General features: G+C 40.1%; 3 protein-coding genes across 6 annotated transcripts in view; 1 reads left to right on the top strand and 2 right to left on the bottom strand.

Annotated features, from left to right (window-relative positions):
• Window positions 1-24023, top strand: part of LOC101878983 (transcription initiation factor TFIID subunit 4-like) — a 149559-nt gene extending 125536 nt beyond the window's left edge. Inside the window, exon 15 of the mRNA XM_034072803.1 lies at window positions 22355-24023. Coding sequence (XP_033928694.1) covers window positions 22355-22522 — 168 coding nt within the window. The 3' untranslated portion in view covers window positions 22523-24023. The remainder of the gene's footprint in view (window positions 1-22354) is intronic.
• On the bottom strand, window positions 23973-67531 carry KCTD15 (potassium channel tetramerization domain containing 15). 4 transcript variants are annotated; one of them, XM_034072805.1, is made up of 5 exons: window positions 67382-67531; window positions 61502-61677; window positions 41345-41489; window positions 33008-33313; window positions 23973-27456 (listed from the first exon to the last, which is right to left on the bottom strand). In XM_034072805.1, exons 2-5 carry the CDS (start codon window positions 61663-61665, stop codon window positions 27301-27303), a joined length of 771 nt encoding a protein of 256 aa, XP_033928696.1. In that variant the 5' UTR covers window positions 61666-61677; window positions 67382-67531; the 3' UTR covers window positions 23973-27300. The 4 variants fall into 4 exon arrangements, with proteins under 4 accessions (XP_033928696.1, XP_030907678.1, XP_030907679.1 ...); XM_031051818.2 differs by lacking the exon at window positions 67382-67531 and adding an exon at window positions 66929-67074; XM_031051819.2 differs by lacking the exon at window positions 67382-67531 and adding an exon at window positions 66946-67067.
• Window positions 67532-100572: 33041 nt separating this feature from the next.
• CHST8 (carbohydrate sulfotransferase 8) lies at window positions 100573-280199 on the bottom strand. The gene is made up of 4 exons (XM_005152185.4): window positions 280100-280199; window positions 236421-236644; window positions 104240-104277; window positions 100573-101977 (listed from the first exon to the last, which is right to left on the bottom strand). The coding sequence occupies exons 2-4, from the start codon at window positions 236527-236529 to the stop codon at window positions 100829-100831; spliced, it is 1296 nt and encodes a 431-aa protein (XP_005152242.1). The 5' UTR covers window positions 236530-236644; window positions 280100-280199; the 3' UTR covers window positions 100573-100828.
• Between the last annotated feature and the right edge of the window lie 8159 nt (window positions 280200-288358).

Genomic DNA, 288358 nt, shown 5'->3' with positions numbered 1-288358 from the left:
CATGTGTAAGGTTAGGGTTTTTTATTCATGTTTATAGTCCTTGACACAGTTTTGTATCCACTTGCCATGAATTGCAGCTTCCTGGGTGGCCCTGGGAATTGGACCAGCCCACTCCTGTGGCTGCACTGAGATTCCCTGGTTGTAGAGACATCAGAACAGGTTATCATCCTTTCTTTTTTATTTTTTTTTGACTGCTAATTGTGCCTGTTGTTGCTGTGTCTTTGTAGAGTATATGTTGTAACAGAGCTCATTTTTGGATGGGGCTTAAAGGTTGATACAGTTACTGATTGACCAGCATCCATCTATCCTGCCTGTGACAAACAAAGAAGTGTAGGTATAATACAGTATTCAGGGATCACAGGAAGAATGTACTGGTGACCCAGAATCCCAGTAGCTGTAGAGACTTTTTTCCCCTTTTTCATAGAAATTGTGATCCAGCCATTTAAAAGTCACTTCAAGAGCAGTGTTACTCAGAAGCATATTGAATCTTGGAAAATACAGGTATAATTTTGCCTTTTTAAAATTATTTTTTTGTTCTGAAAGAGCTGAAGTTTGAAAAAAGGCCTATAATATAACCTCTACTCAAATGCTTGTGTGTGTATTTTCCTGTATACACACATTTAGACATATATGTGTGTGTGTGTATATATTTTCTAAGTATACATCTGGTTTACAATCAGCCATTTGATATAGCATAATAAACTGTTTCAAATATGTCTGAGACTAATCTCAATGAAATTAGAGCAGTTGTGTTCTGTGTTTGATGATTCTAAGTTGACAGGGTAATTGGATCGTTCCAAGTTTCAGCATACTACTTGTTAATATATTCTCAGTAATGGTGGTTTTGTTGAACTGCCAGCAGCACACCTTTATGACCAGCCAAAATTTGATTTCCATTTCTTACCTAATGGACTGACACATAATATACTATTTATTAAAACCATGATTCTAATTGATGTTTTGTCTAAGTAAACAGTAGTACATTGGTACTAATGGTACTCTTTTCACAATATTGTTTCCTTTATTGAGTCCCTGCTGCCATCAACCATACACTTTTAATTTCATGCTGTTTGTCTCATCTGTCCTGAACACCACTTTCACTTACTTGTGTTTGAATGTATAAATTGCAGAACTAGATTTGCTTTTGAAATCCACTTAAAATTCTGTATTTCAACAAAATGAGACAAAGTAGGTTCATTTTAAGTATTCCAGTTATGAATGTTTCCATTATTTCACATAATATAAAAAACTGACCATCTCCAGCTATCAATTTTGTTTTGTGAAATAAATAGCAAAAATAAATACAGCTATTCTTTTTTTTTTCTTTTTTAATTCTTTGAACATAAATTAATAATAGTTTAATCAGTTTTCTGGGTGTTTGCATGTTTTTTCCTAGTCAGTTGCACATCATGATATCCTTATACATTATATTATGATGCTGTGGTACAAAAATAAAATTAATAACTGTAAAAAGTGACAACATTGTTCTGTAAGGATGTGCAATATTGTTTATTAAAGTGATCCTGTTTAAAGAACATTTTACTGAACTTCATTTTTCTTGAACTGCATACTAATTTTAAAGGTCAGTGTGGTTAGTTACCATAGTAGTGACCTAAAAATAACCTTTCTAGTGTACCTGTATATTTCTGATCTGTAGTGTTAGCATTCAGAAATGTTCTTTCCCTTAGAGTTTCAGCAGCTAAATAAGTTGCAACCCCTTCAGCTATACTCATAAAAATTTGCTTCCAGACAACATGGTCTGTTTATTGTGTAATAATCGAAATGGCACTAAATTGCAATGATTGCTGAACACTTAGGAATTGCATTAACCACTTAACTGCTATACTTCCATTTTCTTCCTCACTGTGAAGTATTATATTGATTTTCCTCTTAGTTAGAGCTGCTTAACTAAACCTTTGAGATGAACAGAATATTTTAGTAGCCTCATACACCACCATATTTTGAGTCAATCAGTAGTGACCTTGGCTAAGAATTTTCTAGAAGTTTTTAAAAAAGCTATCAAGCAAAATAGCTCACAGTGCATTGCCTTGGATCTTTACAGAAAACAGAGGGAAGCACAAAACATCTCTGAGTGAGTTTAAAAAAATATAGGGAGGATTAAGTCTTTCTCTTTCCTTCTATATTAGATAGATTATTTCCTATTACTTCTGATACACTTCTGCTAAGACAAAACAGTTAATAGTTTTGAGGCCTTATCCAAGGACTTAATAATAGTCTGTAATGTGGTGCTGGGAATGTAATTAAAAATCTAAATACACTGATAGGTGAAGCATTTTAGTAGTGCCATTGTTTTTATGGGTATGTTGATGATTTTTTGTCTAGCTATTTGTTGTTAACTGGGGTAAACCAGACAAACATTTGAACAATATCAGACTTCAAAGCTCCATGATGATTGCCAGCTAAAATAGTTTTGATTCCAGATATTTTAGTTTAAAATTGATTTCTGTTTTCTCTCAAGGATTTATAAATTCTGGTCCTGTTTGCTTCTAAGAAAACTTGTCAGGAAAAGCAAGAGGGGTTTTGGTTGGTAGCTTTGTGTGTGTTTTTCTCTTTTTTAAGCAAAACCCTTCTGAAATCTTGCTGCAGAAAAGGGGGAAAAAGGCTGATACAGGTAAGGAAGAGTTAAATAGAAATTGAGCGGGGATGCTGGGGGGCAGCAGTGCTGCAGAACATAGCAGTGTTCGTGCGAAGGCAAGTCATTTCCCGAAACACTGCAGACACATGGCCTGAGGCAGTCTAAAACCTTTGGAGACCAAAATGGCTCGCAGGAGTTAGAAGTAATAAGGTGTTTTTCCCTTCTTTCTCCTTCACTGAAATTCTGTAAGGTTGCTATGCATTACCAAGGAACAATGCCACTATTTTTGTGTTTTATATGGGTATTAAGATCCATTACAATTTGACATTTTTAAGATTGGTTATCCTGTAGTTTGGTGTTAAATTGAAATTGTTTGTTTTGAATTTAATTCTTTCATTTTTCAAAGGAAAAAAAGGCAGCACTGCTCTGCTGATAGCTTGCTGAAGTATGCCAGGATCTGATGTTTGAATTGAATGTTTGCTATCCCAAAATATAGGCAAAATTATTTGTAAACCAGTTCTCGAATCTGGGGGGTTATATTTTGTAATAATTTTTTTAAGCCTGAAAGATGCTTTCTGGCTAGCTTTTCACAGTCAGATTGTAGAAGATATTGCACATGTAATATCTTTAAGGCACAATGTTTCTGGGATTATTTTGAACACTATGTTACGCATCCAAAATGTATTGTGCTTAATGCAACCTGCTTATGATTATTATAACCCTGTATGTTTGCAGCAGCTAAATAAACTCCACATCACATAAATTACTGCAGCAATGTTATTAGGCCAGCAGCAATGTTAAGGACATCTGTTAACTCTTTTTCAAATGCCCTGTCCTTACTCGTTTATTCTAAACATTTCTGTTGTTAATTACTACTTAAATACGTGAAGCAGTTATTCAGACATAGCTGTGAAGAGCAGCTGAAGAGGATGAGGCAAGTTTTGGTTCCATCTTTAGCCTTGCTCTGAATGCCACAGTCAGAAGGGACCCATAGTGTATTGTTTTAGGGTAAACACAGGTAAACCAGGACAGAGCAATGGATAATAGACACATATAATCATTACAGTAATAGTCATTGCTTTAGCCAGAAAGACCTCCTCTCTATGTCAGCAACTTGCTCCACTTAGGCCCTAAAAATCTGACTTCTTATTATTGTAGCTGGTGAAAAGAATTTGCAATGAAACTTTCTCTATCAAAATACGTTTTTGTCAAAGAGAAAATGTTTAGCAAAAATACATCTGTTTCAAAAACATATTTGTCGAGGAGGTTTCTCAGCTCCATGATGACATTTCTAGTGAGAAAGTGAGTCTGTTGCCAAGTGGTGCCAGCCTGGGTGTGGGATTTGAAAGATGAATAGTGCCTTAGCCACTGTGTTAACGAGTCTCTCTGCCACTCATGTTTGTTACAGCACAGAAAAAAACATGGTTGAGAATTGAAATGTTTTCTGGCTTAGTCTTTATTGTGTGGTAAAATGTTACACCAACAAAATGCCCAATTCACAGTTCTTTTAAATATTATTTCTTTCCATGTGGAATTCATGGGAGACCATAAGGTATTTTACTGGCACCAAGTCACCCAGGTCTCCTCTTCATTTGTAATTCAGTGAATTGCAAATACTTGGTCATGAAAACAAACAGGATGCTGTTTTTCAAAGGTTAGATGGAACCTAAGACCAACTCTGGTAAATTAAACAGGCAATAATAAAAGGTCCTGCAGAAATTCTTTTCAGACAGTGTAAAAGGTTTCTGTTTCTGCTGGGAAGTTTGCCAGGATATTGTGAACGTATGTGGCTTTTCATCAGCCTTGTAGGAAAAATAGATGCAAAGTAAGGAATACTCAATAAGTGTGTTTCGTTTCTGTCTTCTGAGCAGTGTCTTATTTTCAAATTACAGTCTTGTCTCTCGATGCAATTGAAGCAAACCTGTAGTATATACTTACAGTATTGCCAATTCAGGTATTTTCTCTTGCTCACTACTACTGCAATTCACTTAATCACAAAGTGTATGTGGCTTATTGCAGTGTGTGAAGCTGTGGAGGATCACAGCTCAGGTAGAAACCTCTCGTTAAATGATTTACCTGCAGACAGACTGATCAACCAAAGACAAACTGCCTGCAAGTATACAGGTTCCTGGCTGCAAAGCAGCATCATCTCCTTTGCCTTCCGTCTCCTTGGTGAGACCAAGACACCCAAGTGGAGCACTTGACCTCCGGTTGTAAAGCCCAGCGGCTGCCACCACCCCTGACCAATGTTTCTCCCATAGTGAGATTCCCACAAGAGCTCCCCAGAGTCGGTCAGATAAGATCATGGGTTGGCCAACTTTATTTATGGACCAATGAATTATGCAGCTGGGGTAATTAGATGTTTTTGTTTTGTGAATCAGAATTAGCTCCTGGGGTGCCAACCTAGGAAAGTCTGTGAAACTGCATAATAAAAGTCATTTTTATGCAGAGGTGGAAATACTTGAATGCAAAAGAAAATTGGGAGGAGGGCGGTGGGGGAGCTGAGCTTAAGTCCTGATGTATTTGTAGTGGAAAGGTGAAGTGTAAACTCTAATTGTTACACATTAAAGCTTTTATTTCTCTTGCATTGTATAGGGAAGGAGGAGGCTGTTTTAGCATAAACTCCAAAAGAAAAGAAGTACTTCTTCCTTCCCCCAAGTATGGCTATAAAATACAGATGCTTTTGTGTAGCTGGAAAATATGTATGGAATTATATATGTATATTCAGGGACTCTATAGTCACTGTATGCCATTTGTATAATTGACCCGGATTACAGCTAAATTCAATATAGTTTCTATGATACCCTTCAGATGCATATTTTGAAAGACATTTGAGGTAGCAGACTAGTATGTAGTTTTGACTTCTCTAACCTATATGCCTTATGTTTATGCCTCAAGATAACATTGAATAACATATTTAAACTACTCATGTGTGAAAAAGCAAAATTATATCTCATGAACTGATTTCACACATTCAAAAAATTGAATTCCTGTTTTGTCCAGATACTAAACAGAAATCAAAAGGGAAAATGCTTATAGAAATGATACGGTGTTTCAAAATGGAGAAGATACAAGTACTTTTAATGAGAAGGGATTAATTTTAAAAGTTGAATCATTTTACAAAGGTATTCTTTACAAATGTAGCTTTCATTGTGTAAGCATTACAGTCTGGTTCATTTGATAATGAGTCAGAGAAGTTTACTGGGCTGTTATGATTTAATATTTGGAGTTGAATCTAGGTATTGTAAAACAGTAATTTGTGATAGCCATATTTGATTCTTTCTTCAATTTCGTGATCCATAAGAACTAGTACTGTCAACTGCTAATCCTTTATTTACATATAATAAAAACCTAGAGGTGTATATATTCTTGTGGCTATCAGTAGTATTTATTGAATATATATTTATTTTCCGTATGTCTGTGTGTACATAGTAGTTTTGTATGGGTATGTATAAATTACGCTAAAGCCATGGCCTTTCATGGATTTTAATTACTGTGTAGCTATTCTGGGAGTTTTTGTAAACAAGACAGACATTATCTTTAAAAGCAGTCCGCCAGATGAGCTGTTCCGGCAATCCATAGAGTTTAAAGCTTAGACTTTCGAACTCCAACATCTACATGAAATAGAAATTGATGACATAGCACGCAAGTCTTAAAAAAACAAAACACAAAACCAACCCCACTACCAGTAATTACAGAATTCCTAAAGGTCCTCTCTCAATTTACATAATCTGTCTGGGTTTCTGAGCTTTAGAGAGACTTTAATGTATATTGCCATAAAATTGGCATTTTATTTTTCAGTATGATGCTACTGTTTATGAGTATGCAGATTAGCAAGATGGTAAGGTATTATGGTAATGGTGCTTCATAGTGTGAGTTGGTTAGAGACTGAGTCAAGCACAGCTAAAAACTGGGACGCTTGCTCTTGGAAAGGACAGTCAACTGTAGTTCCATTGAAGGTGATGCACTGCATAATGAAAACCAAGTGCTTTATAAATGAATATGTAAAGAATATAGCAGGATCTTGAACAATGTTTTTCAGAATAAGGAATGTTCTGGTTATTCATTTGTCTTATTAACTGGAAAAACAAACAAACAAACAGAAGAACTACTGTGGTCCTGTAGGGATTCTCTGTTTAAGACCCTGACCAAATGAAGTCACCTGGGGAGCAGTGAAGGCTTCTGAAGAGCAGCATATAATCCAGCTGTGCATTTTGCTGCAATTTAATTTTATAAGATTAAGTAGAAGCCAGAATCTTAAGAACTGCGGTACTTAGCAGGAAAAGCTGAATGGGATTATCAAGGTTAGAGTTCAGATAGAACAGATGGTGAAATAGTTATAACCAACTGTACCATATGTTACTGCTGCACACATTCAGGTAGCACATTATATGTACTGTGTGGAAAGTTCAGTGATCCTAATGCAGGTTTGCAGAAAGACCAAAAAAGCTCTTGAAAATTGATTTCATAACTTCAGACCAGGTTAATGAGAAAGCCATAAGTGGTTAAACTGCACAACAGAATTCCCTATTCCAGAAAGGGGTGCAAAAAATCAGGCATAGTGTGCAACTGTTACCTTTTCTAATTCCCAAAAAGCTATGAAGCTTGCGTTTCAAGACATGTGTTTCAGGCTCCTTTTACTTGAATTTCTGGGGAAAGTTATTTAAAGGAAAAACAAATTCACAACACTTGAATTCAGACCATTTAAAGCAGGTTAGGATTTACGATTTTTGTAACTTTTAATCAGGGGCCAGATTTTAAAGGTGCCAATGAAATGATAACATTTCTTATCAGAAACAACTAGAGCTTCACAGAATCAGATCACTTCAGCAAATGTGACCCCTGAATCTATAATCTGCTGTTATTACTCAGATGCTTTTTAAGAAATCTGATACGATGCCATAGGAAAGTGAAAGACAAGAAAGAGAAAAAAGGGTTAATCAAGTCAGAAGTACTGGGAGAAGAAGTGGAATGGTAACAAAGAAGAAAAATGAAGGCAGAGAGTTGTGATTTGGAGTGGTGCTAAAGAGCCTCTGGGCTTGAGATTCATCTCGCATTTTATAATGCTCATGTTGTGTTGTATCATAATGCGCTTGCTCCTACTAGAGCTAGCTGTTCCTCCTTTCTTATTGCCAATGGTAAAAATAGGCCAGTAGCACCATTCCATATTATTGAGTGAATTCTGAATTTCATGGTTTTTTTTTCACCTGTCTCTCTAATTAATTTAGTAATCCTCTGCAGCGTGTGTGCATGTGTACATTGGCGTGTGTTTGCTCAGTTGCCCTCTTCCGTCATCTGTTAAAGTTCTCACGTTGCTGATGATTGGTAGTGCCAGCTCCCTTCCAGAGATGGTGAATATATTATTCTCCACTGCCTTTTGTTTAACTTTGCTGAAAAAAATCCCATCATGAGCCGCGGGTTTTGAGTAGTACTTTGGGAAAGGTTTTTCTTCCGTAGTTGCAACCTTCTTTTTTAATATAATTTTTTTTTTTATTTTGGGAGTAATTAGATATGAGAGACTTGTCAGTTTATACATTGATCATTGTCAACTGTCAGGATCTGTTAGTAATAGCCATTCAGTATGTATCAGATGATTTATGGTATTAGGTGGTTTTGTGTCTGTCTTAGATTTATTTCCTATTGTTATCGTATCTGTTTCAGTTACAGTTGTTTATAATGGAGCCTTTGATTTTGGCTATCAAGGTTTTAATTTATTTTAAATAATAACTATGTATATTGGTGGTGTTTCTAATAGAGGAAAGATGGAGGTAGTTGAGATATTTATTTGTTGATTCTTCTTTTCTTGCAGTAGTCTGAGTGGTATCCAGATTTATGAAGATAGTAAAGATTACAAGTTAGAGATAACTAACAGGAGAGCTTTAACATCTGAAAGAAGCATTTTGTGTGTCACTGTGTCTTCTCTATGTAGCTCTACCTGTAGACTGAAGAGATATTTTTTTATATTGATGTGGATTGCTCAATCATTTTCTCACAGCAAAACACAGTTGGTTAAAGGATGTTCTTTGAAAGCTTTTGTGATGCATTTAATCCCACTTCATGAAAAGAGGTGGATCTACGATAATTGTGAGAGCATGAAAGGGTTAACTTTACAAAAAAAAACAAGTGAGTTTAGTTTTTTCAAATGGCTTAGTTTGAAATTCGAGATGTATTCTCTGTTGGCTGTGTCTTTAAAAGGTTGGTTGTTTGCTTTGTTGGTGAAATGGGTTGGAGGAAGATAGGGATTTGGGAATTCATGGAGAGGGGATTACAGGTTTTCTAAAATGTTATAGCAAAGTTTAAATTGTCAGTATAGAGTCTATAAGTTAAACTGATCTGCTTTTTATTCAAGGCTTGGCTGTCTTTATTTTGTCTGATAATGGAGACAAAAAAACCTGAATAGACATTAAGAGGTTAGAGTTCAGTATGAAGCAGAGGTTTTTGTTTTGTTTGGTTGTGGAGTTTGGGGAATATTTTGTGTGTTTTGGGGTTTTTTGTGTTGTTTTTTGTTTGTTTATTTTGATTTTTAAAGATGTTTTAAAAATGTATGCTGAAGCAATTTGAAGTTTGGTGGCAGATTAGATTGCAGTCTGCAGGACAGAGAAAATGAAGAGTGGTGGAGATGTGGAGGTCACTGAAGCATATGTGCTTTGAGTCCTGGTGACCCTGGTGCAGAAGAGAGAGAGGGGAAGGGGACATGAAAAAGGACTTCAAAAAGAGTACAGCATGATAAGCAGCATGGGATGACCATGACATGCAGGGGACTGTCTGCCTAATGTAGAAGGGGAAACAAAAGAACCTATTGAACAGGGACTCCTATAAGTTTACTCATGTCTGCAGGAAAGAAAACCCACCTTGTTTCTTTTTTGGAACCATTTGTCCAAATACACAAACCCACTAACTTAAAAAGAGTCAAGAAGAGTGAGACTTAACTGGGAAACAGAAATGTTAAGGAATCACAAAATGAGTGGCTAAATGATTCAGTGTCTTCTCCCTGCTGAACTCTGGATCATCTCTCCCTAATGCCTGAAATGCAGCATGCCTTAATTATATTCTGTGATATTTGCAGTAATAGAAAGTGTTAGCCTCTTTCACATTATATTTACAAATGTTAACATCTTATTTCCTGTACACTGAACTGTGTTCTGACAATGTGCTCATTCTGCAAGCTGAAGGTATTAGCATTTAGGGCTTAATTTTATTGCCACTCAATCCAGAGATATCAGCACTGTCAGCTTTGGTTTGCTTTATTTAATGGGCAGGGTGTACGAGTTAAGGCCATATACTACCCTCAATCCACAGAGAAGCCTCTGGTAATTATAGAGAAAGGTTTATATCGCTGTTCGTAGATGGCAACTAATCTACAAGCAGATTTTACATGGGAATAACACGTGTCAAGAGCTGGTAGATCTGTGGCTATTTTGCCTGTTTGGCAAGTGGTGCATTAAGTCACTTGATTGGCACTTAAACAATTGCTGGGAGTGCGCAAGATGGCCAACAGTTGCAAACACAGTAAGTCTGGGTGTTATACATCATAATTAAGCTTAAGAACTGAAAGTCAGTTGAGATGAATGAGGGCAATTCATGCTCTCAAGAGCTGAAAAAGTGATTTTGTGGTTGCATTAAGATTTAGATACTTTTCTCTCTGTCTCCTACTCTTCCCCCCTCCCATGGGAGGACTGGCAATATATGAAACAGCTGTATGGTATCTGTGTCTCACCTTAAAAAGGTGAGACATAGCTAGCACATGAAGTGTCATGATGTACTTATTGTGCTGATTTCTTCTTCATCAAAACTAGCTATGAATGAATCTAGTCCCCCACAATTGTTCTGCTCAGCATGTCTTCAGTAAGAGGTAGACCAAGAAACAAGCTTTACTGGACAGCAATTGTATCTATTTTAATTAGATATTTAAACAATTAAATTTTACTGTCACATGTGTCTAGAGATTGATGGTTGTCAGGAATATTTTAATTACTATAAGTTTCTGATTAAATAAAAGTTGCCAACAAAAAAAGGAGGAAGAGAACAATTAAAAGCAAGGGGCTTCCTCCTAAATCTGTTTTCCCCACCCAGAACAGCTTTGCTGTCCTGCAGGGGGCTGATGAGGAAGTGCACTCGTGCCAGGAACAACCGGCTGGTGCATTGCTAAAGATCACTGCTGGTGCTGCCAGAAGAAAGCAGCAGGTCGTAGTAGTAGGGGACTCTGCCTTGAAAGGAGCAGAGGCACTCATCTGTCAGCCTGACCCAGTCTCAAGGGAGGTGTGTTCCTACCAGGGGCATGGATCAGGGATGTTGCAGAGGCTGCCTGCTCTAGTAAGCCCCACTGACTGTTACCGACTTCTAGTGATCCATGTGGGTGCTACGGATATAGATAGCAGTAGCCTGGAGAACATAAAGAAGAACTACAGAGCTCTGGGAGAGGTGGTCAGGGGCTCTGGAGCTCAGATAGTCTTTTCGTCAATTCTCCAGGAAAAAGGGGAGGACCTTCCAAAGGCAAGGAGGATTGGACAGGTTAATAAACGGTTAGAAGGGTGGTGCCATAGTCAAGGGTTTGGGTGTCTAGAACATGGGGCTCAGTTTAGGAGGCCAGACCTACTGGGGGCTGGTGGAGCTGCTCTGACAAAGAAGGGGAAGAGTGGTTTTGGTAGGAGGCTTGCCAGACTTGTCAAGGATGCTTTACACTAGTTGTTGGGGGAGGGGAGCATCATTCCATCCCAACACACCCAGTCAGTTGCCAGCACCTATAATAAACGCTCAGGGCAATGTAGATATTCCAGCCGCTCCAGCCAATGAGCCGGCTTCATTTGGAGCTCGGCTCAGATGCTTCTATACAAACACCCATAGCATGGGGAACAAACAAGAGGAATTAGAAATGCGTGCACATCTACAGGGCTATGATATAACAGGCATCACAGAAACATGGTAGGATGGCTCCTTTGACTGGAATGCTGGAATGGAAGGTTACAGGTTTTTTAGAAAGGACAGGCCTGGCAGATGGGGAGGGGGAGTTGCCCTTTATGTTAGGCATAGGCTGGAGAGTATGGAACTCTGTCTGGGGACAGGTGATCAGTTAACAGAGAGTTTGTGGGTCAGGGTTAAATGGAGAACAGAGATGGGAGACATTACTGTGGGGATCTGTTACAGACCACCTGATCGAGAGGACGCTGTGGATGAAGCACTCTACAGGCAAATAGGAACAGCCTCATGCTCGCAGGCCCTTGTTCTCATGGGGGACTTCAACCACCAGGATATCTGTTGGAGGGACGGTACGGCTCGGCACAAGCAATCCAGGAGGTTTCTTGACTGTGTGGAAGACAACTTCCTTCTGCAAGCAATAAAGGAGCCGACGAGGAGAGGTGCCCTGCTTGACCTCGTGCTCACCAACAGGGAAGGGCTCATTGGAAATGTGACACTCCAGGGAAGTCTTGGATGCAGTGATCACAAGATGGTCAAATTTGAGATCCTCAGGACAGTGAGAAGAGCGTGCAGCAAGCTCACTGCCCTGGACTTCAAGAGAGCAGACTTTGGGCTCTTCAGGAACCTGCTTAGCAAGGTTCTATGGGATATAGCCTTAGAGGACAGGGGGGGCCAAGACTCTTGATTGATATTCAAGGATCACCTGCTACAAGCTCAGGAGTGTTGCATCCCGACTAGAAGGAAGTGCAGCAGGAGGGCCAGGAGACCTCCTTGGATGGAAAAGGAGCTGCTGAGGAAACTTTGAAGGAAAAAAAAAGGCTTATAAAAGGTGGAAGCAAGAACAGGTGGCCTGGGATGAATACAGGGATGTTGTTCGGGAAGCTAGGGACCAGGTTAGGAAAGCTAAGGCCCAGTTAGAATTAAACTTGGCTAGGGATGTTAAAAGATAGGAAGGGATTCTGTAGGTCCATTGCAAATAAAAGACAGACTAGGGACAATGTGGGCCCTCTCTGGAAGCTATCAGGAGAACTGGCTGCCCTGGATTTGAAGAAGGCTGAGGTTCTGAATGGCTTCTTTGCCTCGGTCTTCACTGGCAAAGGCTCTGACCGCAGCACCCACATCGTGGAAGGCAGACGCAGGGACTGTGAGAATGAGGACCCTGGGCCCACTGTACGAGAGGATCTGGTTCAAGACCATCTTCGAAAACTGAATGTACATACATCCATGGGATCTGATGAAATCCATCCACGGGTCCTGAAGGAGCTGGTGAATGAAGTTGCAAAGCCACTGGCCATCATATTTGAAAAATCATGGCAGTCAGGTGTAGTTCCTGACAACTGGAAAAAGGGAAATATAACCCCCATTTTCAAGAAGGGGAAAATGGATGACCCAGGGAATTACAGACCAGTCAGTCTCACCTCTGTGCCTGGCAAAAGCTGGGAGCAGATTCTTCTGGAAGGCATGCTAGGGCACATGAAAAACAACAAGGTGCTTGGTGACAGCCAGCATGGCTTCACTAAGGGGAAATCCTGCCTGACCAATTTGGTGGCCTTCTATGATGGGGCTGCGGAACTGATGGACAGGGGTGGAGCAGTTGACGTCATCTACCTGGACTTGTGCAAAGCATTTGACACTGTCCCACACAACATCCTTGTCTCTGAATTGGAGAGACATCAGTTTGATAGGTGGACCACTGGGTGGATAAAGAACTGGCTGGATGTTGTGGTCAATGGTTCAGTGTCCAGCTGGAGACCAGTAACAAATGGTGTCCCTCAGGGATTGATGTTGGGACTGGTCTTGTTTAACATCTTTGATGGTGACATGAACAGTGGGATTGAGTGCGCCCTCAGCAAGTCTACTGATGACACCAAGCTGTGTGGTTCTGTTGATACTCTGGAGGGAAGGAATGCCATTCAGAGGGACCTTGACACACTTGTGAGGTGGGCTGATGCCAACCTTATGAAGTTTAACCATGCCAAGTGCAAGGTCCTACACCTGGGTGGGAGCAATCCCAGGCACAGCTACAGGTTGGGCAAAAAGGAAATTCATGGTAGTCCTGCGGAGAAGGACTTGGGGGTGTTGGTCAATGAGAAAATGAACATGAGCCAGCTTCAGTGTGCGCTTGCAGCCCAGAAAGCCAACTGTATCCTGTGCTGCATCAAGAGGAGCGTGACCAGCAGGTCAAAGGAGGTGGTCCTGCCCCTCTACTCTGGTCTCGTGAGACCTCACTTGGAGTATTGTGTGCAGTTCTGGTGTCCTCAACATAAAAAGGACATGGAACTGTTGGAACAAGTCCAGAGGAGGGTCACGAGGATGATCAGGGGACTGGAGCACCTCCTGTATGAAGACAGGCTGAGAAAGTTGGAGCTGTTCAGCCTGGAGAAGAGAAGGCTGCGTGGAGACCTCATAGCAGCCTTCCAGTATCTGAAGGGGGCCTACAGGGTGCTGGGGAGGGACTCTTCATTAGGGACTGTAATGACAGGACAAGGGGTAATGGGTTAAATCTTCAACAGGGGAAGTTTAGATTGGATATAAGGAAGAAATTCTTTACTGTGAGGGTGGTGAGGTACTGGAATGGGTTGCCCAGGGAAGTAGTGAATGCTCCATCCCTGGCAGTGTTCAAGGCCAGGTTGGACAGAGCCTTGGATGACATAGTTTAGTGTGAGGTGTCCCTGCTCATGGCAGGGGTTTTGGAACTTGATGATCTTGAGGTCTTTTCCAACCCTAACAATTTTATGATTCTGTGATTCAATTTTCATACAGGTTAGGAGAGAAAGGGCCTCCTACTATGTGACACTGAGATAGTGTTGCACTAGTATCAAGGATTACCACATGAGAAAATTCAGATGGGAATCAAATATGATTCAAGGAAAATGTGAATCCTGAAAGTTCAGCTACAGGGCTTCTACCAAAGTTGGTTTGATGTCTCTTGACTCCTGGTAAGAGAGAATACAAATATAGATGTGTACAGCATGTCTAGGCTGGAGTAAGATGGGCAAGTACTTAAAAAAAGTCACCAAAATCATCAACCCATTCAAAAAAAAACCCTATTCTAGTACTGAAAAATGAGAAGGGAAAAGCACCACAATGCTTGGAAAAAAAACATAAAAAATTTTGGCAGGATTAGTGTTTCAAAGGGAGCAGCACTTGATTAAACATTTGGAAAGCATGGGAGGAGAAACATTCCAAGCAAAATGAAAATACATGTGTATGATGGAAACAGGATAAATAGAATATTCCACATATAATTACCACAGCAAGAATGCAGCCCAAACTTAGAGTTCTTAATCAGGTAAAATTGTCATTGCTTTTAATTCCAAGTAAGGCAGTGAGTTGTGATAGGTATGAGATGTTTGTGGATAAAGATGTTGGCAAGATCTATAGCTGCAGTGAAGAGCAGGTCCATGAGCAAAGTAAGTAAAAAGAGACAGAGACTGCCACAGATCAAATCATGAATGTGTTGCAGGAAGTCAGAGGATACAAGCCATCAGTTTTTATCACATACTAAGTGAGGAGCAAGGGATACAGAAAGATCTTTGAGATATTGAAAGACCTCAGAGAATGCAGAGCTGTATCCCTGTATGATTAAGAAGTTCAAATTAGTTGCAGTCTGGTTTCTTCCTGAGAATGACCTGTTGAGGACTAGGTGGTTGAACATGTATCTTCCTTGAGCAGGTAAATGTCATAGCCCATAGGTGCTTTACAGCTCATCTGCATTATTTATTTCCATTGGCCCAGACTTCTTTCAAATTGTTTCTTACTGCAGTGCCGCCCAGCCTGCTTTTTGGCCTTGCTCTCATGCAGTTTGTGGGGGAAGGAATGAATATTCCCTCCTAGAGGAAGGAATAGGTGGTCAGGTTGGGAAGAGATGCCCAGTTCTCTCAACTGGAAGATTTTGGTGTGATGCTGTTTTACAAAGCAGGTTTTCAATTGTAATAGTACTTGCATAAGTGACTTAGCTTAACATAATAAAGGCAAAGAGCAGGTACATATAAAGCATTCTTCTTGTAATGGCAGACCGTTTCTTTAGGTTGAAATAGCATCATGTAATTATAAACTAAAGAGATCGCATCGAAAGAAAAAAGTTTCACTGTATCCATGTCTTAGTACGGTTTACCTGCCTCTTATTTCTTAATATAAAAATTACTGCATGCTGTCTTTGAAATGTTACAATTGTGTTGGTATTTGAAGTGCTTGTAAATACTTGTGCAAATCAGTTTTTCTGATGTTTGTCTGCAGGGCGAGGTGTGTGTTTATGTGCCCAGGGGAAATGAGATGCATGTGCATCCAAGAGGGTGTAGCAAGTGAACGCGTGCCAAGACAGAGTCTGTAGGAACAGTTGCACTAAAATAGTACAGGATAAAAATGTTTGCAAATTAAAATAACTAGCTTCCAAAGAAATAATGGTAGCTAATCCTCCCTGTTAGTGTTGCTGATCTGAAGGCCTGAACGCCAGCTTTGGTAATGAATCGTTCTAAAGACACTTGTCACCCTGCTGCCTGTATGAAGATGCACCATCTCCTTGTAGATGTGATTTATGGTGCTGACAAATGGTTGTTACTTACTTTTCTGTATTTAAGGATGTTTTGGCTCTCATTTGAATCAGTAAAATCATTACTATTAGCCTCAATATGTGCTGAATTAAACCCTGAAATATGTGGGACAGCTAATCATACATAATATACTTGGTTTTCATGTACAAAGTGCCTCTGAGCCAATGATCTACTAAAACTTTATGCAAGTAAATACCATCACTGCAGAGTATCTCCATAGTATTTCTTACGATCCAACACCTCTTATTGGTAAGAGCAGACTAATATATACCGATAGTCCCACTTCTCTTTAATGCATGGAAGTTGGAGAGACAAAATTCCTGGTGTTTTTTCACTCCCTAGGTAGCTTGGCTTTGAGTTGTTACTGTTCAATTCCTACTTTCAGATTTGGGCTTGAAATGCAAGGCTGCCACAAGGATGAGCCATGTAGCCAGGGAAGAAAACCAGCAGATCTTTTATCATTATTGCCTTGTCTCTCTGGGTCACAGAGAAGCAATAGCCGCAGATCAAGACTATGTTCAAAGGAGAGTTGTCAGGACTGAATTGTTTTCTGGTGAAGGAAGGATGGATAAAATATTAAATGCAATCTTCTATTTGCCCTTATCTTTGTGTTTCCTGACAAGAATATCATGCTGTATTTCCATGGTTCTGTAATTCAGAGCTGAAGGTATACAGATGTGTGAAAAAAAACCTGACCTAATTGTTCAAATTATCATTATTATAAAAATAAGTGCAAATTTTGCATTACATGTGCTTTCTTATGTGAAAGCATTTCTATCTCAAGAAAGGAATGGCATACTTTTGGGAGTTACTTGGTTTAATTTTCATACACCTGATGCTGTAATTATTGTAATTTAGTACACAAGGACTTTTTTACTTTCTGAGCAGTTTGTCCATGAAGATTTAGAAGAGGTAAGTCTGTCTCAATCCTCTTTCACAGTTAAACCTTTTGGGAAATGCTGATCAAATCTGGTGGTGGGGACCAGCAGAAGTGAGAGAGAGGTAGAAAGGATCTTGGGATGCTAAGTGCCTCCAACTTCCACATGAACTGATGACCTGGATACAGGAAGGAGAAACATACCAGTCTTGCCAGCAAGAGCTGCAAGCTTTGGGATACATTTGGCTTGGCGGCCATGTGTCTGCTGAGTGGCTGATGAGCACGTTCATCCACATTATGGGACATGTGATAGGGGGAGGGCAGCACTGTGCACCAAGAGTATTTCTGAAGCAGGCAAGAGGTGATGAAAGCTCTGTAGAGGGGATGGTTTATTGTGGTAAGCAGTACCAGAGCAATGCAACACATGTCAGAAATGAGGCTTCATTAGCTTTTCTGCACAGGACTGTTTGTTTTAATTCCTACTCTGTCACTGTGAGAGTGCGTTTCTTTGGCAGACTGTTGGTCAGTATTTTATTTTTAACCATTTTTATTCTGCTTTTCTAACAGCGTGAGTTTTCCCATAGAGGACAATCACGATAATAGCAAACAAGCTGAGATGGGTGACCCAAACCTTATGTCACATCTCAGATCAGTTCAGAATCACTTCAAAATGTGCATCCTGAGCCAGTAATTACTTTGATGCTTCTTCTTAAGCCATAATTTCCAGCAGTGTTATTTAAAATACTGTGAGCTCTGTGTGTCTGAAGTGCATTAAAACCCATTAAAGTAAATGGATTCCAACTGTTTCAGTGTGTCCTGGATTGCAGGTTAAAAGAGACCATGTCACCATGGCGGTCTGTCGAATTCCTGAACTTGATTTTCCTTGAACTTATTTTGTCTTCATTCCTGTCTGGGAGCAGGAGCTCTGTGTGTGGATCTTGGGAAAGCCCCGTTGTAGCCCCTCGAGGAGCACGTGGAGCACAAAATAATTTGTTTGCTCTCTGTGTCTTCTTTGCTGCCCTGTGGGATTCGCAGCTGCCAAGTTCAAGGCTGTCACCAGTCTCTTTGGTGTGTTACAAGACAGTAGGATTGAAGTGGCAAGGGAGAAGAGGCAGTGGGGAAAACGGAAGGATGAGATGGAAGGGGATGACAAATCGCTGTACCTTGTGTATGCAAGCAATCTCAAAATGAAGAGGAGAAGGAGTTTACATATAGATTAAATGACTTCTTTCTGGTCTGGAACATCTTGAATTCCCCTTAATTTTCAACAGTACCGAAGCTGGTACTGTTGTGTATTTGAGTGGGTGTGATTTAGGAGTAGCTTGGGTGTGGCAGGCCAGGAAATAAAGGATGTAAACATTTTTTATTCAAGCTTTTGTCTTTGTAACTTATATTAGTTGCCATAGATACAGACAACAAAGGACTCGGGGTTAATGAAAAGTCTGTCATGCTGACAAAAGATGTCATTTTTCTGGAGAAAAATCTGCATTTTGCTTCAGTTCCACTATTCTTGACAATTAATTTTAACTCTGCTAGCATTCATGTATATGATTAAAAACTTATGGCATTTAGTAGTCTGCATTTCTTATATAGCATCTGCAGAATAATGCTGAGTACCAAACTAATTAGTCTTTAAGTTAGAAATCATATTGACAGATCTAAATCACTGTTCTGTCAGCTTAGAGGTGCTTCTGTACTTCCTAAAGTCTTACAATTTTTTATCCACCTTGCAGAACAATTACAGAACATTATCAGGTAATTGACTGGCTCACCAGTGTGGTTATGAAAGTGTACAGCTCCATGTCATGATGTTGTATGAAGTATTTGCGCTTCCTATGTAAAAGTTCAGTATCTTGAGTGATAAATGCAATTAATAAATAAAATTATAAATTTAATAAATTTATAAAATTAATAAAAAATAATTTGGTGGCCTTTTATGACGGGGCTACAAAAGTGATGGACAGGGGTGGAGCAGTTGACATCATGTACCTGGACTTGTGCAAAGCATTCGACACTGTCCCACATGACATCCTTGTCTCTAAATTGGAGTGTCATCAATTTGATAGGTGGACCACTCGGTGGATAAAGAACTGGCTGAATGGTCACACTCAAAGAGTTGTCAACGGTTCAATGTCCAGCTGGAGATCAGTAACGAGTGGTGTCCCTCAGGGATCGGTGTTGGGACCGGTCTTGTTTATCTTTGTCGCTGACATGGACAGTGGGATTGAGTGCACCCTCAGCAAGTTTGCTGATGACACCAAGCTGTGTGGTTCTGTTGATACACTGGAGGGAAGGAATGCCATCCAGAGGGACCTTGACACACTTGTGAGGTGGGTTGATGCCAACCTCATGAAGTTTAACCATGCCAAGTGCAAGGTCCTACACCTGGGTCAGAGCAATCCCAGGCACAGCTACAGGTTGGGCAAAAAGGAAATTCATGGTAGTCCTGTGGAGAAGGACTTGGGGGTGTTGGTCAATGAGAAAATGAACATGAGCCAGCAGTGTGCACTCACAGCCCAGAAAGCCAACCTTATTCTGGGCTGCATCAAGAGGAGCGTGACTAGCAGGTCAAACGTAGTGATCCTACCCCTCTACTCTGCTCTTGTGAGACCTCACTTGGAGTATTGTGTGTGCAGTTCTGGTGTCCTCAACATAAAAAGGACATGGAGCTGTTGGAACAAGTCCAGAGGAGGCCACGAGGATGATCAGGGGACTGGAGCACCCCCCATATGAAGACAGGCTGAGAAAGTTGGAGCTGTTCAGCCTGGAGAAGAGAAGGCTGTATGGAGACCTCATAGCAGCCTTCCAGTATCTGAAGGGGGCCTACAGGGATGCTGGGGAGGGACTATTCATTAGGGACTGTAATGATAGGACAAGGGGTAACAGGTTGAAACTTAAACAGCAGAGGTCTAGACTGGATATAAGGAAGAAATTCTTTACTGTGAGGGTGGTGAGGCACTGGAATGGGTTGCCCAGGGAAGTAGTGAATGCTCCATCCCTGGCAGTGTTCAAGGCCAGGCTGGATGAAGCCTTGGGTGATATGGTTTAGTGTGAGGTGTTCCTGCCCATGGCAGGGGGGTTGGAACTAGATGATCTTGAGGTCCTTTCCAATCCTAACTATTCTATGATTCTATGATTAATATAGAATCCCAGACTGGTTTGGGTCAGAAGGGACCTAGAATATCATCCAGTTCCAACCCCCCTGCCATGGGCAGGGACACCTTTCGCTAGACCAGATTGCTCCAAGCCCTTGTGTCCAGTCTGGCCTTGAACACTGCCAGGGATGGGGCAGCCACAGCTTCTCTGAGCACCCTGTGCCAGGCCATCACCACCCTCATGTCTTAATTCCAGCTATTTTGTCCAAATAGGAAATGAGTTTATGTAAAGAAAAAAATAAAAAAATAAGTAGCTTTTCTGTGACTGTTTGGTAGCACGTGCAGGGTGATTCCAGTCCTATATGCTATGGACAGTGCTTTTTAGTCAGTTCAAGGTGGCCACATTTCTTACTAGCATGATTGTCACTGTTCGGGAACTGTAGTGAGGGTGAATTAGAAGTACTACTGTGGACACGGGGGAAAAACGCACCATGTGGGGAGCAGAGAAAAAAGAAAAGTATTTTTGCATCAGCTTGCCTTAAAGATCTATTTGGTGCTTACTTGGAGAGTTGGAAACAGTGGCAACAGCCCTGGCAAAGTGGATGCATGGTCAGAGCATGAGTGAAAGGCAACTTAAGGTAGTAGATCATTCCAGACATGTGGAAGATGAAGAGTAGGAGCTTAAATGATGCTATTTCTTTTACAAATGCAGAGTGTTTTGGCATAGAATTCAGAGCACCATGAAATAAATGGATTGTTTGCTGGGGATATGTTTGGCATCAGCATGGATAAGAAACCTTTGCAGCTGCAGCACATGCTTTTCCTATGAGCAGTGAGGTTAGGTAATAAATCAATCTGTTAACAAAAGCTATTCCACATGGGAGAACAGAATCCTTCAGATCAAATGCTCACGGTACTCAAAGGTTGTGGGCTTCTCCCTCTCTTGCTTGCAAGCTTAGCCACATTCATTTAACTTCTGTGGTTTTGGTTACAAGAGAAAAGGATTTGCTCCACTACCGTGGTTTAATAATCATGTACAAGAGAAATTATCTTGAGTGGCACAGCTCTGCAAGGAGTCTGACTGCTGATATGCTGGGAGAAAAGCAACAGAGAAAATAGTGCCATGTCTTACTTGCAATGTGCCATGTATGTTTCCCCTACAATCTTTCAGTAGTAGAATTATGATTAACTGTATTTTTAATGGCTAGAATCAAGATCCTAGAATAAGTATTTCCTGGCGAAAGAAAGGTAGGTTATTAAGAGCAGCAGTATGTAAATTTGGGATTTCAAAAGTATTGAAAACTTCTCCAGATATCTTAAAGGTTTGAAAAATAATTTAAATAATTTTAGAGATTAATACCTATTTGTTTTGCCAGAAATCAGTTGGAATTAATAAAAACAGTCGTCTCCTAAGGATGAAAAAAGGGTTGCGTGTGTGTATGTTGTATTTCAGTTTTAAACTCAACAGGACTTCAGAGTCCTGTAATTTCGTCCTTTCAATTTCTAAACAGTCAGAGCACAGTGGTTGCATGCCCAGTTTGTGTGTTTTCTCTCTATATAAGGAAAGCCAGGATAAGGTATGCAGTAATTCAGTACCCCTGAACCAATTTAAACAACAGAAATAAGAATTACTTAATACAGGCTTAGTACCGATATCTGCCTTTATCATCACACAATATCCTTGTGATTTTTCTGTTTGATTTTTCATCTCTCAGCTGAGCATTGGTTGTGCACTGGAGCAAGGTTGCTCACCATCTACCCACACTGAGCCTTTCTCAGATGGATTCAGAGGAGAGAACCGGGGTCCCCATGGGACTCACAGCTGCAGAGGTTATTGCAGTAGCAGCATCCTGATACACCACTCACCTTTTTCCAGTCCTAGACCCAGGATGTGGAGTAGAATGGTGCACACATTCGCTGTACTGAAGATGGCTTTATCTGCTGCAAATAGTTTTGTCCTATATAGGTTCCTGAAATTAAACTGGTCAAATAAGTCTATGGTTAACATGAGTGTAGTGGGAGAATTAGTCAGACATACTTATCCTGAGTTGTAAATGAACCAAGGTCTAGCCTCACGTGGGTTTTCAATGGAGTTTCTTTACTCAGGATAACTTGGTGAAGACTCAGTAGAAAAAAAGGAAATAAAATCTCATGTAATATTTTTGGAATTAAACTCATAATAGTCAATTTAAGATGTTTCAGATGATATGACAGTCAGTTGTAAACTGAATGCTGTAAAAAGTGGTTGTAAACCTGAGAGTATGAGGAAACACTTCACTGTTGCAGGACTTTTGACTTTGTTATGTTCTGTTTGCAGGGTCTCAGTATGTCTAGTGGAGGTCAGGCTGGTTTGGGCACTCCTTCATCCCGGCAGTATGCACGACAGAAAATAACTCGCATAAACCTCAGGGACTTCATCTTCTACATGGAACAGGAAAGAGAAATGAGGCATTCTCTCCTGCTCTATCGAGCTCTGCTTAAGTAAAGCCAAGAATTGTACTGAATTCTCCATACGGAAGCTCAACTTGCATTAAAAAGCTGTCATTTTAATGTGCCTTCTATTTTTTTCAGAAGTCAATGTTCCAGTAATTTTATTTTGTAAAATTGTCAGACACATGCAATAAATTTCCTTTATGTAAAAAAAAAAAGAGAAACAAAACAACAACAAAAAAAACAAACCCACACACACAAAAAATGTGCAAAAGGTTTTAAAATGTTAAATCTAGAGATACAACCACCATCAAAGTCTTGCTCCATTTGGCCACTTTAGGTACAGCTGCAGTGGATGGTGTTGACTGGTAAGGCTGTTGCAATGGCTCACCACAACCATCTGCATAAGGAAGACTGGGACAGGTTTACAGGACTGGAACCTAACTGTGATGTTAACCTGTATGTTCATGGAAGGCACTGGGTTTGTTTCCTCTTTAGTTTCACTAGCAGTTTCCTCTAACCATGGTTACAGCGTATCTGTTGTTATTTTAGATTAGTTATAATTGCAGTCTTTTGCACAGCTAAGAGAATAGCCACTGCACACTCTCACACATTTTATATAGTTGGGATTTCTGCTTTTACTGCACAGCTCATTTCCTCTGAGCCATTTGCTGAACCAAATCCTAAGTGTATGAGATCTGTGTGCTTGGGTTTCAGCTGAGTTACGTGGACTAGCATCCGGTTGTTTTCTAAAATCTTCTCAACCTTTTGCACATTTGTAGCAACTGGTTAGTAATGTGAATCAAAGTTGGGTTTTATTTTCTAAAACAAAGTTAAAAAAAATTCTTATTTATTGCAGAGTATGGTTTAATGGTGGTTTTCGAAGAGAGTATTGTTCAGTGAAGATTTTAGAGTATTGTACACATGGATTTTAAAGTTGCTGTAAGGGAAGTTTTGGGGGCTGATTCCACTCTTGGAAGATCAAGTGAGCCCTGGTGCCACAGTGCCTGGCCATGTCGTGGCCTTGGAAGACTGGACTCCAGTCCAGAGAGGCACATGAACAAGTGCATGACTGAAGCATAATGAGTAGTGTTAAGTACTTAAAGGTGGGATGAATGTTTTTTAAATGCTTTGCTGAAGTGGGATATAAGAGGCCTACACCAAAGCCAAGTGACATTAGTGTATTTTAAATGGGTATTGGCTAGAAGTATTGGGCAGGCAGGTGGGCACAAGTTCTACTTCAAGCATAACAGTATTAGGAGTAACCATCGAAGGGGAGACATTTGCATATTTATCTTGTCAATGTTATGCTTGCCACTTTTTTGAGGCAATTTTTTTTTTTCGGATGGGGAAAAAATAACGAAAGCACAAATAGAACTATTTGTCCGATAGTTTTAAAACAAAAGTTTTAATTATTTTTTAAGGTTTATGAAAAGCAGAAGAAAATTTATACTGCTGCTATTTAGCCAAAAGATAATTCATAACATATTTAAGGCCAGAAAGTGTAAAATTATGTTTTAAATTTATTGATAATTTGTACATGTTGTTTATAAAGGCCTTGTGTTTATTAGAATTACGTTATTTTGATGATTTATGTACATATTCGTAAATATCCCCAACTTGTGTGAAAACATACTCCCTTATTTGTACTTATTTTATAAAGAAATAAAACAATTTACTAAAGTAACACATCGAGTAACATACAGTATTAATTTATCAAACAGGAATTCACATTGTCTTGTCGTTCTTGAGCACTGTTCAGGAACATTTTGCATTAAAGTATTAACAGAATACCCTCAAAGAAATATTAAACCCAAATACTTCAGTGTTTTGTTGTGCTGATCCTTATCCTTTGCCAAACGTCTAATAAAATTGTCATCAAACCTTGATGCTGTTAATACAGTGAATGAACACACTCAGCAGTTGTCAGTTTGAGAAGCACAACAGAACATTTTCTCTCTCGCGTTCCTTCCGAGACACAGGAGCACAGCGGTGGGAAGTGTATGGGAAGTGCTAGTGAAGACCCAGGTTCTTCCAGCCACAGGTTCAGGTCTCAGCAATGGAGAATTGGGACTGTTTTGTGCAGCTGAGTTGGGCGAGAAGCCTGGCTACGTTTGCTTCTTGGCCTCCATGGTTTTTTAGCCTTCGCTGGGCTTGCTGGGGTGTTCTAAAACCCGTTTTAGCAATGCTGAGCAATGTTCTTAAGTTATGTTGCTACGGTCTAAGGCCAGAAGTAAAAATTCGTATCAGTTTTTGCTGCTATTGCTGCCTAAAAATATAGGGAAATAAGTAAAAAAAGATATAAAAGAAACTGTAATAAACTTTAAATAAGTGACCTGAAGTTACTAACTAAAAGAACATGTCCTAGCTTAACTTTTTTTTAAAGGCGTATTTCTTCTATCCAAGTGATTGTTTCCACATGTCTTCTTTGCCTTAGTGCTATTTTGCAGTCAATGCTGTGATGTCATGGCTCAAACTTTCCATCTCAAGTTCACATTTAACTTGGCTGGCGCAGCCTGGAACCCTTTCCAATGCCACCTTAGCAAGCTGCCCAAATCACTAGAGCTGCTTTATTGAGCTCTAAAGAAACACAGGGTAAAAAACATCAATCTGAAGAAAAAACAACCAACCACAAACCTCCCTGTCCAGGAGGGCAAGACATTAAGTGTATGCAGGATTAAAACAAGAAGCTAAACAGCTTATTTAAGGATACTCTGAACTCAAAGTGAATTCAATGTATGAAAGTAATAAATAAAACACTTTTTCTTCCTCTTTGTAAGACCTGGCTACATTGAGCTGAATGGAGCAAAGGCCAGAGGTGATGCAATCGAAAACTCTCACGTCTTTTAAACATGGGAGATGCAGTGAGTGTTCCACCCTACTTGCTTATTTTTGATCACTTACTTTACAGAAATGTTTATGGCATGAACTACTGTATGAGAAATGTGCATACACAAATACATGACAATTATACGTTAAGTTCTTTACAATATTAAATGTATAATATACAATTCTACAGATATCTTACATACAACGGTGAATGTTGTGCCATATATTCAGATATGGCAATGCCTAGCAACTTTAGAATGTCATACAAGTATAAAACCACAAAATAAAATAACTTTACAACTCTTTTGAAGTAGACAGATGTGCTCAAACTGTTTGGCTAAGCTAGCAGGCTAACACTGACTGACTGCGAGATTGCTGAGTTGGGCAATCAAGGTGAGGAAACCTGCAGAGGTCTGATTTTCCATGGACAGGTATCCAGCCCTCTTCCAAAAATTAGACCCCTGCCTAGATTGTCCCTTGGGCAGTCAGTACAGCTCATTATATTAGTGTTAAAAAATGATTCTTTTTTCATTTTGCCTGATTGTGATCAATTGGCATTAAGGAATTTTTGACCACTTCATACTCTGTCCCTTGTTCTATCTGGCTGTATTTATGCATCTAAGAAGAGTTTCATTAAAATTCAGCATCTACAACAGTATTCTATAAATTAATGTGGGAGAAACTAAACTGTGATTAACACATGACTTAGTTACTGAGGACCCAATCATGCCAAACAGCAATCAACAGGATTTAGCAGAATGCTATTTATAACCTTGCACCTGCAGACCTGATGCTGTCTCCTGAGTTAGGAAGTCCTGTGAGTCAGAGTTGATACAATTTATGGAAGGAGCGGTCACCTCCTGCAGACAGCCTGCTTTGATAGACAAAATTACAGGTAGGGGGCAGCTACCAAACTGTGTTTTAATAATAGTTTAAAGTAAGAGGGAAACGAATCTAAACAAGCATGTCTGGCTCTCATCGGGCAGTAGAGAGGGGTTTAACATAGTTTTGCAAAATTACAAATAATAGTAATTTTGCAAAACCAGTAGGCTAGTCTAAGATTCTTAACACTTCCTCCTAAATGTAGGCTTACAACATGGTCAGTAATGATTAACAAGGGATGGCAGAGCTTGCTTGGCAGAACCATGCTGCTTTGATGATGCCAAACTTAGCAGTTTCTGAGTCAAAACAAGTCTGGCTTTAAGAGAACTACAGCTCCATGATGGGTATGCGATCCTAGTGGGATGGCAGCTGGCATTTTGTTTTGTGCTTCCAGATCCCTACTTTTGCAAAAATTGCCAAAATTGGCCTTGTCAATTTTTTTGTCACTTTTTTTTGTTTCGTGTGGGTATTTTTAGTACAGAGCACCAGTTGACTATAAATTGGTCCTTTTCAGATTCTGGAATCTATCCACAAGGAGATGTTTCTGTTGAAAATGTAGTATAAAAATAAGCCATTTGCTAGTACGAGCGAGTACAATCACAGAAGTGTCACGTCATGTATGGAGGTGTAAACCACATCTGATATGAAGGAGGTGTGGCAGTCAGGGAAGATACTCAGTGCAGTTTTTAGGGAATCATCTTCCTCTTGGAGGCTCCTGCTTCCATGGCGTCACAGCATTGGGGTACAGCTGGAAAGGCTGTTGGAACTGCTTCCCCTGCTGATCTATTCAAATTGTTTTAACTGATCTTTCACAAGTCCAACCTAGGGCCAGTGGCTGATGAAGCTTTGCCTTTTCCACCACCACTACCCCTGTTCAGCCCAAAGTACATCCCCAGCAGGCCTAGTATGCTGAGCACATTGAGGAATTCCATCGTGAAAAACGGACAAGTGTTTTTTCAAATGCATTTCATGGCTGGCTATGTGACAGGTAGTTTCAGAATACCACTAATTGGCAACTTAAAGTCAAAATCTGTTTGCTAATACTGTTTTCCAAATTCTTAGTGTTTCACATAAGGAACTATTAAACACTTATACGGTTACAAAGGAGTAGGGGGGTAGGGTCTAGTCCAGGGGCTCTTGTTTTATTCTGATGGTTGGGGTGGGTTGTGGTCGTCTATCCTCACGACACAGCACGTATTCACTGAACTGAGAGGAATCCACCCCACCACCGCAGGAAGCTGCCACACTGAATCCCTTCTGAAACAATCTTTCGAGCACCTGCAACGCGGGGAAAAAAAATTCAGATTAATATTTAGCAAATTTTAGTGATTAAAGCAGTCAAGAAGACTGGATCTAAATGATGGATTTAGTCTTTCGAGTCCTCATTGAATGAATATTATTCAGCTATAATTCTTTAAGTTATTGTTAAATGACTACACTGTGATTAAAGTCTCGCTCTCAGCAAACCTCTGCAGAAAACAAAAATTAATCACACAAATAAGAGCTCTGCAGAGCAGCTTAGTACATTATATAGTAAAATACTGTACTGTGGTGATACTGCTGTTATCTCTTACTGCTTACAGAAAGCGACATCAGGTTTAGGTTGTAATAAAAAGCACCCATTACTCATTAGTAGTATGAACAGGCTTACAGAAAGGGCTGAAAAAGTCTCAGCTCTTCCTTGGCAGGTGACAATGTCTTTAGGAGGCTGAGCACACATGTCTTTAGGAGGCATCTCCACACATTCCACCACATCTCCATGGACATCACAGTCGTGGTTTTCACTCACTGGAAGGGAGTGCGGCTGTATGTGCATGCAAAGCATGGCTGGAATGGGATGTGGACCCAAGACAAGGACAAACAGGAAATATTCCAGCCCAAGAAAGAAGTTAATTTGTATTGCCCAAATACGTATTTTCTCTTTCTCCTTCTGAAGAAAAGCTGGTGCAATTTAGATGCATGAATTTAAGGAACCCAGAGGCAACTTTAATTTCTGAGGCTGTGTCACACAGCACATTACCCTAGGATATACTGATCTCGGCAGTATGTTGGGCCATGTTTCCACATGCATGAACAGGTTGATACACAGTTTCCCAGCAGAGCAGGATGCAGGCAGAGTTTTCTCAGAGCAGATGCCAGGTCCACCTTCAGCAGATCCACAATGCCAGATCTACTGGAGGAGCTGCTGTGCAGCCTCCCACCAAGCGGTGGCTCTCCCAGGTCCAGGGCAGCAGCCTGGAAAAATAGTTCTTCTACTGGTAAATGCTATCAAGAGAAGCAGCTTGTACCGGTGTGTAAGTGCCCAAGGCACCGTGCCCATTGTCACAGCACATGAGCCCACTGTGATGGGAACTGAATCTGATGATTGATTAAACCTGATGAACTTGGCAACACCAACATCCCCATGTGCAAGCTGTCTGCTGGCCACAGTGACACACTAGAGACAGAAAAGGGACTAAGCCACTTAAAAAGCTTGACTTAAAAAACATCAGTTGTGGAATCCCAGACTGGTTTGGGTTGGAAGGGACCTTAAAGCTCATCCAGTTCCAAACCCCTGCCATGGGCAGGGACACCTTCCACTAGACCAGGTTGCTCCAAGCCCTGTCCAAGCTGGCCTTGAACACTGCCAGGGATAGGGCAGCCATGGCTTCTCCTGATCACTCAACCTGAGTGTGTTTAAGTGTCTAAGCAACAGACACACCTTCAGTCAGAGGCAACTCATACGCTTTTACAGGTTTATGTTACAGGAAGAACTTTATTTCTTTTTTGGTTTTATTAGCCCTGTAAGGACTGCAGCAGTTACACCTATTGCAGTAGTACTGAAAAGTCTTACATTTCACATCCCAAGCTGACTGTTGAAAGATCTGCACACGCTGCCCTGACACACAGACCCATGCGAGGCCATGGTGCATTTCTCAGTGTACCCTTTCCTTGGCCTGTATGCTGAGTCTACTTTCTCCAGAAACGTCAATTTGCAGCCTTTAAGGGCAAAGGGCAACTGTATCTGAGGTGGTACCATGGTGCAATGCAAGCCACTGCAGCAGCATTTGCTGGTTTTAATCCGTGGGAACTGAAAGATCAAAAGAGCACACCAGTGTATGGTAGGAAAGTGAACCTGGGAAGCTTAAAAGAAGGGGTGGGAGGGTGAGTTATCACAATACATTTAAGATGCTTACAACTCTCGTATTGGGGCTGTATGCTGCCTGCAGGACAGAAATGGGGTGCATACACTAACACTTTTTCCAGCTGAAAGAGGAAAGCAGGAGTTTGAGAGGTAAGAAGTATGACATCATCAGACTGCTGTTCCATGAGCTGGAGAGCATTTTGACTGTATTACATTCCTAGAGCTGGCAAGATGAATATGGGAGGCAACCCAGCTACAGGAAAGGAGGCTGCTTCCATTTACCTGGATAGCAAACCAGAGGATTGATGGGTAAGATTTCAGAGAGATATGTGACTTCAAAATCCTTGATAAAACTTTTTCAAATCAATTTCCTTGTAAGATAAACCAAGCGCAAGGGTGCCCTTGGCTTGCCTCTGTCCAAAGATATGGAAGGCTGCTTATTAACACAGGACTCCTCTCAACCAGCTCTCTGCAAACACACAGTCCAGGTAGACATTACACCTTAGAGCACCGCACGCAGAACAAAGCGATTCGGCTTTACTACCTAAGCACTCAAAGGGCTAGACTGCAGGCTATCTAACCTTAAAAACCTCAGTACCATCCAGTTTCTCAGCAAGAAACAAACCAGGCCAAATCCTGTAAACAATGCAGAGAATGTTTAAATATTGTAGCTTTCTAAGTGTTACTTGGATGACCTTGAACTCAGCTCTGTGTAGAAAGGCTCCTAGAGGCTGCTTCCACCTATGCTGAGCACTGTTTTGTACGTGCTGGTGCGTGCACAAGGCTCAACAGAATGTTAAACACGAACAGATTTAAATGCCATTTACTGCACTTGGTTCTATGCACATTACTTTTTCCAAAGGTAAGATACAAACAGAGGGAAACTGGTGTCTCTGAGTCAAATTGGAACTTCTGTTCTGTAAACCTCCGAAGAGAGTATGTCAAAAAGTGAGCATTAGCTGCAATTCTCATATGTATGGGGGGGACACACAATATTAGAGGATTTGTGAGTGGTGAGGCCCTGGCACCGGTTGCCCAGAGAAGCTGCGGATGCCTCATCCCTGGCTGTGTTCAAGGTCAGGTTGAACGGGGCTTGGAGCAACCTGCTCTAGTGAAAGGTGTTCATGCCCGTGGCAGGGGTTTGAGCTGCATGAGCTTTAAGGTCCCTTCCAACCCAAACCAGTCTGGAATTCCATGATTTAATATACTCTGTTTTCCTGTATTCTGAGCACATCTGATTTTGTTGCACTGTTTTCTAAATAGAAACATAACATTTTCACTTAACGCATCTCATTTAAATTTTGAAGAATGCTAACAAATACATTCTTAATTATGAAGACCCAATGTTCAACATAAAAAAGCACCACAGCATTTTCTCTAAGGTAAGCTCACGTATCTCATCAGAACCTTTGGCAAGGACTTGAATAAACAGTGTCACTCTAAAGAAAACTGTATACCTGTTAGTAATTACAAATGGGCATTAAATTAAGAGCTACTGTATTTTTTTGGCTACCACTAACTACTCACTTTGAAGTGTTTGAAGTGCACAGCTCTGGAAACAAAACATTTAATGGAAATACCTTCCAAAGATAGGAAGAATTGAAAAATATTGCAATTTTGCCACCAATAAGCCAGCAAGGCAGAGGGAGGCAAAAGTGCTGTACTGGAGCAAGCAGCAGGCAGACTGACTGCATGACCCTTTGGGCTTCTTTGGAAATGATTCTGCTGTTCCAGCCACTTCCCCTTCTAACCCATCTCCCTTAAGTCTGGGCATTTGCTTCCCTGTACTTCCAACTTCTGACTTTTGCAAAAAAAAAATGGGAAAGGAGGGGCAGCACCTCTGTGCTGACCAGAGTCCCACAGAGCCAATGATAATTAGCTGTTGATTTCATCAGCCTTTGGTCTCAGAAATGCATCATTTTGCAGTAAATGTCTGAAAACACTTTCTATTAATTATATAGTAAAATCATGTAATTTAGTAAAATGATGTAATTTAGTATTATTACTTATACTGCAGACTGACAGAATTTTTTTCACAACACGGACTTGTGAAGAGATGCTTTGATTCACTCTGAATTCTGACTGAATTCAAAACACATTCAAATATTAACACTAATTAGCATTCAACTTCTACTGCACAACACTTTGGCTAATCCAGAGGCAAGTGCTCAGCCTGGTGGGCATCCAGCTCTTTGCCCGACTGCTAGCAGTGCTGAGCCCACTGGTGGCCCTTTATTGCTTGGGTATTCTAATTTCTGTCTTGCAAATAACTGTCACAAGGATAGGGTGGCTGAAATACAAACACACTTCCCCACCCACTTACCTTAGCTAAAGTGCAGCTGCTCTCTTATCCACCCAACACGGTGATGAATACATCACCATTCCCACTGCCAGCAAACGGATCTGCCTCCAACCCACCTCCAGCCTTCCATTTCTAGCAACAGCCCACTCTAAACCTTGCCAAATGTGAAACTGCAAAGGACTGCACAAAATCAACCACAGGCATCAGCCTGATCAAAGATCAACCAAATAAAACACTTGGAAGACTTGAACCAAAAAATCATCCAAACCAGCTGGGTTTAGAATGGTTTCAGACAAAAGGATTATGAGTGCATGGAGCACCAGGGGGTGTTGCCCCAGGGGGGAGGTGTCAGTGTCAAACGCACACTGTTTAAAATGGCTGCATCCACCTTTACTGGTCTTCACAGTCTGGCCAGCCAGTCCCATGAGCCAGCGCTTCTGTGGATATTTGACCACAGGGAAGTTCACCAAGGCCACTGAAGCCTTTCCCACAGCCCATTTAACATGTGCAGCCACAGCCCATTAGCAAGGGACAATAACTTTGGAAATATTCCTCAAAGGTTGATTTCATTTTCCACAGTGTTTGCAGCATATTTTAAAAGCATAAATGTGAAAACTGAGAGCTGTTTTGCCCCTATAAGGCACAAGTTAACAGCATCACCAACATCATTCCTTTCTGCAGCTAAAGGAGAACTACAACACCAAGGCCTTGGTCACAGTGATGGTGATCCATTGTGAAATGGCATTTCTTGTCCATAAGGCTGCTGCCTAAACACAAGCCACAGATTTATTTCTGTTACCATCTACCTATCTGTCCAGTTATCTTCTTTTGTTTCATATGTTTAATTTTAAGCCTAATGTCAAAACTCAGTATAAAATGAAATACATTTTGTTTAAAATACTCTAGGCAATTTTTATAGAACATCCTTTTGAAAAAAAAAAAAGTGCAGAGATCAATTTTTTTAAGTCCATCCCCCAGGCACCATCATTTAATTATGAGTGAGACATAAATTATGCATTTACACATTGTTGCATTTTCTATAAAATGGTGTGGAGATTTTTTTTTGTAGTTTTTGGAACTCTCTCTTTCTTCCTGGGGGCACTTTGGAGGAAAAAAAAACCCTGCTGCAGGCTGTACATTGATGAAAAAATTAGCATTTATCAGTATAACACCATTATGAGACCAGCATGGCACTAACATACACAAAATCTAAATCTATTTTTCTGCTTAGACTTAGGAAAACCTGAAAGGCTGTGATCTCACCAGGCAGAAAATGTCTCCTTGCAGTATAAGCACTGAAAGTAATCGTGCGGAAGCAAATAATCTGCATATAACTGAACAAGAAATACTAAAAACCCACCCCAGCAAACAAATGAACAAGCACAAAAAGGCCATTACATTACCTGCACTGAGTTCAACCGGCAGTACCCGTTCAAAGGAAACCTAATAACGTGGGTAGGGTCCTGGTTCCAGCCGGCATTCACAGAGTTGCACATGACATCCCCAGTCTCTGGGAAGATCTCTTCTATTAAAGCTTTCTCCCCACTCAATGCAATTCTCTCTCCCAGATCTGGAGTCACTCTTACAACCAAGCAGTCGCAAGGCTGGAAATGTTTCCTTTGTTCTTTCTCTTGTTTCCATCGCTCAAGTTCCTTAATCATTGGCTGCAGCTGGTAATACTTTGCTTCTTCATATAAAAGATTAAAGTCCTGTGGAAGAAAATAAAAGAGAGATGGAGAGAGAGAAACTAGAAATGCTGATAGAGTTCTCTTTTAGCAATGAGTATTGCTACTGTTTGACCTACTTAGGCTTATGTATTGTCAGCAAGAGTGCAAAAGCAACAGGTACCCACATACTTTGCCTTTGTCTTACACCTCCCCAGAAAACCACACTGTCTTAGTGGTGAATCTGTCAGAGCTGACCGTGAAGTTCCCACTGCACGGAATTATTTGTTCATTTATCACCCCACAAGCTCAATGCCAGAAGGCTTTACTTTTGAATTAAGAAATCAAAATAACTGGTTGCATTAAAGAAAGCCTGCTGATGTAAGAGATGTCCTGAGCCCAGATCTTCACTCTTGGCCTCAGACAGTAACTTCTAATTTTGCAACAGAAGATCTTGGACTTCACTGTCACCTCTCACATACATGTTAGGAGATGGAGATGTAAATTCAGCTTCACTTTTCACCTGTCCTTGCTGAGTCTGAAATTCAGCTGTGGTAGCTGCTCCCTACATTTCATGATTATTCCTATATTTAAAGTCTACTTTGGATCCTGGAAAATTATACAGTGGTAGTGACCACCCCACTCCAACAACTTAAAAGAAACAGTTCTTCCCAGCCATTTGTCCATCACCTCACTTGGGCTTTGGGCAATTCAAATTCCCAATTTGATCTAACTCCCAGTTCACTGACTGTTTTCTGTACATCCTCATTAACAACTTTGCATCAGATCTCCAACAGATCTTTCCACCTCAACTGTTGAGTATGATGAGACAATGGGTGTCAGCGGCCCATCAGACCAGAGAAGCCAGAGAAAGAAGAAATGGGTAAGCACTGGGTGGACAGTTTGCTTACAGTGGCCCCTCCACCTTCTCGAGCCTCCTGAAGTGGAGCAGCAGCAAGAGCACCAGCTCCTTTCTGCAAAGATGTGCCGTTTGCTTTCCTGGCTCTTATGCCTGTCTACAGATGGAAATGCTGCATGGCAGGTATGCTCTGACTTTTGTGGAGCATGCTGCAGGTCAACACACCTGGATGTACAGACTGCAATGAAATAAAATGAAAACTCACAACAGTGAAGTGACTGGAATAATTTGGACTGGGAAGAATCACATGACAAGAAGTAATCAAGAAACAGGCACCAAAATTACATGAAAAATAACAGCAGTGCTGCTGCTCCAGCACTTGTGGAAGCAGGGAAATCAAAGGCCAATGAACACGCAACGCAAAATATGCAACTCTTCATAGTGGCTTGGAATAAACCTGTAAAATCTGTTGCTGCAGGATATTACTGAACCAAAGCAGTTAGCTCTGTTCAAATTTGGCACACAGACCCACCGCTGGTAGTGGAGAGGTGCTCCTTCTCCCCAGGGCTGCCTGCAGCCTGGAGATGTATGAATATTCACTGACACTGGTAAGGTTATCGTGTTTCAAAAGGGACATCCAATTCTTTACATCTCTTTGATGTCTGTTAAGGCTGGGACAATAAGCACATCGCTAAGGGAGAAAAAAGGACCAGAGAAGGCACAGAGAGGGAAAAAGGGGAAGAAACAAGTGGGAAAAAATGAGGGCAACAAACAAACAGGAAGTAGCTGGAAGATGAAAAACAACAGGAAGGTTAAAGAAGAAACCCTATACAAAGCATGCTGCTAACAACCGGCGCTGGTTACAGGCCAGACAAAAAGGCATGGAGACTGTCTGCATCACCTGATCTCAGGTAAGACAGCATCAGCCCCAAAGCTTCATTCCCTGATAGATGATATTTTCTCCCCTCCCCAAAACCATTACCGCTTTTCTGTACCCACCAGGGAAGGTCCCTGATTACTGAGCATGGGCTCAGTTTAAACCTACAGAGATTAGTGGCCTAACCCCCTGCCCTAAACTTTCTGAAGTTTTCATGTTGGACACACAGCCCACCAAATTGTGTTCATCACAGAGGTGTGTGCAGGGGCCTATCAAACATTCACTGGGCATCTGCTGGTCCCATGTATCTCTTTTATCAAAGGAAAACATTCAATGCCAAGGAAAAATTTAACTCTGGAGAGTGAATAGGAGTATCCAGTGCTTACTAAAGGCAATGGACTGGGAAGTAGGTCTTGAAAAACTAGTTTTAGCCTGTTTGTGTTCATGGTCACTAAAAAATTACGTATTACTTGTAAGATCAACCAAGTGAATATGTGCTAAGTAAACTCAACAGTAAAACCTAGAGGAGATGGTACAGCACTATAAAAAGCAGTCCTTTATTTCTGGAAGAAGAGAGAGGTACAATGCTCCTGAGGCTGGATGCGAAGCCCATCACAGTCACCAGAGTCTTTTTCACTGACTTCACTGGGCTCTGGACTAGGCTGACAGTATCCTGAATCACAGGAGTTCACTGATCCAGCACCTCCAGGCCAAAACAGTAAAGCCATAACACAAACAAAATGAGGATCACACCACCTCTACCTCCCCCTAGCCAGCTGTTAGCCCACCGCATCAGATGCAGCTCTTAGTGGCTCCTGCTAGCCATCATTTATCTGAAATAATATCTAAATAAACAAGATAAATCTTACATTCTGATATAATTTTGTGATAACACGACCAGTTTTCAAATTAAACAGCTCTTCCACTACTATCTTTCCCAGAGGATACAGCCATGCTTCAGATGGCTGTGTGGAAATCGGGCTGCACTGCAGCAGCATCACATGCTCTGTGGGATGAGGTCTGCAGGTGGTCATAACTGTCTGGGTGAAGCCAAAGTGTTTGGGTTAGTTTCTGAAATAAGACACTGTGTCCATTCCACACTTGGGTTGAGTACAAATATCCTGGAATGGGTTCTGCACCTGGAAGAAGGGGTTTGTAGCAGAAGCTATGAATCTGAGGTGTGCTGGTGTGGAGAAGCAACACACGTGCAACGTTAGGAAATCTGGGCCCCTATTATCAGGCAGTGGCAATAAAGGGAATTTGCTGGACTGTAACGAGGGGATAAAAAAAAGTGTCTTCTGCTAGGCAAGAGAAAACCTTCCATGGCCCCCACTCCACATACCACACAGTGCCCAACCCAGGCACCAGCATCACAGCCTGCCCCACTGCGCTGACCCTGTAGTGGACTGCTGGTGCTTCTGCACTGAGTGACTTGGGCACTGTTCAGGCATTTGACCACATATTCAGGCATTTGACCACGTATTCCTCTGCCAAAAGAGGAACAAAGAATGAGTGGCTCCCACTGTGGGGGTTCAGCTGTCCGAAGCCTGTACTTGGCCAGGGTAAGGGACTCACTACACTGCCAACTACACTATCTTGTCATTCAGGTTTTATACACCACTCAGAGTACGATGCATCTGAGACCTGACTGGAAGCGATGCCCAGCTCTGGTTTGCCTACAAAGGACACTGAGCACAGGTAATACCAACATAGCTACTTCTACCCTTGCACTGTAGATATAAAATCCTATCCTGATGATTTGCAAAAATTTAATACGAAATGTGAAGTAGAATTCAACCCACAAGGAACCTCACCATGGAGGTGCCACAGGAGCCAGAAGAAAACATTTCCATGCTGCTGGTTTTGATAAGTTATCAAAGGCAGACACAGACATGAATCTTCCTAGACCTATCCAGATGAGGCACATTTCACTGAGGCAGGCACACGAGTAGCTACAGAGCATTAACTACCTAGCACAATGGCAAAGTGCACACAGTCTCATTGAAACTCAGCCTCAGAGCAGCCTGGCACAGCTTTTGTCCCAGGCGCATGCTGATAGATGCACACACATATTACACTCTTTCTCTCACAGAGGCTGCAGCCCTGGTGTCAGTGCAGTCCTGCTGAGCTCAGACTGCATCCTACAGCAGATTTTGTACAGCATCAAGTTGTTCCTTGTCCTGCGGGACTAATGATGCATCTTCTGTTTCTTCTAAGGATTATTTTCCTACCTTACAGCTTCTTAACAGCACTGCACTTTGTGGTAGCACAGCCCAAAGTCAAGCAGTATGTATGGTAGCTAATGAAGTTGTCTGTAGACCCCTTTACTCCGAAGGTGATTCCTACCAGCCAAGGTCCCTGCTCATGAGCTCCTTGCTAGACTGAAAGTGGACACAGGCCAACCAGCCTCTGATTTTGATGTAACATACCACAGAAATTGGATGCCCTATCCCAGATAGTGTTCAAGGCCAGGCTGGATGGTGCTTGGAGCAACCTGGTGTAGTGGAAGGTGTCCCTGCCCATGGCAAGGGATTGGAACTGGATCAGCTTTAAGGTCGCTTCCAACCCAGACCATTCTATAATTCTATCAAAAAGCCTTCATGAGCTACCATAAGCCTTCAACTTGTGCCTGTTGTAGGAACTAGTGAGGAAGCTGTGTCAGGTCACCTGCAAGAGGCAGCAGCCGGCCAGGTGGAATGAACACAGCTTTTCCCCATCCACAACTTCTGGACATTTAGGTCTCATAGGAGAGGTAAACAGATCCTTCAAAGACACAGCATTTTGCCTTTCACAAAATAATTTTCTGCTCACAACTCAGTAGGAAAGCTTTTTTCCTGGTGGATTCTACAGTCACCACTGACAAGCATGACATACTGCTGAGGAGGAGATGGGAAGTGTGACTGCAAAGCCAGTTGTGCTGCTGTTTCCACATCACTGCCAGCAGGTCAACAAAGATCAGCTAATGACAGGCAGAGACAATCAACATAAACTGTAAAATGGTATCTCCTGTGAGCCTGATACGGTTCTCTCAGTATTGAAGAGGTCCTTTTGTTCTGTACCTAATGGTGACTCCTGAACAGGCTGGAATGGCTCTTTCTGACTATTTTCCACTTGTTATTCTTTGTTACATGAAACAGCAAACTGTCATCCTGACTCAATGTTTCTTTTATATTTTAGTGCTGTGAAGATCTGACTCCTGGCTACGAGAAAAAGTTGTTCACTTCTGCAATGACAACTGCACCATTTCGTAAGGTCAGTTTGAGAGCACTTAAATTAGATGCAAGCCCTAATTTGAAAACAATAATAAATTAGCATGTTGGCCCTGTGGTTCTGGTGCTACAGGTGACCTCTATATTCCATAAAAAACTCAGATGTCCTGTGTATTTGTACTCCTCCCCTCCTTAAGATGGAGCAATAATATACACATTCCCTATATCTGGTTTTGTTTGACAATCTCTAAGAGAGGTGTGAGTCTCAAGTAAGTAGGTGTGATGAGTCCTGGTTCTGAATGAAGTTGTGTACTGGCAGTGAAGGGGGCAGATGCTGCTCAGAAATGTCCTAGGGAAGCACCTCTGATGGTGGGGGAAGACCAAGGCAGAAAGGCCAGGTTGGATGGGGCCTGGAACAACCTGGTCTAGTGTGAGGTGTCCCTGCCCATGGCAGGGGGTTGGATGAGCTTTAAGGTCCCTTCTAACCCAAACTGTGGGCTGCAGAGAGGTAGCTCCAGGGCCAGCCATCACCTAACCCAGCAGCATGGCAGACCAGGGGATGCTGGCTCCACACTCTGCTCCAGGACAGTTGTTGCTCAAGATGTCATGGTCCCACACACAGGTCTCTGAATCAGTGCAGAAGGAGGAGCTGTGAGCAGCTCCAGGCTGCTCACAATCGCCTGCCTCAGCACAGGCTGGCTGCGAAGAACTAAGCCAAACAGCTCACAGTAATTTCTTAGCATACTTCATGTGGCTTAAAATCCCCCTAACACAGGAAAATTATATGAACTATTAGAATGTTGCTTTCAGCAGGGAGACCTGTCAGACATGAAACACTTTCAAGTTCTGGCTTATTAGTAGTTGGAAGTGTAATTAATATTCACTGTAAACACACCAGTCAGACTTGATAATAAAGAATCACTAGCCTTGGAACACATACCCACTTTCTCTGCATTTCAGTGTTAACTTAGTCTGAAAACAACACTTAAATAGCAAACACAATAATGCTAGTGCGGTACTAACATTCCAAACTTTCCAAAATAACCATCTGAGCAGCAATTCAAGTTGAAAAGCAACTTGGCTAAACCTTGAGGCTAATAAACTGCTTGATTAAATTAAGGAGTAAAAACTAATAAATATTCAAAACACTTGATAATGCTTTGTTTGACATAAAGAACATTTAATGCAAGTCTCACTGGAAAACCTGTCAGGTTTTATACCTTAAATAGAGTTTTGCATTTAGAAACACCAAGTGATTCCATTTGCTGCCTTTGATTATTGTCTTCTGTCACTTTAATCATGCTGGTAAAATTACACAATTTCTGTGAAGTCAAATCCGTTTACAATGCAATTTTAATATAGCTTTGCAGCACATTCTTCTATGCATTTTTATTTAGTTACTCCCTACCTAGCAATACTTTGTTCTTGAGCTCTCATTAGCCTGGGGTTTGCTCTAAAGTTCTCCCAGGGAAGAACTAAATAAAATACAGTTAACCCTATGCAAAGAGATGGTCTGGATCAACGGACTGAACCTGGGCACAGTGCCGGCTCTCCTGAGTCTCTCCCAGCCCTGCCAGGGCTCACTGTGCAGACAAGTCCTTGGCACCCACCAGCACTCTCATCTCCAGGCTCTTAATGAATCTTGCTGGTTTTGTTTCACAGCAGCTCTGAAATCTGGATGCCAGCTGAGGCTATGATCATCTTGAACTTCTAGTTTACCCTCCTTTCTCATGCTTTCTTGTCCTAAGAGACTGTCCAAAATGCTGCCCCTAAAGCATCTCTCTGGCCTTTCACCTGTACTGCTTCTCCATCCACCCTCCTTAATTGGATCCATGCCACCATCCACACAACTAGTCCGGTCTTTAGCTTCATTCCCACCCACATGTTTTCTCTCTTATCTCTTTAAAGAACTTTTCTTGCATCTGCCCCCCAGTGCTCTGGCTCTCACCCTGCCTCATGCACCCCAACCCATAACCTGCTCACCACTCTCTAGAAAGAGCACTGACAGGGCAGCCCTTCTGGGCTGGAGCTCTGAAACCACCCACAAATGCCAAAATTTCTCCCTGCCTTAAGATTAGATGTATTCTCCCAAGGCACATGCAGGGGTCAAATACAACTGTACTTGTAACTTAGGCAAGAATGGCTGAGAAGAGGTTGGCAGCATGAGGATCAGCTGTACTCCAAAGCTAAAGCTGCCAGAGCAACCACAAATACGGACCGACTCAGTCATGACTGGCCAAATTATCTTGCTTACCTAGCCCAACACGCAAAGTGAAATCCCATTGCAAGGTGCAAGAACTTTCCCTTCCAGCAATGTTCCACATCCTCTAACTGAGCAGATCCCCACTGCCATCCCAGTTTAGTCATCATTTAATCCTGGAGTTAGTGCTTTTGTTGAATCTTGTCATCTACAGTCCAGACACTTTTGTCTTCTAATTTTCGTACACAAGGATGACAACGTTACAAGTTTCACAAGTGCAAAGCCAAGTGCTCTCCAGAGGAGAGCTTTTAGAAACAATCAGGGTTTGCAAAGTGACAACCACCACCATTATTTCACAGAGAAAATGTAATGCTCCTGAAAAAGCCCTCTGTAAATTCCATCTCCCAAGAATATTTTGACATTCATAAACTGTGTAAAAGCTTACTTCCTGAAATCAAAGTATCTGCATCTAACACAAATCCTCATGGGCTTGTTTAAGGGTATTCTTTTTTATACCAACAAGAAAAAAAAATTACAGAATTTAAGTCCTCTAAATATCAGATTTTAAACATTTCTTTCAGATCCTGAGCATTAAACCCTGGTAAGCACTAGTTGCTGATGCTGCTTCTTAATTGTTGCTATAACCTGATAAGTAAGCTAAAAATGTGAGAAAATACAATTAATTTAGAAAAACTGATTTAGCCATAAACTTCATCATTTTTTATGGTATCCATGACAACCAGTGGTCCATTTATTAAATAATAGCATCCCTGGTGTAATACAGGGTAGTACAAGTATAGTACTAAAAATCCTAACAATAAACAGCAACATTTAGTTAAGTGTGTCTAGGTCAAGCATACAATTCAACCTGTACCAAAACAAATGAAAGAACAGTAGGAGAAGATAGGTTGCATACTATAGCTTTCCTTACCTTAAAGTCATCTGGGAGCAGTAGCTTAGATGTCCTTAGGAAGCTTAATATATATCTGAAAATTTCACCATCGCGATCAATGAAATAATGTTGTTTTAAACTGTCCAAGACAATAGGCTCTGTGCCATTAAACAGGCGACTTATTCTAAAAAAAGAAAAGAAAAAGAAATGGGCAAAAGAGGAAAAGTCTCATCACACCCTTAGGGCTTAAGAACATCCAGCCAATTTAGCTGCATCAATTCAGTGTGCATGAAGTAATATCTTAATTTGGCGACAAACAAGTGCACAAAGACAGACACCTTAGACACACATGTGCACCTACATGCTCATGCACCCACACGCTCACACACAAGAAACACGTGTGCACAGGCACACACCAGCAGCAAGTGCCTGGAGCTTGCACTGTTGCAAATCAGTGCTGCAAATTAGGACCATGACCCCAGCAAGGAGAAAGTGCCTACGAAATGCTCTCCCCATGGCTGGCAGAGTAATTTTGGTGAGAACAAGTGTCACCATTATACAACTCTGTCCACATGTCCTGCTGATGGAGAATCAAATGGTTACTCAGAGATAGGTTCTTGGCCATGAGCTTTTCCTCCAACTTGGCTGTCATTCTGATCAATCACCATCAAAACCTTTCTGTGCTAGAGGAGAGGCTGCCCACCCATGGAGATGAGCTGCATGAACCCCTCAGTGCTGGGTAAGTGGCCATACAACACTAAATGTTTTAGCAAACCAGCAATCAGTGGACAGTGCAGCATCTGCAGTACTCCCTGTGGGACCTGCGTCCCACCACCAGCAGTCCTGGGGATCAGAGTCTGGCAGAAGAAAAGCAATGTGACACATCTTTTATGAGCAAAGAAATGGAAGTAAGACCTATGAGACCTGATGATCAGCTGGTTACAGGACCAAAATCAGCTATATCACATCAGCTTTCTCCATGTCCTGAGGAGCACACTCTGCACAAAGCAAACCAGGCGTCTGCCTGCCTGCCGTTCCTCCCGCCTCTCCCCTCCAAATGCCTGGCTTCTTTCAGAATACTCTGTCTTCCCATGAGAAATAACCCAGCTGAATATATGTTCTTGAAAGGAAAATCACAGGAGACAAACAGCAACGACCTATTAAGTAATTGAGTCCATTTCTCTGACAGTGCAGCATTGTTCCCAACTGCAGAGTGTCTTGTGTTTCAAAGTCGAGTCTTATATAATCCTGCAAGTGAGGTCTCTTCCATTTGCCAGAGAGAACATCCCACAGACTGCTGGACTTCACTGTCAAGTCATCCCTTCGACTCAGCCATGCAATCCTGCTGTGTCCTTCACTGAGACCAGGGCAGGGCTGTCTTCTGCCATGGTAAAAAGCTCACCAAACCATGCCAAAAGGCAAAGGCCAGCACTACTGGTGGATGCTGCAGCTGCAGCCTCACTGCCTCCCTCCTTCCAGCAGCACCACCCCAAGGTTTCTGATCCAGCAGCGAGGGAAAGGGATGCAAGGAGAAGGCATACACCCACCCCAGCGATGGGAAGAAGAAGGTCCCTTGTGATGGGAAAGAGCAGGTTTGCTCCATCACCAGTGCTGGTGCTTCCGGTTGTGCCTCATGCCGCATGCCTTGGGCTGCGGGTTCATGCAACGTGGTGAGATTTGCTCTCAGACTCTGAGGCTGCACCTCAGCCTGATTTTTTAACTTGCTAATTTATTTGCAGATTTAATTAACATGAGGTTTATTTCTAAATTAACTATGGAGATTAAATAAAACTGGACTTATCAAATCCCCACTGAATTCAGCTAAAAAAGCCTTCCTGCCCTCTTAAGCAAGTTCCAGCTCTTACTGCCTTCTCTCATGTCTATGTCAGCAATCAGCTAGTCTGAGTTACTTACAAGAATAACCAAATGCTCCACTAAACCCTAATTATAATATTTTTACTGTTTTTCTTCAACTTCTAGATTTTCAATGATACCAGAGAACACCATCCAGTTCACATTGCAGCATTTAATTTATATAATCCCAAATTTCAGTAAGCCTCCAGTAATTATTTTCTTTTTTGTTGTTATTTTAGGGCTATTTGCCTGAGATACTTAAATGTATTCCCCTGCAGAGTGCTAAATTTTATACCAGGAACTAGACAATTTATTTCCTTAGACATACACATGAGCCAGTGTGCTGTGAGGGTGAGACTGAAAGCAGAGGGAACACTGATCAAGCAGCTTAATATTCAATACAGTACATTTATTGAATAAATTTGGGTGGCTACTGAAAGTTTTGAAATCTTACAGCTCAATAAGCTGGGCTGAGGCTTCAACCTCCTTCTCTTTGCCGCCACTGCCCTGTGAAGTCTGTTGGGCTCTGCCACGCATATGGGGAAAGGTCTGCCAACAGCGACAGGGTGCAGGGAAGACCGGGTAGGAAATGTTAATGTGCTGCTCTTTAATGCAGTGAAGTTTTTTTTTTGGTAATGAAAACAAAACATGAATTTTGAGGCCTTTGTGGAGTGCCCTGAGCTGTATTTCTTCACCAGCAAAATTACTGCTGGGGAAAGAAACTTGCAGAGTGTTGAAAGACTTAACTGCCACCCCAAAAACAGAGTGATGAATAGTTTAAGGATTTATTTGGCATTTTTGGGGGCTGCTAAGTTCCAAGAACCAGCTTCGCTGCAGCGTGTTGCAACGCTGCGCGCAGGAAGCGCTTCACTTCTCCCTTCTTGACAGGATAAAAAATACCTGCAGAAAAGTCCATCAGAAAACGTAACACTGCAAGAGCACAAAGTGTACTCAAACAGCAGCTTCGAAAGGAAAGTTTGCCCAACAGGCGTGCGAAGCCAAAGAAAAGAGCACAGTGCCTGGAGGCAGCTCTGTAAGCCCCACCGGGACCCGATGTGCAAAATGGGTGGATCATGGGCGGCCAGAATGAAATGCTGCGCGCAAAAGCATGGAAACAAAATGTGTGCAGACAAGTCAGCAAGTGCAAGGGAATGGGAATAGTCTTGCACTGTGCAAACTTGTTAGTGCTAAATCAGAAATGAGGTACCAGCCAGGCTGGCAGGCTCAGGAAGCTCCAGCACCCTGCCATGTGATGAGAGCTAGAAGTTATGGGAAGATTCACTTTCTAATTTTAAAACCATCTTAAAATTTCTGTCCAAGATTTAATCTCCAGACAGGGAACAGACTGAGCCAAGATCAATCCTAGTAGTTGAAAGCCTAAGGATGCAAACTTGCCTTTCTATTGCCTCCTCCTCCCTGGCCAGTCCTGCAACGCTCATACCATCTTCCCAGTGCATGGCCTCTTCCCAGCCATCTATCCCTCCTCCTCAGTTCCTCCTGCCCTTCCAGCAATGAGCTCTTCCTCACCACTCTGCACTGCTGTCCACCCCAACCCTCGTAGGGTCCCTGTTCCTGGCCACCGTTGTACCATGTCCCCACAGAGCAGAGCCATAACAGGGTCAGTGTCCAGCCTCCTGCTTAGGAGGTATCACCAGCACCTCAAATCCTGTCTGGATACTCTTCTCTGCTCCTCCCAACACCCAAAACACAACCTGTTGATCCTATTTCTACAATTTCTTTGTGCTTCTGTTGTTTCTGCTAAAGGCTTTTTACATTTTCAATCATGTTTCGCCAAAACGCCAAGGGGTGAGTTTCTACCTTTGTACTGATTTTACTATGATATTAAGATCTCCTTTTATTAGATTAAAAACAAACAATGCAGACAGCCAACCCACAAGGACAAGAGCGCCAGTAAATTCTTTTCTTAGTTTCTTGGGCAGGGGAGGAAGCTGCATGTGAGCACCTACTGACGGCTGCTGCTACCCACAGTCCCCCAGAGTGTTGGCAACCGATTGTCCATACGAGCAACCTGCAGTGCCCATCAAGATGGGAACACAAGGGTGGGCCTGCAGAGCAGGGACTCTGGACTCCAGAGCAGAGCTCACCACATACCATCTCTTTCATAAACTCATCCAACTCCATCTTAGAAGCATCCTGAGCTTTTTGCATCCCCAGTTCCCTCTGGAGCACCCTCAAGTCTTCCTGAGACCATCATTGTGCACAGCCACAGATCTGTACCTCACCCAACACTGTCAAGGGGTTTAATGGCACTTTGGGTTAGGAACATTTCTGGGGTGAGGGAGTCCCTTTCTGGTGTGGGGCAATTTAGCCATTTTCTTGGCAACTCTTACTAAGAAAGAACTTCTGTTTTCTGTTCAAAGGCTTTACAGGCTGAGAGAGCTGGGCTTGTTCAGCCTAGAGATGAGAAGGCTCCAGGGAGACTTTGTAACAGCTCTCCTATACCTAAAGGGGCCAACAAGAAATCCGCAGAGGGACTTTTTACAAGGGTGTGAAGTCACACGACAAGGGGGAATAACTTTACACTGAAAAAGGGTAGATTTAGATTATATATTAGGAAGAAGTTATTCCCTGTGAAGGCGGTGAGACACTGGCACAGGGTGCCCAGAGAAGCTGTGGCTGTCCCATCCCTAGCAGTGTTCAAGGCCAGGCTGGATGGGGCTTGGAGCAACCCAGTCTAGTGGAAGGTGTCCCTGCCCATGGCAGGGGGTTGGAACTGAATGAGTTTTGAGGGCCCTTCCAACCCAAACTAGTCTGGGATTCTGTGAGTAAATCCGGTTCCAGAGGCTTTCAGAGGAGCACCCAGTATCATAGGACCTGTGGGACAGCCAGCAGTTGGGATGTGGCAAGTAAAAGCAGAGCCCGCCGCTCCCAAGCCCCACCACAGGGGAGCCACTGTGGTTCTGTCCCGTCTCACCCACCCAGCCAGCACAGCAACACCGTGTAAGTAAAACACTATCACAATGTTGCACTAAAAGTATTAATTTAAGTAATTACATGATTAATATTTAATTGTTCAGTGATATTTTTGTCATTCATAATTTAGTTGTTTACATTTATTAAAAATTGATTCTGTAGACACTCTTCCTGCCCAATGTCAAATCAGCAGGGAATGCACATTTCAGCAAACTGTCAGCAAGATGTGTCTCTATCCTAATTTTATGAGAGGAGAGGAGAAGAGAGAAGTGCACCCCCCTGCTCCACTCAGTGTAAATATACAGTGAAGCTGGTAGAAGCTCTGCAGCAATCCCTGACTTCTATCTGGTAGCTGTCAGTCATTCTTGGCTGTTGGGCTTTGCTGTGGAGCTGGAGGAAGAGGTGGTTGTGGGAAATGCCACAGAGAGGAGGAAGAGGGTTGTTTAGAGCTGGGACACTGAGCGTGACCTGAAACTGCCCCACGGTACATGTTAGCAAAGCATCCCAGGTGTACAAGCAGAGTCATCGCTGCTGAGCACAAACAGTGCTGCTTATCTCTTAAATATTTGCTCAAGGTGTGTAGGATAGATACTGTTATCTGCTTGGAAAAGAAAAAATGCTGTGAATTGGAGCAGAGGTGCTTGAGACTGGAGCGCCTTACACTGTGCCTGGCATAGCTGTTGTCTGTTACAAGCCTGTACGTCCCATCACAAGGAAGTAACTTCTGGGAAAGAATGGGAAAGCAGCTGGAGCAGTTGCGCCTACCCAGTGCCTGCATGCTGTGAGCCAGCTCTTTGCTGGCACTGCTGCATCCCAGTCACAGCAGCACAGTCTGGGATAGGCATGGGACAGTGCTGCCAGGCCTTCACAGTAGTGCTTTTCATATTTGTATTATTTTAACTGTAAAACTCATGGGGTTTGTGCACAAGTTCTCAGCAAACTCATGGAGAAAGCACTTGCAGCTGCTCTCCCCAGGGAGGTACGTTAAAACACCCAACGCATTGAAAAAAAGCAGGCAGGACTGGCCAGAGGAGGACAGGGATAACCCAGCTGAGCAGCCAACGGGTGTCTTCTGCCTTCTGGCCTGACAGTACTAATGAGGGAGGAATGTTAAAACATTGTCTCTGCCAGGACACATGCTCCCTCACGCCCTGTACAGCGAGGAACGTGGCTAAAGGTTGCATCTGGCTGCAGTAGGTTTTCTGATCCGCCTCAATTTAAAACTTCAGCTATAATTAGCATGAAAATACATAAACAAAGGTCTGTTGTATGGTTATACCATACCTTCACACCCTGCTACCTGACCAGTGGTTTTAAGCCCTTCTCTAATTATAGGAAACTAGCATGTAGGTGAGGCACTGTCTGCAGTCCAGGCCTGTGCACAAGATGACAGGCTGCAGAAACTGTGTGGGCTTCAGCATTACGGCTCTGCCACAAGCTCCCATTTTAATCCAAGGTACATCCCATTTTAATCCAAGGTACATCTTGACCACCTCAGATTGCTTCAGGCATGCACTCGGCTGGGAGGATGCTTCAGCTGGGAAAAATTCTGTTTTAAGCATCTTTTAAATGTTTTATTTGTACAGTGATGGGGAGAAAGTGTGACGGGAAGAGTCTCAATCTTCAGTTGGGAGTATAAACTACTGCTCTGTAAACTACGGTAAATACAAGCAACCATGTGTGCTTTGGGACCAGTTCATGTTCCTGAAGACAGAGAGATTCTCCAAAGGGGTTTTCTGGCATAAACAAGCCCAGACCAGGTACTTCTCCCACCACTCCTACAAAATGAGGGTGAGCACCCGCATTTCAGCAGGGCAGCCTCAGATGTCCAGTACCCTCCAGGAACTGCCTCACCCTGTACAGGCATTGCTCAGCCCTGGTCCCTTCAGTTCTCATGGCACAAGTGATATATTCAAGTGTTCAGATATTCAAGTGCAAAACTGACCTGTGAGAACTAAATGGAGACACTAAAGCTTCTAGCCCCAAAGCCCCTCTCTCAATCTGAACAAAAAATTAGTAGGGTCCGATCTCAGCAGAGAGATGGAGGACGTAACACACAAGGTTTATCCATCTCCAGTTCCTATAACCTCCTGTTCCTGCCTTCCAGTACTGATCCTGGAATGCCAAAGGAGGCTTTTTGAGCCATAGGCTCACTTTGCAGTGTTTTTGAAGGCTATTGCATTCATTAACTATTAAGCACCTGAAGGAACTGCAGGATCTATTACCTAGATTTAACACTTCGTATTTTGCATCTCAAGCTAGAATATCTATTTTTGCAACAGGTCAGAGTTAGTCTATACAGTATCAACACATATTTTTACAAGTCAATAATCCATAAAGAATATTATCATCTACCACACAGAATCATTCTTAAGAAGTTCTAGAAGGACTTTTTTTCTGTTTTTTATACTATCACTAAAAAGCAAAATTAGGTAATATGTAATGGATTTTCTAGTTAAGACAAAGGCACAGGCAAGTATGTCTTCAGTTCTCTGCTACTATCAATTGAAGGCCACTGAACCAACAAGTAATAGAATCCACTGAAGTGGAAATTACCTATTATTTTTGAAGTACCACAGTGCATTCATGGTAAGGATAAGAGATCCTAGAGTTCTTTATTTTTCACCTACTGTTAACAGCCTATCTCCACACTTAAGAAACTTTGGCTGGTGACTATAATACCATAGTTTTATGGAAATATGTATGTAGTTTTAGGTCTTAATACATAACACTTATTTTTTAATTTGTAGAGACAGTACTGCCTATACATAAATCAGCAGTTAAGACACAAAATTGGGAACACTAATGCCAGCTAGAGAAGGCAGTGTCTTTTCCTGCATTAAAAAACTGTCTTGGCAGTCAAGAGCCACGCTGGTCCTGCATTCATGCAGCCACGCACCCTATCAGATCTTGAGGGTGGAGGAGGAGTGCTCAAACAACTACAATGAGCAGATCAGCGACTAAGAGAATTGGGGCTCCCATGAGCTTTCTTTTCAACACTTTTCATATTTCACAAGACTATTAACATTAAGCCCTTCACCTCATTGCAATAGTAAGATTAGGCCCATCAGCGCTGGCCACTCATCTCAAATTTATCAGCAGCATGTTTATCTCCAGGGTCTGCCTTCTACCACCCATTTCACAGAGAGTCAACAGCTCAAGAGCAAAATGCTGCTTAGTCCTGAGTAATGGTGGCAGAGTCCAAGTCTCTGTCAGGCTAATGGTTATATTTTGCCTTATGAAAATCGCATTTGTCTATTTCAGTGTGTTAACAGCTATAAAAAGACTTAATTGAAGAAACAGCGCCTTTTATGTTAATTGCTGTATTACGAATCCTTTCGCTGCATTTGGCCTATAACCACACTTATAGGCAGAGTAAGTAGACACAGACAGAACAGCACTCACTACACACACTAGCATCCCACCACATTTATTTATCAGTCACAAAATGCCTTCGCTGTGCTTAACAGGAAAAAAAAGTAACTTTCAAACACAGGTAAAATTTGCACTTCTCCATTAAAAGTTCCCTGTGTGCTTGTTTATCCTTTGTAACAGGGACAGTGACAAACAGGCCCGCATCAGTTTTTGATGCTTAACCATACTGTTTGCATTCATTTGGTCTGGCATAACCATCACCAGAACAGAGGTTTTGACCATGGAAGGTGTGCAGATGCAAGGCAGCCCAACAGGAAGCAGAGAGGCTGCAGTTACTGTAGTTCAAGACAGGCCAGTTCTGCCACCTTTATTCCTACCAAGCAGTAACTGCTTGGGGAGAGTAAGAAGGCCAGAGTCTGGCTGACTTGCATATTCTTAATAAAAGTAACCAAATAATATTACAATGTAATATAAATCCCCAAAATACAGAACTTGTTAACACTAGAAGCCAAATACTATTCTTCCAGTGAAATACTCTGAATCCAGGTAACTGCACAGAAGCTCACACATTCCTGGTAATACTTAGCTCTTTGGGAATCCCTCTCTATTTTAAATCATGGAGTTACACCTAAAGAAGCACATGTAAGATAAATTTCTAGTACTGTATTTTTTTCTGGTATAAAGTTCAGATTACTTTTATTCTTCTTACATCTTTTACTTCATTCTAACTGAATGAAAATAGTTGGTGATTAAAAATAGTAATGCAAATTTGTATTGCAAAAGTATTCTGATTTTATTATGCCATTATGCTGCTGTCCTGACTTGAGCTCTGCAAGGATTCTTAGCCTTTTATGTTTTCTCAACAGAGAATTTAAACTAAATTTTGGCTATGAAAATCAATGCAAGAACAAAAATTCTTTAATTTAAACAAACTTCTAAACTAGCACCTTAGTTTACTAAAGTGTTCCGCAGTTTTCCAAAGGTCCCAATCCTGCAAGAACCGCATTTTACTTCAAAATCTGTGGGAGTAGTGGGCACTCAACAGAATGAAATTGTTAATACATGAGAAGATGCACAATTAAACAAAACATGCCTGCCTATACAAGCCTTTTCTTGCTATTCCTTTAACCACCCCTTCCCCCCAAATCATGGTGCTTTGAGGGCCCTGGTGAGGACAGAGCTGCACCAAATGCCAGCTCTCTTACTGCTCACCTACTTGCTGTAACATCAAGAGCAAGGTAACAGTACTTTTACCAAGATTTGCAAATCTGACCAGATCTGGACATTACTTCCATTACCAGCACCCTTGTACAACTGGGAAGTTGAAAAACATGTAGATACTAGTTCTATTTTAATATAAATGGGCTAAATCCTTGCACACTGAAAGAGCAAAGAGCAAAACTCCCACTGGGACTGGCTGAAGGCAGGGAAAATTTCAAATGTAACTCATTTATTTACCTTTCAGGGTGCAGGTCTGGCCCTCTGCATCCTTTGCATCTGTGCATCCTTTGCATTCAATACACAGCAGGAGAAAGACAGACACTGAAGGGCTGAACAATCTTTTATAAAGTGTAAATGGTGACAGTTAACACACTTTGGAACCTGCTGCTCCTGTAAACAGCTAGAATATTTACTCTGCTTGAGCCACACCCCTTCACTTCTGATCCCAGATGTGAAAGCTGAGCAGCTTTTTCCTACAGTTCTTTCATTTTTGTACAGTTCTTTTATTTATTTCCATATCCACAACACAGGCTCTCTGGGACTCTGCAGTACTGCACCATCTTGGATGAACATCCTCAGTGCCCACACTGACCTCTGCTGCACTGAGACATCTTCATGATGAGAACAGGAATGATACCAGCCTCTCTTGAGTATGATGAATGAATAATGCTCCTGTTTATTCTTACATTTGATTAAGCTGTACCCAACATACTTTTCCTGGCTGTTCATTTAAAGAAACTGAACACACCAAGAATGATTAATTATTAAAGAGCTATTTTGAAGGGAAAACAACCACCAAGTCCCATATGCCCACATGAAGTAGGAAGACTAGTGTAACAGTTTTTGCTGGTGAGCCTGAACTGCTGGCAAATGCAAGGCAGAAGCAAAGAGAAATTAGCAATAGTTTTCTGTTACTGAAGCTGGAGAGCAGGGACATAGAGGAAACAACCCACTGACATGTCCACTGGGAAGAGCCTGGCTCCATGGCCAAATTCCAGCAAAAAGAGGGAGCCTGTGTCTACTGACTATGGAGAGGGAACCCAGATCTGGGAAAGAGACAGTAATACACACCTGTTGCACAAAGGACACATGCCCTACAGAATTAACTTTGGTAAAAACTTTAAAATAGTAGAAAAACATTAACTGTTGGATTCTGATGAGATACTGAAAGCTGAACCTGTTTTTTTATGTTATTGTGAGAGATTAATTCTTAAATACATTATGGTCATGGGTTTGATTCTGGTCCCAGTGAAGTCAAGGTCAGAACATCCTCTGATTTAATTGAAAACAAAAGCAGACCCCTACTTTAACACTCATGCCTGAAAACATAATACAACTGCATGTGAACAGAAGCAGAAATATGTTTGGAACTGGTTACAAATTCATGCGTGATTCCCCTCTGCCCCCCTGTAAGATTAAAAAGATGTCATAGAATTCTTTTCTTCAGTCAACAGCTGTATTACGTACTACTGGCCCAAATTCAGCCCTCTTTTCCTCCCAGACAACCCCAGCACAAGCAGAGGACACTGTTTCTCTGTTGACATCTACCAGTTCTTATGGAGTTCCATTAGCCAAATCTGTCCAAATTCTAAGTTTTGCAAAGGTATACCATGTGCCCCAAATGCCAAACCTGCAGCCTTTGGTATAAACTGTCCTGGTACAACTTGTTGGCATAACACAGTATAACACCAAAGAGGTTAAAAAGAGTCCCAAGCGTCTGGTGTTCGCTGTCCGCTTTCTCAAGGGAGATCTGCTGCTGCAAAGGTGTCTACCAGATCAAAACAGACTACCTGAAGCACCGGCAGCATCTGCACTCCATTAAGAGAGAGGCATAACGGAGCCTGCCTTTGGACTGGGATTCCTTCAGCGTTTCAGCTTTATGGTACAAATCTCAGTTTCCAACACTTGACAACTGATGCCTTCCGAGTCTGACCAAGAGTAACTATGCAAATACCGCATAATAGCTTCCCAGCACCCACGTGCAGGACTCCTTTCAGGTTTTGTTTTATGTGGTCCTCAGCAGATAAAAAGCAGCAATTTTAGGCTTTGAACACATATCATACTACAGTAGAGTGAAATCAAGACAGCACAGGTGAACACTGCAATACTTCCTCTCAGCCTCTGTCCTGGTGCCTAGCTCTGACAGGCAGGCAGTCATCACAGCAACTACATGCGAAGCTAACTGCCATCCTGCCTGGAGTTTCAAGTGAGAGTAAATCAGGAGAAAAAGACCAAATCCCTCTAAAATGTTTATAGATTGTAATTTCTTTTTTAAGCATCAAAAGATGGAATTATATGCTAATCACAGCAGATAAGGTGAAGGAGTAGGCAGGCTGGTGGACAGAGCATGAAGAGGAGTTTATGACTCTGGAGTTTAATTCCAGCTCTGCAGCTTCTCCCAGCTACCAAATTGGCTTAGGAGAGCCACTAGCCTGGTGTAACTCTGTACCAATGGAGTTATACCAGGGATGAGAGTGACTGACAATACTTACTGTTTCAGTCACCAGATTATGTATTTAATGTCTGTACAGCACAAGGGAACAAGCTGATGTGCTGGAAGGACTAGCCATACTCATCAATTTATTACATTCCATGTCTCAGAAAATCTCGGCAAAGTCCTTGTGGCTAGCAGCAGCATGGAGCTTGACCTGGACCTGCTTAAGCTATAGCCTGGCATCATCCACACAATCCTGTTACTCTGTGCTTGAGAGATCTAGCATCCCCCATGCTTTAACATAAGAATCCTGTGTTTGCACATCTACACGTTTCTTCTATTTAAATATGCACCTTGTTCTTAAATATTTTATTGGCCCAGGAATAGTTTAATTCTGATTCAGCTGAACCCAGGACAGTTATACAGGTACAAATTTGGAGTAACTCCTTCAAAACCAGCAGTCATCTCTTTGGGAAGGCCATCTGACCAGGAAGGATACTTGCTGGACCCATAAGTGCATGATGCTTTGTCTTCATTTGCCTGTTGTTTTTGAGACTCAGTACTGCAAATACCTAGCAGAAGCATTTTACTACAAGGATTCAGCTTCTCCTAACTCCTCTGCACACATCATCACACCAGTATACATCCCTGGTATAACTCCACAGAGGTCAACAGGGTAACACTAGGGATTATTAGGCCAGTTTTCTAAAAGAATAGGGATTATTTTGTTTTAATTTAATCTTACAGTAAAATTCTCATTGACTTCACTGGAAGAGAGGTTTGACACGAAGTACCAATATCCAAACCACCTCTATTTATTTCAGTGAAAGTAGGCAAAAAATTAATATGGTCCAATGTATTTTTAAATGTTAGACTGAATACGAATGTGCAGTTTTCTCAGATTCAAGCTTTTTGAAAAGCCTGTGCCAGGCATAGCACCATAGCCATAATTTTATTTCTGTAAGTCAGACATGTGTTGATTTGCTATCCTTACCACTCTGTGACTAGCTTGATCTACCCGTTCCTAGATGCTGTAATACCCGTTTATGCCAAGAACTCCACACAATCCAAGCTGTAAATGTATACAGAGAAACAATAATTTCCCAAAATGTGTTCATGAGAGACTATCTAGGCAGTATTTTCTTCTACATTTCATCAAATATTCCAAGTGAGCAAACAAATAAGTCAGACATCAACAGGGCCCAATCTCATCACTCAATTACAGTAGATTTGTACTCCTGAAAGGTAAATTGCTTTCCTCTCCAGAGCCTGCACGCAGTCCCTGGGCAGTGCTGTGCTGGGCAAGGCAGTGGTGAAGAAGTCCAGGAAATAGTAAACACCTTTATCACAGCAGACAGCTTAGCTCTTATGTGGCTCTCTACATGCCAGCTAGTAGGAGATCCTGGACAAGTGGACACAGGCACATGTGAAAAATTAGTTTCCATATAAACTCCCTCCCGTCTCCCCAAGTCACTTCAGTGACTTAGGGTTACAGGGACTAGTCTCCTTTACCACCAAAGCCAACACCGCAGCTGTGGAACAGCCCTGGGTAACATGGACAAATCTGCTATTATGGTGAGTTTCATGGACCCTAAATCCAGGACTTTTTCTCATTAGTAAAAGCTAGAAACAGGGTATCTAAAGTTGTCACTCCCAACTGTAATTACATCCCTGTTACAGATTGTTTCTATTTTCCAGAGACCAAGCCACATGTCCCTCCTCTGCCACAGGTCATGCCCTCGTACTCACTGACCTAGGACTCGTGTGACTCCTGCCACAGTAGCTCTGTCCAGCCTGTAAGAGGAAAGAGTTTTTCAGCTCCACCCACTGTGCTCTGCCCCAGTGGAGCTGTGCTGGATGTATCCTAACAGCAATGTTCGTCTGCCCAAAGGAACAAACACTTCACACTTTCCCCAGAGCTTATCAAAGTGCTGCATGGACTTGTGTAACCTCAGCCACGCAGCACCTATACCAAAGTGGCTTTGCAGATGGGGAAAGACTTGTTCAGCAGCCTGGCAATCTGGCAATACAATTTCCTTCACTTGTGCCAGCTCCATCTCTGGTAAGTGCAACATCCACAGGCAGGCTGGGGGGAGACAGAAGATGGGAAGGGGAAACGCCCTTTTTAAGAGCTTTTTTTTTCCTTAAGGGTCAAAATTCTCTTGGAAACTGAAGAGAGATTTGCCCAGTCAATAACCAAGTAAGAAAAACTCAAAAGATTTATCTCTAAATTGCAGGTGCGTGAAATGAAACTGAAAATTATTTTAATCTCCGTGAAAATTCTTATGTTAATTCAAAAAAGGCACTGCACAGAACCAAAACCTCTGGTTTTCAGCTCTTTTACTGGTTCTCATCTGTAGCATACACCTGACTGCCTTAAACAACGGCAGACCCCCGGGGAGCTCTGGCACGCTCACTCCTCTCTGCAGAGCTGCTACACTGGTGTGTGGCGTTGTTACGTGTGCGCAGTGATTGTGCACTATGCCCATGACCTGCACCTCTGAGTGTTTGTAGCATGCAGGGAAAACACTCCTGCCTCTTCAAGTGTTCTGCTTTAAAGTCTGTGTATGGTTTAAGTTCACAATACCTATTAAAATTAATGAGCTTTTACACTGCAGCTCACACACAGGCACATTTTGTAGCACTTTGGCTGAATGTAGGCTGCTGGCTCCGACTCAGAAACTCTGCTTTTTAGGTAATACACAACAGTTCAGAACATAATGTCACCCCACAAGCAGGGTGGTCAACAGCTGATTTCAGTGGGAAGCACAGTACCTTACGAAGGGTGAATAGTGCCACGGCAGCATACTTGCATACGTCCTACACTGTGCTAAAACCAGAGACATTTAGTAGATGTGCATGGATGAGAGAGGGACTCAAGAGGAACAAGACACTATACAGATGCTGTGTAGGTGAGCAGCGTGGAATGGCACTAGCATGGGGAGTTTTGGGAGACACCTTATTCAAGATGAACACTATTAATCCGCAGCGGTGCAGGACTGCTGTGGCACAGGGCTGGTGGGAGGCTGAGCTGGCCTGACTGAGCTGACATGGCTTCTGCTCTAGACCAGGATCCTGCATTCAAACTCAACATGCTTTCACAGCCACCAGCAATCTCTGGTTATGAAGAAATCTGGTCTCCACTTAATCCATCTGGAGTCCCAGTGTTTTCAGGACTGACTGATACCCTAACTGCCAGCATGGGGCAAGTGACAGAATTTGTTAACTGGACATTGGTTTTGGGCAATAACATCAATAATACACATATTTAATGGTAAATTAGCAAATACAACTGCTGCAGTGAGTGACACTGGATTGATCCTACATGAGCAAGAAATGTGAGATGTTCTCAGGTATGTCAAGTCTGAAGAATTATATATCCTAAACATACATAAATTAAGAATTTCCCTCTTCCCTCCCAAGAAGTGCAGAGCAGGACCTGGTACAGAACCCTTAGTGTAAAGGCTGATGTGGGAAATTTGTCTTGTAGATCTTAGTAAGCAAATGTGTTTGAGCTGTACCACTATATCTGGCTATACAGGGTCAGACATCATCTTCTGTCAGGCACAACAGAGGGGTTCTAAAACTTGAAGAGCATTCCCCTGAACTCAGTCCAGCCCAGTGTGGCTGCAGAGCAGGAGAAAAGCAGATCTCAGGTGTCAATGCTGAGCTACAGCAACCAGAAAGATGGAGGAACTGGAGGAAAAAGCAGGAGAATTAAACCCCACAGATTCCTACAGAGCAGCTGGAATCACAAAGTCATGCTTGGCAGGAGAGTTTATCTGAGGGTGGGTCTATACAAGAACAAAATTTGACAAGAAACACTCAGAGAAGACATGTGCTTTAGGGAACTCCTTTTGACCAAAGAAGTCCATGGGCTCAGAGGCAGAGGTGTGCCTGGAAAACTCTACTATGTCTTATTCCTGCTTGCTTTTGTCATAACTAATGCCATAAAAAGCATGAGTTTTATAAATACATTTTGAACAAAAGAATATACTTATCTTTAATAGAGGATTATGCAACCAATACTAATTAACCAAGAATGTAAGGTAAATACATTCACCTTTTATACCAGAAAAACTGACAAAAAGCTCACAGCAATTCTGAGTTAAAAACACTATTAAGGGCTGCAAAAAGGAGAGGCTTCTAATGAAAAATCTTGTTTTGCTTTCTAAGAGAAATTCAAAGTGATATTGAAATTTCCAGTGAAATTGAGAAGCTGGGGCTTGCTGTGCTAGACTGCAGGTCTGCCATCCAGTTCAGTAAGACTGAAGGATCTGGCAGTGTCTTTGGGTATTCCTGACTGCATGCTAGGAGCTTGCCTTTTGGTGTGAGTTTGTTTTTTAAATGTAAGAATTGTCTCACTCCCTTGGATAAATACTTTTGCTTTATAGATGTGCTAGAGGTTTTGCAGCCTTTACAATCTGTCATATAAATCCATATTCAAGTGTCAATGTGTGAAAGGGATACTTTAGAGGTCCTCTGGGTGAAAACATGAATGGAATTTCTACAGGAAATGCTCTCAAAGATGAAAAATTTGTCTACTTATCCAGTTACTTCAGAAATAAGATGCTGATGGTAAGGGTCACTAGACTAAATTCAGCAGTGGTTTTCTTTGTACATGTAACTCACAACTACAAGAATTAAAGAGTTTTGGTGGGAAAACTTGCTATGTCAGTAAACTACTGAAATTGAGCCTCAGATTCACGTAAGACAACATCAGCCTCCATGTGCCTCCAAAGCTTGTTAACTTTAATGGCTATTTTGGGTATGCACAAAAAGCAGCTTCAAGTTGCTAAAGAGGGATTAATAATATTGTTTCTTAAGTAATTTCTGTGACCACCATCATTATGCTGTTGTTGATCATAATTTCTTCTATGTTTTTCATTTTCCTTGCCTTTCACCCTCTTTCTTGTATGGTGTTTCATTCAAAAAGCCAACTGATGGGATGTGTAAGAGTAGTGCATAAGGTGAGCATAAGTGGTTTAGAAACTATTTTTGGCGATGGCTGTCTAACCCTCTTCTTTGTCACACCAGCTGTGCACTGCTTAAGTTCCCTCCTTCTTAGGTGTATTTATGTAGCCTATAAAAGTTTTCTGGAAAGAGGGCCTCTGTCCCTCTTAATGTCTGATCTGTCACCCTTCACTTATGCAAATCTAATTAATGGACAAAAGCTTTTCTCTCAGCAGCTGAACTAATACAAACAACATCAAAGACTGTCAAAGTTGCTCTGAAACAACTCTGGGATCACTGAAATGCAAAACCTGGCCTCTGACTTTGTATCACCAGCCATTCATGTAAGACTTCCAGAATCAGGTCCTTTCCCCAAATTAGAGCCAACCACCTAACTCAGGAACAGCCAGGCAGAGCCAGCTGAGTGGGCTAAGCACAGTCAATCCTAACAAATTACAATAAGAAATCTACCATGCTGACTGCTGTCAGCTGTAATTTATATCATACCAGAGGGGTGACTGGAGAGCAGGTATAGGCAGCAACTGGTCATACCTATACTTGCTCCTGCTGGGTCTGATCCGGCAAGCTGCTGGGAGCTCTTCCATCCCTTCAAAGTCAAAGTGAACTGAGTTTGTTCAGGACTTCACATGACTGGACCTCCTCAAAATACTATGGAGTATAAACATGATTTGATGGTTTATTTTCTTCTGTTTTCCATTAGCATGTGATGTCTCTGTGTATGCACACCCTAACTGTATTTATACACATGCTCACAATCTGTATGTGTTCTTTAACATTCACGTACAGCACATACTACAGGCTAAAAGCCTACTTAGGATTTTGAAGCGCTGATAAAGAAATAGACATTGTAACACGAATAATCAGGAAGTGTTATTTCCACAGCTTTCAATTTTAGTGAGTACAAACTACACGTGACTGGGGCTATGATTTAGCAAAGCACTTCAGAGTATCAGCTTACGTCTTTTGTTGAAATACAATGTATGAATATAATTTCTTACATTTGGAGTTTCAAACTCACCCTTAAACCGAGAGTTAAATATGCTAACCAAAGCAATCCAGGAAGCTCTGTGTGGGATGAGTATGGTCACACCTCTGTCTGTGGCCATGCATGTTATCGCTGACCACAAGCTAACAGTGCTTGGCCATTAATTCTAGATGTCTTGCTCAGAAAAGCTATTGCTTTCCTTCTGCACCTCTGACAGACCTGGGATTTCTCTCCCAACATGACCACTGTGAAGATAGGTCTGTGCCTTATGTAAGATACACACCACGGCAGCAAAGCACCATCAGGAGGTTAAACCATCCCCACTGAAATCAATGCAAGTACTTTGCCTTAAACAGGAATGAGAGCATGCCAGACTTAATGGGGGGTAACCAACCAAGTCTACTATGCAGCACTGCAGAGAAAAAGACTTCACATAAATAAATAAATAAATAAATAAAGGGGGGAGGGCAAGGAACAGATTAAGGTGCACCCTTTGTAATAACTTTATAATGTATCTAGCAATATTCCTACTTGGGATGCTGGATAAAACTGTCGTCTAAAGATTTCACCCTGGAATCTTTTTACTCCAGCAAAAACTGAAGTTTGAGCAGCTGAAAAGCCTTCAACCCTTATGAGATAACATAGCAATGGAAACAAAAGACAGTAAAAAGCAAAATATCAAGCAGCACATGAGCTCTGGTCACGGTTTTGTACTTTCAGTTTTAACATAGTACAAAATCTGAAGAAATTATCTTTTGTTACTATCAAACGGGAGGTTTTAGATCAATACCCTATGCTCTTTAAATAAAATCTGTGAATTTATATATATTCTCCCAAAGCTTCCATAACTGAAGTTTTCATTAAGTAAGTCTGATATAGGGCATATTTTAAAAATACTGTCAGCAGTGATATTTTAAAATGTGGAAACAGATGTGCTACTCTATTATAGCTACTGAATCTTCCCTGTATTTTTTTTGTATTATGAAACATTTGTCTGCTTCTCTGCTATAAATCTCTCCCCACTGAACAGATTTCTTCTCTATGATTAAAGTAGTACTACACAGACATCATTAAACAGTCATTGTCCAGAAAAATCATATTGTTTGGCCTGACCATAAAATATAGGTATTTCAGTAACTGTTTCTTTTCCATGCAGAATTTCAGCAACTCCCATTCCTTAGAATGAAATCACAGCCATATGCTTTATTATATCAGAGGCATTTCAAGGTGTGTCCATAAATGTCATTTATTGCTTGAGAACCTGCCAAATCTGTAAAAATACCTTGCTCTTTTAAAGGAAAGATCTTCAAATGAAACTAGAGTTTCACACTGGCTGTCAAACCAAAAAAACAAAAAAAAAAGACAAAAAAACCAACCCAAACCTGTCCTTTATGAAAAGGCCATGCAGGTAGCAAAACCTCTGGCAATGAAACCTGCTGACCTGGGCTCTGGTTCAGTTTGGAGTCAAGAGTGCCTCCTTTAACCAGTCTGCTGGGCACCCTGACACTGCACATCCACACCTTCTCTTGGTTACGTACAAGGTGCTTGCCTTTCTGAAAAACACGCAGTCTGAACGATGAAGAGGTCAACTGGTTTAGTGATCATAACTGTAAATCAAAACCAGGTAGGTCTTAATACACTGCTCTGATGACTGTGCTATAGCCGTTAACACAGCAGTTTCTTCCACACTACCAGCACAGGGCTGATGCTGTCCAGGATCCCCCACCCTTCACACACCCCGTGGGACCGGGAGGACACACAAATATACTTGCATGCCGCATCTATTCATAGTTGGGCATATATGGAGTCTAATCTGTGATAATGTTGGCCAGATCTAAATAAATCTTGCCAAATGTGTCACCAACCTGTCCAGCACAAATCAGCTACCTTTAAGCATACAAAGATTCAATCCTGTCTGCAGGTATGAGCAGACAGAGTGGGTCAGCCAGGTGGCCACTGCCCAAAGGAAATAACCACTGACAGTGAGGCATACACCTACCACTGGGGTTAGGATTTTGGCTGGCCAACAGAAACATTTCTGAGTTCCAGTATAACAAAGCCATACAGTTTTTTTAAGAAAGGAGAAAAGGATTTCCCCCTTCCAAAATATGAAAGAAAGATGTTTCTTGGTACAGTTGGAAATAATCTAGAGCAGCACACCAACAGGTGTTTCAAACACAATGGCAGAGTGCAGAAGACGTTAAGAGAGAGAATGAATAGACTCTCTAAATAATATATAAATTTTACAGGCTTTTTTTTCTGTAGAAGCCCAGTGAAGTTACTGTATAAATCAGAAACTGAATTATTCATAAGTGGTGAATAAATCGTATTTGGCATTGAAATATTCCTCACAGGTACATGCCTCTCTCCATGCAATGAACAGAAACGGGCAACTAGCCTGAAAACACCAAGGTCTTACCTGGAATCTGGGTACTTTGTCAAGGTAGCCAGGCTGCTGGTGTACATGTGTCCTCCTACATCGATATGCACAGGAGCGTTCGACTTGGTGAGTTGCGCTGGGAGAGGAATTCCTTGAGCAGCCAGAGGAGAAACCGGGGACCGTGTTAGAGACAGACGGGACATGCTTCTTCCCTCCTGCAAAAGGAAAGAAAAAAAGAACAGTTTCTCTTAAATCTACCAGTGTGTTACCTTTCTTTCCAGTGTGATCACAGATCTAATCAGATCATTTTTGCATCTGCCTGATCACATATTCAGTTAACAAATTATTGCCACCACTGTAATTAAGTGTATTTGCATCATTTTCTTCAAAGTACCAGAGGGGAAGAGAAAGATGCTTATTAGCAATAAGAAATCAAGAAAAAAAATTTTCAAGGTGTCAGCCTCAAGGGGCATAAAACAAACTGCAAAATTCTAATTAAAGGTCGCGGGCTTATGTGTTAGATGTGAAATATCCCCTGACATACGAATAACCAATTTGTGAATCGGGATTCAGGCGTTTTTGCAAGTTTGTCTCAGTAACAAGACACCTCTAAATTAGTGACTTCCTCAGTACCTAAGGCATTTAGTTTATACATGTAGTAAATTTCACATCAAACTAAGATCAATTTTCTAGTTTACTTTCAATAACTGTGAAATAAAAGTATGATTTTCAGTTAAGCCTTAATATCAGACATAAAGAACTAATAAGCTTTCAAACCGAAAGCAATTAATACCTGGAAGCAGTGAAAACAAGAAGGTAAGTAAACTGACACATGCTTTCATGGCAAGACGCATGAGAAAGTACTGTACAATCTGGCATGTGAAATTACAAATTCAATAATCTGCCTAACATTTGCTACCCTGAAAATACTTAAAAATTAGTGAAATTTCTGAATTGAGTCCAAAAATCCTCAGCTGACGTACAAAGCAAAAAAAAAAAACCCACAAAATCCTGAAATGTCTTTAAAATGAACAGGACAACCATAGCAAAAGAAAATTCCTCAATTATCTTCTGGAAGAAAAACACAGCTTATTCTGCATGAAACGTGGTCTCAAAGCTGATTTCAGTTAAATCGGTACAAACAGCATACATGTCAAATGGAAAAAAAACCTTTTATAAAAGTTTAAGAAAATGTCCATCCATTCTCCCCCTTATGGGTAAAGCAACATATGTAAAACATTACAGCTGAAGACATTTCTGAATATAATCTAATTTTCTTGGTATTTTGTTCTGCAAGCATGCTACCAAGCACTCAGGCTCTTCCTTATATCTGACAAGCACTTCACATGCAGCATGGCAAAGTGAATTCCCATTTCTCCCGCATTACTTTGACTATCTTTCTTAGAAATCTAAAGCTGGTCTTGCCTTTCTCTTAGCAGTATTTTGCACAAGATGCCTGCCTACACCACTTGATGAACATACAATCAGCAACAATTCTTTGTAAAAACAAAAAGAAGTAAAAAAGACATAAAAATCTGAGCTGTATAGGAAGGGACTGAGAAATGTTAGTACATCTGGACAGCTTCACAAAGTCACTGCAACATCTCCATTTACTGTATTCCATCTTGGTTAGCTCCTAAGAATTTCCTGAATCTACAGCACAGAAATACATCACCCCATTATGAATCCACATTCTTTCCTCTTCAGAGGCTGGACGGACATCTGCACTGAACACGAAGCAAATACCAACTCTGTCTTTAGGACTTCTGTGTCAGCCGATGCAAAATTGGACATTAACATTTTTACTACAGCACCACCTTCAAGGAAAGTGACTGAATCCTTTCATGACTGAAGACGTTGCTTTCTTGTTTCCCACAAGAGCCTGTTGTGGGCAATCTTCAATATGTCATAGAGCATAAATAACAGAACTAACTTTCAAAAACAACTTAGTATGTAAGTACCTACAGTATTTTAGCGACGTGCTTACTAATCTGTGGGTACCTCATCTGTCTGCCAACACAGACAAAGGTTTTTGGTTGGGTTTTTTTTTTTTTTTCCTTACCAAAGAGCACTGCAAACTCATGTTCACTCAATACCCCTTCACTTAAATAAAAGGGTCAGAAGATCCAGGCTAAATGTCAAACCTGTCTTTGTTCAGACCCTAACCATTATCACTAATGATAAAGGTGCATGGTACAGAGCTGCCTTAGAAATATGTTTCATGCAGTTTCACAAAACAAGTGCCTAATTAGGGCTTATCTGTACCCCTTGTTACAATTTCCAAATGAAATCAAAGGACTTTCCAGTCTTCTGTAAACGTGTCTTACATTTAACCATTTGTCTTGAAATACAGACTTCAATTTTAAAATATGCACAGATAGCTAAAGATCAAGTGATCTGAATCTATTTGTGCATATTTAAACACCACTGCTGTCTTATGATTGTGTTTAATGTTAGTGTACCAGTAAATTCCTTGATCTGTAGAGAGTCTGAGATTCTCAGTGAGGCCATACTCACACAGTAGATATTTAATTTATACTATTCACTGGAGGGACCTTTTGAACAATCCTCTGCTTTTGGCATCTCTCAGCTAGAGCATGTGTTGAAAAAACACTTAATTATAGAAAATCACTGGAAAGCGAAAATAGTTCTCAAACTTTTATGGCTTTTCATACTTACTAAGGGTGCCACTGGCTTTCTGGGGGAGAGGAGAAGGGGAATTAAAGTAAAGGCTTTTCCCCTGGTTGGAGAGGATTCATATTAAAAAAATGAATTCTACGTTTTTATTAAAGTTGTGGAATTCAATCATTGTCGTATGAACAAATTATCAGGGGGCATAATTGCTAAGCATCACACAAGAAGAGCACTTGAAAACACTCTAACTGCTCCAAAAAAAAAAAATCCCTATTTCTTAAGGTATTGTAACCCTATTTCTAATGACTCCTTCCTCTTCTTAATGTGAAATGCAGCTAAAATTCATCACACTGAGTAATGTACTTACTTTATGCACAAAGCAAAATCCTAAATGTATTTATCCAGCAAAGTCTTTATGCACATATTTTCTAATACTGATGTGAAAATTAAAACCTTAAGGGTAAATATCGCAGAAACACTAACAAACTTCATTTATTAAACCATGTAAAATAATCCTTGCTCTTTAGTCGCCTACAACAGGATACAGCATCCGAACTAGTGGCACAGGCAATAACCCTGCTCTAATAAGTAACACAGAAACCTGCTGAAGGCAAAATCAATAGAGCCTGATTCCCAAATTATGTGAATATTTAGTTTTTCCAACATTACACACCAAGATCTTTCAGAGCCAGCTTATCTTTTTCTGCCTTTCTAAGCTAACTGCATAAGTACTGCTTGTAAAAACTATTTGCCCATGCAAAGTGAAATAATCACAATGCCATGCTCATTTACACACAAAATGATTTTGTGTCCCATTGTGCTCACAGTTGTTCAGCTCTCTAGGGGTGATTAAACTAGCTATGCTGCTACAGCTTGAGATGATTTCACTGAATCGTTTCTCCATGAAGTTGCTTCTTTGCTAAGCTGTTATTTTAACCATAAAAGGTAAACAGAAGGCAGTTGTAAGAGCTCCATTCAGCTCCGTGCCCAGGGCTATAACCCTAGGGCAGAGAATGCTGAAAGACTGCAGAATTTTCCAGGGTGTTGCCTTTCTTGCTCTAAAGCCTTTAGGAATACTGTTCATTTAATACACACTCTAGATGATACATTTCAGATCCTACTAAAAGAAAGACTTCAAAAGTGTAAGAACTTTTGGGCGGATGAAGCTTTCCCACCTCTGCACATAGCTCGGGGCCATGGTAACCAATACTGCTGTTGGATGTTGGGAAAATACAGCAGGAATAAACCGTGCAGAGCAGACACAGAGGGACAAGGGAGGTGAAAGGTTGCAGGGTAGAAACCGGCAGCAGGCTGGAAGGGGCAAAGAGAAAAAAGGGAGAAGAATGAAAAAGGAGGCGGCTCAGAAGGAGGGACAAAGTTAAATCAAGAAGCAGGCACTTAAAAGACTACAGATGGGAAGCAAGACTAATTAAGGATGTAAAAGCGCTTTGTTTCTAAAGTTTATTGTTGCCAGGATAAAAATTAATTGAAACTAATGCTGTTATTCACTCGCGCAGTTTAATTCCTTCATGCACATTTAGGACGTGAGCTGAGAACTGCAGGTTTAAGGACCTGCCATGAGGCAGCTCTTTCCCCCGGGGGGCCGGGGCCCGGTCCAGCGCCTGCAGAAACCCCACTCACGCACCCCGCGACTGCTCCCAGGCCGGAGTCAGGAGAGAGAAAGGAGAGGGAGCTGTCCTCCTCCCCCTCTGCCCCCTGAGACCTCAATTCCCAAGCCAGCAGGCCCTGAAGAGCTCCGGGGTAGGCTCCCTGCGCAGCCCAGCACCCCGGGGCGGTGACCGGCTGCAGGAGTCACCCGCATGGCAGCGCCGGCGCGACCGGAGGGACACGACGGCTGCAGACCCGGCAATTACCTTTGTCTCTACACACCCAGGGAGGGCGACCGCTCGGGTCTGCCTCTGGAGGCACCCCGAGCCAACTGCTCACGCCGTGAACCGGGCCTACAGACAAAGCGGGGCGCGGGGGGGACGGAGACGGACTGCAAACCACGGGCTCCAGGGCTCCAACACTGAAAGTCAGTGAAGGTTTGTGCACACACCTCCCCACCTCCCCGCTATTTCCCTCAACACTGCACCGAGTGACAGACGATATGGTGCCCAAAACTTTTACGGGGGGGGGGGGAAGAGGGGGGGAGGAGGCAGCTCCCTCAGGAGCTCTGCTGAAAAAAAATCTAAAAAAAAAAAGAGGCTTCCCCCCTTCCCAACCCGCCTATCTCCAGCCTATTTAGTGCAAGTTTCACGTCACCCAAACGCCTTTCCAGGCGTGATGTCCAGGGAAATCACTAGCAAGCAACGCACCCGGTCACTCAACTTCTTCCTTTCTCTTTTTAAACACACTGTGTGCCCAAAGGTAAAATTCAACCAAAAAAAAAAAAAAAGGCACAACATGGCGTCCTTTACTTATTCCCACATAACAAGAGAGGAGATGTCTTAGATGAATGCAAGGGAAAGAGAAAAAAAAAACCCACCAAAAAGCCAGCCCCGAATCCCTGCTCCTGCACATTTTCCGCGCAGCCAATGGTGGTGAGCATTAGCCAGGCTAATGTATTAATTTTGCAGAAGTGTGCCACATCGCATGCAGGAGCAGAAATGCAAACTATAGCCTAGAGTGGTTTGAAGTCTACCCCAGACCAAGCCTTCCACTCTCACTGGCGCCAGAGTTTCATTCACAGCCCGCCCGTCTTTTCCATACGCGCCGCTCCCCATTGTCGCCCGCCTTCCCTTTGTGCCGAGCCGCCCCGCCGCCAGCCCCCGCGCCCCGCTCCGCGCAGCCCCGCGCACCGCCCGGCCGACCCCCGCGGCTCCGCTGTACCATGCGAGAGCGCGGACCGAGTCGCGCTGCCTCCGCCGCGCTGGGGCTTGGCCGTTGTCTTCAGAGCCGAGGCCGGGGCGGCAGCGCGGGCACCCCGGGCCGCGGGGCTCCGCCGGCGCTGCCCATGCTGGAGCGGAGCAAAACAAAACATACACACACAGACAGAGACACGGCGCTATCAAAGCGGGGCGGCTGCAAACGGGTCCTGTAGCTTTAAAAAAAAAAAAAAAAAAAAACCAAACCGCCCCTCCGCCGCTTCTCCTGCGGAGCCAAGACCCGAGTTAGTTTGAAGAGGCACTTTCCAAAAAAAAAAAAAAAAATTAAATAAAAAGGAGGAGGGGGAAGCGGGAGAAGGCGAGAGCGCGGTGCGCCGCGATGCAATGCGATGCACGGCACAGCGCGCACTGCGCGCTCCGGCCCGGGCAGCCGCGGAGCCGCCGCCGCGTTCCTTACCTTGAGCACGGAAGAGATGTGCAAGCCCCCCTTTGGCTTTGGGCTCTGTTGGGTTTGTGTGTGATGGGCTCAGCTTTTTGCTTTTATTACTGTCTTTGCTCCGCAGATCCTGCTGTGATTATTATTATTATTATTTTTAAAGCTCCTCTGTCTCTCTCTCCCCCCGTTTTTGCTTGTTCTTTTTCTCTTTATTTTGTGTGTGTGTCTGTGGATGTGTGTGTGTGTGAGGGGGAAAAAAAAAACCTTTAAATGAAACTGCCGAGGCTGTTATGAGAAGAAAGGCAATAATCCCGTCTCTAAATAACAGAGGGAAGGGAGAAGAGGAGGAAAAAAAGCGAATTCTTGCTCAGGGCTTTGCAAACGCCTGCAGGGCAGAGGATTAGGCTACAATTAGCTCAGCCCTTTGCTCTCGCCCTAGCTAATTTTGCGATGAAAATTGGATATTTTCCCCTCCTTTTGGTGAAGGTCTCCAGATTTATTCTTACTTCCCCCCCCCCCCCCCCCCCCGGAATAAAATAAAACACAACCCTTGAAAATGAAATCAGGCTGGGAAGGCGGCCGGCTCCCTGGCCCCGCCGCCCCCAGAGCCCCTCCGCGCAGAGAAGCGCGGATCGGGGCGGGAGCCCCGCTCAGCCCCGCGGAGCGCTGCTCGGCCCTGGGGATAACGGTTCGGTGTTGGGGAGGATCAGGCCACTGTCACGTCCTTCAACAGACTTAACTGAAAAGAAGAAGGAAGAAAAGGGGGATGGGGGCTGGAAGGGGGAAAAAAGCTGATTTTAATCATTGTCATTTGGTCTGATGTAATATTTCCCCAGGCATTTTCAACTAGGCATAAATTTTCAGCTCCCAAATAAGTAACACAGGGCACGTTTCTCACATTTCTTGACTCCTCTGTTACAATTAGGGTAGCACCCACTCTGCACTTGTTGATAAACTAGATCAAGTTCAAAAATAAATAATAATTTAAAAAATAACCTCGACTCTCCCCTTACCCCCCGCGGCACCCAGCGACGCCGGGGCGCGGACAGGGGGTCTCGAAGGCGGAGGGGGCACAATTATTCGCCTCCCTCCTGTCTCCCCCCCCTTCACCCTTTGCTAATGTCTCGCATTGTAAACGCCAAATTTCCTGTAGGCCATTAAAACCAAATGACGTCTATCGACATGCATTGTGCTATTGCGGAGCGCCCTGGCAGCCCGCCCCCGGCCAAAAGCGCCATTTCAATTAGAGAGTGCGGCGCGATGGCGCGGGGCTCCGCGGGCGGCTCCGCGGGCGCGCAGCGCGCCCGGCCCGCGCGGCGGGGGGGAGGCCTTGCAGGGACACCCCCCACAGAAATTTAAAATAAAAAAAGGAAAAAACTATAAGGCAGAAGAGCCCTCCCTCAACTTTCAGGCAAAGACGCGGGTCTGGCGATGCCTGCGCGGGGATGCGCGTCCTTCTCCGCGCTGCCCCTCGCGCAGGTCTGGGGGAAGGAGCTGGGCCGCCCCGTGCTTCGCAGCTGGCGGGGTAACCCCTGCGCTTGGCCGCCGTGCCCAGGGCAGCGGGATACCGCCGCCTACCGCGCCCGCGGAGCGCTGCCGTCCGCATTGCCGGCCAGCAGCCCAGCCGCGCCGGCAGCTCGGGCTGCAGCGCCTACTAGTGCCCAGCGCGGCCGCGCAGCGTAGTTATGCAACGCTGCGCGGCGGCCCGTAAAGGTCAGGCCGGCGGCGCGCAGCAGGAGGCTGCGCTCCGTCTCTTCACGAACAGGGGAGAAAGGCAGGACGCCCTAAAATGAAGTATTTTTTTTTCCAAAGTTCTCTTTCTTCCGTGGCAGGAATAAACAGAAACTTTTCTCCTAAGGGTAGCTTTTTTTTTTTTTTTTTTTTTTTGAGTAAAAACTACAGGAGAAGAGGGAAATTTTCTCATTAAAGTTACATCCCTGCAGTTAGTTCAATTACTTGATATATGCAGAAGATGTTGTAAATTTAAAGATTTAAATAGCTTACAAAGATGCCGGAGGCTCCATCAGTTAATTTCCTTAATTTATGGATTTTTAGCTGAGCTTCTGAAATGAAAAAGAGAATGAGAACTAGGTCAGTAGAGAGATTTGCATCCAGAACAGACTAAAATTTGTTTTTCTTGACCATCCCCTCAGCCCAGGTGCTGACTTTGGGGGGGTCACTGTCCCACCTCTGATCTCCAGGCTGGGACACCCGTTTGCCTGTGTGAGCACAGCACAAAGGGGTGGATTTTATTCTAGAACAACCGGGAAACACCAGTGTGTCCCCGCACCAGCTGCTTCACCTGATTGCCGGATGAGGCTGTAGCCTAAGTAGTATCATTTCCTCAGCTCTTGGGTCAACAAGTGGGTACAGGGAAGACAAGCTCCACTGAAGCTCAGTGACCTGTCACACTGCCTGAGTTTCACTCATCTTTCCCATAGGAGTGTGGGCAGACTCTTTGGGATGACTTGGCATTGTAATTTTTACTTCCTCTGTGAATTACCAGCTGCTAAATGAAAAATAAATATGGGAATCAGAAACAGCAATCAGAGCATCATAAAAATAGAATGTTCTGCATCCAGGCACAGGAAAAAGAGAAAAGAAGATCCAAAAGCACAGTGCTGAACAAAAAGTAGAAACTGTTTTGACTCATTCCAACCAGTCTGTGACAGGTACCATTTAACTGTGCTGTGTGGAAATAGGATGTGGGTCTAATAAAGATTTGGTTGGTTGGTTTGTTTGTAGATGAAAGCAAAGGCATAGCAGCACTGGGGATGGAAAAGGCACACGCGGGGTATGTAACTTGTGTGGGATTGATTTTACGGTGTCGAAGAAAAGGACAATGTACTTGAGAGCTTTGAGTTTTTTCTTGCTTGTATTAACGCTGAGGGTAATAAAGGTATGCATTACAAGTTCACATTACAGCTCTATACACACTCACTCCTTCCTTTCTTCTCGCTCCAGTGTGTGAATGCTTTTCTGTTGTTGTGTTTCAATGTGTATGAATATATACATACGAATTAATACTTAAAAGATTGATACAAACTAAACAGTTTTAGGAAGCAACATTGCAATATGATTAGCATTGGTGTTCATGATTTAACATTTCTTTTCCCACTAGATGAAGTTTCTAAGATTTGCAAGGTACGTGTCAAGGACAGATATATAAATGGATTTTTATTTATTCACAACTCCAAGACTAATTGCTTCTCTTTGCCTGAAGGCCAAGAGATTGGTTTTAATATGACACTTCAAAAGTATTCATAGAACTACAGAGATACTAAGTGTCATTGTTTAAGAGAGAAATCTCACTATGCTACTTGTGACCCTGAAAATAAAATCTTCCAATGTATTTTGAATCCTAATGTTTTTCAGAGTTTCACGTAAAACTCAACTATTAAGAAGTGTACAAAGGAGAGTATTAAATAGTATGTAGTGAACAAAAAAAAGAGGAAATACTTCTAGAACTGAACATAACTTATGTTCTCAACAACTCTATTATCCTCCCTGTAAAGCAATACAAAATTTGTAACAGGAGATTCCTGAGCTCAGTTACAGGATATTATAATTAAAAGTTATAAGTTGTAACTTATCATAGGTGTTTTAAAAATTCTTGGCCAAATGACCAGCCTGCATTTATTAAGACACTAAATACTTTAAAATAAATACTTTGGATGTTTTTTTTCTTGCCAGCAGTTCCTTGTATCCTATGCAGATGTTTAAAAATAGAATTGGACAGAACCTTCCTGTAACCTGTTTTTTTAATCTGATTATTCAACAGTTTATTTTGCTTTTATTTTTCAATAAATAGGTAAAAAAATATTGACACTCTTAAGAGAAGCCCATAAAGAAGCCCTGCTAATTTTTCTCTTTTTTTTTCTTTTGGAGTGTGTGTTCTCTGAAAGTAACATATTGTGGATATTTACAGGACAGGAGATGACTAGATTGTGAAAAGAAGCAGATTTGAATGAATATAAATTTCCTATCAAAAAGATGTTCCAAATATATTTTAAATTATCAGATTTCAAACCTAGTGACAGTGTGAAAGTGTCATGAATTGAAAAGTAACATTGACCTCTTCTACTCTGTACTATTCAAATCAAGTAGCAACTTCCAGTTGGTATTTATTGTTCTTGAAGGGCCTGTACTTATGGTAGGAGGTCTCATCCTGACTTAGTCCTTAGTCCTTTACTTATATTATGTACCTTACCTTGAGGTTTAAGCCTGACTTAAAGACTTCTTACATTATATACCTTAACCCAAGCTTGATCCTGGCTTCACAGTGATGATATTCCCATTGATTGCAAAAAGTGCAGGAATAAATCCATGGGCTGCCTGACCCTTCACTTTGGGCATTTGAAGATAAAGCAGTAAATAGGAGAGAAAATTCATCATTTCCTGAAATGTTTAAAGAAGATAAATGAGAATTTGGGGGTTGTTCGTTTACAACAAATGGATTGATGTTAAATGTACATTAATACTCTTTGCAGTCACAGTTAAGACACCGCTGTAGTTTAGATGGGCTTTTATATAGGGAGAGAAGATTTCTGAAAGAAATTGGTGCTTCAAAAGTAATTGTTGGATTTTGCTGTACATCAGCAAAGCCTACATGGCTTTATTGCCTTCAGTGAGGTTTTGTGGATGTGACTGCATTTAGCCCTGTCTCTTACACTGCAGAGGCACAGGGGAGAAACACGTCTGAATACAGAGAGTAGGCAGGCGTGGATCCTGTGACTAGCACCATCGCTTCCCTCACTGAAAATTAGCTAGAAACAGAAGATGTGGAAGGCTGATGTTAGAAATGCATTGAGCTGCCAAAAAGGTTTGTTCTTGTGAGAAACCTTAAATATAAACACCTTGAAATCTCAACACTCATTACAGTCAGTTAACATATTAGAAATAATAAAAAGGAAGAATTAAGGACATCTCCCAGTTAAAGTAATTTTTCAAGCCAATTGCAGTGCCAGTCACCCTGGAACAGGAACTTGACCCAAGGTTTGCTAATTAAGTCAAACAATTGTTTGTCATTTGTAGGCAGATAGGGGGTTTACTGACAGCAAGTAAGCATGATCATGCAAAGAACTAAATCTGATCATTAGAAAATCACCAAGTCTTGTCATTGTTTTCCCTGGAATGCTCTTCTATTCTTTTCAAGAAACAGCTTGGTGCTGAGTAAGTTTACAAACCATTACTTTATTGACTAAATACAGATGGACTGCTTTTAAAATTATCCATTATCCAGTGCCTAACTCATCACAACAGCATGATACAAAGAAATAACGGAATGCCAAGATGAAATAGGTTTTTGGGAAATACAGTGCAGGAAAGGTTTGCCTGTCTCTTCTGTTTCGAACTCTCACAAGACAAAAATAATTTCCAGAAATTTACTTAACCAAGGCGTCCCATGTTAGCATTCAGTTTGGTGTTTCTCAGTTTTATACACTGACATTTTGTTGTGTGCTCTCACTCCTCTTCTTAAGCAGTTACAATAGCAAGAGTATTTTTAACAAGTTTAAATAACAAGTATGGCATTAGTTTTTAGCATCTTATTAAATTAAGCTTATCCATATTATATATGTCATGGAGAGGAAAAAAACATTTTTATGTCTGGCTGTAATCATTCATTGGCTTATTAGAAACACAAGGTACTCTGAAGAATGTCACAAATCTACATGGTGTCCGTGAGCACTTGGTTTTTGCATATGGATCGCTGACTTAGCTGAACAATGTATAAAATCCTGTGTAGCCAGGCAGCTCCCAACTGAATACACTTCTAAGGGAGGTTATATGCATTGCTTCTGCCAGCAAAGGTCTGGAATATGTTAAACTGCAAAAATACCACTTAACAGAATACAGAGAATGGAGAAAAAAAGCCATAATGGCCTTTTTGCATCAAATAATTTATTGTTTTTAGGATATTTGGGCACCAGCACACTTAGAATCATAGATGAATTGCTTCTTACTTATGTAGCGGTGTTTAAGTGTGCTCTTTGGCAAATAACAGACTGAGGGGGTTGGACCATGCACAGCTGGTACAGAACCTGGGAGAGGAGCAGCTCAAAGCATCATAACAATGACATGAGCATGGAAGAAAAAGAAGACAGAGCAAATTCTTCCAGATATGGAGGCCCTGTGTGGTTCCAGAAAGGGTAGTCAAAGAAAGAGCAAGGGATGTATAATATCAGTGACAGGGAAGTGAATATTCTCAACTGCTCAACTTTCAGGTCCACTTTAAAAGAAAGGTGGTACAAGCTGTTGTAACCCTCAGACAATAGGCTGAGTAGGTAGATAAATTCTCTTGGGAGGCAAGGGAATGACTTGGCTGCTAAAACAGAATCTGAATTTGAGAGCATGTGCAGATGCAATTAAGTGCACTTTTATGTTGCAAATAAATAATAGAAAATTACAAAATAATAGAAAATAGAAAAAAAAAACAACAAACAAAAAACCACAAACCAAACAACCTACCACTGGAAGTTGCAAACTAAAAAATTAATTTGAGGTTGTGATGTTCATCCATTGGATGAAACAAACCGTGAACTGGAGTTTGTGGAACTGCGACTGACCTGCAGATTGAGACACACTACAGAACAAAATTCATTACTGCTAACAGTATGAAAAGGGAGCAATAACAGAATTGTGGTATAGGATTTCTGCATCCTAACCCCCAGTGGTTATCCTTGCCCACCTGTGACGCAAGCAGGCTCAGGTGGACTGTTTCCCCACATGCTGTGGTGGGAATGATTTCCTACCAAACGGGTGATGCAGAGCAGTGCTGCTGCCAGAGGAGAGCTGAGCTGCAGCCTCCATGCCATTGTTTTAGCACAAAGAAGAGAAAAGCTCTAAACCTGGCCAGCTGAGTGAGAGCCTGTCCAAATCCCGCTATGCCAGAGACCCTTGGAAAGGAAGCAGTATGTCAGACATATGGTTGAAACATGCTGTGCTCCAGCCATCCTCAGCTAGCGTATGGTCTCCCGAGTACCACTCTGAGTACCGCTGCCAGCTGGGCTCTAATTTACACTGGGCCTGAGAATCAGGGACCTTAGCAGTCTCCCTGATGGTCTTTTCTCCTTTGCTTCACTGATTTCAGATATGCAGCTATTTGGAGCTTTTCATTTTCCCTGCCTGGCATCCTTTCAGGCAGACACAGGGGAAATACTTCTCTACTTAAACAGTGTTTTGGTTGAAAAAGCAGAGACCAATATTCTCTGAGAATAAAATTTCAGAATCCCGATTCTGTAAAATTTTTATATCCATGGTATCACCTCAGATGTTGTGCAAGTATGTGAAGTTAATAAACACAAAGGTCCCCAAAAAGTCTGACATAGGAACAGCATTACCAAGTAGCAGAAATTACACTTACCTGTTCCAACCTGTATTTTGGAGGATGCATGTGCTGCAGCCCCATTTTTCATGGATTTGTGCGCTTGACTTCTTAAACAGTGTATTACTCTTAATGTTTGTAATGAATTTATTGTTACAAAGAGAAGATTTGGAGAACAGGATACTTTTTTTTTTTTTAGTAAACGCCGTGAATAAGAGGCATCATTTCTTGTCATGAAGTAAATACTGAGTGGTGCACAAATAAGAGAATAACCAAAGTCTTCATTAAACCCTTGTTTAACCCTCAGTTCAAGTATTTCATTACAGTACCACAGGTTTTCCCACCTTGTAGTCAGTCTTCACTTACAAACGTTATTAAAGGAATTAAAATTCGTATTTTTAAATCCAGCTTTTAGTTTGTAATTAGCCTTTGAGATGTAGAACTTGCAGAAGGAATCTGTAAACAGAAGAATTCAATACAATTTGAAATAAAACTTATTTGATGCTATTGGACCCAGAATAGTGGCCTTAAAATGGTTTGTAGCAGCAATTGCGTGGTTATGGTTTTGTCCATTTTTGGAACATTATACTCATTCTGCTTTATGCAAGGGACTGTTGTGCATGTTTCATATTTTTATGAATGTCATTCAGCTAAGCTTTCCGTTGTCAAGACATCCTTTTCAAAAAGAAGTGCAGGTAAACTTTCAGATGTAATATTCTGTCATGAATAAAGTTATGCAAAAAGTCCGAGCATGGAACAATTTCACATTAATCCCTTACTTCTGAATGCACTGCATTATCTCTAACACAGGAAACCAGCCTTGGCTGCTCATCTGCTTGCTCAGAAATGGCTGTCCTTGTAGAACTTCATCTTGAGGTGAGTCTTCTAGACTACCTCCTGTTCCTCACAAGATATTCCTGAGTAATGACACAATCAAGGGACCTGGTGGCTAGCAGTTGCATTTCCTCTGATTAACTGGTGATTTAAGAGTAAAAGGGCAAATTAACTGAACAGGTCGAAACAATCTTCAGTCAACATGAAGGTGTCCTAAGGCCACATAATCCTGCTTACATCACTGTAACTCTCCAGTCACTTCCTTTCACTGCTCTTCTGTTCAGTTCTCTGTCTTATGTCAGATGATACTGGGAATTTTTGGGTTGGCAATGCTTTTATGTGGCCCAACACACTGGGAATCCGTTTTTCATCTGGGTGCCAGTGCTCATCACATAATGGCTTACAAGATTCATGTCATCAGCTCTAGTGAGATGATTAAATGATAAGGGTTGTAAGAATTACACTTGGGTCTCCACAAGGATCCCATATTGCTTCTGCAGCTGCTGCTTTTCAGCTTCAGTCTTCAGTCACAGGCCTAAAATTCAAATGCAGATTTCCCCTGCTGTGGGCCAGATACTACTTGCTTTTCACAAGCATCTACATTCATATTCCCAGAATGGCAAGGCGTGTGTGTGGATGCTTTGACTGTGACAAGGGCAGTTCTTCCAGGGGGATTAAAGTTTCTTCTTTCATGCATATGGAGAATGATAAAGCAGGGTTGGTGACCACTGCAGTGTCTTCCCAGGGGTCAGCAATGGCAGAGATGGAAGCTCCTCTCCTTTTTTTGTCTCCCCTTGTCTCTCTCCATCTGTTGGAACCAGTAGGATATTGGCCTGGTTTAGGGGAGGAAGAAGGACCAGGGGCCACTCTTAAAGGACATCTTGGCCACAGTGTGCCTCTTTTGTCCCCTCTTTGGCTCAGTACAGGTATTTTGCCTTTCCCCAAATGAAGATCCCTGCCCACACTGCAGTCCCGCTTGGCAGCTATGCCACGGTAGAATAGAAAGTCCCCATCTCTCCTGTTACGCTACATGAAACTAAAAATACCAACCCCACTGGAGTTACTCCAACATTAAAGATGTAAGTGAAATAAAAATCACTTTCGGAGCTTTTAATTTTTTTATCGAATTTTTAATTAATCTTAATTTGAATTTTGAAGCTATCTGAAAAATAGTTATAAATGATTATATATATATTTTCATTTCCAGTGCTGAGAGCATTGAATAATGCAGGACGAAAGCTGCGCCTCCCCGTTTGTACTGCAGAAGTCGGGGTTTTGTGCAGGACAGCATCAGGCAACCTGAGGGCCGGATGCCTCCATGTCAGCTGGGTGCCCCCATGTCGGCCAGCCTAGCTGGCCCCGGGGCAACCGCAGGCCCTGTCTCCCAGTGTGTGTGTGGAAGCCCCCGCGGCGCCGGGCCGGGCGGGTACGCAGCGCTCAGGGGCCGGGGGAAGACGCCCGTAGCCCCCCGCGTCCCGCCGCGGCTCTCCACACGGCCTTCCCGCCACCCGCTGTTGCCGTGGAAACCGGCGGCTGCTCCAGGGGGCTGTGGGAGCTGGCAGGCGGGCGGCACCCCGGGCCTGGCAATGGGGCCCGGCGCTGTGAGGGGCGTTCCTGAGGGGTTACGGTCCTGTCCTAGCACTGCTAGGGACCGGGGGGGGGGGGGGGGGGGGCAGTTACTGCGGAGCTGTAGGGCTGAGTGATTGGCACCGTGGGGACCCTGAAGCGTGAGGGTCTGCAACCATGGAGAGCCCCGCAGGGTGGGCGCCTGGCTGCAGAGGGGTCTGTGGGGCTGAGGGCCTGGCAGGAGCCCCGAGGGGATGAGCTGTGGCGGGCAGGGTGAGGGGCACAGTCGTGTGCTGGGTATACTGCTCGGGTTGGGGTAACAGCTATGTGTGTGAGCAGGTGGAAGGGCTCAGGATGGGGCACAAGGGCAAAGTGAAACTCCCAGCAACCCTCAGGCATGAGCAGTGTGAGGTGTCTGGGGACCTGCTGGGAGAGCACGGTCCTTGGAGAGGTAGGATGTGTTGTTGTTTCTAATTAATGCTTGTGTGGTAGCCTAATCTGTGTAACGGGGCTCTCATGGGTATTGTAGCAACAAGGTATGTTTTAAGGTTCTGTTAATTAAAAATTATTTATAAATCTGCTTAGTTCCTGTGTTGCACTTAACTGAAAATTGCTGTTGTGGCTGTACCACAGAACACATTTGTTCAGTTAGTTTGACTAACCTCCTGTAGAGCTCTTTTCTCTGCTCATATCAGTCATTCAGCATTGGATCCTAAATAGCTGCTCTTCTGTCAGTTGAAATAGTTGTAGTGGGGAGGGTAGGACTGATACCTGCTTTTAGCTATCTCAGTAGAGGAGCATCCAACTGGATTCTGGAAAGAGTATCAGAGCTGATCTTTCTGCTGCAGGTTTTTGTAGTGAAGGTGTGCCTGCCTGCCTTGTTTGCAGTTGTGTGGTTCAAGCAAACAACTTTATTAAAAACCATTGTTTTTTTTTTCTTGATGCAAGTTTGTGTCTGTAGGTTTTTTTTGAAGTTAAGTACTTTCTGAGACTGATAATAAGAGAGAAGGTCTCTCCCAGCAAGCTAAAGTGAAAGGAAGTAATACAGGATTTGAATTCAGTATGTATAGTGACTAAATAAATGCAGCCATCTAGGTACCTGTAAGCTCTAGTTTCACACTGCATTGCAAAGTATGGCAAATTTTCCTCAAATGCTGGGTCTTTTTCTTTTTTTTTCTGTGCCAACTCTGCTGATGCCACTTCCCAGAAACAGGTTTATTTTCAGGATTCAAACCCTTGAATTAATATTACAGTTTGTCTGTGGCCTATACAGATTAACAGATTAGTAAGTAAAATTATGTTTGAAGAGAAATACTGCTTTCCTAGGATAGAAAATACACAGTGTAGGAAATTACAAGTCAGTTCTAAGAAAATGTTGGAATAAACTACTTAAACAGGATTATAAGCACTTCAGTATTTTGCTTTTATCAAAAAAAAGATCTAAACAGTATTTATTCTTGAGCTTTTGTACTTTTCTTCTATAAATAGAAAAAAAGAATTCTCTGTTCGATAACATATCTGGGAAAGCTTCCAAATGTGCATTTCGGATTTGGAAGCAAAGCATGATCTTTCTTGAGCATTTTTGAGGAAAAGGATTACTTAATCATGAAAGATTACTTTTTATTATTTTGAGAACAGTTAAAAAATCCCAACACTCTGAGAGTGTTTCTGTCTTACTTCACAAATGTCTCTTACAAAGATTGTCTCTGATTGTGGAAGTTGATTTGTAGTCTTCGGAATTGAATTTCTTTGTCATCTACTTATGCAACTTAAAAAAAATCTCAAGAGGCAAGCACAAGAAGTAACTTGTCTCGATACCTAGATTCTCAGTCTCTATATGCTGCTTAAAATAACTTTGTGAATAAGGCCGACAATATCAAGATAGGGTAGTTTTGTGAAAATGCTGATATTTTTGGAGACAGCTGCTTGCCTCTGCATGGCTTGCAGATCCCCTTACAGATTTGATGTCTCTCTTAACATGGGCAAAGGCAAGCAAACAAAAACCCTGATGGTATTTACCAGTGCAGATGATATTTGAAAGTTAGCAGAACAATCCTTGTAATGTTCTAGGACTCTTCCTTCTCGTTATCTTCTAGTTGAAAAACATAGTATTGGTTCAAGAGGTGTACAGAGTTGAAGTCAGCTATGCTCATTGGATAAATTTTTTTTGTCACAAATTGCCTATAAGAATATTTCATCCTTTGTGGAGCAACTGGGGAAGCAATAATTTCAGGACAAAAGCTTGCTGGCAGCTCTGCTTAAAGCAGAACTGTTTCAGTGAAAGCATGAGAAGATTTTAACTGGGGGGGGGGGAGAGGGGTAGGTGTGTTGAAAGGGGAGGACTGTACATGCCCATGTATATGTGAGAATATAGTACACTTGCTGCATTCTTTGCAATTAACTGTTCTTGGCTTTTCTTTTCACATGCTGTTATGAACCAATGTCCATCGTGTAACTTACTTCCTTGTAATAGCTCCATTAAGAAATCAAAGGGGGACATATGTAAGCAGGGAAGACCAAAGCCAGTCTTACGTTGATATCTGGTGGATATTTTATTTCTCAAATTCAGAATTTGTATGAACCAAGTTCTGGCCTCTGTTCATTCATAGTAAACTTGGTTATGTAATTTAATGTGAGGGTTTTTTTGTGGTGCTTGATAATCAAGCTAATAGACTGATAACTTTGTGCTATTTAATGTTTACAGTGTTAATATCAAAAGATAATAGCTGGGGCTTTATTGTGTTGGAGATTTTCAGTATGTTACTTATACATCTGAAACCTACAAGATATGATATAAAAGCCTTCAATATGAAAAATGTTACATTTCTGAGCAGACAGTGAGAAAATTGCCTTTTAGAGGTCAAAACTCCCAATGCCTCTGGCAACATGGCCTTGATGTCATTTGACAGGGTGGAAACAGCCCTTCATGGGAATAAACAGCCAATACCTGCATGATTCATTTCGTTAGGAGGGCTATCCCATTGTTGCTAGGCAATATTTCCTAGGTGGAGTTTAAAAAAAACCCCCAAAACAAAATCTAAAAAACAAATGACAAAACCCCCAAAACCCAACCACTGTCTCCTCAGCCTAATACTTCTTTCAAGTTGTCTTGCTATTGATATTAATATTTTTTAAAATTAAATGTTAATTTCTCCTTTCTGCAGAATTAATAGAAGCACCAGCTGAATCCCAATAGATACCTTCCCCTCTGAGAGGCAGGAAGAGGAAGCTGTTGGTAAGGATTGTACCTGGTTAGCGGAAGGTTTCCTTTTTGTCTTCCTCCCTCTGTACTTTCTTAGAGCTGTCTGTTTGGAAATGCTCAGCTGTTTTGTGATGTTCAAGTCTTAGAGAAGAAACATGGCAGAGACCAGCAGACATTCATTTGAAATGATTTTCCTTCATTGCATTCTGGAATGGACTTGAAAGCAGGTCTCAGAGGCAACTTGTATATACCAGTTTGTCTTACGTATTTATTTATGACAGGCTTGAATCTTCAGGATGGTATTCTATCAAGTGACATACCCACTCAGTGTGATGTGTGTCTGAAAATAGGTCATTGTCAAAGGACAGGGAAGGAATAATAGAAATTTATAAACTAAACCATTGCAGTCTAGTATGGTAGCATACTAGCATACTAGCATACTCAGAAGCTGAGGTAGTGCTGTGTTCAAAATTATAGCTTTCCATGTATCATTTTTCTAGAACAGTATAGTAATAATATATAGAATAATATGTAGAATAATAATATTGACCTCATAGCAGCCTTCCAATATCTGAAGGCTGCCTACAAGAATACTGAGAGGGACTCTTCATCAGGGACTGTAGCGGTAGGACAAAGGGTAATGGGTTTAAACTTAAACAAAGGAAGTTCAAGTTAGACATAAGGAAGAAGTTCTTTACTGTGAGGGTGGTGAGGCTCTGGAACAGATTGCCCAAAGAAATGGTAAATGCTCCATCCCTGGCAGTGTTCAATGCCAGGTTGAACAGAACCTTGGGTGACATTGTTTAGTGTAAGGTGTCCCTGCCCATGACACAGGGGTTGGAACTTGATGATCTTAAGGTCCTTTTCAACCCTAACCATTCTATGATACTAGCATTGCATGTATCAGAGTAGGAGAAGGCTGGTTGAAAACTGTAAAAATAGTTAATGCTAATGAGCAACTCCTGACACAATGGTTTGAAAATACTGAAGTAAACCAAACCAGAGATCACCTCAGAAGGTAGCAGGTTTGGACCAAGCTTTGTTCTTATACTTAAAATATCACAGATTTCAAATAACTAATTTTTCATGTATAATGTCATATGATAAATAATGTCATAAAGGATTTATTTAACTTTGGATTTGGACATTTAGATTTGAAAAATAACATTCCTGCTTTGTGCGTTTGGCCAATATGAGAGGAATTATTTCTTTTTCTTTTCCGTTTTTTTTCTCCTATTTTTTTTTTCTCTAGAGTTAGTATTGGCAGGCCTGAAAAATAAAACTGTGAAGAAGTTATCTTTTTTTAAAAACAGGGCATCAGGAAAAGGCTCTTTGTCATCTTAACCTGTTGATGGGATTTGGACTGTAACAGAGGAGTAATTTTTTTCTGGTTATGACAGTATAAGCATTAGTATATAAGTAAGGGCTGGGACTTTACTATACATGTAATGCATGTTTTGATGGTCACTTCAGTGTTGTTACTGCAAAGCAATTAGAGGAGCTAATATCTAAGGTTAGACTGTGGAAATGGTCAGGTGGTCAGGAACAACTATGTCTGTGTATAGTGTGTGAAGTTACCAGATGCAGGTGTAGGCAAGAAAAAAAAGGAGAAGTGTGACATCTGGTGGAAAGATGGTATGAGGAGCAAGAGATCTGTTAATGATAAATGGGATAATTTGACATGAAAATGTATTATGTGATGCTTGAAAACATGTATTCCTGCTGGACATGAAACCAGGTTGAGTGACCTACCTTGTGATCTCATAGTTCATGTTGTTCTAACCAGTAACTGTGGCAAGCAGATAATACTCTTAATAGTGATCCCTTTTTCTAAGGTACCAAATAATGCTTGTTAAGCAGCTTCCTCAAGCCCTTAATCTACATTAAGAAGAAATTAATATGGTACAAGTCTAACTACCTTTGAAGATTAAAGTAATTTTTCAGAAAAAAAAAATAAAATGGTAACTACCTAAATGTTATATCCTAGCACTTCCTTCAAAGCTTGAGTTCTGCGAAGTTTTTGTAGTACTACTTGCAGGTACAAGTCCCAAGTTACCAGGATCATGTGCTGCTGTATAGTCCTGCTTGCTGCTCTTGGAGATACTGGTCTGATACTGACTTGAAGATGTAATTGCAGGAGTATTAGGACCTCTCTTTGGTTTGTATTTTCTTACAACTGGCTGGATACTGTGTGCGTGCTCCGCTGTAGAGAGTGGGAACACCATAATATTGCAGGCTTGAGGGAGGAGAAAATTAGAAGAAGAGAGGGGGAAAAGCGTAAATGCCTCTTGCTTGTGACAAATTGCTAGAGTTAGAACTTGCTGTCCTTCAGCCAGTAGAACTTGCATCAAATCAGGGTAGGCTCAGAGCTGCAGAGATCTTGCTTTGTTATATTTATTTCCAAAATGTTATAGTATGTTGTAGAAAAAGTCTGCAATTCATTGGAAAATCTTTGTGTTAAGGATGTTTAGGAAGCTCCTGGGTCAGCTGAGAAGCACAGGGAAAGAAAAGAAGAATATTCATTTTAAACTTTCAGTTCTATCTTAAAGTGTCTAATTTTTCTGAAGTTTCATTCCATATGATACTGATCATCCCATGTCACTCTGAGATTTTTCTGTGTTATGGCTTAGCTACTGAAAGATTGCTTTATCCTAACCATAGTACAACTTCAATCACAACTCTGCTTTGTAGCTCAGGTTCATCTCCTGTGCATGCCTGCCCAACTCATTTGTGCCAGGTTGGACATAGCATTGCGTGACATGGTCTAGTGTGAGGCATCCCTGCCCATGGCAGGGGGGTTGGAACTAGATGATCTTAAGGTCCTTTTCAACACTAACCATTCTATGATTCTGTGTGGGAAATTCCATTTCATCAAAACAGAATAGATCTTGAACTTGTCTTGTTCTTTATGTGTTTTTCTTCTATTTTTAATGTTAGCATATAATTTGCTAGAACAATATATTATAAAAGAGTTTCATATTACTATTGGCAATGACTTTTTTTCTTGCTTTGAGGGTAGACTCTGCAAGTTTTTGCCTGCTTGCTCAGAAACAATGCTTTTTGGGAACTGGTCAGTTCAAGGAGGGAAACTATTTACTGAATATCTAAAATCAGAGACCTGGCATTTCAGTCATTCAGCTCTAGCTGAAATGGAGAAACATGGGAATGGGTAGACCCACCTCAGGTGGGTGGCTTCTTGGTCAGTGTGAATAACCTGTTTCTCAGGTCACCTGAAGAAACCTGGTTGTTAGAGCCACAAAGGTTGATATTTATATTTAGCATCCTGATGAATAAAATTCATTGTTTACTCCAAAGAGTAAACTGTTCTTGCTGTGCTAGCAGAACTGCCATGCAGTTTTCATTAGCTGTTGCTAATCTAAATGGGTTTGAGTAGAAGAGGGCCTTTGGTAAACAGTTCTCTGGTACATTTTAGTGTGGTTCATTTCAGTGCTGAGCACTTTCTTCCTCCTCATCAGTGTGGCAATAATTACCCTCTTCTGTCTGTGTTTACTGGGATAGATTGTGTAGGCACTGGCATAGTGGTGGAACCAGTTAAAATTAAAATCAGTTAACTACCAGTTACTGTACTGTCATACAAAGACTGGATATAGGCATCATTGCCTTGTGAGATCATTGGCTTTGCATTTGATTGGTTTGGGGGAAACAAGCCTTGTGTTTTCCTCCAGAGAGCCTACTTATATATCAGTAGCTTTCTGAAGGTTATGAAGGTTAGGTGTGTAGATAGAGATATTGTCACATTAAAAAGATGCTGTACTTTAGCTGTTTTGAAAGTCTAAGTGAGAAACATGATTTTTATTGAATTTGAGGCCTGATTACTTTAAAAGATCTTTAGCCATTACATTAAAAACAAATCAAACCAAGAGTTTTGAATGACCTGAGAGCAGGACTGAAAAGTTTTGGTTCTCAGCACTAAGCTGGTGAGGAGACAGTTCTCCTTAGCAGGTTGTAACTGGTGATGGTACTGAGTCTGTGCTTTCTTAACTGCAAATGTGATCTCAGTCTGAAAAAACTTAACAAATTAATTGAATGAACTTCCTTCTGTAGTATACTTTTAGAAATCCAAGACTTTCATTTGTGCCCAGAGCATCTATTTAGATATCATAAAGTGAAAATAATCTTAATGTCAGTAAATGAGAAAAAAATGAACACATTGCCTTGGAGAGAAACAAAATGGAGAGGGGGATTGAGGATACAAATGGTACAGAATAGTATTTGCTGCACTCTTGTGGACACCAGCAGCAAAATGTCCTTTGTTTTTTCTGAGATTAAATTTAAAGTGCATTTGTATCAGTGTTGCAGCTTCTCAGTAACAGTTTAATTTTTTTTTTTTTTTACTCTTGCAGATATGATATACAGCCTTTGAGAAAGCTGATAGCTTCTATTTGTGCACCTTGGTCTTCATACTGGATTTGACGGCTGGTGTGTGGTAGCTGTTCTGGTAGTGAATGTCAAGGGAAGAAGAGGAAGGGTTCTTTGAGAACCTGTTACGGGGAAAAAAAATCAGAGGAAGCCAAATGTAAGTGTAAGCAGGATATGAAACTTGCTTGTGAAGCATACCACTGGATGCCACTGTTGCTTCATCGAATGTCATACTAAAATAACATCGACTGCTTATTTGAAAAATTCTGCTTTTCCTTTACTCTCATCTTCTCGGTTCTTTATTACTTTAATCTTTGTTCATATCAAAGGAAAAGAGAAATCATGCCCCACTTATTCTCTCCAGCAACATGATGACACGGTTCCCATATCTAGAAGTGACAGCTTGTCACAGGAAAGAAAAGGGAATGACACAAAGTTCTGTCTTTTTTTTTTTTTTAACTTCTCCCTTCTAAGGTAAAATCATCTTCTTGAAAAGAAGAAAGGTTCAGATGAAAGAGCAGCCAATTTTCCTTGTAACTAAATTCCTTCTCTCTGCCTCTGAATCCTGTGTTAATCACAACTAGATTAGGACACCAAGCCTTTATTCCTGTTTTAAGGTCATCCTAGAAAGCAGGGCAGGAGGTCACTTTCACAAATAACTGTTTGTTTCCTTTCCCAAGTGTTGGACATTTTGTACTTGAAAGAATGTTTTTTACTTATTACAAATTTTTCTCCTGGGGAGTGAGGGGGGGGGGGGGGTATGGGACGGGAAGGGGGAAGCAAGGAAGGTGGAGGTCATCAGCTGAATTTTTGATGGCTGTTGCTTATTCTCACAGGCTTGTTTGTAACCACCTGATTAGTAACTCTGGGTCTCCTCTCTAGGTCATACAGTTTATTTTTTCATATTTTGTTTGTTTGGTTTTGTTGTTTTTTTAATTTTTTTTTTTTTTTTTTTTAGTGAAGCAACCCCCATAATTAATTAAATGAAATCAGATCCAAAAAACTGAAGCCTAATTTTCAGGCTTCAGGGTTTTGTATTTTTTCCATATCTCCTATACTTTCCTATGAAAGAAAAAGGAAAAATGTTGGAAAAAGCTTTGAAAGAGGAGCTTTTTCTGGTGTGGTGGTGGTGGTGTGTAGGCAGCCTGCTAGCCTGGCTCCTTCAGAAACAGGGATCACCTTCTGCTGTGTGCTTCCTTAATTGGATAAGCCCTAAATACTGTGGCTTCCGTAAAGTGCTAGCTTAATTAGTGACAATAGAAACGTGTTGAGAAGCAAGCACAATGGAAGCTATATGTTGAGAAGGCTGTGAAGGGAAGAGAAACAATAACCACGTAGGCCTGAGAAGGCATGTTTATTTTCTCTCCTCAAGCTGGGCTGGAGAAGGCAGGCAGCAGGGTTCCAGCCTGGAGGCCTCGGCAGTGCCATGGAAACAGCACAGGAGCATCACATCCTTCTGGCTCTCCAGGCCTCCTCCGGGCTGTACTGTGGATTTAGAGGCAGCAGCACCCACGCAACCTGTGTGCGTCTGCAGGAGGGGGAAGGTTGAAATGCACATCTGTTCTGCTCCTTCACAATTGGCTTATAAGGAAAATTAAGGAAAAGAAGAAACAAACAAATATACCAGTTGTCAAAGACTGGCAGCTGCAGCATAACCCCTGTGCTGGGTGTTTGACAGCCAGAATGCTGTTTAATTCTGCTGCTGTTTACTGGTAACTCTGTTCTCTCTTCTGAAACCTGAACTGAAGTTTTGCCTAGATTAGATGTAATCAAAGTTTTCCAGTGGATGCTAATACTACACCGTTGTAGGTATAAAAGGGAAGCCTGCCAGCAGAGCTGCTACTGCTGTTGATACTGCATAAACTTGTAGTGGTGACCTAGATAACATTGTGACTGACACAGTAAGTTACAGTGTCAGGAGAAATAAATGTCTCCTGCAGCTCCTTGCAGAGCTCCAGCTGTGCCCCAGTACCTGCCCGTAAGCCCCATCCCCCAAGAAACTAACCCACTGCTGATGAGCTATGGGACTTGCTGGGCTTTGCTCCATTATAAACTAGTTGTATATGTGGGTTCAAAAAATACATAATGCTTCCAATTTAGAAATTATGGTAATTTAGTGTAATTATTAATAGACCTCTCTGGAATGGTTGCCTGTGCTCTGCCATGCCTGTTGAGAATTCCTGGTAGTCATCAAACTGTGAGAGCTCTCTGGAGAGCACCCCTGTGTTCTCTCCCTTATCTACCACTCTCTGATCTTTCCATGCAGCATGAAATGGTGAAAATGGAACAGAGCAGGATTCAAGCCTATGTTCTTGAGAGGCTGTGGTGAGGTTAGCTAGCTATGTAATGCAGAGGATGAGGCAGAGAAGGACTGAAAAAGCATGGCATACATTCAGCTGCTTCTGTCTCTTTCCTCCCATCCCCCCTCCCTTCCAAGTTTATGCTTGCTTCCTCCCTTGTTCATTTTAGAGTGAGTGGATGCAGAAGACTGCTGCTGAACACTGTCCCCAGGCTTCCTATCTACTGTGTGTGTATGTATATGGCATGTATATATTCACAAAGATCAGGAAAATTTCCACAGTCTTGAGCACCTTTGGAGTGTTTCTCAAGTGTACAGAATTCAGTTCCTACTGCATCAGGAGCCTCCTGAAGATAGAAATTACTGGTTCACAGCTGTGATATCCTTTGTTAACTGGAAGACTTAGTGCCTGTGTAGTCAACTTCACTGCCAGAAATGGCAGAGAAAGGTTCTGTATCTTTTACAAGAAGCTGTAGACAAAGAGCACATGCGTTTTGGAGCAGAGGTTGTGAGCGCTTCTCCATGCCACAGGCATTGTCAGGGTTGTGCATATGGCTCTGTATGTGTGTTTATATCCATGAACCATTATGAAGCAGAAACCAATTGTTTTTACCCCATGTAAGCCTCTGCTTGCATATCTATTTGAAAGCAGCGAGTAATTCTTTTTGCCTTATTTGTAACCTTCACAATTTAATGTTTATTACAGTCCTTGCCTTTTATCCTGCTGCAGTATGTTAAAAAAGTGAGCATAATTGTTTTCAGTCTCCCCTTCTATGGGGGTGATCCTCTGGCTGCTGGTATAAGGAAAGTGCATTGGTATGAAAGATCTCTGGAGTTTTTCAGTGCAAGCCTCTTCAAACTCTCAGAGGAGATTTTTCAACAGCTCCTAGCTCATAAGCAACAACTTCCCTGTGATAACCCTGCAGCCACTCATTTTATTCCTTCAAGCTTCTGCCTCTGTTGCCAACCCAGTCATTAGACTGATCATTATTTAAGCTGATTGTGAATTCTGTTTTGGACTCTTTGCTTTTGTAGTGAATAATTAGAGAAGGCATTTTCCCCATCAATTTGTGCTATTCATGGAAATGTTATCACTTATAGAAGATACAGAATAGACATTTGTAGGGGATTTTTTTGTGGTTTTTTTTAAGTAAAAAAAAGTGATTGAGTAAAAGTTGATGGGAAAAGTGGGGCTTCTAGCTGACTTCTAGAAACCTTGCTCTGTTGGCCTTGCTATGTACTAGGGATTTGATGCTGGTGTTTTACAACATGCTTATATTCTCCAATGGTGTGGTGTTTTTTTCCTTTTCTTTCCTATACTCTAGTATTAGAGAATTAAGCTCATGCTATATCTGTTCTAGATAGGACAATATTTAAACAGTGCATGAAAATATTCCTATATTATAATATATATTGCGACTAAAGTCTACAAGTGAATTTGAAATCAGGGCAGCAGATAGTGGCAAGGCTCTCTTCATGAAGAAAAATATTTTTATAATTTGAAATAATGTAGTGATAAATGTGCAAATTTTAAAACTGTCCAACAACATTGGTTTTTTGATTAAAAGACACGAAAGTTTAAATTCTTCAATTAGTATGTTGACTTTCCTGAATGTTCTGGGAGCTGGAGCAATGGTAGTAACTGAGTGTCAAGGGGGTAAGGCTGCCTGGCTGGTCATTTATCTTAGTTTGCCTGTGGAAGATATCTGTGAAGATGTTCCTGCTGGAAGAAGACTATGAAACTGTAAGGTTTTGTCAAATCTGACTTTAGAGTGATAGAGGAGAAATAAGAAATGTAAAAAATTTGGTCTTTCAGGTGTTTGTGTTTTTGTTTTGTGGTTTTTTTTTGTTTGTTTGGTTTTTTGGGGGGGTGGGAGGGGTTATTTGTTTTCACAAGAAAACTTGCAAGGAAGAAGGCTGATTCAACCCAGTTTAATTTCAAAAGAATAAAGGCTTGGTGAAACTGCCAGTCTTCATTCAGGTCTGAAAGCATGTGTTACTGGGTGAAAGGCTGTGATAGGGACAGTTAATCTCTGATAACCTCTTTGTAGCTACTGCAGGTAACAAGTACCTCTGAACATGAAGGTGTCTGCATTTCAATGTAAGCAGCCCAAGAATGTTCCAAATTTTGGCAGATTCTGTGCTTTCTGTGCTAGTGCCTTGTTCTGCTCCACTTTTGTTGCTTGTAGCCCAACTAGTTTTCTTGAAATTGGAATGAGAATGACTACAATTTTAAGTGAGAGCAGCACAACAAAAAGTTCATTTTGACTGTATACTTTGTCAATCAATCTTATGTGTCAAGTGGGGTGTTGAGTGCATGAAAGAGCCTATGGGTCTAGCTAAATTATTTCTAGAAAAGTAAAAGACCATACAAGATGAAAGTAAGTTGCATTACTATAATTTCATCCTATGTACTTAATGATCTGAGATAAGAGAGGAGGTAAAAGGGACAAGTGTTGCCCTAAATAGCATCAGATCTGCAGCTCTGTGTAGAGAAGTACACTTTTTGAATTGGTAAAAAGGAGTTGTGTTAATTATATGGCATGCCACGCTACACATGAACACCATTAAAAAGTCAGCCTTTAAATCTTAAACCACTTCCAGTTCTTACTTTCCTCATTATTAACATCCATATTCTACATTAATGCTGCTGGCAAGAGGTGAAAGCCATCAAGGGTGAAAAGAAATTAGTTTAGTTTTTCAGTAATTATGATGAAAACTCTTGTTCACTGGCTTTAGTTACCCTCTCAAATTACTCTAGAACTGCTGGTTGGAAAGATCCTGATCTATGGTGTTTCACTTATGATCAACAGTTTTAGGAATTACGTTTTCCAGCAACACAGCCTCTGTTACTGGGACAATTTTTCCCTCTTGGGCAGCTGCCAGATCTTTCAAAAGCACTGGGAAAACTTATGAAGGGTAAGTAGGATTTGATTTGGGTTTTTTTCTCTCTCTCTTCCCATATCCTTTAAACTTAATACCACTGTTGCCTGAGACGCAAACTAATGCTTCCAGTTTTCAAAGGAAAAGGCCATCTTCCTCCAAGACAGATATTTAATATTTAAGCCATCTGTGGCTGAGGGGAAGCAACTGGTTGTTAGTATCACATCAAGGTAAAGGAAGAGACACTGGAGAGTATGATAAAAATTAAGTGGAAATGACAGAGCAGCACGCTGAGGTAACAGCTGTCTTAAAATTTGGAAAGTTCTATATGGATAAATAAAATATCTTAATTTGTTGTGTGAATTTTCCTGTTTTTTCAGATGGGCCTCTTGTTTTACAAGGCTGAATGATTGAGTAAGATTGAGTAATCACCAAGAGTGTAAGACTATATATATATATATATATATATATATATATATATAAAGTGTTTATTGGATAATAGGTCAATTAAGTACCTGCAGCATAAAGTGTCATAACTGAAATATTTTTCATTACAGAATTTAATTAGATCTTGAAATTTCTTTTCCACCAGGATACCTTATATTCCCCCAAAACGGGAACATAGGAGTTTGCAGATATTAAAACTGCAGCAAGATGTTTTACATGAATAGTTTATACCTTTCTGTCACCTGATCACCTATGTAATAAAATGTCCTTACTCTTTAAGGCTACAGGCAGACAGTAGAATGCAAGAGAAATATCTTAGGACAAGCTACATAGGACTCCCATAGAACATCAGAATTGTTCTTCTACTGAGTATGAAATCTTGCCTTTGGCACTAAGCTATATTGAATACTTCAGAAGAGAACAAAAGGAAAAACCTTTCTCTAAGCAGGAAGGTAACTTTGAATGCAGAGCTGATATGTGTGGATTTCTACCTGTTCTCCATTTGGTACTTTGATTTAATTTTCCTTTATCTTGATGGACTGTGCTACAATCCTGTCACCTTTTTTTTTTTCAGTTCTTTGGAGGAGAACAAAAACTAACATATGAAGCTGGTATCCATGAAATCTGATCACGTGTTATAAACACGGTTATTTCTGATTTATGGTAAATATCGTAAGATCTCACACTGTTATGGTGTGGTAGAAGGTACAATCACAGAATCCCAAGGGTTGGAAGGGACCTCGAAAGATCAATGTCCTTTTTATTCTAATGGTTGCTTAAATGTTACCTTTGATCAAAGTTAATGCTTGTTTTGAGATGGCTTGATAAAAGCTTAAAAAGCCATGCACTAAGCTATTACACATATTTAAGGTAACAAGACTTTAAATTAAATAAGACTTTATTAAATAAGACTATCATTGCCTGCATCTTGAGTCCCTTTCTTACTTAAAGAAATTGCCTCTTTGGCACTGACTACACATACCTCTGGATAGACTGTACATCTGTCTTTAATACAGTTAAAGACCTTGATGGGTATATATGCCTATGTTGTGAGTCTGAGGCATTGATTATCCACTTAGCCTTTCAGTAGATCTTTCCTTCTTGCCTGTCCTTTTGTTTGTGAGCTAGTCTTCTGGATTCATGGAGAGAAACAAGTATTGGGAAGGTTTTTAAGCTGAGCTTCCTCAAGAGGTGTAAGTGTAAGCTGGAAGATAGCAGATGTATACTTATTTATAGATATGCAAATATCTATGCTTCATAACTACAGATAAGCGGTAAGGGGGAGAAAGTGAATAAAATAGGGAATAGACAAAGAAGATGTGTGTGATCTAGCAAACCAGTATTCTAGTCAGTTCTAAAATGTTGTTACAATGAAGGAGAGAGTCTGAAAGGTTGAACTGCGTCTCTCAATCTGACACACTGATAGAGGGGAGGGGAAAGACTAAGGGAGATTCTTATAGAGACTGTAAGATTAATGCAGAAAAGAAACTATGAAAGCCAGGATATGAAGGTGAAAAATGGATGAAGCCTCACAGAGAGCATGTCTGATCATAGTTTGGAAATGAAAACTTGGCAGTGCTCTTGCCAGAGGCAGGAGGGATGTGATGACTTTTACTAATATAGGGATGCTCGTGGAAGGGCTACAAAGATACAACAGGCATGAAAGCCAAAAGAGAAACAAGAATGCCCTTGCTACAGCTTCTGTAGGTGAGATGAATGTGTAAAAAGAGTTCCATTGCAGGACCAGTCCTGGACCAGCTGCCCAAATGTGTAGGTAGTGTGTTCTTTCATGGCTAGATCCTGTAGTGCTTCTCCCAAGACAGTTCTGCCTCTGTCCAGGATCTCTGAATAGTTCTTCCTTTCATGTTGCCCTGTAGGTGACTTTCTGTTCAGCACAGGTTCTGTACCCTCCCTGACTTTGTATCCATTTTTATGCCCTAATCTTGAGGGACACTGAATGAGGGAGGGCATTTATAGTAAGCTTTAATGTACTTTGGCTACCTAACATGAAATTGGCACTTATAGCCACTGTAGCTTACCTTCTCTTGCAGTCAACCTTGTAAAGTAAACCATGTGGTGTTTTGTGAGGGCATGTGATCTTGCTGGATCAGGGGAATGATGCAGAAAAATTTTTAAATGTCAATGAGGAGCAAAATTCTTTAGTCTTTTAATCTTAGTGAGTTCTCACTTGATTTAGTTAAAACCTTCCCAGATGCTAGTTAACAGTGAGACTTAACTCTGAAAATGTGAAGACTTGAGGGCCTGTCTGATTCACAGGAGGGATCACTATCAGCCTAATGGGACCTTGGTTGCAACTTTAATTACAAGAAGATGGTAAAAAGCACTGTTTAAGAAGAAAAAAAAAATCCCCTTATCAAATTTTGTTCCTAGTCTAGTCAGGCTAAAAATTCTGCTTAATCTTAATGATTAGTAAGAGTTCTTCATTTCTGTGAGATTTATAGTGATGTTAAATAAATTACAAATTATTCAGAAGCACTATATTAAAGGAGATCTAATCAAGATATCCAGAATATTGTGACATACTTAAATCCCATAATATTTAAAAAAATAACATTTTTGAGGGAATAAAGATACTTTATATACAATTAGAGGCAGGATGATTAATAACCTTGGGCTCAGATTTGATGTCTTCCTTTGGGATTTGAGTTTTTCTCTATCTCTGGAACCAAATACATGCTTTAATTACCAATCAGTCAGTCAATGAAGGCCAATCTGGAATGCGGATGTATACACTTGAATTGGCATTAGCGTTTCTTCCACAGACTTGGATTAGTGAGACTGAGTGTATCTGCAGAGTTTAATTGCTCTCTGGAAGAATGTGAGTCCATGCTGTATGAGCTTAGATTTTCAAATCTGGCAGACCTGTCCTTTTCAAATCAGATGATGTTTATGCAACATGGTAAACCTGCAAAAGGTAAGTGTTAGTACAGGTTCATATGTGTTTTAAAAGTGCTGCAAAGATTCAGACCATTTAAAACCAGACCACTAATTGGGCAAGGCAGTGCAGTTTCTCCCGGGTCCCATTTCTTGAGGTTTCTTTCTGGAGGAATAGGAGATTTTGGTGTGTGAGAAACCAGCACATCAGATTTGAAACAAATTTCATTGCAGTTAATCTGCAAGACTACAGTGTAAAATCTGAATCAAAGACAAGGAAAGTGGGTACTTTCGAGATTTGAACACCTATGGGTTGCAACATAGTGAGTGGGCAGTGCTTTTAAATTTAAATTCTTAAATGTCAGTGCTTCCTTTTTAATGCAGAAACAAAGCTGATGTGTCAATGCATTCAAAGTCATCTGGGTTGGGAGATCAGGGATTTGGAAGGTATTACTCCTTGTTTTGCTTGTCAGATATATCTGCAAAGGAACTGATTACTGAGTTGAAACTAGGTAATGGAAAAATGTGTTCAAAATTATTATTAGTGTAATTCTGGGAACCATGTATTTCTCATAGTTTAGAATGATGAATAGTGAAGTAGCTCCCTGTGAAAAGAAAAAAAAAAATAGCATTACTATTTGGGACCTCCCTGGACACTACAACCATGCAGAAGGCAACTGAAGGTGCACCTTTTCTTGGAGGAGACAAGGATTCAACTAAACTCATTTATCACTGAATTAAGTCAATGGAACACTCTAACTTAATAAGAGTCCCCAGTTGTCAGTGAAAACCAATTGATTTGGAAATCCATTTCATCAGAGGATTACCACTTTCAAGTATGTACCAGCTTTTGTATGAGTCAAATTTGTCTTTGGTGTCTTGCTAATCAAAGATGAGAATGTGATTTCTGTTATTATCTGTGCTGGGCTGTTCTGTCCTGTGCAGCCAGGGCTACCTCTGCCTGTTTAGCATGACTGTAACAAGTGGACTCAACTTGCTGTCATTCTGGTGCTGCGCAGACTTTCTCACCATCCTCACCCTGGCCTTGCTGAGGTGTGGCTTTAAGAAGCTGCTTTTGTGCTCAGCTGGTGTTACTCTAGAGCAACTGAGCAGCAGTGTTCCCATTAGGATTGGGCAAAACGTTTAGGTGGGTGTCATGTTGCTATTTTGGAACTCCTGGGGAAGAAATGAAAATATGTTTGGGTTGTGTTTTTAATACAACTTACTGGAATGTCATTGTTCTTGTATTTATTTGCTTTTCTTCTTTCTGTATCAGATAGATGCAGTTTCATTATTTATCATCCATCCAGTAATTCTAAAATTGATTTTACTTCTGCACATGGTCATTCTTGAGTGTTCATTAAGCTGTATATTTTGGTCAGATATGGCAGGCATAGTGTTTTACTCTAAACAGTTGATTTTGAAACTCCCTCTGAAAAAGCTCCAAGGTAAAATGGTTTTGATCATTACCAGCTGCTATGTACTTTCTAGACTGTAATATAAACCTGACATTCAATTTTGGTGGGGTGATCTAATGAAGTTCTCAGATTTATTTTAGCTAATAAAAAATAAAATGCCCCCCCTTTTTTTTCATGAACATGGATAAATTGTCAGACTCATAACCCATCTTGTATTGTGTCTGCAACATTTTCCACACTGCTTGAAATGGTCACTGTATGCCTGATTTATATAGATAATATCACCTTGATGAGTACACAGTGTGTCACTTGAGCAGGATTCATGTCTATATGGATTTCAGTGGAGAAATATAATGTGAGACTATATAAATATTGTAGCCTCTTACTCTATCACATTGTTTTATTGGTGAGATTACCTGTGCTGTAGTGACTATGGCTTTTTTTTTTTTTTTTTGAGGTAGTGTAAAAAAACCCAAACAAACCCAACTGATAAAAAAAGGAGATACTGGGGGGAAAAAAATCAGGCTAAACCCAATTCTGTTACATATTGCTATAGGTGAATTAAATGAATTTAAGATCAGTAAAGAAAATATGATGAAAACCACTAAAATCACATAATTCTTGAATTTTCCTCCACACCAGTGATGGGGAAAGATAAATGGAGCAGTTCTAGGGGATGAGATCCAAACCAGATAATGGATAAATCATAGACCAAATCTCCCAGTTACTTTCCCTAAGCATCAGCATACCTGATTACCAGCAGGTGTAGAAGTGTTGTGAATGAAAACTGTAGAAATAGGTTAGCTATTTGACACTTTATGGAAATGGACAGCTAAAACTGTGCCCTGTGGTCTTCAGTGTGTTTATCTATGTATAGGCTAGCATCACCTTCATGTAACTTCTCTGGCTACATCATGGTTCTCAGAAAGGGTTATGCTGACTGGATGCACCCTCAAAACAAAGGTAAAATAACTTGTAATCATAGTGTACATTAGTCTGTATCTATAAATTTGAAGGTGAAACATCGCCTGGAGCTTTTATTTCTTAAGAAAGAAGCCACCTCCATGAGTCTTTAATGGATTGGGACAAGCTCTTAGGGCCAGTCGCCTTAGGCCATTGCCTCCCATGCTGCTCCTCCATGTGCTTGAATGTAATCTTAGCACCTTTTGCAGCTGGTGACATTACTTATGTTTGGATATGTTTGAGAGGAAATTTCCTATATTAAGTGAAAATAAATTTGGACAGGAATCCCAGACTGAGAAAATAACTGTGGAAAAGTTGGCTTGTGAAAACCTCTTTCATTTTTCATAACTTGACAGCGTAATTTTAAGCTCCAGAAAGAAATGATGACACTGCTAGGAAAGATCACTGATAGAGAATCCTATAAAGCTGAATGTGAAACATTGGGCCAGCACTGCTGTAATAGCTGAATTTGAACAAAGAAGTCAAGTCTCATATAAAGTAGGTACTCAATGGAAAACTTGACCTCTGCTGCAATTCTCTTAAACGTGTGTCTTCAGCTAAAAAAGAGTTGGTGGCAAAAATGGCAATGGATGGCAGAATTCTAAAGAGTGTTTTTCATGCAACTGTGTAAAAATCACTGGCACGAACTGCATAGAGTATGGTACTTAAAAGATTTGCCCACATAGAAGGTATTATGTATGTATGCTCCTCAGTACGTGCAAGGTACTATTGAGATCTGCATATGCATCGGGATATCTAAAGTGTTATTTTTAAACTAAATATTTGGAATATTTGGAGTTCTTCATTAAAGTGGACCAGAAAATATTTTTATAAGGCTGAATTTTTGTATTAAGCTAGCCATAAAGCAAACGTTCTTATTCTCTAGCATGAGTCAAGCCTATCAATTGCTTTATAATACATTAACCAAATAGCTTGGTGGCAGCGAGAAAGACTTAATCACATCTGTCTTCCCATTCTACGTCAGTATGTTCTACACTGTCTTGCCCTTACTGCTTGGGTGATGCATTATGTATAACACAGTCACATATTTCAGGATTAAATTGAAGTGTGGAACAGGTGAGCGTCTGCCATGCTTAGAACTTGAATCCATTGTGAGTCTAGCTGCATGTTTAATTCTGGACCCCTCAGTTTGAATGAATAGTCTTAGAAATTATGGCAAAAGTGACTTATCAGTGGTAAATACCAGCTGTCACTGGTATGTAAATTCTCATTCTCTTGTACTCCAGTGCATTCTTACAGCAGTATCATGCTGGAAGCCATTGAAGATGTTTGTTTACAGGCTTGTCTGCTAGGTTCCCTTGATGAAAGCTGAGAAAATTGCTGTTCCTTAACCAGTAGCTGTTGTCTTGGGATGAAAATTAGTTACATGTGTCTTGCCATATGGAGCTTGGGATGCTTCCCAAGTCATTGTTCAAGAGTCCACAGGATCATGCTGAGGGTTTGAAATCTCCACAAATAACACTGCCAACCTGAAAATAATCCCTTGAAGTAGTATTTGCTCAAAGAGGCTGTGACCTGTCTTTTGTGTTGTGCTCTGAAAACAAACTACTGCTGCATGCAGATGCTGTTATGGTATCACTGAAATTAAAATGAACAGATGAGGCTGAGCTTTGTACAATCAAGTTTCTCTTCCAAGTGGTTGACTGGATTATGCTCAGCTACCTGTGCGATTTCTTGTGGGGGTTGAAAAAGGATGTCTGTCTACTCAGCGATTTAAAGTAGCTTGTGTCAGTAACAAAGCAATCATAATTAAGCAAAACAACAACAAAAAAGAAACCTCATTTCAGTTTTTATCTGATAATTCCAGGTAACCTACTGTTTGATTCAGCCTGACTAATTAATTTGTATTGTTGCACAAAGAAACAACAATTATTTTAAAATCAATGCATATATTTAATATTTCTTGTATTCATTTTCAGTTAATCTTTGGGGGATTATATCTTCCCCTCCATGCATTTGTGAGTTGTTATATTAAAAATCTTTCTGTTCATAGATACCTTAGTATGCATAATGCTATTTGCACAGATTTTTTTTCTATGTACTTTTTATGCATATATGTAAGTAGATAATTATACATGAATTTGTGATAGTTGTGCTCTTGCTTCTACTGTCAGCAATGGTATTACCCAAATGGGAAAAATATGGCAAAGAAACTAAGGATTAATGTACTGTGTAGTACATGCACTCCATGTATGTTTCTCTCTCTTTCTCTCTCTTACTCTGTGGATCCCTCTCTCAAATAACCCAGCTGTCTGATCATCCAAAAAGTAGACTTCTGAGAAAATTGCTCAGAAACAAGGCTGCGGCAGGGAGCAGGACCTCCAGAACTCAGTACCTACATTTTAAAAACTCTAAGAACCCTTTGCTTCAGTTGTTAGGAAGCTAAGCAGTAAACCAATAAACCTTGAATGTCCACTTCCATACTGAATATAATATAAATTTGTTATAAATAAATATGAAAAGAAGGATAAAATATGGAAAAATCAGAATGAACAACTCTGAAGAATGTTCACTTGCATTATCAGAAATGAAAATGTAAAGATTTTGTATGTGGGGGAGGCAAGACAAGATAATTTAAACAGAAATGAGTGGTCTGAAAACACTATCTAGTTAAAACTGTTGCTTTTTATTTAAACATTTTGATTGACATGAAAATATTAGTTTATTTGTCTATTTTCTTAGCTGTTTTCTGATCAAGATAATGAATCTCTTCTGGCTTTGAAATAAACCTTTACAGATCTGATTTTGTTTTTAAACCATTTCTTCTTTCTACTAGTCGCAGGGAGTAAGTGATGAGAGTAATAAAGTCAAATTAATGCAACTAGCCAGTATTAAGTATGTTCAGGTATTTAGAATACTTCTGTCTTCCTTGAGATACTCTAAAACAGAGGTTACTGTGCCATATGCAGCTTGTCATAAACATGCAAACTACTTATTTACAGTCTCTGTTTAAAGTGTGCTTGTTACCCCAGACATAATAAAACCCTGCCAAAATCTTCATCTTCATTTGTCATTAAAATATTATTCCCTTGTCATTAGCTTTTACTGGAATAGTAGAAGGTTTTTAATTAAAATAGATTTGGGAGGAGGGAGGGGATAGTGGTAGAAAAAACACCAGTTTTATACAATTAGAAGTGCAGTTTTGTTGGTGTATTCTTTCTGCTTATACAGAGAACACTTTGCTGATGTGTAGCTGTCCAAAAAGCCTTCCAGGTACAAACATGACCTTGTGGCTCTATCAGTTTATGTGTGTATGTAGATTAAGGTGAAAAAGAACTGGAATGAGGGAGGAGGAGGAAGGGGAAAGGTCTATGAATCCAGTTGTAGGACTAAGTACCTTAATCTTCGCCCTTAGGGATCTCTCAAGCTAGCAGAAGTTTGAATACAAATGATACCCAGTTTTCCTCTGGTCTCATCACAGAGCTAACCTAGGAGTTAGCATGGTCTCTTCTGCTGTGATGGTACTGCACTAAGTTGAATTAAGATTCTTCTTGCAGTGGAAGTTCATCTGCTGACTGAAAGAGTTCAGTGCTAATCTGCAGGAGCAGTGGTAGCACCTTGCGCTCTGGTACACTGATGTGCTCACAAGGTCAGACCCTGAAAAAGAACCTGTGAGGGCTCTATATCTGTCCACAGCCCCCAGTAAATACCACCACTGTCAGAATCAATGTTCTCTCTCTGCACTAGGAAGTATTGAGTGAGTTTATCTATCTGCCATGCTTATCTGTTGGCAGACCAGCCCAGCTGAATAGCCCCCAGGCTGTTACTGCTGGCCTGAGCTGCCCCATCAGAATACAAAGGCATGTGAGTAGATCAGGTACCTTGGGGTAGGTGGTTAGCTGCAGCAGCAAGGCAGCAATGGGGAGCTTGGGCAGACCAGGAATGGGAACTGGTTTTACAGAACAATGTAAGTTCCACATTACCTTTCTAATTCAAACATTTATTTTCTGACAAAAAATGAGAATGTGATGTCAGACATGATGCATAAAGTATTTGTCAGTAAAACTTTCAATACAAATAATTTTGAAACATTTTTTTCTGATGTGAAACTGCTTGGAACGAGTGTTTCTTCTTAGGTGTTTGTACACTTGTACAGCTAGAAATGCTACAAATTACTGTGGAGTTCAAGTTCAGCTTTGTGGTAGAGTTTGAGTCTTGTTCCAGTATGGCCAATTTAAATGTTGTCATTTCCAATGGTTAAATAACATGTAAATAAGGGTACTGTGTCCAGAATTAGTTTGAAGATTTAACATTCTCATAAGTATCGAAAATTAACAACTGAACTGAACCACCTGGAATATTTTTTGCATGTTAAATCAGATCTTATTGTTACTGCAATAAACACGTGCAAACTGTTTGCAGCAATGAAAAGAACTACCCTGTTGGGCAGGAAGTTGCATTTACTCTTGCTTGTTATTGTGAAGGAAAGATTTGGTATTCCTGGTGACTATGAAGATTAAACCAGAGATTTATGTTAATGGAAAGGATTAGAAGAATCTTAATTACATTTATAAAGATGCAAATATTCGCCTGCATTTTATCTTTTTTCAGATGAGTTTGCCATGAGGGAAATACTGAAGGGAGAGAATGTGTCCTCACTCTGAATTGGAGCATCTGGTTTAATACTGCACTCACATGGTCATTAAGTATTAGTTATTTTCACCAGTGTGGTTTGGAGCAGTATAAGTGTGATAGACTTCTTCTTCTTACCTAACTTTTAATATCAGTAAATAGCAATTTACCACCAGCTCCAAATAACTGGTGCCTGTTTAGGGTATTGCTTTGTGTGTTGCAATGAACTGTAAATGCTACCCAGTGTGTATATATGTTGGGTTTTTTTTTTTTTTTGCTACTCTGTCACTTTCAGACTGATTTTCTAAAGGGTGAAGAGCTTGAACTACTGAGTCCATTGTAAAATCATCAGCTAAGTTTCCCCAGTTTCAAACCATCCTCCCAGTGCAAACACGGGCGAAACCACCATGGAAAATTATGTGCTTTATTTGGGAACCCTGACACGTTATACGTATATGTACATACATTTCATATGGAGAAATCATAGAAAAAATATGATTTGAAAAAGGAGGCAATTAAGGTGAAGGTGTAAACATCACTAGCCATTGGGTTTTTCTTGCTCTTCAACCAATTGTTTACTAACAGACAAGTATATAGAAACAGAAGCCACCTGGATTTGTTATGCAATTCAACTGATATGGCTGTGAAAATGTCACAGCTCAAATCAATATAAATCTTCAAAAGGTTTTGAGTAGTTAAACATCAAGTAATCCATATAGTAAAAGTCGTAACTTTGTTGTCGTTGAGAAGGAGAAAGCTGTGCAAAATACTGTTTTGTAATTTTACTGGTAGTTCTTTCTTCATTGGAGTGCCTATCTTTAAACTTGGGGAAAGTTAAATTTTGTGGAGCACCAATTAAGTGCAAGAAGAAGTTTGCATCTTCTTCCATGCTTTCAAACTTCCCAACAAAGTCGTAGTCTATTAAACATGGGCTGCAAAGCCTGTTGACATGGTCCCAGTGGATATCCATACCCACTGGCCTATGTACATCTAGAAGATACTGAATGAACTCTTTAAATTTGACTCCAGCGCCTGTCCTTAATGCTTCTTTGGTGGCATTGACACGATATCTGGAAATGATAGCTTTTCCAAAAACCGGATGGTAGTAGTTGTTTGGGTGTTCAAACTTGTCCCGAAACGCAGATACCAGCTTTTCAAAAGGCTCACGAATGAAAAGCATCTTTGTGTAAGTGTTGAGCCGATGATAAATTCCTTTGTGATCAAACCCATCCAGTCTTTTTAAATAGTTTCCGTAGTGCACTGTGTTGTGCTGTATATCTTTTGTGGAAGAAGCCAGCCCGTTGAGAACCATGAGCACCCGTTTCCAGTTAGAGCAGCCTGCTTTTGGAACTTCACAGTATAGAACTCTGTATTTATCTTCTACAAATATTCTAGAAACATGATAAGGAGTGATTATTCTTCTGTTATTACTCTTGTACTTGGAACAAGTTTCTTTCATAATCTGCTTTCTTTCTCTTTGGATCTGATAGAGATTTTTCCATTTGTCGCTGTTTCTATCCTCAGATTTAAGCGTGGGCAGGTTGAGAACAGAGCTGTTTATGGAAATCAGAATTGGGCTCTTTTTAATTATAAATCTCCTCCTTCGTTTATGGAGCCTGATGGAATTATTTTCTTCACTGTTCTGTTGATCTTTCATAGCAAACATTATGCTGCTTTGCCTTCTGTCTGTGCTTTGAAGTTTAGTGGGCATGTTTTCAGATGGGTGTAATGAATCGCTCTGCTTTACTGTTGCTACACTGTCTACAGTATTTTTTCTTAAACTTCTGTTGTGGTTGTTGCTAGAAATGCAGTCCTGATGAGAAAAATAGATGAAAGATGTTAGTAAATAAGAAGGTATTTGTCACTGTTAACAGCTTGTGCAACTTAACTGTGGATCTCTTATAGACTCCAAGCTCAGGAGAATTGTACAACAAAAGGCATTGCTGCAAGTAGTCAGTGCTGGGCCTACACTGTCGTATGGACTGTTGTCATCTTGTTCTGTGCTTACAGGGATGTCAGAGGCTGTGATGAACCTGAACTGGCAAATTCCAGTTCAAATCTGGGTGGGAAGTTGTGCACAGAGGGAAGCCTGCCAGGGAAGGGAGATTTATAATGTTTGTAAAGTGGAGTGAAGATGTAGAGGGAACAAGAGGGAGTGAAGAGTAGGAAAAGGGAAGCAGAAGGGACTGAAGGAGAACAAGGAGGATTTGGATTTGCAGAGAAGAGGGTTAGTAAGGATGAGTAAGGACCCTGAAGGGAGGCTTGAGTGAGGTGAGTCTGGATCACAGCAACTGAAGCTTGATGAGAAGCAGTAAGGGGTGGGGAATGAATCTGTGGCTGGGATTAGGCAACTGAAAACAGAGTCAGCAACAGGGTTCTATGGACAAGGGTTTTCTGGGGCCTGCCTGTTTTCACTGTTGGCTCTCGCTAGTTAATACTACTTCTGGCATACTGGCCAGATATGCTCCATTACTTCAGACGTTTCAAAGCAGCTGCATTAAATCCCTGTCTACGTATTTATGCCTTGAAGATTAAAATTAGGCTCTGGACACTGTTTATCTGCATGTCATCTCTGTTTTGAGAGCTCACCTGGGAGCTGACTGGCATATGAACCACCAGGGAGTGTTTCAACAGAAGAAGCAGATTGTAGTTGCAGAACGTTTATTGCTTACCCAAAATGCTTAATGTTTCTGTAGAGGTTTTATAAATTATAAATATCTGATTTCCAGTCTTTATTTGCTCCCTGATAGTATTTAAAACTGGCTTCAAAAATAAGATACTGAATGAATCTACACTGAAGGTGTAGAGTATGGGGATTAGCGGGGTCATGTTCTTTCAAGGTGGCAGGTTAAATCTGAATTGTGATAGTGTTTTACAAGTCTCTGTTGGCTGAACAAAGCGATGCTATGGGTAGCTTAAAAAACTTGTGCTGACATGGAGATTATGCCCTGCCTCATCCTTCCTTAACGTGAGAGGCTTAAAAAAAGTTCCCAAAAAGAGACTCAGTTTTCATTATAAAAAGCATTGGTGACAAAAGAAACAGTCAGATTGTCTATATTCTAAGTGACTTGCTTAAATGAATAACTATTATACAAAGGTCTAATAGAACAGGTAAGTACTAAGCACAATTTTTAGACTACTATGCAAGTTATTCCAGAACATATGCTTCTAAAATATCTTGTAGTGGGGGTGGTGTGTGATGTGTGGACTGAGAAACCAGGTGATAATTTTCATGCAAGACACTACGTATTCAATTGTTGGGGGTGCTTGTTGTACTTTGCTCTTACCTTCAGAGGGTGTTTCTGGTAGTCAGAGGTGCATTGAAGATTTTATGTAGAATACACATGTATTTCTAAATATTACCCTTTGCAGAGTGGCTGAAATTCAATCTAATTTATTAATGATGTGGCTGTTATTTCAAGGTTTTAAAATCCAGACTTCCTAGATACTCATATCTTAAATGATGACACTGACAATGAACCTAAAGTTCTTGAGGAACTCAAATGGCATGATTTGAATGTCTTCTGCAGTGTTCACCCTTCATCAAGAAGGTCAAGCTGGAGCTGTAAAGATGGAGTGATGTCACTCACATCACTGATTTCACCAGGCAATGGCTTTTGGGGAACAGCTGGCAGCTGCACAATTGCTCCTTTGCATATTTTGCACTTAACCATGAACTAGGGGCCTCCCACCACAGTCATTCCCTGCTGCTGTCAGTGTCCCAACAGCCACTAGATGGAGGAATTTTACCAGGATTTTCCTTTCGCCTATTTCAAGCTGCTTCTCAAGGCATTATTTGATCAGCGTTATTTCGTACAGGATATTAATATATGCAAAGTTTACCGTATCTTTTAGCAATAGCCAGTCTAGGAAAAACCTCATAACACTGAAGATGCATAGCTTATCATATTTATATTTTAAAGAAAAGCTTGCACTTCATGGCAAAGCTTTGATGCATCTTTCCAATACTTCATCTTCAGTCTGATGGCCTCATCTCAGCCATCTCTGTCCATACTCTATATTCAGAATATGTGTATATGTGTATAATTTTCCTTATGTAGTTCTGAAAACTTACTTTTCTTGGTGGCTGGAATCCCATGTTATGTTTTATCCCTAAACAAAAAAAGAAATTGAAGACAATATTTAGTAAAGATAAAAACATTCGTTGAATTTTCTGCTGGACTGATGTGTCCTCTCAGTAACTAAAAGGAAAACAGGAACAAGTTCTGTTAAGGCAAAGTGAAATAGAATCATAGAATCTTAGACCACTGTTGAATCATAATAAATGTATTTCATATTAACAATACTCCATGGAAGGCCTGTTCATTTACAGATGCAATAATTATGAAATGGAGTGAATGTTCTACTTCTCTTTTACAGATGGGGAAACTGAGATAGAGAAAAGCGATTGCTTAACTTCAGCTAAAAGGCCAGGAGCACAACAAGAAGCAGCTGAAATCTGCGACCCTAGGTTAGAGCTCTAAAAAAATGCTGTTCTTTGTGCACTTACCAAAGCTTGTGCGGTTTCTTCCACTGCAAATTTGGATAGGATGGTACTTAATCTTAGTAATAGCTTGAATTAAGTACTACCCTTTGCTGTTAAAACACAGCAACACACAGTGAAGTTATGTATAAGTGAACTAATGTTTGTGGAGTTCTGGGGAGACAAAACAATACAGAATTGTGTTTTTCCAGATCTTCTGGTTTCTAGTTACGTCTACCTGAAAATGTAATAATAAAGATATGAAAATCCTAGAAGGCAGCTTTAGCAGATGTGTAGGATCTATTTATTGTTCCTAACCTCTGCTAAGTATAAGTTAATACAAGAATGTATAATGGAAAACACTTCATAATTATGAAATTATTTTGAGGCTTTTCAACTGCTGCCATCACTGCCACTTTTGCTTGAGAAATTCAGTTGCTTGAAGACTTCAGTTTAATCTGTCTACATGATGAACCCACAGCCTTTTTGACAAGGGCAATTGCAGGTAAAGGTATTGCAGAGCATTTTAAGTGGAAGCATCACTGGGCTAGCTCAGTCCCTTTGGATTAATTTTCATGGACCTATGAAAGGTCTCAAAACATAGTGCATGCATAGTTCATGCAAGTCCAACTGACATGATCAATCATGTTTTGGGTTTTTTTGTGTTTTGGTGTTTTGTTGTTTTTTGGTTGTTTTTTAAATCAGATCTACAAACTTGTGCTTATAAGTAAAATTGTCATGGTTATTTCTATGATATTATGGCTTATCTAGCAGTGGTTAATTACAACTAATTACATTTCTGTAGTAGTGTTTCATAAAGGTAACTTGAGAGATTTATACTTTATACTGATATATGCTGTGCTTTAGAAGTTAAACACAAATGCTAGTAGAAGATGAGTAACTGTTTAAAGAAACGTTTCTTCATTTACTGGCTTTAACATGTAATCAGACAACAATTCATGTTTAATGTAAATGTTTGGTGAAGCACTTGCCAATCTCTTCTGTGTTTCCTGAGATTGACTTCTAAAGTTGGCTTGTTTTAGCTGTCTTTCTCATGATACAGTCTGTCACTTCAGATTTAAAGCTACAAGGAAAAAAGCCTCTTAAGTGCAGTGAGCTCAGAAGTTATGTTGTACAGATCTACCATACTAATACAAATCTAAATTTATTATTATGCTACATCTTTACTATACATGTTAACTTGCCAGCTCTCAGGTGTTGTTGCCCAAATGGTCGTATTTTTTTGCCATAAACAAAACACTGGTGTCCTCTGCACACAGGTGAATTAGTGACTCCTAAATATCTGGTGCCAGACACAACAACCAACATCTTACTAGTGCTCAGAGAGAGAGTAGCTGGGAGACAGAATCATTCCATCAGTTGTCCATTGTTTATGTCAGTTTTCATGATGTTCATTTCTCTTCCCCTTGTGCAACCATGACTTTCCAGACCTGAGCTTGGCCTATATTTTATGTCTGTTTTTGTTTTCTTTCATAAAATATGAGCCTGATGCTTCAGCCAGTCCTACCATGTAGTCAAACCCATTGTGAGCTTTTTTCCTTTGAAAATGCTACTAACAATACAATAAAATGGCCTTCATCTTCCCTGTGTAATATTATATAGCTTTTTCTCTCTGCCTTCTCCTCTATCTCTCTTGAAGACCTAATTTTGGTTTGTCTCTGGTGTTTTCCTCTGTTCTGAGACTACACTACAGCTGAAATATTTTTTAATAAAAATGATAACTTCAAGTCTGCATCTCTGACTCCATCACTTAATGGGCTTCTGTGAGTAGTGTACACTTCTTTACTTCAGCCTAACTGATTTGTGAAATATACTCTGGAAGGGCTGTTACTGTCATTGCATGCATATATATGTCAAGTATCCTGTCTTCATGCACTCCAGTTTTAGGTCTTTACTCAGAGACAGGAACATATACTTAATTGCAGAAAGAGTAACAGACTAGCACTCAGAATTCTGATCAGCATGAAAAAATTTTTAGTGTGAAAAGGATTTTCCTTAAAGTACTGGTCATATCAGGTCATCTTTTTTTATATATATGTATATAATTTAAAATGAAATCTTAGCTTGTATGATATAAAAGAACTGCCCATTTCTGATCCTAACTTACTCTGGTGTCTAATTTTCTACATATTTAAATGAAATTGCTCATTAAATAAATTTTTTTTTAAGATTACTACCTTTGTAATTTTTTTGTTCTTGTATATATAAAATATATGTAGCATATGTATTTGGAATACTTTAAAAATATGTAACCCCATGGAAGAAAATGCTTTTATTTTGAAATCGTTGCCTAATTAGTAGAATTTATATGTGTGTACCTCTTTTAATTGTATGCTATGTATATATCCTTTTTGTATCTAAAACTTTGAGTTTATCTGATTAGGAAAAATTCCCTTTGAAGTCCCCATTTAAGCAACATACACAGAACCTCATTTTAACCCACACAAAATTAATGACATGAAGTAAAGAAGGCTTAACAAAACTGTAGCACCTCTTCAATTGTGCATCAAACAAGAAGCAAACCTATCTAGTAAATCTATATAATCTAACGTCTTCATGTCCCTGGAGAAGCCACAAGTATATGGTGTCATTTCCCATATATGAGTAAACTTACAGTGAATGCTTTGGTTAAATGATACACTCCTGCTCTCAAACAAAAACCCCTAGTGACAGGACATGCATCATTGTGTCTTATGGAAAGCTGTGAAGTCATGTATTTCTCAAACATAGAGTGTATTTTCGTGTCTGTTTAACACTAATGGTTGCTACAGTAAAGATAACACAACCAAATTTTACTGTATTCTCTATGAATGTGGAGTTGCATGCAGGAAAAACTTGAGCCTCCTGCAATTTGACCAAAGAATCTGCCACTCTTCAAGTGAAAGCAGTCAAGCAGTCTCCATAGCACGCATCACTTTTATGGCACCTTTTTTTATTTGGTGGCAGAATGATTATATGTATGAGAAGAAAGATTTTATTTATGTATGAATTGTAAGAGTAAATTAGTGGGGAATGTATGTGCAATGCATCTTTTCTGGAAGAGTATTGTATGTTACTGTGAATGTTTTATTCTGATATCCGTTGCTACAGTATATATCATCTAGTGATTTTTTCCTAAACTTCATATTGCGAAGTGTAGTAAGTTGTTTGCTACTATTCCAGCTTTTCACATGTGAGAAGCAGAGGCTAATAGCTACATTGCCAAACTGATCTGATTTTTAAGTTGTCATGTTTTGAATTATAAATTCAAAAATTGATTGTCTCAAACCTCTTATTACTGATCAAGTTTTACTTTGAAAAATTTAAATTCAGACTCATGAGTCTTCAGCAATGTCTAGATTAGCATGCAGGTATCTGACCTCTAATCACAGTGTTAATTTCACCACACTGTAGATGATTTCTCAAGTAGTGAGATGCAGTTTATCCACTGAACACTGTAGTTTTGAGGCCCAGATTCTGCTGCACGTCTCTGGATCAGCTGCTCACTTGCACACACCAAGCTGCCTGCGTGCCATATATGCTTAATATGCCACGTGTCAATGGATAGTGGGCTGTAGGAGCATTTCCAGCTTGTGTGAAGCTGGCCAGTAGTTTAGGGACTGAGCTGCTGAGAGAAGGATCCTTCAGTAAGCTTCAGTGTAGGGCACACGGGCTGTATGCAATATAAAGCTGCAACTTCTTGAAGAGCCTGACTGTGAGAAAGATAGTTTTACCCCTGGTAGGTGGTGTGTGTTCCCAGAGGCTCCTGGCTTTTAAAAGCCATCATGGAGAATAGTACTGTCAAGTTCAGAGTACTTCTTTTTTGCTTTGATGGTATTCTGCACTCGTGAGACCTTGCTTGGAGGACTGTGTGCAGTTGTGGTGTTCTCAGCATGAAAAGGACACGGAGCTGTTGGAGCAAGTCCACAGGAGAGCCACGAGGATGATCAGGGGACTGGAGCACCTCCTGTACGAAGACCGGCTGAGAAAGTTGGGGCTGTTCAGCCTGGAGAAGAGAAGGCTGCGTGGAGACCTCATAGCAGCCTTCCTGTATCTGAAGGGGCCTACAAGGATGGCAGGGAGAGAGTCTTTATCAAGGGCTGTAATGATAGAACAAGGGGTAATGGGTTCAAACGTAAACAGGGGAAGCTCACCTTTGATACAAGGAGGAAGATCTTTACTGTTAGGGTGGTGAGGCACTGGAACAGGTGACCCAAAGAAGTTGTGAATGCTCCATCCCTGACAGTGTTCAAGGCCAGGCTGGAAAGAGCCTTGGGTGACATGGTCTATTGTGAGATGTCCCTGCCCATGCAGGAGGGTTGGAACTGGATGATCTTAAGGTCCTTTCCGTTCCGAACCGTTCTATGAGTCCATTTTAGTATTTCTCCAGCTGCAATTATTTGCTTCTCTTCTGTGCTTCTACAGTCTCAGGTTTTGGCTCGTAAATACAGCCCTTTTTTGTACTTCTGCTCTTAATATTCATGCTTCTATTGTTTCCAGTAATTTCTTTCCCTTTACCTTTCTTTCCCTGTATAAAGAATTCTGTCTCTGCTCTGACTCTGTGATCCAGCACCTCTAAGGAGGCTTGTAATATTTCCAGAAACAAAAATGTTTGCATTTGATTAACTAATTTTTAATTGATCCTTCTCAATTTGAAACCTACTTGAGTTTTATTGCTTTACTGTTGTCTTTGCCAGCAATGTAAATGCAAAAAAATTCTCTTATAGGAAAAATCTAGACTGCATATTTCATATTCTTCAGATGGATGTTCATTAGCAGCAACATCTGACATGATTGCTGACAAAATATACTGCATTTGAAGTAAAATTAATAGAAAAACTATGGGTTTTTTTTTTTTGAGTGCAGTTAAATAAAATGATGTTTATTTGCTGTGCAAATGTAAAACCTCATCTGCCCACGTGTCCATGGTTCTGGTATGCAACATCAATCTCCCATTATACTTTGTGGCAAAGAACCTGATTCTTAAGTCCATCTCACTGAGTTAAAGGAATGAAAACCTCAACAGGTTTGATGGTTATGGCCTTCTCATACCAGAGGATGAACAGAATGTTTGTGTGGTTATTTTTCAGTCTCCAAAGTAGCCCTTTGGAGATATAAGTAGTTAAGTATGACCCTGAGTAAAGAGCTGGTTTGTTTTTTTCTCTTGTTTGGGAAAGTATAAATAGCTTGCCAAACTACAGAGGGTAAGGGTTCTTTTAATATCCTTATGGGCCTCCTTTCATATGCATGTTCCTTTCTAACTCAGGTAACTCATTCCTCCTGTGTTCTTAAGGTTTTGTTTCAATCCTACTATTGCTTGGCATATAGTTTAGTAGTTTAAATGCAATATATATGAGGAACTTCGAACTCTAACTTAAGTCTTATTCTTAAGCAGTTTGTGCAAAGTATTCTACTTCCCAAAAGATAGCCATTCACCCTAATTTTCCCCTCTCCTGTGCCCATAATGTGCACAAACTGAATTTCTTCATATTGATCTTGTGCTTTTCAATCTGAGCCAGCTTCAGCAAGGTAGGCATTGAACCTAAGTGAAACTGCTGGCTTCATATTTCTACACCAGGCAAATCTGCAGTTTCTCCATCCCATTGGCAGCAGGCAACACAGTATTGTGCTGTGTTTGTGTCATGGAGTACTTAGGATGGTAGCAGCTTATGTGCACCTCAGTTGATGAAAACATGATTACTGTGGCTTTTTGTGGTTAAAATGACTTTCCATCTTAATGAAGTAAGGGAGTCTCTGGGCAGAAGTATGGTATGAGAGGAAAGCTGAAATGCAATTCTGAAGGGCATACCTGGATATAGTTAAAAGCATTTGGTTCATCCATCAGTTTGAAAGAGAAAAAAATTACAAATGAGGGAACCAAAGTAGAGATCAGTAGACACATTAAGTGACTTTTAATATGTGCCATGTGAGGAATTTTATACTGTCAAAGAACTTGATATTCCCAGTTCACTTGTGGTACCAGTAGTTGATCTTCTGCATCTGAATTGAGCAAAACTGCACAAAGTCGTCGTTCTGAAGCACAGCACTTGCTGACTTGTGGCTGCTGCCATGTTGTCATTGCTTCCCTCTTGATTACCTCTTGAACTCCCTTGTAACAAATTCCCTTGACATAATGTTCCTCTTGATGTTTTAAGGTAGGCACAGCTTTCTCTGCTTTGTCCAGTAGGAGATTCTTGGAGTAAAAGAATATGGAGCTGGTAACTGCTGTTTCCGAATATGGGTGTCACCTGAATATAGTTTTCATGTCTACACAGTGATTCTCAGGCAGAATACCCAGGCTACCCTCTTGCTGTTATTTCCTCCTCATAAAGTCTCTGTATCTCTTGGGAACTTGCGTCTGTTTTGCTGTACATATTTTTGTGTTAAGTGTACTAGTAAGAAATACCAGCAATAGAAATTGATATTTTTCAGTATTTTAAACACAACTTCATGTGAGAGATGAAATTACCTTGAAAATTTTAGGATTCACTGGGGTCAGAGCAAGAGAGCAGCAGAAAAACAAATGGTATCATTTTAGAGGAATACATTCTTTTTGAGTCAAAACCCAATTAAAGTGTTGCTCTGACTTCTTGGTAAGTAGTCCTCCTCCTTTACACACACCCCCCCTCCCCCCGGCAAATATCTATGGTGACTTTATTAGAATATTGTTTGAAAGGGTGATGTTAGTCTTGTCCAGAAAGTTACTGTTTTACATTTAGACTTTGTAATGGAGCTTTCTTTTATCTGTCCTCTACTCCACTATTGCGATCATAAGTTGTTTAAAGAGCAGATTTTCACATTGCTTGGAATTTGAAAACCCTGATACTTTGACTTGCAGCATGTTAATAGAACAGGAATAGGAAGCCTTCAAGAAAGACAAAGACTGCTGTGTTTTTTCATAATGTTCTTATGCTCTAAAATATACTGAATCAATCTCCTTGACTAAATAATCATGTAACTTACACTTGGTCTGTTTCCTTCAAGGCTAATAAAAAGGAAAGGAAATGCATGGTATTTTTATATTGCAAGTTTAACTGAATGAATACAAGAAGCTGTTTGTGAATTTATTATGAGGAGAGTACTACTACTTGTTTACTCTGTCTTCTCTTTGCTCTTTAGCTGCCCTAATTACAGGCTGCCATTTTCTGGCTTAATTTACATTCTGTAAGAATTCTATGAAGAAAGCGGAAAAGTCAAGCCTGTGCTATTGTATCCCCATTCCTTCTGTGGACCTATCCCTGGGAATACAGTTAATTAGCATAATTAGCTTTCAGGCACTGTCAGCAGTTACTTGCAATTTCTATTTAATAACTTTCAGTTATTTTCCATTCTCATATATATAATATTTGCATATTGCCTTCATAGCATGACTTTGACAAGGACATTATGTTTTATTCAGTTTTATTAGGAAGTAAAAGCTAAGGTTTAAAATATAGCACTGCACTTATATTTAGTAGCCTGTAAGAACTCTTCAGCAATGAATCTCAAGCCAGCACTTGATGTAATTTGTGACTGTAGAGAAGTAGGAGTTAGCTAGAACAGCTTACCTAGAACCCAGAAACATACCAAGAAATTGTGCGATCAGGACACTAAAGCTTCAGTGGTCTTTCTATTGAAGTGAGGGCAAAGTGATACAGGTAGAATTTTGGACTGCTTTCATCTCACTCTGTAAAGACATTTCTTTGGGAGAGAAAGCACAAATGGAAAAAGAGGAGACTGCAGGCAAAACTTATAAGTAGATCCATGTAGACATGCCTCTGAATGTTGCTTCAAGAGATTTAAGGAATTAAAGATAACCAAGTCAAAGCACAAATTCAATTGTTCTCAAGTCAATTAATAAAGAAAAAACCAACATACTGATGTGTCAAAGGACTTCAAGGCTTGATGGCAGATGACATGAAAATTCATCAAAAAACAGATACAGGGTGAGTGATGTCTATGCCTGACAAGACAATGCCAGCAGGTCTGGAAGGCAGTCAGATACTGTTATTGTCCATGGAGACCACCAGGCATATCAGGAGGCACTTCTCCGTCAGTAAAGTGGCAGTTTGGTGTTTGTGTTTTCTCCTTGGCAATGTAAATGTCAATGAAAATTGGTAGGAGGCCACCTGGAAAGCAGGACTTCATGTCTGTACAAGTTGTCAAGTATTTTCTTAGCTCAGTGTAAGGGACAGTGCTTGAGGAAAGGAGGTTTTCTTAAAATGAGACAGAAAGGTATTCTCTGTTTGGTCACTCTTCCCTGTTTCCTACAGGTGCCATTTCTTGTGCAGCCATCTGCCTGGGCTGCAGGAACCTGGAAGGCTCTAGAATATTTGACTCTCTGGCACTATGAACCACCTGAAGTAACAGCACTTCTGCCACTGCCATTTTATGGTCACATTTTTTTTTTAATTGGACATAATAGCACTTCCTAATTTTTCTAGTATCCCAGTGTAGAACGCTGCATCACCCCAAGAAGGGACCATATGAACGGAGAGGTTTAATTGTTTGCATCTACCTTGACAACCCAACCTTGGGGTACAACTGCTGTGACAGTTGAGTCATCTGATTTTGTAAGTTGATGCATACAGACAGTGAGGAGCCAATTGGTTGCTGAATATGGTTAGCTAGGGTTGTAATTTTTATTTTGGTGATCAAAGTGCGTGAATATGTCTGATTTCATTGAAAGCTTTTCATGATCATTGTTCAGAGCATTTCAAGGTATGTGTGGCTTGCTCAGTACAATGTACTAAGTGCATACAATGAACTGAGTATATACAATTTATTCTCTCCATTATGCATTGGCTAAGGGATTTCTGAAGTAATCTGCCACTCTAATTCAGCCTTCTGAGGCAATCATCTTACAACAGGAATGATTTCCTGACAACAGAGCACACCGATGACTGGGTATGTGGCTTACACTGTGTAATTTCATATTGGAACTCTTTTTTCAATGCCTCAGCTCTAGTGCTGATTAAACCCCATGATTGTGGCAGAAAACTATGCACATACAGGATGACTTATCTATGTGACTGTTTCATCTGAAATGCAACTCTTTCACTTCAGATGTGGACATTTAACTTAGTATCTCTTTGAGTTTTTGTTGCGAGTGAATACAGGTTGCACTGGTATGTGTAAAAAAGACCAATTTTTAAATCTTAGTGTATGCAGCTTTACTAGATAGCCTCTAAGTGTCAATCTTTTGCATTTATTGAGTTCATTTTACCTTTGACAAGTCATTTCAGTCTTTATATTCACTTTTGATGTTACTGCAGAATTATAGAATGGTTTGGGTTGGAATGGACCTTGAAGCTCATCCATTCCCAGATCCCTGCCATGGGCAGGAACACCTTCCACTAGACCATGTTGCTCAAAGCCCTCTCCAGCCTGGCCTTGAACACTGCCAAGGATGCGGAACTGAAACAGGTTGCCCTAGGAAGTTGTGAATGCTCAGACCCTGGCAGTGTTCGAGGCCATGTTGGGTGGTGTCTTGGGTAACACAGTTTAGTGTGAGGTGTCCCTGCCCATTGCAGGGGGGCTGGAACTAGATTATCTTAAGATCCTTTCCAACCCTAACTATTCTGTGATTCTACGATTATGTTAACACGTTCAAAGTTGACTTTATTGTAACTGTGGCTATTACATTTAAAAAGAATAGTGTTCCTCAGAAACAAACATTTACAATTTACAAATTGTTACCCCTTGTCCTACCACTACAGTCCCTAATGAATTGTCCCTCACCAGCATCCCTGTAGGCCCCCTTCAGATACTGGAAGGCTGCTATGAGATCTCCATGCAGCCTTCTCTTCTCCCAGCTGAACAGCCCCAACTTTCTCAGCCTGTCTTCATACAGGAGGTGCTCCAGTCCCCTGATCATCCTCGTGGCCTCCTCTGGGCTTGTTCCAACAGTTCCATGTCCTTTTTATGCTGAGGACACCAGAACTGCACACAATACTCCAAGTGAGGTCTCATGAGAACAGAGTAGAGGGGCAGGATCACCTCCTTCAACCTGCTGGTCATGCTTCTTTTGATACAGCCCAGGATACAGTTGGCTTTCTGGGCTGCAAGCACACACTGAAGCTGGTTCATGGTCATTTTCTCATTGACCAACACCCCCAAAGTCCTTCTGTGCAGGACTGCTATGAATCGTTTTCTACTCAACCTGTAGCTGTGCCTGCGATTGCTCCAAACCAGATGTAGGACCTTGCTCTTGGCATGGTTAAAGTTCATAATGTTGGCATCAGTCCACCTCACAAGTGTGTCAAGGTCCCTCTGGATGGTATTCCTTCCCTCCAGCATATCAACCGAACCACACAGCTTGGTGTCATCGGCAAACTTGCTGAGGGTGCACTCAATCCCACTGTCCCACTTCAACAAAGATGTTGAAGAAGACCAGTCCCAACACCGATCCCTGATGAAAACCACTTGTTACTGGTGTCCAGCTGGACATTGAGCCATTGACCACAATTCTTTGCGTGTGGCCATCCAGCCAGTTCTTTATCCACTGAGTGGTCCACCTATCAAATTGATGACACTCCAATTTAGAGACAAGGATGTCATGTGGGACAGTGGCACATGCTTTGCGCAAGTCCAGGTAGATGACGTCAACTGCTCCACCCCTGTCCATCAGTTCCGTTGCCCCGTCATAGAAGGCCACCAAATTTGTCAGGCAGGATTTCCTCTTAGTGAAGCCATGCTGGCTGTCACCAAGCACCTTGTTGTTTTTCATGTGCCCTAGCATGCCTTCCAAGAGAATCTGCTCCCAGATTTTGCCAGGCACAGAGGTGAGACTGACTGGTCTGTAATTCCCTGGGTCATCCATTTTCCCCTTCTTGAAAATGGGGGTTATATTTCCATTTTTCCAGTTGTCAGGAACTTCACCTGACTGCCATGATTTTTCAAACATGATGGACAGTGGCTTTGCAACTTCATTTGCTAGCTGATCTGATTTGGTGGTGTTCTCATGGGCTTAAAGTTGATCTACTGGGGGGAAAAGTTATCTGTATTTTTGCTCCAGTGGCCGAATTATCTACAGCATAATTACTCATTATTCAGAAATGGGGTATTTTAAATCTCTGTACTCCAGTATCTGAAGATCTGCTACTCTGAGAACTGGAGTTGGAAGTGTGGATTTTTAAAAAAAAATTGTTACAGTATTATAACAGCTCCTGTTTAAGCAACAGTTATTTGAGTGTATAGCACTGTCTTTCAAGTATAAAAAAATTGGCATTTCCTTCTGTGGGTACAGGATTAGTTCCTCAGTGAGTGAGTAGTAATGCATTATCGATTTCTGCAAGTGATGGCTAACTACTCTCCTAATCTATTCACTCATGCTGTGTCTTCTCACTGTACTTTTCCCCAAAGGACTGGGATGTTAGTGCTGCTCTACTGAAACCATGTATTTTGGAAAACTGGAGTGTGCTTGCAAAAAGCAAGTTTCTTGTTCACATGTTTTTGTCTCTTTGTGTCTATACCTCAAGAAGAATTAAAGCCATTGGGAAGATGTTTGGAAAAGAACATCACTATTTCATGTACAGGGGACAGTATTTTTTAGACTGTCATAATGCCCTGTAGGAGAAGCTTTAATTATCCAAAAAGTGAAGAACAAAAACTATAACATAAGGACATAAGTGAGATATGAACATTTTTGCATCATAGTTTAGAATGAATTTAAATGTCTCCTTGTGCTTCCTGATGCAAATGTAGCTATCTAGTTTTCCTTTCTTTTTTTTTTCTTTGACTCTTTTTAGTCACTTTAAGATGAAAAACAAAACCTAAGGCCTTCTGGCAGGATTTTCATGCAATCTCGGACTGTGTTTTTGCAGATGCTCTGAACTTTCTTTGGTCAGCTGAAGCAAACTGAACCTTGCAAAGGCACAGTTCATGCAATTTTAGATAGCTTTTCTGTACCTTCTGCTATACAGAACATAGAGATTCCATTTATCCTGAGAAAATACATAATAGCATGGCCTTGAATCCTGTCCCATAACTGCTTGTGCGTTTGGTTTGTTTGCACAGAAGTGAAATTCAGCGTATATTCCTCAGAGAATCTCTCATGCTAGTTCCACAGAGGAACTTGTGAAACCTGCATTTTCACTTTTATGGTTTGTATGTGGTGCAGGGCTGATAATCCTATAAAAGAAGAATGTATCTTACTTTAATAAAATCAAATCAATAAAATTATAGGAAGCTTGATCTGATCTCAGTTTACTACCTCTGAAGTTTGAATCTGTGGCTCTCTTTTGCTTGCCAACAATTGAGACTCCAGACTATAAATTGACATAATTTCCACCCACCCGCCCCCCTAACCCCCGGAACCCTTAAGAAAATGGTAATTGCAAAGCTGTTGACAGCAAGTGCTGGGAGAAGCAATGTGAGTGATTTCCTTGGTGACTGTCAAAAGCTTCAGACAAGGTTTTCAAACTACATTTGTAATAACAGAAATACACTGTGGGAAAGATAGGCAATGTGCTCTTTAGTGAGCTTGTTTCTTGCTGATGTACTGAAATCAGATGCCAGCATTCCAGCTTCATTACTGGTGTATTAGCTTGGGGAACTCACTGAAAGACTAAATGATTCATTGCATACCTTATTTTTACAGAGAACCAATAATATCTTTGAAGTTTAGACACAGAACCTCTGGTATAAAGTCCGAACATATTTTTGCAACACTGGGTCCTCAAGGGATCTTTTCTGTAGTGACTAATTTTGTATTTCATAATGGTGTGTTTCTTAAAAAACCATTCTATCAAATCACAAGATGACAGATACTGTCTTGGAGTGAATTAATAAAAGAAAAATTAACCTGCAGTTATATGCCTAAGTATGGGTCAGGCAGTTTCTGAGGTTGTTGCCGTGCTGATTTTGTCTGGGATAGAGTTAATTTCCTTCACAGTACCTGGCACAGGGCTGTGTTTTGAATTTGGTGAAACAGTGTTGGTAATACAGAGGCGTTTTAGTTACTGCTGAACAGCTTACACAGAGTCAAGGACATTTCTGCTCCTCACCCCATCCCACCAGTGGGGAAGAGGCTGGGGGATCACAAGGAGTTGGAAGGGGATACTGCCAGGAAAGCTGACCCCAACTGACACAAGGGATGTTCTATACCATATGGCATCAGGCTCAGCATAGAAAGCTCAGGGAGGAAGAAGGAAGGGGGGACATTTGGAGTGATGGCATTTGTGTTCTTGGGTACCTGTTAAAGCTCCGCTTTCCTGGAGATGGCTGAACACCTGCCTGCCAATGGAAAGTGCTGAATTAATTCCTTGGTTTGCTTTGCTTATGTGTCAGCTTTTGCTTTACTTAGTAAACTGTATTCATCTCAACCCATGAATTTTCTCATTCTTAATCTGATTCTTAAACCCATCCCAACAAGGGATAGTGTGTGAGCAGCTGTGTGGGGCTTAATTATTGGCTGGGATTAAAACCACAGAAGTTACTCAATGTAGGTAACATTAGTTTTGTGTTTTTCTGATTGTGTTTTAAATGGACTTAGTTCTCAACAGTTTGCAAAGTGCTAGATTTCAAAGCCTGTGTAACATAAAATTGTGAGTTTAGTATACTTGAGTTGGTCTGTAGGAGTGGTTCATCACTAAATCTCTCTGCCTCAGTCTCCACAGCTGTGAAAGAGGAAGAATGTGCATTCCTCAGAGTGTGGAGCATGTTAACGGACTGGCCAAGAACATAAATGGCTGGTGATCTGCATACTTAATAATGGTATCATACTTAATAATAATCCTTAACTGAGGATTATATTGCTTATCACAAGCAGTACCGAAGTTTTCCTGTTGCATTTTGCACTACCTTCTTTGTCTTGGAATTTCCTAAAAGTATCTGTGTTTTTATGTTAATGTTGATAGACATAGCGTTGACATTTTCCCAATGCTCTGACCCTTCATGCACCTTTGCTAGGATAGGTTTTCAAATATCATTATGCAGTTGATTGGCCTCACATCCTATTTCACCTGATGCACTACAGTGGACTAGCCAGTAGAGAATTGAAGCATTCCTTGCAAAAGTGAGATTTGTGTTTATATGAACCTCTTGAGTGATTTTTAGTGTGGGAGTTTGGAAGTTTTATTTGGTTCAATAAAGTCTTTTAAATGAATTCTGATGTGGATAGGGTATGTGGCTAGTAAATCAAGAGTTTTTAATGTGTTTAGACAAGGTACTTTCTGGTTATATTCCGAAAATCTTAATAACTGTTAAAAAGAAACCCACTGCAGTAATTTTTTTTGTGATGATTTCACCTTTGTCAGTAAAATAATGCAAAGAAATTCTTCTCTTTTATATTAAGGCTACAGAGATCTAAAACTAGCTGTAGTATCTTTGCTTAAATCATACTCCTCTGTGAGTCCTCCAAAAGAAACTGGTATCTTATTGCTGTGTAACAATTGTCCCCATAGAACTGTTCCACTTCCTTGTTCTCACGGTTCTCTTTCTTCTCTTTCAACACCCTACAGGTATCACAATAACCAGAATGAATATAAGCACACATTTGAAGAAAAAAAGTGCCTATTAGGATTTCTAATGTTTTGAACATTTTTCTGCCTTCCCTTATCTGCACGTGGCTTTGTTTAAGGAATAAACTTGCAAATAACCAGAAATCCAGATAGGGTTTTCTCTCGCTTTAACACTATACCTAATTTACTTGTTACTGAATTAAAGAACTATTGAATAATAAAATAATACAGAAACTCTGGGTCAAGTGAAGAATTGCATTTGTTTCAACTTTATTTAATTATATTTACCTGTATTTACTGTTTCCTCTAATGCAAATAAATGTCCAGACATTCATGGCATGTAAAATGCTGCTACTCATTTAAAATTATTGAATAAAAATTCCCTTCTTCTGTGCATCACTCTTACTGAAACTGGGAGGTAGTAATGAACACATCATCTCCTCTATTTTTTTTTGTAAGAATAAGGATGATCTCATTGCAAGTAAAAGTTATTTTAAATTAAATAAAAATCTGTGTAGTGTTTTAGATAGTAAGCTATAGCTCTAAGAACCTAAATCTTATTAAGCATAGTTAAATAAGAGTAGAAAATATTATAGTGATTTTCATCGTCTAAATTTGGAGGAAAATAGATGAGGTACATTGCAGAAAGTACAACATGGAAATCCATGATTATATTATTTCTTTTTATTCTTTATTTTCATAGCAGAAGCTGCTTTTTTCAATGTACATGGAAGCCTTTGATTTTGCAGTTTCATACTTTAAAAAAAAAAAAGTACTCTTCTAAAATTTTATGCAGTTCATAACTGGGTTATGTAGTGAAAGCTAAAAATCTTTCTGGTTTATGTGGCTCACTTCCTAAAAGCAAGCTTGTGTTATAGTACCACCATCTCTCATCAGATTAAGGTGAGCCTGCATAACAGCATGGGCGTGAAGATGTCAGTCTGCTCATGGTCTGTTATGTTTTCATTGATCTTTACAAGAATCATGGAATCGTTTGGGTTGGAAAAGACCTTTAAGATCATTGAGTCCATCCATTAACCCAGTACTGCCAAATCCACCACTAAACAGTGTCCGTAACTACACGTCTTTTAAATACCTCTTAATACCTTTTCAAGCCTATAACTCTTTTTAAAAGTATGCCATTAGATAGATATTGAAAAGAAAATGCTGATGGTGGCTGTACAAAACCAATAAAGCTGCTTTTATTACCTTTTATAAAAGTCTTTATTGCTCATAGGGTGTTAGTCTTGGCAGGCAGTGAACCACAATTAGGCACTTAAAACCTGTTTCTCACAGGCATCTCCAGAAGCCTTCGCCCCTGCACTTACGGGGCTCCACCTTTGTGGAGTTTCTGCCCAGTAAAGCTAACAGGCAAAACGTTAAACAGATGTACCTGCTCTTAGGAGTGCTAGCCAGTGGAACAGGGCAGTGGTGGCTCCTGGGAAAGGAAGAAGTTTCTTTGTTTCCAGTAGTACAACAGCTATGGCAGTAAACATTAATTTTCATTAAGCACTTTGCTATAAATCTCAGTTTAATATCTGCTTCAGATGTTCTAGATAAACCCTTAACCTTTCAGTTGTTCCCTCTTATAATCCTGTATCACTGATGAATCTTGGCAGAGGCAAATGGCACCGTTAGACCTTGCAACTACTTCTGTTCGTGTTCTTCCCTTGAGTGCTTTCTTTAGAGGAAGAAGGGAGGAAAAGCAACAAGCTGGGGAAGACGGTTTGAATGCTAATGCATGTAAATGGCATCCTTCTCTTTCTCTCTTTCCTTGAACTCTTAGCCTGTCTGGAAAAACTAGAAGTTACTGTTTAAAACAAAGCCCTAAACAGAACAGCAAGTTGACTGGTACAAACCATTTGCTTGCCTTGGTAGTAAATTAAGCAATATTAGATGATCAGTTGGTGATCCACAGCCTTCCAGATCACTTAGTTCCAACAATGATGCGTGTAAACAGCTGAAGGTAGGTTGTCTCCTGAAGCAGGAACTACCTTATGCCTTTGAGATCACTTGCAATGAGTTTATTATATTCTTCCAATAAATCTTCTGATAGTATAGCAAGTATGATTGAAAAAGGGATGCAGTCCTTCTTACAGCAACCAGAAAGTCCAGAAATCTGCTCCTTTTAAAAATTTTTAGACCTCTGTGGCAAAAAATGTTACTAGTTGTCCTATTGGAGAGAGGACTATTGTCATACAACAAATGAGAGTTAACATATGTCAGGTAAGGAGCTGATCTGGGTTGAACTGGAATGAACTTGATCTCTGAAACTTTTGCGTCTGCCCCAACTTTACCACCACCTGATGGGAAGACTGGCAGATGGGTACAATAACAACACCAATTTATGAATAGTGTTACTCAGGGTGTCAAAGTGTGGTGGTAGATGTAATTAAGCACTAAGCCTGTCTTCCCAAGGACAAAATAAAACTTACTGCACAACTTTTTCCAGTTCAGATCCAGTTAAAAACCAGGATTTGACTCAGGGTTTGACGATAACTTCTGGTGAAATGAAGACACCCAGTTAACTTGGGAAGCTTTCATGTGGGGAATATTCAGTTTATTATTTATATGCTGTGCAGTGTAGATCAGGTAGAGCTTAAGACATGGCATGAAAGTGACCTCTGTTAGCTTACAAGAACTCCAAGCTGTAATGCTTTTGCTGACCTGTGGTAGGAAGTGACCTTTTTGGTTACTGCACATCCCCAGGAAGTTCTGAAATGAGTGGTAAAGTCATTGAAGAAAAAACACGCAAAACCACAGAACAGTGCAGAGAATAGGCTCTGTCTTCTGAAAAGGTATGTGTCTATATCTCCAGGCACATTTAGAAGATCAGAGTATATCCAGTACCTCCTAAGACCTGGCTCAGACCCTACATTTTTGTGATACTACCAGCTGTTTTTTGTTTCCAGTTATTGGCTTTTGGGGAATAATCTTTCTTAACAAGCTCTCATGGGTGCCAGAAAACTTTATTAATATTAAGCAAAGAGCTTGGAGATTCTTCACCGCAATGTGGAGTGGATCAGTAAGGATAATGCTTTAATAGCATGGGTTTGTTACAAAAATAATTAATTCTGTCCTGTCTCTTTGAACAACTGGAATGATTTTTGTGCTATTTGTTAATATATTTAGATTAGAAGCTAAAGTGAAAGCTTAAACATGCTGTCATCTTCAGGCACACTCAGGCAATAAGAGTGCAGCTTGTGTTATTGTTTTATAATTCAAGCCTAGTGAAGTCATGAATTAAGAAGCTCATTAAATTTTCAATTGCATTAATAAGAAAATTCAACTTATTAAATTCTTTGGTAAGGCCTAATAGCAAAACATTGGAAATGCATCCTCCTGCCCCACCCCCCCTTTCCATCTTTGTTAATCCTTGTTGCCCAGATAGCCTTCTCTACACTTAATATAGGAAAAATAAAGTAATAGGAACATAAATTGAGAAAACAACGTCTCTTACATGGAATTTAACATTGATCTTACTTGTCACATTGTAAAGCATGTTTTAATACATGCTCCTGACTGTCAGCCTTCCCCACTAATAGCTGCAGGCAGCTCAGCAGAAAGGTAGCAGCATCTCTGTGCCCTGGGCTTGGCACTGCTTTGTTTGTAGCACTGTATCAGATAAAGACAGATAACACTATTTTTATTTGGCAATGCATGATACATTTTGATGCTATAGGTTAGAAAATATTAAAAGTACCTAATTTTTCAGTGCATTTAATGGAGCATGTAAATGCCAAACTGCTCAGTGAGCTAAGTCTGTACTGGTAGAAATACCTTCATATTCATTAAAATCATAACATCTGGAAGCAAAGTTGTGCTGAATTTCCTTATTTCACAAAGCTTTTTTGGTACTAGATAATGGGTTCGAGACCAAATTATTTTGAAAATTAGTGTAGTTATGCTGCAGCTGATTTTATTCACTGCATGTTAGTATGCTCACATTATAACAATGCAAGTACTACAGAGGTTCTTCATTCATCTTGATAGGTGTTGGTGTTCAAGTTATTCAGTGGTTATCTCAGTTATTGCCAAGTTGCAGTGAGACAGAGAGAGAAATCATCATGAGGGAGCATAAAATGCTTTGCACATAGTACTAACTCACTCTAGTTAAGTATATACACAGAAAGATAAATTTTTTGCTATATAATTTGGAGGCATGATTTTTTCATTGCAAATGTGTGTTTCCCCCTCCCCCCCCCAGAGTAATAGACTAATAAGCTTCCTGTTGCCTGCTACAATTCAAAAGATATTTTTTTAGTGAAAAAGCTATCTTCTGTACCTAGACCAACCTACCAAAAATGTATCTGTTAGCTGTTTGTTCAATTAACTGCTCAGACTTGACAAACAAATGCCATAGGACAAAAATAGGACTGCATTTCTTCAGGCAATTCAGAACATCTACATTCCCCAGGTAAACAGGTCCAACCCACTGCTTGGTGAATCCAGTAAACTACAATGGACTTCGAGGTTTGAAATCAGGGACCCATTCAAGTTGCCCATTTGAATTTTGCAGCAGGATGTTTAGTAAATGGTCTTTTGCCTCACAAAGGTATTTGATAGTTGATATTGATATTTTGATTTTTCTCTGTGAGGATGGTGAGACACTGGCACAGGTTGCCCAGAGAAGCTGTGCCCATCCCTGATGGTGTTCAAAGCCAGGTTAGACAGGACTTTGAGCAACCTGGTCTAGTGGAAGGTGTCCCTGCCTGTGTGGCAGGTACTTGGAACGAGATGAGCTTTAAGGTCCCTTACTACCAAAACCCATTTGTGAGTCTATATTTGCAATAATATCTCTTTCTGTTCCTCTCATGAGACACTTGAATATCTAACTACAAGATATTTCTCATTTTCCTTCTGTGAAACCCAGTACTTTCTTCTTGCAGGAAGGGAACATGAAATTGGTACCAGGGGTAAGTGCTGTCTGTCTTGGGGTGTGGGGATGTAGAAGCAGTGCTGCAAATGAAGGGTGTCTGCAGGAACTATAGATAAGGTATTTGTTAACTCTAAGAACTAAGGATTGTCCCATCCTGAAGTTAGAGGAGCATATGCAAACATTTAAAATAATCATGATAATGAAGATGTTCCCAGTAAGGAAATACCGCTGGATAAAACTTCAGTGTCTTATTCCCCTTTCTGGAATGTGGAAGTTTACAAGCAGTTTCTCTATAAGTGGGTATTGTGTTAAGCAGACAGTATCAGCAATGAAAGGTCTTGCATTTGTTTTGAACCATGTCATGGGTTCAGCAGTAGCAGTCAGTACTGCGGGAGACTGAGGTGGGGTTTTAAACCACGACAAACCAGTATAGCTCAGTCTTAGACCAGTTGTTGATCTTTTTGGCACCTACAATCCTGTTTGCAGTTCCAGGCTTGCAAGTATCACATTCTTCATATTAAGAGCTGAGAATCAATGAAGCTTGCCTGACACGTGCTCAAAGGAATAGGATTTCTTCCAGAAATGCAGAATTTCGTATAGAAATGTGATCTCCATTGAAGATATGCTTAAGCTTGTTTTCCCTAATCCATGTCATGATGAAAACAGATTGGTTTGGTTTAAGCATTTATCTTTGAAGTATACAGCTGTAACTGAACATTTTGGTTAAGCTACTTGTGGTTCTGTGCAAGTTTCTTAAAGACAGTTTGTTAGAGCAACAGGTCCTGGCTTTACAATTTTTTTTATTGTCAATCAGAATAATAAGTCCCAATGTACTTTTCCATTTCTTTCTTTCGACAACACTGCTGCAATAAAGAATATTAAATAATTCAATTTACTTTGGCCTAGACTTCCATGAAGAATCTCCTTAATTGGCCAAGAGTAACACAGATGTGAGGTCTATGATTACTGCAGCTATGCCAGTCTACTGGCAATGTGTCATTTTCAGTGTGACAGCTGTATTCCAGCAATCAAGGGTTACAGCTTCTGGCAGTGTGAAGTTCTCATTATGCCATTTCTGCTCTGCAATAAAATAATTATTTCAAAGCAAGCTGCTTCCTTCTCATCCCTAACCTGAGATCAGAAGTCTTCCTGTTTGTTGTTTTGTGACTTTTCAACTAATCATTACCTGCAGCAGCTGAGTTCATGTTTAAAAGTTAGTGTTCTAGACTGACCTAAAGGGTGTTACTCTTCTTCTAAAAAGAGGCTGCGTGTGCATGTATATATATATGTATACACACATATGTATATATAGAACAAACCAAAATCTGTTCCAAAGTACATTTTTCCTTCAAGTAAACTAACGGAATAGCTAAAAATTACAGGGTGTTTTTTATACTTAATTATGTTATATACACATATTATTTTTATGAACTTGTCTTTCAGTGAATTCAGAGCTATTAAAATGACTTCATTTCAGGAATTTAAAAATAAAAGCCATGCAGTATGTTATCTTGAGAAGATACCACAACAGAAGCCTGAATCAATTTGATTTCACTTAAGATATATCTAAGAGGAATATTTTTGTTGCTTTTTATCCTAAAACAGGGAATTGTCTTTAAAGTCTGAGTGGCAAACAATTCATAAGTGAACTATTAAGAGGTATTATGTTACCATAGCAAAATATGCTCACATTTGTAGATGTCAAAGGTACCAATCTCCCTTCCCATTTCTGAAATTGCTGTGGCCATCTGAGCAACTGTTGAAGGAGGATGTGTTTGGTTTTGGTTTGCTTTTTAAAGTGTCAAATAATCAAGATGGAGAAGTAACACAAAAAACCTTGAAACAATTCTGAATTATAACTCCATGACCAAAAATAGAACCAGCTTTCCTGGGACCTTGTGACTACAGTGGTGATAGCAATTGCAGTGGAAATTAGAAAAGCATCTTGTAAAGATAATCACTTTTCATCAGCACCTTATTTATAATAAATCAGTGCTGAATTTTCATTTGTAATTCCATTTCCTTAATGCATTCACCTTGTGTAACTGAGAAATCAATACTATTGGATAGATGTATTGTTTGTGCATCTCTGCTTTAAAGGTCTTGTCCTAATTCAAGAAACTATAAAAATTAACATTTCTCAGTAATTTTAGAATAAATAAGATTTCTCTGTAGCCTTAAGAAGAGTATACTAACATGCTTTTGGTTGCAGAATAGTTTGATACATTGTTGCTATGTGACAAACCCAGTACTGAAACCTTATTAATAATCCTGTTAATGTTTCATCTAATGTGAGGGAAATGGCAAATAAATTGTGGCTTTAACCCACTGCTGAGCTTCCAATTACTATTTTTCTCCCTATCTGCTTGCAATATATCATTTTTTTAATATGACTGAAATGTTCTAACAATCAAGGGTTAGGATCCTAACAGCATGAAGTCCTCATTACATGATTTCTGCGCTACAGCAAAATAATGATTGTGAAACAAGCTATTCTCCGTGCAGCACTTACAGAGTATCTCATAAGATTACCCATTTACCAGCTTCTGGTTATGGATTCAATTACTTCATGCCTCAGGTTTGTGGAAGTTTGAATCATGTCATGCATCTGTCTTGAGCTGCACCATAGAAAGCGTTCAAAGTTAATAAATTACAGGTGATGTTCCCTAGAAGCACTCCGAGGTTTTTGCTTTCTCCCAAGCCACTCAAGGCCATGTCTTCTAAAAGTTTAATGACAGTTTTATAAACCATAAAAAAGCCACTAGAATGTCATGACCTTCTTTCAGTTTCTGATTCTGCAAAAAAATCAACGTTTTCCACAATTAACAAGGAAAAGAATATTACACTTGAGAGAGAGCGTTTAAATGGTATATTACAGGCCCAAATATATATTAAACAGTACTGAATAGGTAAATAAACAATATTGTAGATGGCTATGCATGTCTCATAAAGAGAGATTTTATTTTTCCAAACAATAGGTCTTTGTATCATATTAATACAGTTTGCCTCCTTTGGTATGCAGTATAAAATTGACAAGGAGATGAAATCATAAATACTTAATTATTAACAAGTGACTATGTACAGCTGCTGTATATCTACTATTTCTTATAGTAAGCACATACCAGGGGAAAATTCAGGGTGTCTGACTGTACCTCATCTGACCTATTGCCTAATCCTTTTTCTTCCTGATACTATAGGATAAAATTAATGCAAACATTAATGTAAGGCTGACCAAATGTTTTTTTGGAAAAGCCTGTTTTTCAAGAGGAAAGGATCCCACTGAACTGACAGTGTAAGAAAACTTGTAAATGGCAAACAATCATTGATCAGTGATCTAAAGTAATTACCAAGTTTGAAACTCAAAGAGCTTACAAATCATACCCCAGTTACAGCTCAATTATTGATTGTGCTTTTATGAGAATTTTAGCATTAGCTATTGCTTGTTTGCTCTCTGGTGCCCTGGAGAATGCAGTAAGATGCTTACTTGAAAATGAAATAACAAATTCATTTGCAGCAGGGTCTTGCTCTTTTTCTTCCTGTTTGTCGGCATATTTTGTTTGTTTTTTGTTGGTTTCCCCTTATTGTCTCTCAGCTTTACCCAGCAGAATTTCAGAGCAAACCAGGTAGTTGGGCTACTGATACAATCCTAGCTGTCCTTAATACCTGGTGAACTCTTAGACACTGTGTAGCCATACACTGTGCTCCCAGCTTACACTTTGCCTTACATTCTGCTGAGCAGATCAACAGTGCCAAGGCAACTACAGCATCGAATATTTTTCCCTTCTCATGAATACTTTGAAACAACTTGAGGGAAAAAATTATTCTGACATGATGAGAGAAATTATGCACAGTAAATTCTTAACTATTTCAGGAATTTGGCTGACTGTAGCAAAGTATTCAATCTTCCAGTTCCTAAAATTGAACCATGAGAAATCTGGAGGGGGATTTTTACAAGAGCATGTAGGGATAGGACAAGGGGGAATGGCTTTAAACTGACATTTACATTAGATATTTATGAAGATGTTCTTCCCTGTGAGGGTGGTGAGACACTGGCAACAGTGAAGGTTTGGCCAGAGAAGCTGTGGCTGCCCCATCCCTGATAGGTTTCAAGACCAGGTTGAACGGGGCTTGGAGCAAGCTGCTCTAGTGGAAGGTGTCCCTGCCCATGGCAGAGGATTGGAACTGGTTGAGCTTTAAGGTCTCTTCTGACCCAAACCAATCTGGGATTCTATGATTCCCTCATGTTTCAGACAGGGAAGCCCTGTGATTATGGATCATGCTTGTTGCATTCAGTCATGGAGTGCCAGGATCAGACTGTACACATGAATGGCATTAAGAAGCCTTTTATTCTATAAAACTGGGTTTCCACACCTTACAAAAGGGTGGCTGTTTTCCCAGAGGCTGAGACGTAAGATGATTTTTTGAATTTAGGTACATTGTTTTGCTGCTTTTGCTGCGTGTGAAATGTGCACCTGGTGGGTATGAAGTGGGAAATACTAAAACACCTGAGGAATACCTAAGCAATAGGCACAGCTGTCTTGCTTTTGAGTATTTTACTCACTGACAAAAAAAAACCTTAAGTAAATTTATGGCTTGCTCAGCTCCTGACAGCAAACTATAGATCAACGGAGACTAGTACTCAGGTGTTACCCTTGCAATTAGATACTTAAGTGTGGCTTTTAACGAAGATATGATAGGGAGTTTTTTGATCATTTTTTTTCCTAACTGGTCTATTTTTGTAGCTTTCAAAGTGTGATTTTCCTGACCTTTGTTTGATACCTCTTATTTGCAGGATCACTTAGAAAGCAAAAAGATGCAGTTTCATGTATCATTAATTCCTTATAACCTTGGTGTTTATCTCATCTCTTGATACTGTTTCTTTCAATATTTAGTTCTAACAAAGGTTAAGGATTTTAAGGATAGTCATGTAAATGAGTGTGGATGTTAATTTAATAAAGAGAAGTCCCTACTTGAGCGATGCTCCACAGTCTTTCCTCCTGTATCCAAGTCAGTGATTTCCTGTAGGTTTTTACAGTTATCCTATAAAGCTGAGTACAGAAAAAGAATCATTGCTGTAGAACCTACAAAAGAGTTTGGAAAATGATGGAATTCTCTTAAAACATCACAGGATAGAAATTAACCTAATTGCTTTTATGCATCATTGGGATACTTTTTGTTTCTTCCACACTACAGGAATATAATTACATAATAAATGGTAAAATACCTGTTTTGCTGAAGTCATGATGCTCACTTCACTGGGACTAGATTTTTATCTACCGTGCTTAAAACTTGCTCATATAATAGAACTGGCTGTTGTTCTACAGACATACCTAAATGTGAAGAAATATGGATATATGAGATATGCCTGGCTGCTGAGCTGAGAATTATAGGTCAAACTACATTGTGCACCTAACTAATATGTCAAGAAGAAACCAAAAATTTCAAATAAATGGACCATTTATTGCAAAATGATCAAAAGGCAGAATTGTGAAGCCTCCCCTTTGCAAAATCCCAGCTTCCTTTAATAGTTCTGTAGTTCTAGAAAGAAACCTTGGGTTTTCCATTCATATGCTTCACTAGAGGTTGGCTCTTTTGTAATCTCTATCTTATTCTTAAATAGGAAAGGCATTATTTGCTTTTGTGGATGCACCTAAAAGGATGCTTCCTGGAGTGACTTTTATAGACTCAGGTATCTATCATACCTCTATCTAACATATCTTTAGTGTTAACGCTTTGTAGTGTGAAGCATGTAAAGTTTCACAGTGCATATTGCATTTATATTGTCATATACTGATAGCTTTTCAGCAATCTCTTTGCATCTTGTAAATATTTGCAGCTATTTCTGTTTAAAAATAATCTTACATTTAGGTACTTAAAAGGCTCGAAATCACATAATGCTCAGAGTGCTTTGCAAAGCTGTTATCATAAATATGCAGAAACATTTTTTTTCATCAACAAAGAGATCCACTGGGCATGTGTATATGTATGTGAATTTTCTAACTGCAGATACATTACATGTACCCACAGGATAGAAAAGGACTGATCAAGACTCTTGAACTGTTGCCCTTGCATGTTTTGTTCTTCAGCTGAACATGCTTTTAAACCATTCCAGGAGTACCTGGAAAGAAAATTTGATGAGACCTATTGAACACAGAGTTTTCACAATGGAACTGCACAAATTTATTTAGCACAAGCATGTCTTTAACTATTAAACTCTGAATAATGGTGTGGCTTCTCCCGTAACATTTGCACCTACATAATTGTGGTTGATAAAATCAGGAATATTAACTGGAATGCAAAACATAACAGGAACATATATGCCTGCATCAAGTCTTGGCTTCAGCTTTCCTGAAAGCTTTGGTGGCAGAATGTGGTCAGTTACTTCTCAGCTGAGAAGGGTATGATAATGCTGTGCAGAGATTGTGGAGGGTGCTGCTGTCTCATGGATAAACCATGGTAGAGTCACTTCACTGGGCCTAGTGTTAGTCACAGAAAGTGATGTAATTAAATGCAAAGGGTTGATAGAATTCTTATGAAAGTGCTACAGCTGATTCTGTGATATGTTCAAAATGGTGGAAGGTGGGGAAAGAAAGGTGCTTCTCTGTGGCACTTTGTTATAATATCAGGGAGGCTTTTAACCATGTTTTTGGTGCGTGGTGCTCTGAATGGAAGCAGAGGGACAGCCACTGTTGTGCTGCCTAGAGGATGAATAAGAAGTGCTTTAGGCTTCAATGGACCATCTGTATGCATGAAGCAATTCATACATCTATGAGCAAAGATATTTAACATTTCAGTAAATAGGGATGGCGATTCTGCCCTTTTGCTCTGGTCTGGTGAGACCCCACCTGGAGAACTGCATACAGCTCTGGAGTCCTCAGAAAAGGAAAGATATGCACTTCTTGGATCGGGTCCAGAGGAAAGCCACAAAAACTGTGAGAAGGATGGAACACATCTTGTAGAGGAATAGCTGAGAGAGTTGGGGTTGTTCAGCTGGAAGAAGAGAAGGCTCCAGGGAGACCTTATTGTGTCCTTTCAGTACTTACGGGGGCTTATAAGAAAGATGCGGACAGACATTTTAGTAGGGCCTGTTATGATAGGACAAGGGGAAATGGTTATAAACTAAAAGAGCATAGAGTCAGACTAGATATTTTTTTCATTATGAGGGTGACGAGGCCCTGGCACAGGCTGCCCAAAGAAGCTGTGGCTGCCCTATCCCTGGCTGTGTTCAAGGCCAGGTTGGACAGGACTTGGAGCAACGTGCTTTATTGGAAAGTGTTGCTGCTCATTGCAGGGGTTTGGACTAGATGACCTTTAAAGGTCCCTTCCAACCCATTCTGTGATTCCAAGAAAAACAGCAAAAGCATCAAAGCCTGAGACAGGCGATGCGAACGCTGCAACAAGTCACATATGTCCTGAAGAGCCACTCAATTATCACAGTTCCTGACCATTGAATACTGGCAGGCAGGTGTGGAGAAAGTCTTTTTCAGATATATGGTAGACACAAACCTAATGACTTGTAGTCCTTAGGCTCTGCTTTTACAGTCACTCTGTAGTAGAATTTGCTAAAATTTCTGTTGAAATTTTATAGATTACATATACATATACAATTATTTGGAAAACTGGAAGTTTTCAATTACTTCTTTGTGTTTAATGTTTGAGGAAATGCAAGTATATTAACAATGGAAGGCTCTGGTTTGAACGTGTTACATTGTTCCTTTTGATAAACCAGGTTTTTCACCTGGATGCTCTACCATGGCTGGAGACACCAGAATGGCAGATGCAGTCTAAGCTGCTCATGGCTAGAGGAGTGTGAGATGTCTGAGGGTTGACTCTGGTCAGGCCTCATGGCTACACTTCTAACTGGGACTTTTAGCTTTAGGTAGATACAATTGGTTAATAATTCTGTTTCCCTGGAAGATGTTGCAGTTTTTCTCAGAAGAATTCTTTCCTTCCCTGGCCTTTGGAAGTAATGCAGTTTTTTACCTTGCAATATTTGGGTAAACAACATTTTAGGATTTTTGTTTTTGACTTTTATCTTGTGACCTACAGCATGGAGAACGGCAAAACTACCAAAGGAGGCTAAATAAATTAAATAATGATAAAAATTGAAAAAACTCAAGTCTGCAGGTTAGTGATAATTTTTTTTTGGCCAAAATAAGCATTACAAGATTTTTTTTCACTGAAACCGTTCTGTTCTGGAGAATGCAGAAACCCACCAAAATCTTCCATGTGGCAGATGACTGTGCAGTTCTGCTAATTGTAATAATACTTTCCCTGCTGTGAGTGCCTGGATGAAGCTGAAGCCGTTTAAGTGATTTCTTTAAGTGGCCACTGGACCTGTTTTTGATGGTAATAACTTTTTTGGTTGCTATAGCCCTGTTCTGGATTCAGAGCAGTGACCTGTAGGTGAAAGGCTCCATATCCCATTGCAGTCCTCTGAGTTAGCCAGTCTTGCCCTGTTTTTCTTCTCTGCAAGCATCCACTTCTGCCTCTGGAGGTACTGACTGAAACAGGCAGCAATGAAATCATTCTGTGGCTCATATTTCCACTGGGGTTCAGCGATCAGGATCATGACAGAAATAAGTGTGTTGAAAAGAGGTTTTTTTTCTTAAGTGTTTTCTGTGATATAAATGTTATAAAAGCGCTGTGTATTCCAATTAAACTTAAACAGCAGCTCTAGCAGGGAGCAACTGCTGTGCACTCACAGGATAAATCAGCTTTCCTACTGAGCTCCACAGCATAGTTAAACTATTTTACCAGCCTCCATAAAAGCATATGCATTTTCCTTCTGTCTGTCTTGCTTAATCCTTCTTATACAGTTCTTATTTCTCATGGATATAAATGCCTATGGCTCTGTGTGGGGCCAAAATCCTTTTAATTTCAGAGACTCTTCAACAGTAGTATCATGTCTGCACCACCTTTTGCAGGCAGATGATGGAGCAAGCTGGGCTTATCAGCTTTGAGGTTTATTTCTACTCCAGTTCCCCTCTGGCATGTTATGCAAGTCATTCCTTCCTGCAAATGTGAATAATGATTCTTTTGCTGTTTGGCTTTTTTTCTGCCTCAAATGGAAAGTCTTTGGGCCAGAGAAACATTTTTGAGCTGTTTAACCCACACTAACTCCACTGAGTCCTAAACTGGATTCCGGTTGGTGAGGACTACCATGGAGCTGAACCAAATCTGATTCATTGTAATCATTTTTATTGTTTCTATCCAAGCTATAACTGCATCTGAGCCCATGGAATTTGACCTGTATATGAGTAGAGAAAGTTTAATTTTGGGTACCTGAGTATGTAGAAAAAACTACAAAGATAAGCCCCCAGTGAAAGAAACACTATATACAAACCGTGATCGGTGGTAGCTCTGTTAGCCAAGTTCTAAAACAAAAGATGTTTTTCACACTTAGCAAAGCAATCCATTGCTGCTATTTCTCCTGTGGTGCAACAACAAAATGAACTTTTCACTTGGCCCCCTACAAATACATGCATTGCCCTTGGTTATGTTTGTTTTTGCCTCTTGCTACTGTACTGTAGGTAGAAATGACCTTAGCAAGGCATACTAAAATCTGACACTAGCTTGTGCAGTGCACATAGCTAAAAGGCTCAGACAGCCAATAATGCCCTTCTGTGGTCTCCAACATAACCAAAACGAGAACAGATTTAATTAAAGCTATTATGGAAGTAGCACTTTATGATGATTTACTCTGAGTGAGAGCCAATGTCCCATTTGTTTGAGATTAATATAACTTTGTATGTTAGAAAGGCTGTAGTTCTCTGTGTTAAATGTAATAAATGAAATTTCATATCCGTAAGCCTACCTGGCATAAAATGAAAACCAACTCTGTATTTACGTGGGTCATTTCTGTTGTTTGAATCACTTTATGGCTACATGAAAGAAAGTCTGACAAAATGAAATACAGATATAAAAAAATAGTAAGAGTAACACGCATTTCAGATTTTTGTATTGTATAAGTCTTGGGAGTTCAGCTTGACAAAAAAATATGTTTTTACTTTTTCCTCTTTTTTTGTGTTTTTTTTTTTTGCCTGCTTGCCTTTTTTTGGTTCTTGTTTTTGTTTGTTTTTTCCCCCCTTTTCTTTCCCATTGCCTATGAAATTGAGATGAGGACAAAGAAAGATGTTAAAAACTCATTTTCCTGTCTTAGAATAGGAAGGATTGTGAGGCAGCAGGATAACCTATGCATTGCAGAAAGGGGGTAGCAATCAATAATAATGAAGCTTTAAAGGTACATAACTTTACGAAGTGCATCAGTGGGACAGTAATTTGGAGGACATGTATGCAGCTTTGCCATAGGAGGTAAAGTTCTGAAGGATCCATTAGCTAATGCTAATAGCCAGCACACAAATATACGAAATTCACAGTGTTGCCATGAACGGAAAGAGGAAGCTCGTAAAGTGCTACCATCTAAGGGGAATAGTAACACACTTTGGAAAATGTACATCTTCTGGTATATATTTTTTCCACATATCCTCTATTTCTTAGTTTTACAAACAGTCATACTGGCTGTACCTGAAGTAGTAACAACTCAGAAAACTCAAGAGACATAGGAAAGTAAGTGGGCATAAAAGCTTTCTAAACTTTATTTAGAGTAAGAGTCAGTATTAAACAATTAATATTTTCATTTGGTGTCATAAGTGATGAAGTTAGAAGCAGCAATATCTTTGAATTGATGGTTAAGTTGGTATTTTATGCTATATTTTTCCGTGCATTTCATATCCTCTTGATAAATTGGTGATTGTTTAAAAAAAGGATAGATATGCATCTACCTTAAATGCAAAGAAAAGGTACCTGAAGATTTTGTATGAGTGCAGTTAGCCAGATATCCTTAATGTAGAATTACTCTATTGATGCATAGCTGTGAGTCTGTGTTGTATTTTGTGTAACAGGGAAAAGGGAACAAAGTCAACATGAGACAAAACTCTGAAAGCAAACAGGCGCTGTGGTATGAATAATGTTTAAAGGAGAGCTGTTGGATAATGGTGTTGAGCTGATTATAAGCATGTCTAAGGAAGTAATTTTTCTTTTTAAAGTATGCATCAACTTGGATCTGAAATGTGATTTAGTTTATCTTTCACTCATATCTTGCTTATTAAACAAAGTGCTCTTTTGAAAGGAAGAAATGTATGAAAAAATATTCTGAGTTTGTTTATTGAAATCCATTTCAATACTGACTTTTTTGTTTTTATTAGAAATGTATGAATTAAAAAATCCCAAGGCACATCTCAGATTTAAATTTCCAAAGTAAATTTGTCCTTATTTGACTGAAAAAAACCTATAGTCTCCAGAACTAGCTGATGCTGTCTTTCAGACGTGTTCATCCTTGCGCAGATGTAAGCAATTTCTCTGGAGTTTGATACTAAGTCTTTTCAGTCCCAGAGTTCTTGGTAGTAGTTCATTAGGTGGTCATTTTAAAGATCTGTCAGATACAGTTCCAGATACACTTCATTATTTCTGACTTTTGAAGAGGTAAGTTTTTGCAGGGAACTTTGATATTCTTGTTTTAATGTAAGCAATTCCTTTAAGCACTAGCTATTGATATTATTTCTCGCATCCTAGGACTTAAACACACAATCAAAAGATGGGTCTATTCTCTACAGACCTTACTGTCTACGAAGAAACTTGGAGACACTGGAAACAGTGAAAGGCTGGAAAACATTCACTGTATTACTTTTTGTTCCCAAACTAAAAGAGAAATTAATTCATGATAAAGCTTGACAGTGTTTTGAAAACTTGAGCCATTCTGTTTAAGGCTTATATATTTCATTGTCTTCTACCATAACATTTCCGGAAATATTCTGTGAAATAGGAGCAGTCAGCTTGCAGATGCACTGTCAGTCCAGTTTCATGGATAGCTGTCTGTGTAGCAGGAGGTCACAATGATGTGGAATGAAAAAGACATCCCAAAATTGTTTCCTGTTTCCTTTGAAGTCTAACACATCCTGCAGATGTCAAAACTACACAAAACATCCTCAGAAAGTGGAGATGATGCCTAAAATTCTGGTTCGGAGAATTAAAATACTATAATTAATGGCAGATATTTGATCACAGGATATATATTACGAACTATGTTCTTCTTCAGTCCATTTATTAATAGGAAGAAGTAATTTTTTAAAGGTTTAAGCATTAAATTGCTTTCACTTGATGCATTTATTGCATTTGTTCAAATTATGTATTGGAATGTGCTGGATGTAAATGTAGGACAAAATGCCTTTTGTAAAATAATGGTACTTGGCTTAATTAGTCCAATTTAACACAAGATTTTCTCAGGATTAGATAACATTCTTTTTAATAACTTGAGTAAGAACAGTTGGTTTTACTAAATAAAGTGTGATTACTACTTGTGCCTTATCTTCCTTTTAAACAAATACTGTATTTCCCTGGTTTAGGAGCAATTGCAAGAACAAGGATTACAAAGTCACAAAATTCAAGAGCCAAATGTGAATGCTTTGGCATATTTGAAATAATTAGAGTGAAGAGAAAGCTTCCTGCTTAGAGAAACTGTCGTTTTCACAAAATTATGTAAATACTGTTTTGGGATAAGCAAGATATTTTTATAAATTCAGAATGTTTCTTTCAAAAATTTTTTCACAAATCATCATACAGGCTTTTGAAATGAAGAATTATTTTTATTGAGGAAAACTGAACATTATATTTAAGACTGAGAAGGACATTTTTATATCTACTAATTTTGTCTGAAGTTTTTCTGTCAAAACAGACACAGTTTTGCCAAGTGTTTCACTTCTCACTAGGTGTTATTTTCCCAATGCTTTAGTGAATAATTCATAATTGAAATAGGTGGGATGAGATGTAATAGAAAAGGTTTGGGTAGACTGTGTAGTAGTGGTAGTAATTGTGTCTGAGTAATTAATAAAATACGGTTTTATTTTCTTTCCCCTGCTTCTTTTGGTTGTGAATACATTGTGCTATAGACATTGTGATTTTGGCTTTTCTTTTTTTAATTGAAATACAATATCTTGATATATTGGTATACAATATATTGATAAATACCATGTCTAACGTTACAATAAATTACAATGTCAGCATTAACTACTGAATTCCATTACACAGCATTATGACTGCAGCTCAGTTAAGGGTCTGACAGTATTTACCATTCAGTCACTGCTAACTTGCAGCATTCACAGAATCACAGAATCACAGAATCCCAAGGGTTGGAAGGGACCTCAAAAGATCATCTAGTCCAACCCCCCTGCAAGAGCAGGGTAACCTAGAGTACATCACACAGGAACTTGTCCAGACGGGACTTGAATATTTCCAAAGTAGGAGACTCTACAGCCCCCCTGGGCAACCTGTTCCAGTGCTCTGTCACTCTCACAGTAAAGAAGTTCTTCCTGATGTTAACATGGAACCTCCTATGCTCCAGTTTACACCCATTGCCCCTTGTCCTATCACTGGATATCACTGAAAAAAGCCTAGCTCCATCATCCTGACACCCACCCTTTACATATTTGTAAACACTGATGAGGTCACCCCTCAGTCTCCTCCAGGCTAAAGGGACCCAGTTTCCTCAGCCTCTCCTCATAAGGGAGGTGTTCCACTCCCTTCATCATCTTTGTGGCTCTGCGCTGGACTCTTTCAAGCAATTCCCTGTCCTTCTTGAACTGGGGGGCCCAGAACTGGACGCAATATTCCAGATGTGACCCCACCAAGGCAGAGTAGAGGGGGAGGAGAACCTCTCTTGCCCTACTAACCACACCCTTTCTAATGCACCCTAGGATGCCATTGGCCTTCTTGGCCACAAGGGCACATTGCTGGCTCATGGTCATCCTCCTATCCACCAGGACTACTTTCCAGCAGGTCAACCCCCAACCTGTACTGGTACATGGGATTGTTCTCCCCCACATGCAAGACTCTACACTTGCTCTTGTTGAATTTCATCAAGTTTCTCCCCACCCAACTCTCCAGCCTGTCCAGGTCTCACTGAATGGCAACACAGCCTTCTGGTGTGTCAGCCACTCCTCCCAGTTTAGTGTCATCAGCGAACTTGCTGAGGGTACACTCAGTTCCCTCACCCAGGTCATTGATGAAAATATTAAACAGCACTGGTCCCAGCACCGACCCCTGGGGGACTCCACTAGTCACAGACCTCTAGCTAGATTCTGCCCCATTGACCACAACTCTCTACCTTCTTCCTTTCAGCCAGTTCTTGATCCACCTCACTACCTGATCATCAAGCCCACACTTCCTTAGCTTATCTATGAGGATGCTGTGGGAGACAGTATCAAATGCCTTACTGAAATCAAGAAAACCCACACCTACCACTCTACCATCATCCCTCCACCTAGTTACTTCCTCATAGAAGGCTATAAGGTTGGTCAAACATGACTTCGCCCTGGTAAAACCATGTTGGCTGTGCTTGTCAGTTCTGTAGGTTCATGTGACTTGGGCAGTGTCTAAAATAGACATGTTTCTTCTTGAAGCTATCACTTCATTGGCACTGACAGAAGACCAGAAAGTGTTTCAGTGATGTCTGCAGGGCAATGAAGGCAACCCAAGGTATGGTTTTGTAACATTTTCATTATTTTGCAGTATAGAGCTTTTTTTACATAAAAAGTGGGTGGCAAATTCTGGAGCTGGAGTTCAGCAGTGATGAGAGAGCTCATGTTATTTCCTTTGTGTGACTGTTCACACATTTATTTGAAAAAATATAAACATAGTTGATGTACATGTATATTCTTTATCCTTCACACTGTTACTTTGTCTTTTTTCATTATACATTTAGTATGGATTTTGTGCTTTTACTTCTGATCCAAACTGTGTTATAAATAATTCCACCTACTTATCTGTCCAGGAGTGAATAAACAGCATCCTGACATCATTAGACCAACGTCATTTGGATTTTAGTGGGAAATATAGATCTGAAGCTCGTTGATGGAAATATTAATGTTGGGTTATCTGAAAACTGACAGTACTTTGAAAGTCTGCTTAGGGATCTGGAATGATGTAATTTCAGCAGGATGGATTACTTGTCAAAACTTTGAAAGTTTATGAAAATGTAATTCATCATGGGATTTTTCAGCTCAGTGTATGTGCCAGTAGAAATCTTTGTGTATGGTGTGAATAATTTGCCAACGTTCAAATCTGTAGGAGGTAGAGTGAATTAAGGTTTTGCCATGGTACTTCCTTTTGCATTGTGATCTGACCTACTTGGCCACTTTCAGTTGTATGTTAGTCTTGTTCTGGCTTCAAAAAAAAAAAAGAAGAAAAAAAAGATAAGAACATTGTTTTTCTTTACCTACCCAATCCTATCTGAGCCTTCCTCCTAAAGTACAACCCTGACAACAGTCCCATTTCTCATGCTTTGAAAAGAGGGTGGTTATGGCTTCCCAACCACAAAGATATTGCTCTGTCAAATATTGAAAGAAATATTCCTTTTCAAAGAGCAGAAGAAATTGTCTGTCTGAGATTAAACAAGGGCAGGAAGTGAAGCATTTGTTTGTTTTATGAAGCCTGGCAAATTTTGATAATGAGTCCTTTAAAAATTATGATATTGAAGCTTTTCTAATTCCAGACAGATAAGAAATAATAGTTACATATTTCAGCTTCAAAGACGAAAGTAACCCTTTATCACCCAATTTAACAATCTTCTTAGTAAAATGTCTTAGAAGAATATGAAACATCACTTAAATAAAAAAACCCATCTTTGAATTGCAGGATTTTTTAATTGCCATAATCAAAGTCCAAACACATTTCCCTGCCTGCTTTAAATAGATTCTCTTAATGACAGGTTTTTCCTTAATGAGGAGGAGAACAAAGGGAACAACTCTGAGGGTGTCGGTGTGACTTCAGTATGACAAAAGTTCTGAATTTTGACAGCACCCACTAGGAAAACAGGAAAACTGGAAGTGGCTTAATTAATGTATAACTATGAATTGCTAGTTTGCATTTTAAAATTTAAACATTTTTTTTATATTAGAATCTGAATATATGTTTGAAATAGCTAAAAAGCAGAAAAAATCTTATGCTGTAGGTCACAATGTATTAATTCATACTTCTTTTTGATAAATAATACGAAATATCTTTTAAAATTGAGCATTCTTGTTGAGTTTACTAACTAATTTCCCTACAGCCTAAAAGTACCCAGGTGCTGGGTGAGACAAATGGCATCAAGATGGAGCTGCAAATGACAGGTCAGCAAGACGAACTGGGGGGACACAACCTTGGTTCCTCAAGAAGCTGCCCTGGAATCTGGAAATCAGTGCCGTGCCCAAGAGGTGGGGCACTGGTGTTTTCAGACAGTAAGGAATGTTTGCACTTCTTTAAGCTTTTTGCTATTCTGTCAAATTGTCCTTATTTTCACAGCCACAGCATGCTCCAAGAATAATTATATTTTTAAGATAATTATTGTGATTGCGTAGCGAGACTGTTTGTTGGTATCAGTTTAATTGCGGAGGAAATGGCCTCCAGTTTTTGAATGGCAGGAATTCTTTTGTTTTTGTTTGCTGTCAGTAAAGCCATGAATTGCAAAAATATATGGATAGAATCATGGCTGTTATCTGAAATGTGACTCACAGAGCTGGGGAATATCTCCCTCCAGCCCACCGCTCCAGTGGCATCTGCTGGAAAGGTTACTGTGCAGAAGCAGTTTCATAAGGATTTCCTTCCTAATGCTCCCTTTTCTCTCAGAAGCATCTGGTGCAAGAAAGAGCTGGCATATGAAACTGGATTCATGATTAAAACAAGAGATTATAATTTCCATGTCATTCTCTCCATTCCTCACCAACCCCCTTTCTACCGTTTGATAATAATCTAGCCTGATAATGAAATTCATGAGTCAGCGGCAACAAAGGAGCTCATGGAAGAGAACAGGGGAGGTATACATTTGCATACTAATGAAGATTATAATGTTATTAATATTACAAAAACATAGTAGTATCCAAACACCATTGAAATGGGGATTGATAGATCATGATTAATCACCAAGAAAAAAATAAATGCATTTTACAATATAGCTACATCTTGCAACTGCTGAAGACAGAAGTGAACCCAGTTCATGTAACGGAATTATTTTGATTTGTGTGTCATTTCAATAAGGTTAATAAATGTAGACTTGCAATATATTTTATTGTCCCTACATTGTTGGAAAAAAAGACCCAAAACTTCAGTTTTCTTTCAAGCAACAATGGCTGATCACAAAAAGTACAATGGGTTGGGGTCCATAGGACTCAGGTTCAGAAGAACATCATGCCTTTGACTTCCAAGTATGAGGTTAAAAAGGCAAGCTTATCTGTCACTGGGGTTTTATTCCTGTTTTTCCTAAAGCAATCTTGACTTAACTTTGGAAAACCTTATGACAAATCCCTTTGGTTGTTTATTGACTAGTATAGGTTCATAGACTGTACTGAGATCAGGAAAAAAAGGGCAAAACAAAACTAAAGCTTCAACAGCTCATGTTGTAGGATTTCCAGCTTCTATGTCTTAGTTTTGGGTCTTGGTTTGCTCGAAAAAGAGCACTTGGCATTTGCCAAGTCTCATGTCAAATGGCAAGTTGAGCAGCAGTCTTCTGGACTTGATTCCCTCTGCTTTCTGCTTCACATGATCATGATGCCTGTGCAGAGACACAGGATTCTCTCAGAGCAAGGTGGTGGTGTCTTTATATCTATACTGCATGAACAGAAAGGCATTCTATAGTGCAGCACAGTAGATACCCTTACTTCCAGTAGATTTGTCTTTCAATTAAAGCATGAAACAGCGAGGCTACCCATGTTACACGCAGCACTGTGATTTTCCAGCATATGATCTGGTAGAGTGCAGCAAACCAAAAGTGTATGTTTGTGAGGAAGACAACGAGGGTCAGATTCTCACATTCGGCTGCTGTGAGAGACTTGTTCCAGAGCTCCAACAAAACAAGGAATCAATTCAGTGTCAGAGAAGCCTCTGTAAGTCAATAAGAGAGTTATAAAAAAACCTGCTGGAGTGTCTCATTGCATGGTTGTGTTTGAAGGTGTGGTGATGTGTTTGGGAAGATTCACTGACTCTTAGGGATCATGACAGACTTGAATGAAATTTAGCTTGTCAGTGTTTGTAAGCCTAACAAAGCAATTTGTGCTTTTCTGTTACACTGTGTAACTTACCTGGTCGTTTTGCCCCAGTTAAAATAGTTCAAGCCGGAAATCTACATCAAAAACTATGCTTTGACAATGGAGCCTGACAGGGACAAACTGCATCCCAAAGATTGGTGCAGTTTCGACTCGGTCAGTGCTGGAGTGGGATGCAGCAGTGTGCCCTCAGGAGGTCTGTAGACCACAGGTGCTATAAAGCCCAGCAGCACACCTTGCTGCTCTAAAGGCTTTGTGTGCATTTGTAATGTGCCTAAGGGAAATGTGGGACATGGGCAGACATTTTGTGCTTTGCTGCTGCTGTGAGCCTCCTGAAGAGCTGTAAAATGGAAATAAAGGAGCCAAGAAGGGGAGGTGGCAGATGCTGAATATCAGCAGAGGACTTTGCTGTTCTCCTCCACAGCCTGGGGCAGCATCTCAGCCCACAGACAGCTTCCTTGGTGTCTGTGCAGGGAGCAAGGATGGGTCTGTTACAAAAAAGCTTCTGTAAAGAGAGCCATGGATCCCTGCTCAAATATTTTTAAGTGTCTGTTTATAAAATTTTGCCTTAGGCAGATATTTCTTTCATGTTGAACTTTAAATAATGAAAGAGTCTAATGTGTTTCATATGAGAAACAGTTTAATTATTTTTAGGGATTGTGAAATAAGAAGTGTTTTCATAATATTGTGCTATGTTTAGTAGCCTTCGTAAGAGCTTGAAAGGTTTCCAATATCCCTTTCCTCTTTCTCACTGTAACAAAAGGTTTTCTCTTCTTTGTTAATGTGGATTAATAAATCTACATTAAATAAAACACATAGGAAAGTGACAGTTCTGACAGCCTAAACTGTACTCGTTTGTGATGTCTTCTTTCAGAGGCATTGATGAGTGAGCAACAGCTCTTTGTATTGCTGCTGTATCTGATCAAAAACATTTTAAATTTGAGAGAACTAATACAGTATCATAGCCTGAGTTAAAAAAAACAGCTTGTTTAGTCAGTCTCCCTTTGGTGCAGAAGTCTTCCCTTGAGCCTGTTCATTGGTATCAGCCCCATCGCAGACTGCAAGATGGATGATGATTTCTGGAGGATGAGCTGACACTGGGATATGTACTTCCCAATTAACAACTGCAGTTAGGAATTATGTGTATCTCCTAGCAGAGCCTCTGACAGACTGACTCTGCTCTCTTTGGTTGCAAGGGACACATGTCTAAACTGTTCATTCCCTCATGCTCCATTTGTATTTTTCCTTCATCACCAGTTTTTCATATGGGTCTTTTAGTGTTGAGCAGAAGCACTTCTGAGGTTGCACAACCTGCATGTTCAACTCCTGTGTGTATATATATGTGATGAATGGCTGTGAGCTTCTTTCCTAAGCCAGAGTTTACTGTGGAAGCCAGATTGTCCTGGTTGCAGGTGGTGGAACAGAGGAATTACTTCTTAACACATGCTAAGGCAATTGTGCAGCTCAGTTGCACTGCCCTCAATACATATTGCAGAGAGGCTGTGTTAGCTCCTTGGGTTAAAGCACAGGTCAAAAGACTGTGGTGGCAAAGGACCATCTGTGTAAAAATGTCATTGCAAATTTGAGGCTGGTTTGTAATTTGTACTCCTCTATTCAACAATGCCAATCACTTGACAGTGTAGCAGATTCAGAGAAATGTTCAGGTTCCTCTTAGCAACCTTTGCACCCTGGTTCTTCAGACTTATTCATGAAACATCACTTTAGATTGCCAAATACTCTGACTGAGAGGTGGAAGCCACTGTACTTCTATTTCTGACTTTTACTGCTTGTGAAAACAATGGTAAATAGAAGTTCAACACAGTTTGATTAAGGCTGTAGTTCTCTCTTTGCCTTCCTCAGCACTGACAATGATCCAGTACACATTTGCCAGTATATACATTAGTGGCCTTTAGACAAAGCACAGCAGTAGCCTGTTATTTAACAGTACAGTAATTGCATGACAGCATCATTTAATGGAAGTCTTGATAAAACTAGAGGCAAAAGAGCTCTCCTACAGCTTTTACTGTGTTCAATAAGACTTATTTTTAACATCTTTTCCAAGGAACTAGTGACTGTTTTGCAAAAGTGGTATTTTTTTTATTTATTCTGTGTAGCACAGTGACTCCATCTAGTTAGTTAGTTAGTTAGTTGGTTAGTTAGTTAATGAGGAATGGGGAGCTGGGGTGTTTACCAAAGCCACTGTTCTCCTTTCTTCCCCCTTTCGGCTATGTTTAACAGCAGGCTATGCTATTTCTGTGTTTCTGGGAGCCTGGTGCTGGGCTGAAATCTCAGTACACTTTGCATCTGTATGGTTCACCAGTGTGTTCAGGTATCAAGGTCATCTTAGTTATGGTTTAAGTAGCCTCAAAATCCTCTGGGATTTTGAATGGCATGGGGGCTGAATTTGTCTCTTCTTCCCCTCTCATCTTCCTCTGAAGTCATGTTAGTTATGAGGACATTGCTTCATGCAACAGCAAGGAATCTATTTTCTCTGAGAGAAGCAGTTTTTACAAAACTTAACTACTGGGTTCAGCAGCACTTCACTTTCTTCTTCCAAGCAGAAATGTCAATATAATGGCATTTTCGGTTCTCTTGAACCTGTGTATAGCTTTGAATGAGTTCATAGCAGGAAGTGCTATAATAGCCTCCATTCACTGTTGTTGCAGCCCAACAGTTTTTCATCCAAGAGATGTATACCATTCACCAGAGTGGGGCTATTGCCTCATCAATATGAAGCATCATCTACTCAGTATGAATGCATTTGCCCCCCTACTAGTGAAGTTTAATCTTTCTCTGATGGGTGAGGCTGCTTTGCGGAATTCAGAGATAGATACTTCCTATCTGACAGAAACAATGGAAAAAAATTGATTCCTAGAAGTCTCTGCTTATCCTTAATCTTTGTGGTAATCAATCACTCATGAAGATATGATAGGTAAGGGCAACCTGATTTAACTTTGAAGTCTGGTCTGCTTTGAGCAGGAGCTTGCACTGGATACCTCCAGAGATGTCCTATAATCCAAATTTTACTGTGATTCTGTGACACCCTTGCAGTTTAACAGGTCTTCATATTTCTACCGGGTTCATATTTTGTAGTGCTTAACGCTGCCTTTCACAGTTCCTCAGTAAAATACTTTATCTTCCTTTGGAAACATCAAGGTCTCTGTTGCACTTCCAATGATTCTCAAAAGAATTAGAAAGGAATTTTATGAATTACATTCAATAGCATTTCTGAGCAGAGGTACAAGACATGGCTGGGCTTAGGGAGCTGGTGGGTGTCACTAGGAGCAGGTGAATACAGGAGACTATTCTAAAGAAAAATGTATGTTCAATTCTAGTACTTAAGAGGTGATTGCTCTGAAGCTGTACTTCCTTCCTCATTTCTGTATGATCATGATTTAAATTACCTTTCTGCTGTTTCTTTTCTGCAAGAATTTTGCCTATAAGTGGTGCCTAAAGCCATGTTCTGCAAAGCCAAAGTTTTGCTATTTGAGGTTCAATTGATTTCCCCTTCAGTTTAAAGGGAAAGCTGCAGGACATCAAACATCAATACTGTGACATTGCAGATGCTGGGCAGCTGATGTTAAATGCATTGCACGTTTGGATCTTTTCTTGTGGCTTTCCCTTTTCTCAGACACCTTTTGCAATTTCTGAATTCTTTTTCCCATCACAGCCTCACTCCCCTTTTAGTTCTTTTTATTGTATAAAGCTGTCTTTAAAAAATAAATAATTAAACATTTCAAAGGGTTTTCTGTACTCAGAATCATTATTGTATGTCTGTTTTAAGTCTCTCTTGCTTCCTAAAACAATTACCTTATTATTTCAGATCTATTTGTATATTAACAGCTAATAAGCTTTTTACCCTCTGGTCTTTATGCCCTTCTTCACATGGTTCCTGACCTCTTTATCAGCGTGCCTCCCCTATTCTGTTCACAATTTAATTTTGTATCGTTTTCACCTCTTTCATCTCTCTGTGCTTTGCATATTTCAGTCTACATTCTCTTCTATCCAATTAACTTTGTTCCATTTCCTCTGCCATTTGAAGGAGCTTCACTGATGAAATAGCTCACATAATAAAATTCCCTTTCCTAGTGCTCAGTCTGTGGCCTGATCACCCACAAAAGTCAATGGCATAACTTAACTGAAAGCAGTGCCTCAGACATGAGCCTTTGCTTTACTTATGGAAGATTTAATATATGAGGTATTTGGATCCATGGAAAAGAAAAACAAAATGAAGTAATTTCAGGCTTACATGCAAGTTGTCATGACTTTAATAAAGGAGCTTTGTCAGTCTTCTGCGCAGCACTGATAAGCGCTCAAACAGTGTGCAAACAGCAGTCACGTTTGTAAGGATGGTCTGCACCTCAATGTTGAAACCAACTGTGTCTAGATTGGAATCATTCAGTAAGGATCCATTTTCTCTGGTAGGTCACTTGGAATTTCCTATAGACCTTTGCCTTCCCACCAGTTTTGAGAAGCTCAGAATATTGGTTTGAACTTTGTAACAAGTATTCCTCTAATGCAGTTGAGTACCTCCCATTTTGGATTTTTCGTTTTCTCCTCCTAGTAATTCAGAGAATGAATTTAGAAACAGCATAAGAAGCTTCAGATTCCAATATTTTAAAATAGTTATTCAGGAGGATTTCTGTGAGAGAATCAGGTATAATTGCTATAAGTTCATGGAAAGAGGGAAGTGAGCTCGTAACTATGGTTTTATCCCTAACCAGAGTCAGTCACACAAAAAAATCCTGGAAACTTACTCTGATAATGCTTTTAACTTGAATTCCCTGAATCTGAAGTTACTGTAACTTGGCTAATTACTGTTGTGGCCCTTCATTAGGATTCAAGTTAGTGCTGAGATGTTAATGTTTTAGAGCTGACAGTCTTTTAACACCTTCTGTAATTAGTCACATCAGCCTGGAGAGGACAGACAAGTTCTCCTGTAATTTACTACAATGAGATCATAAACCAGAGGGGTCTTGAAGAAAGATCCCCGCTAGCGTTCTAATGTTCGATACAACTCTATCTTCTTAATTTTCTTTTTTTTTTCTTTTTTTTAAGTGAATTGATCACTTAATAAAAAGATGATTAGTTAAAAATAAGATTAGAATCTTCCCTGTTTGTGTTGCTATAACTCACAGTTTAAAAACCAAATTTTGTTAAGAAGCACAGAAGTTTCTGCTTGTGATTTTGAAGAAATATCATTAAAAATCAGAAGAAGTCCCGAGACCCAAATTTTCTTTTGGGCTTCATCAAAACCAGCAATGGATGACACTAACTTCAGTAAGGCACATATCACACATGAATGTTACATGTAATATTCATCAGTGTTATTCTACTGTAAGTTCAATAATGTAATTCCTGATTTATAGCATCAGACATGCACATAGAATTGATCTAAAGGCATTTTGTAATGTTGTCATGTTGTGTGTGAGCTTTTGCCATGGATGTAACCCTTTTTCACCTGGGAAATAATCTTTATCCATCTTGTGGTTCAGGCTGTGTGGTTTGGTTGAGTGTAAACAGAATAATTATCAAAGTGGTACATTTCCCTCCCTTACTGTAATAGACTTTTAAATAGACTCAAAGGAAATTAGGAAGTTTCATACTGACCACAGTAGCATACTGCAGTCATTACAGAGATCCGTGTATTTTTTAACATTAAACCCATGAAAAAAGGTTCTGTTAGTTTGGTTTTGGTTTATTTATTTATTTATTTATTTGGACTTAAAAACAAAACCCCAGCAAAAAAAACCAAAACCCCAACACCTAACCAAACCCCCCCCCCCCCGTTTTGATCCTATGTATTAAGTTTTTCTGCCATCTGGATTATTGGATTTATGTATGTATATTAGCAGTCAAAATGTTGAATAATTTTTTTTTAAAGTGCTGAAACAGCACTGTGAAAAATAATGCCTTCATCTCTCAGAATCTGAAAAGTAACTGCATAGCTTTATCTCTTCAGCCTGCAGTGTCCAAAGAACTCACTGGGTATCTCTCAGATGGGCTGGGAGGAGGAAATACTTGGTAATGGGAAAAACTAAACTCAATGACAAAATTTGAATTGATTTTCAAGGGGCAGGACTTAGCTTTTAACTTTCCAAAGATGCCAATAGTTTTGTAGGGTCTGATTTTTTAGGAACAGGTACTGCATAACTGGTTCTTGTGTGCCACATATTGTAAGGGGGAGAAAAAGGAGATTTGGATGTTGTGCTAACAGATTTGTTCATGCTTCAATAATTAGGTGTATAGCTGAGTTTTGAACTTGCATTTGATATCCCTTGGAAATTCCTTCTCTGCAAATGTAGGCTAAGTTTATAAAATCAGTTTCATGATGTCTAAATAATGCTGCAAAGATGATGTGGCATTTGAACTGTGCTAATCTTGCTGGGATTCAAAGCCATGGCTCCAGAGAGCTTGTGGGACAGGTACAGGCCCAACTATGCACCAAGGCTAAAACGTGCACTACCTAGAGACCACTTGGAGATTGCAATTACTTGACTAATGCGATGTTCCATTCTTACTAAAACCTCTAACTATTGTAGGATTTTTTCAAATAAGTAGTTTTGGAGACTAGTTTCATACTAGTGGAATTACAGATCTTTTAAGGGTGAGTCTGTAGAATACAATTTCAAGATTAATTTAATCTTTATTTACTTTCTGTTTCCAAGTAAATTCTTGATCACATACAAAAACTTCTGGAGTTGCCTTGGAGCAGCTCTTGAAAGAATTATTTTTCACAGCTATTAGGCACACATTATTTTAATTTAAAGTTATTCTTCTAGGAATAACTAGGAAGCAATTCAGTCAAGGCCTCTTTTGTGTTTGTGTACATGGCTTGCTTGCATTGTGATGTCTGGAGTTCTGAGAAAGTTAATTTGGTTTTGTGTTTCAGCCTAGGCAATGCAACAGGATTTGAATGTGATCCTATTTTAATGTAGTATCCAGCAACAGAAACATATTTAAAGAATATTAGTTCAGTATTTGGACTGGTGAAAAATTGGAAACATGGGAAGAAATATTCTAGGATAAATAGGAGCATAAGTGAAAAGACCACTTAGTAGAATATTTCTCAGTTGTTGGTGGAATAGTGGAACAGCAAAACAGCTCACATGCAGTGTTTATGTGTGTTCCACCTTCTTGAGACAACATCAGGCTTCCTTTGAATATGAAACAATATTGAAATGTTAGGAAACTTATGAAGAAAAGGGAACATAATTTGAATGAACTCAATATGGGCTTCTGTAGTTTACAGAGCAATATCTTTAGCATACACCTAGGCAGACTGTTTAGTTCTGCAAATATTTTTTATAGTGTCTGTGACTCTGTGGATAGCTAAACTGTGACTAGATGCCTTTGCCTATGCATTTCCTGAAAGCTGGTCACTCCTGAAGTGAACAGTACATGCTGAGCTAGAAACTAATTTGAGATACTGACTTGACAGGTTCAGACATGTGCTAAGGAATAATGAACCGATTTTTGTAAAGACACATAGACCTTCCTGAACCCTAGGGAATAATGTCTTTCAGCTCCTGGCAGGGTCCTGGCATTCAATTTTTGAAAGACACACACAAAATTGTACTTTGAGTCAGTATTTAAATGAGTCATTGTCATTTCTAAATTTGTTTGACTTGCATCTTTTTGAAGGCAAAAGAAAGAAAGGTGCTTTCTCTTTGGTTTGAACTAAACACAATAGATGATATTGCTGTGTTATTAAAGATTGCGGGAGAGGGTATAATATTAAATAAGTAGGGTGTGATGGGCTACTTCAGAGGCAGAAGCGAGAGTATGTCAGTCAACTGTGTAACAAGAAGGAAGATATGAGGAAAAACTAAAAGCTGAATACAAAAGAATTCTCCCCTCTCTTGTGTGCATATACAACAATTAGATCAAAGTCCACAATGAGCATAAGCTTGATAAAATTTAAAGCTGGCAGTATTGCTTATTTGGGTAATGAGGTGTCACTAGAACGAAGATCACAAAATGTAACTACAAAAGAAAGAAAAAAAAAGAAAAGGAAAAGAAAAGAAAAAAAAGAAAGAAAAGTCAGGCATTATTAAGCCTTTGCTTTTGACTGCAGGCTGAAGATTCTCCTGAATTCTTTATGCAATGAAAATTTTAAACAATGTGATTAACCTTAACTATGTCATTAATGTGTTTGTAATGTGCTGTGCAATCTCAGCAGCACCCTATCTGTTAATCTGGTATTTGTAATTGATTAGTGTGCATAATAGGAGGCAAAAAGATACACTTCAATCAATAGGCACACACACAGGCACAAGAGGTTCCCACTGAAGAAGCATTCACAACACACGAAGAAATAGGAGTGAATAGATGCAGATTTTAGTTGTTACCTGTTATGGTAAAATTTAAGATTACTAAAATTTGGAAGTTTTGAATAGTTCACAATTCAAACTCTATGCATGGTATAAGCATCAGTAGTACTACCATGTTCTACATTATCAAGACTGTAACTATCAAATCAAGTCGAATGGGCCACATATTAATTATATTTAATGAGTTATTTTCTGTTTCAGTTTGAATCAGCATGGCATGCAAATATTACTTTAATTTTATGGCAACTTTTTTAAATAAACAGAATACTGTTACACCTATTTCTATTGAATAAATGCTTGAGCCACTCTGGACCAGAAAGACTCTTTATTTCGTTCTGTATATTTGCCCGCTTACTACACGTGGAAAGTCTCAAAACATTTTTGTGGCTTTCCACAGTTGTTAACAGTTGCTTCAATTTAAATCCATTTATTTGGCAAGGATGCTTTAAACTAGATGTGTTGGGGGAGGGGAGCATCATTCCATCCCAACACACCCAGTCAGTTGCCAGCACCTATAATAAATACTCTGAGCAATGTAGTGATATCCTAGCCACTCCAGCCAATGAGCCAGCTTCATTGGGAGCTCAGATCAGATGCCTCTATACAAATGCCCGTAGCATGGGGAAATAACAAGAAGAATTAGAGATGTGGGCACATCTACAGAGCTATGATATAACAGGCATCACAAAAACATGGTGGGATGGCTCCTTTGACTGGAATGCTGGAATGGAAGGTTACAGTTTTTTTAGAAAGGACAGGCCTGGCAGATGGGGAGGGGGAGTTGCCATTTATGTTAGGCATAGGCTGAAGAGTATGGAACTCTGTCTGGGGACAAGTGATCAGTTAACAGAAAGTTTGTGGGCCAGGGTTAAGGGGAAGTCGGTGATGGGACACATTACTGTGGGGATATGTTACAGACCGCCTGATCAAGAGGACTCTGTGGATGAAGAACTCTACAGACAAATAGGAAAAGCCTCACACTCGCAGGCCCATGTTCTCATGGGGGACTTCAACCACCCTGACATCTGTTGGGGCGACGGTACGGCTCGGCACAAGCAATCCAGGAGGTTTCTCGATTGTGTGGAAGACAACTTCCTTCTGCAAGCAATAAAGGAGCCAACGAGGAGAGGTGCCCTGCTTGACCTCATGCTCACCAACAGGGAAGGGCTTGTTGGAAATGTGACTCCCCAGGGAAGTCTTGGATGCAGTGATCATGAGATGGTCGAATTCAAGGTCCTCAAGACAGTGAGAAGAGCGTTCAGCAAGCTCACTGCCCTGGACTTCAAGGGAGCAGACTTTGGGCTCTTCAGGAACCTGCTTAGCAAAGTTCCATGGGATATAGCCCTAGAGGGCAGGGGGGCCCAAGACTCTTGGTTAATATTCAAGGATCACCTGCTACAAGCTCAGGAGTGTTGCATCCTGACTAGAAGGAAGTGCAGCAGGAGGGCCAGGAGACCTCCTTGGATGGATAAGGAGCTGCTGAGAAAAATTCACAGGAAAAAAGAGGCTTATAAAAGGTGGAAGCAAGGACAGGTGGCCTGGGAAGAATACAGGGAAGTTGTCCGGGTAGATAGGGACCAAGTTAGGAAAGCTAAGGCCCAATTGGAGCCAAACTTGGCAAGGGATGTTAAAGATAATAGGAAGGGATTTTATAGGCATGTAGCGGCTAAAAAACAGACTAAGGACAATGTAGGCCCCCTCTGGAAGCTTTCGGGAGAACTGGCTACACAGGACTTGGAGAAGGCTGAGGTTCTGAATGGTTTCTTTCCCTCTGTCTTCGCTGGCAAAGGCTCTGACCGCACCACCCGAGTCTTGGAAGGCAGACGCAGAGACTATGAAAACCTAGACCTTGGGCCCACTGTAGGAGAGGATCTGGTTTGAGATCATCTTAAGAACCTGAATGTACACAAGTCCATGGGCCCTGATGAAATCCATCCACGGGTCCTGAAGGAGCTGGTGAATGAAGTTGCAAAGCCACTGGCCATCATATTTGAAAAATCATGGCAGTCAGGTGAAGTTCCTGATGACTGGAAAAAGGGAAATATAACCCCCATTTTCAAGAAGGGGAAAATGGATGACCCAGGGAATTACAGACCAGTCAGTCTCACCTCTGTGCCTGGCAAAATCTGGGAGCAGATTCTCCTGGAAGGCATGCTAGGGCACATGAAAAGCAACAAGGTGCTTGGTGACAGCCAGCAGGGCTTTACTGGGGAAAATCCTGCCTGACCAATTTGGTGGCCTTCTATGATGGGGCTACAAAAGTGATGGACAGGGGTGGAGCAGTTGACGTCATCTACCTGGACTTGTGCAAAGCGTTCGACACTGTCCCACATGACATCCTTGTCTTTAAATTGGAGTGTCATCAATTTGATAGGTGGACCACTTGGTGGATAAAGAACTGGCTGGATAGTCACACTCAAAGAGTTGTGGTCAACGGTTCAGTGTCTGGCTGGAGATCAGTAACAAGTGGTGTCCCTCAGGTGTTGGGACCGGTCTCGTTTAATATCTTTGTCGCTGACATGGACAATGGGATTGAGTGCGCCCTCAGCAAGTTTGCCAATGACACCAAGCTGTGTGGTTCTGTTGATACGCTGGAGGGAAGGAATGCCATTCAGAGGGACCTTGACACACTTGTGAGGTGGGCTGATGCCAACCTCAGAATGAAGTTCATTGAAGTTTAACCATTGAAGTTTAACCATGCCAAGGGCAAGGTCCTACACCTGGGTGGGAGCAATCCCAGGCACAGCTACAGGTTGGGCAAAAAGGAAATTCATGGTAGTCCTGCAGAGAAGGACTTGGGGGTGTTGGTCGATGAGAAAATGAACCTGAGCTGGCTTCAGTGTGCACTCACAGCCCAGAAAGCCAACTGTATCCTGGGCTGCATCAAGAGGAGAATGACCAGCAGGTTGAAGGAGGTGATCCTGCCCCTCTACTCTGCTCTTGTGGGACCTCACTTGAAGCATTGGGTACAGCTCTGGTGTCCTCAACATAAAAAGGACATGGAACTGTTGGAACAAGCCCAGAGGAGGCCACAAGGATGATCAGGGGACTGGAGCACCTCCTGTATGAAGACAGGCTGAGAAAGTTGGGGCTGTTCAGCCTGGAGAAGAGAAGGCTGCATGGAGACCTCATAGCAGCCTTCCAGTATCTGAAGGGGGCCTACAGGGATGCTGGGGAGGGACTATTCATTAGGGACTGTAGTGATAGGACAAGGGGTAACGGGTTGAAACTTAAACAGCAGAGGTTTAGACTGGATATAAGGAAGAAATTCTTTACTGTTAGGGTGATGAGGTACTGGAACGGTTTGCCCAGGGAGGTTGTGAATGCTCCATCCCTGGCAGTGTTCAAGACCAGGTTGGATGAAGCCTTGGGTGATATGGTTTAGTGTGAGGTGTCCCTGCTCATGGTAGGGGGGTTGGAATTAGATGATCTTAAGGTCCCTTCCGACCCTAACTATTCTATGACCCTATGATTTGTGTTTCTACTCCCATACATTTAACCTGGGAAGCTCTGGGAAGATGCTAACACACTTTTGTATTGTACATCTCTGTCTGAGATATCTCAGGATCTTTTAAGAGGGAGATTTTTGTCCAGACTACGTAGCTGGAAACCAGAGGCATAAAGATACAGGATTTATCTGAAATCACCAATTTACAATGATGCTTAGCCAGGAGGAGGAGCTGACAGTCCTGACCCCCACTAAGGAATCATATTCCAGTTTTGCTTTTACCATTTTATTGCCGTAATTCCATCGTTTTCTAATATTCCTCAGATGTTTGAGAAATTTGGGTCTTAAATCTTACATACTCTTTGAAATATGCCATTTTTACTGGATTGAATTATCTCTCTAGAAATGTATCCCAGGATTTGGCTAAAGGCTCTGGTTTTATATTGCATGGTTTCTGCAGAAGGGTGTTATGACTTCGTGGAGCTGCATGATATTACCAACTGAAGTTCTAAAAAAAGACATGAGGTTGTGAAAGTTATGCAGAGGCTTTCTCTCTGCAAAGTAGATAATGTTCTGAGGAAAAGTAATCAAAGATTTTGCTTCATGTTTTGTACTACCCCATCTTCCAGTAAATATTAATCAGGCAAAATATTGAAGCTCCTTATTTTTATTTGACCAGCCAAATGCTGGCACTTAGAAATTAAACTACTTTTGAAAATACCCTTCATCATCTTTCACTAAGATTCTGATTGAGTGATGACTGATTTATCTGAAGTGTTACCCTTCACATTAATCTTTTTATGTCTGCACGTTCAGCGCAGCTTTATTTGGCTAATATTATTTTTCAATTCAACTTTGGTATGTTTTCTCTCAGATTTCTATGAATTTTCCTCTTCCTTGTTCTCATAATGAGAATTAGGCCTAATTTCCAACAGAGTGCTACAGACTTTTATAAAGCTTATGATCCTATGCACAAGTTTGTGAAATTAATCAGATCCAGTGGTTTGTACTTTCAAGTAAATTCTCATTCTCTGCTATGTAAAAGGAGTTTTGTAGGGCTTTAAACGACTCTTTGGAAGGTTCACGTAAGGTATTGAACTTTCCACGGAGTGTAAATGACCAGCCCTTAGTGTTATGGCATATTTGTCTTACATCAGTTTTATCTGTTACGTGATCACTTTTTGTTTGTAATCTATTCTTATTTCTCCTTTTGCCTGCTTCCATATTTTGGGGATTTAATGTAATGCAGGTAGAGTTCTTTTAATTGTCTCCAGACAGGTTTTTAAATGATCTCATGGTGGCTCTGAGTGCCAAACAGTTGGTTACAAGTCAGGCAGGGAAGGTAGTGGCAAAACACAAATTACAGACACATCTATTTTTAACTGAAAGAATCACTTTGCTTCAATGGCCACATTGATCTGCTACCTTAATGTGTAACAAAATATGAACAAACTTTCTTATCTAGTTGCAGAATGTTTTAATATCTGTAAGGAGGCAATACAAAACTCCCTGATATTAATGGTCTTTAGAGTATAGGTGAAAATAAATTAATTATCCACTCTAGTATACTAATTTTTCATATATATATTCTCAATAATGACTTGACTCTCTTGAGCTATTGATAAACATTGCATTTATATTTACATTTCAGTGAAGAAGTTTTCTTTTTGCTAATGTTTCTTTACCACTGATTGTGCAAGATTCTTCTTTGCACAGTCTTAATCTTCTAGTTGACTATGTGTAGTAAGTGATTTAAATTGTTTTCTGGTTCCACTTACCCTTGGGCATGCTTACGATAATTCAAAGCTACCTTCATTTTTCTACCTGTTCTTTTTATCCCAAATCTATTGGAAAGGCTGTCAGTACCAAATATTCAACTGTATCTATCTCTTATGATGCTTTGTTTTCTAAGGCATATGAAATCCCTTGGCAGGTTCGTGTGTTGTGCAGTTGGGAAAGAAACATTTTTTAAAATTCTGTGAGGTAAACAGCCTGTTTTAGCCTGGAAAAAGAATAGCAGGAAATAAACAATAATAAGCCATGTCTGTCTAAACTGCTGCTTCATGCTAATAACATGAACAGTGCAGAACTGGTGCTGACAATTCAGTTAAACCAGCCAGGTCCTAAGTCATCCTGGGGAATGAAATGTGAGATTTCAATCACTGCTCAAGAGGCCAGATTGCTAAAACTGCTTTGAAGTTCTCTTGTGATCTTGTGTATTGAGAGGCTGAGAATCAAAACTGCAGAGAAGTTGAGAAGTAAAAGGAGAAAAGAAGCAGAACTTGGGGGGGGGGGGGGGGGGGGGAATGCAGAGGCTTTGAATTCAGGTATTTTTTTCAGGTTTTGCTTTACCAGCATGTTTTTAAAAAAACCTTCAGTGGTCAAAGGATCACTGAAATCAGTCTGCCTACCCCAAAATGAAAATGCAGACTTACTTAGAAATTAAATTTTGGGCTGCTAACTTTGAATGTGTGGCCCTGATCTCTAGAGAAATGTTAGGAGATGCTATATTTAGAAAATGGCTTTGGTGATGTCATCTATAATTCTCAATGCCCAAACCTTTTCTTTATTCCAAAGTTGCTGCCATTTCTTGTTTGAGCTTGTCAGACTGTCCAATTAAAAGGTGATTTCTTGCTGTTCGGTGAGTGTGTTGGTATTTTTTTTTCATCACAATTAGTCATTCACAACGGCAATCAGTTTATTTGAATTTTATAGCACTGGCAGTGTCATGACTGTATCTGAGACAAACTTCCCACTAATTCTCCTTCCAGTATGAGAACTCATATTACCTCTGAATTCCTTCCAAAGCAGCAGGATACAATGCATTGACTTTATTGCAGTACACTTCATACAATAAATCAGGAACAACAGTTAATGAAAATGTACCATAAGATACATAACTATATGGGGGGAAAAAATGATAGGAGTATTTTTAGATATATAAACTAATTATTGTAATTTCACTTTCCCTGTGCTATCTCTTCTTCCAAGCCAGGATAATGAACTGTCTTATCACTGAAGTACCTCTACTAAATCTTTTGCAATGTCAAAAGAGAACTAATATTTACATCAGAATAATAACTACAATTACTTACCCACTTTCCAATTCATTTGGAGTCAATTATTCTTTAGTGCTAAGAGAAATAGAGCCTTACTGTAGTATTGGAATGAGTTTAATTAATCCTTTTTCACGTACAGCAGGCTGATAAATGAAATTCAGCCTGTAATTTAAGAGCTTGGGGAAATAGTATGATATTAAGGGTGCTTTGAGTGATTGACAGTTTAATTTATTACAAAGAGCAGTAGTGTGTTATACCTTGGAGTTCACTTCAGTTTTGTAATTAATGATTTCAACTGGGGAGATGATCATCATTCTGAGAAGACTTTCCAAACAAAATTTTTATGGACTTCTTGGCACCACCTATCAATTACTACACACTTGTAACCCTTTATTTTGCAAAAAGGATTGATTAAGAATGCAATGTATAATACCAGAAGTGATGCTGAAAAGTTCATAGGAACTGGAGAATATGATATATTTGTCTAGTAGAATTTCCCACAAGTTGGTATCATATTTTCATCAGGAAGGAGAAAGGGTAATTGGATTTAAATGTCAAGATGTTCCTTCTGTGGATTGAAGTCACACATCTATTTTCTCAGCTACAGCTTTTGCTTGTGATTATGAAAACTGCACCCACTTGTCACTGAAGATGACAGTAAAGAATTCTCTAGGAGTGAGTTAAATGCTGAACCATAACCCGAGTCTTTGATACAAGCAATGTAAGACCACTGATACAGATGGGAAAGAAATTATTCCACTGGATTTGGTAGACTGTAGGTGAAATAGTGATTTTACCAAGAACCAACCCAGGTAAAGATAAGAAAGATTAATCCAGCAACATATTACTAATTCAGGCAAATACAGATACAGGTGTTCAAGAGGTAAAGACAGTTGCCTGGGGGAGGAAAACACTGGAAAATTTGTTTTCCCACGTCCCCCCATTTTTCTAGATATTTAGAAGCAAATGGAATGAAACATTCATAGAACATCAGTTATTTCCTAGACTGACACTTGTGGCTATGTTTAAAATAATAACAAAAGGGAGTTTTAATAAATGGCATAGAAATGTGCATATAGTTCCTAATGCAATTCCCTTGGCAGCGATTTTGTTCCAAGCATTTGACCCTTACTCAGTAGGTGTTAGAATCATAGAATCTAGAATAGTTAGGGTTGGAAAGGACCTTAGGATCATCTAGTTCCAACCCCCCTGCCATGGGCAGGAACACCTCACACTAAACTGTATCACCCAAGGCTTCATCCAACCTGGCCTTGAACACTGCCAGGGATGGAACATTCACAACCTCCCTGGGCAACCCATTCCAGTACCTCACCACCCTAACAGTAAAGAATTTCTTCCTTATATCCAATCCTGACTCCCACTGAACCCAAAAAGAGCTGAAGCAGCACAATTAATGCAAATTTTCGTTTAGTAGAATTGGTTAAGTAGGATTCCTTTGGTGTCTGTATTGGGAAAAGGTACATGTTGTTTTTCTTAGAATCTCTTTAGATCAGAGGAGAACCTGGAGGTTTCTCTCCTGTTGCTGAGGTTACAAGGAGAACACCTGTAAAAGCATCTTCTGCGAGTGCTGGGTTCATACTCCTGTTGTGTGTCACTATCAGCTGTAACTGATCACATGTGTAAAAACATCGCTTATAAATAAGGATGGCATAATTTGAGTTATGCACTTGTGTCTGCTATTTGTTATTGCAGTGCTAAAGAGACTTAAATAGACTTGTCTTATCAGAACTTTGTTTTACAAGAACTACTTTCAGTATATTGATTACTTTTCCCCTTTTATAGCTTTTTTTTGTTTTTAAGAGGATGCTTGTAATGCTTTAGGAAATGCACAGCTCATGGGTACTGTGTGATACTGAGGTAATTTTTGTGCGTCTCTGTCAGTCTGTGCACTCTATTTTGAACATTCAGTATCTTTGCTTTCTTTATTCTGCTTTTTTCAACACTGTTCTGGACTGGTATCTCAAAGATCCAAAGAACCAGCATTGAAGGCTGGTTTACTTGGAGTGCTTCAGTATGTAAGATTGTACTTTGGTTTAAGAAGAGCATCAGAGAAAGAATTAGAGATCTGCGAGTGTCTAGTGTCTCAAATCAGGAGAATTCATAATGAAGAGGGATGCAGGCTATAAAGGCAATGTGCTAGAGGGAAGCCACACTAAACAGCCCAGATGAGGGAAAAGTCTGATAAAGCAATGGAAAAGAAGCCTTGACCACCAGAATTCAGAATGGCCCTGGTTTGTGTTTCGTAACTGGTTTCTAATTAATTCCTACTTCTGCTTTATCTTGTAAGTGAAGAGTATTTAGAAACCTAGTAGTGGTGAAAGAGCTTGGAAACCTTGGTCCAAACTGACTGGTGTACTACAGAGTATATTTTAGACAGTTCCCTGGCATTGATTATATCTCCAGAAGGTCTTGCATGGACCTTAGTTACCTGTTGTCACAAGAACTGGGCTTAGAGACTGAATACGAATTAAAGACCTCAGCCTTTGTTCAGAGTCTGGTAGCCAAACCCATCCCACAGCAAGAAGAGACAGAAGACAGCAGTTATTGACATACAGCTACCTGATTCTGTGGGGCTTTCCTACATTCGTGAAAACATAATCCCTATATGGACATTCCTAAGCAGTTCTTTTAGTTGAGGACAAGCAAAACATTTATTCTTTCATGGGCTAGAAACTGTTTTTTCCTTAGTGGTTGCAGTACAGGTGATTCGTGTGAAGTTTTTCTGCTTCCTGCTCACTTGACAGATCAATGAAAAGAAGGCGGGAGAGCATCAACACTGTCTAGGGCCAGGGCTGATTTGCAAGGCTCCTCACAGAGAAGAGGAGAGTAAAAGTTTTGATGTTCCACTAATCTTCAGTGTAGCAGGTGACTGACAGCTATCTGGAGAGTGTTTCTGCCCTTCCTCTTCTGGCTTGCTCTCCAGGTGCTGTAGTGTTAACAGAAATCTCTCTAATTTGACAGTTACAGATTTCTAAATAACTTTGTCTTTCTGAGTTACTTAATGAAAGCAATCTGTAAGAGATACCAGGGTTGGGTGCAAGACCTGTGAAATAACCTACTGGTGTTGACATTATTTATGATAGCATTGTGTTAAGTTTTTATAGTGCCTTCCAGTCCCAGCATCCTTGGTAATGAGATGCATTTGGCATCACTAAAATTCAGTGGGTGGACAGTAATAATCAGATGATAGATTATGGGTGGCAGGATAAGTGTGTGGCCATAATTATTACCAAAGACAAAAGTGCAAATCTCAGTTCTTACAAATAGCTTTAAATGAGCTTTCTTATCCTTGCATAGCCTCTTTCAGACAATGAATAATCAGTAAAGCAGATTTTAGACATTTTTGTTAAGGACAAAAAAATGCAATCCTTTTTTGTACGGTTTCACCAGTGTGTATGGATTATAGCAATTAAATTAAAAAATCTGGCACTTAAAAAAAATACCATCACTTTATCATCACTTTACACTCCCATGTATGTCTTTACTCACTGGGCTGTTATTAAAACTCTTGTTCTATATCTACCCTTGGATATCAAGATAAATGGCTGTTTATACATTTGACTTTGAATTCCTATTTGGATGGTAGCTTCAGGGTGTGGTATTTTATTTTGTGTCTGTGGTTTTGTGTTTTGTTTTTATTTTGTTTTGCTTTTTAAATCTATGAACGATAAGGAAATTGACAAGGAAATCTCCTTCTCTATTAGTCTGGGCTGACTGGTGTATCTAGCAAGGCCAGTTGATAGTTGTTTAGTACCATAGATCACATGCATTTAATCCAGTCACTGAAACTCTTTTTTAAATCCCACCTATTATATGCAGGCAATACACATTTGTATTGTGCTGTGACTCATCACTCGCCCTGTGTAGTCTGATACTGGGTCCCCAGGTAGGTGTGTTGGAGCTACAACTTCATTCATGATCATTTTTGTGGTATTCAGTTAGGAGGGAGTACTGGGAGTTAAGGTTCTGAAGAACAACCAGCCAGTTTAAATTGACTTAGAACCATTAAATGCCCATCTGCTCATTAAAGGCATGAGGAAATCCCATAGATTCCTTTCTTCCATGGCATTTCTATTTCCAGACAGAACGAAGTACCTTATCTTAATGTCACCGAGCAGGACAGAGAGTTCTGCAAGTGCTGGCTGTCACTGAGGGGACCGATCCTGCAAAGGGGATTCAGTGAAATGGTTCCTATCTCTGCTATATTGCCTTTCCTGTGCTGGAAATGGGCAGAGAAAGACTAGAGCGCCTAGAGCCCCTCTGTAGCCATCACTCTAGAGAGCTGGGCAGAGCTGGAGGAGGCTGTGATCCACTCACAGAAACAGACACAACCCCAGACTATGGGTAAAAGAGGAAGAAGGCAAAGACATCAGTAAAACTAATCAGTTATTATGGGATCTTACTATATATTTTTTTTCTTTTTTTTTTTTAAATTCCTCCCCTCCACCCCCCACATATGCAGATGGCAAAAAGGGGCTTGGAAGGTCCAGAGACAGGTCCATAAAGTCATCCCTCTTTGATACTGTCTTAATTTCAGAATGCTTTATAAAGGGTCACATGGCTGACCTATAGGCAAGCTGAAATCTAGTGTGTTAAAAGTTTTTCTAGGCTTAAGAACAGCAGCTCTTGAGAGGATGGTGTATACGTCCACAATGCCTGACAAATGCCTACCTAACCTGTAGGGTTGGTATAAAGAATAGATAAAGAATGATAGGGTTTCCATAATCTCGCTTAGCTGCTCTCCTGATTTTGGCTGGGATAGAGTTAATTTTCTTCCTAGTAGCTAGTGCAGTGCTGTGTTTTGGCTTTAGTCTGAGACTAATGCTGGTAACACACTAATGTTTTAGTTGTTGCTCAATAGTACTTACTCTGATTAAGAACTTTTCAGTCCCTTGCTCTGCCAGTAAGGAGGGGCATAAGAAGCCGGGAGGAAACAGAGACAGGACACCTGACCCAAAATAGCCAATGGAGTATTCCCTACCACAGCAAGTCATGCCCAGTATATAAACTGGGGAGAGTTGACCAGAAGCCACCAGCTGTTGCTCAGGGATGGGCTGAGTACTGGTCAGTGAGTGGTGAGCAATTGTATCGCGCATCACTTATCTCTCTTGGGTTTTATCCCTCTCTCTCTTTCCCCCATTATGTTATTACTGACATTATTATTATTATTTAATTATTAAACTATTCTTATCTCAATTCTGGGTCTTAGCTTTGTTCTGATTCTCCATCCCACTGGGCATAACAGGCAGTGGGCAAGTGGCTGCGTAGTACTTGGTTGCTGTCTGGGGTTAAACCATGACAGCTGCCTGTTCTATTATAATTACTTTTTGATGTACAGAGTTTTTCCCAATCTAAGTCCTTTTCACTGAAAATTAAGCCAATTATGTCTTGTCCTCTCCCCAGCAGACACAGAGCATAATTCATCAAACTCCCTTTTAGTAAGAGCCTTTTGCATTAAGATGGTTCGTCTCACGGCTATTCTGATCCTCTCTTTTCGATTAAAAAAAAAAACAAAAAAAGCAAAACTTGAGTTTTCCTCGGTTTTTACAAAGTATTTTAACATTCTTACTAACTTTGAAACTCCCTGTTCTGCTCTGCTTGCTCCGATAGGGTGTGCCTGGCAGCCAAAAAGATCAGCTTCTCCTCAGACTCTAGATATTCAGGATGCCTGGTCCTAGCCACCAGTGACAGTAAAAAAGATTCTCCTGATCATGTTGTGTGTTTGGTCAAATCTGAGTGTATGATCCCCATATAGCCACTGTTGAATATTTCCTGAGCCAAATGTAAAAATTCCTGAATTAAGATTATCTTCATTTCTGTAATTTAGTCTTTACAATAATACCTTACTGTGCATTTTTAAATTTTTTTTTTTTTTAAATTTTGCTCCTTCTCTATTTATAAAATGTTCAGAGAGAGCAAATGCAATAAGTTGAATACAGGAATGGTGTGGAGGAACAAAGGAAATCCCCCAAAAGCAGATTTTTGCACAATGTCAGTTAGAAAACATTCATGTTTTCTATCATTGCTTTTTTCTGCTCTCCATAGCATTCACATACCAGTGGAAGGCTCCAGGGACCATACGGAATGTAGATGTTTTACCTGGTCAATAATTTATGAAGTTGGCAATTCTTAAATGATTAATTTTTCAATGATGACAGCCAGTTCCTTCCCTGCTCTTGTAGTTATTATCCCTCTGAAATTATATTCCAACAAATGCTGAAATAAATATTTCAAAGAATTTCTGTTAATTATTGTGACCCACATTTTGACTGACAGCCTTCAGTGAACACTGGGGCTGTATGAAGAGTATTCCATTTTTTGCATTTATGGTATTAATCACCTTTAGGGAAGATGGTTTGCTGTAATTCCCAAGTGACTGAACTATTCTTTGTGTTCTGACATCATCTGTAAATTATGGAGATTTACTTGAAGAGAATTGCATTATGTAATGCGGCAGACTCTGTTATAGTTGTAAAATCCCACCCACTAAGGCAGAAATTCAGTATGGTGATGCGATCACTTGAGACTAATGTTTTCTAGAATGAAGCTGATTAGAGATGGTGTCCTTCATTAACTAAAGGAAAGGTTTGGCTCCATCTTTATGCTTGTCTGTAGCTGTAACATTATGTTGGAAATGTAATTTTCATAAACTGGAAATGTCCAACTGTGGTTTTGAAAGATGTTTCATAAATTACAAATATGAGAAAAATAGAGAAGCTTTTGAAGACCTTTGACTTAAAGGCCTGAAAGTTACAGAAAATATGTTTTCTGTCTTTGTCCCAGTTCTATCAAATACTTTAAATAAAAATCTCTATCTTGCAGAGGCTGTCCAGTTTCTAGTTTCTGAAGAAATTAATTCACATACGAAACTAATTGCTGAAGAAAAATGTTACCAATTATGCAAAGGAGAGGAAAATGAAATATGACTTATTTTTTATGCAGGAAGGAAACTTACTGTGATATTCTGAAATAATTGAATCTGTAAGAGCTGCTTTGAAGTAGTGTGCAAATGAGTGGGGATAAAGTCAAGTCTAGCTCCAGATACAGACCCCTGGTATGAACAAGGTACACTTCATACCCTGCTAGTCAGCAGTAAAACAAACATGATTTTTGCAGTGCATGTGGAGGATTCCTGTGTGGACTTTCTGTCCCTCAGCCTTGTACAGAGCTGTGCAGTTGTGTTTCCCTTGGCCTTGCTCATTGAGAACTCCTTGCAGAAGCAGAAACAAAGTGAATAGAGCTATATTTTTAACAATAACAAACTGAAACAAATATTTAAGATTCAACAAGGTGGTTTTAAGTTTTAATGTTGCTCTCTGAGTAGATAGGCTGAACCTGTGACTTAGTATTCTTGCTCATTGCCCTCCCAGCACTTCTGCTTTATTTGCAATTAACATCAGCCCAATTTTGCTTTATTGTATTGGCAGTGTCTTTAACCAGTGACAGCCACAGCAGCATATTTCTGGTACTGATTTCTTCTTCTGCAAGTGATCAGATTGGTTACTTCCTCTTTCCTGTTAGTGTATCTTGATAGACAATGTTCCTGGCAATACCTTAAACAGAAGAGGAATTTGGCTTGCAGTGCTTAGCAAACCACAGCTTGTTTATTCATTGGGTTCATTTTAATCTCTGGATCTGTGATCATGAAGTGCAATGCAATTATTTCTTTATCTCTACATTAAGGTAATTGTAGGGGTGGATTTATGGAGAGTTTATTTATATCAGCTGGAAATGCTTGTTTGTTTTTATTGGAGATTGTGAAAGCTGGAGAACTGTGCATAACGCAATTAAAACAATTTCTTGCTGCATGTAGGGATTGTTAGGATACCTAATCTCTTATTAGGAAGCAGGATTCACAATTCTGTGGATGAGTTTGCTTACTGCAGAGATGTAAGATAATAAAGGCTGAGATGGAATTTGTTTCTCAACTCTCTGTGAAAATATTATGGTTTATGTGCAGCCTTCCTTAGCAGCAGTAAATTCATCACAGTGAAACAAAGGAATATGGAGATAATACTGAGATTTTCTTATCAGATATTTATATATATGAATTATATGGTTTCTGCTTAGGCTGTTGTCACCAATTAGATATAAAGTAGAATATGTGTTTGTTGGGTTTGGGTAAGGGAACATTTTCCTTTATGAAGTCCTTTATGAATCCAAAGGAGGATTTGAAATCTTTTTCCCTTTACTTCATAGCAAATCCCCTTAAGGAGGTGGGCTTGCAGTTGCATGTGACCAGGTCATGGTGTTTTCTCGTGTTCCTGTTTTCAGCTAAGCTGCTGTTGCTGTGTTTGAACACATTCCATCTCATTGCAATGGTGAACTGAAATTTATTTGCTGAAAGGATCTTTGTTAAGGTTTACAGTGCAACAGAGCAGTCTAAAAGCCTGCACAGTTAGTTGCAAGTGAGATGAAGAGCAGTGACTTATAAAGCTTTTGTAATTCAATTGTACTTTAGTTGTGTATTTGTACACTTTTCTTTCCATGCAATATATTTTACAGTCTCTGGAATTTATGATGCATTCCAATGTTGTATCACAAAGTTTTGGAAAGGCTTATGTTAAAGCTATCATTCTTCTCAAACTTGGTGCTATTTCCTTCCTACTAGTGAATCTATGCCATTTTGATTGCTGCTATTATGTTTGTCACGGATGACTTGTACCCCTAAAAACTTGTGGTTGTTTTTGGAATGCATTGAGGTTCAGGATTCCTGCCATATTTATATGCTAATGTTTTAATCAGATGAATTCTTCCTTCCTCATTTTACCTAATGAATGATGACCTTTCTTCTCGGCTCCCCATCTAGTAATATATTTAGACATTAAGTATAAATCTTCTTAGCAAATGAATAGCTTATGTATATTTGCCATGATATATCTCTCTTCCAGTGTGAGCAAATGTTTTGTTTAAATAGGAAAACAAATTCCCTAGCATCTTTTTTTCCTTTTTTAATGCACAGTTAGGCACTTCAGCATGGTTATAATAATAATATATAGCTAGTAGGCTGTGCTGTGAAGACTCTAAGTACATAGTGTAGTAGATCTATTATGTACAAGTATGCTTAACTAAAAAAAACTTTCATTTGATGCTTGAAGTCAAGGGAGTCAGTTCACATTCTGTTTAGGTATATACTCTTCTTTGCATCCTTCTCTGACTGTTCACTGAAAAAATTATGCTTGTGTGTCTGGTTTTGTTCCTGCCCTCTCCGACCCCTGAACTTTCATGGATCCAATAAATATAATTCCTTCACATAGGTGTAGAAGCACGTGCATTGCAGTAGCCATGCGCAGGGACTAAAATTTTAAGTTGACAGCTTTCCACTCCAATAATGTTACAATATTTTCTATTAACTATGTTAGCTGATTAAAATTATTTATGAAAAGTATTGATTCTTATTCTTCAGGACAAAAATTACTCCATTACCTTATATGGATCAGTATGTAGCACCAAGTGTAAATATTTAGCCTTTCAAAGTCAGAATAATGTTTGTCATGCAAATCATATATTTGTTAAAGGACAGGATATTCCCAAGATTTTGCTTTAAGGTGTTTGTTTAATGGAACACAGACTGAAGGAGAATTTTCAGAGTATACAGTATAGGAACCTGCCGGACTGAATGTCCTGGCAGAAAGAAATCATCATACCATATCAATCATGGGCTGGAATAGAGTTTTTATTTGATTATTAAGCCAACTATTGATCACCTGTGTCACTAGAGAACAGGGCATGTTTGAGATAGACATAACATTTGCAGTAAACTGTGTTGTCTGCACAGGTGAGTATTTTATAGTTTAAATGCCTGATGGTGAGGGTATTACTGTGAGGATTAAAAGACTTGACCCTACTGCTGCCCGCTCAGAACCCCTACAGATGCTGAAAGTGGTTCTGACATGAAGGTCTGTAGTGAAATGCTTTGAAAATTATGCCAAAGACAGAAAGAGAAACAGGACAAAAAAACTATATCGAGGCTGTGCGTTTTGGATTTTGAGAGTACAATGGAGCAGCTGCAAGCAAGAGCTCCTTTAAACAAAGACTGACACAAACCTGTAAAATGACCTTTACCTGGAGTAGTGTAGATGTGATCAGTAAATTCAAGAAAAGCTGGGGTGCTCTGTGGTAGTTTAACGAGCTTCAAGGAAAGGGCAGGCATTAAATTAGAAATGAATTAGCTTGTTGTAGCTTAAATATTTCTCATCCTGTTCAGGAAGGAAGTTTTCAGTTATTTCCAGTTGAGATTAACAGATGCCAGAAAGGGACTAATCATCAGGGACTGTAGTGATAGACAAGATATAACGGGTTTAAACTTCAACAGGGGCAGTTCAGGTTAGATATAGGGAAAAAAGTTCTTTACTGTGAGGGTGGTGAGGCACTGGAGCAGGTTGCCCACAGAAGTGTCTGCAGAAGCTGTGGCTGTCCCATCCCTGGCAGTGTTCAAGGTCAGGTTGGATGGGGCTTGAAGCAATCTGATCTAGTGAAGGTGTCCTGCCCATGGCAGGAGGGGTGAAACTGGATGATCATAAGGTCCTTTCCAACCCAAACTATGCTAAGATTCTCATTAATCAAGAATTTTAAAAATGAAATGAATGGAGCAGTCTGGAAAAGGTGTAATGTCTCTTAGATTCAGCTTCAACTCTGATACTGGAGAGAGGGAGATAATGAATGACTTGAACAGTACAAGTGGAAGCTCTGGGTGTGTGAAGAAAGGAAAAAAAGTGAGATATCTACAGGAGACACTTTTAGAAATAGCTAAATCACATCAAATGCAGCTATACAGTGGTGTTTCTGCCTGAAAGGATGAAGTTAAACCTGCATGGTTCACGTGGCATGTGAGAGATCTCCTATTTATTTTAGCTTTTACTCATAAAACATAATCTGTAGAGAGGTTCTGTTCAGGTGAAAAAGAAGAACAACAACAACAAAGAAGGTTTAACATTTTTTACTTTCCTATTAATATCTTACAACTCCCAAGAAATCCCAATTTTGTACTGTTGGCAGAAAAAAACCTGCTGATTCAAGGGACACTGGAACTAATAATTGACTGTGGGTGAGTGCACATCTGTGTGTGTGTGAAGGTAGCTCCTGATCTGAAGGTGCTTATTTTTAATGGAGTGTGTGGCTAGGTTGGCATTAAGACTGGAGCTGTGTAAACATATTTCCTGCCAATCCAATTGTGATTAGAGTCCCCAGTAATAGGAATCCAATATGGGATTAGAGATTCCAGAGTAACTTTAAATTAGAAATAAATTTGGCTGAAGCAGTGTCAACAGTAGGCACTTTCCAAATTCTGGGCAACAAAATGGTTTTGCAGATTTTACAAACAAATAAGTAGTAGGATTATTTTTTTAAATGCAACTCCTGAAATTTTATGGGCAGTTAACAAGCTTGCTATTCGGTTTGCAAAACTAGAATGAGAAATATTTACAGATAGTGTGATACTTACACATGCAGTTTCTCTTTTGAAGAGACACAAATTGATCAATGCAAGGATTGTAATGTGCAGGGGGAACAAACTAAAGAAAGGATTGCAACAGATCCTATTAAAAGGAATATCAGGTGGAAATTACTAATGACGTTCTTCAGGGATCAGTCTTGGATTAAGCCTGCTTATTCTATCAACTAATGATGTGTGCGGAAGAAGTAGATATACCAAAACCTATGGATGGCATGGGTGGGGCACTGCAAACACTGGTGACTGCAAAATTACATGCAAAATTAGGGAGCTATGGAAAAGACTGTATTCCAAAGCAGGAGTTTTCTCTGGTTTCAGAAAGCAAGGGCTCAGTAAGTCTTTGGATTCCATGAGCAGGGGGCTTGAAAGGAGACCGGACTGCAGTTTGTTTGCAGTAGTATAAACTATACTAATGCCATATTGCAGAACTCCTGTTTATCATCTGAAGAGGTGGAAAATAATTTTTTTCTCTTGTATGGTAGATTTGCTTTTTTACCTGCTAAGTTAGTTCAAGTGTTTTCAGCTCCAAAGTGTTCTCTCAACCAGGGCATCCATTAAACACTTTCCTGAGCTTGGATGCCTTGATCAAGTGGCTGTACCCATGCCACACTCCTCTTTGTAGGCTTGCATTGCAGGATTACAAATACATTTCCTGCTTTTGAAACAGTGCTCCATGTTTTTCAACTCTGAGTCAATCTTATTCCTTTTTCTTCTAAAGCACACCCCCTGCCAGAGGTCTTTGTTTCTTGCACGCTCATGTGTGCTGTGGCTAAGCTATGATACTACTTGGTGGGTATGTGAGGATTTTTTTATTTCTCACCAGGGTATCAGAGCTGGAAAATCTCACATATTACAGCAAGATATTTCTTTTGTCTGTATGGTGGAAGGCATATAATGCTCATTTTCAAAGTCTGTTATGAGTCTACTTTATGTTAATTTGCCATTGAATTACTATGCCTTGAGCTGGGAGCTTTAGGAAGCACAGACTTCAGTATTAGATAAAAACCTATTCAGTCTACTTTGACATCAGCTCCCCATGTTGCATAATGTTCATTTATTTTTAAGGTACAATTTCCTCTGCATTTGTATTAGGGAACAATACTGTGAATGCACAAAGGAATGTCACAAACGGGTAGTGATTAAAGTGGCCACCTACCATACTTCAAGAAAAAGTAAAGGCTTGATCTGAGCGGTGCTAGAGTTAAAAAGATAGACTTGGGCATTGTGGTCTGAAATTCACCTGCATCTCTTCTCCTTTCTTTCTGCTTTCAGTGGCTGAAAATCCTAATACATTAATTTTATACTGTTACCTTAGGGAACCTATGGTACACCAGAAAGTCTCTAAAAAATGTGTGTGGTTACAAAGAATAATCTTAGAAGGCAAGTACATGGTCACTTGGTTAGCAGTTGCCATACTGGAAGATTTTCTGGAGTTGATTTTCCATTATATGAATATTTTTTTCTTCTCTCCTTGTTTTCCACTCAGAAACTATTAAAACCTCTAATGGAATGGCAATTAATACAGCATCTTTGGATTTACATTGGCTAAAATTTCACTGATGCTGTGGAAAATATTTATTAGGTTCCTGTGGTGGCAGCTTGTGCCATCCTCTAGCACTGTACTGCAGGGACATCCCTGGCATGAGTGTAGCTGACAGGGCTGTCTCTGCTCTTCGGATTATACCAATATGAAGGACCTTGGTATTTCTATGCTGCTTGCCAGGGATGATCCTGTCTCTGCTGCAAGGGAAGTGCTGAAAAAAAAATAATCACTTTGCTATTTCAAAACTTGCTTTTCAAAGCAATGCTGCCAAGAATAGTCCAGTGTTTTGAGGATGATAGCTTAGATAACCATGCAGGTCTTTTCTTTCTCCAGTTTCAAGACATCTTTGATGATATGAAATTTCATTAGCTGGTGGGATACACCATACATTTATGTTACTGGTCGCCACCTGAGCTTCTGGCCAGCAAAAGAACACTCACTCTCACAGCCATCAGTCCAGGTTTATGCTGCAAGTCAAGCTTCACCTGCTCAGGAACAGTCTGCTAACAAGCCTGAAAATCTGCAGACTTAAAATTTCTTAAAAATGGAAAGATTAACAGGAAGGGCTCTGGACTGTGAGTGTGAAACTTCAGAGTTAAAAAAGGTGTTACATACAAAACCACTTTGGCTTCACATTCACCATGACACTGACACCTCCAGTATTTAGGTAGCTGTTAGGATCACATAAATGTCTACAAGTTGAAACAAGAGTGTTAAAATGCTGCAGTACAGACTGCATCTTTGGTACCAGCTGAACTGCTTCCAGAGCCTGTAGATCCCTGCAGCTGCTGAGAGATTGATAAATATACAAGGTGAAAGTTATGTGAAATAATAAAAATTAAATTAAATGGCAAATTTTATCATTTTCTTGAATGTTGGTGAATTTGACAGTGTCTGCACTTATTAATGTATTCAAATATATTGACTGAAAAATAGATCTGATTAAATGAAATACATTGTAGATGCCTTTCTCAAATAAGGCTTTTCTACCTACATAAGGGATTTGCTTTCCAACAAAAATAAGGGATCTTTGCAAAAATTGTTGGTGGTGGGAGGAACACAGTCTTCTGAATTCTCAAATCTGTAGAAGAAACTAAAAAGTGCAGTTAAGGTTTTCTGAGCTCAGTTTGATTTTCAGTCTTAGTCTATTACCATACTATCTGACTTCTTGTATTCTGTACCATGATGCTTGAAATATGTGAACACTGCACTTTTTTACCTCCAGAAATGTTATTTTCTACTGAGAAATATTCAGGTGATCTCATCTCTTTGCTACAAGCTTGGCACATGATATTTTCTAATATAGTTTTAAGGATAAATATAATTGATAAGATATTTCCATGTCCATGCTAGGAATGAGAGCTTGTCAGACACAGAAAGGAAGGGAGCCTGCCAGGGTTATGGCAAGCAAAGTTATGGTTTAGAGCTGATTTGCATGCAGTTATGGTTGTGTCACTGCTGTATTCTCAACTGGCTTATCCTTGCTAATTTCCCTTTCTTCAAACAGTTTGTGGCAAACACAGAATGCTTCTTGTTCAGCAGCTGCCATACTTATTGTGGATATTAATTTCTGCAGCCATAGTTGTGAGCATTTTTGCTGGTTGCTGTCAGAAAGAGTCTACATAATATCCATCCTTGGATAACTTCAGTAAGTGAGAATATTTCCCTAGCATAATACTAATAAGCTAGTGTTTGAGGATTTATGATGAACATAAGTTTTGTGTCAATTTTCCATCAGAGCATGAAGTGTAGAGCAGTCAGTGTAGGAGGGAATGCCATCTCCTGAGCCATGGTATTCTGATGATATCCACAGGCACGCATACATGACAACCTGTTCCTCTAGTGACACAATACACAGTTACACTATTGACTTTGTGCAGATATAAATTGTATCATGCTTTAATGCAACAGTCTCATAACAAAGGGAAAGAGTTCTGTGTCAGTGACAGCCGCTGAAAACTGTGGTGTCAGCCTTAGGACTGTGTGGCTCCATGGACTTGCCTGGTTCATGAGTTTATCTGAAAGTGAGCTCAGCACTGTAACAGATTCTGGCACTGCAGATTCAGGTTGTATGTGGAAGTTGTCATGGAGGGGTCTAGGTCTACCAGAAGAACATCTGATGCCCTTCTTAAAATTGGGGTAACTCTCAACACAACATGGCTTGCTTTGTGATCAAATGGGAACTGAATGCAGATAATGTAAAAGGACAGCTTGCTTGGGTTTCAAGAGTCAGAACTCTCAGGACCTATTCCTACCTCTTCCAGGAATTTCCTGTGTGATGGCAGTTAACAGTATTAATTTTGGTTAACTTTTCTGAAAAGGCAAGATGCAGTACTGCAGAAATGTTGCCTGCCTCAGCATAGGTATCAGCTCACACATTCATGCATTGTAGGCAGTCAGTGCAGCAGGCCTCCATGCCCATGCTAAGGTTCTGTACACAGCTAACAGAAGGCAATAGATGCTTTCAAAGGCAGGCAGAAGTTGCTCCTTCTATTTTCTCTTGTGGATCAGAGTTAGCAGAGAGGCAGTTGGGCTCCTACCCCACTAACATTTTCCCAAGTGCTTTGAATTCCACGGATAGAAACTACTTCATTGTACAAATGGAAGAAGCAAGTGGTAATAGTGCTAGCAGCTATCCTAATGCTGTGGACTTGATTTTAGAGATCCACAAATTGTAACTGAAGAAAACACAAGTTTATGCCTCCCTGAAGTTCACATGCAGCAGACAGACTTTGTCAGCTGGTATTTAAAGTGCCATTGCAATTCTAAGGTTTGTCAGACTTCATTTGGAAAGTGCCCACAGGTTTTTTATTAGAGAACTAGTACTCAGGAATTATGTTGCAGAGTTATTAGAAGGGAGTTACCTTTAGTGTCAGCTCTTCAATGTAAAGCCAAGTGGCAGACTAAAAGCATTCAAAGCATCTCGTTCTTAATTTCATCTGCCAGTAACAGCTTCTTTATTACAAGGAAAAGGTGGGCAGGAAATACAAAGGAAGCCTCACATAATATTCCTATTTGCATTTGCAAGCTTGTTTTCTGCCATATATAATTGCAGTTATCACTTTCCATTTACAATCCTGTAATTTACTTAGTGAATGTAATTCCCGTTTGGTTTGATAGGAGCAGTAGGGATTCTGATGTAAGCCTTAATCTTGCATGTTTTAGTCCAATTTTAAAAGGGCATTTTTAAGCCTGATTCTTGTAATAGATTTTGCACCTATGTTCCCAAATAGCTGCACACATTTTAGCCAGGCCTGCTTTGGTAAGAGGTGTGTACAAGAGGGATGGAGTCTCAGGAAGCACTCTGGGAACAGAGGGTAAGGCGGTGCTACGGTAGGCATCTTTTTGGCAATTATTTAGTTGTCTGTCTTAGCAATTTCTGAACTCATCTGAAATCCTCTCATCCTGCCAGTTGCATTTCATGACCAGTATTTCTGGCTGACAAAAGCTGGTAGGAATTGCAATTCTTTGCTTTACTTCTCTGCTACTTTTGGCACTTTGAAAGTTCAAAGCTTTCTGACTGTACTTTTGTCTTCTTTGGAAGTTCATGGAAAATGTTGCATTATTTTAACACACAGATTGGAATTTGATGTGCTTCTGGCACAGCTCAAGTAGATTCCTGACCTCTGAGATGAATAAGAGCAGCTTTGCTTCAGGTGTCTGGAGACCAAGAGAGTTTTTTCAGCAGGTGGGAGCTGCTTGTTTGTAGGTTGCCTATATCATGCTGTCCTTGGCACAGTCATCATAATATGCGGTCAGAAACTCTTTAGAGAACATAAATGTTGAAATACCTGAGAAAGTTAAGTTGTGAGGCCAGAGGAAACCTAAATTCATAAAAAAAGAAAGTATGTTTGCAGTATGAAAAAATAGCTGTAAACATACAAATGCTAGTTGCAAAGCCAAATAGAGATGCTCACGAATGAGAGAGCTCTAAAAGCTGGATCACCCACAGTCTGATGTTGCTGCTGATTTTAGAAATGCACAAAACTAAGCATTTTAGCCCAGATTAAGGCAAATATGGTGGTACAAGTGCAGGTGTACTGGATTAAACAAGTGTAATAGAAAACAAAAATAATTCAATTCTTTGTCTACAGGGCAATGTGCAGCCAGGGTCTTTGGAACAGTGTATCCAGCTGCACACACATTGCTTTTATGTAGGAATCCTTCTGAATCAGAAATAGTGATAGCCCATAAAACTGAATGAACATTTGCTAAGCCTGGAGAAGAGAAGGCTCTGGGGAGAACTTCGAGCAGCTTCCAGTGCATAAAGGGGCTGACAAGAAACCTGAAGATGGTCTTTTAACAAGTACATGTAATGACAGGGCAAGGGGGAATGGGTTTAAGCTGAAGGAGGGGAGATTTAGATTATATATTATGAAGAAATACTAATATTAGGAAGAGGGTGTTGAGGCACTGGCACAGGTTGTCCAGAGAAGCTGTGACTGCTTTATCCCTGGCAGTGTTCAAGGCCAGGTTGGATGGGGCTTGGAGAATTTGGTCTAGTGGAAGATGTCCCTACCCATGGCATGGGAGTGGAGCAGGGTGAGCTTTAAGGTCCCTTTCATAGAATCATAGAATCATAGAATAGTTAGGGTTGGAAAGGAACATAAGTTCCAACCCCCCTGCCATGGGGTGGGCAGGGACACTCACACTAAACCACGTCACCCAAGGCTCTGTCCAGCATGGCCTTGAACACTGCCAGGGATGGAACATTCACAACTTCCTTGGGCAACTCATTCCAGTGCCTCACCACCCTTACAGTAATGAACTTCCTCCTTATATCCAATCTTGTTTCAATCCAAACTGTTCTATGACTCTACAATTCTATGTAATTTGACTCATGTCTTGTATTGCTAAAGACATGCTAGGTGCTGGGGAGTTCTGCACACTGATGGCTGAGATGGTGTTGCCACCATACCAGACATGAAGGGAGCATCACTGTGCCACTGCAGCACTGCTGGCAGCCTGATCCTGCCTCACCTCAGTTCTGGCAATGCAGGCATTGCTCCATCAGCAGGATAGTCACATACAAAGAGAGCAGTTTCCCTGTGTGGCTCTGCTTTTGCTGGAGTTTGGCACAGGTGACTCATTGGAACAGCAGAAAGGTCAGATCAAGTTTTTAAAAATGATATGGAAATGACATTTAAAACAAACCAGACCCTCCATGGTCCAAAAACATCTTACCTGAACATCTAGTGAGCAAACACACTTTGCCACAGCAACAGATTATAACTGAAAGTACTTAGCAAGGATGGGAATATTACTCTGTGTGCCCCCAGTTAGTGTTGTTTTCCTCCTAGCAAGGGAAGACCAATGATTTGGACTGTAATGTATCATTTTAAATGTTTCTTTATTCCATAAAGATTTGTTTCTAATTTCTATTTTTAGCAAAACCATGTTAAGTAGTCATATGTCATAACTGAAGCATAAGTTTCTGAAGTTTGAAGTATTACAGATTTCTTCATTCAGGCAGTTTTCATTTCTGTATGTGATCTGTGAGTATTTAGGAATAAATAAACTGGTTGTGGTGCATATGGATTCTTGGAATTGGAAGAAAACTTGAAAGTGCTGCCTCTTGGGCAAAGGACAGAACAAATCTGATTTACAGACTTGTGCTGGATTTCCGAAAGCACTTAAGTAGTTTAAGCCCATAAGTACCATTGACTTGAAAGTCAATAAGATGTTTTTGAAAATCCAGTCCACAGTCAGTTATTTTGTAACATGTAAATACAGCAGCAAAGGAAAGAAAAACTGCAGTTACTGATTGCCCACACCAAACTGCATCCTAATCTTCAGCTGGATCTTCTTGCAAGGATCGTTGGAGGTTGTGCCTTTGGGAGCCTCATGTGGCACTGAGCAAAGGTCTGTTCCAGCAGGTTAAAAATCTTAAGAGAAAAACTTAATACCTAGACTGCAAAAGTTACAGCATGGATGTGGAGATTTGGGAGAAATCTATATTGTTTATTCATAGGTTGGGGACTCATATTACTTCTTGCTTTTGGATATTTATGTGGTTGCTGTACTACTCCCAGAGATGCAAGTTACCCACAGAACTACGAGCTCTGGATTTTAAATTTATTTCTTTTGTGTGTCTCTCTCTTTAGGCAGCCAATTTAGGTATTTTCTTTAGGAAACTAGGCTTTCTGTGTATTTAAGAAAGAGGTGGCGCATCAGAAGGTGTGAATACCTTTGGATTCACAGCAAAACAAAGCACAGTGAGAAACTGCAGTGTCATGAGATATCTTTTAGTAGTGGAATTACACTGCTCCATTTTTTTTTCCAAGTAGAGACTTAGAATGAGGATTAATTAACACATATTTCTGGGTTATGGGAGTGTTAGAAGCCAAGCTACCCTTTGTTGCAGCAGATACAAGTTTTAGTTAGGTGACAATGATACAGTTCGTACTCATTTTATGTTACACTAATGTGGAGACGAAACAGATTTACTGTTCCTGGGTGCTTACATTTTCATTGTATTTCATTCATACTGGAACTGTAGCTGTAATAATGAACTAGTGTGTTTTCTCTGCCTGTGCTTCTTTTCCTCCCCTGTCATGCTTGGAAAATGAAGAAAGGTGTCACAGCAAGAGAAGTGCATCTGTGTTGTCATACTTTGACAGCTTCTCCATTTCTGCCCACAAATTCTTATGCATGCACTGTAAACACAGACATTTCAGTCCGCATTTTTCTCTCTTTCATAATATTATTTATTTATAACGTAAAAAACCCCTAAATGTGTCAGGTCTCTCTAGCATAATTCCAGACTACCTGGTGAAATTTCAACTGAAGCAGTAGAAAGGCATCTGAGGAAGGTGTTTTCCTCCAACCCCATTACAGCCTTTCCAGAAGGGTCTAAAATGAAGGTTGGAAACATGCCTTTTCACTCTCTCTTTCGTAACAGAAAACCTAATTTTCTTCCCGGTCTAACAAAGCCATCTAACCTTTGTAGCCCTACCAGCTCTATGTTTTCTTTTTCTCATGCTATAGTATTTTCTGCTTTTTGCTAAAATAACTGTCCATAGGAGGTAACGAGTTTTGAGGGGACAGGAGGCTGGTCAGATATTCAGTAATGATGACTATTGTGGTAGCTGCAGAGGCACATGGAGAGATGTGGATACAGAGAGAGCTGGGGGAATACATGCTATCATCTCTGAAGGCTCTCCTTAGCATAGCATAGATGAGTAAATGCATTCACTGGCACTGGAAATGTTAACAGACCTATAAATGTGGATTAGGAGACCTCTGTTCTGTGGCTCAGTAACGCCAAATGTGGCAAATGCCTATAGATGTGCCCTTGTGTGTCTGTACACACTCAATACATATGTGCATATGTCCTCCAGCAGTAATATTCAGTGCTGCTGGAAGAACAAGACCTCAAACGTCAGAGGTCAGTGACATTCTATAATTGGCCCCCATAAATCTGTCCACTTGGGGAAAATAATTTGGAGCTCAAGACATAAGTGGCTGATTCTGTATCAGTGCCTATTTGCGCCTTAATACATAGGAGAATTTGTTCAGGAACAGTTAGTTCATCCTTGTGAAAACATTAGCCTTCTGCTGCTACCAAGGTTATTGTCGGCTTCAGTTACCTGATGCCCTGGGACACATTTCCAAACCAGTGAAGTCCTTGGAAGGTTTACTTCATTGTCTGACCTTGTCACCAGTACAGACATATAATAAATACCTGTTACTATTCTTAACACAAAGCAGATGTGTTCTTTTGGGTAGTCCTTCAGCAACATACGAAGTGCTTAAGACTGTTACAGTGAAGTGACAGCAAACAGATTACTCGGTCTTTTTTTCCTGAGCACGTTACATTATTTGTGGTCTCTTACACAAAATAGTTAGTTGCTAGAATAGTATCACTGGAAAGGTATAAGTTTTTGTGGTTCCCAGTTTAACCCCTTAATCTATGTAAAAGGTTGCTTCACCTCCCTATAGACCCGTCTCAAAGGTTGAGAGTCTGGCTTTTACACCAGATGCCCAGGATTTCAACCTGTCAGAAAGGACTGGTGGTCACAGTGGTGCTGGAGCTGGGTTCAGTCTTCAGGGTGAGTGGAGATAATGTAAGTTTGGCAGGCAGCTTAGGACTGTCTCAGGAGTGCGTGCTGTACATCTGTACTACATCTGCCCTACCTGCAGCATAACTGCTCTAGCAAGTACGCATCGGGGAGATGTTAAGGCCGCTTATAACCTAGAAGGCTGAATGTCTCTGACCTTGGCAGTTCCAATTCTTTGCTATTCAACCTGAGTCCAGGCCAGCCTCCTAGAGCCATAATTGAGCCTTAATTATAAAGCATAAAATTAGTACGCAAGAATTCTCTTCATTGAGACACCACAGTGAACCCCATTATCTCCTTAACAGGAAAGTAATTTATTCTGTAGAGGTTTGGATGTAGCATGTTCAGACGTGGTAGAAAGAATTCATGGGCAGTTTATAAGTCTTAAAAGGTAAAATACGGTATCAGTTAGAACAAGTTCACAATGTAGCCACAGTATTTTGGTCTTTGTTTTGTATTTTTTTAGTCCTTTTAGGGTAGCTTATTTGATAAAAGATCAGAGATGAACATTTCATGCCTAATCAACACCTGGTAAAACACCACATTACTTCTCAATACTGACCAAATGTTGCCATTAAGCAGAATATTCGATAATGGTCAAGCAGCAGCTTTTGTCGGTATCATGAAACAGAATTGCTGTCCTTGAGAAAAACCCAATTAAGAGAATTCTGAATAACAGTGAGCAGTCTGCTGTGCTTCTGATGCTATTGATCATGAAACATGTTCCTTTGACTGTTCAAGGACCTTAATCAGGCTAAAGACTTCTATATCTTCATAGCTTCATTTTTCATGTGTGTGAACATATGAATAACAAAATAATGATTTTTTAATTTTGGATTTATTGAAACCTTCTATATATGAAGGCCTCTAATGCAAGCTAAAGTATGAAGGATTATGTTCAAATTTCTATAATTAATATCAGAATAATGAAATGTGTACAAATAAGTGCCATGGTGTTTCATATGGTAATTGAACATCATGGATTGGCATGCCTAAAAATTTGAAATCGGAGATGATAATCTATGCTGTGGTTTTGAGTAAAACAAAGAATCAGTTGCACACAAACTTAACAACTTATTTTCTGGCCTTCACTATGGAAAATGCCAGATTTTTCTACCTCTTAAATTGCCTTTTTTTTTTTTTTTTTTTACATTTCGAATGTGGTTTGATAGGAGAATGGAAGAGTTGATTATAAGTGTAAAATTGACCTTTTGTTCTGCATTTAAATCACATTTCCATCTTCTGCAAGAATTATTGGTTTCCTTATTACCAAAATCAACATTATCTGTCAACAACAGAAAGGGTGAATGTGATTAACCACCCACTCGCTTGGGACAAGTGCTATCTTGATTCATTTAATTTAGAACAGCTGAAGCTGTCAGTGACTTACCATCTGCTGAGGGTACCTGCTGTAGTTTGAAATGGCCTCTTAGTAACACACAGGTTCGATTCTATAAGGGAGATCAGTTTTCCTCATCTGTATTTCAAGAATGTGTTCGTGTAGTTTCACTTAGATAAAAACTGAGCAACATTAATTGCTTCTGAAGGTGTAAATTGAAACTGTAATGTCACTGATGTAATTTGTGTCTATAGTAAGAAGAGATCACATGGAATCAAAAATTGACTGCATATGCCAAAATGGACATTTTTGTTATGCAGGTATTGCTGAGATGTATTCTAGTTGCTTTTTCGTTTCTCAAAATTTGAGTTTTGATAGAGCAGAAGAGTCCTGCTCATCTTCCCTCGCCTCTGCAGTGACTGGTTTGAATGGCAACTGGGGCACGGTTTATGGCATAGGAAGTTTTTCTCTGTTTGTTTTCTCAGCTACATCTTTTATGCAGATAAATACAGCATATCATTTACTAATTGTATCAACCTGGCACCTTTAATGACCATTGTCGTGAAAGCTTTTGAGCCTGCTGTAGTCTAATATCTACCCTCATCTGAAATTAAAAGCAACCTTTTCATAAAAGCAGTCTGAATTGGTAAAATCAGTGCCATTAATACAACACATTGTTGAATGCTTTTTGCAATGAACTGTAGAGGAAAGGTAAAAATACATTACCCTTAAGTGGGAAATATAATGACAATTAAACATGAAATATAACCAATAAAATGCTGTTACACTGGCTAATGATTTCTATCCCATCTACAGCTTTGCACCAAATGCTGCAGAGCTACAATAGCTGGCATTAAAACCCACATAAGCTGGCAGAAGTGCTTCCTGTGGCCTCAACTTGCTTTGCAGTAGCAGGTGTGTTTTTTAGGGGCATCAAGTACACAGCCACTTATTTTATTTTTTTATTTATTTTTATTTTATTTTTAATACCCAGGAGTTTCTCATCTTGCAGTGTTACAAATTCTGGCAGTTTTAAATTCCTTGTAAACATAATTTGTGCAGATTCAAGCAATTTTCTGAGTGTTTTTCAAAACTTGGCCTCCGTATGACCACGTAGCATCTTGGGAAAGAAGGAAAAAGATTTTGTAAATAAATGTTGGAACAAGTCCAGAGGAGGGCCACGAGGATGATCAGGGGACTGGAGCACCTCCCATATGAGGGAGGTAGTGAATGCTCCACCCCTGGCAGTGTTCAAGACCAGGTTGGATGAAGCCTTGGGTGATATGGTTTAGTGTGAGGTGTCCCTGACCATGGCAGGGGGGTTGGAACTAGATGATCTTGAGGTCCTTTCCAATCCTAACTATTCTATGATTCTATGAAGACAGGCTGAGAAAGTTGGGTCTGTTCAGCCTGGAGAAGAGAAGGCTGCGTGGAGACCTCATAGCAGCCTTCCAGTATCTGAAGGGGGCCTATAGAGATGCAGGAGAGGGACTCTTCATTAGGGACTGCAGTGATAGGACAAGGGGTAACGGATTGAAACTTAAACAGGGGAGGTTTAGATAAGATATAAGGAAGAAATTCTTTACTGTGAGGTTGGTGAGGCACTGGAATGGGTTGCCCAGGGAAGCTGTGGATGCTCCATCCCTGGCAGTGTTCAAGGCCAGGTTGGACAAAGCCTTGGGTGACGTGGTTTAGTGTGAGATGTCCCTGCCCATGGCAGGGGGGTTGGAACTGGATGATCTTAAGGTCCTTTCCAACCCTAACTATTCTATGATTTTATGATTCCGTCAGACAAAGAATGAGACATCCTGAAAGTATTATTTCAGAAAACTACATGTGTTTGGAGTATAAATTACAGTTGACTTGGTAAATAGAACATACAAAGAGGGTTTTGTTTTCAGGTGAACCTGTTTGTATGGTTTGTCATTCATGTGTTTATGCTTATTTTACTGTATTTACTCAAGCAGAAGGTTGGCTTCCAGTAAAAACAGAGCAAAGTAAGGCTGGTGGTGGCTAAGAGCTTTCAGTCTGGGGTGTAGTTCCTCGCACTTTCTGTGGCGTCATAGAACCTTTTCCCCCCTTTTCTGCAGTTCTGCAGTTGTGCCCTTTCAGGTGTTCATTCAGTAAGGCTGTCATTCAGGGCTAGTGGGAGCAGAGGAAGCACAGGAACGTCTCTCAAAGAACACGAGCTGTGTCTGGCTGTCACTCCTAGATCACATTCCCTTCCTGGCATCTCCTACCATAACAAAGTACAGTATTTGACACACTGTTACAGAACATTTTTGTTTTTCAGAGTGCTGTTTATTTTCTTGTAATAAAATAACTCATAATTTAGATAACAGCTTATAAAGTCATTGCTTAAATAGAAACATTTTTCTTTATCGTATCAATAAAATGCCTGGCTGAGAGATTTTGGAATCAGTCAAATGATTCACATTATGGGTAAATTTTGTCACTTGCAGCATAGGGAAGAAAGTAATTTGCATTTTTTTTTAAACCACAATGAGCCGATTTGCTCTGAGGTTGATCTGTAAGCTAAATTGTGGGGAGTCACGCTGCAGACATTGTTTGATAGGGGCGTGCACCTCAGGAGAGAGTTAAAACACTTGGTGAATGCTTAAATTCCTTATTCTCTCATACACTTAATGCTGTATCTGACACCTTTTCATTTAATTACTTCTCACTGTCTCTCCTGCACCATTTTTATTGCTTATCAAGTCACTAGAAATGGTTTAATCACCATCGGATTATATCTCTCCTTTCCAAGAGCTCTACAAAACTGATACCCTCAGCTGTTTGTATATACAGTGCTGTGGTTTGAACACTGGGCAGTGTGTTGCTGTTCGGATGCTTTGCAGTAGAGTGCAAGACCATTAAGATGAAATCAAGCTATTTAGTGCTACAAGCTTTGCTTTTCAATAATTTTCTCTGAAAACCACTCTTCATTTCTGAAAGTTGCTTATGTGCCAGGCCTCTACTTATTAGTGTCTAAATTTTTCACTAGAGGAGCAGTAGGGTACTGGGCTTTACAAAATGAACATACTATGGATCACCCCTTTCCACAGGTACCTTGACAGCACTCTTTCTTCTGACTCCTGATGTCTGAAATTGCTCTATTTCCACAACACCCTTCAGAAACTGCTTTCTTTTCAGTTGGCTGTGTTTGCTGACTATGTCAATTTTTGTTTAAAACAGCCATATATGCTGTTTTCAAGGCAACCAGTTGCTTACAGGTCTTAAGTTAAAGTGACAGTGTCAAAGGTTGTAAGGCTTAATAGGTGTCCCTCCTCAAATAACAAAATAAAACCCAAACCAGAAATTGAAAACCTGATAGAATTCTGTTCAGTCATATTTTTCTGCTATGAATAAATTAAACTTTACGCTTTTTGGGTTGGAGAAAGAAAAAGAGTAGCATAAGGGGAAAAATAAAGATAAGGGCACAGAATTTGTTACAAAAAACCCTCACCAAAATATATGCAAGATGGTAGCAGGATAACATGACAAGACACATGTATTGTGTATTGTGTATTGTCACAGCTGATGAAAATGAGCTGGTTTTAAATCACATTAAGAAAAATTATAAAGCTGTATGCACATTATGAGAGTCTTACGCTCTTACAGCTGCAAAAAGCTCTAATAACAAAACCCAATTTTGTACAAAACTGTCCTGGTTATAGCTTTTTATAGTATTCCCAAATTTGGTTGGATGAAATGTAAAGTCTATGTGGGCCAGGGCACAGTAGGGGAGCTAGACACTTTTGGAGATGGATGGAACATGCCTGTTGGCATCGGCTACTTTTGGGGGCAAGAGAGAAGAGAATCTGACTAATAAGAAAGCCTGTTACGGAATCTTTGGAAATAAAACAGAAATCTGTTGAATTTGTAATAAACAAAATTGCAGCTCTGTGGCTGGGTTTTCTTTTCTGTATGCTAATGAATGATGCTTATGTGCAATATGTCAGCTGTTCTTATATTCTAATGTTATTTCATGAAACACATGGCAATATGTTCCTGTTAAAATGCTTACCTAGTTGATAAGATAACAAAAGGAGACCACATCAAAAAAGTAAGTAAACCTTTTCATCGATTCCATATAAACTTCAGAAACAGGAGAGAATAACCACTTCAGAAAGAGTTTTCATACCACATGACCACTTCTTTATATGCCTAAATAATCACTGTGCAGTCTGCACTAAGAATATCAAGTAAACCTCATCTATTTGCCTTTAATTTATTTTTTTAGGATTTCATATCTAAATCCAGGAAATATTAGCAAGTTCCCATACTACTGATAATAAATATTAAAGAAACTAATTTTTAAAAATGTAACTATTAAGAATATTGTCCTTTATTTGAACAAATACCTAGTTTTTTTTTGTTTGCTAATTGGAAGAAGTAACTTTTTGAATGTTATGAGCATAGACTTGTTAAATGTTCCTCAGGCACCAGACTCTAATGTGTATGTCCTTCTTACAAACACATGAAAACTATTTCTTCTATTATTGTGCTTTTACTGCCATTTTATTTGTTACGTGGGAAGTAATATTATTTCAAATATAAATTGTTAATGAGTAATTCAAGGCACATATTTTGCATAGTAAATAATAATAGGAATCAGAAATGTTCTCTGTGTCTCTGTTCCCAAATTTTATACTACTTACAATTCAGTACACGAACCTTTTAATTCAGTTTCAATAGATTGCTTATGAGCCCCTTGAAAGCTGGTCCAATTTAATAATGTTAGATGACAAGAACTATTATAAAAATTAACTCTATTATCTTTCCTCATTAGTGAAAGCATGTCAGATACAAAGAATCCTACAACTGCTCTGTAGGAATACTTTATATTTGTTTTTAATTAAGGCATTTTAAAAATTAGTGCCTTTTGAAAGTTCACTGGTGGCAGTTATTTAGGCCAGTTTTGTTACATTTCCTCCATTAGTGAAGTGATTTACTGAACTACAAAGATCCTTAACTGTGTTAAGGGATTTGCAATTAAACTAATATGTTTCTATTTGGGACATTTCAGATCCATAGCAAGCACTTTGATGATCTGGATTTTGTTAGTGATAAAATTTCACCAAAGACACTTGAAAAAAGATCTTCATAGTCACTCTTTCCTTTCGTCCATCAAGGTGCACCAGTGTTACCAATGTTGTCTTTTTTTAAAAAATGCCATTAATAATTAACTTAAATCATATGTACATTTAAAGAATCCTCTCAGTTGGTAAATAGGTTTTGTATTTACACAGAAAACTGCAACAAATAAGATGCCAAATTTTGGAAATTTGCATGTCTTTAGAAGTTTGAGCTTTAGTCTTGGTAGATGAATTTTCCTTGGTGACTGTTAGTTCCCTGAACTCCCTGCTATCTCTCTCCTCCTTGAATTATTGACTTACTACTTATACCTACATTTCTTCAAATAAAATCTGTATATACTCAATTTTAATCTGTATAATTATATAAAGAAATCTTGCACTTTTTGGGGCTCTCTACTCCCATTTAATCTCATTTTATTACCAAATGCTCCTGGCCCAGCCTTTATGGACATTTATAACATCTTATTACTTTTTTATTGAGTGGACCCAACAGAGTGGATAGCAGTGGACCCAACAGAGATAAATATCACCCTATATGGATCCAACCAGATATGAATTTTCATGACCTCTTTCACCTGTGTTAAGATTAGCAGGGGTTGCCTTTCAGCTCTTGAAAAAAAGCACCTGCTCTTTAAACTGATTTAAACCAAAAAATGACTCAATAAGAAAGGAATCAAATTAGTGGACCTTGCTCTACTGTGCTGCAATTAGGTCTTTCCTTTCTGAGTAGAAGAAGATGTGAAGTCAGGATGCACCAGCATAATGCTCAGTACTGACAAGGTGCTTGTAAGGATTTAATGGAATATCTTAATGCATCATGTTTTGTCAAAGTGAATTACATAATATACTCTCGAATGGATTTTTAGATGTAACACCTTAGCTGGGAAGTCACGTTGTTGATAAATAGAAATGACACACTGTGCTTAAAATTAAAAAGAAATAAAATCAGAGTAATGTATAGAAAGTTGAATGCATAGGTCTAAGTGAATTTAGAGGGATTTTTTGTTGTTCTTCCTTCAGGGAAAAGACAGCAATCTATACTGTAATCTCAAAAGATAAGTGCAGACAGGATTCAGCTTTTGTCTTTTTACAGGAGCAGTCTATCATTAATGTTGCCCATGCCAAAATTCATCATCTTCAGGTGTCCAGCCAGGTAGAAGAAAAAGCAGCGTCATTCTTCCTTTCTTTCTTCCTAAGAACGGCTCCCAGTTCAGGCATACACAAGACATTCCTTTTGCAAATGTTTTAGGTTTCTTTTTTTTTTTTTTTTTCATTATGATAGACCTTGATCTGACTATTACTTATTTGTAAGCACTGTTACCAGGAAACAGAAGGATGATATACGTGTGCTTGATAGGTCTTCACTCTTCCAGTGTAATTCAAGGAGAGCTTGGCCATGTTCTTAAACAATTGCAAATTCTTTTTTAATGGTTGTATTTGAAAGTGTTCTGGACAGTCTTTGGTATCCTTTCACATCATGATGTAGGGAAATATAACCCCCATTTTCAAGAAGAGGAAAATGGATGACCTGGGGAATTACAGACCAGGCAGTCTCACCTCTGTGCCTGGCAAAATCTGGGAGCAGATTCTCCTGGAAGGCATGCTAGGGCACATGAAAAACAACAAGGTGCTTAGTGACAGCCAGCAGGGCTTTACTAGGGGAAAATCCTGCCTGACCAATTTGGTGGCCTTCTATGATGGGGCTACAAAAGTGATGGACAGGTGTAGAGCAGTTGATGTCATCTACCTGGACTTGTGCAAAGCATTCGACACTGTCCCACACAACATCCTTGTCTCTAAATTGGACAGACATCCGTTTGATAGGTGGACCACTTTGTGGATAAAGAACTGGCTGGATGGTCGCACTCAAAGAGTTGTGGTCAATGGTTCAATGTCTGGCTGGAGACCAGAAACAAGTGGTGTCCCTCAGGGATCAGTGTTGGGACTGGTCTTGTTTAACATCATTGTCGCTGACATGGACAATGGGATTGAGTGCACCCTCAGCAAGTTTGCTGATGACACCAAGCTGTGTGGTTCTGTTGATATGCTAGAGGGAAGGAATGCCATCCAGAGGGACCTTGACACACTTGTGAGGTGGGCTGATGTCAACCTCATGAAGTTTAACCTTGACAAGTGCAAGGTCCTACACCTGGGTGGGAGCAATCCCAGGCACAGCTACAGGTTGGGCAATAAAGAAATTCATTGTAGTCCTGCGGAGAAGGACTTGGGGGTGTTGGCTGATGAGAAAATGAACATGAGCCAGCTTCACTGTGCGCTTGCAGCCCAGAAAGCCAACTGTATCCTGGGCTGCATCAAGAGGAGCGTGACCAGCAGGTCAAAGGAGGTGATCCTGCCCCTTTACTCTGCTCTTGTGAGACCTCACTTGCAGTATTGTGTGCAGTTCTGGTGTCCTCAACATAAAAAGGACATGGGACTGTTAGAACAAGTCCAGAGGAGGCCATGGGGATGATCAGGGGACTGGAGCACCTCCCGTATGAAGACAGGCTGAGAAAGTTGGGGCTGTTCAGCCTGGAGAAGAGAAGGCTGCATGGAGACCTCATAGCAGCCTTCCAGTATCTGAAAGGGGCCTACAGGGATGCTGGGGAGGGACTATTCATTAGGGACTGTAGTGATAGGACAAGGGGTAATGGGTTGAAACTTAAACAGGGGGGTTTAGACTGGATATAAGGAAGAAATTCTTTACTTTTAGGGTGGTGAGGTACTGGAATGGGTTGCCCAGGGAAGTAGTGAATGCTCCATTCCTGGCAGTGTTCAAGACCAGGTTGGACAGAGCCTTGGGTGATATGGTTTAGTGTGAGGTGTCCCTGCCCATGACAGGGGGGTTGGAACTAGATGATCTTGAGGTCCTTTCCAATCCTAACTATTATATGATTCTATGATTCTATATTGTATGCTTTTGGGTGAATGTAAGGAACGGAAATACTGGGAATATGCTTGGGTCTTCATTCACTAGTAGGCATTACTAAGGTAGGTATTTCCAGTTGCAGTTCAAACAAGTGTCAAACACCCACTCTCCTCTACCCAAAAATAGTTTTTCTCTCTCTTGAACTGGGTTATTTCTTACTATGAAAAATAAGAACCAGGGAATCTGTGGAACAGACTTGCCTGTCTGTTTCTGTTGCCCTAACATATACTTGTTTAAGCTACTGGATGTTTCTCCAGAAAAGGGCAAGTGATGCAGGAAGGAAAAAGACTTCTAGTGAGACATATGTGTGTACTTCACCTGCTGCTCTGGCATTCTTTCATGCTCAGCAAACCCATGGAGTTCAGTGGAATTTGGGGAATTCCATTATGAAGCTGAAATCAGGGAATGAAAAGATTTATTAAGGTATATGTTGAAGTCTAGAAGATGTGAATCACTGCAGGAAGACTCAGGCTAGTCACTTGAGTTCAGATATACTGCATTCCATTGTGACTCCAAGTATGGAAAATAATAGAATCATAGAATAGTTAGGATTGGAAAGGACCTCAAGATCATCTAGTTCCAACCCCTCTGTCATGGGCAGGGACACCTCACACTAAACCATATCACCCAAGGCTTCATCCAACCTGGTCTTGAATGCTGCCAGGGATGGAGATAATACCTAAAAGATACACCAGAAATTGGTGCCCTTCAAGACAGAAATTTTCCCCAAATGCTGACCTTTAGGAACATCCACGGGCTTAACAGGAGCATTTAAACATGAGCTGCTTGCAACATCAGTTCAATTTTAAAGCAACATAAATAAGGATTAAGGTACCCAACTTGCCTGTTGCTAAGCTAGGACTCTCAAGTGGCTTTATGAAGCTAAGAATACGTATAGGAACTCTCTTTTATCATAAGCATATTTCCCTTAAGGCATGTTTCCTGTATGATCTCCAGAAACAGTTCTATTTTAGGTGTGTTTTTTAAAATGTTATACTGATGGCACATTGAAGTATTGCTAAAAACTCTCAAAATGCTTTAATAAGAATAATTTAAAAGCATTTTTCTGTCTTAGTTGCAACTAGAAATAACTGAAATAAGAAACCTTTAAAAAGCTACTCACACATCTTTAAAATTGATCCTAACGCATTCCCAACAAAATAACATTTTTTTATTTGTTCATTAGAGAATATGCCTTAAGAAGAATGGATTTTATTGCAGTAAAGTAAAGTAGTTATGCACAGAATAAATACACGACAAAACAAGGAGGTAGAAGAATCTTAAAGACCCACATTCAGTACATAGGATATGAACCATTGTTCACATGACATGACTGGCTTAGTAGTCCACATGAAAATCTTAGCAAGAACCTGTACTTACAAATGTCTTGATAATGTGTGGCACTCTGAGAGAAATGAAAGTACTGGATTACAAGAAAATGAATATTTGACAGGCATGTCATAGTTATCTTCTATGGTTGTCTTTCAGTTCTTTCCTCACTGATTCTTGTTATCAGTAGTAATGCAGACATGACTGCTCAGTACTGACGTGCTGCTGAGCACAAGGTGCATGTCTATTAAAACTGGGTATGTAAAAACAAGACAAGAAGCAGCTTTTTTTGCATGTCTCAGTGTTTTTGCAGTGATGATGTGACACCATTATGCACTGCAGGTGCTATGAAGATTTTAAAACTAAAATTCAGATCTATCAAGGTGCTTTACTGGATTCAGATAGAGGTATTACTGCCCTAATAGCTCCTCCAATGGACAGTAGTAATCTGTGTATGTTCATGTGCTCTTCTGTTGTCTGCTTAGCCTCTTGCATTGCCTCTCTCACCTTTTTCTCTAACCTTATGAACGTCTAGCAATTGACTTACCATTTACTTTTGCCTCAACATATGATTATAACATCCAGGCTTTAGCAGTGCTCCCCAAACAATTTTATACTCTAGCCAGCACAGAAATGTAAAACTACAATGGCCAAATTGACTCTCTGCATTGTAGAAACCTACTACCAGTAGTAAGGGTTTACTGTAGGAGTGCTCCCCGTGACAAGTTTGGACACTGCAGTGCTGGTGAACAGCATGGCACAGACCATCCACAGAGAAAAGAAGTTTTGATACTAGCTCATCCTCCCAAGTGGTAGAAACATATACACACTATATGTAGTACTGTTTGCTCTGCATGTAAATTCTGTTTCTTGCCATGCAATGGAGTGACCAAGTGTTAAAACACCAGACTGCATTGGTTTTGTTTCCCCAGGCTCTGAAGCACTCATATGAGATCATTACAGGCATGCACCAAAATCTATGAAGTTCTTCAAATGTAATGTAGAAAGTTGTATTTTATTTGAGGCAATTGCAAAGCGCAAGGGCTTTCCTTCATTTCTCTTCCCAGGCTGAGAGGTTACACTTTGCTTTGACAAAGCATTTACTGCAACATTTGGTTTTCCTTCAAATGCAACATCAGTTCAGACCCAGAGCAGGTAGTGACAGCCATCCCTACTGTCCTGCATTATGTGGGACATGGTGCAGCAACCATCCTGCTGTTTCTCTGCTCTAATAAATGAGGTACCTGTAGGTAAATTACAGCTTGTGGTGCATGATCACGGACATTGTAAGTGGCTGCACCACAGTTGTCTTAGCAACAGCCACATCCCACAAGCTAAAGAATGGCTTCTTAACTCACAAGCGGATAAAGAGACATTGATGGTTTGTCTCCACATGGAAAAGTACATGCACATTGTATTAAGTGTTCTCCTCCCTGTTAGAAATAAATTACAGGGAAGCCTGTGATAAATAACAGATTTTCACTTTTACATGACCAGCTTGCAGTCTCTCCTGCATTGTGGGACACTGTAACCAAGAGGACATCTGCACAGTAAACCTGTAAAAAGCAAAATGCCCTTATGTTATCTGTCTGAACAGGGACATATTAGGTATGTATGAAAAAACCCTTGCCAGAAACCTGATGAGTTGTCACAGAGAGGCCTCATCCATGGACAGCTGATATGAAGGAAAGACTTCCCTAACAGTTGCTGGCTTTGGATCAGAGCTGTGTGTATGAAATGTGCTTCTAGAATCTGTTCTCTGCGAGTGAGACCCATTGAAATGAAATTGATACAAGCATCAAAACTTGAATTATTCAGTTGCTTTTCTAATGCATGTTTTTAAATATGCTGATTGTGGGAGGCTGGCAGTGTGAATTGGGCTTTGGGGACTGTGTAACTGTGCCTGATACAGCTTTGTAATACAGCAATGTCTGTTTGCTGTGCTTTTACCCAGCACTGAAAGGCGAGTGATTACTCTATCATGATTGGATAATTTTCAAAGATTTTACTAGGGATTATTAGTTTTACTGCTCTAATAAACATATAATTAAACAACGCCTCTATATTATTGGATCCTAGTCTGCTTTGTACACAATGGATTTACAGCGTGTCAGTAAATATTGAAACTGGGATGTGGTAATTAAGATTTACATAAACCTTCTCTGGAAGGGTGAGAGATTTTTACTGTGAGACTAGACTAATGTGTTGCAGTGGTAGGAAAGCATCGGAATGTAAATTCTGCTAGTTCTTTCGTTTCTCCCCCAAGGTATCTAGTTTTGTTAAAGATTTAAGCCCTAAATATAGCATAGTCTACACTTTGAGGGAACAGAAGTCCTTCTCTAAGTCTAGGACAGCACTCCCTGATGTAAATCAAGGCAAATGAACACCTAATCTGCAATCTAAGAGATAACCTTGAAGCAGGAGAAGGTACTTAGGAGCTTTCTTCCTCTACTAGATTCTTATGTCTCTATCCAATTTGACATGCCCTGAACTGCCAAATACATTCCACCAAAGTACTTGAGCTGAGATGTTCAAACCTGGCATTTGGTTAAAAGCACAGCTAAGTTCATTTGAATTGGTGAATCTTCTTCAGGAGATAAAAAAAAAAATCCTAAAACATATTAAATTATCAGTCAAATAAATTGCAGTTTAGATTACATATTTTACAAATATTTTGTGAAACTTACTAATAAAAACTGCAGCTCTTGACAGACCTAATAGTTTTGAGGTTAGTTTGTGTTACGTACTAATCAGCCCTGCACACCTAGACAATTCTTTTTTAGCTGGGGAAGGCAATTAAGTGGTACACAAAGTATCTGCATGGTGCAGTTCCATTTAGATTAGCTGATTATTCAACTTCCCATGATGTAACTCTCTTCTGAGAAAGATTAAAAAGATGGGTCCCAGAAATACAAAATGATGAAGAACAACCTTGATCAGTGCATCATTTATCATAAAGTTGTAATGATTCCCCCCTTCAAGGCTACTTGGGGAGAATGGCTGAACTCTGATGTGCTTCAGGAGTGACCAGGATTCAAAGGTGCTGTATTGATTCCCATGGGAGACAACCCTAGCAAGGCTGAGAGACACTGATTAAAGATGAGAGTAGGGCAGAAGGAAGCTGTTAGTTGCATGTTTCCAGTCATAACACTGACAGCAGATAGCTGCACATGTCACTAAACCAGAGTACCCTATACAGTCTTTCCCAGCTAGTGTCACTGCATGCATGGTCCACAGAGTTGCTTCATGGAAATGGGCAACTGTGTAAAATGGCCTCCACCAAGTGAAGGTGGCAGTGTGAGCTCTCATACCAGATAGAGTGCAATAAATCACAAGGCAAAAAGACTTAATAAATAACCCAACTGTTAGGAAAACTTCTACCTGAATCTGAACTGAGTGTGAGCAGCTTGGTTTTTCAGTCAACCATGACCTGCGTGCAAATCCGTAAGAAATGAGGGCTTCATTAATCCTAGTGCTTGCAAAATGCTCCCTCTACAGTCACTGTTAGCTAAGGCTAGCCTAAATGGACCACTATGGAGAAACTGTGATAGAAGCCTTGAATACACCTACTGTATGATATTTATTGCTTTAATTAAAATATTATCTGTGGAGATTTTTTTTTAATAACAGATAAGCACTGGGCAATCTTTGAATTTACCTTTGGAATAAAATGATATCCAGAAAGATATGATTCCCAGCAGGCAAGGTCTTAACTATGTTGTTTCAGTGATCCCTTAGGGCTGTTCATATGAGTAAGATCATAAATATTTGTCAGGCTTCCCAGATCAAGGATCTAAAATTAGATTTTGCATCAATGGCTGCTAATTATTGTGTACAGTTCAGTTGTTTTCATTTGGTTAATAGATAGGCATGCTCTTGTTTCTGAAGTACTACCTCTCACTGATAGCCTGTTCATTATCGAACATGTGAAACTGAAATGAGTCTTGTGGGAAGAAAATCAGAGTTGGAGTAAATATTAAGGAAAATTAGACAGCATTTTAATTTCTGAATTTTGCTACCAAACTAACCAGGATTTTTCCAAAGGTCATTTGTGTTCTCCCCCAAACATTAGCATCAGCATTATGATGTAATTTATCTCTTATTTTTGTCAAATTAAGGTACTTAAAAAATAATTTTATAGGTAGTGCCTTGCAAAGTACATTGAACAAATTATATAATTATTACATTATGTTAAATATGTGAGTTTTCTTCTAATTATACTACAGACACCTCACACTAAACCATATCACCCAAGGCTCTGTCCAACCTGGTCTTGAACACTGCCAGGGATGGAGCATTCACTACTTCCCTGGGCAAACCATTCCAGTGCCTGTCCACCCTCACAGTAAAGAATTTCTTCCTTATATCCAATCTAAACTTCCCCTGTTTAAGTTTCAACCCATTACCCCTTGTCCTATCACTACAGTCCCTAATGAATAGTCCCTCCCCAGCATCCCTGTGGGCCCCCTTCAGATACTGGAAGGCTGCTATGAGGTCTCAATGCAGCCTTCTCTTCTCCAGGCTGAACAGACCCAACTTTCTCAGCCTGTCTTCATATGGGAGGTGCTCCAGTCCCCTGATCATCCTCGTGGCCTCCTCTGGACTTGTTCCAACAGTTCCATGTCCTTTTTATGTTGAGGACACCAGAACTGTACCCAATGCTCCAAGTGAGGTCCCACAAGAGCAGAGTAGAGGGGCAGGATCACCTCCTTTGACCTGCTGGTCATTCTCCTTTTGATGTAGCCCAGGATACAGTTGGCTTTCTGGGCTGCAAGCACACACTGAAGCTGGCTCATGTTCATTTTCTCATTGACTAACACCCCCAAGTCCTTCTCCACGGGGCTGCTCTGAATCTCTTCTCTGCCCAACCTGTAGCTGTGCCTGGGATTGCTCCGACCCAGGTGTAGGACCTTGCACTTGACATGGTTAAACTTCATGAGGTTGGCATCAGCCCACCTCACAAGTGTGTCAAGGTCCCTCTGAATGGCATTCCTTCCCTCCAGCGTATCAACTGAACCACACAGCTTGGTGTCATCGGCAAACTTGCTGAGGGTGCCCTCAATCCCACTGTCCATGTCCCCAACAAAGATGTTGAACAAGACCAGTCCCAACACCGATCCCTGAGGAACACCACTCATTACTGGTCTCCAGCTGGACTTTGAGCCATGGACCACAACTCTTTGCATGTTGCCATCCAGCCAGTTCTTTATCCACCAAGTGGTCCACCTATCAAATTGATGTCTCTCCGATTCAGAGACAAGGATATCACGCGGGACAGTGTCAAATGCTTTGCAGAAATCCAGGTAGATGACATCAATTGCTCTACCCCTGTCCATCAGTTCCGTAGCCCCATCATAGAAGGCCATCAGATTGGTCAGGGAGGATTTCCCCTTAGTGAAGCCCTGCTGGCTGTCACCAAGCACCTTGTTGTTTTTCATGTGCCCTAGCATGCCTTCCAGAAGAATCTGCTCCCAGATTTTGCCAGGCACAGAGGTGAGACTGACTGGTCTGTAATTCCCCAGGTCATCCATTTTCCCCTTCTTGAAAATGGGGGTTAAATTTCCCTTTTTCCAGTCATCAGGAACTTCACCTGACTGCTATGATTTTTCAATACGATGGCCAGTGGCTTTGCAACTTCATTCACCAGCTCCTTCAGGACTTGCAGATGGATTTCATCAGGTCCCATGGACTTGTGCACATTCAGGTTTTTAAGATGGTCTTGAACCAGATCCTCTCCTACAGTGGACCAAAGGTCTTAATTCTCCCAGTGAATTTTGCCATATTTCCTTCTATAATACTGCTGTCCTGGGAACTGAATAATTTTGTACCAGATTGTACTAATTACCATTGAATTTTAGAACCTTTAATGCAGTCAAAATTAAAATATTTAACAAGCACTGATATTTACAGGATGAAAAGGTGGAATTTACACAGGAATATAATATTCTATTTCTTTAATAATGCCAATAACTTAGGGTTAACTTTTACTAATATTTAATATAGTAGTAAATGCATTGAGCTAACATTATAATGTTATGATTATGATAAATAGTAACTTGGCTCTACGTGAGTTCTGCTGTTGTTCATTCTTTGTGTAATTTGATATGGGAGGGAGGAAAGAAGCAATCAACTAATGAAGTTTATAAATATCCAGTAGTACACATGCTGACCTATTTAAAGGAACATGAAAGGGAGATTACTGTTTGAATATAGGCAACAGCTTCCATCCCTTTCAACAGTATAGAGAATTATTTCCTGCTCCCTAATTCCTACTCAGAATGAAAGAAAAGTTTATGATGCTTAATGGCATGCAAAACTTCTAATAGGCATGGTATTTTCAAGTACAATATTTATGTAGAAAATGTACTAAATGTGCTTGCACTACGTCATTTTTTGTTCAACTGCCATCTCCCATGACAAATTTACCTTTTGATGTATGGCTGAGAAGTGTTATTTTGTTTAATAAGCCTCATAGAGGAGAGTATCCTGTTAGAGACCAGAGTAGACACTTGCTATTAGGGAAAAAAGACAGAAATGAATTTGGGTTCCTCAATCAGAGGCATGAGAATGGTGTTACCAAATATCTGATCCATAACTGGTGATTTAGGTATACTTTCTCTGATCTATTTTAGCTATTCTTCATAACATGTCACTGAAATTGCTTTCTGAGTGTTACTTAGTGGTCCAGATCCCTTAATTCTCACTGGAAACAGCCTAAACACTTTTGTCTATCATGAGCACATTTTTGAATATTCATTCTCTCTACAGAATACATAAATGCCACCTTCCATGTACTTTGATTTCTTTGTGAAGTTTTTTAATATGTTACAAGGGATGTTATCTATTTTAGTGGATTTCTGGCTTAGTCATCTGGATTAGCTCTTTGCAGGAGGCTCGATTGCTATGTTTTCTTCCAAACTACTTGTGTTTGTACTCTGTGTTTTGTCTCATTAAATCACTGGAATGACCCAGTGATACTGCATGGATAATTTCAGCAGGTCATAATTTTCTGACAAAGCAGTCTGTGTAGTTGGGGAAGTTTTGCTTGTCACATAAACCCAAACTTGTTTTTTCCCAGAATCACTGGCATCAGCACTACCTCTAGGTAAAACCACAATAACTTTTCTTTTATCCATAAAAAATCATTTGGTACTTACACTAGCATTGTTGTTTCAAAGACATCTACCACATCGAAGATAATTCAAGTATTCAGCATGCGTAATAGCTGATCCACTCTAATGATACAAGTCTTTCAGATGACTGTTGCACTGAAAATTTTGCTGATCACTAGAAATGCAGATGGAGAGCTCCTAAATCTGTGCATTGCTATTGTTCTGTGGCCTCTTTTACAATGGCTGTGTGACTGCTGCTTGACCAGGTGAATGTGGACTGAACATGCAGAGGTACACATTCTCTGCTGACACTGTGGCCTTTGTGGTCCAGTTAACCTTGTAGAACCTCAGTTTCCTGCTACCAAATGAGGATAATAACTCTTTTGTACCTCATAGAGGTACAGGTGGTGTCTTGGAGGTAGTGAGAAACTTGGTCATTGTGCTGTGGTGATGAGCACCAGATAGGAAGCAAACTTTTTCAGCAGGAATTAGAGAAAAATATTCTCTTGTATCCATATGTGGGAGGATCTAAATCTATCCCAGTTACTGGTGCATTCTTCCTCCCTGAGCAAGCAATGTTTGCAATCAGTATTAACATTGGGCACAAGGTGCCATCCGTCCTCAGCTTGAAACTCATGAACCTGAGCAGAAAGCTACTATAGCACCTGTGCAGGAGAGGAATAAGGCTGGACAGCATTTGTGGGTCTGAGTACAGCTAAGTAAGATCTTTTACTGAGGAAATGCCCTTTACTCGGGCATGTACTAAATAAGCATTATTTATTGCAACATTCCAAATACATAAAAGTAATTGCTAATGCAGTATAGATGCTGCTGACATAGTACTGCTTCTAGAATAAATCTTCAAGAGAAAAGTCAACAAAAAACTGATGAGATTTAATGAGTGAGCTGTGCCAGACACATACTGTAAAACTGTTTGCCTACTGTGCACATATAGCTTTATCCTAATCACTTCTTCACCAAAAATATTCATAAATATGCTCTTCTCACAGTACAAATAGCAGTATGCATTCACATAAAGACTAAGGAAATCAGGCATGAAAAGTCCTTCATCTGCCAAGGACAGGTGTTTGGTTGTTTTTTTCTTGTAAAGCAATTCCCTAAGAAATATTTGTGCTGTTCTACAACAACAAAACAGAATTAGTTTAACAGCTAATCAAGCAGGAATCCTGCACCAGCTTTTGCATTGGTGAATGCTTCCAGTGAGCCAGGTGCCATGGCCCAAAGGGAGCCACAAGGCACTTGCACTCTCACTGGTCATATCACCACCCCTCCTCTTACGGTTACTTAATCGCAAATTTTTTCAGGACTTCTACTTTTATCTAATGATAAGGAGGAAAATGCTAAATCTTAGGTATTTTTAGTGTGTCTAAGATTAAAATTTAGCATTTAAGCATGTCAACTACATATTACTGACTTTCTGCCACCTCCAGACGAACTGGAGGGTCTGCCTATAGTTACTCATATGCTTGATGCTCTGTCACTTTGTTGTTCTTTGACTTTCCCAAGCTAGACTAATTGGATAGCTCTGAAGAATGTGGGGAGTATTTTGGCATTTGAAAATATTCTTCTTTTCAGGCTGCTTTCCAACCTTGTCTCCCCTGCCTAATGACCCATTCAAAAAAATTTCCAATGAAATTCTTAGACTAGATTTACATAAGATCATTAGAGTATTCCAACTCCTTTACTTTAAAATATTCATGGCAGTCTCACATTGCTGGCTTCACAGAACCAATTTCAGGCAAAAATCCCATCAGCTTCACTGAGTAAGGATGGCAGGGTAGAGCTCTAATTGTCAAAAGCTTAAAAGCTTCAGCTTTGGTAGCTGTACTCCATGTCAATACCAACTCAGTGCTTCATTGCACATTCTGCTCACTCTGTGGCATTGGGGAGAGGCAGGTTAGATGATTTTATTGTCCATAGTCTTTGAAAACAAATTGCAAGAACTTGCTGATTTAAATCTCAGAGTATGAAGACTTTTCTGAATATCATCTGCGTGTAAAACTTGACTGGATTTGCAGCTTAAAAAGTAAAGCACTTCGCATCATTATGTTAAAAACTCTGTGCTGATTTGTAGCTTACTGATCTATCCGAATGCTTTGGACAATTGTAGCATGGCAAGAGATGCTGTCCTGTAAGAGGGTGGCTTGGCTTGTCCACAGAAACAGTGGGAAATCTTTATATATAAGTTGCCTCTTAGCTTAAGCAAGAATGTTCTTTCCAGCATCGGTATAGTATAAACAGTTTCTTAGAGTACTAGTGGTGGGGACTTCATATCAGTCCACAGACCAGCAGGGAGGTGAGCACTCTCGAGGCCTGGAGTTGGAAGGCTCACTCAAGGGTCACAGCAGTAGGGCAAAATAATTTAAATTCACTGCTTTTGCCAATAAGCTCTGTGTTGAGCTACTGCACTCTATATAGACGGTGACTGCAGCACTGCCTGTAGTAGTAAACATGCCGTGGGCACCCCTGTGGTACAGCACTTAGTGCTGGCCCTTATTCTTGAAATGTGTGACAGCTCAACAACACATGGAGCCTCCAATTCCTTCTTTCCTCTTCAACCACTTCCACTGTCTTTTGCCCAGGTCCAGAAATGTTTTGCTCAGTGTTGTCCACTCCTTTCTATTCCACTATTCCTGGCTTAATGAACAAGCCAACATGCAGAGAAAGGTCTCTGGAGAACAGTATGATGTAAGATGTCCCAGTGTCTTAAAAATTTATTACTGAAGCAATTGTGCTTGGATATATTTTTAAATGGAAATTAATAATTTAAGACTGTTTAAAATATATGAATATAACTTTAAATTAATCAGGTTTTTTTGTGTACATTGCTTCATTGCTTGGCAAATAAAATATATCTCAAAGGCTTTTGTTTTGTTAACAAAACTCGCCTTTCCTTTCTTTTTTTTTTTTTTTGCCACAGAAGCGACTTTTGAAAAGACTTTTAGTAACATTTCTGTAATACTGAAGCATGCTCTTTGTCTTGCCACCAAACCGGTGCATTTCAAAGCAAACAGATGCTATTAACCACACCAGAGGCAGAATAAAGAGAGATCTGGCTCAACAATTACTTGAGGCAGAGCGTGTTGAATGCACGCAAATGCACCAGCCCTGCTGCCTGTGCTCCTGGGGTGACTGCGGAGCACAGTCATGGAATGCAGAAGCTTGTGGCAACTGGGAGAAGGAATGGAACATGGGTAATGCTGGAGTGGGTAGGTGTGAGCAGCAGCCAACACGGTCTCATTCAGCTGCATGTACAGATTAGCAACGGGCTGCAAAACAGGCAGATTTGGAAATCAGTGTAATTTTATTTGTGCATAGCATTTGTGGCTTTTTCTAGGGAAGTGTACTGTGTACTCTGTACCAAATAGCTGACAAAACATATTTTAATGTCTGTGGCAATGGATGGTAACTTAATAAGAGATTGATCAGTCAGAAGCTCAGCTTCCCAGGGTTACTGCTGTTTGACTGTTAATGGTGTGAGTATTCACATCTGGCTTGCCTTCCAAAGCCCATCAAGTGCAAGCTCCTGCTCTCAATCAAATCCACTACAACAGTTTCCGTTTTGTGTAAGAATTAAATGATGAGTAAGAAAATCAGTGAGAAAGCATGTGGCTGACAGGGACGTGCAACATTCAGACTTAACCTCCTGTTGTGTTTAATTTGGTGCAAGGACAGGATCTGAGGTCATCTGTACCCAGAGCGAATGCCATACCTGTCAAGCCATAGAGTCTTCTTGGCCCTCTCTTCTCCTAAAGTTGTCATTTCGGTGGAACAAAACCAGTGTTTTATCCAGTGTTTGTCTGTCAGAAGTGAAAGTAGCAGCTTACCCACTGTAACTCCTGTGGTCACACAGACTAGAAAAATCTTGGCTAAAACCTTAAAATTCATTTATGGTACAAAATATTGTAATTTATTTATCTTCACTGAAAGCTATGAGAAGGCCAATCTTTACCTCTTCATTTGCTTCATAAATCATTATGGATTTAAGCATATTAACATTTACTGTGCTTATATTTCTGAGCAGAGCTTATAAGCTTTGGAGTATGTGAAGGTAAGCATCAGCTGGCACTGCAGGGACCCTCTGGGAGGGCATCAGTGGTCTATTCTGTCTTAGTAGCTCAAAGACTGGTGTATTCTCATACAGCCATAAACTTCATTTTCCATCTGGCAGGTATTTGGACTCATTCTCCTCATGGTTTCAGGGACATCATTCAATAACCTCTGCATTTTGCACATTGCAACCAATTTTGGAAACCAGATAGAACATGTAGGATAGGAAACTGCTTGAATCATGGGTACCATCAAGGATTAAAAAACATCTAAATTTTAAGGATTTGCCTATATTTGACAGTGATTATGTTTCTGCTTCTACAGATAATTAAAGGTAACAACTAGGGCCTTAGAAACTAGTTCTGGAAATTCATTAAGTGCTCTAATTAGCTGCATAATTTTGATAGTATTTTATGAATGAGGCTATTGGCTGAGTTGAATGCAAGAGTCACTACAAATGACAATGTAGAAGAGGTATTTTTGATGCTGTCTGGATATTCTTTGGTATCTAGATGAAAGCAAAAATGAGCTTATCTATAGATCTCTAGGTAGGAAATGATTAGCTATCAATCATGTGAGTAGGTTAACACTGGGGCACCCAATTTGTGTGAACTCTGACATGTTATTGATCTATTTAGCAGTTTGATATCAGCAAATATGTACGTTTAAAAGAAGCTGTACAAAATGTAAACACAGAACACAAAGATTTATGTAGATGACATAGGACAAGCAAATGTTCTTGGCTAATAGAGCTTGCAGGACTGATGTTGCATGTCTGAAATAAAACCCTATAATAGGATTTTTTTTTGGGGGGAGGTGTGTTTAAATAAATGAATAACTCCCTTTCAGAACAAATATTTTCTAGTATCAAGCTGGAGGGGACATTTTCTTGTCAGGCTGGTTAACATGTATAATGTGCCCTGCACTCTAAAAAACTCACAACCAATTCTTTGTATCAAACTGTATTTGACAAGTGGAGCAGTAATATTTGGTGTTGTTTGGTAATTTGCCCATTTTAACATTAGAAGTTCTAACTATTTATGGAACTTAAACAGTAAGCTGTTAGAATACAAACACCCATCTGAGATGTTCTTCCACAGTGGAAAAACCAAAATAATGCATTTAAAATATTATTTGATATGAATTAATTCTAAGCCACATGTGACAAACAATTGCTAACGTCTCATCTTCTCTTGTAGCAATGACTTGTATAATCACATCTGTTGCATCAGTATTTGTAATAACTATGTGATAAACGATCACATCAAATTTTAATAGCTTTCCTAATGTTCACAAGAGTGATTGCGTAACGAGGTTACCTTCTTTTCAATTTATTGTGCAAAAAATGTAGTGTGCAGTGTACTGGGAAAAGTCAGCTTCCTCTCAGAAGCACAACTCCCCAAACAACTGCTTTGTAGCAACAACAGAATACTGAAGCAGTAACAGGAGAAAAAAGCTTCCCAGAAATGTCTCCTTTGTCAAGGTGGTAGGGACTGCGAGCATGATGGATTGTGCTGTGCTTCAGAGGAAGTAGCTTATTCGCAACTTTTTTACTACAACTCAGTTTACCCAGTATATGTCAAAAGTAAAAGAGAATAGTAAAATCAAATCACGAGAATAGCAAAAGAAGTAATGATGCCAGATCTTCTGTATATTCAAGTCACTGCTTCCCACACTGTCAGAAACTTTTCTGCAGCATGTATACTGTCTATATGATCAGTACCTCCTTTGTTTTTTTTTTTTTTTAAATCATACCTAAAATATGTCACAGGATCAGAATATTTGCAAGAAGTCATTTAAATTTAACAGTTATTTCATGTATCTTTAACAAAAGTTAAGAAGAGATTCTTTCCTGTGAAGTGAGGTTCTGCCCGCACTAAGTGCAGAGGTAGGAATTGCACAGGATATATCAGGGTCTACTTACGGCTTAAGAGAATGTGGCTGTCCCCATGCACTGTTCAGTCTGACCTTCTGGTCTGGTGTATTTTACTTCCAAATAATACAGCATTCAGCCATTCTGTCTGTTGTTTAATTTTCTGTAATATATAAAATTTACAACCACATTCCCTAATCTTTCAGATTGAATTTGTTGTGGGCAATTTTAGCCCTTGTCAGGAACAGTATTAGGAGAACCTGAATTTCCCAGTAATTTGGCTCTAACTATTTTTGTCACAGAGAATCTGTACAAATGGTGTCTTTATAGTTTAGAAATTCAATCATGTGTTGTTTAGGGGCTGCCATAATACTATAATGAAGTGTAAGAGCAAAGATCAATAGCTGATGCTTGAACCCTGGGAAGTACCCACTTTGTAATCCTGGAAATGCTTCTTATGGTTTTACATGCAGAAAAGGCAGTCTCACTAGCTCATGGGCGGAAAAAGAAATACTCATGTAGAAAGAAGAGGAGATGATCCTGGGGTTTTTGGGCTTCTGAATCATGTAAAATGCTGGGGAAAGTCAATGTTACATTTTTCTGTCCTATCTCAAATTTGATATCTAAATGTGACATTAAAATTTGTATTATGATACAGATTCTTCAAATGTATACCTAGTTCAAGACATTAAAATGCTGTGAAAGCTGTTTAAGGCAGGACTAATTTGGAGGTTACACTGTAGCAAGGAGGCATTCTGCAATGAATAAAAGACCACACAGCAGGAAATTCATGGTAGCACATACCCCTGCATGCCTGTTAGCTACTTGTGGATGGAACTAGGCATGCCATTCCCATGGCTGCAGTTCTGCCATTCATCCGTTTCCCAGAGCCACTGCACAAAACCTATGCCCTGCAACTGAGCAAATTGAGCAGGCATATTATTTATCAACCTGTTGATTAAATACATTCAGCTTTAATATGTTAAGGGGCAAAAGATCCCTCACTCTTTCTTTAAAGTTTGATTTATGGATGTGTGTTTGCACATGCAAATTGTGGAGACACACATGGCTTTCACACTCATGTATATAATACATTACAGTAAATTGTGTAGCCTGCTGGAAAGCATGTTTATCATTAATTTCCCTGAGGCCCCAGTCATCTCTTAAGGACTTATTTTGACTTTCCAAACCACTGAACTGCTTTGACTAACCAACCTTATTTAAATTAATCTGACAGATGTGAAAATTTCCTCCTTTTTGTAGTCCCAAACCCAACTTGGTTCTCCAGCAGCAACTTCTTTCTACTTCTTTCAGTGTTATATGCTATGAAAAAAAAACCCTGCTCTCTTGGAATACGGCAAGGTGGCAAACCTGATGTCCTTGGGGTGATCCCTTTGGCATATCTACACTGACCCTGGTAAAAGACCAGCTTTCACCAAACTTGCTCTTCCATCTCTGCTCCAGACTGGCATATTAGAGGGCCAGGACTGAAGTATTTTCTGTGGATCAACACATCAGCCAGCAGCTGGGCTGCCAGTTTTGGGGCACAGTAATTTGCAATTGCTGGTCCTGTTACTCTAGCTGGTGAGGAGAGGGCAGAGATATCCTAAGGCTGAGATTGCTTTACAGGTGGAGATGTCAGATGGGAAGGGACCAGATGCTTTAGGGGGAATAATGGAAGCTTCAAAAAAAGAGGCTATTGCTGTTGGAGATCTAGGAAGGAGGCGGCAGCACATCAAAATTATCTGAGGGTAGGAAGCAGTGGCCTGATACCAATCAGTTGAAATCTTCAGTGGCTTACATGCTCATTTGATGTGTGTGTCCCTGTGACAGGGCTTCCACAGAGGAGAGCAGTATTCTGTTGCTATTAGCCAAGGAAGCTTCTGCTGCTTTTTTTTTTTTTTCATTTGTTTTTCACTTAGTGAGCCAAAAATCCCAGAATTACTCTGTCACATTTCTCTCAACCTGCTTCTTATTTAAATTTCACATGCTGCCTATAGAGTCACTTGTTGGAGTGTCCAGGAGGACAGCCATGCCTGTGGGGAGCCCAGCACTTCAGCCTCTCACTACGGAAGGGAGCATTGGCATTGTTCAAGCCCCCCTCGGCAGTGGGCAGTGCCTGTGTTGCACTGCCAGCTTCCCCTGCAGCAGCCAAGGCAGGGGTTCTGCACGTGAGCTGATGATTTTGGTAGCGGTTGGGAGTGCCAGCACTGTGCCAGGTGGCACTGGCTCTGTTTTCTTTGGGAAGGGATGTGAAGGGATTGATCAGCACTGAAAGCATCTGCATACACTTCAGGGTTGCTTGTTACTTTGTTCTGTGTCTCTCAGTTAATTGAGCTACCTCAGGCTTGTTTATGTATGAATACAAAGTGCCTAAACAAAATACTTAATACTTCTGCCTTGACATCCTCCACAGATGGACTGAGGTTTGTGATGCACAAGCATTACGACTAAGATCAAGAAATTAAAACATACTATCAGCAGTATCATCAATCGTTTGATAAAGATTTCACATAATTGACTATTCTGTTAGCTGTCTGAGTTTTTCTTTGTCCTAAGCTTGGATTGACCTCAGCTCTCTGACTTAGAAATACAAAGAAATTCTCTTTGGTGGGACCATGGAGTCATATGCGAGTACCTTTACATGAGGAGAACAAAAGGTAAATCTCCAACAGCAGCACTTTCCCTTTACTAGCAACAATGCCACTTGTTCAGCATTTAGAGTAAAACTTCCCAAAGATTCTAGAGATCAGTAGTATCACTGTGTAACTGGGGTAGACACACATGAAATCCTTCAGCATACTGCAAAACCATACTCATGTGAGAGACATTTTTATTTGTGTTGGTGCAATACTGCCCCAAACTGATCTATTCTAACAGGCATGTCTGTAACAATCATGTAGATAAATCTCTCAGTTCTATGCTCCTTTGAAGTCAAATGAAGCTAGATACACAATGCATATTTAAAAGTCTTCACCTAATTTTAAGTATTTTTCTTTTGTGGATAAATGTTGAAATTTTTCGACTCTTAAAAATATGGGAAAATTGGACATTGGGTTGTGCTTCGTGTTTAAGTCATTGTATTGGTGTTACATACAGAGGAAAATGATACAATGGAGATATATTTTAAGAGGAAGGTTTCACTTGGATGTATAAGAATTTATTTCAGTGTTTCAATAGGGCTCACAAGTTTTAATGTAATTGTTAACAAGAAAATCAGTCTTTTGCAACTTTCTAGCTGCATATTGCAGTAAACAAGAGGGTAATTGATGAGTTCCAGCAGGTAACCTGAGTCTTAGGTTCTTCCTGTGCAAGCTGGACAGAAATAGTTATTTCACATACACAGCAGAAATTTAATTAATTTATATTTGGAGGGTGTTTTCAGCTCTTTGGATAGAAGAGCAAACATTCCTTTTTCAAACTCATATTAAAGAAAAAAAGCACATTTAAAAAAATCTTTTTCCTCTGTAATTTGTGATCTGTCGAAAAACACTTTTCTCCAGAGCAGAGATGGAAGCTGATGGCTCTGTGCTGCTGCAGCCCCTCAGTGGGAGCTGAGGCAGAGCACTAGCTCTATGGTGAGAATCAACATTTTGCATCTGTAGCACAGTAAGGATATTGAATAAATACTTTGTAGAAAGACATGAAATGTTAACAGTTGCCACTCAAAGTCTGCAGTAGTTTGTATTGCTAGGAATTTTTTGCAGTTCAATTTCATGGAAGTGGTACTAATGGACAGCAATTTAAATGTAATTACATAATTGTGCAAGGAACCGTTATGCAGATTTTTCCTTTTTTTACTTTTTTTTCTAACTGCCCCTGAGCAACTTTCTGACACCAAAGCCTTCTAAAATCTCTAAGTGTTGCTGACTGAGAAAACAAACAACACTGTCACATTTGGAAAGTCAAAGCAGAAAAGTGTCTCATTTGTAGAGCGATTCATTTCGATTTTCATCTTGCTGCTGTCACTGAGGATACATGAACAACAGCAGTTGGTATTATCAGGAGACCTAAGCAGACCTGTTTCGTTGGCTGACTTGACAGCTGTTCCGTGAAAGAGATTCATGCTCACAAAATCAAAAAAAGTATGAAGGCCACATTTTCTTTTTAACCCTTTCTTGTCTCACTGTACCCATGTTAGGCTTTAATAAAAAAAAAATCAAAGGCAAGGATCGGGTTACTAAGGAAAACAATGGAAGGATTTAGCTGACTAAACTACCCCTTGTGTTCTCTGTAGTGCTCCTTAAAGAAGCATCTCTGACCTTGTTTGGATCTGCACAGCCTTCTGGGGAAATTAAACACAGGGGCCTAATTCCCTGTTACCACAAGCAGCACATAGCAGGGAAGAGGTTTACATTATTCTCCTGAATGCTCCATTTCTCAGGCTTTTGTGGCAGATTTTTTTTTTTTTCATTTAAAACAGCAAACAGAAATATTTAAATGCTTTGAAAACTATATTTCCTTTTAGTTTTCTAAAAGCTTGCTTGCTGGTTTTGAAAGAAACATTATTTTAGCAGATACTATGGCCAGGTGATTGTGTTTTCCAAAGTTTGGTTCTCCTATCATAGTGGTTTTAACATGGTTGTTTTGAGATTTAGTAACTAATACAGCATCTGTCTGCATGTTTGCCCCTTGATGCCAATGTGATTTATGCACTAGAAGAGTTTGTCTCATAGTTATTTACATGAAGGGAACTTTAATACCTGTGTATTTAATAGCAGTAGTACTGATCACACTGTGCTAATATTCACTGGTGACACTGTTTCACTTAGCTCCTGCTGCAGAACTCTGCAAGTGTATCATAAGCTACCACAAGGTATTGTTGCTGTGAATTGTTATAGTCAATGGGAAAGAAAAGTCTGTGGGAATGAATCTCCATGAGAAAGTCAAACTTGGTATAACCCTGTGCTCTGTCAGAAATGCACAGGCCTCACTGATTGCTCTAAAAGGATGCCAGATTTCAGTGAGTGTTTCATTAGGGCTGTGGAATTTGGTTTGGATTGCATTGGAGACAAAATGTAGCGTAATTGCAGTGCATGGATGAAACCAGGGCAGCTCCTTCTAGTCAGCCCAGCTAGTGTTTCTGGGTATCTCTATTTCCAAGTTTTGTTAATGGTGCTGTTCCCCTACTCAGGGGCTCTAGGACTCTTGCTGTGGTCAGGCACATTGTGGTGAGGTAACTGGTTTGGTCTACAATCATTTCACCATGGCTATGGTTAGCCATTTAAATGAGCCCCCTCTTTACCTGGGACTGGGGTCTTGCAATGACAGTATATAAATCTAAATTAATTATCTAATTTATTATAGATACTTCACTAAGGCTGTGACATTGAAGTTTAGGAAAGCTCTCTGGAGATCATACTTGGAGATTTTGTTGGCAGTTCTGGATTTTCCTGAGCTGGGACATGCGTTAACTATGGCATTTGCCTTCACAGTGGGATATGAAAACAAGCCTCAGTGTACTTTTACCTGGGAGCACAGGCTTTGCAGTTCAGCACTGAGATGCATCAGTCTAGCATGGAAAAGCACAAACTCACTTTACTTGTTGAGTATTACCGTTAAAAGCCATGGATGGGACTGCCCTTGTTAGCGAATGCTGCTTCCATTAGTATGCGTTTACAGAACAAGTCGATTAAATATGTATTAAGCACTTTCCTGGACAATATATGGCATGTGCATATGCTTGTAGGGAGGTGCAGATGATGTTTCTTTCAAATGATGCTCCTCAGTCATGAAGCCACTGTTTGCAAGCCATTGAAGCATGATAAATACTGCTCTTTTTTCACAGGACTTTTCCTGTGCTTTGTACAGCTACTCTGCAGAACACACTCAAACAGAAGAGCTCAGATTGATTGAATTACTTTAGGTGTCTAATATAGTACTCAACTTTGCCATACTTCCACCACTGTCAGAAGAAAAGAGAAGAAAGAAATGACAAAGAGCTCTTCTCTCAGGCAAGGCTCTGATGCTTTCTTACCTGTTCTCAACAATGGAACCTGATTTAGCAATTAGTTGAAGTCTCCAGACAGGAGTATTTTTACTGTAGATGAGTATAAGCAAGAGTCTTCATCTTTTATCATTCATTACTGAGCAAACATGCCGTACAAAGAGTTGCTTCTCATTACAAGCCTTATTCTGAAAAGTGCTGCTAAGCACCTGAAACCTTTTGTTTATTGCATTGTTTAGGACATGCAGTGACTTTAAACAGTGAATGGATGTGTTCAGATGTAGTATCATAATATCTTATTATCTGCTATATAAGATCTAACAATGAGGTTGAAATATGAGGGATGCAGAAAGGGAGGCAACAAAAAGGCTGGGTGCTTTTAGAAATCTGTCTTTTCAAAGTAACCCTCAGCTTAGTTTTCCAGAGCTGATGCTACTCACATAAGTCATTCAATTAATTATTTTTTTTAAGCATGTAAGAAAAACTAATTACTTACTTTAAGCTTAGCATGCATGGAAGTGCTTTGCTAGATTCAGAGCCGCAGTCAGCCGTTATCAAGTGGAATTGATAAATGCTGTGCTTTTTTATCTAGGTTTAAGTGCTTAGCCCAGGGTTTGTTTTTTTTTTTTTAGCCTAAAGACTCTTGAGACAGTTCTTACATTGACACCTTAACTGACCAAGTATCCGTAACTCATTTTTTTCATTGGAAATACTGGGAATTGCAGCAGAGGGAAGGACAGTCTGGCTGTATCTGTACCACAGCACAATCTTCCTTTTCTGGGGAGTGCCATCTTTTTGTCATTTAAACACAGGCAATACTATTAATTGTAATTTCTTCTGTGTAAAGAGCCCTTGCAGGCACACACCCTACCTGGATGCTTGCACAGAAATTGGCATAGTCCTTGGCTCACACATTGGGTAGAATGAAGGACTTGATTTTATTACTGAGACTGTAATATTTGGTAGCAGTGGAGTCTAGATGTTTTAAACAACGCTGTATCTTCCACCTTCTTTCCTATGAATAAATTATGAATTAATTAATTATGCGATTTTATCCCATTTCCTCTTAAAAGCAGTCCTGCTGAGATTTTAACATTTGGTTACAGTGAAGCCTAGGTGTCTTAAACAAAGCCATCCCTTTCAACTCCTTACTTTTTAATTAATAAATTATGAACCAATTAATTATTTTTCATATTCTCCCTGAAAATGACTGTGCTAAGTCAATTGTAGAGATACTTTGTTATGTGCTTCTTATATTCTGAATAGAAAGTTTGATACTGAGTCTCTGAATTTGTAATTTAATATAGAGGCATGAAATAATTACAGAATTATTATTAGGAAATAGTACAGATGTGAGTCTCTTTACTTGAGAATATTATTTGCTCAGGAAGAGCTTCCATATTATTTGATTTGCACAGTAGGTCTTCAGATTTTAAATTCCTTTTGTACCTGTTTGGTGGTATTTGTTGCATCACATAATAACTACAGACTGCTAAAATATATTAATTTAAAAACTTTAGGCATTATATACAGTGTGAGATGCTGAACATGAGCATGTATCTGTAAGTAGGAACAGAAGAAAGAAAAATAAAAACCTGCTGAAATTGGCTGGAAATTACAAAAGCTGCATAAACAATACTTCATTAGCATTTCTGTAAAATAGTTACTTAACCTCTACTATATATAACAATCTCTACAACATATAACATCTGTAGCATCCGCCACTTTGGTTTTCCTCCAGTGAAAAAAAAAACAAAGTTGTTTTGTGAAATGCATGAATTAGAAATTATTTGTTTTCTGAATCTTGTTTTCTCATCCCTTGCCTTTAGTATGTGTCCTAGTTTAAACCAAGACAGCACATTTAAAAACAATCCATTGAAATACATGCCACAGCCTCTGGTTTAGCAGTGGTGCAAATCTGCTCTGTATGAAGCAGAGAGTAACTGCTGCAAGTCTTTCTTGTTCTACTACTCTAGCAGGCAGCTGTCAGAGGGGAGGGCTATCAGCTAGCTCTGACCTCTGTGTAAGGATGACAATTCCAGCCATGTTGCTTTTATCTGCTTTATTAGGATCGGAAGTTTTGACAGTAGAGGCTGCAGGAATGGGGATGACATGGTGGGAGGGAATGCAAGGTGTGGAGGTGATAGAGCATCCCCATAGCTCTGCCTGTGGGCAAGGAAACACAGGCTGTCTGCTTCCATGCAGGTAACAGGAAAGGAGTGGGTGTGGTGCAAGGGCTGTTGCTGACTGGGAAGGGTTTCTTCTGGATTGGTACCTGTACTTTCTGGGAAGTATCCTTATCTCAGTGATAGCAGATGCAGAACAGTAAGACCTGGCAGAAATCACATGTTAGCAAAACCATGGAACAGCTCTCCACCGTTCATTCGTTTCAGTTTTGAAGGTGAAGATGAGAATTTGCCTTCTGTATTCTCAGGAAGCTCCAATCTTTACTCTTCTTGTTTTTCTTTTTCTCCCAGAGAGCAGTGACTCTAATGCTGTTAGCTGAGGAAGGCAAGGTAGCTAAATGAATCAACCCATAATTTGAGAAAGGTTGGTTCCTGAAGGTGAAGCCTGGGAGGCTGAGAGCCTGCAAGGCACCTCCAGTGACGTTATCTCCCTTGTTTTCTGGGAGAATGCCTAGTAAATTCAAAAGCTGTAACGTTAATGCTTGCTGATAGTTTCAACTACTCCCATTCTCTCCCTCTCTATTCAACAGGAAGGAGGGAAATAATAAAATTAATTTACTCCTTAATTCTTACATGGGCTGAGTTAAATTTGCCAAAATGTTACAGTCTGCTCTCAAGGAGTAGAAAAATTAGATAGTTACTATGTTGGCAAGTAATATATGCAGCTAATGTGTTATAAATCTTTTTGAACCCTTTACTAGGACACAAAAAAGCAGCAAAGGTTTCAGCTGGGAACCACTGATCTTTTGAGGATATAAAATTTGGCATAAATCCATTTCCAAACTGATATTCTAATATTCAGTTCCTATAGAAAGCCTGTGCATTTTTAAAGAGTAGGACAAAGCAATAGAATCCATTACCCACTTGGTTCATTAAATGTGATTCTTGCCTGTAAATCCAGAATATTGTTATTTAATTATGTTTGATGGTTATAATTTTCCCTGTCCTTAAAGTAAAAATAGAAATGCATACTGAAAAGTTGAGAATATGCTCTATTAACTAAAAAAACTAAAAAAAAAAAATCACAAACCCCTCTGTGCTCTGTTATAGTGGGTCTTAGTCTGAAGCGCTGAACTGCAAGTTACTGTTAAAACTTGTAGGATTACAGGGTAATAAAAAGCAAGCAGGTGGGAAAGGACATCCTGTGTCTGATGATTACATGTGTTACAGTAGCAATTCAAGATCACTTTAATAATAGACAAGGCTGCAGCCTGCTGAGCAGAAGTATGACGGTACGTCCTTGACCATGCACAGAACATGCCTAAGCATCTTGCTGCAGTTCTGAGCTTCACACAAGGACAGTTGGCTGCTAAAAATAAATGAAGAGATAACAAACTGAAATATTAATGTATTGTAGGATTCAATGATTCTGCACACATGGAACAGCACTGCCATGCAAATGATGAATTTCAGGAAAGAGAGAGTTAATTCTCATATTTCCATATTGAAATGGCTTGAATATGCACCAAAGCTATTTTCAGTGATCAGAGAATTGCATCCTGTATGGCTTTTTGAATGGAAACTGACAGCCTGCTACAGGAAAGTGCAATGCAATCATTTCTGGGCTTGAGCCAGCCATATCAATCGAATCATGGCTCCTCCATAGCTGCTCAGTGAAAGAAATGCAGAACGAGCACGTAATTTTATATTGAACAGAAGGCTAAGAGTTTAATGACTGTTTGGGGACCTGAGGCAAGACTTCCATCAACATAGTTAGCCACTGTTGTTTTCAAAGGAGACATGAAGTAAATAGTAAAGCTGCAAGAATTTACTGCGTGTCCCTTGGCCCATGTGAAGGCTGGCGGCATGCCTACATGTGCTGGTTGTTAACTACAGCAGGAAACCTTTCTTCTGTAGCACTTGTGACATTTATGAAAACTAGAGTCCCTGGTTACATTAATTTCAGGTTTTTAGAAGGTCTGCTAATGCTACTGATAGACCCTCTACACTACTGGTACTAACATCTTCTATCCAAAGTTTTAAGTCATGACATTGTTGTCATGTCATAAAAAGTATGACGAACTTCTTCCTTTGCCTTTGAGTGCATAGACTAGGAAATAGTTGAGTTTATCTAGCACTTCAAATTGTGCTTGTGCAAGGGTTTAACTGCTGTAGCAAAACAAGCAAAAGAAATCACCTGATATTATAATCTGTACTGCATGTGGAATTACTTATTGATAGAGTTCTGGCTAGCAACAACTGCACTTCTGCAATGAAAAAGCTACAGCATCCTTGAAGTTCACGGTACTAGCTCATAACTGTGCAAGCATTCCTTTTAGAAAGGCACAAAGGTGTTAACTTTGAGGAAGGACCCACAAAGAAGATTATTTTCATCCTTTTATACCTATATGTACAGAAGGAATGAGATATGCAGGTATATATTTAGTTGAAAAATAAACTATCTGTGAGCTAATTTCCTGTATGATGGCAGTGATTCCTCTCCTAAATACATTTATGCTTTCTTTAATAAGCGTGTTAAGCAGTACAAACACTTAACAGGAACAGCCCTACTGGATTATTACTCTTTTAGCATGTGTGCAATGCTGTCTGCAAAACAATGCTTTGTATAGAAGACTTAATTAGGGAAGAAATCAAGCAGGTAACTAGCTCTTTAGCTTCCAGCAACAACTTATTTGATGGATTTGTAGTAACTGAAGATCTGATCCTGTTACTCGTTATACATCAGGTAAACTTTATACTAAATTTTATGATGTATATTCAAACAGGAATGCCTGCTCCACTGAACAGCAGCCCAAAATGCATTCTTGTGTAAACATCTATATGAAAAAGACACCTGCCTAACAAGGTGTGCAGCTGAGTAATGGCTGGGGTGAACTTGGAGGAGGGAATGGTAGTGGCAGTAACATGCGCCTCACCAGCTGGGCAGGTCAATCCATTATTTCCCATGCATGTCCTCCTGTTAGAGATGAGCATCAGCAGCACAACTTCAGACCTGAGTCAGTTCTCCTATGCTGCTATTTCAGACTCTCCTTTTGCCTGTGCATGCAACTGGTTTCTGTGGATTATCCAAGTCCATACAGTATGCAGCCTGTACTTTCATCTCTGAACTTGAGGTGAATTCCGTCTTCCAAGTTATCTACCCGGCTATACTTAGGTGGCATTCAGTAGCAGCATAAACATTTGGAACTGATATGCTTGAGATAGATAATTTTTATTTTTTGCCATTTAATAGCAGAACAAATATGATTATTCACTGTCTTTTTCACCAATAGCCTTTTTGCAAAGCTTGAAGATAGGAAAATCCCAAAACGTATTTCTCTTGCATCGTTTAACAACTGCAAGCTTGATCCTGTGAGCTGTAGGTAGTGGAAAAGCACAGCTAAGCCACTGGTAGGATTAAGGAGCATGTTGTATTTATCTCACAGAACAGCAGTAGAAAGCTGACATTAAAGTCTGGTGTGCTAGTGGAGTCTGATGATACTGCTGGCATGGTGTGGTCAGCCTCCTGACAGGCTGGACTCCTACTTTACCTTTAAATCCAGTCCTTGCTCTGTGTCAAACCAGGATTTTTAGGCAGCAGCATCTTAAATCTGCAGGGACAGGGTCTGTGCATCCTTCCTGCATCCCTTTCCCTGGTGGGACAATAACTCTGACATTTTGCTCACCAGCTCACTGCACTGGGAAGCACCTGGCACTACTCTGTGGTCAAGGTCTGAGCAAACATTGTTGTTGTTATTATTATTGTTGTTATTATTATTATTACCAGTTGTCATATTTTAAACATTATGATATTTTTTTCCTGCAATCAGGTGATTATGTGAGTAGTTTTCATTTTATTTTTCACAAAGTGTATGAGAGATGACAATAGAAAAAAAACAACCCTACAATGTAAAGATTAACCAAATAAATACAAAAGAATTAAAAAATCTTGTAAATTGGTACTGTGAGTTCCCATAGCCTTCCAAATGTTGATGCTATGGGTTCTTTATATCTTCAACCAGCATTTTAAAATGAAACCACTGAATTAAAAAGAGCTTTAGATGAGTAGAAACTGAAATATACACCAACACCACAAGAGAGAATAAACTTTGCAATAACAGTGCAAGGGAGAAGTGTGTGTAATATTTCTTTGCTTTTGTTTCTCACAATCCTTTGTTTGTTTACACAGACATGCTTTTCTGTCCCTGGTCTATCACTCTGTAGTGTATTAAGTATAAAGCAAATATTCACATTGTCTCACTGATTTCCACGAGAGTAGGCACATGGTTAAGATTTAGCATGTATGATTGTTTTCAAAATCAGTGCTTCAGGCAAAGTCTTTCCAAAAAGATCCCTGCAATCTGGTGTTAGGCAATGATAGGTGTGCTGTAGATAAAACACTTTAGAAGGTATGGAAATGGGTTTGAAACCATATGAAAAACACCTCAGACTCCTCAGAGTCAAGTCTTTGTTGGATAAAAAAATGCAGGAGGCTGACAGGCAGTAACGTCCCAGGCAGCTGCTTTTGGGTGGGTGCTTTAAGGGGAATGCTGGAATGGCTTGTCTAACGCAGCAGACTCAGTGGTAGGTACTGAGGAGCTCCCAGCCCCGGCTGCTTTTGGCAAAAGGTTAAGAAAAAATGTTATGACAGCAACAGAGCATGTGTCAGAAACCTCATCTCTCTTCTGTGACTGAAAGTGAGGGCTGCTGAAAATAGATGGTACTCTCAGGTATCAGTGCAATGTAGTTTTCAGGCACATTTAATCTGGCCATCTTTCATTAAAACCTAGGGCTAAACTGGGTTTGCTGAATACATCTGCACACGCTACAGGCCACTTGGAAATGAGTAAAACCTTGATAGGACAGGAAATCATGTGCAGTGATGTCTGGTTAGAGGACCTGAGAGAGGCAGTGGACTAAGTTATGTGCTGATGTACAGCAATGTGGTTCCATTTAAGTCACCCAGTTAATGTAGTTGCTATAATTTGCCTTTCTGTTTTAAAATTATTTTGCAGCTATACAGATATTGCAGACTTTATTGGGCTTGGGAACAGAACCTGAACAATACTGTAGAATGGTTATTATAAACCCAGCAATGCCATCATGGAATTTAAAAGGATTGAGAATCCCATATGGGGAGATCCCAGACTTCATCAGTTTAGGGAATGGCTTTTCAGTTCTTTACATGTATACTGTCTACTGGCTTTGTTAAATCCAGGGAAGTAGCAAAAATATCTGTTTCTTAAATAAAATCTGTAAATAATGTCTGAAGATTCCAGTCTGTTCTATGGGGGGAAAAAAAAAGCATTATGTGAGCCTTTAGTTATATTAACACCCCTCTGTACTTTATAACAATTTACATGGGACTTTCCCAGGGTATAAATTATAATGGAAACATATAAATGCAAAGCAGACTCCATGACATTAACAAAACTAAACTTGACAGCTGTGTTAACTGATACATCTTTGTAATGCTTGAATGCCTCTTTTCTCTTTTTCATTTTATCCTGAAGAACACACTCAAGAGAGCACAGGTAGGCAGCATTTTGTGCAGCCTGGGTGGGATTTTCCAGCTTGCCTCCCCTCCAATGGCATTTCTCTTTTTCGAGAAAATAACTACTACTTCACATACATTTTAATTTCATGGATATTCAGAAGAAGCACTTACATAACAAACTGTAATTTAAGGAATGAATGAAACATGCTGCTCTGCCCTATCACTCATGCGGCTCCAGAAAACTAAAAGAAGTGGCAATAATATTAAAAAATCAATTTTGATTAAAATAAAATAGCTGCACATTGGCTGGTCTAACTGCAAGCTCTGGAAACATGAAAGTTGATAAATCCCAAGGTTTATAAGTTTGATATCTTTCTGGAAACTGAACTTAGGTGTTTGCAGTTAATGAAATAACGTATTTGTAAGTAAATATTCTATTACAATAATATAGCAAAAAAATAAATAGGGTAACAACCGTTAAAACAACTGGGAACATATTTTCAGTGTCCAGCTTACACTTTTAAAAGCATTTATATAGTGTGATATGTACTGTCTCAATGCCATTTTAATTCTGTCTTGTTAATATTAGATTAACGTGATTTGAGCGGCAGAAACATACATACAGCTTCATTTCAGAACAGAATAATCCATATACTCACTGCAATGTTTTATCTCTTAACACCTCTGGGAACTGAGTTGTCAGATAATAAGTAGTAGAGACCGCAGCATTTTAAGATGTTGCTATGCTTTATCCGTCTGTTTTTGTTTGATTGCATCAGGCATTTTCATGTTAAATCAGTGTTCTCAGCTCAAAGCACCTTTATTGGTGGCTTAAATTAAGGCAAGTTTAGACTAATCCCCAGGCATAGCTGGGCTGAGTCCAGACTGCCACTGCCTTAGGTTTCTTGCATGATTCTTTTCAACTGGGAACTGGGCTGGTTCAAGCAGCTAACCTTGGTGAAAGAATGATAGATCTAGGAGGGTGAAGCAGCTGGAGGAACAGAGTTGGACTTGTTCTAACCCAGTGAAAAAAAGTTATTTTTATTTGTAACAGTTCTGTAAGCAACTGTCTGACTGTGTTGAAAATGAAAATTCATGAAATTGATTTGGCCAGCCAAAATGTGGGAACAGTGATGTCTGGCAGAGAAGCAGACACATGGATCTCATTGGGATTAACTTCCTAAACTGAAGTCCAGTCTTGACCTCAGATCTGTTATTGCAAAATACATTATTTTCCCAAAAGTACATTCCAACTGTTTGGTCACTAGCAATCATAGGATTGCAAGTTAGAAACAGAGATTTTTATGATTTTAAATTTATTTTTTAAATTGTAGTAGGCTATCTATACATTTCCTCTCAAAATTATCAATCATGTAGATATGTAAACTTGCCTCTATAGCCATGGCTACAGTTAGAGTTCCTCAGAGTTAAGTTAGGTTGTGCATGTCCGTAACTATAAGCAACCTTGCTTTTATGCTTATCAAGCATTGTTATTTAAGTCTTAAGTACCTGAAAGAGCCCTAAGCACATTATTCCCCAGTACTTGTATGCCATTTTCATAAATGGAATTTACTAAATAAGAATTATTATAATCAAAATGGCATTTTCCTAGAATGTTTGCTGTGTGTCATTTACTCACAGAGAAATCTAAGTGTACTAGGCATGCTGCTACCCTTCTGGTGCCTTGTGAAACAGTCCAATAGGGTTCCCAAGACGCTCCTGGTAAAGTCATCCAGAAACATGAATCTATAATCATCAGAAGCATTTTAATCCAACTTTATAAATGTCAGATCTTCCAGATTAATGTGCATACTGTGGGTTGCATACATTTCCATATGCTTAAATCATGCGTGCCAGTACCAGAAGAGAATGCATTCTGTGCGTTCGTGTACCTAATGGGTGCCCTTTCCTGCAGACATGCACACAGTGACATGTGGCACGAAGAATGATATTTTGCATGTTTAAATTATCTTCATGCCTTTTCAAAAATGTGCTCAGAGCAGAGGTAGTATTTGCAAAAAAAATAATTCAAAGATAGTTCATGTCCATAAATTGTGATTTTGAATTTAAAAAGGGACATATTGGAAAACCTTTCTGTATGCAAGTCTTATTGCTGCTTGGCTGTGTCATTCAGCCTGTCTCCAGCACACATCCCAGGTTAACCAGAAGGGAGTTCTGCTTATGAACTGGCACAGTGAAGCTCTTAATTGGAAATACATGATTAGAAGCTCTGAATTTACAACTAGTCTGATTAAAGCTGGACTCCTAATTCTATAATTCTTCATCTAAATAAGTGTTCTGGTTTAGGAAACTGTAGTTTTGTTCAGTGGGGATTATTCATGAAGGGAAGTGCTCTAAAAACATGTGTATTTATATGTGAATCTATTGTGCTTACATGTAGAAAAATAACATACTGAATTTTGTCTTTTGTGGGCTTTATCGGAGGTTTCAGTTGAAAAAAAAAAGAAACAAAACTTCTGAGGGTCAAAATCTAGTGTTTTGTTGTAGAAATCCAGTTACCTTACAAATAAAATGCTTTTGTTTGTCTAAAAAAGTCTTTAACACATTCTGTTTACCAGTTTAGATAATAAAATTATTTATGTCCAATCCTAACTATTCTATGATTCTATTCTATGATTCTATGTAAAGGTTCAAGAATAAGTTTGGGGAATAAATATTTTAGTGTGCCTCAGAATCCCATATATCTTAGAGACAATTAATACTGCTTACTGAAATAGTTACCTCCACTCTCCAGCTAATAACAGCCACAATGATTTAAGCCAGTGTATTTATAAAATAATTAAAATGTACATCTTCACAGAGAACTGTTGCACAGTTTTATTATTAATTTGACAAACGTAAACCCTAAGAACAAGGCTTATCACTGAAATAGTAATAGAATTTTCTGGGTGTTGCTAAGCAGTACTGTGTCTATAGGGTTTGGATATAAATTACTTATGTGCTTGAGAGAAGGTAATGGCTTATGAAAATACATTAACCTTCCACACCAGGGCATGAGATGGCGTATACTCGCTTCGCTCCTGTAGGGTACCAGCTTCTTCCTGCAAAGTTTCACTCAATTTCCGTAGAAGGGAAAAAGTTTGTAAAATCGATAAAATCATTATGGTTGTAGCTAATCTATTTTAAAGAAGCACTTGTAAGCAATGTGCATTGTTAACACAGTAAAGTTAGTGTCTGCTTATGGGCTTTGCTGCCAGTCAGCTTCCCAGACACGAATATAACCACACAGACCCTGTGGTCTGACAAGTGTTTACATGTTAGCATTCATTAGAAGACCCAGTCAAGCAATTCATGCTTCATTAATTGATTATCCCATGGTGACAGTTCATTTTTTGAAATAGCTGCCAACTTGGGCAGGAGCAGAACAGTCAAACCAATGACAAAAGACACTGATGGACAAACACTGCACATACTGAATAGCTGCTAGAGTGACAGACTGGCATCTACAGGCTTTAATCAATGCCTCAAAGACATGGCAACATCATAAAGTCTGTTTAGTTCTTTCTGTGCATTTATGAATTGTTAATGCAGTCAATATATATTAGCTTCAGTTGCTGCAATTTGGATATGAATTAAAATGCAATTTGAATTTTCCAAGTTAAGAGTTACCTTTGTATCAGTTTTTGTGCAGTGAAATTTATGAGTCCTTACAGGTTTATAGGGTTTTATTGGGGCTAGAAAGCCAAGCATAATTTCTGACTTTGTTTATTCCAGCATTACAGAATTACTGAGAGTTGACATCGCAGGGCTTATTGAATGAATTCATTTCCTTGGCAGTGTGTGCATTTTGAATTTTCTTGAGTTAAGCCAGAAAAAGTGGATGCATCAGCACAAGCTAGTAAATAGCAGCTGCACTGCAAGAGGATTTCAAGCTAAAGCAATGCAACGAAGGAGCTCTAAACCAGAACAAATTATCCATAGACAGTAAATGTGTTGGAACAGATCATTCTTTGCCTAATTGTACTGAAGTCCACCGAATTACCCAAGAGACAAGTTTGGCCCAATATTAATTTGCAGCAGATGTTTGACTAACTAGTTATTTGAAAGAGCTTGAGTCTATTGCGATATAATTATCTGATAGGGCAGTGTACTGCTCTCAGAGCATGTTTTTGTCTTATTCTTGCAGCAGAAACAATAATGCCAAAGTCATGGTGTAAGTTTTCTGAACAATCATTTGGGTTTGTAAGTAAAACGAAACAATCCCAAATGATTAAATGATTGTGGCTTACATGTGAAGCCAGAAGCTGACTTCTGTGACCTTGCCCATGGGCAACAGTATTTGGAGCCTCATTGAGAGAAATAGTAGAGAGCTGCTTTTCTCAAATCACCCAGCTCCATTCCTCTCCCTCCTCAGTATCCTCTTTCCTTGCACATTATACATATAGGCTGACAGGGCAGGACCATGCTGACACAGAATAGGTGGTTCTTTGTTCCTTCTGGATCCTTTGCTACTGAGAAGCTGCCCATGGAAGCTGCTGTAGCTCTCACATCTTGACAGCCCTACCTAAAGATTTGAGCTTGCTCTTCTAAAGTCAGTAAGAGTTACCACTGAATTAAGTTGCAGTTTCCACTGTCATTGCTGCTGTCTTGTGTATCCCAAGATTTCTTGAACTGGATGATTTCAGCAACAGGCCGTTGGAAAGTTTTCTCTACACATCTCGATTTTTGCACCACCGTGTCACACATTTCTATTTGGTTTGAACCCGTCTATTTCTGGGTTTTGTCCTCCGTGGAGTTCTAACCTTGCAGCCACCATGAGCTGATCAGGACACGACTGTGATGCCACAAACAAATTCAACTTAAGAGCAAAGGGAGGCAGCACACTGTGTTCTGAATTATGAGACTGTTCAGGAGTCACAGAAAGAAAATTTTATTAAGAGAAATTAAAAAGATTGGGCATCTTAGCCAAAGTGAAAAAAGCTTTGTAAGAAATATTGAAATGAGAATATTGAAAAAACCTTACCAGATAGTAGTTTATTCCATAGCAGACTACCTTTAATTTTTATTTAATTAATATCAATACTGTCCATTGCTGAAGACAGGATATTTTAATGGGTAGATAGGCTCCTTATCTGAACCACCATGGCAATTCCTGTGCTCCTGTTAAGAGATGCTGCTGTTATTTCAGTAACAATTAGCTGACAAATCCTATTACAGGAGTAAGATCACCTAATCCTCAACTCTGCTACATTGTGCTCACTATGATAGGTGTTTAATTATATAAAGCTTCTGGAGGCTACAGTACTTTGTGCAAAAAAAAAAATACAGAAATTGTGCTAGAAGACTGAAGTATGACATGTTAGACATCTGCTACTCCAAAATTATTGCTCCAGCCCTTCTAATTGGCATAACTACTTTGCTGTGCTGTTCAGAGTGGCTTTTTACAAGCTGTGGTGATGTAGGAAAGCCAGCAGGGTCTGAAGTCACTAGCAATTTTCCTCTCTGTTGCATTTTTAACTTGTTTTCAAAAGTAGAAAGCAAGAAAAAAGATACTTGGAGAAAGCCCACTAGGTACATTATCCACTTGGTGATTTGATCCTTTTAAACTTGTTCATTAGGTGTACCAAATAGAGAGAAACACTGCAGAAGTGAATGCCAGAGAGCCTGGTTGCACTCTGTAATGCATTCAGCCATGAGACAGCCCATCCCTTTGCTTCAAGAGCCCTTCTCTAGGTATTGCAGATTGGTGCACACTGAAGATTGTGGCAATTACTCAGCAATGAATAAAACCAGGTTTTATTTGACAGTAGCTAGTCTTGGGGCTTTTTGTTTATTTGGGGTTTTTTGTTGTTGTTTGGGTTTTTAATTTTTGTCTTTCTCACAGGAAAAGAGCTAACTACAAGAAATATGAAATCTGACCAAAATGAGTTAAGTGCAACCTGTACTTTATATTTAGTTGGAGCACAGAACAATTTCCATGAAGAATAATCCCTTCCACTCTTGCATAAACTGTCTGGACATGTGTAGTTTGTGTAATAAATCTTGTACTTTGTGTCTTGTATATTTGACTAGCTTCCCTTTATGTGACTTTCTATTCTTCAAAATTTTAAGTTTTGCAAATTATTTAGCACTAGAATAAGTCTTTTACTTGTAGAGTTACCAGTTAATGGTGGAAGATTGAGATTTTGTTGTTGCATTAGAAAATGCCACCTAACAGTCTGCATACAAACCTTGACTATACAAGCAGAATTTGGCCTTAAAGGCATTTCCGTAATGTTATTTTATTTGTAATGTTACTAAGTATTCTCAATATCAATGCATTTTAAAATGTGCTCATTATAATTTCTGTTTCACAGAGCTAGAATAACTGCTGTGAATCTCTGTTGCTATGATATTCATGCTATTCCTGGGTTTTTATTGTACTTAGTTGTTGCCTGGATTAACTTCATTGTGAGCTGGGGGCAGCACTCTTGTCTTGAGTGTGCTGTCTTGTTCTGATGCATTTTCCTGTTACCACAATTAAATCTCAGTTACAACAGTGAAGCAAAACAATTAACAGTCCTTCAAAAATTTTTATCCCTTTTCACAAAAACTATTTATTCTTTTAGCAGCCTACATTACTCGTTTCCCTTATTCTTCCCCAAAGCCCAGGTTATGCGTTTTCAGTAGCTCTTCCAATTAGAAGTATCAGTATTATGATTCTTTGTTATGCTTTGTATTTTGTTGTCCCAAGACTCTAAATCTGTTCCTTTCCTCTTCAATGTTATCTTTAACATCTTTATAACAAAACTGCTGCAAAAGCTATTGGAGAAAGATCAGTATGTCTGACAACATCATTCTTTGCAACAGAGTAGATTTTGAATAAAGACTACCAGCTTTGTTATATGAAGTAGCATTCTCTTTAACAAAGGAGGATAAGCATCAGAAGCATCTGGGGAAAACCTCTGACTCAAAGTGCTGCACTGTGAATATGAATTTTAACCAGTAATAAGAAAGCAAGCAGTGTATCATCTTTAGTAAGCTGAGTTCAACTCTGTTGAAGCACAAGGGCTGAAGGAACTGATAAGTACTTGGGACACAATCCAAAGCAAGTCAGTGGAAAACTTCCTGGTGACTTGAGTGGCCTTTGAATTAGGTTTTCCAAAGTTATTTTTGAAGCACTTACATACCTGAATCTTCAGTTGCACTACGAGCTAACATAATCATTGAGCAAATACAGTTATTTATGTGTACGGGAGGGTAAAGCAATCCTAGAAAGATCCGTGTGCCCAATGCACAAAAAGGTTAAAAGAAGAGGTGGTTTTGGAACCTGCTGAGACTGATCACTTGTAAATGTTGAAGTGGGAAGACTCTACCTTGTCTGTAGAATTGTCCAGTCACCCTCAAGTTCCATAAGTGCTTACACCAATGCCTGGACAGACAGACAGTTGCTGAACTGAATCACAGCTTCAAGGATGAGGTTGCCAGCAGCTGTAGCAGAGGGTATGTGCATTACTTCTGGGGAAGCTGAAGTTTAAGCCAAACTGGCGATTCTGAAGTTTTGGTTATTTTGGTTATTTTCCTAGATAAAGCTTTCCCTTTTTGTTGTTTCAGATGTATAAACAAATGTTAGAATAAGAAATCTGAAAGATGCACATTTGGAAGAAGGGTTAAATGTAGTTGCCATGAGCAGCTGAAGAGTATCTAATGTGTTGCTTCTGTCTGGCTCTCACAGAATTGTGCAGAGCCCTGCACATGCCTGGGTAGGCAGTGTGAGGCTGCAAAAAAGACCATTAAGTGCAGGCACATTTACTGCTAAACCTGCTCCTGTGCTTCCCTACTGAGGTAATGGAACTTTTCAGCTGTGTGTTTATTTGTATCTAGTGTGGAGCACTACTATTTAAACACCCAGGAAGGACTGTGTTTTACTACTATTTCCTCTTGGAGAGATGATTCCTGTTTTGTAATCCAAACCAGATGCGTATCTTTAGGTACATTTCTGATACTTATACCCTTAAAGCAGTAGTTTCAACCTTTGTCAAGCCTGTGAGCATCTAAAATTACTCTGTGGACATACGAACCTCTTTATATTGAGGTCTGTTAGGTGTAAGCTTACTTTTCTTAACTTTTTCTTGGACCTTTGAGTTAACTTAAAAGCAATCCATGGACTCTCAGGAATTCACAGACCACACTGACTTATTGACAGCTACTGCACTGAAGTGGTTGTGGAGAGGCAGAAGCAGGTCTGCCAGAGCTGTGAGCTATACTCACAGATCAGCTACACAGTATTCTCAAGCACCCGACTTCTGGGCTGTTTTTGCAGAAGTTGACAAACGTGCCTGTGAGGGAGCGGTATAAGACTGTTTATGCACTGCCTCTAGAATAAAATTTGGCTGTGAAGAAATCCCTATACTGTGCATCTTCAGAGTGTAGGTATACAATATTACTAGCTAAAAGCTGTTGAATTATAAGAGTTAATTCCCATGGTTTGTACCCTTTGCATGGCAATGTTTTGTTGTGGAAAATAGTATCTACCAAACCTTTATGTAACATATGTGCCTCATAGCACAAAACGTGCATCGTTTTGTTTGCTGTGTCCAGCAGAAGAGTAGCTGTCATAATTTTTATTCTATTGCCTTCAAATAGCCTTTCCAAATGCTAATCTCCCTGCAATGCATTCTTCAGTCATTTGAAATAGGCCAACATAAACTGCTTGTAATTTGCAATTTTGCTTTCTTTTTTGAAGCACCTGAGCTAGACTTTTCTCATAATAAAATTGATATCTAATTTACCACTGATATTATTCTAATCACAGTAGCAACTTTCAATTTGCTCTCACACAACTGAACTCTCACATCATTCAAAACCAGTTTCTATCTGGTGAACTTCTGATTTTTTTTCCTTTAGTTTCCAATGGTTATTTAATTGTCTTGTTAACATGGATCATTTGATTTTATATCAGCTTAAACTGCAGCCTTGGTAGTTCATTCTCTCAGTATGCCGTGTTGATGAAAGGTACAGAGAATTTGAATGGATATATATCTTATTGAATGCAGATTTCATTAGCATATAATGTTAATACTCTCTTCAGTTCAATAAATCTGTGTAGCACTTAAACTATTAGCTTCTCTATAAAGCTTTGGATAAACATTTTGAAGTTGCATGTTGGAGTTCATTAGTTTTTATATGTGTGTATGCAGGAATTTTGTTTTGAAAACAGGCACCAGTGGGAAAGTTCTTCTTCAGCGGTGGTGCTGTGGTTGGGGTATCTGCAACACACTTTATAGATGGTGGGATTGGAGGTGGGTTTTTGGTCTACATATTTTATGAAAAAACAAAACTAAACCATTCTTTGGCAGTAATTATTTTGTTTAAAAACAAAATGCTTGAGGAAGGGATTATACCTTTACCTTAATAGAATTCTCTAACTAAAATTAAGACACATTTTTTACATCTTACACTTCATATCAGATAGGTCCTCAAAAGACCCATATATTGCTCATGCATCACAGAAAGCAAAGATGAGACCTCCTGCTCACAGCAGAAGAGCAAGTTTTATTTAATGCCATGTCTAGAAGAGGGTAATGGTTTAATTTATAAATATTAGATCTCCTTTGAAATGCCACTTAAGCAGACTCTGCCAAGATCCTGAACTGATAGCTAAACTAAAAAAAGTTGGGAAATTCCTGCTGCAATGGTGCTTATCTTTCAGAGTGGATCACTTTCATTAATCCAGAATGTTTCATTCCTACTGTTTGGGATGTGTTTTAACAGTTATTGTTTCCCTGCAGGGCCACCTCCCCTTCCCTCCCTCCCTCCAAGAAATGAAACTTTGCAAAATTTATATTTCAAATACATTCATTTAGAAAGATTGGTTTTGGTTGAAACCACACTTCTCAAATTAATTATTTGAAGAATAAAGGGCTTGGCTGGCTGTCCAGTGGGAACAGTGAAAAAGCTTCCCTTGGACTATACAGAGTGTTATCATATGGCACTGCCCCAGGGTACTGATCTACTACCAGAAGATAAGCTTGAGTGGTATTTGTTTTAAACTCTGATTTATCAGGGAGAGCCAGTGACATGAGCTATTTGGAATTTGCACTCAACAGTCATGTTACAGCCTTGATGGGTAGCACGCTAACTGCATAATGTTTCTGTAGCTCTTGAGCATCCGTTTTTAAAAGACAAACTGCAATGTATTAAGTCCAGGAAATTAAGAGAATAAAAATAGGAGGGTTTTTTACCCCTTAATATAAATGACCTATGTGATAGATTTTATTTGGTGAAACATCTTGTATTACCTTTGCCACATCTGAGAATCCTGCTGGTATCACCTGTCTTGTCAAGTTATATTTGACACTGGCACAACAGTGGCACACTCTGAGGATGGAGAGACTTCCAGTTGTCTTTTATTACAACTACTATGCTGAGGGATAAAACCCTATCATCTTTAGGACCCGATCTTGCCCAGAGAATTGTGCAATTATTAAACCTGTTGCTGACAGTTTGCTGTTTAGTAGCGAGTTCACTTTGTGAAGTCTGTATTTATTAGTCTATACCAATTTTATTCTCCTTGTGACAGGAACATTATCAGACTTGTGGATTGTCCGATTCTGAGTCTAAAAAACACTCTTGGCCGCCTGCACCTGGGTTCCCATTTCCCCTGCAGGTGCCCTGCAGCTGAGCCATAGCTTACTGATGGACACAACAACCCAAACACAGCAACGCTTTCAAGAAATCTTGGCCTTGTGAAATTCCCACTACAGAACATTTCAGCTCGCCAGATGAAAAAAAATAGAGACAGATTCATGCAACTAGGATAAGAAGATGCAGTCATTGCATGCAAGAGATTTAATGAGTGCTTCATTTAGGGAGCAAAGTCCAAGCCATGAAACAGAATTGCCTTTTCCCAAGGTAAGCTGTTAACTCTGGGCACCTTCTCCACTGAGACAGGAGATGGTAAATATTTTGCTGCAACCAAGACCTGTGTTGCTGTGCTTGTCTCTGATTCCTCTAAATGACTACAAGAAGGTGGTTTGTCTTGCTAATTAAAACTTGTCTCATAGCAAATAGGTTATCTCTTGGAATTAACAATTCGCCCTTCACTTGAATGTTTTTACAGCATCAGTGGTTGTAAAGAAATAGTAAAAGAACAGAATTTCAGAAACAATTAATGAATATTCAGATATGCAGAATTCTTGAAATGCTGTCTCAGCAGTTCTTTATGAAACATCTTTCGTTATAATCAATTGACTATCTGTGGTGGTATGGAGGGCTGTGATCAAAGCGGCTGAATGCTGTAGAAATGCCTATAAATCTACACACCTTTCTGAACTCAGTCAGAGCCAGCGTTTGACTCATGCTCCCTAATTTCAGCACTTTGAAATATAGGTAACATAAATTGCAACAAAAATATACCAAGGGACAGAAGGATGCCTTTGCTACTTAAGGTAGGGACAGAGCTGGAAGCAGTATGCTTGGATGAGGGAGTAAAGAAGAATGGCAGTGTGCTGTCAGCCATGTCCCTGCAATGGGGACTGTAGGCTGCTCAGTCCTGCTCCCCAGGCTGTGTTGTGTGAGACATTTAAAAGACAGTGTTTTCCCCTACCCAAAAATATAAGTAAGTAAAACCAAAAAGTGCACTGAGGCTGATGCTATGGAAGTGTCTCCCCAAAGGCCTGAAGTGAAGGTGTCAGGAGGTGCTGAGCTGACAGCTGTGTGCGGTGAGTGTACCGCTGCTGGCTGCTTGGAACCATTCAGAGCAAAAAGGAGAATCATCACTGTAGTGATGGCATATTCAAGATTAATGTGAAGGGTAAATCAAGTCCAATTCAGCCTTTGAAGTTGAAGGGGGAAAAAGAGAAAAATACACTCGTCTACTGTGGGTCTCCAATACCCAATCTGTGATTTCATGGAGGAAAGAAACTGTGTCACTGAACTCCTTTTAGGAACTGTATCCTTGGCTAATTAATTTGCTTTATGTGTTGTCCACTTTTTTGGAGGAAGGACTGCATTTGTGTGGGGATGGTATTATTTTAGGAGATGTCTCATTTAATTATTATCTACTGAAATGTCACCTAGGAGATATTCCTTCTTTATCATGCAGCTTGATACTTCATGCAGTAAAAGGTAACTCTTCCATCGTTCATTAAATTACGTTGTGGTGAACTTATCTCCACTGGGTCTCAATTAAGAAGTGAAGCCAGTGCCTTTAGAGGAAAAGGCAGAGAAGAATCAGAATATACTGAATATATAATTTGATATCTGGAAACAAGCAAGAGGAAAAATATAGTGTGCAAATGACTAGACATTAAGAAAGTGTTATGTCGCAAAGATTTGTATTTGGAAGTAAAATATAATTAGATCATTATTGCTCACTAAGAATATTTAATGCTCTTAAAAATTCGAGGTGCTCTTTCTAAGTTTGTTAACTACTGTAAATTTACTGTAGTAGATATTCATTTTCCTTCCTACTTCCCTTGTACCCATTTTAGCACCTCTGGGAACTTCAGTCATACTGATTCTGGGCCCATTGTTTATTAACATGGTTTATAAAACTGCAGTAAATTTTCCCTTACATTATAATTTAATTAAACATTTTTGGTTTAACACAATGCTTTTATTTTCCTTTAAAAAAATGTTTTAAGTATATGGTCTCTCGGATGTTTTTCTATGAAAAACCCCTCAAAGTTCCTTTCATTAAGTAATTCCAAACATGAAGAACAAAAAAGGAAGTTATCTCAACTTTCATTTCTCAGACCTCCTTTCCTACCATTCTTTGTGTGCTGCACATATAATTTTTTTTCCTTTTCTGCTTCTCTCCCATTTACATGCTTTTCTTTCCAAATGCTGTTATAATGATTAGCTAGATGCATTCTGCAGGTGTTGGTGAAATGTGCTAGTGGAAAGGCAGTGACATAGCTGGTTTAATATGCAGCACTGAATACATCATCAATATGTAGGTGTTAATACCTGACTTTGTACATTCTTGAGTAACTTAATTCCCTTCAATAGCATGAGAATGAGCAGCTCATAAATGCAGAATAATTGGAATTTTAATTAAGTAGTGAATTAAGGATGCCTCCTGTTTACAGGTAGTAACATCTCTTGAGTAAATGGATGGAGGGGCAGGTTTCAATGTAACAGCTTATGAAAACCCAGTTTGGTTTCCACAATTAGAGGTGGCTGTTCACAGTATCTAAATGAACTTAGTGGCTGAGGTGCCGTTGTTTGTTTTGGGCATGTGAATGGCATCCCAGCCCTGCTTAAGTTCTCACCGCAGTCTTTAGGATGTGTTTTAAGCAATTACAGTGAATTACATTAGAGTCTCAATGAGTACAGAATTGCTTTGCTATGGTATAAAATTCATAATATCTACCTGCAGGTGTGTGCATTTACTTTTGTGCCTATTTGGATACAAGCCTTTTCATTGAAGTACACTGGCTACTGTGGAGCAGTGAGAGGAGTTTGTTTTCTTGTATGAGATAAGCATCATCATGTTGCTCCTAGCAGCTGCATGCACAATCAGAAGGACCCGATTAAAGCTGCATCCAGTTCATATACAGCAGCAGAGATTGCTGTCTATAATTTCTTCTGTGGTTTGACCTACAGTTATTAAGTTGTGCAGAGCTTTATTAATAAATAAAGTCAAGTCAAAGGAGTCAAGAAAAAAATGCAGCAAACTCGAAACAGGTATGTAGGATCTTGGCTGCTGTGCACCACCTAGAGCTTGAGAAAAGGAGTCTCCCCTCCCACCCCTTTCAAATAGCCACTTGGGCAAATTACCAGTTTCCTCTATTTAGGCTTGTGCTTTCTGTCCTCCTGGCCACAGGAATAAGTGTTTGTGTATCATCTCATCTGCTTCCATTACAGCTATTCTGACTGCAGCAGGTGCGGACCATCCAAAGACTACTGTGAATTTAAGCCTAAAGTAATTCTAAAGCCAAATATACCTTTGTTTGTTCCAGTCATTATCTGTGCCATCATTACATAGAGTGCAGCACTGCAAATCATCATGCCAAATGGAAGGAGAAAGGTAAGTGAATTAGAACAGAGAAGGAACAGGGTACTGGGCCATAGGCACCTCCTTTGAGGGGTAAGTAATTTCATCCATAACCTCCTTTTTTTCCCTCCTGAGTCTGTTCAGTTCCCACTGCTCCAGAAAGGGACTGGGTGTCCCCTGATTGCCTCCCAGCCCTTGTAACTTCCTTTGCATATGATCACACATCCTCAGTAGCACAGCACATTTCACTTTCACCATTTAGGAATACCCAAAGTTAGTAAACACTGATCTCTTGGCTAATGTGCTACAAAGGTCAAAACATCAGACATCTAGCCCCTACAAAGTGATTTATGAGAAAATATGTGGTTTCCAACCAAAAAGCAAGAACAGAAGCCCTGAAAGACTCAATTTCTGTAGGTATGGACAGTCAGTGGATAGTGACTCTGAAAAAAAAGAAGGGAAAGAGCATGCCTGAATTGCTCTTATATCCAGAAGTGGCAATGAGGAAGAGCCTGTCTGGAGCATTTTTCCCCTTCATCACAACGTAGGTCTTCTGAAGTGGCTGAGACCGAAAGATGGGACTTAATTGTGCAAGGTGCAGAATACTCTCACCCTCAGGCAGCAGATCACCTCAGGCATCAGAGCAGAACTAACAGTTGTGCCACTTAGTTGATATTGAAGTGCTTTCCTGCACTGATGCTATGTGCTAGCAGCTTGCAGGATAGGGCCTGTACGTAACAAAATTAAAATCGGTTAATGACCCTGCATATGTCAGGTGGTGACAGATCCAAAACCAGTCACTTATTTTCAAAAATAGCTAATTAATTTGGAGAAAATTATAAACATGTCCACATGAAGTTGCTCTTGTGTAGGGCCTATACGAGATCAATTATTTGCTTTTTATGCTCTCTTGACTGGTACTAAAGCAGTAAACTGGCAGTTATGATGCTGATACACAAAGCAAGCCATAATAGAGAAGAAAGCCACCTTTAATTTCAAGCTCCACTAGAATCATGAAAGGAAAATTAATGTTTACTAAATGAAAAAGGATGATACTGCTAGAGAGAGGAAGTTTTGGTTAAGCTTTTAAGGGAACGTTAATAACTTTGAGAAATGGAAACATATATAATCAAGCATGTTTAAAATGGCATAAACTTTAGAAAATCTAGAAGGTATTTTAAACTTACCTCAGCTTCTCAGTGTGGTATCAAGTTTTAAAAATCAAGCAAACTGAATGATAGCTGACATACGGAAGAAAGCTATCTAGTGCTCACACATTTCCTGTGAAAAAACTCAATGTAGCCTTACATTTAGAATAAACATTTTGAGGTGAAATGAAAGTCTGCTGGTCAACTTTTGCACGCTTCTGTAACTCCTCTGCAAATTTCCAGGGGAATCTGAGAAGCATCCACGCTTGTTGCCTAGGAATATACTTTCATAAAGCTGCCACTCTGAGACTGCTGACATACCACAGTGCAGTTGAGTTTTGCCTGTGATATGTTGCCAAGCACCATAAATGAATGCAGCTCTGAGATGGCAGGTCACTTTTTATTTTGCCAAACACAACAAAGAAGTGTCAACTTCTGACAGTTTTTAAAAGCAGGATTTAAAAGAAATATCAAACCTTTTTTTTTTCTTTTAACCACTCAGCACCTGAGAAGAAGTGCTCACAGAAAAAGAGAGAATATGGGTATCTATGGGAGTGGAAGCTGCACCATGCGAGTGATTTAGCACTGCATTGCTCCAGTTTTATGCTGATAAATACATTTGGGATTAGGTGACATGGACTTTATGCCATCAAATAAATGGGCAGTAGATCTGGTTCAGTCATCTGATGTATGTGTGCACCACTGCAGTAGGATTATAATTGCTGCTAGCAATGCACTGGATTTTGTGATGTCACAGTTAATATAGTTTTGTCTTGCCTTTTTGTAGTAGGATCTAGCAGTCCTTAGGTATCTTAAATCCCCTGCAGAGAAGCCCCTTTAGAATAGGAAATTGAGACATTTAGAAGGTGATTTGCCTCATATAACACAATATAGCACAACCTAGAAGTTGTATGGCAGGACAGGAAGAAACTGCAGCAGCTTTGGATCCTAATTGCAGTCTAACACCAAAGTGTTCTGACTCTTGCGAAGCACTTGCTGATGGTCAACAGGAAATACTGGATCTTATAAATACTCGCTGGCAATGCTATAGCTTAGGAGCTGTATTTGCTTTAATGGGCTTTAGGCTAAAGCATGTTAACAGAAACTGTAAAAAAAGGTGTCACTGTCCAATAGCATGTCATAAATACATGCTGTGGTTTTTGTAAGACTGCCAAAGATACAGCATAGTCATGAAAGCAGAGGAAAAGCATTGTAGGAGGCAATCTCTATATATTACTAGTGATAAAACAGCTTACATGTGTTTGCTTTCAGCACTAGAAATTACTTCTGAAGAGGTCTGCACTGACAGTGCGGTGTAGGGTTTCTTTTGTAACCACCTGGACGGTGTTTGGTTCCCCTATGGCAATAGACTGATTAAGTCATTGCCAGCACTTCTTTCCAATGGAAAAATAACCAGATTCACAGTCACAGTCAATCTAAACAACAACCATTTTAACCAACAAAACGGAAATATCATAAGCATTTCGCTCATGTAAATGCCTTGCCACTGCAGACTAGGAAATAGATCTCTTTCTTTTCATCCTGGTAACTGCAGACTCTTGGGAACTAGTCTGCACACAGGGAATTTTTTGCTGGGGGAAGTTCAGCTAAGGAAGGCTCAGAGAATGAGAGCAGAAGGTTCATTCACTCTTGAGTTGATGGAAGCTGACCTTGCACACAGAACAGTGTGCCACTTCTTGAAAAGAGTATCAGCAACCCTGCTTGCCTTCGCTACAGTCACCAGCTTCCTTTGTTCATGATTTCTGCAGCTGCTGTCAGTTGAAAAGCAGATTAAACAGTGTCCAGTTTATAAAGAGCAGTAAGTTGCAAATTGTGGGAAAATTCCTTCTGAAATTATGTATCAATGCTAGTTCATTTTCAATTGTAGTTATAAAAAGTTTCCAGTTTGACAAACAACCAGTGCATTGTGTGCTAGGATAGTATTATGGAAATGTATAGGGAGCATGGAGATGTGCATAGGACTGTAATTTGTGAGTAACAAGGTGTATGTGCTCTGAATAAGTAAATAAGAAAATTTCAGTATAGCTATAATATTGGTATTTGCTCTAAGGCTACTGCAATATACAGTAGGATTTCTGTGCTGTGGCTCCTCTGTGGCATCAGGTTTGCAATAGCATTTGCATGCTGCCCTTCAGACTGTCATCTCTCCTTTCTCCCTCTCCTCCCCATCACACCCTGAGTAAAGCAGAAAATAAAGATGACAGTATTATGTTAGAAACTGGTAGATGAGGTAAGGACAGCAATCACTGCAGAATCTCAGTCAGATGAGTTTCAGACTTGGTTATAGTCGTACTTGACTTTCAAATTCTCATATAGTCAGACTGCAGAGCCATTTCCATTCTACTCCCTGTTTTCACCCTTTTGTAGCTCTCACAACATGCATCCTTTGAGATGTATTTTACACTTTTTATGAGCTCCCAGAGGAGTGTGTGCCCATACATATTCATCTTAAAAGTTCTAACTGAAAACTCTTACAGGTTTGTGAATTTTGTAACCATATAAAAACTCCCAATACTTTTACTGCAGAAGCCAACTTTTGTATCATAGACTTGCAAACTAAAGGGAAGGGACTTCAAAGCTCATCTAATTTGAACCCCCAGCCAGGGGCAGGGACACCTTCCACTAAACCAGGCTGCTCCAAGCCCCATCCAACCTGGCCTTGAGCACTGCCAGGGATGGGGCAGCCACAGCTTCTCTGGGCAACCCATGCCAGCATATCATTACCCTCACAAGAAGAACTTCTGCCTAATACCTAACCTAAATCTACTCTCTTTCAGTTTAAAGCTATTACTCCTTATTCTATCCCTACTTGTGTTGGAGGCTCCACAGCTGGATGCATACGAGGTTGAGATGAGCTTCTCATCAAGCTATACTCCCAAGACCTTCTCCTCAGGGCTGCTCTCAATCCCACCTGCCCAGCCCCTAGTTGTGCTTGGAATTGCCCCAATGGATTTCCAGGGATTTTACAGGGAGAATTATTACAAGATCATTGCCTTTCTGTATGGTGTATGACTATAACTCATACTGTTTCTCACCCCACACCCCTGCTTTATCCTGCACTCTCCACAGTAATACCACTCTTCATAGATGCTGAGGAAATGACTGTTGTAAGTGAAGTTATTGTCTCTTTAATGACCACAGGAATACCTACTGAATTTAATATATTGGCTTAGGAAATCTGTTTCGCCCACCCTAAGTGGCTGTCTGTCTTAAATATATCTGCTCAGAGTGATGTGCATTATATAAATAAAACTACACAGACAGCATGTTTGTCAATCAACAAAAAAGGCTCTACACCCACTATCCTGGGCACATATACTTTGTAAGCATTGGTTTCCAACAGATAAATGTAATCAAGGTTTATATGCTCACAGAAGCCAACAGGATGGGATTTTTTCACTTGAAAGATCAGAAGAAAATTGTAACTAATGTTGTGGAAAATTACTTTGATATTGCTTTCTCAGTACAGCATCACAATTAGGTAGAAATGTGAAGCACAGGGAAAGAATAAATGAATAGTAACAAATCAACACAAACAGCTACTGTCAGGAGTACTTTGCTCAGTGAAAGTAATGTAAGCATTACTTAAAGTTTTATGGCTGTGGATTTTATACTGGTTTAAGTAGTACATCAAGGTCTCACCATCGTGCTTGCTAGGACTAAAACAATCAAGAACAATTTCCGGAACAGACAGATAAAACTAAAACACCAAAGTATTTTTATTAATCTTGTTTCATAAGTTGTACTATCTTAAATTAAAGATGACTGAACACACTAGCAATGAAAAATGTCCTTTTGGACAATGCAAAATTCCCCTACTCTGCATTTCCGTGGAAAATAAATGTTACTGACTTTTCTGTAGCCTTCCTGATGAGATTCCAGCATCTAGCAAATACGTCTTACTATATAGTGACTGCATGGGAAATACAAAAGCAAAAGCTAATCGAATAGAACTTTGCCATGCAGAATCTGTTGTCCTCTGTAGCTTAATGACACATGCATTTGTTCAATTCTATTTGGGGAGCAATCAGACAAGCAAATTATAGCAATATCCGATCTCTGTTAGAAACAGGCCCTTTTAAGGGGAAGGATCCTTCTCAGCATGCCAAAAATGTCACTTGTGATTGACAGATTTTCACAGGAGACTGTCTGCAAATGAAATATGTCTACCACTCTAGTTAATGAAATGAATATTATTTTTTCCTGTGTCCTTTAAACCACCTAATATGTTGTAGTGATAACTGGCATCATTTTCAGAAGCAATGGATATGAGGAGTTTCTGAGTCCACCTGGAGTTGAAAGCACTTAACACACACAAAAATCAGCCAGCCAGAAATAAGAGTAATTGTATTGAGCACCTTCTACTCAAGGGTGCAGTTCTGGTTCCTATTAACGTAAATAGTAATTGAATGTGAGAATCAAGCAATTGATTACACACCTTTGGCAGTAATAGCATTGTTGGGATGTTCATGTTTTATCTATGCACAACTCTGCCCACGGCAATCAGGTCCCTTAAAGTTTCCCTGCTGGAGGCAGGAGCTCTGTTCAAACTCACTCTTAGTTAAATGTTCTTGGGCATCCCATTCTGTGCCTATAACACTCTCAAAAATCACTTCACAGTGTACTACAATCAGCAGTTGGTGTTCAAAAGGTATGACAGGTCAGGATGAGGGACCAACAATGAAAAAAAGGAAGAAAAAATGCACTGGTTTGGAGACACTACCAGAAATTCCTTCTCTTTCAGAAGCAAAGAATTAACTTTCTAATGTAAAGTTACACATTCTTAGTTGCATTAGAGTACTACCTGTGTTTACTGTCCATATGTCTTTCCCTTCACCCCCTACCTACTGCCCAATTTCAGTCAAATATATGTAAGTATAGAAAAATCAATTGCAAAAGCACTGAAGTAACTGGTTAATTCTCTGCTTTGCATAGTGCTGATGATTCATTATTTCTACAGTTTCAGCTGAGTGACTACTTTAAAAATTGGTGTGCAGTTGGACTAAATAATAAACATATTAATGTACAGATTGTTTAGTGACATGGAAATAAGTACTTAATAAACCTGGACACAGAAATCAGCACTTAATGTAATTATGTAAGAGTTTTTCCTGTTGGGGTCCAGCCCTATTAAAAGTATTAGTAATACTTTAAAATCTACACAGTTGTGTTCATTGTACAATGAAGGTGTCTCTTGAACAGGATTTTTATAAAGCACTTATGTAGTCAAAAGAGAATTTCAGTGTACATAAAAGCAAACAGTGACCAGACCTTGGCACACAGGGGCATTATTATGAGCTGGAGTAACTGCTGGCATTTGTCTAGGCTCCAAACCAGCCTTTGTTACAGCCTTAGCCAAAGAGAAAGTGACTAAGTAAATCAAGAGATCTTGTGCTTTCTCATATTTATTGCGTGCCTCTCCTTTAAAAGGAAACCACGAGTTCAGTTCTTACATTGATGTAGTCTTTGTGGCTCTTCACTGTTTAAAGGGAGTAGCACAGGAAGATGGTGTGCATCTGGATGAAAGTTATGAAAATTTTAATGGAAGTTAAGCACATTAAAAGAATGAATCCCAAAATATCGTATGTTTCTTGCATGAGTCATTTATGCATCTCTTATTTTGCATCTCCCTGTCACATTGAATACCAGGCAAAGGTAGATTCCAAAACATGTTTGCAGGAACTGAATTTTTGGTGGTATTTCCCAATTTCGTATTTCTAGTGGCATAGCTGGCAGCAGAAGTTGGCCTCAACTTTAGCAGAAAATTGACTCCATCCAGCTGGACCCTGCACACCTTGCAAAGATACCTGCGTAATCAGTTAATTGGTTCTTAGAACAATTTTTTAAGCAAATTCCTTTTCCTTCTTTTTTTTCCTTTTTTTTTTTAAACTGATTTCAAAATAACCTTCATTAAAAAATTACATACCTTTGTTGAGGAAATCTCTGTGAAATATGTAAAACATGTTAAGGGTATAAGTACAAAATGTCGAACGTGAAGGAGTGGATGAGTCAGATAGAAAGAGGAATGCTAACCTGGTGTCTGCTGATGAACTATTTCTTCTGGATCCTGCAGGTGAATGAAGACAACAAGTCCAGCTGCTCCAAACAGCAAGATGAAGGAGAACATACATGTCAGCCTCATAATTACTGTTCTCAGATCAATCCAGTTCTGACCCAGGAAAAGAACTGCACAAAATCTCCGGGACGCTCTTCACTCATAGTCTCATCCTCTCAGCTGGAAGTTTGATGTAATAAGTCTACAAGAGGTAAAAAAACAACCTAAAACTTAACATGCAGATAATTTATATTTTTCAATGCAGGTTAGTAGATTTAAGTCCTTTTTTAGATCAAATAACTGATTTCTCTACAATTTCTTTGGTACAGTTAATTGCAGTCATCCAGTCAGTTTCTGCCCCATCAGTTTGTCTTTAACTGTACGTCACTGTTTTTAACATCTTGAAAAGGCAATGTAGAATATCATTAAAGAGCACAGTTTGGGAGAAATGGTCATGCCATGGCTGTAATTTGCACAAAACCCCTTCTTAATTATCACACCACCATTTGCTTGCTTCAAGTGAAGCATGTGTCGCTTTCTATTTTTCACTGGTTAAACAATATGAAAGCATAAAGTGATCTAATGTGGGCGAAATGATCACAGTTGCTGCATTTGCATGTCAAACTTGAGGAGAAGGATGAACAGCAGGCAGCTTCCTGCTTCACCCTTGATAAAAAGAGTCACACAGAACTGGTACACTACAGGTCCCCATGATGCCTGTTGAAAAAGCTCTGCAGAAGTACTGATTTCCAAGGGAAGTACTGGTCACAGTGCTTGGACCTCCTTTCCTTGCTTGAAGAACACACAAGAAAACAGAAGGTGGGCAGCAAGCAGGCTGTCTGTGCAGGTGATGGGCAGGGCTGCCTCTCCTCTCCTGGGAACTCCCAGCACATTTCTGGGCTCGGTTCACTGAATTCTTACTATTCAATCTAACACTTTCCATTATGTGCAGCTTCAGTGAAATGGCAGCAGCCAGTCCCAGGTGGGTCAGTAGTAGGTCATTCTAAACCTCTTGCTGAGCACAGCCCTAAGGCAAATACTTTGCTTTAAGCACATGAATAGTCCCACTGGAACCAATGTCCATTCTGGTAAGATACCAAGAAGTGAAAAAATGAAAGAAGGGAACCAGAGAAGAATACCATTAGTGTGCCACATGGTTTTATCAATTAAAATAAATGCTTTTGTCACAGAGTTAATGCTGGTCCTGTGTTTTTTAGTAATATGAAGGAAGTGCATTAGAGCAAGGCAGTGGAACTGGTTACTGAAAACATAACTGGGTTTCTTATCACTGAATCAAGGGTTCAGGCTGGAGATCAGTAGAAGAGTGGCAATCACTTCAATTTTCTCATTTTTCTAATAGCAAATGCAACATCATCTGAAGGAAGGATTCTGAAGGTGGTGTTTCTTTACAAAGGAGGTTTTAAGTACAGAAAGACTGTGTAACACTAGTTTTCAGGGGCAGTGCATTGTGGAAAAATGATCATTCAAAGTAGTTATACCAGAAAAAGTCTTTAAAGAGTTATTCTCAATGTGCCTGGAATATTTGGTGTCAGGGGGAACTTGTTTGCTTTTCATGGTTTCCATAGCAGGTGATTAATTTTCTGCAGTGTACTGGCATTCCAAAATTCTAAAATGCAATAAAGAACACTCATTGTGCAGTCCTGATGAAGTAATTTCTGTGCCTCTTATTGGTGAGGTTATCTAATCGCAGCTATGGTTATTCAGTGTGTAAAGCAGCCTGAGCTCCAGGCCAGGAGTGCTGGTGGATGCTTGTATCTGAAATGAATGCAGAGCACTAAGTTCTCCCTATATATAAGTTAATTCAGCTTTATTTTCTGTTAAAATTATGGCAGACATTAACTGTGCGGGTTTGTGTTGGTGAGGTTTTTTTTTTTACTTCTCTTTTTTTTCTTTTACTTCTCTTTTTTTTTCTTTTTGCCTTAAACCTTTTTCATCCTTTAAAAGTAAAGCTAAATGAAAATGTTACTAAGTTTTCCAGCACTAACAAAGCCAAGTCCTTATGGGTCCTTGTGAAGGTCTGTTGTGTGCATGTGTATATTTTGCACATATATTTAATATATATACTTAAAGGTCAAATACTAACTCTAAAGCCTCAGGGAAGGCAGATTAGGGAAGGAGGATTAGCCTTCAAAGCAGCTGTGTTATAGTTCAAACCACTGCTCTTATAAGCAAACAATTAGGGAACATGAACCACTTGCTGTGGTTCAGTACGGGATTTGTTTGTGCTACGTAGTGGTACAGGTAATAGGTACTTCGAATCAAATCCACCTGTGGCAAGGCTGATACAACACCAAAATCACACAATCATTTTGTGCAACCATCCAGTTAGAGCTTTCTAGGAATTGTATTTCATTACCTAATAGAAAATTTTCTCTTTTTGTAACGAATTTACAGTCTCTGCATGTCCATGGGAGGAGGATGCCACTACCCAAGTTTACTGTATCTTGCCCAGGGTTGTACAAGAAAGGCTGTGGTGCAGCAGAGACTGGAAGGGTCTTCCAGCCCCAAGGCTGGCTTTGGTAGAGCTGCCCTTCTCTGCTGGGAATGCCTTGGCAGCTAGTGGAACAGAGAGATTGCAAGAAAATCACCATCATAATTTGAGAAAGAGCAGCTTGAAAATGTCCACTCCCAAAGAACAAGGGGTTTGTATTCCTTAACGTGGAATTTTAAGGTCACTTTTTGAATTAATTATACCCTTGAGCAAATAAGGGTTTCTAAAACAACTGTTATTAGCTTAAGATGTTAAACTGTTTCCCCTGGTTTTGATTTGTTGAAGTGTTCTCGTTTGAAGTAGAGGCAGCATCTAGACAGAAGATCCCTAGCCAGCTTTTAATTAGTGTGAGAAATGCTACAGTAGCAGTTTTAAACAGTTACAATGTTTGCATTATTCCACATCCTACAGACAGGTTCACATAACTCTTTAGACACATATTACAGCATCTTCAGGGCACCTGAAGACACAGCCGTAACAAGAGCTACGAGAAAGCACGTATTGAAAGAATATATGCTTTATAACTCTAAAGAAAGACTGCTGCTTATGGCCTGTTACAATTACACATCTTTGCAAGCAGTGAATATAGAGGGAGTCCAAGAAGGAAAAAGAAAAGAGAACCTCTTTACTCTCAACAAAATTATTACCTCTCAACAAAACACAGACTTCAGAGATCTTTAAATTAGGGGTCTAGGCTTTTCCACTTTCTATTCTCCTGTAATTATTTTTTCAATCAGTTGACTTTAATTAACATGTCCTATGAGAGTAAAGCTGGTGAATGGGAATGGCTGTTTTATACATGCTGAGCATGTGCTTCCTGAACCCTCCCAGGCTGGTTGTTGAGTTGCATGAGGAGAACTCTGAAAGCAGTTAGCACTGGTTGATAAATGTGAACAAATATCCTCATTAAGGAAACATTTGAAAATATCATTTACACTCAAATCACATCATTTTAGAGGTGGATGAGATAAAAAACCTACAAAAAAACCTTAGTGGAGCATCAGATAACAGTTTCTTCAGGCACTGCTTCCTCAGGCATGGGAGAGAGTGGGATGCTGTATGTGGGAGCTTTTGATTGATTCATGCAGAGCCTCAGCATCTGGGAGGCAGCACTTGAACAACTTCTGAGCCTTCAACTTACACTTTGGATTTGCAGTCACACACTTTAACTGTGTTCCTCACAACCAGCAATAATGTATCTTCATAATTCTAATTAGTGTTATTGAGAGCACAAGAAGATAAGTTTGCAAGCACCTTCCAATCTAAGCTCCCATTTTTGGCTGTCCTGAACTTATTAAACAGACGGAGTAATGTTCACTAAAATGTGCAATAAAGAATTGAAACATTTAACTTTTAATTTAATCTTTCTTTATACATTGCTGTGGTGAATAAAACTCCTATGTATCAATATATGTTTTTCTAAGTTTTCCCATTACCATGGTATGTGTGCCCTTGAAAGCAGCAGAAGTAAGTGTGTATGTGGATAATAATTAGCACTCAGATAGCAATTTCCAGTTCAAAGATGTTCATTAATCACCACAGTACTCCTATGAATTGTGAGGTTAGGAAGTACTAGCATCGGGTAGGAGAACAGGTGTTGCATCATTAAAGCAAGCCCTTTAAGGAAAAACATGTATAGTTTTAGGAAAAATCATCCAAACATGTCTGTGGAAAATATTTTAATATTATAGCAACATTTCCAGGCATCAAATCTTTTACTTCCAGACACAGAAGCAGGACAAATTCCCCCTGCTCCTAAGCAGTACTGAAGTGCACTGCAAACGAATACGATGGGAAGGATTTATTTAAATCTTTTGACAAGAGTGACACTGGAAGCAGTGCTTCACAAGCCTACGTTTTTGCAGTAACTGCCTGGAAGCCTAAGGGCTGAACAGTTTTTCTGTGAGCAATTTGATGTTACAATAATGGATCAGTCCAAGAAGGACAAAGAGACAGTTTTCTACCAACATTTCTGTTGTCTGATTCCTCATCTGAGATGGGTCAGCAGGCTGTTTGATAGCACATGGCTGTTCATTCGTGAGTTCTGCAGATGTGATATTCTTGTCTGCTTGCAAGCCTGTGTAAAGAATGGCATTGATAAGATAGTAATCTAAGGGCATGATGTAGTTCTTATGTAAGAACTCAGAGGATTGCATTTGGTCCATCTAGAACTGAGTATTTCCCTTATAGGAGCCACGTTGATGCTTCAAAGTAAAGTAAAAAGCCTTGCAGAGCAAAGCTGCAGGATAACTTGCCCCAGGAAAAGGTCTGTCAATCTTTAGTTGAGGTTACCTTCTTTTTATGTGGGTAGCATATCTGAGACTAGGATGATGTCAGGGTATGCAGCTTTCACTACCAGCAATTGCTTTCTAAGAGCCTGGTGACTCACAGGGAACAGGAGGGACAAGGCACACATGACAGCTACAGCCCCTTGCTTCTCTCTGTTGGCTGCTCATGGAGACCCAGCAAAACCCAAAGTCCCTGTCCAACTGGGTGCTGCTGTGCTTTCACACCCCAGATAGTCAGTGACCAGCCCAGCTAAATCAGCCTGAAGATGAAAGGAACTGTGCCAAGATGAAGACAGAAGGGTCTCTTTTCCTATGTAGGACCAGGGGAAATGGAGGATGGAGGTAGGCCAGAGACCCTGTAAGACTCATGCCTGCTGCAGGTCACTTTTACACTCTCCCTTCCCTGGGATTTCACTGCAAGGTGCAAATGCAGCTCCCAGTGAATCAAGAAATGGAAACTCATGCCAGTGTCAGGTTTACATTACCATACACATAAGCAAGCCAACAAAACACCCAAGTTCTTTGCAAACATCTACTGATTGCTAAACTGGACAATTACAAATCACCTATGAATGAATGTAAATGCCCACCACATGCACAGTAAACTTCATTTTGCGTGCTGTGTGAGCTTTAGTTGATACTCCTTTAGTTAACAGCAGGCTGCTGGTTTAGAGCAGAGTCAAAGCCTACTGTTTATTTGAAGGAAAGCAGCAGAATGCTGGTATCTTTCCTTTTTGAAAGCAGGGATTGATGCACTCTGTGGCTGTTGAATAACCAGGTACAAAGCAGAAGAGAATAGCTTGGACTGGGGCTCCTGCTGCTGTGGTTATACCACTCTTGGGAGGCAAACTGGGCTGTCTCCATGGTAGTGTGGAGCTGTTCGGAGAAGTATGGGTCTACTGTAGCACCTCCCAGGCTCTTTGTATGAAGAAACATGGCACTACCCAGGCACAGCCTCAGCAGTGCCTTTTATCTTCAATGAACTGTCCCCAGTTAACGGCACCCATTTACTGATAGTACTCCCAGTTCAGAGAGAAATTGTTATAAATGCAGAAGCATAAGTCAGCCATTACCTGATAGAAATAAAAACTATGTGTTAAATTTCAGGACTGCTGTAGCTGACCTGGGGAAGTTTAACTGGGAGCTGTTGGCAGCTGGGAGCTGTGATGGGTTTTTTGCCATCTTCTCGGTTTTGTTTTGTGTGTTCTGAAAGGGTGCTGTAATGGAGCACTCACTTTAGGCGTTATTAAGGTAATTTTACTTAGATTGTGTAATGTAGTCAAGAGACTGGGATAGTGACAGTGGGCAATTAGCTGAATAGAAGAAAAAGGGAATACTGTTACTAGATGAACATAAGAAAAAGATTTGCTGTTGTTACTGAAATGCTCACTTCTAGATACATTAGCTGTGTTTCTATGAGCTGGGTGAACAACGGCTGCTTCTCATCTCTGAAGCTGAGCCAAGCATGCATTTCCTTGCTTCAAAGCACTTGCAGAGACAAAAGGCCTTCACACACAGGGCACTAATTTCCCATTACTCAAGTGTCCGCTGTCTGTCTAGATCAGGCTTGTCATGACATTTACAGAAGAAAAAAGATTTATAAACATTACTCATATTCACCAGTAAACGTAACTTTTCATGGCAATTTTTACAAAGGCAGGCACTGTACTAGAGGTGGAGATATTAAAAGTCATGTTATTCTGTATCTGTCAGCACTTTTCCCTGGAAATAGGAAATGCAAATGAATCTCAAGTATTATGTCCCAAATCCTCTAGCTTCTTTAGTATAGAAAGAAGTAGGGAACTATTAATCCTGTGGCTGCTTCCATTCCCCGAACAGTTATCTTTGGGTGCTGAATTTTTTGACACTGTAATTCTTGCTCATGTATCAATAGAACAAAATCTTTGATTTTTCCTGAGATTTGGAAAGGACAAATTTGTTTCCAGCTGGTATTTCAAATCAAAATATTTTGTCTGGTTTATTGCAACTTCATATATAATTATGTTCTTCTCTATATAATAAAAAAGTATTTTGAAGAAGAATAAAATAAGAAATTTAAGTTGGATCTGTTCAAAATGCCCTACCCCTAAATTCTCCCTAAAATTCTTTCCTGAAAAGATCTGAATTCACATTTTTCCTTCATACAGGGAAAAGAATTAAACCTGCTTTGATGAAGTCACTGGTGAAGTTAAAGGTTCTGATCAAGGCAGGAACTGGCACTGGGGGGAATCGGACCTACTGACCTGCCCAATGAGCTGGCATCTTTTTCTCCCAGCAGCTGAATTAGTCTCTTTTCTGTCCCAGCATTCCTGAAGGAACATGCCAAGCTGACCATCCATGTCGCAAGCCACCCAGCACACACTATCAGTGTTGTAGGAAATTAGGCAGAACTTAACTGCCTCACTGTTCTGTTCTCCAGTCACTGATGTCATTATGCATCTTAGCATTCAGCATCTCCTCCAATTATGCAAGATAGGGATTTCTCAACACAAAGAGAATCCAGAGAATTAAAGGATCCTCTTCTGCTCACATGCATATGAATCCATGTACCACAAAGAGTGGGCAAAAGGGGGTTAGAGGCTTTCTTTTTTTCTGATGGAAACTTGTTTTGTCACGTATCAGTGGGTCCAGTTCTACTCTGTCACATATGCCAGTTTTGGCCTTCAGTCCTGCACACTGCTAAAAGGTATATTAACACATATAATGTGCCAAAATCTGAATTTTGGCATAGCTGCAAAAAGCTATGACATTGTTTTATGTGGCTGAAATCAGAGTGATAACACATGACCCCTTTTTCCCATTCCAAACCCCCTGGCAAAGCTGCTAAAGCTGCTTCTCTAATTTCCATCACACATTGCAATAGGAAGCAGGCACTTCTGGTTTCCACTTTCATCTACAGTTTAAGACCAAAAAGGACAGCACTCAGTAAACAACCAAAATAATCCTTTCAAAGTTGAGAAGATTTCTTTCCTATCATTCTGGGTGCAAATTATAGAGTCATGTGTTACTAATCTCCTCAGTACTGCAGTAGGTCCTTAGCAAGTTAATATACACACCTCTCCAAGGTCCTAAAGGGGTTGTAATACTGCTCCTAAGCTAAAATATAGTATCTAAAATGGTTTGCAATTGGAATGAAAAAAAGGTTTCTTTGCTTTGTTTCAAATTAACATCTCACAGGAGCTGTGCTGTGACAGTCTAAATAGTTAGTGTCAGTAATGAACTTGTCCAGCTTCCACACCAGAGTGGAGGCACATAATTTGCACAGCAGATCTTGCACACAAGCAGCCTTGCTCTCCCAGTCTCTGCCTGGCAGCAGGATTTATAGGGATATTGTCCCGCCTACAGTACTTGATCTAGGAAACTGTTCTGAAAGCAATGAACTCTTGTAAAACACAGCGGAAAGGTTCCTAGCTTTTCAGGTGCCCACTTGGTTCTAGTTAGACCCTGGTTTGAAGTGCTTCCCTCTCTCTCTCCACTTGCCTCAATCTCTGTTCTGTTTAAAGTAACTATCACATTTTCAAAGGGAATTTTAGATTATTGCACCATCATATGACAGCGGTGGCTGCCCATCCCTGAAATACTCTTCTTCAGTTGTTCGTAAGGTGCTTCCTTTGTCTCTTCCATAAAATCATCTGTCTATTCCAGATGAAAACACCTTATTTCAAAAGTTACGATGCACCTAGAATAAGCTGGACTTGCAGAAGTACCAAATAAGTCATCAACTCAGATATGTCCCCTCCTTTATGTCAGTGTAAAGCAAATGTACACTGGAGTTCGCTTTTATAAACTATCGTTTTCTGTGCAGTTTTAGAGGTGTCACGGCAAGGAGAAAAAGCTGACAGAGATTCTACGAGCTGTTTTGTATATATATGTATATATATACATAAAAATATGCTCCTATCCATTATGTTACAGTTTTATTCACATGCCAAACCTCTTGACATAATGAGATTTTGAACAGTTCTTGTAACAACAGTGGCTTTATGTATATACGTGTGTAGTGCCCTGTCCTCCAACCTGATGGTTTAACTTTGTGCCATATCTAACACAGTTCATGTAATATGGTGTGGAGATTCCTGATTCTCCAGTGTTACTTCCTTTTCCTAAAAAACAGAAGTATCTGAGGTGGGGATTCTTTGGGAGTTGTAAGTAAGCAAAAGAAACAGGAAAACGGTGAAGTGATCCCTGTAAGCTAGGAATTATAAGCTTTGTCACAGGTGAGGGTGATTTTAATTCAGTACTTAACAAAACAAAACACAGCAAAATTTCTGTAAAAGCAGAAAGAGAACAAACTCCTGCTCACACTGTGTCTAGTTCATTATGGTGCTACTATGGTGTCCTGGGTTCAGCAGTAGCAGTCATTTTTCTCCTTCTTAGTAGCAGGTATTCCATACCACAGTACATCATGCCCAGGATGTAACTGGGAGTTACCCAGGAGGGCTAGGGCACTGCGAGGTTGGACTAGGTATGGGTCGGTGCTCGGTTGGGTGGGGTGGGGAGAGTTATTGGTTGGTGGGTGGTGAGGTGTTGTATTCTCTTCCCTTGTTATTCCTTTATCATTATTACTATTGGTGGTTGCAGCAGTGGTTTGTGTTACACCTTAGTTACTGGACTGCTCTTATCCCAACCTGTGGGAGTTGCATTCTTTTGATTCTCCTCCCCATCCCTTCGGAAGCAGGGAGAGGGCAAGAAGTGTGTGGGGGGGAAGGGATGAGAGAGAGACTGCATGATTTATGGCTGACTGGGTTTATACCATGTCATATGGTTACTTCAGAAAGAAGAAAATAGCTCTCGTAACTTCGCAATGGAGCATTTTGCTAGGGCAGTGGAGAGGGTTCCTTTGTTGACTTGAACAATTTTTGTAATGGTGTACATCTGTTTTCACCTCTTAATCCTTCAAGCCATGATGACTAATTTGTTTCTTACTGAAATTTTACAAACACTTTCTCCCTAATGAAAGATGCTGAGTCTTTTTCATTTAGGCTGCTTGTATGTCAGAGCTAAGTTATTTCTTGATTTGGGCAATTGAAGCACAGCAGCTAATTGAAAGGAAATATTCTGTAAGTAGATCTAGTTGGAAAAATATTTTTTTTTCTCTGAAATGCCTCTTACATATTCTTACCAGATGAAAAATTTCCCCCAGGTTATATAGCAAAGCAAATCGAAACAAATATTTGTATTTGATTTTGAAGTGTAATTTCTAACAAAAAGAAATCGAGTTTTTATTTTTACTTCAGCTATTATGTTACTACAATGCATAAAGGAAAGCCACATGAAGTACTGAAGGATTAGTTGTCTGTGTGTGCACAGACATAGCTGTGACATGGGCTGGCAGGTCTGTGGCAGGAACTGAGCCCCTTCATTTCACATGCCATGTGGGACTAAAGGGAAGATCTGCAAGCTGAGACATCTCCTAGGTGTGTATTGGGAAAGAGAAGTATCTGAGGACTTTACCATCACTTAAAGAGGAGTAAAATGGTTCTGTGTAATGGTAACAGAAGGAAAGTACATGTGGACACTGCTGGAGTTGCAGAGGCACAGAGCTGTGGTATAGTCATTAGTTTCCTGGAGAATATGCATGTGGGGTAGATGATGCCTATTTGAAGGCAGCATGAGGGTAAGTTTATCAGTATTATATTGAAGCATTGGTTACATATGGTGATGAGCATTTGTCCTACCATTGTGCTCCTTGACTTTCGAAAGTTTTGGTTTTTGGAGAGGTCAGCTTTGGGGAAGTGGTGCAATACCACCTGCAGCTTCACCACCTATGTACTTTGAAAGGCACGAGTACATGTCTGTTAGCAGAGCCACACAGTCTGTGTTCAGAAATGTGGCTATTTCATTAGGTGGTGGTTTCTGTAACTGCAAGATTGCGTGAGAAAGGAGGTGCAAGGTGGTCTGGCAAAGGATAACACGTGCCCATTTACACAGGGGAGTGGAGACACCAGTGTGTGTATAAGGAACTGAGATGCCTACATGGAATGCACTTCCAGTTCTTCCTTCTCTGTGTGCTACTGTGCACCAGGATGTCAGACACTCAAAATTTCAGAGTAGACAGAGGAAACAGATTTCAGAGCAGCTACTCAGCCTATTAAACAGAAGGTGGTTTTCAATATTGAGCTGTAATGAGAATCCAGAGTGGGCATGAACTATCTTTAAAATCAGTTCTGTAATGCTGGTACCATGGGAGAATATCACTATTGGGTTTGCTGTTATTCAATTATTTTTAAAAACTTTTTGTCAGATTTGTAATAAGAACAGATAAGGCAACTAGCTGCTAGGCATACTTGTGCGCTGTAAATATTGGAGATCATTAAATGTCACTGGGAAAGTTCCTGTTGTTACACTGATACTCTGCAGGAATGGATATACTCTATTGACTCGACGCACTTGACATCAGACTCATTTTGTAACTCCATCCTTTCTCAGCTTCTGCATTCAGTGAGGGGGAGGTAGACACACAAAAAATCCTCACAAAAGTCCTCAAAAGGACACAATCTTCTGTCCTTTCCTCACTTTTTTTTTTTGATATAACTTGGGCAGGCATAATGATGTGACACCTTTAGGAGACTGAACTATTGCCAATGTATCTGTGACACAGAGGAATCCTTCTGGGATAGAAAAAGGATATCCTAGTATTCCTCTCTCCAGCACCCGTGCTCTGGCTGTACTATTAAGACACCAGCATGTTGGTACTGGTGAATTAGGCTCAAGTAACTGAACAGCAAAGATAATATAAACCAGGAATCTTTTCCTGTCTGGTATGTTTAGCCCTGTACCACACCGGGTTACTCACATGCCAGGGGCTGGCTTTCAAGGCTGGCATTACTGTCTTGTCCCTGTGGGTTGACACTCATCAAGTTGTGGCTGATAGCACAGGGGATGTTGTGACAAATGCAAATATTTGCCTTTGTTACTGAAATTGAGGCATTTGCATTCAAAGACCCTTACTGAAATCAGAAAAATTATTGTTACTTTTCCAAAGTCACTCCCATGGTTCTGTAAAAGATTCCAAAAGAATTGGGGTTTGACTGTAGATACTGCATTGTGTGCTTGATCCCTCTGTGTGCTTTCCACTGTGAGGCTTCTCACCACTGAAAGAAATTTCTAAGCCCACACGGCCACAGGCCACAGCCAAATATTTCTGGGCATAAATATTTGTATTAAGCTATCAAATTTAAAATCAAGACCTTAAAAATAAAATAGTTACTGACCTTTTAGTTCATTTATAATTAAAAGCCATTCTAATGTTGTAGATATAAATAATAGATAGCTGTTTTCACAAATCAATGCCTTCTCTTGCTTTATAAGAAACATTTTTAAGTAAATTTACTGTGCCTTTATGTTTAATAGGAAAATTTGATGTGTTAGCAACTATACGTTGATCTCCGTACATTTTTAAATTGTAAATTGCACTTTAAAAATGCAAACAATTATTAATATTGATTTGAACTAAAAAAATATTGAATTTCAATATATTTCTGGCTCTTTTATGAATTAGCCTCCACTACCAGTGTGATTATGATGAAAGAGTATTTGCACGCTCAATTTCTTTCCAGCAAGAAACCTTGAGGAGTGCTACTTGTGTTCAGGTTGATAATGATAAACCCATGCATTCACGGAAAATATGACTACCTTAAAAATCTCAACTGAAGCATTGTAAATTAATATTTCATACTATACATGCAGTTCTTATATCATGCTAGCTGAACTTTTGTTGTTAACAAATATTGAGAATTTAGTTAGAATGCAGCTCACTGCCTGAGACCTCTGTTTTGGTTGTGCATCGCGTGCAATTATAAAATGATGTCAATCCATCACTGCAATTTCCTGCAACTAAGCAAAAAGATGAATATATTCATGGCCTAGAATGCTGTAGGATGCCCATTTATATAAGTGCTATTAAAAGTATGCTTCTATGCTGCAGCTGAAACAAACATTTCATAGCTCTGCTGGTAGAGTGATTTTGAATTTTTCTGATCTCAGCTATCATCTCAAGGTCTGTTTGCTAATTGCTTACTCAGATACCCCAACATCTCCCTGAAGACCTCCTTCTGGGGACAGACCTTCCCCGTGCAATGCGGCAGCAGCCATGGCCAGAAAGGTCTCTCCAGAGGATGCCATCATTACAACAGACAGGAGTGGGTGCAAGGGGGTCCCCTGAGAGCCCTGCAATACATTAACAGAAGTGTCTGGAAAACAGAAACAGAGGGGCATTGAAACAGGGCAAAATGTCAAAGTGAGTTTTTTGTAGAAATGGATTTTCAGAAAAGATTAATTTATTGGGCCCTTAAGTGGCATTTTCATTGTGCTTGGCTGCTACCACCTGGACAACTTGCGAACTGCCGTGGCACACAGAGGGCCCTCATTCTTCCCACTTCATTCCCTTTCCTCTCCCTTCACAGCTGTCCATGCTCCAGAAGGGCAGAGGGCTGGGGACTGTTAACCTCCAGCAGCCTGCCTGGAAAGCAGCTGTTAAACCCAGTTCTTGCCAAAAGTGGACTTTGAGGGGTGTGTGGCAGGCAGCAGCCAGGCGAGCCTTCATTTTGATTCTCCCAGGGAAAAATTCCAGACTTCATTTTTCCACATAGTAAACTTGGGTTCTGTGAAAAGGGCATTTTCTTACTGAAAATCCTTCTGCTGGAGAATTCCCCAACCAGCTCTTTTTTTGGAGCTTACACCCACAGAGACTGAAAATAACCCAAACTTGGTGACTTTCCAGTCATGTTACAAAAGCTAATGTTTTGCTAGAGTCCCTAGAGACAGCCAAGTTGTGCTACTTATATTAGGAAAGTGGTAGTACACAGTTAGCAAGCGTCTGCAGGACTGGCTTGAACGCTGCTGGCCCTTAGTTCAATCATATGTAATGAATGATTAATAATATTATGGCACTTAACCTTGAATAGTGTTGTAATTATTTTGATTATGGAATAAAATCCAGAAAGTGCTATGACATTTACTATTTTTAAACCTCATTACTTTGGAGAGCATCATTCAAGAATTTTGAACACTTGAAATCAGTAAAACAGGAAAATTGAATGACACGTGACTTTCCTTTTCCTGACACAGATGCTCTCCAGTGTGATTTCTCCCTCCTATAGGTAGAGTAGTGGGTAGGTAACAGCAAGTGTACTTGCGTTCCTTCATTTCACAGGTAATCTTGTTTCGCTGTTTTATCCTCAAATGCCTATGAAATTATAGTCACATATATTACTCCATGTTGTAATAGCATTGTGGTTTTGATTAAAACAAGTCAATTTTCTTTGGCAAAATGGCTTTTTAACAAAATTATACCTTTCAGAAAATGTGTTCTTTGATCATAATTTTGTGATGTAAGAGGTGCTTTCCTTGATAAACTTAAGTTCTGTGTCCTATATTGCCGAAACTAATACTGTGAATATTGCTCTAATTCTGTAATACATACATTTTGCATCATACATACAGTATTGATACAAAATACTCCTTCGGACTCCAGCCTTCAGGGAAGAAAATGGAGCTGTATCGGTTTGATGCAGTAACTGCAAACCGTAACACTTCGCTGCAGAGGGAAGTCCTGGTTTTAAGAAGGGAGGACATTCTTCATGTTTATTTTTCACTAGATTTATCCAGATCCTACTGTGTCACTAAACAGTCTTTAGCTAGATTAATTCTGGATATACAGCACATTTTGTGCCTTCCAGTCTCAACACTGAGGCCAACAGATCTAATTCTGCATTGCCTGAGCACAGGCACCGTGTAACGGCTACTGGCGATTCCTCAGGGAGCATCTATTTAAACATGTCAGAGAGAACATGTCAGCTCTCAGATGGTGGGGCTCCACTATACTAGAAGGATGTACAGCTAATAATGATCACAGAATCATAGAACAGTTAGGGTTGGAAAGGACCTTAACATCATCAAGTTCCAACCCCCCTGCCATGGGCAGGAACACCTCACACTAAACCATATTACCCAAGGCTCTGTCCAACCTGGCCTTGAACACTGCCACGGATGGAGCATTCACAAGTTCCTTGAGCAACCCATTCCAGTGCCTCACCATCCTTACAGTAATGAACTTCCTCCTTATATCCAGTCTAAGCTTCCCCTGTTTAAGTTTTAACCCGTTACCCCTTGTCCTATCACAGAATCCCAAGGGTTGGAAGGGACCTCGAAAGATCATCTAGTCCAACCCCCCTGCAAGAGCAGGGTAACCTAGAGTGCATCACACAGGAACTTGTCCAAGTGGGCCTATCTCCAATGTAGGAGACTCCACAACCCCCCTGGGCAACCTGTTCCAGTGCTCTGTCACTCTCACAGTAAAGAAGTTATTCCTGATGTTAACGTGGACCCTCCTATGCTCCAGTTTACACCCATTGCCCCTTGTCCTATCACTGGATATCACTGAAAAAAGCCTAGCTCCATCATCCTGACACCCACCCTTTACATATTTGTAAACACTGATGAGGTCACCCCTCAGTCTCCTCCAAGCTAAAGAGACCCAGCTCCCTCAGCCTCTCCTCATAAGGGAGGTGTTCCACTCCTTTAATCATCTTTGTGGCTCTGCGCTGGACTCTTTCAAGCAATTCCCTGTCCTTCTTGAACTGGGGGGCCCAGAACTGGACGCAATATTCCAGATGTGACCCCACCAAGGCAGAGTAGAGGGGGAGGAGAACCTCTCTTGCCCTACTAACCACACCCTTTCTAATGCACCCTAGGATGTCATTGGCCTTCTTGGCCCCAAGGGCACATTGCTGGCTCATGGTCATCCTCCTATCCACCAGGACCCCCAGGTCCCTTTCCCTTTAACTACTTTCCAGCAGGTCAACCCCCAACCTGTACTGGTACATGGGGTTGTTCTTCCCCACATGCAAGACTCTACACTTGCTCTTGTTGAATCTCATCAAGTTTCTGCCCTCCCAACTCTCCAGCCTGTCCAGGTCTCGCTGGATGGCAACACAGCCTTCTGGTGTGTCAGCCACTCCTCCCAGTTTAGTGTCATCAGTGAACTTGCTGAGGGTACACTCAGTTCCCTCATCCAGGTCGTTGATGAAACTATTAAACAGCACTGGTCCCAGCACTGACCCCTAGGGACTCCACTAGTCACAGACCTCCAGCTAGATTCTGCCCCATTGACCACAACTATCTGCCTACACTACAGTCCCTTATGAAGAGTCCCTCCCCAGCATCCTTCTAGTATCCGTTCAGATACTGGAAGGCTGCTATGAGGTCTCCATGCAGCCTTCTCTTCTCCAGGCTGAAGAGCCCCAACTTTCTCAGCCTGTCTTTATGTGGGAGGTGCTCCAGTCCCCTGATCATCCTCCTAGCTTTTCTGTGTGGTAATTCACAAGGAAATCCTTTCATCTTTCTGGGTTTAGGTAATGAAGTTTAGCATTCTTGGTGTCTCTCAGGTGATGTTTCCTGATACCTTAAACTGGTGTCAAAATTCTTGCTCAAGCAACTTCTAGCTCCTTAGCAGTTTCTCTCCAGAACAATGCCTCTAGTCATCCTATCAAGGTGGAAATACCCAGAGCTTGAAATCTGCCTTTTGGTAATTACTGTGTGTCCTGCTGCCTCATCAGATGACAGCTCATGGTTGTGTCACTCCAACAGAGCAAAAACAGTGTAGGATTTGAGGAAAATACATTTTTAAAGTCAAATCAGGCTGCACTTATTTCTATCCCACTTGCAATTAGCAGTGTGTGGGCTGATCACTAGTAATAACCTGTGGTAAAAACTGAAACTTAGCTGTGCTGCTCTGGGTTTCACATGTTGCTGTAAAAGTTTAATCTAACAAACTAGAGAAACCATTAAAGGAACTCCTGTGGTTCCAGATAGCAATGTTTCAGCTCTGCAGCCCTCTTCAGGGCTAGCAATGACTGGTGTTTATGTACATTCACCATGGTGAAAATTACAGCTTTGCCATAGTCTAACTTGTTGTGTGAGCCTAAGAATGGCTGAACCATAGTGTTACATCCACCAAATAACCAGGTATAACAGAGGGGTTAAGTGCACCATTTTAGACTTCATTCTGGACTTTACCAGCTTCCACCCAGCCCACTCCATTACTTATCTTTTAGGAAAAAAAAAAAAAAAGGAAAAAAGAAAAGTTAATATTTTTTATCATTTGTTTTTACATATAAATTTTGCATCCCTTTTCAGTAGCATAATGTCTGTATTATTAAATGCTGCATTGCAAAACAGTAAGGATCTAAGACCTCTTCAAACTGTTAGCTCCAGTTTAAACACACTTCCAGCATACAGCACGTGAAGAAAGCCCTAAAGATAGTCTTTCTCACATAAGAATGCTGCAATACGATAATTGTGTGCAAAATATTGTTAGAGATCAGTAAACCAGAAAGAATTGAGAGCATCAAGACTAACGTAAATAACCTGTGCATCCTGTGGCTAATGGTTAGGATGTATTTGTGTTTTAGGGACCTACTGAAACATAAAGAAAAGCTATATGGACTTGAACCACTAGTGGTAGCTTCTTTGCTGCCTCCATTTGTCTTTTTCTCCTTCTTGCCTCACCCTTTTTTTCCTGTTCTGCTTATGTATAATGAGGAACTTCCTGTTAAAATGTTTTAATGTTAAAAACATTAAAATGGTAACCCAGGGGACTTGGTAGACAACGCAGACAAACAGCAATGACAGGCAGAGAGCAGCAGCTGTGTGGTGGAGGAATTTTCAAGCTGAGTGTATATAAGATATTTCTAAACTGTTCTGAAAAGTATCTAAAAAAAGCAGCCTTATTTTTGTAGACTTATTTATCTGTAGAGGGATTCAAACCTATGAAAAAAAAGTAGGAGTCTATCAATCAGGAAAATAAACAACCCCTCAACGTGAAGACCTGTCTGAGGTGATGAAATGGTCAAGCCCTCTCAGCAGCATCACCCAACCCTCACTTCTGCAGCTCTTCCCTATTTAGCTGCAGGAAAGGGTGAAGCTGGGCAAAGAGGTCCCTTATTGTTAAACATGGCTTGTATTACACACTTGCTTACCACTGACTAAAACAGTAAGTCTTAATGATCAACACTATCTCTTCCCTCCACATAAAATTCAGTCTTATCAGAGAAGAAATACACAAGATCGTAAATGAGATGCTGAAGCATACAGTAGCACAGTGTAAGAATGTGATTGTCTCTGAACTGGCTTCTTGTTTGGCTAAGATGCCTGAGAGGAACTGGGAGGCTAAATCTTGCAGAATGAGAGAGGAAAAGAATTATCAACTGTTTTCCTCCTACCTTGTGCTTCTGACTGTGGATTTGCTGCAGTTCAAAATGTTATGACTAATGCATAAACCGTTGCTCCTCTCCAGACACTCAACTTTTCACTAGCTTGAGACTTAAAAAAAGAAAAGACATGAATCTGTCTTTGGCTGTAGGTCTCCAGGCATGTAACCTTTACTGTATATGCCATGCTGGCATTCGTTGTCTAGTCTGCGCTGTGTTTATCAGCCTCGCTTGCTGTGCATGTTGCAGTCTCTTAGATCCTTCTGTATTTGTTCCTTGCCATCCTCCCCCATAACTACAAAACTAAATTTCTCTCTAGGAGAAGCAGCGCAAAAGGGCCTAGGCAATATTTTGTGCTGAATTCCTCTCCTTGGACCTTTATCTATCATTGGTATATCTTTCAAGACACCTCTGGGGTTTGGATACTAATTTTCCATCATCATTATCCAGAACCTTATCCTCATGCTTCCTTTCATTAATGTCTAATACAAGAATGAAAAGAAGTGCTGTATATGCACAGTCTTTTTAACTTGATGATGCCATATGCAAATAATTAAACAAGGCACAGAAGCAGTGGTTAAAAAACCTGCAAAATTTCCTCATTAAACTAAGCAATTATCAGCAAGAAGAGAGACATCTGAACACTTTCCCTCCACACCCATGATAAAATCTCCACATCTTGCAGATGTTTGATTTTTGCCCAGGAGGGAAAAAAAATCACATTTAATTATCATCAAGGGTGAGGACAACATGGTGGGTGCATAGATGGTGACATTCAGTTTGTATCTGCCAGGGAGGTGGCTGTGACTTCACATGCGATCTGTTTGGATATTGTATGCAAGGTCACAGCTCTATGCAAAATCAGTGGAAACATTAATTGAGTTCTAGCTTTGTCATGTGCTACTGTGCAAAAAGAAAAAAAATGATCCATGAAACTCTAGGGCCGTGATTTGTTGTTTGGTGGCCACGCAACTTGAGCAGTTAATACTTTTAGCTGTCTTATCCTGCCTTCTGCGTTACACCGGCCTAATGTCTGAGCTGGGTATTGAAGTGAACTGAGGAAACTGATTCAGCTGAGAAACAGTCCATCACAAACGAATGGCACTGAAAGTAAGCCATATTCATGGAGATATATTCTCAAAAGCACTAAATTAAACCCCTCCATGTTCTGTTCTTGCAGTACAGTTTATCTATGTAGTTAACAGCACAGTCCCTGTCACTGTCATAGCTGAGATTTTCAGTCTGTAGTTGTGAAAACAATATTATTGTTTGCATTTTACAAATGAAAAGCTGAGGCAGAGAAACCTGAAGAATTTGCCTAGAGAAGTGGGAAATCTATACACAAGAAGAGGCTGAGTTTGGACCTTCCACAGTTCGGTTTAACATTCCAGCTCCTTTCCTTAGTTACTGGAGAATAATGAAAATGGTAAAATGTTTATTTTTTATATAAAAGGCAACTGAATATGCAAATCTGAAAACAGGAATAGATTTTTTTTTTAAAAAAGCTTACAACCAGAAGGTGTGTAAATCTGCCAAGCACTTCAGTTAAGCAACTGTTTCACACTAGCTGGGATGTAGGTTAGTGGTTTCAGCAAATACACAGATAATTAACTGCAACTCCTTTTGTTCTAGCTGACAGTATAAAAGCAATGAAAGAAAGGAAGAAAATCACTAGGGAGTAGTGTGGCATCTTGCAAGCTTTCCAGTGCAATATACATAGGATTACACTGATGAGCTTTTCTAGTGCTAATGAAGGGGTGTCACACTGGCAACAGCAAAATCTGATGTATTTACTCAAAAGCAACAGTATGCGAATGAGTAGCTCAGATTTCCTTTTCCAGACACCAGTGAATGGTTGGTTGTGGAGGGAAGGGCACATACATTTAGTGTTTTTCTCTTTCTGTCGAGGTACAGACTGCTGCACTGGTAACCAAGAGGTGGTCAAGCAAGGAGGTTCTTAGGCGTTACTAAGGTTGTGGCACAGAAAATCTATTTCCCTGTAGAGAAGGGAATCTAAGTTGCATAAGTGCAATATATAGCACTTTATTATTATTACGTGTTATGTGCAGTATATAGCAAGGATATTGCTGCTGTCCCTCTGGAGAGTCTGTGCAGGTCTAAATATGCACAGAAAGGGTCTCTGTTAAGTGGGAACTGTAAGGTGAGGGAGTTGCCAGCTCCTCTTTTCCTCACACCCTCCAGCAGTTGGTAAAAGATTACTAAAGCACCATGCTGCAATAGGGAATCCTGTGGTTAGCAAGATGTGAATTAGTGAGGCATCTCCCAGAAAATAGGAAATACCTTAGCTTCTTCCAGTGTCACCTTGCACACGTTACATTATTAGTGAAATTATTATTTATTTTCCTTATTATAAGGGCAAAGCCAAAACTTTCATTTATTTAACAAATTTTATGGCTGAGTTCCACAGTCCCATCTGTGAGCTGCTCAGCAACTTCTTTAGTTGAGTTCCTGATAGGGGTTTTGTGAGGAGCAGGGTTAGCAGGATGAATGTAGTTCTGAAGTTTCTGGAGTGTGCTGGGAGGTAGATGTGAGGTGTGTTTTAACAGGCAGCAGAAACAGTCAGAAAACCACCACTGGCAAAAGAACTTGCTAAAGAGTCTGTTGCTGCAGACTTGTTTGACAAATAACTTGTCTGTAAACTCTGCCATCATTAAAATTCTCCACAGTGATAGCTGCACTTTTCCTGGAACATTTTGTTGAAGCTTGCAAATGGAATTATCTGGTATGACTGCTCTTTTGAGCAGTGTAAATCTTCAACAACAGTCCTAAATAAACCTGTGATATATAGTGTATGGAACACCTATTTTTATAAATATCTCTGCAGAGAAATGCTAGAGGTACGAAGAATAAATTATAAGCAAGAAATGGCATTTTAGAATGTGTTCTAACCCTGCTTGCTCCTACTCTCTCTTGGCACTGTTCTCCATTAACCTAGCTCCAGCCCCTGGAAAGGCAAAGGTCACAGCTTTTATTTACATAACAAAGTTTCTAAATAACAAGCATTAAAGAAGTGAGGCTTTGCAGGGGAAAAAAAGTCAAACCAAAACAAAAAATATGTGAACAAGAAATAATAGTTTAGCCTCTCTGGCCAGAAAAATAGCAGCATTGGGAATAATACAGCGTTTTAACAGAGATACATAAACACTATCACCTGAATATGGCACAAATACTGGACTCCCCACTGGGGAAATCATATCTCATTTCAGTTGAGGGACACAAAATTACTCTCTGTTGCCTTGTAAGTGCTCAGTGTTTGGCATCTCACAGGACAACTGCATTTCTTCTTTAGGCTACAACTCCTCCTCAGAGATCTGAAATGACTTCCCTGAATTTGGGTGTAATCCCAAGCACGAAATGCTTCTCACTCATATCCTAAACTACTATGGCATGTAAATGTCCAAAGCTGAACTTAGTGCCAGGAAAGAAAAGGAAATGTTTAGCAATGGCCCTTTGAGCACCCTATGTCATCTTACATTTTATAGCCTGGCCTCACAGCAGTAAGGTTTGGGCTGTTTAGGAAGGACTAGAAAGCTTTGCCATATCCCACTACTGTAACTCAAGAGTCTGCTTTATCTTGCAGCATGTACAGGCACAGGGAATTAGTGTTTCTGCCCTCTTTCACAGCCTTTCTCATTCTAATGCTGCTCATTTTGATGAGTTTCAGGATGAAACAACCTGGTCAGGCAAAAGAACCTATAAAGGTGATGTGGGCTAATGTTGGCCAAAGTGTGTCATCTTATAGAGAAGGTAATAAGTATAGTAGGTCCTATCCAGAAGAAACATCTGCATTGTACCATCTAAAGGAGATTCATAATTATAACCCAGTATCAAGGTTATAATGCTTCTATACTGAGTTAGCCAATATAACTTGTGCTCAGCTGTCACACCTTTAAATAATGCAGAACAGGTATGATAGATCCAGTCATGTGCTCTAAATCTTGTATAATTTTCTACCCGGAAGATGACTTTTGTCACCCTGGCAATATGACGCCTATGCAGCTGCTGTGACTGCTAGATGTGCTCCTGGCAAGGGAAAACACACAGCTTTTTAGGCATTGGCCGTGATGAAAGATGATTGGGAAGAAATATAGAATTCATTTTCAGGATCACCTTCTACTTGCAGCAAATGAGAAGTACATATGGATGTTTTCATTTTTCACATTGTACTGCTGTCCCATGTGGCCCAGGCTTTGTAACTACTGTCAAATCAACAGTCATTTGGTATTCATTACACCAGAACTAAAGAAAGGAATTTCTGAAGACCTTATGGAACATATTCTTGGTTTCTCATGCTCAAGAGAAACTTTGGAAAAATCCCAAGTGTGGAAAGAAAATGGAATGAGAATTTTTGACTTTCAATGAGCCACATCTGCACATGCACGTTTCTGTGTTACTATATTTTAAAAGAACTTTTGAAACTGATGAGAAATGACCACCCCCCACCCTTCCCAGAGTTGTAGTGGAGCTCTACTTCTCTTTTGTTATTCAGGGCTATTTTAATAATACTTGCATTATACACTCAGCTAAATTACGCTTCCCAGACGCAGCACTCCAGCCTGCCTCTATAGGTACCAGGGAAAATGACACCTCTGAGGGAACAGGTAAAAGACTCTGGTCCACTCCACATTTACGAGCCCCAGCTGGTATATATGGCTCTTACCAAGAGCATTCTAAGTCCTTGCAAGGTGTGGGGTGAAGTTGTTGTGTCTGTGCTGCAGCCCTTCACTAGTCTCTGTTATTCACTTCCTGAGGCTATAAGGTAGAGACAGCAGCACTGAGAGCAAAAAGCCTGTCCCTGGTGTTGGTGAGTGGTACTGCATAAAGGTCATCTGATCCCAGAGGAGGTGGGACGGGCAAATAGGGGATTGCTGGCTGGAGGATCTATGGTGCAGGAGTGCTATGGGGAAGAGGCACCTGAAGGCCATGTTAACCACAAAAGTGTGAAAGTAGAAGGCTGAGATTGCTATAGGGAAACTGAGCCCCCAGGAGGGCAATAGTCCCTGGATTGTAAAGCTAATAAGGGAAGAAAAAAAAAGAGACAAGTAGGACTCCCAAAATATAAGAGATTCCATTGGTATGAAGAGAAGGAGAGAGAAAACTGGATTTTGTATGCTGGCTGTGACCCATCACGTAAATTTCATCTACTTTTCTCTCTGTTGTGTGTAGTGAGTGATAATGGTATTCTCTGTTCTCTGCCTGTGTAGCCTCTGAATGCTCTGCATTTACCAGACTATTGCCATATAGCGTCTTAAAGGTGGTGCCTTCCAGTGATGGATGATGAGATCTCTGCTAGCAGGCACACTGCCCTCGTTGGTTTGGAAAACATTTTGGATCTTTTGGGTTGAAAGGTGGAACACTGATGTATTATTCTTTGTTAGAAGGATACACACAAGGAAGAATCAATAGCATAGCTTCAGCGCATCACCACTCGCATGGGATGCTCAAATGGATCCTGCCCAGTGTTTATAAAGCATGTGTAAACTAATGAACATATTCATTAATAACGACACAAACATATGAAAACCTTATAAATAAATGCTTGAAAGAGTACTAAGCCTACTACCAGAATGAAGTCTAAGGGTTCTCAACAGCAAAATACAGTAGATAATTGTGGCTGAAAGGAACAGATGTTTAAAATGAATGCTTTCAGTGTGCTGAGCTAAAATGTAATTCGAACACATACAGAAAACATATAGACTGGCTTTCAGTAGCACAACTCCCTGAAATACCTATACAAGTAACCTCGTTTTGGATCAGCAAGGCTTATTCTATTTATTAAATCAGTAAGTGTAAAACCCATAGACTGTTTTAGTTATCAGCCTTCTCCAAATGAATATCCCAAGCATTTTTAATCACAACCGTCTCATTTCCATTATTTTGACCTCCTTCTTCTTTGGCTGGATCAATAATGTCTGATGTAATAATTTATCAACATATACTGGGAAAATTATTGATTCTACTTGTACACATTAGCTGGGAGAAAAATATGTCAGGCTCTGCCTTTAGTCTAAATGCTTGTCTAGATTTGAATTAAGCTGCAGTCAGTATTTGTATGAAGGATATTAGCACTGTATGTAAAACAGATCGCTGTAGCTGAAATGGATGTTTTACTTGCCCAGTTCCCCTGATACTATTAAGGCACCCATCACTGCAATATCTGTTTTTCATACTCTAATTGCTTTCTGAAATCTCTTGCTCCTCCTCTGCCTCCCACCCTTGTGCATTCACACAGCGTACTGCAACACAGTCTGACACTTTTCATCCTGCCTCTTAGGGAGACTGAACTTCAGGCCAGCTGGAGATTTTATTTAGTTGAGAGATGTACTATATAGGCAGAAAGCTTTCATGTAAATCCTGGATGTTCACAAAAAGATCAGAAGCTTACATGCATAATATGGTGTGGGGTAGGATTAATAGTTGTCCATGATATGTTTTTGGTTTGGGGTTTATTGGGGAAAGTAGTATTTGCAAGAAGACAGTGAAGAAAAGCTAGGGGTTATGTATATTACAATAAGCTGTATTTTCTAACAGTACTGTGCCTGAGAACTATCAATTGCAATTCATTTACGAAAATCAAACACATGGAAACCCAGCTAATCATATTTCTCAACAGCTATGTATCAATACACTTTGGGGGAGGAAGATCCAAATACTAAAACAGTATGCTGAGTCATTAAGTGGAATGAACCACTAGAACCATCCCTTCCTCCAGCAGCTATAATCCGTCATCAGATTACTTACCTAATGCATATGTTGTAATAGCCATCTGTAGCTTCTTTTTAATATCCTTTCGTTTCAGATGAAGTGACTTAAAAATTGCAAATGTTTCTCACCTTAGATGCAAGAGTATAAATCACAAGTAGTACTGAGCTCTCTGCCTCATATTGATTCTTTCGTGAACTAAGCCAGATGGGTTCAGATATGAGCATGATCTAATATTCCCCTTAGCTTGATTTATAGATTTCTTTGTGCATTACCTGACCATAAATGAGTCTTGCATTATTTCTTGTGTGCCTGTCAAATTAAAGAAAAATATTCTCATTGACCTTTAAACCTGGGAGAAAAAATTAGTCAGAGACATTTTACTGCATGTATTACAGTGATCTTAGTGCTTACATGCCAATTACGAGTTTGTGATTATGAAAGAGGTCTAGTAATTTGTGTTTTGTGTAATGATTTCATTTTCCTGTAAAGCACACAGTAGATACACAGACAGCACCATAAACTACATTGCAAATAACCCTCAAAGAGAGAAAAAGAGGAGAGCAATTTGGCACATTTCATTTCTTAATTTACAAAAATGAGCACTAATTGCAAGAACTGAAATGTTTTTCTGGGAAAAAAAAATAACGTTCTTTAAAATGTAGGCACAGCAAGCAAAAACGCAACAATGACTGCCACATAAGGTGTTAATGTCATTAAAGGGAATGAGCATCATGAGGCATTTGCTGACCCCAGACACCTCTTCTGTGAACAGAATGAGTTTAATATGTATGAAAAGTAACGAGCTATGTATCATGAACCTATCATTAGGGCACAACTCTTTGCTCAGGATTTGCAACCAGACTCTGGTGGGAGACACTAAGTTTGGTCTGTGCAAAAAGCTCATGCTTACATGGAAGGGACTGACTTCAGCAATCCAGCACCTCCTCCCACAGTTTTCAAGAGTGTTTCTGTGGCCTAATGAGCCTATTAGCTCCTCTATCTCTAATTAATACACAGAGCTATCAAATCTAGGCATTAAAAAAGAAAATACATCTGTCTCTGCCATTCTTCTTATTTTTAACCAGGTGAAGTGTAGTGAACATTCTCTGAAACTGCTCAGCAGACCAAATCCCCTTCATGTTTCTATTCATGTTGCATCTCTATTCTGTTCCTGTATCAGATGACATTTTCAGTTAGAACAAGATTATAGCTTCTGTTTTGTAAGAAAGCACTCTTAATGAGTCTTTCCATGCTGTGTGGCCATGCCACAAAACCTGGCTTGTAGCCCTGGCTCTAAGAACAGTCAGACCTGTTTGTGTTGTTGGTGCTTTTCCAGATACCCTCCCATGCATCTCTATCACCACAAAAATCCCTCTTTAGGTTTTTCTCCAGGTATGTTTGGACCAGACAACCTGTTCCTACAATTGAAAACACAGCTTCAGGAATATTAATGTTAGTTTTCAGTCCCTTGTTAAGTCCACTGAACTATTGAGTATCCTGTTTCCTAGCCCATGATCTTTGTTATTTTATCCCTAAATGGCTCTGCTGTGGCAGGAAAGCTTTTCTTAACACTTCCAATTGGCCAAAGGCTGAAGCATAGCCAGTGTTTTACATCTGTCCTGGGATGTACCTAAACAGTATATCTGGTTTTGGGGCCAGTATATTTATGAGAGAGGGCCGTAAGTATAGATTTTCTTTGGTTTGCTGGCTTTATTTGAATGCCAGTGGCTGAACACATTTGTTTATTTTTATTACAGTAAGCTTCCAGTCCCTGAGAATGGAATCTGTGGTGCTAAAGAGACTTTTATTATATATGAGACTTCAAGTGATAGTCTTTGCCCTGAGGACCTCACAATAAAAATAAGCAGACAGAGAGATAAAAGACATGATTCAGCATCAGATGTAATTTGCTGTATGAAGCTGATCCAATTGTACTTGAAAGATTTATTTTACAGATGAAGAAACTTAGGCACAATGAAATGACTTGCAGAAAATACCTCAGAAGTCTATGGAAAAGTAGAAACCAAGACTGATTGCCCTGTAGCTCCCGGGATAGCCCTTCTATGTGAAGCAGGGCAAACTCTATGCATTACATGAACACAACTACACATGCTGTACATCCCAATCTGAAGAAATTATACAGCCATACACAGCTATGCCATGCAGCAGATTTTTTTTTATCCCTATGCTGTGCATAACCCTGGCACTATCCCTTCTTTCTTCTGCGAGTAGTTCTTATTCAGAGATACTCTTTTGACTTCTAGCACAAAATGGTGCTTTGAAGAAATATCTTTACTGCATAAAGGCATACAAAATAAATCTAATTTCCCTATTCTGGTCACTATATTTATATGAAAAGTATTGTGGCAATACATCAAAATGAAGTGATTGCCATTCCCCTTCCATGGTGACTTATAATTGTGGATTTACATCTGGCTAAAAGACACCGTTCAGACTGTTTAGCTTGCATGGTAATAACAGTAAGCTCCTCTATTTCCTTTTTGTATGGCAATGGAGACTGAGAGCCCCTCCACTTTAAACAACTTGATGAACACATAAAATGAGGGTTAAAGCCTTCTACAAAATACAAAAATAATAAAGCACAATCAGTGCAACCCTAAATCATAATGACAGTGTTATCCAGTGCCAGCTAGAGACACTCGCTGACTACAATGGATTTTTGAGTGAAGTATTTCTCTAGTTGTTTAACAAAAGCAGGGGTGGGGGTGGGGAGGGAGAAGAGGCAGAAAAAAGAGAAATAATATTCAAGAATTTCTTAATAGAGCTGAGTGGCTAACAGCAGAATAAAACCATTCACTCTCTGGTATTATGGAGTTTTGGAGTTATGCTTCAAAAAAAAAATGGGATGCTGTAGAATCTGGACATCTTGTTCCCCTTAACATTTCTCAGTCTTGGCAGTATAAACATCCACGAGTCACCTTCATATTTATAAACTTAATTATCTTTGGTTGCCTTTGTAAAACCCACTCAGAAAGGTTTTTTTTCTTCATTTGCCTAGAAAAGCAAGTATCCAAGGCTGAGGGTTTGTAGCTTGCTATTGGAAAGAGCTGGACAATGGTATCCTTGTTTGAAAAGTAATACATCAGACTGACCTGTAAGAACTTTGCCATATAATGAATAGGATATTAATAACAGATTATTTGATTAAGAAATGTTCTGCTGGCATCGGGAGTTCAACTTTCTTCCTGTCCTGAGATGGGTAATGAACAGCCTATGAGTGTGCTTCAGGCATGAGGCAGTCCTCAGGCTTCAGGGACAGGAAATGCTGTAAAAGGAAATGCTGTAACCTCTTTTTCTATTTCTTCTGAACTTTCTTCTCCCTGTTTTAGCATTTCTAGAGCTGTATAGACAGAAGTACTAAAAATTCATTCCAGACTGAAATATACCTCAGAAAGACTAAAAATTAGGAAAGAAAGCAAAAAATTTACCTCTTATGTTCAGACAGATATTCAATACCGAGCCATCCAAGCCAAGCAACTCTGCAATCCTGATACCCTTCTGGGGGATATGCTACGCTCTGCAGATCACCTCTGCAGAGAAGAGAAATGCTGCTATTTTGCTTGCCACATACTGCCCCTTATAAGGCAGCGTGGAGATGAACTAAGTTGAGCTTTTTGGTAGTATCCATCACTACAGTCAAAGCATTAAATCCTTCTCCTTGTCCAGTAGTTTATTCCATAATGGGAACATAGATAGTAGTGACAGAGAAAATCACTTGGGTCATCCAGTTTATCCTTTGCTGGGAGAAATATGGTTCTTGCATTTGTTGTCTTTGCAGACAGTACCTCACCCAAAATTACCACCTGACCTTAACGTCTGACAGAGAAATGGAATATTACTAAGATAAACCATGCTCAGGTGCCTGGTTTATTTTTTGCGTAGCAGCAGAGAATGAGATCAGGGTACAGCTTACAAGATGAAAAGGGGGGAAGAACTGTAAACCTTCTTCCTGCCCAGAAATAACAGCTCAGAAGAGATGCTGAGGGAAGGAACAAGAGAAAACTGAGCATTATGAGTCTGCAAGCAGTGCTGTCCTAAGGGGGTGGTAATCTGTGAAGATTGTTGGGAGTCACTGGAAAAGGAATAAATGCAGTAGTCTCTATGGGGATGCTGAAGGACTCTCCTCCCCTAATTTGGAGGATTCTCTGGGAATGGACTGGGAGTCCTTTTCTTCCCCATCTCTTTTCCCTGTAGGACACAGGAAAGAAGTCACACTCCCATGCTGATCTCTTTTTCTTCCTAAAGTTGTAAAGAGGATTACGTCCTGCAAGGTTCTGTACAACAGCTGGAAGCCGCAGTTGCCTCTTGGCATAGACCCTCTAAGACACGAATCTGTAATGTCAGTAGTGGTTTTTCAGGGCTTCATGTATGCTCCCATACCATAGTTTATGAGTTAATTTCCAGCAGGTGTTTGCTTTCATAACATTCAAGGTGACTCTGGACAACACCTAGGGCAGTCAGAGGGAAGAGAAAGGCTTTGCTGTGCTTTGACTGATCCAAGGTCCAGGCTTTGAGAAACTCATCAAACCACAGAGAATTGTTATAAACTGTTTCCCTGTCCTTCTTGAAAGGAGATTTTCATGGCCAGCCAGCCTCCAGTTCTCCAGGAATCACATGGAACATGTACGACGGGTCTCCTTTAAGCTAATCTAGCTTCTCACTTTTGCATTTAAGTCTCAGTACACCCTTCTCTTGCACGCTTTCCTCCCTTTGCCTCATGTCTGTGGCCTCACTAGAGCCTCTGGACAGCCCAGATCCCCCTTTTCTTGCCTTCAGCAGGTGCACATTGTGTTGTCTTTGCCTGATTTTATTTTGTATATTTTTCAGTCAGCGCGGTGTCTGGGAGGGGGTACAGGACTGGCTATGCTGAGAGTAAGGAGGTCATTAATAGATCAGTGTCTTACCACAGACCAGGTGCTCCTTGGACCCTTCCTGCCCTCCTGCACCCCCTGCCCTCCTTCTGCTCAGTAAGCAAACAGCACAGCCTGTTCCCTGGGTTTCGGAGCAGGGCTTGCATTGGGCTCCCAGTTTGTGCTTCTGCTTCGGCTTGCCCAAGCTAAACCATTCCTGTCACTCACTGAAGGGTTACAAAGACCTTCATGTTCCTATTGCATGAAGAAGTGGGCTGGCTAATGTTTTAAATAAATTCAGAACAAGGTGATATTTTTGCCCAGAGAGGGTGGAGATGGAGAAGAGGTTCTTGTTCTTGGAGACAGACAGCAAATACTGCTTTCCAAATTTATTTTGCTTATGTTTCATCACAGGATTTTACCTTTCCTTTCTGAATGCTATCAGTGCACAGGGAGGAAAGATGTGTTATTTTGGTACACTGTTGTATTTAGAACAGCCACAAAAAATTAGAATCCAAATCATATCCAATATATCATGGGGATTACATGGCAAACTTGCATACCTGGAGATCCTCTGCACCACGCTCAGCCCTTGACAGAGGTATCACAAGCAATGTGACTGAAGAGCTCCTATTTAGGAACTAACAAATTTGTGTGGATTAGTGATTATTAGAAGGAAAAAGAAAAATAAGTTTGGTGTGGTATCATCCAGGAGCTGTCAATGCCTTTGGGAAAATTAAAGTCATCCTACAATGCATATTTCAAACATTTTGAATTTAACAATTACCCAAAAGACAGAAGCAGCAGCTGATTTCCAGAGTGTGTTTTACTGTCCATTATAAACGCTAACTCCATGAAAGGCATATCATTACTTCTTGCATTCTTGCTAAAGCTCGCTTAGTTTTTTTTTTTTGTTAAATGAGAGTGGGAACTGACTAAACAATTTCTATAAACAAAAACCAAAACCAACCAAATGTTTCATTTTGATTCTTCTAAGCAAAGAAAAATCTTTGTATCGATTATTTTCAATTTTGAAGATTTCTGTGATAAAAACAAAATAGTCACTTGTGTTTTGGATACACCTAAAGCAATTCCTTCCCCCACTAATTTTGGTTCAATCACTGAACAGAAAAACTGAGATTGTTTAATTCTTTCACAGGAACAAGCCTTGCATATGTTAGTTGTCCACATTGTATTGTGGCATGAAGCCTGCTACGGCTCTGCTGAAACAGAGTGAGGTAAAGTGCTAGAAAAATTGGCAGTATTGCTAAGAATAAATATTTATACAGTATGAAGATAGAAGATATTTTAGAAAGTTTGTCATGTCAATTATGCCTGCAGTCCTCTTACACACTGCTACTATTAGTTATTGAAGAGTTTGTTTTATTTCAATAAGACCATGTAGAAATAAGAATTATTTATTTTAAACACAATATTATTACTACAAGTATTATTTTTTTTCTTCAAAATTTTTCAGAACTGAGACTATAACTGCAAATCCAGTACAAAGAGAGACAGTTGTTTCAGGCAATAAAGGATTAAGTAAATGCAAGGGACTGGTACAAAATGATGGGGAAGTGTAAGGAAGAAGCTGGTTAGTTTGATAGATTATTCTGTCTTACAAGGGGCATCATTAGTGTCAAGTTCTACACAGTCATCAGAGTGATTGGGAGGTGCCCAGCAATCTAATCCTGGGCACATCCACAGAGCCACACATGCTACAGCATAGGAAGTTTTTTTCCATCTTCCAGTGCTTTGACTTTGTTAGAAATCTTAATATGGTTTAATTTTTAAAAATTAGGTTCAACCTTCTCCCTTCATCTGAACCTTCCCATTGCTCTGAGGAGGATGTGATTCTTTCCCTGTATAAAAGTTTCGCTCCCAATCATGGTCTCCTTTTCTATGACACGAATCAGCATTTTCCTGAGGCTTTTTGCTTTTTAGATTTGTCATCTGTAGATTTGTTATAAACTTTAGAAAAAGCAGCAAGCTGGAAAGAGGCTGCATGGGCAGCTCCCCTGTGCAGGAGGCTGCACCTAACTCTGGCAAAGGTGTTTGCAGCAAACAAGAATTGATCTTAGGAGTCTTCACGGTCAATTGCCTTCTTCAGCCTTACTGCCTTCTGTTGATACCTTGGCAGCAAAATGGAGAGTAATTTGGTATATTTTAATTTGCAAAATTAAATCTGTAGAGGGGAGAGAGAATTTCATAGAGTAAACCAACATAAACAAAAATAGCTCCACTGGGTAAGAAAATACAGCTAACTGGGGGAAGTGCATGTAAATCAATATAAATAATGGCCATGTAAAACCATGATGCTGTGTATTTCTAGTAACCAACCTTCAAAAGAAGAAGATTAAAACAAAGGAGAGCAATGATAGGTGGATTAGAGAACATAACATGTGAAGAGGCTGAGAGAGCTAAATTCATAGTCCACTGAAAGAGATGGCTCAGGGGGAACATGATCACAGTCTATAAATACCTTCAAGGTAACAATAGAAATGAAGGGAAGGAATTATTCACAGTCTCAGAAAATTGTAGGCCAGGGAGCAATGGCCTGAAGCTAAGAAAGAAAAAGTTTAGGTGAGATATTAGGGGGGTGGAAAGAAGCCCTGGCAAGAGACAGGGCAGTTTAATAGCTGGACAGGGAAGGCACCCAGTGGAGCATAACTGCCAGGTTTATGCAACCAGTGAGGTGGCATATCACTGGAAAAGAGAGAGAAATTTTAATCAGACACACAAGAGCCAGATCATATTGAAAGAGCACTTCTTGGTCTTGCAGGCTATGCTCTGGGTAATGTCATAGGGCACTACATGGAACTACAAGACAGAACTGTTTCTTTGAACTAGCTCAGCTGTTTCCTTTGTTGCTCTCTCTTAAATATTTCCTTTATCCATCATGCACCCCTCTTTCCCATACAAATGTGGATGAATTCCATGTCATCCGCTCTTACTAAGTTTGTCTTTCCATCCTGCTGACAGGGGTGTCAGGAGAACTGCAGGAAAAAGAAGCAGGTGTTACTAAGGCAAGTCCAGCCAAGAGGGCTGCTGATATGACAGATTATAGAAGAAAATCTCAAAGTCATTTAAGGATGAGGAGCTGGAGGTTTGCATGGATAATACTGGTGTTCATATCAAAAACTCTCTTCAACACTGAAAGGTGGAAGAAACCGCTGCCTCTGTTCAGAGCACCTCAAAAGCCAGCTCTGGTCTCCATTGAAAGAATGGGATTTCCATGGCTGATGGATTTCCATGGCTGATGGATTTCCATGGCTGATAAAGACTTTTTGAAGAGAAAGCTTTTCCTGGAGGAAATGAGTGAGTAGGACCCTGTGAGTCTAGTGGTGGGTCCCCACTGCGCAAGCCCTCCCCACTACTTCCCTTTGCCCTAGAAATGAAAGTGAATGGGGTCAGCCAGGTCTGAGACAAGCTGATATTAATTCTCTAACATGGGAAGGAAAGGTGTTTCTAACACATGCCCAGCACACTTTATGAGGTGTGCTAATTATAAACGACAGCGAGTTCACAGTCCAGAAGACACTCTGGAAGTGGGGTTCATTTACTCAGAGAAGTGTGGTGGGAAGCAGAAAGGCTGTTGCTGCCCACAGACACAGGGCTCCCACTGCGACATGATACATGATTATCACAGAGCTCGCTGCTGGCTGGCATCTAGTCAAACTCCTGGGTACACAGCAACCAGAACGCAGGGAGGTTTACAGCACAGTTACAGAGCTACTGCCAGAATAAATACTCAGAGTACAGCACAAAAAAACCTCTTCCACAGAAACCTTCCATAAACACTGCTGGTCGCCCTTTGCCTTCGAGGAACCACAGTGAAGGTACCTGCACACACAGTGCTGCTGCCATCTAATATCCTTTCCATAAAGTTCACTTTTGGGCACTGCCCCTAACTTGCTAGCAAATACATGTCTTTTTGCAGGAGACCCCTCTCTCCAGTGCTTTCTTTGCAATGTAGTGCCCATGGGACATCATTGCAGGACTGCTCTGCAGCTGCCTCCAGTGCCTGTGCAACTGAGGGAAAACAAGAGCTGAAGCACATAGTGCAAAAGCAAATGAGATGCTAAATGTGAGCATTCTGCATCTTTAATGCCAGGCCAGAAGAAGCACTGGAGTAGCAACACTGTATCTGAAACAATTTTGTACCATTTTAATTTGACTTGTGTTGTAGTTAAGCAGAAAAGCCTAATGAATCTGTGCTGAAGTTCTCCAGTTGAGGGTCACCACATTTTAGACCAATCAAGAGAGCTGAAGGATGTTTTGCCAGTGGTATCTTAGTGACAGCATCTTGCAGAGGGAGTTTCTTGTGTTTGTTGGTTTCTTATTTACAAAAGAACTAATTAATGTAATGATTCTCTGATGTCTACAACACGGATCATAGAAGCATTTCAAGGTTGATCTGTATAAATTCAGGGTTATGACTGAGTTACAGAAAAGGCTTGTTTATGGTAAACGCCAATCACTAAAAATATCAGATGGAATATCTTGAAGACCAGAAACAGTGAAAAGTTTTGCTTTTCTTTGGTCTTAAAGTTAAACCTGTAACATTTGCTGTGCTGAAAATACCTGACAATTACTGGTGAAATAAAAAATGTAAAAGACTTTTAAAATCATGGTTTTTAAATGTCACCCTTTTTTATTTTAAAAATATTCCCCATCCTGAGGTATTCAGATAGGTACCTGCAAACAAGTATTTCCAGAAGGTATGTCCTTGGAAAAACCTGGAAAGAATAAAGGAACAGAAGAGCTATGTGGGTCTGCTGCACCTTCCTCCAAGTTGCCCTCCTTCAATAACTTTTTTAAAACAATCCACAGCTGCATACATAGGCTTAAATGATCGTCTTTCTGAATAGCTACTGAAGGGAAGTACACCATTCTAAAGACATATCTCTCTTACAATCTATAATGAATGTAATCTTCAAGGGGCAATAACTTCTCTCAATTACACATTTTTTCTGTTAAAAATGGCATGTGTTACAATCTGGGTTGTCAGCTCCTCTGGCCATGGACACACACATTTCTCAGGAAAACAGTATCAGTGTTTCTCAGGATGTATCAGTAAGATCAGTAATAATGTTAAACATTTTTTTTTTAATCGCATGTTAACATAATCTTTCAAGTTATTTTCCAATATAAATACATTGGGCACAACAGCTGTTTGGAGATCTCCAATTAGAGGGTTTTTTTTTGCGGCTGTCTCTACAGAAAATGCCTTTGGCGAACATAATTTAAACCTCTTCTGTAAATGCATTTCATGCTTTGAAGTTGGCTAATAATTTCTGTCATTTAAGAACAATGTTCCATGATTTGCTCCTATTAGTAAAAGTGAGAAAATGAGTGCTCCCCTCGGCTCCCGGCTCCCTCCTGCCTTTCTGTGGGAGTGCTGGTGATCTGCTGCCATGTTCCTGCCTTGTGGCAGGTGGGAAGGTGGTGAAGACTCCAGGATGGCATCTTTACAATGATGCTATCGGCAGGGGGAACTTCACTGTTAGGTCCCAAGGTCACAGCCAGAATTGGGAAGGAGAACTATAAATTACAAAGTGCTGGACTGCAGCCAAGCCCATGGGAAGCTGCATTTAGCATATCATTCTCTAAGCAGCAGGATGAAACCTTAACTCCCTTTCAGATAGAATTTGAATGGAATTTGTTATAAGAACACTCTGATTGAAATATCACCCACCAACTGGCTTTCCATGACAACTCAGAAAGGGGTTGCAATCGTGGGGAGATCCTCTTCCAACCAGCCTAAAATGATGATGAGGATGGTGATAGAGCCCTATCAGATATTTATGAAAACCAGATGAATTCCTGTGCTAGTGACATGCTGATATTATAACAGACCTCAAATAAACTCCTGACACTAATCTAAGATCAGGCTTGTCCCAATGTAAACTATAGGTAAAACAACAAGCTGATTTTAGTATTCTGAACTGAAAACACTGCAAGAGATGTTAACAGCAATGTAGTTAGAACAACACAGTGCAGGTAAGTGTGATTATTTATTATGTGTGGATACTATGTACAGACTGCCATCAGTGCTGTAGACCTTCTGTGTAAGATGCAGAATTCAAAGAGCTTTATGTGAGTTATAGGCTCCTTGGGCAGTGGTTCCCATATGTTTCATGCAACTATTTTAAGACTGAAAAAGTTTATTTAGATTTTAAATATCAAAAAAAAAAAGAAAAGAAAAAAATGATCCATGTAAATTTTCTGTATCATAAACATGAAACCTCTGCCTCTGCATCTTGTTGTCACTCCATTAACTTCAAGACCCATATTTAAAGATGTGAGATAATATTATTGTCAGTCTCAGTGGGAAAAGGGGCAGCTTGAAAGCAAATCCCTTCCCCTTGCCTGCAAAGGAAGAATACTGGCATTAAGTGCTGAGACAGCTGCCATCCTTTCATCTTGGCACTAAGTTAAGTGATGGAAAGCAGTGAAGAGATGCTGGGGAGTTTGGGGAGGGCTGTGTGAAGGCAGACAAGAGTAGTAATTCATTGGACAGCAGCTTCCCCAGATGGATCATCCAGGCATAACTAATTTTGAACCATTTTGATAGTAAGTAGTAACTGATTCTCTGAAACACTGTCAGGGGGTTTTGCAATGAGGGAAGGCACTAGTAGCAAGAAACACTTAACACTGTGATCTGTATAGCTGTAAAGCCAGAAAAGTAATAAATTAGTTTCTGTAGTTGGAGAGTTGGTTTTTGGATGTGTGATATGCTTTTGCAGAAAGCTGGGAAAAAGCATCTAAGCACTTGTAAAACATCATAGAGATGGCAGGGAGGCAACTTTCCCTAGAACTGGTGGTGTGGAAATGTGTAAGTTCGGAGTAGGAGATGGAAGGATGAAATAATAGTTGGTCATGTTCTGTTTTACACCTGATGCTGTGATAACCTCCAGGTGAGCAGGTTTCAGTCAGTGCCGATTAGGACAGGATTATCTCCTCTGTTACTTGAGAAAGCAGGCAAATACATTTCTGCTGCAAGGAAAGAAGGGCAGCATTCTGTAAGTACTCCTTTCTCTGAGCCTTTGGCATCTGTAAAAATGAAGAAAATAACTGCTCTTCTGAACAGCAACACAAAGAGGAGATTCACGGCATCTCCCATATATGTGCCTGCAAATTCATATGTTATTGACCAGGATACCACTTTTACAATTTCTTCCTTTATTTCAAATGGATTTTGTGATTCCTAAGAAATGAGATGTCCAAACATCCACAAAACAATCTGTGTCGTTTTGAAATGAAAGAGCAATGTAGTTTTAATCCCTTCTTATGCACTAGTTTAACTTCTGATGCACCATTCAGATTTCTGAACTTATTTTACTAATTCAGCTCATACTGATTTATATGCTCTAAGCAGATCAAGCAGCTCATGCTAAAAAAACCAAAACAAACCTGTTAAAGTATATTAAATAATTATTTATATAACATCTCCCATTAAAGAACTTAAAAGCAACAGAAAAATTCATCGTTCTTCTTTGAGCTAAGTAGTATCCCTATGGCAGGATGTAAAAATGAAGGCATATTAAATCAAATATTCAAACATAGGTGTCTAAAGTCAATCATCTAAGTAATACATGTCACAAGCTAACTACTGCTTTGATTCTCACAACTCAGAAGGGAATCATTTTTGCATTTGAGGGTCACACTTCATAGAATGACAAACCAACATTTCTTAAACTGTTTCTGTGCAGGTATTAAAGGGACCCAGATTTAAAACCCAGGATCTCCTGTGGCTTTGGTTCATATGAGCAACTGTTAAAAACCAAAGCAACTTTTATTTAGCTCCTAGCTATAAGTGGATGTCAGATTGCAGACATTCAAGTTCAAAAACCACTCTGAAAGTTTACGTAACTGATCCTGCCACCTTTCCCAGCATGAGTAATTACTCATTTACTTACATTAACTGACTTTCACAAGGTTGGTTACTGTATGAATAGGGGTTGGCAGATCAGGCCCTAGGAGACTTTATCGTGGTCATGCTGCTCTTGGTAGCACTGCAGGCAGTAGTCAGCCCCATTGCCTGCCTTCTGTCTTCATCACAGGCGCAACCTCAGCCCTCCTCCACAGCAAGGGCTCACACCTTCGAGTGAGGCAGGCATCTTTCTGATGAAGACTGAAAGGCCATTTATGGATGCTGTGATACACATATCAAATTAAGTATTTTAAGGGAGGTGCGATAATTGTCACATCTGCATATTTAATGGACCTTGAGCTATAAACATGCCTAGTTAATATCAGTTTGACAGTGAATTGGCACAGTGCTGAGCTCCAATGCATCAAATTAGCATTGATCCGCAAAATGTTACTGAAAGGTTTCTCAAATCTGCCAAGTTTTGAAATCAGTCTGGGAGAAGAGGGCCTCTCCCTCTGTCCTGCCTTTTTAAAGTCTAGTTCCCTACTAGGAGTCCAAAAGCATTCCTTCAGAAATGCTTTAGGAATCTTTTCAAACTTTATTTTCCTATCCTTGCTAAAGAGTGATCAATTCCTCTTAGAGTGTCTCTTTGGTGTACAATTTAAAATCCTGCCCTGCTCTGGGTCAGGAATAGTGGAGCTGTGGCCACACAGTGCCCAGCCGGGGTTCAGCTGGGCTCTGTGCAGATGATGCGCATTTGATATTCTGGGATGCAGGTGCTCCACCGCCTCCAGCGCATGGCTAATAACTTCCAGGTGGGATTTGAAGGAACTGGCACTGCCCCACTACATTCCTCTACGGCTTCAGTCCTGGCAAGTTCCTCAGCTTCCCTTCTCCCTGTGTGATGTTAATACAGCTGCACTCAGTGGACCCGACTATGCTGGAACACCCTCAATAAACAGAGGGAAGCTGGCACGCTCTGCTCTCTGAAGGGTTCAGGACTCTGCTGCAGTTTCAGCTCCGTCTGCCAGTGCTGGGGTTTGTTAACCTTCCTGGCAGCCTGCAGAGCCATTCTGCTCTGGGGTGTGATGCCGGGGCCTGGCAGACCCTGCCCAATGGTGTGCCTTGAACAGGGTGAGTTGGAGTCTTATGCTGCCGGAGGAGGAATCCTCTGGGGTGGCCTCATCCTGGCTGATATTAGCTCACTTTGCTTCCATTTTGCTCTCTGATTTTCAAGAACTATGATAGAAGACTGTGCATTGAAACAAAAGAATTAAGATATAATGGTGACATATTTCTCCAGAATTTTTATCCTTGTCTAAGTGGTATACAAATGGTAGGGTGGTATTCCAGTACCTATTAAGAGCTTTCCTTGAAAATGCAATGTAACAGCTCTTGTAATGTTTTGCCAGAAAAAGTCAGATAACAGCACCTGTGAGAGAGGCTTGTGACTTTGATTTTTATCCCTGAAAGAATGGCAATTGGGTGGTTTTCAGAAGAAAGCCAATGAACGGGCTCTTTAGTGGTTGCTTAATACTAGGGATGCATGCTGTGGCATGTTTACCATGAGGTGGCACATGCCAGCACCAAATGGTTCTAGGAGTGGCATTGCCAGACCTGGAAGGTTGTCCCCAGAATGGCAGGCAGCGTACTGCAAGTTACCCCCTTGTTCCAACCTCTCAGCTGTCCTCCCATTTTGCTTTTCCACCAGTGGGGTGATGCTGTAAATACAGGGCCATGCTGTCTCCTGACCTCTTCCTGCAGCATGCTTTCTACTGCTGAGGCCACAGCTCCAGATTTTAGCTGCGGCACTGGGAGAGGAGGCTGTGCCTTCAGAACAGTGGCTCCAACTCCCATTGGACTCCTGGAGATGGAAAACTCCTGGAAATACCTCATCTGTGGATGTCCACTACTAGCCCTCACTCAACATCAGAAAGACAGCTAAAGATGCTGCTCCTATGGCTCAGCTGAAGCCAGGGAGAAATGTCAGCTGCTGTGTGATGACTAAGGCTCACATGCTTATTACTTTTATCAGTCAGAACTCTTAATCACTTTATGCTGTTTCATCCTATAACATGAATTCACTACAAGCTGTGAAATTCACCATTTTTGCCATGACTAGTTTGTGAAATCTGCCACCTTCCTTCGTGGTTCACTTTGTGCCCTAGTTAGGCATCATCTGTCTGATGAAGGAAGTCTGTGATTTGTTTCTTGCTGTTGAGCCAATGCAATTTCATTCCCCTCCTTTCTCCTCTTTGCGCTCAACTGTGATTTCATTGTCACTTTCGCCTTTTGAAGCACCAGGGATGGTGTGGTGTGGAAGACACTTTTGCTGGGGTTTGCATGCAGCAAGTCCTGGCTTTCCTCCTCTGTGTAATGTATGAGTCAGGCTCAGTCTTGCATCAGTGGGACTCAACCTGAGGCTTTAACCCTGGCTTTGGTTAAAGCTGCTTAGGTCTATTATATTATGTTTACCATCTTACTACATTCCTTGCAGCCTGGTTGCTGCAATATTTTGGAAATCGTTTCCCACCTGCCTTGCCAGTGCCTTGTTTCACGATACATCTGTTACTCTTTATATTGAACGTTTGCTGGCATTACTAACTGCTATAAATGTACCCAGTATACCATAAAAATACACAAGCAGCTGACTGGTTTTGCCTACAAGAAATACTATTAATCTTTCATTTTTCATATGCTCTGGGTAAGATCCAGTGTGTGCTTGAGGAACATTTCATAACTGAATCCTGTCCTAAATTCCAGTCTTCTCACTGATTGGTTAATGTCTAAAAATATTTTCCCCCACTCTTAATGTCTTAATTGTTCCTTAAAGATGTCAGCTCATCCATCCTTTCACCCATAATCTGCACTGTCTTGCAAACCCAGCAAGATATTATTTTAGTATTTCTGTCACTGAAATACAGTGATAAATGGTCATCTTTTAAAATCCCTGGGAACAGTATAATGGATGTGCAGGATTGCTTATTGACTTGCTCTTGCCAAGATGGAGTCCTGCCATGAAGTTCAGAAGGATCACGAGCTGCCCTGGATACTCCTCATGCTTCGAAGAGTCCTTTTGAATGGTAAAGCTTATGGATTTGTGCTATACAGAGTTTTATTGAGATAATGAGAGGAGATCAAAGGAAACCTTCCATCCTAGCTGTACTCATCTTCACTGTAGCTTCCCTTTCCATCTCTTTCTTCCTGTATTCTAAGGTTTTTTTTGGGTTTTTTGGTTGTGTCTTTTTTTTTTTAACCAGTTTCACAGAATGGTTTGGGTTGGGAGGGAACTTGAGGTCATAGTATCATAGAAAATTAGGGTTGGAAAGGACCTTACCTGGTTGACAGGGTTGACTCAGTCTAACTTAATCACCACCTCCCTATCTAAAATGCAATCATGTAAATAAGATCAGCAGCCCCATTTCTATTAACAGATAAATAAATGACAAATCTCCGAGAAACTCTGGCTGTCATTAACCTTTCCTCGGAAACCTGGAGAAGAAGGAGGTTCAGGAATGTCCCAAGCACATATTCATTACTTTGTCCAGCTATCAGAAAACCTATGGGTCTGATCCTGCTTCTACTCATATGGTTGATAAAGATTTCCTTGAATGACTCAGAGCAGGATTATTCCTGGTGCTTTGCACCCCATGCTTTTCTCTGTATCCACTGCATTCAGCTTGGGAACCTTGCAGCCAGACTAGCCCAAGCTATTTACTTACCACCACTGTGGACTAATCAGATGGCAGTAAAAGCTTTTACCGTGCCATTCTGTTTGTGATCAGCAGGAACATAAAAAGCATGTTAGAAAATTGATTTTTGGCATTAATTGTGAGGAAAGAGCATTATATTGAGCACAGATAGGGCGGTGGGTTTTTTTCAGGCAGAAAAATTCTATTTTAGTATTTTAAAAGCGATTCTGGAAGATGCTGAGCTAAGCCCAATGGACATACTTTTCAAATACCATAAGGCAAAGAGTACTTACTGAATCTCCTTAGTCTTATTAGCTTACATAAACATAAAAATTTGAATAATGTTTAAAAAGCTAAATTCTCCAGATAATCCATAATCAGTAAATGTTCATTACTGAGATGTAGCAAATATGCATAAGATTTCCCTGGTGACATTTTGGTTACACGATTTAAAAAGCACAGAAAACCCTCCTCCATGTGGGGCCAAGATGAAACTTCTGCAGGCTCCAAAGGTCACTCAGCTACAGCTTGGACCATCCTGGTCCCCTTTCACGATGAGCAGGAGAAAATCAGAATTCACTGTCTCATTTTACAGCTCTGGTGATTTATAAATAAATCATCCCCACATGATGATTGATGTCTCCATATAAATAATTAAGTCTTGACCTTATGTTATGACACCTGCTAAATTTTTTGGCACTTGAAAGCAGCGCCCAGGAGGGATCCTTGACACTGGATAAATAAAGGTGGGGCTAGATCTGAGGGGGAGCCAGGTTTTTGTTTACCCTCATTTGGTTCTGTTTGATTCCATCAGCTAATTGATGATGATGATTATTAATCTCCGCTGCTGTCTTCTCTATGGATTTAATTCCTGCCTGTGATTGCTGTTGGAAAGTTTGCTCCATTAGAAGCAGACTTTGATTAGATTTCCAGTAGCCCCGGTTTCCCAGAGCTCCCCCAAATCACTGTGTGACCTAACCAGGTCACTTTGCATCTCTTTGTGATTTACTTCACTTGGTGGCAGAGCCTGGGTGACACTGTCATTCTGCTCAACCAGGGTAGGTAGCAGGTGTCAGCAAAAGTTTAATTTGGAAGCTCATGAATTCAAAAGAAGAGCTTAATGGTTATCCCCAACACAGAGAGCTGCTGTGGCCTGCTCCTAGAAAAGAGAAAATCCCGAGGACATGAAAGGAATTCATGAGACGCTAGGCATCTAACAAAAGGAAAGCTTCCCGGGATAAGATGGGGATAGCTTTCTCATCAGATGATGACCATCTTTAATAAACAAAATGGATTTAGAGACTGTATTTCTGATTTTCACTTCTGAGGCCATCTGGGTTTACCATTTACCCCCCCTCCCCTACACTGGTACTGTATATACAGCCTATTCTGTGAAGAGCTGCAACTTTTCAATCTTGCAATAAAATATGAGCATTTCAGGGTAAGCGGGGTAACATAAAAAAATGAGCATCTCTGGGTTTTTTAAGCGTGTTAATCTGCCCACGACACAAGTCAGCTGCAGCCAGAAAGCAACATTAGAATACAGTTACAATAAGGGGCTTTCCTAACCCCCCAAAAGGCTTAAAGAAACAACTACACAGCTACAACGGGGCATCACCTTGTTCCCAGCCAACTCTGGGAACCCCAGATGCCAGCGTGGTGCCTGGGCTGTCTGGTTGCCCAGAGGTATCACAGTGGTACTAGCACACTTATGCAGAATTATTCTGCTGTATGCTTGCTGTGTTTTGAATGTGTATGCTCTTAAGGGTAAGGTGGCATTTTGCAAGGTCTGAGTTACCAGTATCACTGGGAAGGGGAACGTGTGACTTGCTGAGAGGTGCATTTATAGGGGAATGTGGTAGAACAGCACCTAAAACAAACCCCGTTTCCCCATTACTGGAGACCAACTCCTGTAATAAGAAAGTGCCTTAACACCCGCCCCTGCTTGCACACAGATTGAACTCGGGTCAACTAGATTTCCAGCCTAGGGAGATGCCGGCATTCGCTAACTAGTTTGCTCTGGATCCCATTCCTTTCCTTACAGGCATCCAATCCATCCCCGTATCCCCGGCTCCATCCCTCACCTGAAGTTCGGTTCCCGGTGCCGACGCCTCTCGGAGCAGCGTGCCCGAGCGAGGGGAATCGGACCGAGGAGGAAGGACGCGCCGCAGCACCGAGGAAGCCCGCACCGAGCCCAACCCCGGGCGCGGCACCTGCCCCGCAACCCCAGCAATTACCGGCGCTGTTAATTGCGGCGCTGCCCGCTCGCTCCGATGCTGCGGGCTGGGAGGGCAGCCCCGAGGTGAGGGGATCGCGCAGCCGGGGTAAGGGGGGAATGTGGGACAAGGGATGCCCCGCCGCAAGTTTGGGCACTTTCGCGAAGTGGAGCTGGGAAAAGTTGGGGAGCAGCAGGGGGATGCGGGGGAACGGGGGTGCTGGGGCGGCACAGCCCTGCCCGGGGAGGGGGAACTCGCCACTGACCTGTGCCGCGGCCGTGCTGTCTCCCCACACTCAGCGCATCCTCCGCGCCGCGCCCGCCTGCCGCCGCTCTGCGCGACGCAACCACGGCTCCGCGCCGACGATCCTCGGCGGGGAGGAGAGAGCGAAGCGGGACAGCCCGCCCGGAGACGGGAGGCCACCGCCCCGATCCCCGCCTCCCGCCCCCCCGCCGCAGCCTCGCCCCGGCCCCGCTCCGCTCGGCTCAGCGCGGTCCCCGCCCGCCGCGTCCCGCTGCGCACCTCCGGGAGCGGTGCGGAGGCCTCCGGCGGAGAGCGCAGCGCGGCCCGGCCCTGCTGCGCCCTCGGCACATCGTCCCTCGCCGGCCCGGGGACAGCGCGGGCGGTGCCGGTGCCGCCGCCTTTCCGGGGTGCCGCTCGCTTCTCAAGTTTGACACGTTTTGTCGGCGCCGGCCGCCTTGAAGGCTGTTGAATTATGCATTGTCTGAAGGGCAAATTACTGCCGTGCGGAGCAGGGGGCTGCCAGTGGAGCCTGTGTGTGCGCACAGGCGCGCAGACGGCTCCTTGCCGACAAGCTGTATCAGGAGCGGGTGCCTGAGTGTCTCTGACCCAAATATTGCGACCCCTGAACGCGAAGTTGGGGGGGACAGACGGAGGAAAGGTCCCAGCAAGGCGCCCGGAAAGCTTTTGCGTCCTTGAGCGGGCGTCGTCTCCTGGGAGGAAAGGGGCAAGGAGACACTTCGCCTATCCCCGGTGTGAATACAAGCATCCTTCTGGGCATGTCCTTCTCCGGTCTGCAATTTAACAATACTGTGGGAAATAATGTGTATTTTGAGTCTAGTTGGGAAGATCGGTGGCCCACACTTACTCCCAAAAAAAGAAGGTTGTTGTGAACACAAACCCCATAGGGAGAAATGGAATAAGTAATTGGAAGAGAACTGAAGTGATGGTGCTCCCAAACAATAAACTGTGTGCTGTGGTCAGGCCATGGTGGAGACTGAGGTTCTTTGGCTAGAGCTGGTGTGTGGACTGTGAATTAACTACACGGAAGGTACCTCTTGCACTCTCTGTTGGCTATTTTCCACTCTAAAATACCGAGGGGCTTTTCTCCCACAGCACAATGAGCAGTCTAGTAAGAATAAAACTAGGGTATGTCTATAATTCCCAGAACAGCCTCTCCGGCACACCTAGTTGTTGCTTGGTGTAATGAAGTGGCCACTGGATGAAATCAAGAAACACTAGAGTTAGATAAAATGAAATAGTATTCCCATAGCCTGTGCATCAAGGAGGCACACAGTGCTCTGCACCCACTCCTCAGCTCCCGGAGCAGTGGGTCCCAGAGGCTGCCCTTTGTGCCAGGGGATTGTGGAGCTGAGCTTTAGCAGTAGGACTCACCAGCAGAAAAAGTCAATGTGTTACACTGATGTCCCTGACATCCATCCTTAACAGGACGTTGTGCACATACAGTGTTACATGTATGTCAAGATGGATCCTACCTACAAGCCTCTGAATAGTTCCAGGTGTGTCTTATAAATAAACTGTGACATTTATTCTTTGACTAGATTAACAGAAATACATTATACTTAGTCTGCTCCCTAGCAATCAATTGTTCCCACTAAGTAGGTGTTATTTATTAAAGTATTGATTAGGGACCCAATTCTGTAGTCTTTAAGCAAGCCAGGTCTTTGCTGATGAATGGGATGTTTGATTGAGAGTTTTGAGATCAGACTTTATGTAATTCTGTTGTCATAGGAAGGAAAAGTGCACACAAAACAGCTTTCCAGGGGGAGATGCATTCATGCCACTTGGAGTTCAGAGGAAGAATAACACATGCTCCTTACGTGAAAACTGCAATCATCGCTTGACTTGAGCATCTTCTGTCATATTCTTTCTGATGCAGGGTGCATATGCTTTAACAGCACAAATAAATAGTCTCACTGGGGAAAGTGCATCGAGTTACAGATTATAAATGTCAAACATTCCTAGATGTCTGTTGCTATGGCAGGTGACCAAGGATAATACTGTCTTCCGAGGTCTGGCTCCTGTTCGTGTGGCATAAGGAAACTTGCACCTGCTATATGCGTGGTGCTCTCTTTTGTGAGCAGAGTGAGCAGAGCTGGCTCTGTACCCTTTATTCAGGTTGGGTTATGAAAATTGCTTTAAATGAATGACCTTGAAAACAAAACCCAAAGAAGAGCCCTGGCAGGACTCATCGTTATGTTTTTCTTCAATTTTTGTCTCTATCATTTGCAAAGCATTCTTGGAAATTTGATAAATAAAGTATTCAAAACAAGGATTTCCGTGGTTTATTTTTGTATTTGAGAGGATTGAATTTTATCTTTTCCCCAATCTGTCTCCAATGGAACAGAAGGCAATGTGAATCCCTTTTGTTTACTTCTTTGTTTCTGCTGCTGACTGCCTAATAAATTGAGCAGTTATATGTAAGGCTCTGGCTGCAGGCTGGTGCTAGTTAGTGGCTATTATGAAGTTAGGAGGAGGAGCAACAATCAAAGAGCCTTGGTTTTGAGATAGAATGAAATGAAAGGACAGAATGGAAAAAAAAATAATAATTATATAAGAAAATATACCTGGTAAATATGCTATAACAGTAAAAGATTTTCATACAGGTGTTCACGTGAAATGAGATTTCTTATTATTCTGAGATAAAAATATATTAAAGTGAATGTAATATTTACTGAAAGGGATTTTTACATTAGTTGTACAAATTTGTACATTCAGAGTGTAAGGAAATATCCCAGCATAGAATCTAGTATTGTTGTTGTGATCTAGTGATACTAGGACTGTGCTTATAATCAGGATTTCTGGTTATCATACGTTACAAATTGTCACTTAGAATCCTATTTATAATCTCACTTCTTTTAAAACTGAAAGGAATTGTTTACCTTTGTTTTGTCGTAAGTAAATGCAATTAACAAAATGCATTGTGGAAAGCTGGAAAATATTTCGGGGTGCAATTAATTATAAATTTGGTTTTGGTGCTTAGACACATGTAGCATATTTCTGGTGGAAAAGACTAAAAATGATTTATCTTGGTGATTTAGAGCCTGGTACTTATAGCAATACTATCAGAATGCTTTTAAAAAAGATTATTTGCCCCATTATGACAATTATGTTAAAACAAAAAAAAAAGTAATTCTTTTTATTATTAAGTATTATAGGAAAGTTCATCTTATATTGAGTCTTTATTCATCTCTCAGAAAATATCACAGAGAAAAATGAAGAGAACATATGGTGTCTTCTATCAGTCAGTCATCATTACTGCTTCTTCACACTATGTCATCACCCTACAAATAGCAAATGAGTGTGAATTTCTCCCTGCTGAAAGAGAAAAGAAGAAACTGGTTAGTGCAGCCAAGTAAGGAAAAAAAAAAAAAGAAAGAAAATTAATAAATATTACAATAGCATCAACTGGAGAACATATAAAATATTAAAGACAATGAGAATGAAGAGGGAAACCCCCCTAAACTGTCAAACAATGGTATCAAACCTGCAAATGTTGAGCTGGAGCAGAACTCATGAATTTCTCTTGATTTGATAGCCAAGCTTGAAATATTGATGGGACACAGTCTCTCTTGCCCATTCTTTATGAATGATTCTGTGCTATTTGAGGTGCTCAAACAGACAGTACTCAAATAAGAACTGTGGGGAATGTAATGTAATAGTTTGTCTCTGGGGCATCCATAAAATCCTGAATTTCCTTTTTAAGCAGACATCTAGGAAAAATATAATTTTATTTAATTCCCTGATGCTCCTATTACACTTCTAGTCTAAAGGTTGCCATTCAAATCCTTATCTGCAAAGCCTCTCTGCCATTCTTAAAGTCTCTTGCAAAGAAATACATGACAAAGCAGCCTTGGAAATAGCTGCCATAGGAACTTAATAAACCTCAACACTGGAAACATCCATCCCAGCTTTGGAAGGGATATTTCAAAATCAACCTCCTACAGAAGCAGCAAGAGCAGTGGAGGGCTTTAGGGGAGGGAAATGTATATATATGTGTGTATATATGTATTTATTTGCAACCTGGCAGATTTCCTCAGATCAGACAAATCCTCAGGACAGAAAAACCTAAGTGTTCATTTTTTTTCCTTCTACCTTCCTCCCCTTCCCCTCTGTGTTGTTGAAACACCACAGAGACCCAAAAGCAGACCCTGTGAATAAAGCTCTCTGCGTGATACATCCAGAATAGTGCAACAAAGCAGCAAATTAAGAGCCTGATAGGAAAGTCTAAAGCAAATTTAGGCCAGATTGCCTCCCATATCTCTAATCCTTCATTCCCTTTGGATCCTTCCCTGGAAAAGCATTTCATAATGGGATGGTAATGCACCTGGAATTGAGCCCCATATGTAAACTCATTGGGAAGCAAGCTCATTTGCAAGCTCCTTTCATTTTGATGCCCAGCTGAAATAGGTGCATCCCAGATGATCAGTGAAACTACAGTAAACAACTATGTGGAAGTACATAGATACTTGGACTAGAGTTAGATTTCTTCTATGAGCAGTCCCAGGATCTGATATTATTTTATTGATGCTGCTTTGGGGTACCTATGCCTGACTGGAAACAGGGCTTTCCTCTAGAGATCATTTCTTGAGAATTGCTTATGCTGCAGACAGCCAGTAAGGGTGGACTTGGCAGGCTGGGTATAAGAGCAGTGGTAGGTAATGCTAGGGATAAAAGAAAGCAGAATAAAAGTGAATTTTGTGGAAGTTTACCAAAAATAAGAAAATATGAAATAATTGCATACACTCTGCTCCTGGAGTAATGCTTCTGCATGGGTAGTACCTGGAAGGTAGGAATGGCAAGGTTTCTACAGAGAGGAAATATCTATCAGACTGAGGAATATCAATGGGACAATTTGTTGGGTACACAAACCATTCTTTGGGAACAAAATGAAAATCTCTGGAAAAATTATAGAAACCTCAAAAGACAGAATTGGAAGAGCTGTATTAGATCATACAGTTCATCCTTTGGTAGCAGCAGCAAATTGTCCCCTAGAGACAGAGGACACCAGTTATTTCATAAAAATATAGCCAAAAGGCCCAGAAGGAACAATATGGTTTTGACAGGGAAGCCTGAGAAGCATGTGATTTAGTCTAAGTGAGAACAGCCAGACCTACCAGACTCAGAATCCAAAAACTGCCTTTTTACTCTTTGGAAACTCCATTGATAACCTGGAGTAACCAGGAGCTGTGGCTTTTGTCCTCGTTACACTGGGAAGGCGCTGCAAGGGATTCTTTCCGCAGGACATACAAAAATGCATATTGAGATACCCCCGCACAACAGCATATAAGGTCACAGGGGTTTGGAGTATTTTACTGCTCCTCTTTTGTCCTTCCTGGAAGAATGGCAGTTGAGATGGAGCAATTGTTGATGGCGCTCTGAAGGACTGAACCTGAAGGGCTTGGTTCTGTTGAATAATGTTACTCTCTAAGACGTAATTTATGGTGAGTGAAACCATGCAGTGTTCTAACTTTGGATCTCCACTCCATCCAGTTTCGGCATTTGGGGCTTGGGGCTCTTTAAAAATCACTTAGGTCTCCTGAATTTGTATGCATCTCATATGCAGCTCTTTATTGTTCATGTTTGGGCTAGAAATGGAACTCTGATCTATCAGTATAATGATGGACTTTGCAGTGCAGTGGTTGGGATGACCCTGAGCATGTTTTTCCAAGGGGACGAGTGGGATGAATCATACTGTAAAGATTAATTGGAAAGAAATACCCTTAATGCTGGCCAGCAAAAGGGATCCTAAAGGGATCACTCCATCACTGAGAAAATGTGTCACAGCTCTTTCATAGGTAACATAAACAAGGTTCTTTTTAGGCTGCCAGGAACAGGGGCATATTTCCTGGCACTTGCATTCATTCTTCTTGATTTTATATGTTTTGTAAGTTGGTGGTGTGACTCAGCAGAGAGGGAACACAGTGCAGGCATGTAAGGCTGTTTCTGAAGAACTATTCTGAGGATCAACCAAACCAAAATAACTACAGAGTGTAACATATAATACTCTTCCTAGCCTCACATTAGGCCTGGCTTCTGCTCCCTTATCATAGACCTTCTCCCTCTGCAGCCTCTCTTGCCTTCTGCTCTTTTACACCAGAGAGCGTGCCTCTGTGCCATCCTTCCCACATCCTATTGCAGAAACAAAACCATCTTTGACCAAACTTCCCTTCCACCTCTTCTTTTTTCCTTTGCTGCTGCTGTCTTTTGTTTTCCGTGTTACTATCACGAGTTCTATTTATTTATTTATGTATTTACCATACAATATGAAGAATTGATTTTGTGCATAGTTCACATGGAGGTGGGCTGAGCCTGTGAATAAAGCAAATGTTTCTGAGTTTTCCTTCTATCTTTCTTTTACATCTGTCATGCTGTTTTCAATAAACAACTAAAATAAGTGCAAGTAGTGTGGTCAATTGGGATTTCACCTAGTGTGCTTGCTTGAATATCCCTCCTATGAAATGGGAATGTCTAGAACCACTTTTTGGTACACAGCTTCATTATAAGATACCATTCCTTGTTTCTCCTGCATTTTCACTGGCTGAAATACTGAGGGAGACAAACGGGGTAAAGGGGAAGTTGTAGATTTAGGTCTGGCTTTTGCATAACCTTGTTGGTTGGGTTCTGCTTGCAAACCCAAGGGTGCTTGAGATTCAGGTCACTTCTCTCAATCCCCCTGCAGTGGTAGGCGTGTGTGTGAATGCATCAGAGAGGAGAGATAAATGACTCACATTATGATCCATCTTTATTTCAAATAGTACTCAGCAAAAGCGAGAGGTTTATGTTGCAAAACCCTGTTGATTTAATTTTTATTTCACAGAGCTGGGTGTGGTTTGGACAGAGGTACTCTATATTTTAACACACAGATGAGAGCAGCACAGACCTGTGATTTTTAGTTTGGCCAACTTCTCCAAGGAAAGCTGGCAGGTAAATTTAGGACAAAAATAAAAAGAATTAAAAGAAAAAAAAAAGTAAACTGTCCTGTAGATTTTTACCTGATTATTCCCTCTCAGTTTTCATTTCTGAACAGGCATCGTCATTGTGTCTCATTAGAGGTAATAGAATCTGAAGGGTAAAAAGACAAAAATCCTGGCTATTGACATACATGATGCAAACTATCTATTATTTCTTTTGTAAATTGGGGATTGTGGAATACTGTAGCAGATGTCTTGTCAACTGGGGAAAGTCTGCTGCTGTCCTTTAGAAATTAGCTGCTGCCTAGGTGCACTGATGTTCTTTAGAGCTAAAGCAGTGATGTTTCCAGCATGAGGCTTCCAGTCTTCCCCAGATTTTGAATCACAAAAGCATCTCCAAGGTCACTTCCTGGAACACCTTTGGATTTTCATCACTTTGGGCCATCTGGACTAGATGACCAAGGTGGTATCAGTGAACTCCTCTGTGAACAACTATCCATATGACAAAGGGAAGAACGTCCTTTAAGCATTGTGAAAAGGGGAGGCAAAAGCCCATAGTAGAATCAGGATTTTAGTTCTATTTTGAACCAAGCAATGTTACCCTTCAGATTCACAAAGCATTATCAGTTCTTATAATCCTTTATTACTCTGCTTGGTTTTGATTTTACTATGTAGGGAAAACCAGATTTTGGCATCCTCTAGTCTGAACATTGTCAGCTGTCACTATAGGAATAAGGCAAGTAAGAGTTACTTGTTTGAGCAAGACGTAATTGACCAGGCACTTAGGAAGAAAAAGAAAAAAGGAGGAAAAAGAAAAATTATTTAAGCAGTCTCTCTGTTCTGGAAATAAAGGAAGGGTGAATACAAGCTGCTGCATTTGTGTGATTGCACTAAAATAGCAGCCTGTGTTTACATGTTAACTTTCCACTGCAAGGCTGCTGGCTGCATGGCTGAAAGCACAGGTATAAGATGTGGCAAGTACCTGTTCCTTGGACCCTGTTTCAGTGCGCTGAACAGCCAACACACAAACATTTATCCTTCTGATGTGAGTGCCAGCTTCTGGGGCAAAGGCTTATGGCTCTGGGGATTTTAATTTGGTTTTGTAAGTACCAGAGAAGAAGAATATGCAGAAATAGAGGAGACACAAAAAATGTTTGCTCTGGCTCTCTCAAGTTGATTTTCCTTGTACAGTGAAAGTGGTCAGTGACTCTTTGTGCTGCTGTTAATTCCCACTCATTGAAATTCTCCTTTATATCATCTAGGGACAGATTCTGCCTTCACATGCATTTTGGATGGTTTCTTAGCATGTCAAATGTCTTGTTAGGCTCCAAGTGTGATATGGCAAAGCA

Source organism: Melopsittacus undulatus, chromosome Z (assembly GCF_012275295.1).
Source record: "Melopsittacus undulatus isolate bMelUnd1 chromosome Z, bMelUnd1.mat.Z, whole genome shotgun sequence".
NCBI lineage: Eukaryota > Metazoa > Chordata > Aves > Psittaciformes > Psittaculidae > Melopsittacus > Melopsittacus undulatus.
The sequence above is the reverse complement of the archived record's forward strand: the minus strand, read 5'-3'. Positions and strand labels throughout refer to the sequence as shown.

Bases quoted from the DNA above. Each gene is read 5' to 3' on its own strand.
- KCTD15 (XM_005152183.3), bottom strand. The intron at 41,490-61,501 runs GTAAGACCTTGG...TTCTTTTTTTAG, and splicing joins ACAAAGTACCCAGATTCCAG to AATAAGTCGCCTGTTTAATG. The intron at 33,314-41,344 runs GTAAGGAAAGCT...TTTCTTCCACAG, and splicing joins TGCTCCCAGATGACTTTAAG to GACTTTAATCTTTTATATGA.
- CHST8 (XM_005152185.4), bottom strand. From the start codon at position 236,529: ATGAGGCTGACATGTATGTTCTCCTTCATCTTGCTGTTTGGAGCAGCT. The intron at 104,278-236,420 runs GTTAGCATTCCT...TTTTTTGTTTAG, and splicing joins AGTTCATCAGCAGACACCAG to GGATAAAACATAACATGGGA. The intron at 101,978-104,239 runs GTAAGTTTTCAG...TTTTCTCATCAG, and splicing joins GATTCCAGCCACCAAGAAAA to GACTGCATTTCTAGCAACAA.